The sequence below is a fragment of the Gobius niger genome (assembly GCF_951799975.1).
Source record: "Gobius niger genome assembly, chromosome: 3".
Lineage (NCBI taxonomy): Eukaryota > Metazoa > Chordata > Actinopteri > Gobiiformes > Gobiidae > Gobius > Gobius niger.
Genome location: NC_136854.1, coordinates 13,788,234 through 14,072,743, shown reverse-complemented (window position 1 = coordinate 14,072,743; position 284,510 = coordinate 13,788,234). Strand labels below are relative to the sequence as shown.

Here is a 284,510-nt window from a genome sequence, read left to right as displayed (position 1 = left end):
TCAAGTTTTCTGTGAAGTGCAGGAGGAAGTGTTGACTCAGACCTGTATTATGGACTGACTCCACCTGAGGTAAGCATGACAGGTTAGAGAGAGAGACATTGTTCTTTTATTTCACTAAACCTTTTCGAAGCAGATCACATGGCGTGGCCTCTGTGTCTTTTGTTTAACTGTTGCAACTTATCCCAGCATGTGTTACAACCTGAGTTGGGGGATGGGAATTTTTGGGAAATGTTCCGAGGAGGGACTCTCAGATCCACCAGGGCAAATCCAGTTGCAAATATTTTCCATTAAATGGCTACTTTGACTTTATTTTAATAATAACAATAATAATAATAATAATAATAATAATAATAATAATAATAATAATAATAATAATAATAATAATAATAATAATAATAATAATAATAATAATTATTATTATTATTATTATTATAATAAAGCTTTGTTGTTGAAAAAATGCTATCGGTTATTTTTCAGACGCATGATCAGCGGCTGCTTCACTGATGCCACGTCATGTGACGTCTGTCAATCACACACAGTGATACAGCGGCACCAGTCGCTCCCTCGGCCAAATACCAGGATGTGACGCTAATTTGACTAATTGCGGCTCTTAGAAACGTTGTTGCTTTGAGACGGGCCAAGAGGCTCTCAGATGTTAATGTTGCAGACCCCTGGCCTGATACAAGCATGGCCCTCTGAGGCCACAGGGGTTTCCTCCCAGCACTATTTCTTTCCTCCTGTGCGGACAAAGCTCCGTCTCTGAATACTGTTGGCTACTGTTGACGTTTTCATTGTTGTGTCTGTCTTGCATCCCCGTTCATTCACCAGTTTTGCACTATCCTGACCACAGCCCGCAGGTTCCGTCTGTTTGCCATAATTGGACTTCCGTGCTTGGACTTCATTGTTGCGCGTACATCACACCGCGTGCGCCTCTGACGCCGTGGTAGACGGTGTGACGTCAGTGTGAGCCGGGCTGTGCTCGCACTGAGGAACACGTCGTCCGCTGAAGCTGCTCTCGGTGTTTGCTGACCCGGAGGAGGAGCGGGAGGATGGAGTCCAAAGCCCCGTACGGAGCCGCTAAGGCCGGGAACGGCAGCTTCGATCCATACGCCTTCTTCACGCACCCGCGGACCGTGCTGCGGATCCTGTCATGGGTAAGAACGGCTCTCAGGGCCTCACACCGCACCTCACATCTGTCTGGGATCTGGCCTTTATTAGCCTCACAGATTTGCTGTCATGTCTCCAGAAACACACGCTAAGCACGTTGTGTATAAGATTGTCCGTAGACCCAGCCTGAGTCAGGCTGATTCATATTCAGACGGATGTGCGCACGGACCAGCAGCTCTGTGTTTACTTGGAACCAGCGCTGTGTTAGCGCTTTGTCTCCGGCAGCTGTTATCTCCGAGGTGATGCTGCTGTCTGACTCACCGTCATCCACATCCTGCAGCAGGCGGAGGCTGACAATAGGATTTAAACACAGGCACATGCGGTCTGGGACTGAGCGAAGGCTCACTGACACACGGATTAGCCCGTAAATGTTCTGTCCATGACTTCACACAGGTTTATGGAGGAGAGAAAAGCTCACAATGATGTATTCATGACGATGTTCTACTCTGTGCACATTTCCTGTCTATTCTGCACACCCGGAGTGTTTCTTGAGAGCTGATGTAACAAGATAATTTCTCTGTGAGATCAACAAAGGATTATTTTATCTTATCTTAAAAGGCTGTATCATCTTTACAGTCAGGAGTAAATAATCAGTGAATTTACTGAGAGATAGAGCAGGTCTGGACCTTTGTTGCAGGTCCAGACCTGCAACAAAGGTGCAGAATAAATTGCATAAAGATGCAATTTATTCTGCATCAAAAACGATAAGACACAGACAAAATGCTCTGTCTGTGAAGGCCTGTAAGTTATGGAACAGTCTGCCCCTCACGGTCAGGGAATGTCCCACATTTCCAATATTTAAAAACAAACTCAAAGTGTGGCGTAAAGCAAACCATTCTTGTGCCCATTAAGTGACTCTTCTTTTACATTTCTTTTCTATTCATTTATGTCACATTGTTTGTTATGATTTCTGTATTTCTGGGACTACAGATGTAAATTGTCTCCGTGGCTAAAATCTGGCATGTTTATGTCTGTTTTTGTTGCTTCAATGCAGATGGACATTAACATGCATTGTCCCTATCAAATAAATAAAAAAAAATATATATATCAAGACAAATCCTGCTTGTTACTCAGCTATACAACAAGAAACACATCAAATCTGCAAAATAAGAGACGCTAATGGAAATATGACAGTGGCAAAATACTTGAATACCGAATAAGCATTTATTTATCTATTATTTATCTAAATGTTTACAACTTATCCTGTCAACAAGCCACTTCCTCTGACTGGTGTGGGCAATATGGGGGAAGTGTCTTGCTCAGGTACACAACAACAGAATCTCCAAGTGACTCCGCTTCTCTCTCAGGTTTTCTCCATCGTGGTGTTCAGCTGCATCGTCAACGAGGGCTACATCAACATCGGGAGCGAGCGGCTGCTGTGCGTGTTCAACAACAACGCCGACGCCTGTAACTACGGGATGACGGTGGGCGTGGCCTGTTTCCTGGGCAGCATTTGTTTCCTCATCCTGGACGTGTACTTCCCCTCAATGAGCAACGTGAAGGACCGGCGCCGCGCTGTGCTGCTCGACCTCGGCTTCTCTGGTACTACAAGTTCAGAAATAGTTCAATCTCTCGCTCAATAGCTTCGCTTCATCATCCTTCAGGTGGTTCAGCGTAGCCCATCCTCACGCCTCCCTCGCATCAGCCGCCGCATCCAAGAAGTTAGAAGGAAACAGACACCGCAGCAGCTGTTTTCCATAATTCCAATATTTATTTTATATATATAGTTTTTCAAATATGAAGTGCGTCCTTAACCCCTTAACTCCCGCCTGAACCGAGCACATTTTCTCCAGTTTGGCTTTACCCCAGTCCAAAAGCTTCTAGAAAAAAAGCTGTGAAAATAGCAAAACTGAGACAAAAACTATGATGGAAATGTGACAAAAAAGTGAGAAAACATTGACAAAAAAGAAAAATTGATGAAAAAGTGGCAAAAATGTGACAAAAATGACCAAAAAATGCGACAAAATGTGACAAAAAAATTACAAAAATGTGACAAAAAAAATTGCAAAAATGGGACAAAAAAATGACAAAAATGTGATAAAAATTTGACAAAAAAATGACCAAAATTTGATTAAAAAAATGATGAAAAAATGATGAAAAAATGACAAAAATGTGACAAAAAAATGACAAAAATGTGATAAAAATTTGACAAAAAATATGACAAAAATGTGATAAAAAATTGACAAAAAAATGACAAAAAATGGACAAAAATGAGTTGAATACCCAACAAAAAAATGATGGAAAAAAAATCTGCTGACGTGAGGATCCTCTCGGTTCAGGCGGGAGTTAAGAGGTTAAATGGGCTAATCCTCTGTGCAGTTTTCCTGAGCTGTTTTGTGTCCACTGTTTGATTAAAAGCCTTGGCAATCCTCCATAGTGCTCCTGATTCATGGGCTCCAGCTCGCTGTAACTCTGAACAGGGAGCATGAATGATGATTACCAGGCCATTACATCATATATATTCACTATGTATGTGCTTCTAGTATCATTAGAATCAATGCACTTTAGTTGCGTTTTTTTTGCTGACAGCAACACAACACATTGCTGAATTATTGTGAGCTACATCATTGCTCTATCATACAAACTACTAAGCCTGCTAACGTTAAGCTACACATTGACAGAGAGCTAAAAGACTGGCTGAAGTCGGGCTAGAGATGCTCTCAGGTATAAAATGTTACTTGATGTTAAACCTAAAAGGATGGATGGATAAATGGCTGAAAATACACAGCCTGACCAAAAACAAGTCGCCACATAAAACAATAAAAAATAGGTCACACGCGCTAAAAGTGGCCCAACTTTTAGTTTTGATTAAAGCACGCATTCGCTGTGGCTTTGTGTCAAAGAGCTTCTGCAATGACAAAAGACATGTGCACCAAGATCCGGGAGAGTGTGACCAGTGTGCAAACCTTCTCTAGCACATCCCAAAGATTCTCAATGAGGTAAAGATCCGGACTCTGTGGTGAGCAATAGTAATAATAAAAGTGTGAAAATGCTCTTTAAACTACTCTACAACAAACAAATTGTGTTTCACTAATAGGAAAAAATCAGGTATATGGCCTTGAACAGATGTCAACCTTTCTTCTTACATCTTGCAGTTTAGGTTTAACATTGGTGAAAATGTGAAAAATACCCGGTGAGTGCATAGGCGTAAAATGTTTGTGGTTACAACCCCCCCATATTCAAACCTAACTAGGGGATGCTTAAAAATAAGTGTATCTTTTTGTTTACGTGCAGCTTGCCTGTGTGTGCCTGAAAGCAGAGGGATTCACGCTTCTGTTGTTCGAGTATAATAAAATATAAATGAATGACTAAACTTGCACCACTAATATGTCTCACTTTGTCTCATTTAAGGTTTGTAGCCCGCAGCTGTTCACACGAGGCTAAAACCTACACCAGCACAGCACAGTTTTTTCCCTACCACTGTTAACTTGCTACCTGAAAACTCTGCTAGTCATGTGTTGTCTTCTGGCAGGTGTGGCTTGCTTCCTGTGGTTCGTGGGCTTCTGCTTTCTCACCAATCAGTGGCAGGCGACGTCTGCAGACGAGCTGCCATTGGCCCAGGGGTCGGATGCAGCCAGAGCCATCATCACCTTCTGCTTCTTCTCCACTGTCTCCTGGGTCAGTAACATCAACAAACGTTACATACAAGGCTTGATATTAACGACATAATAGAAATCTAGCAGCGATTTAGGGAACCTCCGCATGGTTGTTCTATAAGGAGAAGATCGGAGGCGCTGATTTATGCTCCAGCTGCTCATATTGGACACAAAGAAGGCGACTCAGACTGACCCCTATCTCATGCAATATAATCCAAATGAACAGCCACTTTTAATATTAGCCAAGGTTGTAGGAAAAGGAATTAACTCTTGAGCTTCAGTGCTAAGCCCATAGAATTATGATCACAGAGGGAGTACTCCACTTTGGTCCAATTTTTTGGACTTGTGACTTCACTGCATTGGAGTTTCTGGGGGTGATTTATGACTTGACTTGAGGCTCAGACTAAGTTCTCAAAGCCGTGGCCAGCTTCTATAAACACTGCCTAACCTAAAAAAAAGTCACATTCAGTATATGTGGACCACCGTTAGCTTTGATAACAGCACATTCACGGTGGCATTGTTTCAATAAGCTTCTGCAATGTCAAAGATCCAGTGTAGCATTCATTTTTTCACCAAGATCTTGTATTGATGATGGGAGACTGAAACCACTGCCCAAAGCCTTTTCCTGCACAAAGATTCTCAATGGGTTTAAGCTCGGGACTCTGTGGTGGCCAATCCGTCCCATGCTCCCTGAACCACTTTTTCCACAATGTGAGCCCGATGAGTCCTGACATTGTCGTCTTGGAATATGCCCGTGCCATCAGGGAAGAAGAAATCCATTGATGATAAACCTGGTCATTCAGGATGTTCAGGTAGTTGATCAGAACAGTTACTTAAATCCACTTCTTTGGGGGCAGACAGTGTGCATATGTTTTATAGACAAGTAAAAAAGAAGGTTACAGCAGGGTCTGAGCTGACTTTGGCTCAGACTAGTCTTAAGGGACTTAAATAAGTTTAAGTTTTCGCAGCTCTCTCTCTGACTCCCTCTGTGTGACCGACAGGCCGTGCTGACTCTGAGTGCCCTGCGCCGGTACCTCGCGGGCAGCCAGGCCAACCTGTTCACATGGCAACATCTGGACCCCACCGCCGGCAACGTTCGTGCCACGCCGTACCCCATCGCCAACGGTGCTACCATAGTAACCACCAACCCCTATCAGGCCCCCGCCTTCACCGAGACCCTGGATCCCAAGAGACTGATCCAGCAGAGACCCATGCCTCCTGCCTTTTAGACTCGCGGACTGCGCAGACGTGTCTCATGCTTCTGGTGGTAACCGGCCCGGGCCACGCGCTGTAGGATCCTCGTCGTCACCATGGCAACTCAGCTTCGTTAGTCGTATCACGTGTGGAGAATGTCCTCTCACAAACACAGACACTGACGCTCACAGCTGTAAGCATTCTGTCTGTACGTCTGTAAAACAAGTCGTAAAGTACAAGTGACAAAAGACAACATTTCACTGTAGAATGTAAAATTAAAGGCAGACATAATTATGCAAGTGACTCAAGTGCCATGCCCTAAGGTATTCATAGGCCTGATAGTTCGCAATGTACAAATAGCATCGTCTGGACCGGGCTCTCTTTGCCTCTATACCAATAACCACATGCATAACCACCGGCTAACACACACTGCACGGCTAACTGTGCACAAAACGGTATCACACTGTACTGTATTTATCATTACAAACGATGTTACAGGTCTAGCCAGAGTTTCATCTAATATATCAGTATTATATATTAGTTTGGGTTAGGTTTGAAACAGAAGAGCCCATGAGGACAGGATGTTTTGGTATTTGCAAAGGACACTTGCGTCGTGATTGCGATTAATTGTGATGCGAACAACAATGTGATACACCACCACCAAGGCGTTATTGTAAACAAGAGGGTGCACTGGGTCAACTGTAAAACCAATCAGCTCTTGGAGGATACACTGTAGGCAACCCATAAACATCTTTAAAGCTTTCCTTGATAGAAATTGTAAACATGTGGTAGGTGGCAAAGATTCGAGGCGAGCGTCAACTACAATAGGTCTTCATTATGACATTGCTTTTTTTTTTTTAGCAAGGCAAGCTTTAAAGATTTTTAAGGCATTATTGTGTTTGATGAAATCCTTTTTTTCATGGCAAAGCCTCGATGGAAGAACTCCAATTTTGTATACAATATTTGGTACCTGCATTATCCAAATGCACACATGTATTTTGCCGCTAGAGATGAAAATGTACATATCCATTTTGTATTTGAACACATCTTTTGTCACTTGTTTGTCCAATGGTCAAATATGATTCTGAATGTTTAGAACTGAAGTGAACTCGCCTTTGGAAGTGCACTGTCATCACTTAGCCGCATGTTGTTCATTCAGTGCAGCACGAGGCGTGTGCACAACTTATTTTTAGGTAGATATTTTTAGTCTTAGTCAAGATCTATTCAAGTCTTGTCAAATTTTATAATTTTTTATATTGTATTTAATTTATTGGTTTATTTATTTTTGTTAATCATTTTATTGGTTGGTTATTGATTTATTGACATAAACCATTGCCAAAATATCCAGTATTAGTTGACTAAAATGACACTGCAAGTTGGTAACATGTGACTGCTCTGTCCTGGTTTCTAACTCATTCTGAACGCTGTCGTGTTCCATGTAAAATATTAATGTGATTAAATCTTTTATTGTGATATGCTGACGTGGAAATAGAAAGTGAAAATAAAACGTACTCACCATCACCTCCACCGACAAAGCTCGCTGTGTGGGTTTGTTCGGGTGACTTATGGCTCTTGGACGACGAGACGCTATTTGTAAAAATTATGGAGCGAATAAAAAAGAAAAATGCTTGGTGTATATTAATTATGAAACATCTGGCAGCAGAAACGTAATTGGACTTAGTTGTACTGTGTTTAATTCATGAGGCAGCTGCGGTGCGCTGTCATTATTTTAGGATTACAGTGTGGGAGGCTCAGAATTCAAAATAACTGATATGAATATAAGAGTCAGGAGCGTGGAGCAGCATCGCGGCAGCGTGATTAGCTCTTTGAGCAAAGGTTTGTGGGTTTGATCATCATCTTCCTGCTGTGAGGACATCGTGCTCATCATCACACTGCCAGTGCATTTGATGTATAATAGTGCGTATGACAAGTTAAACTACCATTTTTTTCAAGAACACAGTGAACACATTAATGCCCCGAACTAGAACATAAGCGGAACACTTTTCTTTTTCATGAGCTGAACTCAAAGACATTAAACGTTTTCTATACACACCCAAACATTACACACACATCAGTGTAAATCTGTGTTCGTGAGCACTTCTCCATCTCCCCCACAGCTGTGGCTTATCAAGATGCAGATTAGACCGCATGAATATTACACAGGGCTGTCTTAGGCTGTCTACAATAAAAGTCCACTCAACATTTGGGTATTGTACAACCATGCACTGTAAAATTGAGAATGGTCTGAGGGAGTGAAGCTTCCCCCAAAGCGTTCAGCACAGGCTAGCTGAAGCTCGTTCATATTAGCATTTTGGCTTTAGGAGAAAATTAGGACAATATTGCGCATGTAAAGACAAACACGTGGAGATCAGAATGATAACCCTGTGTTTAATACTGACTTACAGAGGGGTAAAAACGTTTTCCATAGAAGCCAGGGATCTTCAGAGCCAGCCACCATTTCCTTATTGTTACAAGAAGTAGTCGGCCACACTAAGAACACACAGAAATGCCCCGTCCAGCTGTGAAGCACGCGCGCTAACCGCTGTACTACCGTGCCGCACAGTATCTATAAAATGACAATATCTCTGGACTCGATAGTGATGGAGACTTCCCGTTTTCTGTATTGGAAAGGGCTAAGTCAGAACTTTAAAAAGACCAACAACTTCTTTGGCCACAGGGGAACTGAGAAACATTGCGATGGAAAATCGGTCACAAGTTTGTGCTCCTCAGATCATATTTTGTATATTTCATGTTACAGACTTTTGCTTCAAAACCATAAGAGACAAAGACTTACAGTTTTTTGTTTTGGAATCAGATTTCTGTCTTTCCCTCTGAAGTAGCTACTAAACATGAATGTCAATGCTGTTCTATAAAAAGATATTGGCAGGAACGGGAACATGTCCATAGCCTAAACATGCTCAATGGGTGACATGTCCGGTGAGTCTGGGGCCACGCAGGAACTGGGATGTGTTCAGCTTCCAGGAATTGTGCACAGATCCTCGCAACATGGGGCCATACATTATCATGTTGCAACACGAGGTGATGTCATGGATGAATGGCACAACAACTCAACACAAAATGCACCTGTGTTGTTCATATCAATAACCGGTTCAACTCATGCGAAGGAGGTTTGTTTGTTTGTTTGTTTACTGATACTGACCACCACTAGATCCCTTTGATAAGATAAGATAAACCTTTATTGATCTCACAAAGGAGATCAGTTTGATGACGCCAAACTGAACATTTCAGAGTGCCCCTTTATGGTAGACAGCCAAACAAACGTGTGTAATATTCATGCGGTCTAATCAGCATGTTGATATTCCACACCAGTGAAGGTGTGAAGGAGAAGTGCTCACTGACACGGATTTCGACAGATTTGAGAACAATATTTGAGAGAAATGGGTTAAACAATGTCTTTGAGTTCAGCTCGTGAACACCAAAAACTTAGTGTTGCCTTTATATTTTTGCTCAGTGTAGCTAAGATTTTGCAAAACATGGGCAAATGAAGTGACAAAAATATAATAACGAAGTATGTGTAACTACAAAGTATATAATGGCCCAAATATGGACCTCCCCCTTTGTCACTTATGTTTATGAACACAAAATATTCAACTTTTTCCACCTTTGCTTCTCAAACTGTCCACTTCACTGGGGTAAATCTATAATTATCACCCACCAGTTATTGTCCCTTCAAACTAATGATAAAAAGCAGTATTTTCATCTGAGTTGTCAGATGCTCGACAAAAACAAATCAGTAAATTGCAGTGGAAAGAAAGAGAAGAGGCTCTTGCTGAAAGTCAGACAGGAAGTGGTTTTATTAAACACTGTCTAATCATGCCGCTGCAGGTGAGCATATACCATTCAAATCTGCAGCAACATCATAAATAGATTTATATATATTTGCATCATCCAGAATACTCATCATCCATGCCCTATCCCCATCCCAGACATTCAAAACACCACTGTCATGTTAATAAAATAGAATCTTAACTTCTGCTTAAAGTTTTTTATTTATCTAGCTGTTAGGTCATCTACTGAGTAAGCCCTTCTGTACCTCTGCACTTTTGCTTCTGTCTCTCTTACGCTGTCGTGATGAGGCGGGCCCATAGACATAATGGGCGGGCCAGACTGCAGCTCCGGACAGCAGGGGGCACTGTAGCTCTGTGGACCTCCCCGTCGCATGCTGTGGTCTGAACTAGCTCTACCCTGAGAAATCTAAGACAAGAGAAAACACAAACAGGGACATTGGGATGGCAAAAGGGGAATGAGGTAGAGAGCCTAGGTCAACGTTCGGAGAGAAAAAAAGGTTGGTGTCATTTTGTTTTATACCTAATTTTACAAGTGATTGTGGAAGTTCATATCTATAAAAAATAGCTAATTGCTGGTGTTGTTTATTTTGTGTTGCCAAAGCATAAAAGTGGCAGTGATGCTACACTCAATTTACAGTCCAACACAAACAAATGTATCACTCCAAATTTTACCGAACTGCAATTTATGACTTTTGAGAAATGAAGCTTCTGATTTTCTACTTACTTGCTCAGTTTCAGCAGTAATTGCATGTGAGCTGCCCTTTCTCTCCTTGGAGAAGACGTTGACAAGCAATAACCTACAGCCAACTGTTTGACCCCTCCCTCATCCCCAGAGTCTGGAAAATCAAGCATTATAAGAAACTTTCGAGTACGTATTCTCAAATGTGAGATGTGACCTAGGCTCGGGCTGAGAGTGAGGAGCAGGAACAGCAGTGAGAACCAAAGCCATGGAGAAAAGAAGACGACTCGTGTGCACTGTGCGCCGGCTGCACAGGAGGAAGCGACTGTGACACATCCGCACTCCCGGCCTGTCAACAACAATGTGATTGGATGGAAGAGAATAATGCTAAAAGTTCAGTCGTCTTGTGAGCTGCCGTCGGGAGGGTGGGGAGAGAGGCTTGTGGCGTCAAATGACAGAGTTCGTCTCCTCAGCTCCACACTGCAGTCCGTGAGCTGGGTCGTCATGGTGACGGGCTGGTCGCCAGGGGGCGGGCTGACCCTGTGTTTCCTGTTCCTGCCCGACACCGGGGACACTGATTGGCTGAGGCGTCCCGATAGATGTGGGCTTTTGTCCTCTGTGTGTGAGAGCGCCTGACCTGAACTGGTGATTTGGCCGACCTCGGCATCTGCCTCGTCTCCCTGGGACATGTGCTGGGGAGCGCTCAGTCTGTTGGGAGGGGATGAGGGCTGTGGGGGGTCAGCGCCCGGGACAGTGAGGGTCTGAGCTTCTGTGTATCCCGTGGAGTCACTGTGACTACGGCTGTGGGTGGAGATGACCCTCTGGGGGTGGGCGCACTTGAGCGTGTGCACACTGGAGGAGCGGCGGCGCTGGGGTGATGAGGAGGGCACAGTCAGGTGAGTCTCTGCCAGGTCGTCTGTTGAGCCACTCTGGTCCAAAGAGTCAGAGCGCACGGCCTCCTGAGGGCGACAGGAATGTCATTAAACACATGAGACCAGCTCAGGTCCTACAGACACTGCTCATGTACACCAGAGGAGCAGCCCCTCCCTTTGGCGTGGGGCAGTCCTGGAGATGCTAATATCACATACGTCTGAGGCCAGCTGTGGACATGTCAACTATTTCACAAACCAACACAGTCTTCATCATGCAACCTGTGCCCACACATGCCCTGCCCAGGCCGAAGAGCACCAAACACACACCGATATACTTCACTCGCTCCACACCGCTGGACTAGAGCTGATAAACATGACTGTCGCTTCACACACAGATAGTAAATATTTGATGTCAGCGGTAACCTCGTCCTCGTAGATGCCTTAGTCCATCGGACAGACGGACGTGGAGCAGTGTCTGAAGTTGTTTTATGTCGGCTTTTTGACTTTCTGCTTTGTGCCCTTTTCCTTTTATTGATAACCGCCCTTTTCAAAGGGCACCGGTTTCTGTCCGTCCCGCAGGAGGGACATGTTGTTTATTCAGCCCTGACACTTTAAAAGGCTGATTATTATAGACCATCAGTTTGGGTAGTTCATCAATATAGAGAATGAAGTTTGTCACATGCACTAACTTGCTGACAGTCTGTGTGAGGTGCAGGTATGTGACAGCAGCAGAAAACCTCACGCAGTCCGGCTTTATTCTCACTATTCTGTCAGCCTTCTTGTGTAGCAGGAGGTATGCCCTCAATAAAACCTGATCTGATCTGATCTGCACAGCTCAGCGGGGTCAGGCCTCATCATTAGCAGAATGAGAGACTGGGGACTTCAGGCGCTGTACGTCAGAGCGACAGTGGCTCAGCGGTTTGAGCGATTGGTTTGTCCATGGAGCCAAAAGGTTCAGGTTCAGCCAAAAGGTTTGAGCAGTGCTGTTGTGTTCTTGAGCAAGACATGTATGCATGTGGTGTTTAGGGAGTCAATATAGTTCCTTGTTTTGCTTCTACCCCAGGGCAGATGTGGCCAGTATGGTACCATAAAAAATGGTATTGAAAAAAATACCAATATATTTTGATGCCTGGAGGGTCCAGAGACAGCACTAGAGAAAGTTACTTGGTTGCTCCAGCTCAAATTAATTAATTAATTAAATAAATACATAAATTAATTAATACATTAATAAATAGGTAAGTAAGTAAGTAAATAAGTAATGAATAAAGAAATTCATAAAAAATGAAATAAACAGTCCTTTTGGAATAAACATTAACCTTCAGGTTTTTGGTTCAAGATAATGAATAATATGGTATATATATTGCTAAAAGTAGCATTCAGGTACTGTAGTGTAAACCAAGTACTATTAAACTACTGGTATCGAAAAAAATGGCCAAAAAGTGCAAGAGTAAGTGAGAGTAAATGAATCATTGTTTCTTATGAAGAGCTTTTATGAAGCGCTATGTGTTTGTGACCATGTCTGTGATATAAATAAACTCTTTCCTTCCCTCATGTGGTGTTGGCAACATAAAAGCTTAATAACCTGTTCTCTACATAATCAACATAAGCAGAAACCTTTTGTTGTGTGATGTAGTGTGTTAATAATAATATGACCCATGGTAGGGCCATGAGTGTCGCTTTTTACCTGGTTCTCACCAACTGTAAGAGAAATTGAGCTGCTCCAGGCCTCACGCTGATACAGAGAGGACTCATGCTGTGCAGGTGACATGTTTTGGCCTTTGATGTCTTAATGTGACAGGACACTTCAGAGCAGAGAGACATTAGGTGTGAGTGTTACCCATGCTATAGAACATGCTGACTGAAGCAGTGCTGAGATATAAGGATCAATTACTAAATGAATTCTTGCAGCTCCTTATTAATGTAATAAGCACTTAAACATAAATCCTCCTCTTGCTTGTGTGGAGATCTAGTATCTCCCATTGACATGTCCGATAATTAGATTAGGTTTGGCCCGTTTCTAAAGTCTCTGTCAAGATTGAAATGAAGTGAGCTCTGTTGTGAGGCTGCTCCTAACATTTACATTGAGCTACTGTCGCTAATGCCCCTGAGCGTGAAAGCCCGTGCTGCTCACCTGTCTCCTCAACTGTCGGCCTGCCGTGTGGAAGGAGGCTGGTCTCTTGAGCCCCGGGCGCTCCGGGACGTAGGAGGGGCTCAGCTTGTTCCTGTCCAGGCTGTCTTCAGGGCTAAGCCAGTTGGAGGGCTCGCCGCTGCCGGCGCTGTGTTTGAGCGAATGCTGCCTGTCGATGCTGTAACTGGACGTGAGTTTGGGCCTGTCCGCGCCACTGTCCCTGGCCAGCCGGTATCCGTCCACACTGCGGGTGGAGCTGAGCCGGTGGCGCTGGATGCGGCGCGTGGGACTGAAGCGGGACACATCGATGCTGTGGGCGGAGTTGAGGCGGTGTGCGCGATGGGCGGGGCTCAGCCTGTAACCCTCTACGCTGTCTGAAGGGCTGAGTCTATGGCAGCGGTCGATGCTCTGGAAGGAGCTGAGGCAGATGATGGGTCTGCTGCTGCGGCCCGAGCCCAGCGAGGCGTGGCTGATGGTGGGCAGAGCTCCGGGCACCTGCAGCAGGGAGCTGGCTCCGCTGGAGGCCAAGGAGGACGCAGAGCCTGCACACATCGACCACACAACGGCAACACACGGGGCAACAATTACAAAAAATAATAATCTTGCACAGCTGTTCAGTATTTTGCCAAAATCGTACAAATGTAAATTCTTTTCTCGCTTGCTGCTGGAGAGTATTTCAGTATTTAGCCAAGTGTGGAGTGGAGTCTGCGCTCCAGAAATCTCCAAAATTATCCCAAACATTTGAAAGCACCTGAGAGGGCCTTGAAGCTGCACCTGGCGACATGTTTGATCATTACATAAACGTTTATTTTGAGCGGCTCCCAGCTCACCTTCTGCGGCGGTAAATACCCATTGTGTGGACACGCCAAGCGCAGTCATTAGCTCGGAAAGACATCCTCGCTAAATGCTCTGTTTGCTTCCATTAAATAACATTTGGTGAGACGTAGAGGCGTGCTGTTTGAGGGAATTACAACTTCTGCCAAGGAGCTCCTGTGCCAGCGCCTGTTAGTTTATCTGTTAGAGGGATTACATAAAAGCGCTTCAATTCAAACTGTCAAAGGTCAGAGTCACATTTTAAATGGGCTTAAACAGGTCGTTTCAATGTGAAGTGGCATCTTCATCCAACAGGGTTTATGCAGCCAGGCACATTTAATGCTTTTTAATGCTATTATAATGTTCAGATAAAACAACAGCTATTCATTTGTGCATCGACAAATATCCTAATGTCTTCAGCTCGGTGCAGCCATGGGAGCTACATACAAATTGTAGGCGTGACTCGGTAAAAACAAGCTTCAAAAGGATTTTAAAGGAAAGCAGCAACTCAGCTTCCTTCCAACAGTCCCTGGAGCCACACTACAAAGACACCGTCGTCTGAAGGAAATTCAAACTCTCAAATCGGTGACAAAATCTGCAGTGTTACAGGCTTATTTGTTTTATTTTGCATTTTCGGCGCGCTTTTTTCAAGCCTTTACAACTACTTCAGACACCTTCCCTTGGAATGTTTTGTAGCATAACTTTAAGTATGTGTCTAGACAATATCTCTAGGTTTAATGATGTACAATACAGTTGTACTAAACGTCACCAGAGGGCAATTCTTCTTGTGTGCATCTCAGAGGACAGGATAGGAACAAGTCTGGTGAATGTGTCCGGAGCTTCGTAGAACCCCTGTGTGACATATATTGGAGTGTGGGCAGGTGTTTGAGTGGGAGATGGACTGAATATGCAGCATTACTTAAATAAATGAAACAAAACATAACTCCAGGGTTGTTTTTGATGAGGATATAACACTATGACATGGTTAAAAACTCAAAAAAAAGCCTTATCTTGACCCACACTTTTCTCAGTTAAGACACATTATTTCTGGGCTGATTGTGATGACACATTTTAAAGTACTGCACACACTTCCCATCAGAGGCCGGGTAGTTTCACTGCCTTAACTGCCACTGATGCTCCACTGACAGACAGTTTAAACTCCCACCGGCTGAACTTGGGTCAGAAAAAACAAAGACAAATCTCCTCTGACAAATCCAGTACGTCTTGTTCTTGCTTCAGGAAATAGATTGTCGAGTTTTAGGAGCGGAACCAGCAGCCCCTCACACTCGGCCTGGAACAGCGTATATCCTGAAGCAGTCGGGCTCGGAACAACTCACCACACACTTTTTCACGCCTTAACGTGGACGTTTTTCTGATCTGTTACTTTGTACTATTTGTACTGGGTTTAACATTGAACGATATGTGAGGACAAACTCCAATTGTGTTGAAATGTTTTTCTGTTTTACAAAGGAACGGCAATCACTCAACGCGGTTTGTGGAATATAAAATGTGGGGACATGTTGTTCTCTACGTAAATCTTTTCTTTTTCATACAGTTCTTGTGGCAACGTTGAAAACAGTTCTAAATGGGTGAAACAGAAGACTGGTTTTCACGTCACTCAATTTTTAAAGCTTTTAACCATGCTATAATCTTTTTTCCTCATGAAAACATAATTAATTCTTAATAAATAAGACGCTGCTCAAATTGTCTCTTCTAGATGGTGGGTTTTATGATTAGGTTTTTTTCTGCTTCACTCCTGCTTGCACTAGATACAGTACTAGTAAAAAACAGTTGTACGTATGTAAGTAAGTGCTTTGTATAATTGTACAATGAAATAGTGTTCAGGCGTTGTGTTAGTCCTGAGCTGCTGCGACTTGTGAGCCAACCTGAGCCGCATGTTATTGAAGGTAAGGGAAACCGGAGTACTGCTTTCACTGCTCCTCTGAAATACACCGCCTCCTGGGTTTGTCCCTGTTTCAGAGCGTGGTGTCCTGCACTGGTCCCTCCGCTTTCACCATCTTCTGGGACGATCGCAGCAGACGAACATAATCCGTCTTCTTTTCCAGTGGACGAACATTAGTCAGGACTGTAGTAGGGATAGAAGGCTTGTGTGGCTTTACTGTGAGTCTGGCCTGGATACTTCCTCGTTTGTCCATTTTTGTTTCCTGTAGCGCCTCTTGTGACGACTCTTGTGTTCAAAAGTATTTTACAATTACATATTATGTCAGAACACATCGAGGGCTACGCAACACTGATTAAATACTTAGCTTGCAGGTTATACATAAATAAGAGCCTTGGAGACACGGGGTCTTATTTATGTATAACCATGTAAAACAGCAGCCTTTGCGTTTCTTAAAGTCATCACTGTAATTTCATAGGGATTAGTCTTAAATTCTTGTTCAACTTCACGCTCCAACATTTCAGCCTCGGCTTCTTAAAACCACACACTGGACTTCTCCTTTTTAGTCTATGGTCCGGTCAGAAACCGACTTTGTCCGAGGAGCTGCAAAACCATAACCGGCTGAATTACCTGAGTAGCTGTATCCGGAGAAGGCCTCGTGGCCAATCGGAGGATACGCGATGCGCCGGAGAGGCTGAACATAGCTGTCGCTGGGGAGAGACAGCATGCGGCCAATGCTCAGCAGGTTGCCATGGGAACGCTCATCTTCCTCCACCTGCACACATCATTATTCGGACTGTCATCGTTACAGCCACCTTTGCTCCATCACCTTTCACACCGGCAGGACCACGGCAACGGAAATGACGTCACAAAACACACGAGTCTCCGGTGGTTAAAGGCTCTTGTTGTTACAGTAGGACTATAGTTTTGATAGGACTTTGTGGGGTGGTCAAAACATAATGTTGCTTGTTGCTTATCAATATTGCTAAAAAGAAAATCTGCGGATTTTGAAAGCACAAGGCTCCCGTCCCCTTATCGGAGACACTGTCCTACTATAGAACTCCCCTCACGAGTGTTACCTGCACGGGCGTGTCCATGTAGGGCCCCTGCTCTAGCACTGATGTGGTGCTCGGTCTGCGGGCGGCGAGCTCCTTCTCCCTCTCCTCCCTCTCCTTCTCCCTCTCCCTCTCCTCTCTCTCCTCCATCTCCTCCAGCAGCGCCTCCTTGTTGCTCTCCTCCAGGTGCTTCATGAGGACGGCCACCACCACATTGACCAGCACGAACTGTGCGGTCAGCACGAAGGTGACGAAGTAGACCGGAGAGATGAGGGGCAGGTAGGTCAGGCAGTGGCGGTCCTGGGGGCGGCACTCCCGCAAAGTGTCCTACAATGAGCAACGATGCGTTAGCCTCCTTGAGTGATACTTAAGTCATATTTTACTACGTTTTTGAGGGAAATAAAACAATGACAGTAAATGACATTTGGAGTGTGATTAACTGTAAAGTATTACAGTATGTTGGGTTCAACTTAAATAAATGATCATTGAGCAAAGTAATAAGGATTATGCATCAAACAACTAAAATGCAGTCACACTGTAATAGCTGTGAAGAAAATCGAAAACAGCCAATGGTACAGAGGAGCTTGACTAATGACAGAGGTTAGGCAGAATCGTACAGATTTATTTATTTATTTTCCAATGGTTCCCCACAGCTATTATTTTGATGTGCAGGTTTTTGCTGTGCGTGGGCCACTAGATGGCACTTTGAGAACCACAGACAGGCTGTAGAGAGGAGAGAGAGGTAAGTAACCTTCATAATCCCATTCCAGTTGTCCCCGGTGGACACCCTGAAGAGTGTGAGGAAGGCCATGCCAAAGTTGTCAAAGGTTGCATGGCGACTGAGCCCTTCACACGGGTTTTCATCCGTGCACTCTGAAAGAGGACCAAAGAGTGAGTCAGAGGAGGAAGACGATTGTGTGAACATTAGCTCGGACTTCATTAACGTATGCAACAAACAAAATTGATGCCTCTTACATAATCCAACACAGAGATCTCACAGTGTCAGCTGCATGCACACTCCCATGCCCATGTGCTCACTGCTCACTCCTCATGCACACGCATGCACGTGCACGCACACACACACTAACCCAGTTTTCCAAAGAGCTCAACTCCCAGAGCTGCATAGATGAAGAACAGCAACATGAAGAGCAGACCTAGATTCCCCACCTACAGAGACAGTACAGCACAGATATATACAGAATGAACACAGAAAAATATGAAGTCAACAGACAGGAGCACAGAGAGCCAGGACACGAGCGCAACCGGTTCAATACATCAATAGAACACATTTCAATAACTACGTACACATGTGAAGTGATATTTATGTGTTGTTCTGTAAAGACTTGTATGGGCCCCTGTCCAGGGCCTCACTGAGTTCAAAGGCATCATTCACAATAATTTAAAGATTCAGGGCCAGATCTTGTGGCGGCGCACGGGGCGGCGCAGGCTCTTGGCAAATTATTTTCCGAGTGGCGGCGCTATATGTGCCATTCGCCTCCGCCACCTGTGAGGGGGCGTCACAAGAGGAGGTGACTGCACTGATGGAAACACGGCTGACATTCACTTCCTCGTTTACATTGCGCTGGCTTGCGTTCTTTCTTAAGCCTTAGGCTCTCACAGGTCAAACTGAAAACTTTATTTACCCCATCGTGAGCTAAACGATGTTCACGTCTCGAGAGAAAAAGAGCTACAGCAAAACAAAAGCACATGTTCACCCCACACAACCACTCTCCTGGACGCGGAGTCGATCTGGTTGGAGGAAAATCGGTGTCTCCACCCACTTAAATGCGCTAAGTCTGGAGTGGCAAGATCACAAAGTGCGCTCCTACTGAGCGCAAAACGTCACGCTATCGTCTCCGTTTTGATGCACAAGATCGGGCCCATAGTCTGATGTGGTCAGAAACTTTGGGCTGTTGACTCCGAATACTAAGTTAAAGCAAGTTAATAAGGTAATTGTTCTACTATCTCAACAGTGCAGTGTAACCAGATTTTAGTTTGTGTTTGTGGGGTTACCTGAGAAGCTAATGCCGGGAGAAAGTGGCCACTCAAAGTTAATGCATTCTAAATGTAGGTGATTCCTGATGGCTGATCATAATCATAATGCCCTACTACTAAAGTAGTAGACTTGCTACTACTTTTCATTCACTAAGGTCGCGGTGACATAAAAAAAAAATCTTATCTTTAAACCTAATCTCCTTATATCAACCCACAAATTTCATAGCTCTTTGCCTGGTTCCAGACCCGGCATTATACCTACTGGCTATTAATTCAAATGACAAAATCGATTGTAGGGGGTTCAGCGTGCCCTCTGCTCGTGGTCAGAGTTATGGAGGAGATGGCCGATTAGATGATCTACATGGTTAGTGCTGAAGCACGTGGAGCGGAAAGCACTTAGCAAAGACCCGGCTGCAGTCCACAGCCGCGCTCTGTCACTTCAAAGACAAATGGTATTATTCCTGTTGCAGAGCCAGCGAGGGGCCATGTGCGCGGACAAAGAGCAGGCAGGGGCTCATGTGTTACAGAGATGGGATCGCCGCAATCTACTGCCTAATTTTTCAGCTTTGAAGTTGGAATATGAAAAGACTCGTACAACTTCGTACAAATGCAAAGAAAATATTAACTGTGTAAATGGAAGTCGTTTTTGTTAAGTGTCCTTATTACGGTAAATGGTTTTCCTCTATGGTCTAAGTGTTCTCTCATCAAAAACATAGCTGGAGTTGTGTGGAGCTGTGCTCCCCAGTGTTTTTTCAATCCCATAAACTTTCTCCTGTCGATTAGAAGGAAGGGAATCTTTTTTTGTACAGCCCCTTTCACATGACACCCAAAGAGCTTCACACGGGAGATTCAGATCATTCAACAGTAACAGCTTCTGTTTTAACTCGTTAGACATTGGACCCTTATAGGAACTGATTTTTATTGTAAACTTTTGAGCAGCACGGTTTTTCTCCCCGTGTCTGCGCAAGTTTCCTCCGGGTACTCCGGTTTCCCATACCACTAAAAACATACAATAAAACGTACAATCGGTTAATCCTCCAGCCAGGTGTTTCTGACCATTAGCTGGCTCCACATCTGGAGATGGGTCAAATGCCAAGACTTTACCTTAGCCTTACCATTGTAATTTATTTCTAGTGGTTTGGGAAGCTGGTCACCAGAAAGAAATTATGCTGACAGGGGGACAATATGTAAAGTTCTTGCCATGAGGCGAGAGCATCACCCGCTCTGTCACTGTGCCAAATATGAGTCCCGTCTTGGCTACAATAGTATTAACTGCATAGTGTTAAAAATGCAGAATCCCTTATTTAGTTTTCCAAATACTCAGAAGGTCTTCCCCGGATCCTCATTTCTAGTACAGCACACACCTAACAGCGTGGGCCATCCTGCATCTCCGCTCCCATCATCTCTCAGAGCCTCTCCTGGGGCCAGTCACATGCTCCATACTGGCATTCCTGCTCACATCTCTATTTTTACACTTTTTTCCTGACTGTTTCATCATTCCTTCTGTAGACCAAGTTCAAAGTAACAGCTATACATGCGATGCAATGCACAGCGGCTTCGAGACAGGTGCTTACATGAAAAATGCAACCGCCTGGGAAAAGATATGGCTGCTTTAAACTCTCATTGGGATGCCATGACAAAATACAGTATTAGCTTTAAGTCAGAAGATGGAGAAAAATAGTAGTAGACAGTAGTTTTGTTTTGATCATACGGGTCAATTCTATTCTGAACTCAATTTTTGGAAGCTTTGAATCATAATGCAACGAAATGCCTGGAGTTATGTTTCATTTTCATTCATGTTAGAGTGATACTGGACAGTAATTTTTGTTTTTTTTGTCTAGGTAAATAACACATATTTGTGGTGTCTGGATTGCATTGAATAAGATACTGTTTGCCCAATAAACATATGATTAAACGGTGGCATCTGTAATCAGGAGTAACGCAAAAAGTGATTAATCTTGACATCTCATTAGCCTCTGTTTACCACGTTTACACTGAAAACAGAATTGAAAAAACAATAAGACAACTTTGTACAAACAAAAGCTACAGCGAGATCATGTGCAGATTTAAGCGTGGATCATTTCTCTCGCCCTACTCTCTGGAGGAAAGGCAAACGTATTCCTCAAAGTGTCACCGTACGGGCACGTGTCATGGAGAAGATCAGCGGGGGATTCTCTGATTGATGCGGTATGGACGTAGGCACTGCCAGCTCCCATAAATCAATAAATAAGATGAGCCATCTGCACTTCATCCGATCTGGAACCAGGCATGACTTTTAATAAACACATTTGAGTCAACAGGAGCGTGGTGGCGGTGTCAAAATGTAATTAATGGAGAGCTATGGGGGGAAATGGGCGAATATCAAGGTCAAAGATATCAGCATGAAGTCTTTATTCAATCTGACTCCATGTTTGAAGTCTGTTTACATCAGTTCACAGCGTCTTTACATGTTGATTAATGTGTTTGGGCAGTGTTGTTTTCATGTTTTTCATTTTATATATAACCTGGCATGAGCCAGATTGATATTACAGTGCCAGTAACATTAGCATTATTAATCTGGGGAGAGGACGCACTGTGGAGCAGCATTTGCTGCTGATTGGATCAAGCACATTGCAAGTCCATTAAAAATGAACTTTTGAAAAATGTTATGTGTGTTTGTGTTGTGTGTAGCAACATACCTCATGTTATTTGCTGTCGTCACGTTGTTAGTTAGCTATTTGGCCCAAACCACTTATGGTTTTGGACGGTGGAGGAGCCGTTCAAGATGGATTCTCTTATGTTTGTGAACTCACAAATACCGCAAGCTTGTAGGCAAGCATGTACTTACTGAATTATATTATCATACAAGATGTGCAAAAGTACTGTGACTACAATGGAAAGAGAAAAAAAAAATCCTAAATTCTGAAGTGCAAGGAGAGACACTGAGGCTGACAAGTGTCCAGCAGTGCTGCAGCTTGAATAAATATAGTTCCCTGAGTTTGGTGAGTGATTAACACATAAGACTATTAGGGCTGAGACGATGCACTTTTGTCATGGACCGACACGTATCACGATACTCAGGGGCTGATCTGATACGTACTGCGATACAGTAAGTACTTATGATAAGTAAAATGTTTACCTTAAAATGTATAAAAACAAAACAGTCTCGTGTCCAAAGTTTATCAAACCAAATGCCATTTGACATTTATTGAAGTGTTAAAGGAACAGGCCACCGTTTTCCAAAATGAGATATGTTCTTACCTGAGCTTAGACGAGTTAATGCGTACCTGGTCTTTGTGCGTGCACTCAGTCCCACAAAAAGACCAAGGATGTTGTTAGTATTTAGCCTCTCCTCATGGACCCAAACGGGGGTGAAGTTAGAAGCAATCAAGCTCTTCCACGTTTTCCATATTTAAATACGGTTACGTAATAACATCTTCACTCCTAAAGAATTCTGCAGATATTACAGCACGGATGTCAAAGCTGCTACGCCTTACAATATAGTTCCCCTTTTTATCCGCTGAGAAAATCAACATGTTTAATTCTGTGTAACTATGCTTGGATCGTGTAACTGCTCACGTAACCATATTAAATAGGGAAAACGTGGAAGAGCTTCGTCGCTTCTAAGTTCACCCTGGTTTGGGTCCATGAGGAGAGGAGGAGAGGCTAAATACTAACAACATCATTGGTCTTTTTGTACGACTGAGCGCACGCTTAAAGACCAGACAGGTACGCATCAACTCGTCTAAGCTCAGGTGAGAACATCTCAGTGTGAAAAAACGGTGGCCTGTTCCTTAAGACTCAAAAGTGCATTAACCCAAAAGTGCTCTTACTGCATGAAAAATGCCTCCAAAGTATTGCAATACTTCATGAAGTATCGATACTTGGTATTGCAGCAAAAAGTATTGCGATAAGATTCAATATGACATTTTGTCCCAGCCCAAGAGACTATACTACAACATTCTTACAATCAGCCTTCTTAAAATGATTTTTTATTTCCTCTATTGTAACATCTGTGATCATGGCACGTCTCTTTCATTAACAATCACAACATCCTAAACCATCTGGTTTCAGCTTTTCTGTTGATGACCAAAGTGAACACTTCACTAAAAATCTGAATACCACAAACTTTTTACTATTTGAAACATGTGCAGAGTTACAGTGACGTACCTGGGGCAGTGCTTGCATCACGGTGTCCAGCAGCGCTCTCATTCCCGTGGCCATCTTCAGCAGCTTGAGCACTGAAAAGGCGTCAGGATTACAAGTCATTCTGAAGTCGCTGGCCTCAAAGTCTGAGTCAAGTCCCAAGTTCTGTGCTTCTCAATTCACGTTTTTTCACGTCTGTGCGTACAAAATGAGTGCAGTCAGATTAGGATTTTGTTTTCCACTTGCTGAACATCTTCGTAGTGAACATCTACCGTTTGCTCAAATCAGACTTTTTACTTTTGGTTTTAGGTCAAATTAGTGACTCAACTCTCGACTTCAGTCCAGGTCACGACTTGCAAGTCCACTTTTCCTGTGGTAAAAGTGTGTCTTGGATGTACCTCGAGTGATCCGCAGGACCCTCATGATCCGGATGATGGTGGGGTTGATGGGCAGCGATGCGTTCATTTCTATCTCCTCCAGAGTGATGCCCATGATGGACAGCAGCACGATGGCTAAATCCAGCTGGTTCCATCTGACAAGAAAGAGGCTAACTGTTATTTGTGGCATAATGTGCATTGTTTTCTGTTGTTTCTTTGCCAACTAGATATTTTGACAACAATGTGGTTAACTAGCATCGCCAAATCGCTTGCAAATATTATTCCATGTGAACTGAAAATGATGAACCTCTCTTTGAAGAATCTGCGCAGGCCAAAAGCGATGAGTTTGAGAATGGCCTCGATGACAAAGACCAGAGTGAAGACGTAGTTGCAGTACTTGAGGATCTCCTCTAGGAACTGCACAGGACACAGTTGTTTAAAGCCTGTACTCCGGTGGGACAGGAGGGAGGAGGGATAGTCGCCATTACCTGAGGCTGGTTGTAGTGCTCCATGCTCATGGTTAGCAGGTTGGCGAGGATGATGACGGTGATGAAGAGGTCCAGGTAGCTACTGGTGCATATGGTGTGGATGGAGCGTCTTAAAGGGGAGTAGTCCGCGTAGTATGGTCTCTCCTGGGCTCCTGTGGGCAGAGAGTTAAGCGTAAGAAACAAGAGCTTTCTCAACAGACACTGACTAGAAATCCCTAGTGCTCTATAAGCAGGATCGATTTAACATTAAGCATTATCAGTGCTGTAACTAAAACTAGTAGCAGACTTGGATCGTGTAGCTTTTCACGTAACTGTATTTAAACAGGGAAAACGTGGAACAGCTTGGTAGCTTCTAACTTCACCCCAGTTTGGGGCTATACCTATGCTGGGAGACAGGGGCGTAGCACCAAATTCTGGGCCCTAGGTACACACTATCTTGGTGGACCCCCCCATATGAAATTCACATTTCATATTCTATGTTCTTTGTCCACATAACAGTGGTTTAGTGGTTTGACAGTGCAGTTAATTTATTTTATATTATTACTTTATTATATATACTTTAACTAAATGAAAAAATGGGTTGGCCAAAAAAGTGCTTCATATACAAACACATATCCAATCCAATGGGTACTTTGTTCATGGTTTGTTTGCTTGTTTGTTTGACATCAACGTTTGACTTGAAATTTCATCTGATTTGTCTTCAGTTACAGAAATTGAATAACCTTTAATTCTGTAGTGACATAGATATTCAGATTAGGGTGGAATATTCTACTTTCATTGGGCCAATTGAAATGGCTAGTTTTAGGTAGAGCATAATGAGTATTAGCATATCACATTAAACAGGAGGACTGCACCAGGGACATAGGATATTTGTGCTGAGAATAACAAAATTAATAATAATAACACATTTGTGACTTTAAAATAGGCATTAAAATGCTATTTTACAAAAAATAATGATACTATATGTTGTCTCTGTGGCCCACAGGCCTGAACAAAAAACTCAAGGGCTTCAGCCTGATTTAGTCTCTCACCATATTTGAAGCCTACCTTTAAGTGTATTATCAGTAAATTCTTGTTCTATAAAGTTACGTTGGAATAGGCTAAATGGCTCGAGCAATCCACCTTCCACTAAAACCATGTTGACTCATCTCCAAGTCATTAGCATAATTAATTTGCCAAAAGTAGCGTAAGCGACCTGCGGCTTTTGTCACTGTGGCCTGATGACAGTCAATTACGAAAGGAAAGAGAAACTTTAGAGGCTAAAAGGATGAGAGAAAGTACAATGCAAAACGCTTTTTGCAGCATTTTTGAGGGCCCCTACCCTGCTCTGGGCCCTGGGTACTCAGCACCCTTTACCCCCCAGTCCGACGGCCATGCTGGGAAAGGCTAAATGCTAACAACATTTGCGTGACTGAGGGCACGCACAAAGACCAGACAGTTACTCATCAACTCGTCTAAGCTCAGGTCAGAACATATCTCAGTATGTAAAAACGGTGGCCTGTTCCTTTAAAATTGAAACGTTTATAAACACAAAGTGTAGCAAAGTGCTGTTAAAACTAATGAAAACAAAGGAGTGCAGGATAAAAACACCCCCGAACACAAGCATCAAAAGTATTGCGACTGATGTTTTATTTGGCTACAACATCAAGTAAACGCTGATGCCTTTCGGCACAAGCCTTCCTCAGAGAGTTTACACTGATTGCACTGACTTATATAGTCAGTGCAATCAGTGATGCTTCTATAGTATAGTCCATGCAGTTTCTCATGTACTGAACAATGATTTCAGTTTGAAATGTTGATGATGATAGTGGCAGGTCCAAATGATTTGTCGATTTATCAAGCATTCTGCAAGATGATCAGATTACCTGTAATTGGGAAACCAGGTCGAGGTTTCTCTTTTCTCCCACTGGGTTTTTGAGTTTCCCTTGCCACAAAGAAGTTTTGATGTTTGGTGCAGCCCTGTGAGGCCGTTCCTGTTGCAATACTGGGCTGTACAATGATTGATTTGAACTTAAGGTCCACATGTTGTAAACCTAGGCCATATACATCAGTGCAATCAAAACTGTTAACGTGATTACTTGATGTTGTTGCCAAATAAATGACCTATAATTCTGTCTTGATAGTATTTTTTATAAAACATTGTAATGTGATACCCTTTACACATTTTTTGGGGAAAAAATGTCATTTTTGGGTGTTAGCACTCACGAGACTTGAAGACAGGCAACTCCACTCCCTTGATAGTAAGTAAATCTATAATCAGACTTTAACAACAACATTTGGACACCTTAGCCTTGACATTTTTGTATTTATACCAAATTGACAAATGTCCATGTCCTTGGTTAACCCTACCAGTCCACACCCCAACAGGTCAAAATCAAGTCTGAGCAAGTACTATGTCAGAGCTGAAAAAAGAAACAAAAATGAACAAAAAGCACTCATCTAAACCCGGTGTATCTCCGGAACACCGGCCCATCGCTATGACAACCCTTGGACAAGTTTCCATACACGTCGTACATATACCTCCTCACACATGCTAAAAGATTCATATGACATAAGCGATGAAGTCAGCGGTGGGAGCGAGCCAAGTGCCGACCCCTGAGTGTGAGCAGAAAGTGCCACCTCAGGGATCCAGGCCGATCTATCACACACTATCGCACATGCACCGCCTCATGGCACCTCAAGGTGTCTTTGGGCTCAAACCCTCACTGCCTGCTGCCAAACGGCTCACCCTGCAGCACTACCAGAGATGACACTGCAGATAGGCTCATGGACACACATTATCAACAACTTGAAGGAGGTAATGAAAGAAAAACATCTCCAAAATAATGCTCAAATACACAGGCTGCTGCCGCCAAGGACACACTTTTCAATTTTCGTAATTGAAATCCGAAAGCCATTGTATTTCATATTCTATGTCTCCTTCTTTTTATTTTTTGTATTTTCTTTCAGCTTATTATCCATTCATCAGACAGATAAAGTACACTATTCACCCTTCCATCCATCTTCTTATGCTTTATCTGAGGCTGGGTAACGGAGGCAACAGTCTCAGCTAAGATGCCCTATCATCCTTAACCAAGGCGCACTCATCTTCACAACACAAATTGAGAGAAAAATTGAGAGAAAAAATTGAAATATACCAAACAAATAATTCTGCATGCATTATACACTGGGAGCACAATCAGCCATATTCTTATTTTTTTTCCTTCATACTTAAGAACTCCAAACGGCGTGAAACTGAAAGGTTGTTGTATTGAAGTGTTCCAAGTGTTGCCGATGTTTGCAATGAGAGGAAGTGTGGCCAAAGCAGGTCCACGCTCTTAATGAAGTATGCAGAATCATTATGCAGCTATTTACCCTCACATAAAATGGGAGGGAAAAGACATCTGAAAAAAGAAAATGACAAATTGTTGAAATCTCAAAAAATATTAGGAACTCAGAACCAAACGCCCAATGTTTTGTTGCCAACAGGGTCGTAGGAAGTGAGTTGACAGGACATGATGCAAAGTAACAGTAACAAGTGTTATCATGCTGTCATTTTCAGCAGCTGCAACCGACCTGAAGTGTCCAGAAGTACAAGGTGTTCAGTGCTCAGAGACAACGCCAATGGGGCAAAAGTGGAAACTCACAAGACACAGAATATGGACCTGCTTTGGCCACACTTTCTCTCATTACGAACTAAGCCATCACCTGGGACGCTTCAATCCAACAGCCAGTCAATGTCACACAGTTTTGGAGTTTGAAAATGTGAAGAAAAAATAACGATATGGTCCAAAAACTAATTTGCGTACTAATTGTGCAAAACGAGTAGCACGAGCAAAAGCGGAGGAGCAGCAGCGGGATCAATTGTTTTATTTTTCAAATGTGATACAAAGCGCGAGCACACAGTGTACACAGCGGTTATAATAATTGGAATGACTACAATGTGAGACCACCAAAAGAGTTACGTGATCAAGTATGAGGTCAGGACTAAAACTGCCAGCCGGTCTGATGGCCGACTACACACAGCATCAGCGGCCTGTCCTCACACGCCTCGTATCTGCAGAGGGACACAAATACAATGTGCGGGTGAAAAACTGGCTTCAAAGGCGCCCGGACAGGAGCGGGCTGGATGCGAGCGGAGCGGAGAGGTGATGGTGAGTTTCCAGATGCCACAGTAGCAAGCGACAACTGCAAAACAGCAACCGCGATTTGAGGTTTTGGAGGCTGTGACCTCACAATTAGTTGTAACATAATAGCACTAACGGCGACAAAGAAGAATCACGTTCATCTGGTCGTCCCCAAACTCAGGGCAAACCAGGCTCAAAATTTGACTAGCACTGGCTTGACGTGTCTAGCTCCCCTTCCTAGTAAAGAAGAATATAATGAATAACAATAAAGAAATTACATTTAAATGATCATCCTTTCTTTTCCCTAAACAATTTGACATATGCAAATCTCCCTGGTTTTATGAGCTTGTTTGAATAACTCGAGTGCTTGTTAAGTTTAGCTTGTGAAATTTAAATAGGAGCTTGCCTTGTAAATACAACATGTCGCTGTCCTTGGTCCTGAGCAGTGACTACATCGGAGTGTGGTTTGCTAATGCGGAGGAAAAGAGCCAAAATATGGAGACAGTGATTAATGGGCTGCTTTTACACGGTGTACTTGATGTTCCAAAGGCTGAAACAGAGCAACCGCCTGCTGCACTCTGGTACCATTATCCTGCCCCTCCGCTATCTGGCATTTCAGCAGCAACAGCGTGGAGTATATTCCGACCTGCAACCCTTTATGCGGGATAGATTTTGCATAGTTGTAACCTCAGCCCCGCAGGACAAAGTACTTTCCCCGGCCTAGTGGGGCCTTTCCGAGACGTACGTAGGAGTAGGCGCACATTTTGAGAGTGAATATGTGTATTTATGTGGTATAGATTGATGAGGGAACAACTCACATACATGTTTACAGGACGTCTCAATCCACTTCTCGATGAACTGTTACACTGTTCTCCTCCACAACGGCCTGAAGAGTTTGAGTGTGTGAAAGTTTTTTGGGGGGGCCAGCGCACAGTCCTGCCCTCAGTCCCTCTGCACACCTCTGGGATTAACTGGACAGGAGCCCGGCCTTATCACCGGACATCACAGCCCAGCCGCACTAATGCTCTCCGGCCCAACGGGAGCTAATCCCTCCACCCTGGCTCCCAAATCTTGTGGAAAGCTTTTCTGGTCCAACGGTCACAGCACAATATTGTCCATAGTTTTGGAGTCAAGTGCTTTAGAGAAACTTCATCTGCAAATCTGGTCATATTCACATCAAGTTCAAAGGATCTGGACTAGGACGTGGTGTGAATGAACAGAAACGCATCATTTGCAGAGGCTGGTGTCTATAAAAAATTCCCGATCCCCGCTGCTCCGTCCTCTCACTAAATACGATAATACCAACTCATTTCTCTGGGTTTCTCGTGCACCTGCGTCTGTCCGTCGCTCGCTCGCTGCTGCCATTACTGTGAGTTGCTCGGCGGCTGTGGCTCATTTAGCGTTCATGTTTTCTGATATTGATGCGCATTGAGACTGGTTATTTTTACATCATGCGTGAATCATACCAAAGTCCCAGGAACACTTTGACCTGGATGAGAGTTGGGATTCACCTGCACAAGATCAAAACAAACAAAAAAACCTCCTGGGGTCTCATTTATAAGACAGTACGTGAGATCCAGACTAACAGAGTATGTACGGAAAAAAGACTTCATGCATGGAGAGAAATGTATAAACCCTCCGTACACACACCTGCACATAATCTCCTCTTCACTGATCCCACCTGGAGCAGAAATCAGCATAAAAGGACAATGCAGAGCAACTTATGAATAAGATTTGCCTAAACATAAGGCGATAATGAATAGGTTTTTGAGAGTGCAGAGGACACAGACAGAAAGGGGCAGATCTTTATTAAAAAGTGAACTCTGCCTCAGGTTGGGATCGTGCACTGTTTTCCCCGAAAGGCAATTGTTTTTGGTTAGGTGATTTTCTGAGTGTAAGTATCAAGTGATAGACAAAAAAAATAGTATTAGTGTTTAACATGTCAACAAAATAAACCCATCCCAGACGATTAAACCTCTCTCTACCCAAAAAATTGATTTTGTCTCTAAAAACTGTCTGGCCTGTTTGTGTATAAAATGAAGCTTTCTGAAGCCCCTGTAAACGGCGCCCTTACTTCGCCGTCTCTTCTCCAGCCGCTTCTGCCTCTTCTCCTCTCTGATCCGGGCCTCCTCTTCCTCCTGCTGCTGCCGGCACTTGTGGAAGTTCTCCACCACCACGCCCACGAACATGTTGAGCACGAAGAAGCTAACGATGAGGAGGAAGGAGATGAAGAACAGCAGCATCCACGGGTTGTTGTTCCTTATAGGCTGCGGGAGGACAAGGCCGGGGAGTGTAAAGAGGTGGCATGGGGACAAGGAGGGAGTGAAACGGATGATGAAAGGGGGAGAGAGAATGGTTGGAGAGGAGAAACAACAAGACAATGTAAGTCCTGAGTCAGCAGTCATCCTGGCAGCACTGTCAACCCAAATGTATTATTCCTCTTCTTCTCCTCTCTTAAAGCTTGTCTTATCCCCGGAAGAGTCTTTCCCAAACAAAAGGATCCAATGCAGTCGGTGACACCAAACAAAGCTATAACTCGCAGATGTACAGTACACACAGCTCTCCAAGTACAATCCTGTTACTGTATGGCGTCTAGTGGGTGCACTGCTCCTGCTGCCGGCACTGAGCTGCAGAGGTATTGTTCAAATCTGAAGGTAGATTTGGGGCACAGGAGATATGAGTGGCTTCACACTATCCAGCCTTGCATTAAGTTCATTTAACAGAGGTGAGTCAGCTGTAATGATAGCCCATTTGGTGCAAACAGTCTCAAATGTGGTGTGACAGGTATTTCGAGAAACAGAGCACACTGCAAAGCAAATGTTTCTAGGACTGCACAATATTGTGAAGAACATTGGCACAACATTAGCAACTCATGACAAATTAAATCTATAGTAAGCCTTTATATTCATTCAAAGCCTGAAAACAAAATACAAAATATAGGGATGTGCCAATCAAAACCAAAGTATTTCGATAGGAGTGCCAGTGACCCACAATTCAGGCTCAATATCAATGTCAAGGAATTTTCACTTTAAAAAAAAGACAGATATCTGTGCATTCAGTGGTTAAAGGAACAGTCCACCGTTTTTCCATAGTGATATCCATACTAATATGGAAAGATAATAGCATCTTTCCATACTAATATCTTTACAGAAGATATTACTGCAGCGACGTCGAAGTTATTACGCCTTACACTATAGTTCCCCAGTTTATCTGCGTAGAAAATCCACATTGTTTAATTTTGTGTAACTATACTCGTGCAACACTTCACGTAACCATATTAAAATAGGGAAAACGTGGAAGAGCTTGGTAGCTTCTATCTTCACCTCATTTGGAGCTATAGAGGAGAGGCTAAATGCTGACACCGTCTGTGCTGTGTTTACGTGGCTGAAGGCACGGGTGAAGACCAGACAGGTATTACTGAACTCGTCTAAGCTAAGATAAGAACATATCTCAGTATGTGAAAACGGTGGCCTATTCCTTTAAGGCTGCTGCACATATGGCAGAACACAGCTCAGTTCTCAGCGTCGTAGGTTAACGTCCCAACTCTGACAATTCACTGAATGTCTCTCCCTGTTCTTCAACCCCCTTTCACCTTGTGCTGTCCTATCAAATAAAAGCTACAGGCAAAAAATGTTCTATGTACAGTGTCCTTGGCCTGTGTTTTCTCTTCTGCTGCCATAGTAACATAAAGAAGCTCCATTTTCAGAATAATTTAAACACACAAGAGGAAACCGAGCTGGGTTCATGGTTCATTTAACCTTCAGGGTTAGGTTTGAGACACAGCATACAAACTGCTCCCTGGAAAGCCACGCCCACGGCCTCATTCTTAATTTAGTGTTCATCCTGGTTTGCTTTTGAATGTTTTGACAGTGACACAAGTCGACAAGCAGATTTACATTTTTGTTTACTTTAAAGTGGACAGTGTGGCCGTGGAATAGTTATTTATGTGCGTCCTCATCTCGCAGTCCTGCTAATTTAGTGACATTAGGGTCCACCCAGCTCTGAATGCTCGATGCCTCATCTTGTCTTCTCGTGGCATTACTCATCCTGTCCTCCCCCTGTCCCCCCTCCTGTCCTCCCCCGTGTGTTCGTGTGTGCTAATGTGAATGCGCTCACTTGCTGGTCCACCCCGACTGCGTCCAGCCCGTCATACATGATGCTGACCCAGCCGTCTTTGCAGGACAGGACGAAAAGGGACATGAGCGCCTGCAAGAGGGACATTTATTAAAGACAGGAGAGACATCAGTCAGATTCAAGAGCAGCTGTCACTCTCGGATGGAAGGGAACGCGAGTGTCTTTGTGTCCGCGGGCATAAATCACAGCGGATTATGTACGGGCAGGCGCGCCGCTTCTCTGCGCGATATGTCCAGTATACTGTCGTTATGCTGCCCTCCTCCGCTGCCACCAGGGTCACACTCGAAAACTCATTTCTTCTCAGCTTTGGTGCCCGTCATGTTACCAAAAAAACATTTTCCAGAGAGAGTCAAGATCAGACGATTAAAGTTTTTAGGGTTTAGTCGACAAGATGTTGCTTTAAGATTTGGGTAAAGCCAAACTGGAGGAAATGTGCTTGGTTCAGGTCAAATATTAAAATGTAAAACACAGCAGTTATTGTTAAAAATAAAACATTGTTATTACAGTATGTTAGATGTAGTTACCAGTAGTGACCCTGCAGCTTAAAGAGTTTTTCCAAGGCTTTTTTCTCAACTTTTCTTTTGCATTTCTATATTAAATTCATATTGCACGGGTTCTGGATAAAATGCCCCGCGACCAACAAAGACCAGCTTGACACAATAAGCAAGATTAGCATTTAGAAGATCATAACCTACCTGTCCCAAGTTGTCGAAGTTGTATTTGCGGCGGACCCAGCGATATCCCGCCTCCAGACACTGCGTCATGTTGGTGATGTTGCTCAGGTCCCGGCCCTCGCAGTGGAAGAACTTCCCTTTGAACAGCTGTGACAGACAAAGGCACAAAGACAAACTCACAAACTACAGAAGGGAGAGGAGACTTAAATAATGAACGAGCGCAGAACAATGTACAGTAAATGCCCACAGGCTCTGTGTATGTTCCCGCCATCTGCTCCGCACTGCTTTATATGCAGCACAGGCCAGTTTCATCTGCCGGCACTTATCGCTGTACTGTATAGATAACGTTAAAAAAAAGAAGAAAAAAGGCTATGAAGATAATGCAAAGTTTTGTTTTAGGAGGGACATGTTACACATACTAACACAGTGTGCAACTTTAGCATCACTTTTGGGCACAAGCTCAATATTACACCAAAGTATCTCGTAGTTTTAGGAGCTGGAAAGTATTGGCCTTTTTAGAACGTTAATATGTCTCTATTCATTGAACTGTATCCTGCATAATTGTTTCTGTATTTAAAAGACATTAAGGAGTGAGAGATTGGGCTGGTTAAGGAATTAAAATGCCTTCTGCAGGCAACACTGAGGATGACAGGTGATAAATAATGATACAAACTTCCACTTTCAGCCAATGGCATGCTAATAAATCGATGGTGCCGTGATGAAAGCTCCTCAGATCAGGTCCGGTGATGATTTATGAACTTCAAAAATGTGGAGACATTTCTGTGTTGCATTTACTCTATAACAAAATCCAAGGAAATACATACTGGCAAACTTCAGCAGGAGAAGAAGACTCAAAGCAGCGGGAATGATGTAAATTATAGATATGTTTTGGATGAAGGAACAATGCTAAAGACAGTGCATGACATGAACTAATGGCATAAAACATGCAGCTCCTATGAATCAATACAGCAGGAAATGTCTGGGTTTCTTGAGTTTTTGTGTTGTTGAATAAGGTATAATAATAACTTAAAGCACCAAATAAAAAAGTGGAAAAACAGAAGTCATTTCGTCCTTTGAACAATAATTATAACTCAGCTCTGTAGGCCATTATCAGCAGCTCATTTACATTTCTCGATTACCTGAAGCACTCGGGAGCTGTGCCTCATTTATTTTCAGCTACAATGGCCTTTTTTTCTGCAACGGGAAACACTGAGTTTTTTCCATAACATACATTATTGCAAAAGGGAAGACCCGCGTGTACCTGAACTCCGAGTATGCCGAAAACAATGAAGAAAGCGCAGCAGATGAGGACAATGTTTCCAATTGGTCTGAGGGATGTGATCAAGGTTTCCACCACCAGTTTGAGACCAGGAGCGCGGCTTATTACTCTAAACAAACAAAATCAATAATACATACGGTCAGTGGTCAGAAAATATAAGAGTTAAGCCTTTGCATGTACCTTAGGGGTCTCAGGGTTCGGAGGAGGCGTAAAACTCGCAGAATGCCTAAGATTCGGTTTCCTCCGGCTGATGCGACGGACACCAGGATATCCACGAGAGACACAAACACCAACAGGCCGTCCAGCACGTTCCACGAGCTCTGGAGGTACACGTCTTTGCCCAGGTAAAGGCCCAGAGCAACCACCTACAGAGGAAGGTCACATCAAAATCATTCTTACACCAAATTATGTCAAATAAATGCAAACAGCACTGAATCACGATGTTGTGGTTTCTTGCGATATGGATCTTCCTATTATTATCTGAACCATTTCTGCTGGGAAATGTCAAATCAGCAGCATTAGCAACCGTAAAAACTCCACACAGATGGTTGGAAGATAAGTACAGGTGCAGTAGAGCTGGGCAATTCATCAAATTTTAATATAACCTCGTTTTTAATAATTGGCGATCTCAATAATCGCGTGGTGCGTTTTAGTCGACAGGATAATTGGCGCACTCCTGTCACACTCTGGAAAAAAAAATTCTGACGCTGAGGTGCTGCAGCGCCTGTCAGATCAAGCTCAGGGAATCACTCGGCCAAACAAACAGGAAGTCATGCGATGGCAAGAGAAGATGATCTGGTGAATTTAAGTGTAAAATCAGCAACAAACTCGCGCCTAAAGGGCAAAAGAGAGACGCGCGAGGAGCCGTCGCATTCGCCATTTCCCATCTAGAGTTTTAACACATCTGTGGCCAAAAGACTTGTAGCTAGAACTTAATACCTACCTTAATCAGCATCTCCATGATGAAGATGACGGTGAAGATGTAATTGGACACGCTGAGGAAGATCCGCTCCTGTCAGTCACAAACGCACAAAAACATGAGCGGGGGGATCGTTTCGGGACTTAAAGAGCTACTTGATCCGTTAACGAGGCAGTGCAATTTTAGCAGACATCATCATCAAAAGCGTGCGAACGGGGGAGAGCGTGTACTAACTAATGAAGCCCCCGTCGCTATTTCATCAGCGTATTATGTCGGTAGTTAACGCCGCTGTGTGGGACTTCGTTTGCTGCTTTTAGGCTTCTGTCTGACAAAGTTTGAGTCGAGAAAAAGAAGCATTCCCTCCAAGAAGTTGTGTGAAATTGGGATTGAAATAAAATAATAAATAAACATAAGTCCAGCGGAGATAAAACACCAAGTACCATCCATTATACTGGACATAATTAGGGCGTCAGTGCAGTAGTAGTGACTTTAACGCCTTCCCTTATAGAAGGGTGTTAAAGAAAAGGAGCTTCAAGGATTCCCATATGTAAATGTACAACTGTGCGCCTCTTGGATCTCCTATGAAGAATTTATAATAGGAATAATGCAGGGCTGATTATGTAAAATACCGACATTTCTACTGTGATTTTTTTTTTGCTTCTACATTTGCAATTTACTTTTTTAAAGCCAAGAGTAAGTTCATAAAGAAAACACATCCAGGAGAACTGACACTCGATAGAAGACGGAAAAATAATTCAAATAATACATTCATTTCAGAAAATTATTGGTTTTGTAGGTAATAAGAGCATGTGGTGTCTGTGAATGTTGAGATTTGCTCATATTGAGTATTCTTTTTCAGCAATGGATTGCTACAGTATACGGTGCCGTTTTAGCTCGTCTATTTTCCTGTCAAATACAACTTGTTACATAAACCTTTGATGTAACATCAGCCATAGTGAAACATAATTAGCTAAATTGATCTGGCACCTTCCCTTCCTGTTTTGGAACAATTCCTTTAGTCACACTGCAAAAAGTGCCCTACTAAAAACAAGGAAAAACATCTCAAAACAAGACATTTTGTCTTGTTTTAAGGAAAGAATTCTGCCAATGGGGTCAGCATTTTTTTCTTGCTAAGAATTCTTATTTCTAGAATATTTTTCTTATCATAAAACAAGAAAGAAACACTAAATTTAAGCAAATAAATAGCTAGAATTAAGCAAAATGTCCTCAGAAAATGGAGTAATTTAAGGAAAACATGAAAACGTGCAAAATTTTGAGGTATTTTACTTAAATGTTGCTTGATTTAAGTAAAATGTTCTTAATGACACACATTTTTGGGCAAAATGTTCTTAATAAATACTAATATTTAAGGAAAATACTGCCCTCGCCCGGGGACCCACTTCCATGATGTGGAGCCAGGCTGATGGTCAGAATCACCTGGCTTTAGGATTCACCTATTGTACATGTTTTTAGTGGTAGGGGAAACGTACGCAGACACAGGGAGAACATGCTCCACACAGAAAGGCCCCTTTGGGAATCGAACCCAGGACCTTTGAGCTGTGAAGCTGAGGCTCTAACCGCTGTGCCACCGAGCCGCCCACTTTAAAGAATGGAATGTATTATCTCTCTGTGAGAATCAGTTCTTACATTAAGTAAATATTAATCTTATTTTTTCTTAAAATAAGAAAAAATATTCTTTGTCTAAAGCTGAAGAAGATTCAAAAAGTTTTTCTTTCTAGTTACAAGAAAAATGATCATGTTTTTTAGCAAATTTATCTGAACAAGAAATGGCTAGATTTTATTTCCTAAAACAAGATTTTTTTTCTCAAGAAAACTTTGCTCGGCAAAACATTATTACTTTTTAGGGAAAAAATAAGAACTTATTTCTTAAAGTAAGACATTTTTTACTTGCTTAGAATCCACTTTTTGCAGTGCATTTTCAGAAAACACAAATGACTTAGCTTCAGCTCAAAGTCATGCTGAATAACTGTTCTAGTGAAATTGGAGGTTTTCTTTCTTTCGAAAGATAAAGAATCCCTGTTTTCAGATCATTTTTGCAACACTTATTTCACCGATAGTTCCACCTTATGTCAGTTGGTTATGTCAGTTGTTTTATGCCCAAACCACATGGTTCTGAAGTGGCTATTTTGGAAGTAGACACATCATTTTGTGGATGTTTGAGCTGGCAGTCGACCTGAATGAATAGCATTTGTCTTTCTAATGTTCTAATTTTAGATATGTGTACTAATGACTATGTGTTACGCGGTCAGTCTCATTTCATTCAGTCTTGTTTGTGAATGATGAGCCCAATCAAATGCCCTCAGTGGTTTTGGACCTGAGTGACGCAGTCAGCTTGATCTTGTGTGGTGAAACATAATGAAGTCAATGGGCCTGTTCAGACCAGACATTAGCATGCATACTGATTACAAGAGGCTAGCATTAATCCCAGCTGTTAGCTCTCAAAGCGCCCTCGAGCGCATCCTCAGCACCAATCACTCCAGCAGTGTGCCTGAACCACTTCTGATTGGATAAGAGTGAAGGCATGAATGCAAACGAAGATAATAAACACAAGAATCAACATCTAATTGAAATATTAGTGAGAATGCAAAAAAAAATGACCCCATGTGAATTAGGGCGGCAGAAAAACAATGTTTCTGCTCCAACTAACAATTACATATCAGTGTGCAGTAGATATTAAATTGGTACCGCAACGGATTGGGAAAGGGCTGCACATGACAGCGCAGTCTGAGCAGGGATCTATGGAAACGCCGAACACTGTATGTGCGGATTAATCGTCACTGAATTCAAGGTCTGCCAGTCTTCCTGCTCCTTTCTCTCTGTTCCTTTCTTTGACACTGTGGTGACCTCCACAATTCACTTATTATTAAATAGATGTATTCCGGCTGCACTGCTCCACACTGCACTCACTCATGTTCTCATAATCATTTGATGTGCCACAACAGAAAGCTGGACAACATCAAGCCTCCACCTTCCACCTTCAAACACACAGTTGGTAATTACCACATGAAACAGACTTGCCTCATACGGGCGACTGCGAAGTGTCGCCTTCATGTGACATTTGTCATGTTTACACCGATAATGTCTCTGCAATTACTGAGCAGATTCACAAGATACAAAAAGTGGCACGAAGATCAAAATGCTCCCGGGCAAGGTTATTACCTCACTGCTAATCTTATCCTCTCATCGGGAAGCGAAAACACCCGTCATAGCTTCACTACAGCCACGCGGGACGAGCAGGGGAATTTTAATGCCATCGGTTTTTAGTCTTAGTGACAAAACAAACCAACATGAGCCCAACCCGTGTCTTTGTGCAGCTATGGGTGTGAGTGCTGTACCTACCATGCTGTTGGGCAGGATGTCCGGCCTCTCCAGTGCGATGGTGATGCAGTTGAGGAAAATGAAGAGAAGGACGATGTGATCGAACAGCTTGTGCGTGATGACCTTCTGACACCACAACCGGAACCTAAAGAAGAATCAATGATCAGAAAATGTCCAAATGAAGGTGTATGGCCCTTAAAAACACACAAGGGTACGACTGTTACTGTAGAGGGCAACAGAACAATGCAGTATACCATCATTGTGAGAATACTAAAGCCTCTCCTTTATCCTTCACACGTTAGCTGTGAATTTGAGCGCTGCGGTCGGTATCACCTCGGTCACTCAGGTGCTAACGAGGCTGCGGTGCCCGTGAACTTACTCGTTGTGTGGAGCGAACAGATACAGAGACCAGTCCTCGTGATCGTGGCACCACTGAGGCTTGTACGGCTCCACGATCCGCCTCAGCTTCACACCGAAACTCTGCAGGGAAGAATAAACCATGAGCTTCGGATTGTTTGCTACAAATCATGAATCTGCTGTCTGCCACCATTTCCTCCCTGTGTCAGATTTATGTACATTTGTTGTACAAATAATGACACACAAAGAACTTATTAGTGTTCAGAGTGTGAGAACGTGAGAATTTAGCATTTAAAATCTGCATTGGTTTCAGGGTTTATTCAATACTTAAAGGGATATTTCAGGATTTTTGACATAGGGCCTCATTTCCTCGTATCCAGAGTGTTGCTGGTACCTGGAGATATTTTGTTTTTGTAATTCATGCAGTTCTTATATTTGAAGAGTTTCGTGGCGCTAGGCTAATGCAAGGCTAGCGCATTTCTATAGTATCAGCTAGCCTGCATTAAAAACAGTCCGACCCGCTCCACAGTGCACCTGAGGCAAATCACTTATAACCAGACTAACCATATAAATGTCTGTGTCGATAGAATAATTTGAACCATTTTGCATTTAAAATACCTTATATTTGAGCAGCATCAGCTTCGTGGTTGTATAAGCTACACAGCGGCGGAGTGATCTGCTAGAAAATAAGTCCCTCAAAATGCGATCATTCATATGATGCAAGGTCAGTTATATTCCAAAAATTATTCTATCGACACAGACATTTATATGGTTTGTCTGGTGTTATAAGTGATTTACCTCAGGTGCACTGTGGAGCGGGTCACACTGTTTTTAATGCAGGCTAGCTGATACTGTAGAAATGTGCTAGCCTTGCATTAGCCTAGCACCACGAAACTCTTCAAACATAAGAAACATAAAAAATATCTCCAGGTACCAGCAACACTCTTTAATAACTTTTTTTATAAAAAAAAAAAAAAAATCTCAACATTTAATTTCAATTTTGGATCTTGTTTTTGAATAAGCTCATCAGAAGTGAAAAAATCTGTAAAAACTCAAATTTTGACTTGTTTTTTTGGGCTCGTCCCGCGAGCCTTTCCCGGGAAACATTTCTTTAAATATTTATCTGCAGAAAAAGCACAAACACATTCCTGAACCTGTTAAAATGAGTTATTTTTATCATGATTTCAGGTTTATTGTATTTATTTGGAAAATACAGTATATGTTAAACATATGGCTCATCATTAAAGACTGATGATGGTTTCTGACGGCGTACCAGTCAGGGACCACTGTTTTAGACACTAGTTTTATTCATTTTTAATAAATTCCTGCTTGGAGTGATTCTTTCTGAAATTGTGTCTCATCCCTACTGTAAACATAATCATACTGATGTCAACATAACATAGAAGACGTCGCTGAATCCACTTAGTGATGAACAATCAGAAATGCGGTGATTTGATGCAGCTGACTGTGAAAGCGTGTTCTGCACTTTGTCTGCAGAAAAACCTGGTCCAAACAAGCTCCACAATAACATCTTTCCAGCTGAGTTACATAAGTGCAGAGGGTATTTTCCAAACACAAACAGGTTGGAACGAATGCTTTGCAAACTAATGAGCAGAGCTTTTTGAACTTTTTATCACGTCAGCTTTTTTTAATAGAATCCAAACTGATACAACGCCTTTGATGGTAAATAAAGAAATAAAACACAACGGAATCCCACCTCCTCGTACTCCTCGTCCTCCTCGCTGTAGGGCAGTGTGGGGGCAGTGTCGTCGCAGCAGTGGTCCGGGAGGTGGTAGGTGGTCCCGTTACAGTCAGGAGGGTGGAGAAGGGGCACCTACATCAGAAATACAATGATGACAATGCAACCCGATTACAAAAAACAAACAGAATGAACCCAGTGCAGCGTAATTAACGACTGATATCTCAAACCGTGTGGCTTCTCCTGCCAGTTGTAACAAGATTTAATTGAAATGGAATATTACACCTCTTACATATAGTCATAATTGTAAAATATTGGGCAGGTAATAGGCACAGCAAAGTAGAAAAGCAACATAAGGCTGAAGGATGAATCAAAATTTAATCAAGTGCCCAGTTAAAAATAAAATTGGAAATTCAATTAGAAAGTCACGAAGGCTACAGTTATTTAGGTAACATAATATCCTCCACAGAGAACTAAATATTTCATCTAAATGGTGATTGAGTTTATATAGATGCTGCTGGTACAAAACAAGCTCTAACATGCCTTAGGTTTTATTAGTTAATCAGTTAATATTTGGATGATCCTTTAACTTGTTCACTATAAACTGAATCTGATCTGTGGGGTTTGTGGGATTTTTATATTTCATAAACATGCTTTCAAATCAAACCAGTAGAAACAATTGACCCTTTGCAAAAGCCCCGCCCCCTCTGGCTTAGACGTGGAGTCTAGCATGTGTCATCACAGGGGAGAGGTGAGTGCTACTACTCAGGGTTTCAGTATCAGCCGATATCCGATATTAACAGATACCAAGAGACTTTGTTCTTAAAAGTAGTTTTCTCTAAGTGAAAAAGTGAAAGGTCCTCTTTACTTCATTTTAAGTTCAATAAAGTCTTTTCTTGTCATGAAGTTGCAGATCAATTATCAATTATACTGTATCTATTAATAAACTAATGGAAAAACATTGAACAGGGATCACTGGATTTTTGACACTATCCTTAGGACAGGCTATTTTACTTTAAAAGCTCACATGAAATGATCTCATCATTACCAATATTTTATATCAGTTATTCTTTAACAGCGTTTCATCAACTAAAATACAAACACCGCTCCAGCAGTGATCAGTTTTATATTATGAGGCTTCTATAGGTATTTCTATCAGCCTTGATTAGTTGCTGTTAGCATTAGCATGCCCCCGCTAGCTTTAGCATGCTGTTGCTAGCCGCGGCATTTTGCGTGTACATTTGTGGGGGTTAAAACTAGCTCAGTTCTTAGCTTCATAATGACATACATCGTGCCCATATTCACTTAGATTTAGTCGGTGAAAGGTTTTTAAGGCGGTGTGAACCAAAACTGGTATCAGTTCAGTATCAGATATTTGGAGCCGATACTCGATATTGTATTTTTTTCAGTATCGGCTCCAATGTTTATGTTAGTGAAGTATAAATAAAATATGAACATTACTGTTAGCCAGTATTTACGTTTTAGTCATGATTCTCAAGTCACAATGTCCAGTGATTCTTCAGCCTCCCAATGCACATTGTCCACTCAGACAATGCTTTAGGTTGCCAGGTCCTATGGCTCAATCAAATAGGAAATGACCCAAAACATAACCTTTCCCTGCATTTGTGTCGAGTCATTTCAAAACTTTTCTTACACACACAGCCTGAGATAAATACTCTGTTATGAAGGAATGCAAAGCTTGTAACCCACGCAGTCATTTCAATAGAAATAACTATTGCCAGATAGTTGAATCATTTCTCACGCCTGTCACCTGCAGATAATCGGGCTGGTCCAGGGAGTGCTCCTGGCTGCTGAGGTTGGAGCTGGTGTGTGTGTCTGACAGCAGGGACTCCATCTCTCCAGACTGACTCCGCCGGTGCAGGCTGGGCCCTCTGCTCATGCTGGTCCAGCTGGAGCGCCGGCTCTCCGGACCACTGTCCCAGGGAGACTGGCCACAAAGGACACGCAGAGGTTAGACTTTGATCTAAAAAGACTCCACCACTATTCTGATAAAGAGGTATTATCGTAGTATTGAAAACATTCGCACTACAACTGCAACTAACAACAAACGTGCAGCACTATTTTTGTGCCATATCAACAATAACTGCGTGTTGCAATGTTAATGTAACCCGCACATGACTGCTAACTTCACAAATAATTCATACAGGGAGATCAAGGCAGAGCAAATGTAGTCTGTAAGAGCGGGAAAACAACTCGGCAACAGCGCTATACTTCCACAAACAAAAGGCCAGCGAGCGGAGACGGGCTGCAAACATTTCATTTCACTGTTGTGCTCCGACACAGCCCCTGATCTCTGATATCTGCTTCAATCCACTCAAATATAGAAGACACAGTGACACCAGGACCCCAGACACAATAATAGGAAGCGATAGGAATCTCCCATGGGACGCATCAGGAGATTAAAGGGCGATATAAACCCAGCTGTGCACATCAGCGGCTAAACAAGCTTTCAAATAATGAGAATTCCACTGTTTTGTAAATAATATGATTTGATAAAGCGAACACACAAAAAGAGTTTGAATTTAGTAGCAGGCGCCGTGACATGTGGAGACAGTTCCTTCATATATTTTCAACAAAGTTTAGGTTTGCTAACTTTGTGCTGAATGCTGCTCATTGATCAATTTCCCACACGATAAAGGTTGTGCATCGTTCTGTTATTGGAAGTACTTTTGTTCACCTTTACTCTGTTGGTATTTGCGTTTTTTACCAACTAAAGTTAATTCAGCACGTCACATTTACTTTACGGAAAGCTGAAGTAGGATCTGATTGGATTTTAAAGTCATCTTCCATTGTCATCTGATAACGCCGACTGCTCAGAATAAGCTAAATGCTAATGACGTAGCTATGGAATAATAATCTCCCTTTTATATTCTGATGAGCTCTCTCTGCCTCCTTATGAAGTCTGTTTCAAAGCTTCCCTCACCATGGGTCTTTGCTCCAGGCTGTGCAAGTCGGTGGACGCTCCGCTGGGCCGCCGCGATTGGTTGGAGTTCATGGTGGGCGTGGCCGCGGTGTGGGTGATGACGGGGAGAGGCGGAGCTACGTGGGGCATGGAGGCCTTGGGGTTGAGGAGTCCGTTGGGGGTCCGGATCAAGGCCTGGATCTTCATCTCTGCAGGAGCAAAGCGTGTGCGATCGTCAACCACTCGCAATACTGTATACTTCCATTCCCAGTAGTATATTACTATATTCAATTCAGTTTTTATGTTCTATCACACGCAAAGGCACAAAACGACTCATTTGGGAAAATATTTAAACCTGCCAGGAAAGCATGAAGGGTCTGTTCTTCGTTGAGGTTTTAAATCATGGTTATTTTTTAAATTGCTTTTCCTTACAAACAATAAATGTATCTCCAACTACTATTACACACCAAGTTATGTCATGATTTATTCAACTTTGAGATTGTGTGATGCCTTACCTATGGATTTGTTGAATATACAGGTTTTTTTTCATGTGACTATAGGTTAAAATGACTGAATTTGTGAAAACGGTAGTGTTTCAGCATTGGGATTTTTGGTGCTCCTGGCTCTTGGCTCTGAAAAAGGACCTGTTTAAAGAAAATCCAATTTAAACTTATTCTTAACTCTCAAACCTCACTTTTCTCGTCACCTTGGCCTGTTAAAAAAGTTTATTTCACTCTAATTTGAGGTTGAGCTCCTTGTGAGTGAAATTCTTTTATTAAACTATATTTCAGACCAGATTTCCTGACACATTCGCATTAAATTCTTTCTAGTGTCTCATTCCCTTTCGGGGGGTTGATCATTTTACCGGTGACATTAAAATAGGGTCAATTCAGTCCATTATTTTATGCTCCAGTTAAGTCAATTTTTGCAAGTCTCCAGAATCTGAACTAAGAGGACTCACAGCGTGCAGAGTTTAACTACGGAGAGAACAGGATGTGACTATCCAGCCTCTGTAGTTTTAAAAACTCTCTGAATTATGGGAAAGCTCAGTTGGGCACAGTACGGAGAAATCCAACGTGTTGTGCAATTATTGAGTAAAATATTGCCTTCCTCTATTAAAGCAAAGGGATAATCATTTCAAACACATCTCACCAAATCACTGAGTTACATTTTGTTGGTCTCAAATGGTGGATTTAAATTTTCCCTTAGGGTTAGGGCCTGTCTTTTGGGTTCGACATGTGCACTAGGGCTGCAACAATTACTGGTATTCAATAAATCTGCAGATTATTGTTACAATTAATCGCTTGGCTGTGGAAGGCACATGAAAAGTGAGGCACAAGACAACACAAGCACAAGTGTGTGTGAACCGGCCATTCCTCATTTGAAAGCTAAGAACCTCCACTCCTGCCCGGCCTGTCCCAGGACCTTCCTGGTGTTGGAAGCCGCTCTCCATTGGGCAGAGCTTTGCGTGACCTTCCCATTGTCTGGATTTGGAGCGGTTACTGCGTCTTTCTCAAATTCTTTCATTAGAAACAGCCAAGCGTTTTTAGACACTCACTTATATTAAAGCACTTGTGTCGCGCGCTATCAGTGATTAAATGTAGCTGCATTGTTATTGATAATAAAACACAATATTCATTCAATTTTGTGAATATATTAAGATAATTCTTGCTAATGGCTGAAATTTCGCGGCCCAGCCGGCCAAAGTGATAAGCAAAAAAGAAGTCTAGCGGAACCTCTGATTCAGAGAAACGTGTGAAAAGCATAATACATGCCTCCAATTATGCTTTTAATGGGGGAATAACACTGTAATGTGGCAAACGTTTAATTGAGGCTTATTAAATACAACAGGAGACCTAAGTCTTTAATATTCCATAACATAATAATGTATAAAGATGGGAAAGAGGTTAAAAAAAGTAAAGCCCCTGTCATTTGTGAGCATCCATAACGGTCAGACTCCTCTTCTGCTGGCACAGAGGGGAGTGAAGCTCCAAACCTCAGCTGCGAGTCATTAGCGCGACATGATTTATAGTGGAGGGAATCTGTTCCCTAAAACTATCAGAATTAGTTTGATGAAGCTGTCTGGACGTCAAAAACACCACCACCAAACAGAGGCACCACCTCATGACACCAACAGGACGGAGGCAAGCGGTTTTTGAGCATCATCAATATTTACATCACCAAAACATGAGCATACAAAATCACCAGGTTTAGATTAAATGTGAAAATTCATTGTCTTCTGTGGGAGACGGCTCAGTTATTACATCCAGGAAGACATGCATCCACACAGTAAATGAGAAATCTGGCTCTGTGATAGAGAACGCAATCACAAATCAGTCGCGGTAAAGAAGAAATCACCTATTGTTGCAGGTGACAGAATGCATGCAGTGTTTCACCTCGCCCTGCCATCATCAGCACCTCCCGCCCCCAACCTGTCAGACGATTGGCTTTTATTATGCAAAGTTAATCACTGATTGTCAAAACAGGCGTCTTTATCAAATCTGTTCCGCTAATCCGTGACAAACCCCTGTATTCAGAGCAACCCAAGTCGTCTTTGTGTCACGCTTTGCCTGCGTAATTGTTTTGGGACCTCTGCTCTTCGAGAGGATGATCAAATGTATATCAGCTTCATTCACCCAGGATGGCTGAAAAACTAAAAACTCATTGTTATTAGTAATGGGCATGTGAGGCACTTGACACCCCGGAGCTGTGTCTTCTTTAAACTCAGCAATCTCACTCATACCAGCAGATGTGGAGAAAAAGCTGGTATTAATTGAAGACCACATTCATGTTAAGCATTTGAATAGAGCCATATCTGGCCCTGATGATGCTCGGGTTACTTTTAGTGCAGCAAAAACTTTCACCAAGAACATTTCGTCCGAGTGTGCTTTCAATCAGAGTGCAGCCTTCATTGAAACAACCTGTGAAACTTTGAGCAGCTTGTGCGTCCTCCAAAACATCTCCTTTTTCTTCCAAATGTCTAAAACCTAGTGCAGGGTCGCCTAATGGAGGTTGTATGAAACTTTATTTTTACCATCAAAGTAAAAATGGACCAGCCGTACAAAGGGCAGGGTACCGTTAAACGATACGACCCAGGCCCAGTCGTACGTATGTGGAGATACCTGCGGCATACAACTCCCTCAGCTTCTCCTCGTCCTCGAAACCCAGCGACTGCCTGTCATCGTCCGCCTCAGATCTGTTGGCATCTCCCTGGAACACAAACACAGCATCATGTCACAAACGTCTTCACAATCAGCGCTCTCATCATCGTCGGCCGACGTTCTCTTGCTGGTGACGGCTACAGGGGAATTAGCGGGACGTGAAAGAGCGGGCGATGAAGAGTTTGCGGCAGACGGGCCTGGGGGGAATCTCCCGAGATCGCTAGTTGAGTTATGAGCGTGGCTTTGGCAGCGATCTCCCGAGTTGAGGCCAATAAAGCTTTAGTGAATTTAATTAAAATTCATGCCAGAAAGATGGCGGCAGGCGGCTTTGGCAAAGGCTATCTGCGTGTGTGTGAGTTGGGAGTGAGGGGCGGGGGGAGGCAGGGCCAGCGAGCGCTCTCTGATGCCGCAGATAAAAGATGAAAACTAAACAACAAAAGCTCCCCAGCTGCGAATGGCAGGCCGTATCAAACACATCCCCACCCCGGAGAAAAGTGTGTGAGTGAAAGAATGAGAGATAGGGACGGACAGAAGGGAGCGATAGAATATAATGGAGGAGAAAGAGCGCTGGGAGCTTCCCAACAGTGTGATGCCATCAGCACACAGCGCAGTGAAGGCGTGTTTCCACTGGAGTGGTGTGGTCAAGCCTGGTACAGAGCGCAGGGGCGCGACACATCTCAGATAAAGTGGAGCACCGTGGCTCTTTGAAAACACTGTGCTTTGGTCCCAGCAGAAGTCATAATCTGGAGCCAAACAGTGAAATCTGCTGATTGGAGCAAAGGGACTCCAAAAAGAAAATGAAGAAACTAGTTTGCAAAAAAAGCAAACTAAAAGCTTCTCACACCAACTGCGGCTTTACATTTACATCTATAGGTAAGAACATTTATATTTTACTTCATCACTTCATCTCATTTCTCAAATCGTCAGGTATTGTTGTCGTATGAATCACTGCTTCCTAAACAGTATTATCAGAGAGAACCGTTCCAGATTAATATTACAGAGCAAACATTATTAGCTCTGTAATATCAATTTGGCTTGCCAGGTTAGAAGATGTGTCCCAGGAGAGGGAAATCGGACTCTCTGCTCACTCAGAGGTACATGTGCAGGATGGAAGATACAAGGCAAAGCTGCTGAAGTCTATTTCAGATTGATTTCAAACCCTCTTGCAAATTGTAACAGCAAGAAATAAATGACCAATTATCCAATTCTTTCTCTTCTTCCATTGCCAAAAGGATGAGTTCATAGTAACACCAAAATACAGACAACTAAGTCAATTATTTGTTATCAGAGCTGCTACAGAGTTAAAAACAAAGCATAAAATCCACATGAACACATTTTAAGATCCGCTTGACTCTTACCTCTGCTTGGAAACCCTCAACCAAAATGGCCACCAGCAGGTTGAAGAGGACGTAGTTGCCGAACGTCATGAGCGCCACAAAGTACAGCGCGGCCAGAGGAGTAGTGGAGGCCATCCCGTTATACAGCACTGCGTTCCAGTCTTCCTGCGTTAGGATCTGCAGAGACAGGTGAAGAGGCGCGGTGTCAGTCATAAAATAGGCCCCGCAAACGCAACCTATTTTCCAAGTAGCTGCTCTCAGCAAAGTGCCCGTTTTCTTTGCGAACGCTCTAATCAGTTAAGCCGTTATGGCGCTCATCAGTGTTAAACGAGGCCCTGTGGCGGCGCACGTTCCATTACCCTACTCCCCCGTTCACTTGTAAACCTGCTCACTAGAGGGCTTTTGTGGTTTGTTGAAAAATTGAGTGCGAGCTTTCCCAAATTGGCGCAAATGAATTAATACGGAGCAGCGTCTGGGCGACTGCTGAGGACAGTACCAGCTGCTACGCGTGTCCCATTCCCATTCACGCCGCAATGTAATTTAGCAGCAATTTATCAACAGGGAGAGGTGGAAATGAAGTCGAGCTGATGGGCTGGGAGTGCGCGCGAACCTGGAACACGGTCACGATGGCCCACAGGAGGGAATCGAAGTTCTTTCTGTCCGGTAATGTGTCGCCGCTCTCCTGGCGCAAACCGAATTTGCAGCCGAACAGATGCATGCCCAGGATACTGGAATCAAACACAAGACAAAGTTAAGATCATTTATTAATAACCTCGCTGGGCTTTCAATGCAGTTCGATGGAAATGTAGTAAAAGCCTTGTACAAATACGTTGAGGTGAAGTGAATTGTAAGGAAATCTATTCATTGAAAAACATCACTCCTCGGTCACGTCCTCTATTGACGTACAAAGCGCTCGACTGCAGGGCTTGCCAGATTCAATTTGCTCAGTCTGTATGTTTCAAAGGGCTCCAGCTTGACCAAAAGTCAGCACTTAACAGCTGTCTCTTCACTAAGGGTCTGGGAGTTTGAGTTCTTGTTCCATGATTAAACCTTATGAAAGACACATCCATTAATAACTATCTTTTTTATCTTTTCAAAAGTTCAACTTCCCTGTTTATTGAATATTACTGCATTAATCATTAGCAAAGAATGCCACCAGGCTTAAAGGGACTATACAGTGTTTAAAAATGTTAAAATTTAGTATTTTCCTTCCCCTACATGTTCCAGCCATGTCCTAATGTGTAGAATGAGCTCAGACCTGTCACTGTCACTCAAAAATATCTTAAACATGAACAAGCTTAATATAGAACCTGCAATTACACACAAGACCTGAGGTGGCAGTAGTGAGTATAAAACAACCAACTTGCATCTAGTCCCTTCAAGTATAATTAAACACAAAACTCTGAGTGGCACTTTCCAGCACTATTGTATTGTTTTAAAGGCCTGATGCTAAGCACAAACCAGAAGCACATGGCTACTTAATATGTGTAAACTAAAGCTCAGCTGTCGGACTCGATTCTACCAGAGTTCTGGCTCTTAATGGAAGCACTGCAAAGGCAAAAATAATTCCCTGTAATGATAAAGCAGTGCAGAGCCTCCTCAGTGAGAGAATGAGCTACTGTGGACATTAGCGATAGCCACAGTAGCATTAGCTAATAGGCCATTATTTATTTGTTGAAATTGCCAGTGGGCCAGACCAGGTTGTTGGCAGGTAGATCTTTCTTTCTTTAAAAACGTTGAGTTGCTTTTGAGATGTGAACTGTAGTTTGTTTTGTTTGTTGATGTGATGCGCAGGAGACAGCCAGCACCTGAAGATGAAGATGAAGAGCATGAGCAGCATGCAGAAGGTGGCCACGTTGTCCATGGTCTTCATGAGCACCACCAGCTGCCTCCGGAGCGCGGGCAGGAAGCGCACCAGCTTCAGCACTCGCAGCAGTCTGAAGGTCCGCAGCACCGACAGGCCTCCCTCCGCCTCTCCCACGATCTCCCACACGCTGCAACGCAAACCAGCACATTATGAGAACGCCTACACCCGTCCCATTAAATCAATACTCGCTTAACCTTCGCGACAAATGTGTACCAATCAGCGCCCGAGTGCCCCTGGGCGGGATAAGAGCTGAAATCTTGTGACATGCTGCAACCAAAAGGAGGAAATGGGCCATTGCTACAACAGAGCGGGCAATAAACGTAGTGGGAGCACACAATAAACAAGCGAAGCCTTCAAGCGCAGATACATAATTTAGCTTGAAGTACTACATAATGGAGTATTACAGACCCAGTAGACTGCGAGTGTACCCATTTGGCTGTGAAAAGCAGCCTCACACTCACAGTTTTAAAGAGATATACAGTGGTCGATCTAAGCCAGGAGCACTGTTTTCATTTAGGAATACTGAGACATTTAAATCATGTTTTAATGTAAAGGGACACAGTATATCTGGGATTTACTGTTCATGTAATATCAACATGGTCATGTCTGGAGACAGCTTGAGTGAGGATGTTTATAATGCGCCTCTGTGTGCCAGCCGGTAATGATTTTACATAAAGCAACAGTGGCTTTACAAGAATTAAAATGGAGCTTTCATTCATTTAAAGAGCTGACAGAGACTGGGCTGTTTCATTTCACTACATGACCTGACTAGGCATGAATATAATATAATGCGTTATTCCTTTTTAAATTGCTGCGGACACGTGGCAGATGAAATATACAGTTTGACATGATTTTTTAAAAAGCAAAGAGACTGAAAACAAACAGAACTAAAGTACAAACTCCAAGTCAACGTTCTGCGATGTGCAGCAAATCATTTATCTTTGATAAAGTAATTTTAAATAATGGATTCCAAAAAGGTGACAAGGTCAGATCAGTGAAGTTACTGTCTGTGTGGGAGCCCGTCCTTAATGACGCAGCAGAAATGATGCAATGAGTCAAATCTAATTTTAAACTTCAGATTCCAAATGAAGTTACAGTAAATGCATTCATTCATCTCCTTCCACTTATTCCTGGAAAAAGTAACAGCAAATGAAGCCTATTAAGGCCAGAGCACATCGAGATGCTCTGGCGGTCTGGAATACACATACCGAGGGTGTGGGGAGTAGGGCCTGAACAACGACTGATATTTAGAAGTCGACTTTATAGTCATGAAAGTCGACGTAGAGTCGACGAGTCGTGTGATGACGTCATCATATTAACAACGGAGGAATAACGCCTGATTAACAACAAGTACAACATGTTCACGTCCAAATCCATCACGTAATAATGTAGGCTCACATGTAAGCAGGTTTTACAGCGTATTTTCTGAGTTAATGTACAATATAGTGGCTTATTACCATTTCATAGGTATTAACTTTATATTTAGGCAATGCTCAGTGTTTACCTGCGCCTCCATCTCATAGTGACTATGAGTAGTCGACTAGGACCTAGTCGACTACTCATAGTCACTATGAGATGAGATGTTCATGCCCGAGTGGGGAGTGTGGTGCAGCTCGACCCCGCACAATGATTCAACTCTGCTGAATTGGGACGTTGTGGCTAAAAACATACTTTTCTTTCTTTGTGGGGAGGGGGAGAGGTGCAGCTGAGGGCAGAGAGAGCATCATTGAAACAGTGCGTGCAGGTAAACCCTGTCTGTCAGCAACTCACCATCAACATGCAAAAAAAACAGCCACGTTTGATCCAAAAGCATTGACCTATGTGTCCGATTAAACGTTGAGCAGCTTTCTGGTTCTTACAGTAAGTTTAAGACAAACAGGCGGAGTAGTCAGTGGTCAGTTAGTAGCATGGCCAGACACTGAGACATATAAAGACTGCTCGTGTTACACAACCTGTTCACTGGGAGGCAAAACGACTGCTCACGACACAATTATCCACACCTCCGCGGTGACGGAAGTACTAGCAGGAAACATCTTGGTATCATATCTTAAGTTGTAAGTGGCTCTGCCACTGGAAGCTGATTCTAGTATTACCTCGTGCAGAGGAATGAAGATGAGAGCACTTCACACCTCCCATGCTGCAACTGCAGCTCTGAGTTGAAATGTAATAAAGACACAGGGATATCCTGTGTCTGCGGAGAACTTACAAAAGCACTTCTTGTTTGTTCCCAAACTTAAATGGATTTTCTTTTTCAAGCAATATGAAGTTTCTGCTGTGACAAAACTTGAACAATAACAGCTCAAAGTTATAAATTGGACCGACTTTGAAGAGGAATATTATGCTTTTCGCAGATATTTGGTAAAAATCTCCAGTACATCTTGATAATTATATTAAGGCTTATTAAAAAAATACTAATTTTACTTCCTGTCTGTATTCCCCTCCCTACGCCATTCACTTGCCCCCATTCTGTGATTTGTGATTTATTTATTTTCACATAAATAACTGCAGAAATTTTGATTACATTAAAAAAGAAGAATAAAACGTGATGGAGTGTGACAGAAACCCCAAAGGGCTAATACTTGGCGTCACACCCCTAAACAAATTACAGATCTCACGTTTAGAGAGAGAACATGAACATTTCCTTCTGGTCAAATACAAAACAGATGAAAAATCAATATTCTGCTGAGCTGCTGTCAACACACGACATTAGTAACCAGGAAATGACTGTTGTGAGTTTGAGTCCAGTCTCCAACAATTTGAATTCACTGCTTTTGGTCCAATAATATTCCATTGGTAATTTCGATCATAATTATGAGAGAAAATGTGAGCAAATAAAAACCACCCAAATACAACAGTAAGTCTTAAAAACTTGTGAAACATGTGAATGAAACTCCAGGTTTCAGGCGCCTGAAGATAAGGGGTACACCCGATGATTGAATGAACAGAATGTGTCCCACCTGATGATGACAATGATGCTGTCGAAGCCGTTGTAAGGGTTCTTGATGTATCCGAACAGGCCCAAAGCCAGGACCTTGATCAGCATCTCCAGACTGAAGAGGCTGGTGAACACCATGTTACTGATCTCCAACACATCTGTCAGCTCCTGCGGCTGAGGGAGACAAACAAGACACATGTCACGTCATCGCACACAGTACAGAGCAAGATCAGTCAAAACATTTCATCCGTATGACAGCAAATGAACAGCAGTTGGAATCGACACACTGAAGCCATGTGTGGAGTATTTTCTGAAAGTAACACTGTGATTTTTCTACTCAGCTCCATACAGTATTCTTACTGCAGGCTGTTTACAGGTGAGTCAAGGAATAATTTAGTTAAAGGTCCTGTACTGTTCCTGATTTTTTAGTATCACTGTCTAATGCTAGCAAAAACTAGCTTGCAGAAACACAATTAGGGTTGCAAAAGTTCCGGGAATTTTCAACGTTGGAAATTGTCCATGGGAATTAATGGCAATAAACAGGGAATTCACAGGCAGATAAAAACTGAAGCATAAACATTGGATTTGACAGTTAAACACAGAAATATCAGAGATGAAAAGTCTCAAAGAAATCATCTTCACCATGTCAGGGTTTGAAGAGGACAGTGTTTTAGGTTGTGACCAAAACAAAGAAGGGCTTTTGGAAATGGGACAGACTCGTTCCATGTTTCTATCCATCTTATTCACCAGGTGTGTGCAGTCTGACAATACTGTATGCTTTAAAAGTCTATAATTTAGGTCTGTTCTGTTTAATTGGTCAGAGTCTGACATGATCTGAGTTAGAGACAGTTTAATCAAGCACAGAAAAAGTCAAACTAAATCATAATATAGCAGTAAGAGCTCCCAATTTTTTATTTATTTCTTACACCATTGAGAGTGACGTTTCGGGCCTCATGCCCTTGTCTTTGGCCATAAAGCATGTTTTGACCTGACGACCTCACACTCTTGTATGGGTCTCGAGTGTGACATCACTCAAATGGGTAGTTCATCGTTCACTAATTATGTATTCAATTAAAATGCATAAATATTATATTTTGTTGTTGTTGTTTTTTAAAGCATTTTAACAGTTTTTAATTTTGACCATTTCCATAATTTCCAAGCTGAAGTTTCCATTGAACGTTTTCAGGAAATTTCCAGAAATCTATTGGGAAATTTCTGGAATTCCCTTTGCAACCCTGCAAACAATCAATAAAAATGCTAAATAATTATGTAGATAGTATTTAAAAGCAAAACAAAACAATGCAAAAAAAGCTACTACATATTCAATGAACTGAAGGAGGAAAAAACAAATTTAATTTCTCCATTAAACAATAATAAAATAAAAATCAGGCACAGCGCCTTTAAACCACCCTTTGATGCTGCTGCCAGTGTTGAAATGAAAATGCTTTTTAGTGTGATTTAGACAACGTAAACTCCGCTGTCCGTTTCAGTGAAAAGTATTAGTATTTCAAACCCTTCGCTCTTCTGCCAATACGAAGAAATGTATGTGCATCATCGTTTGAAATACATGACTTTGAAAGTCAACATTGCAATACAAGACAATAGTAACAGCTCATTAATTACACATATACTTCCTCTGTCGACACTGCTGATGCCAAACTCTATTAGAGCCGGATATAAAAACAAACACTTTGCCATTTAGTGACATTTCTCCACCGCTGTGTCGGCTGCTTCCCTGTGCGCTACACGAGGCGCAGAGTAAACAGAGAAATGTGCATCTGGCTAAGCTCAGTGACATCCGCGTGACACCGCCGCCTGCCCGCTCTCTGGAGATGGAGAGAAGAGTCCTCCGAGGTATTCCGCATGACGCCGCTTTGGCCAAATGCGACGGAGGGGAAGGAACGTGTCATCCTGTGCTACATAAGTGAGCAGCATCAGGCTTTGACGGCGCAGACCCGTTTTCAAGTGTTAAATGGTAATGGGACAGACGCAGGTGAGCCTGCCACACTTTACAAAACTAGGACAGGCAAATTTCAAGGCCTTTTTGGGGAGGGGGGTCAGGTTCAAAGTAGCTGCAGTGCTGCTGAGAGGATACAGACAGTGGGACAAATGCTCCATGAGAGGGAGCGAGCCGGTGTGCGATGTGCTTAGACAGCTCGTGAGGTGCGCCAGCTCCCTGTCTGGCATTAGCTGGGATTCCTTTATGCACGAGGCAAACACAGGGACAGAAATAAACTAGCGTCATGAACAATGGCTGTGTAACTATATACAGGCATGAAACTGCATGAGGCATAGTATAACAATAATCTAGATTGTACTGGTTTGTCTACATTGTTTTTTAAATATTATCATAAATATTGCTCGGCAAGTATCACGTTGATTGACTGAGGATTTGTTTAGGAAAGAGACAATCAATAAAATGAAGATAGTACTGTTCATAAGCCATAAGTTGACATTAAATGTAATATAGCAATAAAAGGTTTTTGAGGAGTAGAGAGAAGTCGAGACTTACTCCAAATATTAAAAATAAGATCCAAATACGCATCAGTCAATTCAGCTAAAATCACATTGTGTCATTCAGCACCTTTTACTCATGCCAGATTTACAAGATCAAATGTAAATGTTACATTAACTGAATAACTAACTCAGTTAATGTAAAAGTTTGTTAAAAAACATATTTCATGCCAGAAGAACACATGTTATTAAACCCATTGTCAGTAATACACTTACTGCAGTAATATTTTGCCATTTGTTTTATTTTATTTTAAATGCCATTTAGTGAAAAAGGAGCTGAGATTCAGTATCTCTTCATGAGTGACGTCCTCCCCTTAACGCGGACCCTTTTGTGCATGTTTTAGTGGTAGGGTAACACAGGGAACACATGCAAACCGCCCACAGACAGGCCCCCCCTGACCCGGGAACAAAACCTGGACCTTCTATGACTAAACTGGACCAACACAGGTCATATTAGGAGTGAATGAATGAGATAAAATCAAGATGCTAAAGCTTGTGTCTAAACGAGATACTCAAATGATCAGATCCTGTCAGATGTTGGTTAAATTCCCATGAAAACATTAAAATTTTAGCTTAAAAACTGCTTGAAATTAGCAAAGCGTTGGATCGATGAAGATAGTATAATGGAGATGGTAGCAGCGAGAATAATTAATGTCCATGTTTCTAAATCATTTTGAATAATTAAATAGAGATTACATTTACAATTTATGTTCAAGATTCAGTTTGATGCACATAATTGTCATGATTTAAGACTTTTGAGAAAATGGTAGAGAAGCTCTGCTGTAACTGCTCTCTCCTTTAACCTTTTTATCTCCCAGTGGAAAAGTACCCACTTACTACAATGTGTTTCTGTACTGCCCCCCTGCACACTGACCAGACAACTTCATCCATCACTGCAGTATCTCACCAACACGACTAGAGCCAAATGCTAACCAATTTAAGGAATGAAAAGTGCACACCCCACTAACACAGTACTTTCCCTCTTTCCATTATTTTATTTTATTTTTGCCTGCACTGACTAGTGCAACGAAAATCTATCTTGACACCGCAAAAAATATGCTCCGAGTTGCTCAAGATGAAGTGAAAAAAGACCTAATGATGTAGTTATTGTAATGTACATATATTCTGACATTAAGTGAGAATAATGGTTAGCAAACAAGCAGGTGTGTCAATCACATGTCATGATTCATAGGCGAACTAGGGGGAAGTCTACAGGCACGTTTAACTTAGTATTTACCTAATCCCAATGAAGAAAATCAAGTATATACTGTAGATATACACTTGAGTGGATCATTTGTTACATTTTGAAACCAGTTTTTGTCACCGCAGTTAAAGTTTCTGCACATGCTTCTCACACAAAAATCACTGGGCTAAATTTAGCTGCTAACTGGGATTAGCGTGTCGGCATCTGTTTGCGATGTGATAACAGCAGATCGTTAGTTAGCATGAATTATTTAAATATTTAAATGTCTACAGTGATGCTGCAGATCCTGCCCAGTTTGTGACACAGTTTATACGATTCATACGAAACAGACCGTCTGCCTCTTGTTTGTTCAGTGCACTAGTCCCGACAACTACTTTAGTCAAGCAGCTGATTATCTGTTGTTATGTCATCAAGGAAACACAAAACAAAGTATTTAGAAAGTAATTAGGTAGAATCAGCTCTAATTAAAGCGACGCAATTAGACTAGTGCATAACTGCTACGGAAATCAACTGAAACCACTCACTGGGTAAAAGATTTGGGAAGTACAAAATCAACCGCTCATCATTGTATCCATCATCGCTAAAGGAAACTTCTTCACTTGTGCTGCTTCTAGCTCTGCCTCCTACCACCACATTTACAATTTCGGGACAGAAAGTAAAATAATATAAATGTATAGTTACATTTCAACACAAAGCTCAGTGTTCTCGGCAGCGCACAATGTCTATAAGTCGTCTTGAAACAATTCAGATATCGCCTATAGACACAACGTGACATTGACTGAGTGTGCACATAACAGAGGGGGCTCTCTCGGTCTTACAGTAGAGAAAATGTCAGCCTCTGTAGGGGTTACTGTAGGGGACTGTCCCACACTGACATGACCTGTTCTGTATAAAGCCTGTACACACTGTGGGTTGTACTGTAAGGTCTCTAGAGTCAGGTCAACATTATGTACACTGCTTGGCCAAAACATGCACTTGGGCTTAACTTATTTATGATCCGGGGCTGCTGCGGTTGGTCAGGTCTCGGTTCAGCGACACATATGAGCCCAAAGAATGAGATCAGCTGAACATCAAGAATGACCAGGTTATTCCATCTGTTACTTCTTCCCTGATGGCACAGGGCTTACTCCAAGATGACAATGCCAGGACTCAAAAAGTGAAAGAGACGACACTGTCACTCATGGATCGGCCGCCACAGAGTTCAGATCTTAACCTCATTGACAATCTTTGGGATGTGCTGGAGAAGGCTTTGCACAGTGGTCACACTAACCCATCATCAATAATCTTGGTGAAAAAATCGCTACGCTGGATCTTTTGGCACTGCTGAAGCTTATTGAAACCACGCCACAGCAAATGCGTGCTGTAATCGAGGCGCAACATATATTAGAGCTCGTGATCTTTTTTGTAGGTGGCGACTTGGTCAGGTAATGTACATATATGTAGCTGTGATGAGACCATTGTAAAATCAGTTTATGGAAATGATTTGCTGCATGGACTCTCCCAGATGCTTCTGCTTCACCAAAGAAAGTATGACTATAAACACATTAGGGATGTTTACAGAAATCCATTATGATAACGGCCCCGGGGCCATGTCTGCCGGTCAACCTGGGCCGATAAGCTCCAGCCTCAACGGTCCTCCTATTGGTGCTGAAGAGTCTCGCTAAGGTCACGCAACCAAATCAGCACTTTAAAAAGGCTCTCCCCTCTGTGCATTCCATGCATCTGATATGTTCATCCCCGTGACCCGCCCTGAGAGCGCACGATGCCGGACAATATCTCCGTGCTTTGCTTCTCTTCCTCTGCAACTGTATATGTGGCTCTGAGACCAGAGCGCTACTTGTCGTGTAAAGACAGATTCCACAGCCCCGGGCCACACGCTCTCATCTTCATTCACATTTTCCAAACGAAAAGATTTACTTCTTGCCAAACGACATATGCGATGGTGTGCACGGGTCTAAATGTGCGCGTGCTACCACGTGCACAGTCACAACTTGACCCTTTGGACACAAACTGTGTGTGACAGGGTGAAAAAGGCTGTCGCTCTATTCATCATTTCACAGCTCAAAGTCGTCATTTCGGCTCAGTCCCTATGTAACCTACAGCCAAAGCTAACCAGCAGCCTGTGAACAGCATAAAAGAAGAAAAGAAAACCTTGGCTTTAATATTTGTAACACATTCATACACGTTTATACTGATGCCTTATGGAAATTATATGTGCTAAAAGTGCTAATATGGAAATAAATAAATTCCAAATGTGGACCATTAAAATACTTATATTTGCTTTTAAAGAGCAATAGTATTGATAAATCCTTAACAATACCCAATAAAACATAAAATCACTGAGGTCTTCCATCTGACTGAAAGGTGAATATTTTTTGCCTTAGACAGCTCAAATCTAAAATGCATGGTAACTTAAAAATCAGTTCCATTCTAACATTGTGTTGGTCCTGCTTCTGTAATATGTTTTGACACAATTTGCCTAAAAAAATAATTTTTTTACAATTTAACGGATTGTGAATTTGAAATAACCTTTACACTATCTAAGACTTAAATATCTACTCTCCAGTCTCCGACCTCCTCTCTGCGGGAGGAGCGTGTTCGCCACCACCCGGCCTCTGAGCTGCCAGTTCCTCCTCGTCTCAGATTGGAAAGGGGGTCTGGAGTGTGATTGAACATGAATGCGCTAATCACAGCTCGAGTCAATAAACGCAGGCTCCAATCAACACGTCGTGAGGCAGGCATATGGGATCAGCGTCTGTGTGTGTGAGAGAGAGGAGATGGAGAAACTCATAAGACCTGAAGTGTTAATTAAAGCGTGACCCGGGGACAGGAGAGAGAGCGCAGTAGGAGGGCACGGCTGACTGCTCGATAGGATAAGGGCAGGTTTCCATCGAGCCTTATTCTAACAACGTCCACCACAATATGAGATGTTTCCATTGTCATGCAAAGTTGCTCTTTTGATAGGAAGGACTAAACTAAATGGGCTTTCGTAATTAATTGTCGTTACACTGAAAATGTGAATGTAACGGGCGCGTTCTGACAATTACAGAGACGTGGGATAAGGTCATTCAACATTCAACAGTTTGGTCGTCAATTTGCTGCTGTGAAATTACAGAAATTTGGTTGAACTGCCTGACACTGTGCAGCAGTCGGCAACCAGACGATTAGCTCTCTCTTTAGCCTCAAGCTCAGTCGTTAATGTTGTGGTTTTCAAACTTTCCTTCAGTCTCGTGTTGTATTTTTATATAGTGAGTTTTTGATAAGGATATAAGATAAAAGCATTATAATGAAATATGCCTTGACCTCACCTGCTGGTGGTACTCGATGCCCATAGACAGCGTGTTGATGAGGATGGCGATCATGATGCCGCGGTTGAAGTATCGGCTTGCCACAATCAGCTCCAGCTTGTTGCGCAGGCGGGCCCAGCAGCGCAGCAGCAGCAGCTGCCGGCGTTTCTTTGGTTTGGCGGGGGTGAGGGCGGTATCGGCGGAGCGGCCGGGGCCGGGGCTGGGGGCGGGACAGCGGCACGGGCTGCTGACGCTGTGGCACGGGCTGTTGCCGAGGAAAGTGGTGGTGCTTTCCGGGTGCTGGTTGTCATTGTCCCCAAGTTTGTTGTAGTAGCAGTAAGGACACAGCGGGGCGTCTCCCGGGACCTCTCCTGGCAGAGCTAAAGCGGGATGTCCGGAACAGCCGCCTTACGGGAGGAGACAAAGAGAAGGAGATTTACGATAGATGGAGATTTATGGGGTCGGTCGGCGTTTGCGTTTTTTGGGGGACATTGAGTGGCGTCTTTGGTTTCAGCGCTGGACAATGTTTTGCTTAGACACCTGTGCACTGTGAACTTACTGAATACTGACAAAAACAATCATCATCGCTGGAAAAACCTGTATGAGCCGACTGCTAATTCATGAGCTCGACGTGGATAAATGTGGTGCGCAAAAGGCCAGCGCTGTCACTTCATCAGCTGTTTTCACCTGCGCCTCTCTCTCAAACAGACTTGAACACCGGGCAGCCTGACAACGCTGATTTTGTCAGTCTGAAAATGTACAAACACTTGATTATGTCGGCGCGTCGCAGAGAGAAAATGGCTTTTTGACAACTGGAGGGAGGTACGTTTGCTGAGTTTATGGCAAACTGCAGCTCAGCCAAAAGCGCTTTCCTTGAACAAACTGAAGCGAAAACAAACTCACATATTAGTTCTGTAAGCGCCACAAGTATCCAGCCTGTCTCTCTGTCAAAAACACCCCCAACCCACTGATGTCATTAGGAGTAGCTTACTCCTCCTGATCATTTCAGCACTCAAACTGCCTCTATTGCTGGGTTGCAGGTGGCATCACAGCATTCTAAAGGCCTATACTATAATAGAGTAAAAATTATTTTGTTTTTGAGGACATTTTTGGTCTTGTACAGAGAGATCGTGGACCCAGTGACTGATATTAATTATCATACATTTTCTGTTTAGCTATGACTTGTGAAAGTGTAATGCTGTTAATAGGAAAAACTGGCTCCTGACCCCCCGTCGATGACATTCTAGAACCTGCAACCCACCAATTGTCTTGCTAAAGCATGAAGCTATTGCTATTGTTTGTCCAGGTTTTGAGTGCACAAAGAACGTTCATGTCATGTTTTTCCAACATTTTACTTCCTTTCTTCTGAATGGTTTTCACAGGTCAAAAGAAAATATCAAGGTCCACAGAAGAAATCTAACAATGTGGTGAGTTGAAGAGCAAAAAGGTGAAGTGAAGTTTTTTGCTTCTGACTCTGCCTCATTGTTAGGCTTCTAATCTAAATAATATGGCACAGTTATGAATAATTTGAACTGTTGAACTGCTTTTTCTTTTTTCTGACAATAGACCTGCTCTAAAAGCCATATTGATCCGCACTCCTGTGGAACCACGCCTTCAGTCGCACTCAGTATGCAGATGTGTCTTTAATATATTCTCTTTGTACTAGAGGAGAACATTAATTTCATCTCTAGTCGAAGGGAAAACAATACAATAACATGCAGTGCGGTTGGGATGCTCCGTACTGGGGTAAGTCCTTTTATTAGAACAGAGACGTATGGGTCTGTTTGGGGGAAGGGGGTGTGGAGGAAGGACAGAGAGACAGAGGGGGGAGAGAGAGAGAGGAGGGTGTGGAGAGGTTGCAATATCTCTGGAATTCATTAGCTTCAGCTTGAGAGGAATGCTCCAACGCCATAACAGCGGCACGCTCTGTTGTCATCGCAATTACAACAAATTTATATTACAGCGGATATGCTGCATTCAGTGGAGATTTCCTGTGGCGTGTGGCTGTGAAAGACTAGAATACAAACAAAGTGACACCGTTATCTACAAGACAAACTGAATCTGAACTGAATTGATGTTAATCAACAGTTTCTGAACTCACTTTGACAAAATATAATCAAGATTGTCCTAAAATGTAGCAGTAGTATTAAAATTGCTTCTTCCCCAAAGTACACTCAGAGGTTTATTGTTTTAATCCTAATACACTGTTTTCTATTGCGTATTGAGTGGAAAATAAACTTGCCAAGTGTAACAGCTCCTGCCACAGCTTCTGACACACCTTCAAATTGACACTCTGAGCGCAAAGCCATTTTTCTGTTGAATTTACCAACTTCCTTGACAACAAAATTGAAGCTGCCACTTCTTTTTTCTTTAACGGTCAAGTGGCAAAGCCTTAACTGTAGAAGCACTCGATGGCCAGACACAGAATGCTAACAACTTCCGTCTAGAGGTTTGGAAATGTACTGTGTGATTTTTATTTGGTTGTGCTTTACGTTGCAGGACATCACAAGGTAACAGCGCGGAAATAGCACGGGCAAGACACAGGGTAATGGGGAATACACACTGAACATTCAGTCAGGCTGTGTTGGTGTGATTGTGGACGGGGGTCTGGGCTATTTTAGGGCGTTGTAGCTTTAAGGTAAAAATTAAACACGCAGCACGTCATTTATTTCACTACGGGAGAGTTTAAATCTGTGCACCACTGTGCGCCCAAGGTCGAGACGTTTTGACTTTGAGCTGTGAACAAAACTCACCGTGCTCCAACACCAGCTGGGGCAGTTTGTTGACAGTCTCCGCAGCAACCAGCTTCTTCTGCTCCTGGCCTTTTGCATCCGTGTGACTCAAGAGCGGAGAAATGATGGGATAATTGTAACCGCTTCCTCCGTTCCCCACGCTGGGCTCGGCGGGGGGCGGGTGAGGCTGGATCGTCTGGCTGTGGTGCTGGTGGCGATGATGGTAGAGATGGTGGAGGTGGGATAGGTCATTCGGGACGTGGCCCGAGTGCCTGTGGGCCAGCCCGTTCATCTCCCCGCCCGCCCTCCGCACCGTCCCGCCCCCTCCTCGCTCTTTCAGACATGTGCACACGCGCCGGAAATGCGCGCTTGTCAGGGTGAAGCAGCGGGACAGGCGGCGCCAAGCCTTCCGCCCCAAGTGCGCCAGGTAGCGGATGATCTCCTCGTAGCAGCTCCCCGGCTGGCTGTCGCTGGCCAACGTGGAGGCCGACTGATGGAGCTGCCGGGCGCGCTGCTCCGACTTCATTAAGGCATGCTCCCTCTGCTTTGTTTCCGAAAACTGGGTTGCTATGACAACCAGGCACAGGTTGATCATGAAGAAGGAGCCCACCTGAGCGATAACAAACACAATATTCAAGTGCACTTTTCTATTTGGTTTAAAGTGCTGCATGTGTGATAGATAAGATCAGACATTTAATTAAGCCACAAATTTAGCATTCTCTCTCCTTCCTTCTTCCTGATGATACAGCTACAACCCTCCCCTTCTTCAACACCGCAGCAGCAGCAGCAGCAGCAGCAGCAGCATCAGCCTCCACAGCCTCTCCATATGCTCCTCTTTGTCACTACAATTGGCCCAAGTGTAAGAAATTCATTCTGTAATTTCACAGGCAACTTAACCTGACAGGATCGAAACACCTGAGCTACAATAAACTATTTGCGGCACCTCCCGTACTTGTGTGTCTGTCCTGATTGAGACACTATTTAAGGTATTGAAGTAATCACTATAGTACCATTGGTTGTGTGTAGGTCACAGGCATTCTCCTGTCACATGGCTGTGAGACCTGTCGGGTCTGATCTCGTCTCCGTGTGAAAGTGAGGACCCCTGACTTGGGCCATAGGGGGTGCGTTTGCCATGATTAATTAATCACTTATGAGCGACAGTCAAAGCTGCACAGTACAAGAGGACATCAAAGCCCCCACGGCCTGATGTGAGTGTAGGTGTGTCGCGTTACTCACGATGATGAGGAAAAAGAAGTAAATGAAGTTGTAGAATGAATGTGCATCCATCACGTAGTACATGATGTCCACCCATCCCTCCAGAGTGATCACCTGGATGAACCAAACGTTCAAAGTTTATCAAACAACATGTCCACTTAAAACATCTGAAATGAGCTACAATGGCTGATTATGGGAACATATGCATGCTCATTTGCCTAAAAGAGCAAAAATTCATTAACTTTATTTGGAAATGTTCTGGAGTCTTATTAGTTTGATACAGTAGTATACTTATTCCTTGTTCTGAACATCGTTTTGATATCAGGCACATTGTAACTATTGTAATTATTGTTGAACTGTACCCGGCCTTAACAAAGAAATCAGTTACAAGAGCAATACTCAGACTGCAGTGTTGGCAAGGAAAGGAATAGAAATCTTTCAATCATAGCCCTGTAAAATATTTCATAAATGTGTTTTTGCTCAATCAGAGTCAGTGTCACATTTGAGCCCTCTCTTCCACATGAAATTACTTTCCAACCTGTTGATTTCTAATTGTGCAGATCTAATTTAGTTGACTTCATAGATGCAGATTTTACCTGAAAAATGGCGATCCATGCATAGCCGATGTTATCAAAGTTAATAGCTCCTTTATGCGGGTTGAGTTCCCCGGCGCGGCACTCGGTGTAGTACTGAAACCAGTTGACACACGGGGCGGGCTGGTCCGCTCTCAGTCGGACCTCAGGCTCGGCCTCCTCTGCGGCCAGCGAGCAGTAAGTCCCTGCCACGCGCCGCCGCGGCACATCGGAGCACCGCAGCATCCCGTTCTCCCGCTCCATGGAGCAGATGAACGGATGGTCGTCTGTGACTTCAGGCCGGTAGTAACCGCTCAGGAAGGTGACGTTGTATTTCCTACGTGACAACACGTGAGAGTTAAAAATATACAGGTGAACGTAATCACAATTTATTGTATAAATAAACAACTTTGGATAAGAGTGAGATAAAAGCTTTTATGTTGATTAAACGTATCGCAAATTAGGCAAGGCGACTTTATCTGTAGAGCACAATTCATACACAAGGCAATTCTAAGTGTAGCGGTTGCACACAAGAAAACATCAACATAAAAATTACAGTAAAAGGCAAGAGTGCAGATAAAATACTTTCAGTTGTCAAATGCATGAGTAAAAAGAACTGTTTTCAGCCTGGATTTGAACATTGTTGAGGCCTGTCTCACATCCTCATGAAGACTGTTGCAGATTTTAGCTTCATCAAACTGAAACGCAGCCTCACCGTGTTTATTATTGACTCTGGGAACCACCAGGAGGCCCCTCCCTGAAGTTCTCAGGGCCCACGATGGTTCATACGGCTCTAACATGTCTTTGGTGCCAAACCATGAAGAGACTTTTACACAAGCAGAGCTATTTTAAATTCTATTCTGAGTGACAGGAAGCCAGTGCAGAGACCGGAGCACTGGACTAATATGGTTGTATTTCCTGGTTCTTGTCAGGACTCGAGCAGCAGCGTTCTGGATGTTCTGCAGCTCTGACAGCTCGTTTAGAGAGGCCAGTGAGCAGCCGTTACAGGAGTTTAACCTGCTGGAGACAAATGCATGGATAAGTCTCTCTAAGTCTGGTTTTGTCACTATTCCTCCTGATGTTATTGCTTTGATGTGGCTGTTTAAGTTCAGGTCTGAGTCCATGATTACTCCTAGATGATTTTTTGGTTTTAGAGAGAGAGACTCAAGGTGACTGACAGCACTTTGTCTTTGTGTCTGTGGGCCAAAAACAATGATCTCAGTTTTGTCTGAGTTTAGTTGGAGAAAGTTGTTTTGCATCCACAAACTGATCTGTTGGATGCAGTGACAGAGTGTATCTACAGGCCCATGTTCACCAGCCGTCAGTGACACGTAGATTTGAGTGTCATCTGCATAGTTGTGGTACGACACATTGTTGCTGTTTATTAGCTGACGCAATGGAAGCATGAACAAGTTGAATAAGAGGGGTCCCAAGATTGACCCCTGGGGGACTCCACAGGTCAGAGCAGAGCAGTACCTGAGAGCAGTACCTGAGATTCCCACCCAGTTTTCTAACCTGTGAAGCAAGATCCTATTGTCCACTGTGTTAAAGGTAACGCTCAGGTCCAGCAGAACTAAAACTGAGACCCAGCGCTTGTGAAAAAGTATTCTCAGACAGTAGTAGCACGGACGCTGAATCATTTGTTCCACGGCTTTTTGGTTTAATTTGATATCGTTTTGGCTGAAGTAAGTAAATATCCCCAGAACCTTTGATTCACAGCATTCGTTCCGCCTCTATATTGTAACATGCACATTTAGTGATCCGGATTAAGTTGTTTGTGTTAACCGTGTTTGTTGTTATGTGCTCGCACAAATAATTAATCAGCTGGACCCAGTTGTAAATAAAAGAGAGATCGTTCTCTGTTCTTAATTTCAATGCAACATCAAAGTTCACATCAGCACAAAGGCAAGCGCAATCGAGGACTGCAAAATATAATTATTGTGTATATGCACAAAGTGTGTGCCAATCCCCCCATAAAGGCACAAATGAAACATAAACTATACAGGTGGTTGAGCAGGAAATGAGAAAGCAGCACTAAAGATGAAAGAGAGAAATGCTGATGAAGTCTGGGGGGAGAGAGTAAGGGGGGATAAGCAATCAATCATCTTTGCAGAGAGAAGGGGTCACACCACAGCACCACTTCCTCACTCCGTTTTCAGGAAAGGTCATCTGGTTGTTTGTCAGGCAGAAAAAAAATAGATTACTAACCAAAAATTTCATCTCGCAGCGGACTGGTAAAAACATACAGCCTGCAGTGACCCGGTGACATTGTGGCGTGCTGTTCTTGAAACCGCTATAGTCGCCCGTCCTCAGCGCGGGAATAAAAGGATCTATTTTTGTAGCAGGTGTGGATTATGGCCAGTCACTCAGATAAGGGAGGCTGAGCCGGTGCTGAGGGAAAAGAGCAATCTGGGGCTCCCAAAATATCACCATCAAAAAAAAAAAAAGTGTAATAAACTGGGCTGTGTAATTGTATCCAGAATTGGATATTCTACCTACGCACTTTCATATATATACCCAAGTTTGTTTACAAAATGTCAAAAAGTCAGAATAAGTGTATGTTAAAACTTTCTGTGAAATGAATTTTGGGAAAGGGACACAAACCAATTATCTTTTTTGTCTAGGCGATGCAGAGACTTTTTCTTTTGTGACAAAGCCCTAATGAAGCCCTTTTTTTCCTTTCATTTTTCATCAGCGTTTATGCTAGCATGATCCCAAACTGTGAAGATGGAAGATTAAAGGAGCTATCCTTGATTTTTTAATTTTCTGTTATTGGACTAAAATTTGTTTTGTCCTTTTGTATATGGTAAAAGCAGACATTTATCCAAAAAATACTGGTTTTAAAGCCTTTTAAACAGTCATAAAATGTCAGTACGTATATTTTACAGTGAAGTGACAGTTTTCCTCCCTGAAAGTTGTGAAACCTGGTTTAAACTCAGTCCCTGTGACAAACTTTGATGTTGTAAATGCATTAGGAAAGTTTGAGATGAGTTTGGACCAGAAAATAGCAATTAGAAATTTGAGTGACCCTGTTACTTTGTACAATCAGGTATAGCTCCTTTAATCTATAGCTACCCATTAATATACTATAGTAGTTTGCACTTACTGTAGCTCAGTCAATCAAAAGTGGAGCATTATGGGTTATTGTGACAAAGGAAAGTGCTCGTGCATCATAGCAATAACTGAAGGATCTGGATTTGATTTCCAGACCCTTCGATGTGGAGTTTGTATGTTCTCGTTTTGTCAGCACAGTTTCCTTATCATGTACAATAGGGTCACCTCTGGAGCCAGGCAGTGAGGAAAAATATGACAAACAGAAAACAAAACAATTGTAGGTGCTGCTGGTGACTGTTGAGTTTTGCAGATTTATGGGGCTAATAAGTAGTAATAGTTAATGTTATAAGGGTACTGTTATGTCAGGACCTTAAAGGGGAGGTATTATGCGAAAGCTCCTCCTGTGATGATGTATCCAGGAAATGCTTTCCTCACCTCTCTTAGAACTGGTAAGCTTATACCGGTACTTTCATCGCAGAGTAAAAACAATCACCACAGTCACATGCACCGCCTCCTTTTATGTTTCTTTTTTTTTCTCCTTATTGAAATAGCTGTACGGCAAAGGGGAGCAAGAGGAGAAGGTTGGAGGAGCCTGGAGTTAAGGCGTCTCTCCACTTAACACGGCTCTACCGCGCACGCCACGATGTATGTACTCGCATTGTCACGTTATCGACTCTACCCAGTACACGCTTGTGGTTCCACTACACTACACAACCACAGTTTTGTAAGCCGCAATGATAACAAATGTAGGCAAATGCTGCCTTCTGGGGGGGGCTATGGAATCATTAATAGGTACCAAGGCAAATACTAGAAAGAAGAAAGAGGCAGCTAAAACGCGAACTATGAAGGTAAGCAACATGCTAATGTTTTGCTAACACCAGATAAAGTTGCGCTAACAGCGGCTAAATGCTAATATCGGCAAAATCCCCAAAGTTCCAAATTATTTTACAAATGACTTTCTAAATGATCAACTCAAATGAGAGTCAGCATAATTTTCTGTTAGAGGAACATTTAAATGTGGTTGAAAAAACCTTCCAATGATAACAGATTTTTTCCCCAAAAATAAATTCAAAATCTACTGTTCCAACTTATTATGCAACTCATCGTTTCAATACATTTTATAGCTTGTGATTAATTGAAAATGATAATTTGTTGAATTTGTAGCATTAGGAGGTCATATTTACTGAAATCAAAAGCTATTTCAATCAAAAACATCTTAACAAGTCAAGTTATATTTTACCATAGGAGCCCTTCTTTGAGCAGCATCAAATTTCTTAAATCCATTAAACTTATTAATTTTTGGGAGAGTTTCTGCTTGGATTTGTTTGCAGGATGTCAGAATAACCTGCCAGAGCTGCTGTTTGGATGAAAACTGCCTCCCACCCTCATAGAAGTTTTACTTGAGGCTCCAAAGGTTCTCAATAGGGTTGAGGTCAGGGGAGGAGGGGGTCCACATCATGAGTTTCTCTCCTTTTATGCCCATAGCAGCCAGTGATGCAGAGGTATTCTTTACGGCAGGACATGGTGCGTTGTCATGCATGAGGATGATTTTGTTCGGAAAAGCGTGGCTGTTCTTTTTGTACCATAGAAGAAAGTGGTCAGTCAGAAACATATTTTTCAGAGGTCATTTTCACACCTTCAGGGATCCTAAAGGGGCCGACCAGCTCTCTCCCCATGATTCTGGCCCAAAACATGACTCCGTCCCCTCCTTACTGACGTCACAGCCTTGTTGGGACATGGTGGCCATTCACCAACTATCCACTACTCCATCCATCTGACCATCCAGGGTTACACGGCACTCATCAGTGAACAAGACTCTGCCACTGCACCCGTTTCTGCTCGTCAGCTTCAATCAACAGTTTAGGGGAGGCCCGGATAAAAAGTTTATGCACAACTGCAAGTCTCTGGAGGGTCCTACACCTTGATGTTCAGGAGACTCCAGCTTTGTAGCAGCTGTTCTCTTAATCTGATGTGTTTGTCTGGCAGAAACCGTCCTTATTTTGCCTTTATCTGCACAAACCTGTGTGTGCTCTGAATCCAGCTCAAATCTCTTAACATACGATGATTACGCTTAATCTTTCATGAAATATCGAAGGTTTTCATACCGAGACCAAGACCTATTTCACGCTTTTCATCAGCAGAGATCCTTTTTCTTTCCTTATTGCTTGCAAATGTTGGTCTGCTTAATAATGTGGAACGTCCTTTTTCAGTAGTTTTTCCCTTAACTGGGCTTAACCTGAATATTAATTATCACAGGTGTCTGAGCTTGATGTCACTGATTCAGTGAGCCCTGAGACACAATACCATCCATGAGTTTCATTGAAAACCCTTTTTTTTTTTTACCTTTATTGCACTGAAATACAATTTGCATAATAATGTGGAACGCAGTGTAGAACGGCGGTAGGATGTTGTGAAATATTAAATTCGTATGACCTGCATGTTAAATGTGAGGGCTGTCCTTTCTCTTGTTGGCCAATGAGAGGTCAAGTCACGTGAGTCTCGGCACAGCCAGAGGTCGGCGCCGAAACGTATTCACCTTATTCCAGAAGTTTGCGTGGGCGCTGCCATGAATTGTGGGACTGGAGAAGTCCAGATAAAATTAGTCACTACATGAAAACAAAGCCGTTTTGAAGCCGCGCAGAGAAACGGTGCAGTGTTGACTTGTTGGTGCAAATGGACATTGGATCTTCTGCCAACATGGCGCCGAGGCCGGGCGCCGTAGCAAGAGCTCTCCTGTGTGCTGTCTGTTTTATGTTTGTACTTGTCTTCGATGCACTTGCCACTTTAAGCTATGGTCGTGAGACACTTTTAAGGACAATATTTTGCCCTTAGGCTTTTAATGTGGCATTGTTTGTTTGTTCTGTTTTTTATATTGTGTCTTTTTACGTGTTTTACATATCGCACTTTGAGCTCTTTGCACATTATTTTCCAATGTGGTTTTTCAAACTGCAAATGGCCAATAAATGAATCTGAATCTGGATATTTTACACAAATCAATCTACTAAACATCAGATTTGAGCGGCGAACAATTTCCCTCGTTCTCCACTGAATGAACGGGCTTCACACTCGACTGGAAGTGTCAGGACAACGGAAGTGCTGAGACAAAGCAAAAAGAGGTCAGACCGGTTTGGCCCTGACCTCGGCCATCATACAGGTCACCCAAACGGGTTGACCAGGCACTGGGCTGTTTAAGATCAAAAGTGCATTTTCTAACCGACAAAGTGAGTAGTGTTAGTGTAGTGTAGTGTTACCAAATACCTGCAAAAAGCCTAATGTGTTTAATATCACTCACTAACATTACTTTTAGCGTTTAGTAGAAGCGAATGGCACAATTCACATAAACCTCTGCATTCTCCAATCAGGATGTAAACACTTTAGGTATAGCTCGCCCGAGATTAGACTGCCTGCGCCGTCTCCCACCACCCGTGGCGCCACTCTGTCAGAGATTATTATGTTAGGGGTGGGCCCGAAAGGATGCGAGGCCAGGAGGTGAACATGATATTATGTGTTATTATGCAAGCATGTTCGCGAGCGTGTACAGAGGAGCGGGGCGTCACTCAAGCGGAGATGGAACACGACAGCTCGGCCCATGAGGGAAGCAAATCGAGTGACGGGGAAATTCACAGCCCAAATATCAAGGCAATTCAAAGCCGGCAATCCTTTGTGGGCTGTTATCTTTGATTCAGGGGAGCAGTGGTGTGATATAGGGCTGAAAGGCTCTGGAAATATATCGAGCATTAACCTTTGATGGAAATATGAACTACAAAACTAATCCCATTGCATGTTTCAAAGTCAGAACATGCACAAGAAGTTTTAAGACATAATAATGCTCAAATAATTGGAGCTTTTGCGATTTGCTGAATTAGTTGTCTTGATGCGGGGAAGTGGTGATATAACACAGTGAAATATGCACCTCTTTTAGACATACATTTCAGGCATTTTTGCAACGTAATGGCCCGCTAATATCCCACTTTGGACCCAGCCGATTTTTGTAAAAGGGAATAACGCGACGAAATGGTGAGCCAGGGTGAGATTTTCAGAACAAAGTCGTGTAGTGTCAATCTAATTACCCCGGCCAGGAAGCGTTTCTCTGACTACAGGAGTGCAATATTGTTCAACTGCGGCTTTACTGGCTCCAAGTGCATGTTGTTATTTGTACTGAATAATGCCACGTAAAGGTTTTGTTTACTTTCTTTGTAGTTTCCTGATAACAATAAAGTGTGTAAATCTAAATCAATGGATGGATAAATGTTGTAATGTCCTTTTTTTTTTTTTTATTTCATCAAACTGTAATCAATTCTAGACATTAATTATGTTACTTAAGAAGATTTCATTTATGGTTTATAATGCATTTAAGCCTAGTGTTTTTCTGGTTTGCAGTCAGTGGCAACATTTCTTAGGTAAAACGAAGAATGGATTAAATTAATTTCTGATTAAATTCTGATAGAACAAATAAATAGAGCACCATCTGTGAAAAAGCCAAAGTTACAAAACAAATGGCTTCTACAAATGGGTAATGATCGTAAACACACGTCAAAATCCACAATGGATTACATTGAGAGACGCAGTCTGAAGGTTTTGCCATGTCTCCTGACCTAAAATCTCTCACCTGGAAGACTTCTGTAAGAAAGAAAGGGCAAAGTCCCTCATAGTAGTACTGAAAGACTCTTGGCTGCCTGGAAAAGTGTTTAAAGCTGTGATACTTGCCATATTGGGGGGCTATGCGGTCGTATCTCTGCAGGGGCTCAAACTCTTGAAAATGCAAAAGAGGAAATCTAATGGTAATGTCTCATGCGCAACCTCATGCCTATTGGAGATCATTTCATCCTCCCCTTGCTTCATCATTCATATTATTTAGAAATTTTGATCCGTACAGCAAAATAGGAGCCTGAATGACATAATAGAAGGCACAATAAAAGTGAAAACAGAGAAAATCAGGCAAAACAATAAATGTTGTTGACATAAACAAAAGTACAGAAAGAACAAATAAATAAATAAATAATGGTTCACCTTCTTCATAAAAACAAAACATGATCAAAAAGAAATTTCACTTATGCCAGTAAATACTAAAACTAGTGACTACAGTAAATGAAAAGCGCACAGGGGCTGTCTTAAGTTTTCACCTGGGCTTTGATCAGAAATAAGAGCAGTCACTTCCACTGCCAGGGGATAGTCATTCTGGCAGAGAGACTTACCTCGGCTCAGACCCAGAGAGGTAGCTTTTAAGTTGAGTGTTAAAGAGGTGGAAATACTGTGAGATGAAAAGGCTGCGTAAAGGGGCTTATGGCTAGTACCCAGAGCTGCTTAGGAAACTAACAAGATCAGAGCACCGGGGCGCATCGATCTGCTCGCACCAATAACAGGTGAGTGAATGAGGCTAATCAGTTTGGGGCTAACTTTTGCGGACGCCGTGGATGAGGCCCGGGGCGGATCGCCAATGCCCGGCGGTTACTATGGAAACTCACATCTTGACGTCCTCGCCCATGAAGCAGCGGTTCCTCAACAGGCCCGCCCACAGCTGCACGCCCACGATGCCGAAGATGAAGAAGACGAAGAAGCAGAGCGCCAGCACGTTGCCCAGCATGGGGAGAGTGTCGAGCAGGAGGGTGACCAGGATTCGCATGCCTGGCAGTGGACACACGCAGACAGGCTGTTAAAGGGTGGGGAGCACAGCAAATCCCAAACACGAAGAATAAACTAGAACTGATTAAAACAATACAAGATACAAAGGGAAAATATTGTTATTGTTATTATTTAGATGTGGATGTTTTAAACTACAGCAGTGACTCTGTGTTTACCATCATTTTAACCTTATTTAAGCATTCAAGTTTCAATAAGTTTCAATAAGTATGTTATTGCTACATAATAATACTGTACATTAGGCTTTATTACATGTGTGAAAACTCTCTAAAATCTGATCCCTTCAATGATGACAGATGGATCAAACAGAAAGCCCAAGTACATCATGTCAGAAGTATGTAGGGTGGAGAATTAGCCCATTGTATATGTTTTATATCAATGAAGTAGACAGGAGGAGACCCAAAGAGAGAGTCTAGAGAGAGGCCCTGTAGGAGCTGAACCTTTGTTGACTCTGCCATGAGCTGAAGGCGCTCTTTGCCACACTGCCACCATGAAACAACGTCTACAGTGATAGTGTTTATCTGGAATAAACTGTAGGAGTTAAACTGTAGAGTCATTGTGGTAGAAATCGCTCTTGTCCCTGACATTGTCCAGACAAGAGGAATCTGTCTAATGTATTCTGCGCACAATCTGAGCAGCCCGATGAATTCAATGGCAAATAATTAGGGTCTAGTATTGGTAATTGGCCTCTCCTATTTTCTCTCCCAAACAAAAGATTAAACAAAAGCCCCCTCCTTACTGTCTCCACACAGGATGCACTTCAAACACACTTTTAGAGGAGCTCTGTATGAGCCAAGGTCGCACAGTGTAAAACTGAGCTGGCGGGCCAGTCTGTGCTCTGCACAAGCATCGTAATGATTGCTGTGACTTTGTTCGCGATGCCCTGATTCCTTTTCACGTGTGTCCATCAAAGACAAAGTCACAGATGTTAACAGCTCCTGACGTACATATCTCTGAAAGTTACACACACACACACACAAATTACAAATTTAGTGCCCTTGGGCTAGAACAATGCATGTTTTATTGCTTGGTTTGTCACAAATAAGGTTGCTGACTTGAGAGTAGGGCTGCAACTAACGATTATTTTGGTAATCGATTAATCTAACGATTATTTTTACGATTAATCGATTAATCGCTTGGCTGTGAAAGGTGCATGGAAATTGTATTTCTTCATTTTTTTTAATCACATAAGCTAAAGTGGCGCCACTTGAGGACATGTTGATGGAGTAGACTAAAATTAGACGTTTGTAGGAGGCTCTTTGTTCTAATTCTGCTTTCTGATTGGACGAGACAAAGACAGATATTAATGAAATTTATAATGCACAAAACACTACAGACCCTAACTTTAAAAACAAAGTAGGTTTTCATCCAAAATACATAATTGTCATGTCTTTTTTGCTCTATTTTAGTCTGTGTTTGCTAGAAAACGATTAATCGATTACTGAAATAGTTGACAACTTTTTTAGTAATCGATTAGTTGTCGATTAATCGATTAGTTGTTTCAGCCCTACTTGAGAGTGCAACGCGCTTTTAAAAAAACAAGCCCAATTATGATGACATTTCTAACAATCATGCCTACTCGACATACATAGTTAACTTAGTTAAAACTTCTCAAGCTGGCAATTTCTACAGGCGTCTACAGGTGTCCAAAAAATGAAAACAGAAAGTTTCATTTTCATACTGCTTACAACATGTGTTTCAAACGTGGCGTGGTACTAAACACATATTGAAAAAGACTACTTGCAAGGACTGCTAACTGTATAAATGTGGTTTAAATGCTTTTCAAAAATGCTTGTTTAAAGATTCTTATGTCGTTCCTAAGTCATAGAATACATTACTGATAGCTTCAGCATTATTGTAGCTTAACTATATTCCAAGCATAGTTTAACGTGAACTAATTAGATTAAAATGAATTCTGAGTGCACTTTCTACCAAGGTTAAACTATACATTAACTTCTTGACTAAACACGCACCTTACTGAAGTAAATGGACACAATAAAACAGCTCAACGGATCAATAAAGGTTGAAGTCCAAGGATAACGGAATATTATGTGATTTAAAGCTATAGAAATTGTATCAGACTGTATCTATAACCGCAAAAGGGCTGAAATAGGTGAGCCGGAGAGTTTGTTTTGTTGGGGAGCAAGAGGAGAGGGGATAGGGACAGTGAACAAGTTTCATGGTCACTGTTCGTCTATGACGTGTCTCATATATATGGTCATTGAGCTGTAATTATCAACTGCTGAAGCCGGGTGAAAGCCTAGCATGTATGATCAAATACAACTGCGGAAAGAAACAAAGCTCCGGAAATAGACAGAGAGAGGGAGTTAGGGCAACAAAGTATCTATCTACTACTTCTACCTGTCTTCGTTAACATGTAACGGTAGATACAAAGGTTTGCTACAATTGTCTGTAATTTAAGCTAGGCTCATTTTCATTTGTAGCTGAAGTTAGCCTTGTCAACAGTAAGTAAATGTTGCCGTGTTTTAATGTGCTGTGAGACCCAACCTGCATCTACAGTAAAGCACATAACACCTGCTCGGGATCATGTCACCCCCGTACAGTGTGAACTGTGTAGCCACCTGCATTATCCGTTATCGCTCTGAACAGCGTGAGCATCCCCATTGTGGGCTCGGCGTCTCTTCGCACGAGTGTACACTGTACACCCAGCTTAAGTGTACAAAAACAGCATGCATTTCTTAAGGGACAAATGTATCATTATCCTCATTACATGGTCATAGTAACCATATTGTTTTGTATTAAATTAAGGTCATATTCACTGACAAAGCCATTATATAAGTCGCATCTATGAGGAGAGTCTTGTGTGACTGTGCTCCTCTCTTGTTAAACCCTTGCTTTTAAACAGAAAGCCATAAGCAGAGCTATCTTCTCGCTGCTGTTTTATCACTGGGCCAGCACTAGGGAAAGGTCTGCGAACCCATTATCACTTGAGAATGGAAAAATGTCCCCTGACTTCAGTAAATGTATTCAAACGAATCAGTGCCGCCTTCAGTGGCATCAGGCCAAGGTGTAAAGTGCTTTAAGTTCTGGAGGTGGCCATTTGTACTAAGTGAGACAAACTGCAGCATTAGAAACACAATAACAACAAGGGGCTCTTAATAAGAGACAGATTGGCGTGAAGTACTGTCGCTGATCGATGCTAATTCCACAGTTTGCCGCTAATACTGATGTACCAACAATAGCTTTATTGCTAAGACTGTGGTATTCAAAACTGTCCTTTTTGAGTTTAGATGTAATTAAGTGGTTGGTAAGAATGCACACATATCTAAATGTTGTTTGAGTATCGCGACAGTTTACTGGATAATGTGTAAACGCTCAGAGAAACCTGGATACTCCTGTGGATGCTGTTACAAGAGCAACAATCAACCTGGATATTTTTGGCTCCAGAGTGGCGTCAATGCTCATGACAAACATGCAATGTTGCTCGAGTGCAGATGAACACACTCATGGCTACAGCAGTGTCACAGCAATAGCATCATAGTACGATACTAATTGCAATATTGTTCACAATCTCAGGAAAATTATATGTTCTTTATGATAAGGCAGAAACTAAACAAAACAATCATGGTCAAGGGAGTTCCTGTCTTTTTTGCTTTTCTCTATTTTTCTTTGTTACTACAAAACTATCCAAGATTCAGAGGCTTTGATATTCTGAAAGTCACAACAATTGTGAGACACATTTGATATTACGATACCAAAGGTTCTATTCTAACACTATTACCGATATTGCTACAACCTAACTCATTCGCTCCAGTCACCACGGTTGGTCTAAATCCTTTAAACTGTTTATTCGTATAATAGCAGAAAAGCTGTTCTAATCATAGTTTCCTTTGTTATCAGTCCTGACGCCAATACTTCTTATCAACACTTGAGGCAGTTCCAAATTGCGTCACCAGCCAAACTCCGCCAGTCTACAACCTGATCGCTGGCTCTTTGAAGAGAATTGGATGATTCACCTAAGTGCAGAAATGTCCGGTTGAGTCGATTTAGTGTCTTGTTCTGAGTGATTCTATGATTGGCACAGTTGTTTCAATTTCCATTGACGAAAATCTCATTTCCCCCATACAATTATTTATGCTATATTTTTTTCAGGGTCCATCATGACAAACCCTCATACAGAGATTGCAGAAAAAAAGTCATTACTATTCTCATTTCATTTTCATTTGTGTAAAAATAAATAAAAAAACAGGCATCATTTGTTGTGTATACAATCATTAAACACACAAACCTGTTAATGTTTACCCCTTTCTCACTTTCATTCTTTTCTTGACAACTATTTGTACAGACATTGGTGAGCTGTACACGTTAAATACATATCTTAACAATAGTATGTCGGCATAGATCAAATTAGAACATAAGTTAATGTGTATTGAAGCTGTTTATTTTGAGTATTTGAATGGATTTCACATGCTGCATGCTGTTTTACACTCAAAAATATATTTCTTTAAATTTCATTCTGAAATCATCTGGGGACCCCCACCCAAGGCCTCGCGACCCCGCCACTTTGGGAACCACTGAGCTACAACATTTCCAGGCCACCTCTGGTCCATAGATCTACATCGGGGCGAGTGATGAACGTGCTTTTTAGGGCAGCGCTTACAGTTTGTTTCTTGACATTCATTGGACCTCGCAGATTATATTTGCCATTTCTGCATGACAGAACATTTTAAGAATATTGTTTGGAAGCAATCGAAAGCTTACTTCATGCATTATTTTTAAGGATTTAAATTTGACTGTGTTGGAATGCTCCCTAGTCCCAGCACTACATATCGTCCTATTATCCTTTTTCTGTAGAATGTAAAATTGTAAAATGTAAAATATATTGGTATTACCCATATATATCTGTTGATACAGTAACTGATGTCAGGTAGAATGAATGTGCAGTAAACCGTATGAAGAGCTTTTTCTTTGAGTAAGTATTTAGCATTCTACCTGGTGCTGTCACCGATGAACTGGAAGCAGACTTTACGTTTTACCGCTGCTCCCTCTGCTCTGCCTGTCTCTTGTTTTTGCTCTAAATCAGCATAAAACTAATGGGCCATTTAAGGAGGCGGTTTTGGATTATGAGAGCACGTTTTACTTCTGCAGCATGTTTGAAGTGGGAAGTCGGAGCGAACCTTGGAAGAGACCGACTAATTCTACTGAAGCTTAACGGGGAAGTCACTCATGGGAGCCGTAACAGACGGCTGCCAAGTCAAACCCAATCGCTTCACATTAAACACCGCCTGTCTGTCTCTCCTGTGCGCCGCTCAGAGTGCTGGCAAAATAATGTAGAACCAAAAACTTAGATGGGGTGACTGCCATGGGAGAAGAGAGGAAATAATAAGGGCTATCTCCAAAGTATACAAAATCATCAGGACTACAACAGAACTGAAATGCGGAGAGTTCAAGCTTTCAAAACGTCAATATCTTCATTAGCTAAAATCTGCCCTGCTTTGTGCTCAGCTTAATGTACACCCTGCATGCTTTGTATTGAAGCCATGTTCAAGCTTTTGGAGTCAATCGGAGCCACATGATTAATATAGAGTGACAAAAAGTGCTCTAAGGTCTGTACACTAACATCCTGATTTGTATTGACTAAAAATCTATACAAATTTGTATAGAACACACCAGGGCAATGTTCTGCGCTGATGCAAAGCAGCAACTAAATGTGACTGGAAATTATCACGCATGACACTGACTAAGATATTATATAATGGGGACATAACCAGCCAAACTCCGCCAGTCTACAACCTGATCGCTGGCTCTTTGAAGGGAATTGGATGATTCACCTAAGTGCAGAAATGTCCGGTTGAGTCAATTTAGTGTCTTGTTCTGAGTGATTCTATGATTGGCACAGTTGTTTCTATTTCCATTGACGAAAATCTCATTTCCCCCATACAATTATTTATGCTATATTTTTTTCAGGGTCCATCATGACAAACCCTCATACAGTGATTGCAGAAAAAAAGTCATTACTATTCTCATTTCATTTTCATTTGTGTAAAAATAAATTAAAAAAAACATCATTTGTTGTGTATACAATCATTAAACATTCGCCCAACCAGTCCACATGTGTTTTGTGGATCTGGAGAAAGCGTTCGACCGCGTCCCTCGTGGTGCCCTGTGGGGGGTGCTCCGGGAGTATGGGGTCCGGGGCCCTCTGCTAAGGGCTGTCCGTTCCCTGTATGACCGCAGCAGGAGCTTGGTTCGCATTGCCGGCAGTAAGTCAGACCTGTTCCCGGTGCGTGTTGGTCTCCGCCAGGGCTGCCCTTTGTCACCGGTTCTGTTCATTACTGTTATGGACAGAATTTCTCGGCGCAGCCAGGGGCCGGAGGGTGTCCGGTTTGGGAGCCTCAGGATCTCATCTCTGCTGTTTGTGGATGATGTTGTTCTGATGGCTTCAACGAACCAGGACCTTCAGCACGCTCTGGGACGGTTTGCAGCCGAGTGTGTAGCGGCCGGGATGAGGATCAGCACCTCCAAATCCGAGGCCATGGTTCTCCACCGGAAAAAGGTGGTTTCCCCTCTTCAGGTCGGTGGGGAGTCCTTGCCTCAAGTGGAGGAGTTCAAGTATCTCGGGGTCTTGTTCACGAGTGAGGGACGGATGGAGCGTGAGATCGATAGACGGATCGGTGCGGCGTCAGCAGTGATGCGGTCGCTGTATCGGTCTGTCGTGGTGAAGAGGGAGCTGAGTCGGGGCAAAGCTCTCGATTTACCGATCGATCTACGTTCCCACCCTCACCTATGGTCATGAGATTTGGGTCATGACCGAAAGGACAAGATCGCGAATACAAGCTGCCGAAATGAGTTTCCCTCGCAGGGTGGCTGGGCGCACCCTCCGAGATCGGGTGAGGAGCTCAGTTACCCGGGAGGAGCTCGGAGTAGAGTCGCTGCTCCTTCACGTCGAAAGGAGCCAGCTGAGGTGGCTCGGGCATCTGTTCCGGATGCCTCCTGGTCGCCTCCCGCGGGAGGTGTTCCAGGCATGTCCTAGTGGGACAAGGCCTCGTGGAAGGCCCAGGACACGGTGGTGGGACTATGTCTCCGAGCTGGCCTGGTGTCGCCTCGGGGTACTGAAGCTTAACGGGGAAGTCACTCATGGGAGCCGTAACAGACGGCTGCCAAGTCAAACCCAATCGCTTCACATTAAACACCGCCTGTCTGTCTCTCCTGTGCGTCGCTCAGAGTGCTGGCAAAATAATGTAGAACCAAAAACTTAGATGGGGTGACTGCCATGGGAGAAGAGAGGAAATAATAAGGGCTATCTCCAAAGTATACAAAATCATCAGGACTACAACAGAACTGAAATGCGGAGAGTTCAAGCTTTCAAAACGTCAATATCTTCATTAGCTGAAATCTGCCCTGCTTTGTGTTCAGCTTAATGTACACCCTGCATGCTTTGTATTGAAGCCATGTTCAAGCTTTCGGAGTCAATCGGAGCCACATGATTAATATAGAGTGACAAAAAGTGCTCTAAGGTCTGTACACTAACATCCGGATTTGTATTGACTAAAAATCTATACAAATCTAAACTGACTAAACTAAATGTGACTGGAAATTATCACGCATGACACTGACTAAGATATTATATAATAGGGACAAAACGACATACAAATGTCGCAGGACGTACTGTATTATTAGAATTAATTGCACCATCATGAGGAGACTTAAGGTAACGTTATGTTGGTTCTCTACTGTCATCTCCCAGAAGGTTAAGCCAAGTCCAATGTTTAAAAGTAAGTAACCTGATGTTTTAGTTGCTATTTTGCTGGACAAAAAGTCAAGACAAAAGAGAGGTTGTGAATCAATGACCAATACGATCAAAAACAGTTATAACACAAAAACATGGATCAAACAGTTAAGGGGAGACAAAACTCTTTTAATCCCATCCAATTTTCAAGTTTAGGCCATTTTGCTCTCTCCACATAACGTTGAGACAGTCACAAAAAGGTGTTCTATTATTGATCTAATTCAGCATCTAAACTTTAAAGGTCATTTTCTCAAAATAAGCTTTTGCATTGTGGAGACAACATTCTCACCTACAATTGCACCTTCAAACTCAAAAATATTTTTAAAGATTATTTTTTGTAGTCTAATTCCGAGCTTGATTTATTGAGCTTTGAACTGCAAAAAAGAAAAAAATACACAAGATTTGTAACACAGACTGAAAAAAAATCTGCATTATTGTCATTGAAAGTATAGCCGATTGAGGTCATTTTTACTTTCCTACTCACACGCAGCATCTGAAACTTACTGGGTACTCTGTTGATGGCTCTGAGCGGGCGGAGCACTCGGACCGTCCTGATCGCTGATAGGCTGACGTTGTGTCCATCCAGCGAATACTCCAGCATCCTGGACACAAACACAAGTCACCGCCGTGTCAAAGGCGTCCTGATCATTAACCGCGGTGACCTTGGCCCCTGCACGAGCATCTAGAGGAAAATCGACTTACAAAAGACCCGTCTCCAGGAAACGCCGGTCTTTTTAACGACCAATCACCGAGGTCTCCGTCCCCGCAGACCCAGCGATGTGATTGTCATTCGGCAGATGCCGTATCCCCCACACACACGCTTGACATTTCACTGGCATTAAACAAGTGTCGGAGCTTTACACACAGCTCTCTCCCTGGCTCATATTTAATGTCAAACGGAAGGACGGACATGTTGGAATGAGGGGATGAACTCATTTTCGAGGAAGTATTGCGATTTGAGTTGAGCTTTGTCTTGTAAAATGTGGATTCACAGTGCACATTTTGACATTCGAGAGTTCACAAAACTGTTAACTTTTGAGTTACAACTAGAAGGGCTAAATGGTTTTAGAAAACATCTAGCAGTGACTTTTCTCACATTGCTATTGATTTTAATTTACAAAGAAAAAATAATCCTGATTCAGTTCACAGAATAACTTAATAAGTTCAGGAGTATTTGAGAGAAAGGTGAAATGATTTCATGACATGTTTCAGGTTTAAACTACACATATTACTATCTACAAATGACCAGACTTTCCACAGGGCAGGCCAAAAGTATTCTTCCCAGATAGATACAGACAGAAATGCATCATACTGGCCAAGCAAGGTGGAAAGAAGTCTGTTATGGAAACCAAAATTGTTTTCACTCTTATTAGAAAATTCTGGTGGACTAAGAGCATATTTAGCTCCAAAGTGTCAAGTCAAAATTTGATTCATATGACTGTTTGGACAGAGCAGATTGTCCCTTACAAGTGAAAAACCAGCACTCGGTGTTAGCGGTTAGCACGTAGCATGACGCTAATATTAGCGTTATGGTTAGCATCAGCATTTATGTGCAAATTTGGCCCGTTGAATCACTTTGACCTGGTCTATGTATCCTTATTTGGTAGAAAATACATTCATAATTCAGCATTAGTTAAAGTAATGGTGGAGTAATTGGTGAAAGTTCTTGAAGATGGTTCTTTTTCCCCTTGGCAGCTTAAAACGTGATCATTGATGGGCATTTCCAAAGATGGCGTCTGTATAAAGTAACTCTTGTAGCTGCACCGTTTGAGGCAGAATCCTGATCGTCGGCAAATCCAATCACCTACACATAGATCCACTCATTTCAGAATCAGAATCAGTTTTATTGCCATTGTCAGTGATCGTTCTGAATTTTCTTCAGAACAATCGTGCAACATGAAACATAATGCTATACAATGTCTTACATAGTGCTTTTCCAGACACTCACAAGTCGCTTTACAATTCCGTGCATTATCATTCAGTGTTTCCCCTACCATGATATTGGCAGGGCGGGCCATCAGTGCCCCCCGCCCTCTCAGGACAAGAGTCTTTTTTAATATGCAGCGCTAATCACGATAGTTAAAACGAGCGTCTTTACCAAATCCGTTCCGCAAATCCATGCCATTTTATGAGTTACTACGCCTGTTCAATCCTGTCCGAGTCCATGTTTTTTATGGATCCAGTCAATCTGCACCATCGGCCCCTCCGACCATCAGCAACCACTCACTCACACACTACATTCACCCTGGCTTCCTGGTGTTCCCCAGCGGTCTCCCATCCAAGGACCAACCAGGCCCTTCCTGCTTAGTTTCCGAGATCTGACGGGATCGGGCAGAATGGAATGCTTTTAAAACATTGAACATGAAACTGAGATAAATAAATAGAAATTATAAACTAAAAAAAAAGTATTCTATAAAACTATATGGGCATGCAGTCTAAAAATCTAATTCACAACTAGCCTCTGAGTCTGTTATCAGAGGTCATAAGTTCAATCAGTATTCTAAAAAGTTGGACGTGCTAACAGTTCGCTTAGCTCTACGCTGTAGCTCCGCCTCTCGTCCGAAAATACAAAAACATGTCTGCCAGACACACTCAGCACTTCAGCACTCATAAGCCTTGAAGTGATAAGAGACACAATTTTGATTGTCAAATAATTGTTATGATAAACATGAACACAGTAAAGTGCAAAGAATTAGCTCTACACTTTTTCTGCAGACAACAACTCTTCCCCTCCAAGAATCGGGATGTTAGGAATGTGTTGTTTTGTCCATATATAATCAGTATTGTACAAATATGACTGTAACAAATAAAAATAAATATATATATATAAATGTAATACTGTATAATGTACAGGTTTAGCAAGTCTTAAACACACAGCACTAAAACCAATTGCCCGTCTAACAAGATTAAAAGGGTCAAATACTCACCCCACGATGACGATAAAGAAGTCCAGCCGGTTCCATGTGTCGCCAAGGTAACCGGTCTGACCAATGATCCCCAGCGCCACCATCTTCACCACCATTTCCCCAGCGAAGAAGATGAAGATGCCGTCATCCAGGGCCTGCTCTCACACACACACACACACACACACGCACACACACACACACACACACACACACACACACACACACACACACACACACACACACACACACACGCACATCGCAACAGCCCAGAGGATTAGTGTAAACTGATTAGTGGCAAAATTAAAAAGGGGAAACTTTTAAAACCCTTGATAATAGTCTTAGCATAATGACTTTGGATTTCGGGATCCACTGTGTGAAAGGGTGTGTGCGTATTTTAAAATGGACTGTTAAGTTAATAAATTCTGCACCTGCACTTCCATTTTGATCAAGTCAAGTGAATATTTATCGCAGCTCAGTTTGAGAATTTTTAAGGCTTGACTAAATTCATCAAAAAAGTCAAGTTTTTCAAACGCCTAATGCATAATGTTGGGAATGGGAAATTCTCTAAGTCTGTGTCCTTATGAGTTCTACAAGCAATTTTCTGTGGGTAGCAGGACCTTGACCAAATGTGACTGTTGCTAAGGAATTTTGATGACGCTTAAAGGGCCTATCTCACGGAGGGGTGCGGAGATGTTGCGGAGACTGTAGGTCGGACACATACAAACGGCCTATCTCACCGGCCTAGAGACTAATTGGAGACTAGAGTCGCTGCTAGTCACGGGGATGTCTCCGATAAGTCCCCTGGCTATAAGTCGAGTGTCCAGGTAGCCTCGTGAAAATGCACAGGTTCGACTTCAGCTGACTTTCCGCATGGTCTCCGAGAAGTCTCCGAGGTCTATGCGCTCTCAAGCAGCTGTGGCAATGTCTCATTGAAGGGATGTCACAGAAACGTCTCACAGGTTGAGGACAACAAATAATACTCGCGACACAACTGCTTGAGACAGCCTAAACCTCTCGGAGACCATTCAGAGACTTTTTCAAGTCTCCATACAGTCTCTGCTGAAATCCAAACTGTTAGTTTTCTCCGACTAGTCTCCAACGAGTCCCCAGGATGCTGTATTTTGATGTATACAAAAATGTAGTTCCACAATTATAAAACCTGCCATATCCATCCTGAATCACGGCTTGAATTCCAAAGCCGAAGCCTTTGCCATCAGTAATATCCAAACAATGACTCACTGAATAGTTTTTATTAACCTTCCTTTAATGGCCACGTACAGATGATTTATAAAGTGAAGAAAAAAAGTGTCCTCTGCCGACGCATGACTCACTGAAAAGATGCAGCGTAATAAATAAACAGCTAAATGTCTAAGTGGGACTGTTCATTTGAGTGTGATGAGGGGCGTGTGAGTGTTGCTGTTGTTTTACCTGGAGAAAGTAAGGGGTGTGGCCACAGGGCTGGAACATCCCCAGGGTCACACAGTTGAGCAGGATGGCCAGGATGCTGACGCGCTCGAACCATGTGCGGTTAAGTTAAGGCAGGACAAAACATTCATCATCAATGTCAGGACCGCTTCTGAATATGGGTACACTCAGGCTAAAGTGTTTAAGAATTATTTGTCAAGTTTGTTAACCAGAATGTTACCAGTAGATCGCCCACACTATCCGGCTCGATCACGGAGTCCTACCATCCCAAAACAGTTGGCGTGTGTGTCAATCCAGCATTTGATGCTGGATTGACACACACGCCTGGATGTGCGGATTGCGGTGTACCCACTAAAAATTAAGCAAAGATACATCACTAATTTGCACAATGTTATTTTTGCATTTTGTGTCAGTTCAGAGACCAGAACAAACTTCATGGCGACACATATTTCCTCCCCCTGAACACGAGAGAAGGGACCGGCATTTCTCGATCTCTCCCGTTTCTCTGTCTCTCCCCTGACACCGAGGCACAGGTTAAACGGGACAGATCAGGAGCAAAGATCATGTACCAGGGCACAATGTCTCACTGTTTTAAATATTATTGCAACAACAAATGCAGGCAGCTTTGCGTAGTTTTGTTTTCGCCTGTAAACAACACTGAAGTCCACATGGATAGTTTGCATTGACCCCGTCGTTAATGCAGCTGTCTTTAGTTCTCTCCCCTCCGTCTCCCGCTCTTGCCCTACACGAGGTGCAGAGCCAATCTGGTCATGTAGGTCATTATTTTGGGCAATATCTTTGACATTTCATCCAGGTCCTAAAAAAATCTGTTGGATTAATGACAATTGATCGATTGTCACAACGAATTATTCATAATTATTGATCAAGCTAGATAATGTATAATATGCAGTTTTATATATTACAGTTAGAGGCAAACGAAAAGGCTTTAATTTTAAATCAATAATGACAACTCTGCTAAAAACTCCCCCTTGTGTCCTTCAGAGAAATTGATAGGTAGATCTACAGGCCTTGCTGACTTTAAATGTAGCTCGCAAGCCAAAAGAGGTGGGCACTGGGAACCCCTGATAAAGACCCTCCAAATGAGCAGTTAAAAAGCTAGAAATTATCTTTATCAATTTTAGACCTTGAAGACTACAAGACACCTGAAACAAAAAACTATTCAAAGTCAACCGTTTGAATACGGTTGTTGAAATCAACTCTTGTGGGATGCTGGGGACTGTAGTGTGGTTCTCTTTCCTGCATGTAAACGTTTTAGTCTGATAATGCAATCCCTAAAGTGGAAATCGTGCTTGTCAATAGGTGATGTACCAATATTATATGAGCTGTTGTAAAGAAAAAAACAAATATGCCAACGACCCAAAACATGGTCTAAACAACCATAGATACATGAGTCTGAATGTTCGACAGAACTAAACACAACACGAATTAATGAAAACAGCTGTTTTAATTGCATGTTTTCATAAGTAAACCACTTAAACATAAGTCAGTTGAATGAAAAGTTGCTAATGATAGCTGCTGACCTTTAGCTTGAGCTCTTAAATGACCGATAGCTTCCGCTCTCTCTTCAGGCATATCGGTACAAATAAAGTTGCCTTGCCTTCAGGCAGTTTTCTTCATTCATGTAAAATCAATATTCAAAAACATATTTGACTAATATTTATCCATGAATATTAAACTGTCTCTAGAATTTGGTCGGTCTTTATTACAGAAAAGCATTATTACGGTAGTTTTGCTAAGTTAATAGCAGATGTAGTCACTCAATTTGGACACGCAGCACATTACTTTCTTCACGCCGCACCACATGAGACAACAAATCCAAATCGCCAACAGAGTGAGGGCACTACATCATAAATGAGTTAGGGGCGAGAGTGGGCATTCAGACACCGCCACTGACAATGCTATGGGTAATCAAACTAAAGCATTTGAAACAGCATCAAATGTATTTAAACCACATGTTTAACTGCTGCCAGTGGTCAATACAAATCAGAAACGTCTCCATGGAAACGAGTTCCTGTCTCGCTCTCAGCAAAGTTACGAGTCAGGTCTGAGGAGAGGCGCGCTGAATAAGCGGGCCTGTAACGCCTACTGGGTGAAATGTAAATGGTACTATACAAAATCGAACTAGTCTAAAGTCTGAGCCGCTATCGGTTCAAAACCCATCCATCCATTTTCTTCCGCTTTATCCGGGGCCGGGTCGCGGGGGCAGCAGTCTCAGCAGAGATGCCCAGACTTCTCGATCCACACACACCTCCTCCAGCTGTTCTGGGGGGACCCCGAGGCGACACCAGGCCAGCTCGGAGACATAGTCCCACCAGCGTGTCCTGGGCCTTCCACAAGGCCTTGTCCCACTAGGACATGCCTGGAACACCTCCCGCGGGAAGTGACCAGGAGGCATCCGAAACAGATGCCCGAGCCACCTCAGCTGGCTCCTTTCAACGTGAAGGAGCAGCGACTCTACTCTGAGCTCCTCCCGGGTAACTGAGCTCCTCACCACCTCAAAACCATTCATCACATCTCAAACATTAGTCTCTTCAAGTTCTTCCTGTTTAAATTCCATCCCCCAAAAAATCACACCTGTCTTGTTAGGAGCTCCCTCAATAACGGGCTCCTCCAACTCTGACAGCTGTTGCTATGAGCCCTGTCAACGGGCCGCTGTCTGAAATTCTTCCACCGTAGCTCCAAAGGCCATGTAGGATACGCTTCACATCATTTCCATAGTCATCAAAACACCCGGTGACCCCTCATGGCCGGCGCGGATTCATTTGCATCCATTATGACGGGCAGTTTTTTTTTTTTTTCTTCATCTCTCACTTTCTTCCCCGACAGTTTGACACCCGCCTGCGACGTCTGAGCGAGCGTATGGAAAAAGCCACTTCCATTTTTTTTTTCGTCCATCTGGCGAATCATTTGGCGTTTCTTTGCTTGGTTTACAAAGCGTAATCACAACACAAACATGCCTGTGGCGCACCAAACGCCTCGCCGTGTAAAATTAATGCAGACTTAGTGGCTCATCGGCTTAGACGCGCCAGCTGGAATTTACAAGTACAATTTGTGACATAACATTTTGACATGTTTAATATTCAAAGGCGGAGTTGGGGCGCAGGGGAGCGGCCCTGTAAAACATTTAGAGTCAGCTGAAGTTTAAGCCGTTTGCAAGTTTGTGCTCGCGCCGTTGCTAGCTAGCTGTCAAAAAAAAAAAAACGGAAAGAGACGCATTACAGGTCTGGAAAGGGGCTTACGGTGGAGCGCCTAACGGATTTTGTTGGCGCCTGGCAAACACACGCACTTTTATATCGCTGCTGAAAAGTGCTGAATAGCTGAGTAGTATTCAAAAGCCAAGGGCGCGTGCATAATGTGACCAAAAGCCCGGAGCGTGTGCGCGTGAACCCGCCATAGACACACACAGGGTCGCCTTCCCGGACACTTTGCTCTCGAGAGGCCGGGGAAAAATTAATGAGAGTACAATCCTTTATCACCCTTGAGACAGAGGGGAGAGCGCGGAGAGGGAAAGAGGGTAAATCCAGTGTCCTCCCTTTTTTTTCCGCTGTCGTTGCTATGGGAACACACCATCACCACCATCACCGTGGGAACTCAGTTTGGAGGTTTCGCAATCGCCTCTCGTATCCTCTCGTATCCTCTCCTCTCGGGCGCAATTAATAGGCAAACAAGCCAGAGCAAACAAAAGGGGATATGATATTGTTCGAGGGTGGACAAGCCAGCAACTCGGGCTTCTGGAAAGACAAAATCCAACAGCAATTTGTGTGGAATTGCTATTAGTTTTCAAATAAACACATTTTGAACATGCTCAGGAGCGTTAAGTAGATTGGCAATGACAAGAAACCAACAAAAAAAGCTGCAAAAATGGTCCACTACAAATGAATTGGAAAAATAAAATGATTTTCCCCTCCAAAAAAAGCATAAAGTGATATTTCAGCACTTTCATGAAACTGCTTCAGTGAATTCTCTTTTTGAGCTACTAATTAACATGAAAGTAAAAAGAAAGTAAAATGGACTCCACTTTAACAGATTTCTCTAATTTCTTACACAAGAAGATTACCTCAATGATTGCAGCCTTTGAGATTTGCTAAATGTGACTGATCAAAATTGCTATTCCAAAAGAGGTTATTCACTGTCCTACAAGAGTCCCGGATAAGTTACAACCGCACCGCCTGTTAGCCCCTGTGTACCACGCATAGTTAAACAGGGGGAATGGGGCAGGGTCAAGGTGTGAGTGATGGATGGGATGGGAGTATTTGGAGCGGTTAGGCCATCATTCAAAAACAGCGCAGGGAACGTCCTCTCCTTTGTCTGCACTCTTTGCTGCTCCTCTATCGGCGACGCAATCTTTCCTTTCTATCATCTCTCATTTTCCTCTCCGTGCCGTTTTCCCTCTCTCTTGGCCCAATTATTTCCCTCCGCCGCTCGGCTCCTCCCGCTCCGGTCTGCTCCGTCTTCCTTTATATAGAGCGCCATAATTTCCCATTTTCATTCCGTATCATTTGTCGCGTATCTTTCTCTCTTTCAGGCCCTGTTACCGACAATGCGCCCTTTCTTTTCCTTTGCCCGAGACATTTTTTTTTCACTCTTCCTGTCTGTTTCCAGCATCGCTGGATAGAGAGGAGCGGCCCCCAGGTGGAGTTTCCCTGTCACAGACCTGATTTCAAGTCGAATGACAAACTGTAGTTCCGCCCAATCATTAAGTCACAATACAGTGGAGATAGAGGAGGAAGCTTTATATGGGGGAAATGGCTGCACATTGTTAACTGACAATATGACACACATAGAATAGGTGAAGAAAATGTATTCTCTAGACATATAGACCACCATTTTAATTCCAAGCACAGCGACTATATAATGAGATGTGCCATTAGAATCACACAACGGGAGCAGACCTCTGCCAAGGCATTGATAAGGATTTAGCACCCAGACCTGGATTCGACCATTATTGTATATCCCCTGATCAGTCATACTTTTACTTTTTGTTACTTTGGTCGCTTATTTGTCGCTTTTTGTCACGTTTCCATCTCATTTTTGTCACTTTTTTGTCAGGTTTCCATTGCTCTTTTTTGTTGCTGCTTTTGTTGTTGTCTTCGTTTTCGTCATGCAAATATTGGTGGGCCTTACAATGGAATCAAAACAAAAAACATCACTAAAAGGTGTTTTAACTGTGAACTATACAACTAAATATGTGATTGAAACATGTTAATGTCAATCTGCAGACACTGATCCTGCGTACCATATAATCAAGGTTACATACTTTGCTAACATAGCATAACATATTGTTTATGATCGCTAAGCAAACAACTTAATATATATTCATTCCACTCAATCCAATCGTTTCAGGGTGGCACTTCCACACATCTTGAGATGGACAGTAAATCGGCTGGATAAACTTCTGCTTTGGATTATAAAAACAAACCGACAGTAACCTGATTACCTTGCATTTTCTACTCATTGCTTGTCTGCGCTTTTGCAATTATAAATTCTATACTTGTTTATGAATCTAATTCAAGGTTGCAAAAAAGCGCTGACTGGAGTGTAATACGGGGAGACAATGGAGTTTGATGCTTAATTATCTTTTCCGTGAGCTGCACGGTAAACAACAATGGCATAACCCTAAGTTCCAAAAAAAATTAAAAAATAACGTTAATGTTACCCTAATTTGAATGTAGTCTGCAGAAATGTACCTGCATTAATGCAACATATACAACTCAAGATGGAATCACTTCAAAGGGGGCTGCGCAATAATAGAAGCAAGTCTAGTCTTGAGATAAGATTGCAGATTTATGTAAAAGTAAAGATACAGCTCTAAGTGCTCACTGTAAACATGCAGGAGCACTGACATTTGAGAGGAAACTGAACATTTTTCTGTTTGCAAATGAATATGTCTTTGTGAGACATATTCAGAGCGTGATTGTGATTTGTTGCAGCCCTTATTAACAGACCAAATGAATTAGTCACGCCATAGTTTTTGCAATTGTAACACCTCCATCCAGAAAAAGACACCTAGTTCAACACACAAATCCGTAATGCCTCCCCCATTAACAAGAACTACAGCTCACTTGCTCTTTGTGATATTGACGTTGCGGGTATTGACTCGCTGCTGATTGCCATCTATTGCACCGCCCTACTGTAAAAAAGAGCATAAAAAGAGGCCAATTAGAGGCAAGGTTAAGAAATAATAAGCTTGATGGTTCAATAAACACAGACGCTACAAAAGGGAGGGATGAGCGAGGTTAAGACCACGTTGCCTTGAGCCAAAGCATAGTAAACAAGTCCAACTGCTACGGCGCTTGCTCTGTTCGCACTAATTGCCCCATCATCTCATCTCCTCGTGCTTTCCTGAAAGCCACCCCCGCCCACTTCACTGGCACTATCACACGCGCCTACTTCCCCCCACCCCCCCTTGCCCACACTCGGGTATAAAAGGTCGCGCGGACGCAGCAACTCAAATCGGATCACATCACCCCCATCTTTCCTGGCATCGTCCCGCTAGTGCCGCTCTTGGCTCAGGTGTGCGGGCCAGCGCTGCGGCCATTTTCATAAGCGACGTTCATTAGTTTAAAAGAAGCATCTATAGGGAGCACACAGGGGAGTGCATGAAGGATATGTCTCCAAGGCTGAGACACGGGGCTCGACCGCATGGGCTTTTTCTGCATGCGTTCAACTGATCTATGGCATCATTTAAAAAGCTAATCCTCAAGGGAATGTCAGGAAGATGTCCCGGGCGTGGGGATATTTTGGCAGGAAGCATAGTGAGCATGAGCAATATGGCAAAAAAAAATTCTGCAGACTATTATCTTAGCTAGGTATTGATTTGTAATGATCATGATTCATGTAAACTTTGTAATATAGTGTCTCAACACTATATTAATGACCCTATTTGCTTTCTCCAAGGATTCACATTTCAGGGTGATAGTCCTGTGAATCACTCAGAGCATGACGAAGGTTGCTGGGGGTAGGGAAAAGTTGACAGTGGAACATAAGGCTGCAATAAACACAAAGCACTCCATCCCAAAATTAGAGATAGGATTGGGCAATTTAATAAGCCAGTATTTGCACTTTCTAGAAAGTTGGCTTTTGCCCCATCATTGACATTTTGTTTGGCCAAGCACCTGAAACAACTGAAGGTCTGTTAGAGCCCAAACACAAGTCTGGGTAACACTTTATTTTACAGTACCTTGATACATTGAACCAAACTAAATTTAGTACGATGTAATCTGCTTTGTAACAATGTGTAATAACTTGTACCTACGTAGTACATATACAATGGAATAATGCGTACTTTGGAGGTACATAATGTAATAAAACAAAAGACCCTTAGGGTCAGGGCTTAAGGTTAGGGTCTTATATGTTATTACATTATGTACCTCCAAACTATTAATACATATTATTCCAGTGTGTTTGCATAGGTACATGTTATTACACACGGGTGAGGAGCTCAGTTACCCAGGGTTTCCGCTAGCCGGCTGTAGCCATCTTTTGGCCGGTTTGAAAAGCAAATGGCCGGTAAAAATTATGTCCATCGGCCAAATTGGCCGACAGTAAAAAAAATATGGAGAGAGAATATAGAAAAATATATTATACATGTCACCTAAGTCAGTGACTAACATAACAAAGTGTTTTCGAGACAGGCCTAAATATTAAAAAAGGTTCAATATTTCTATCAAAAAAGTTTAGATTTACGCCTTTGGCCCGTTTTACAAAGCGCCATCATCGCTGTCTGGATTTGTAACGCTTTTTCTTCGTGCTTCGTCACATTTTCCAAGAAAACGGCGAACTACAGGTACATTTACTTTTATATAAGTGTGTTAAGAACTCAGCAGCTAATACGTTTGATTAGGATATTCTTGAAACGCGCGTGTGTTCAGTCAGACTGACGCGCTGTCCCGCAGCGGCTCTTCCTGGTAGAGTGGCCGGGTTTAGAGGCGCTTCTCTCGGTCAGTCTGCGCAGACGCCTCGGCTCAGTTACCGGTGTTCGGAGCCGCTCTAAAGCGCGGCAGAGCTGGGTCCGTTTTGAATCGCTTGAGACTGTCTTTTGTGACTTAAGTGCTGTCGATTTGTCTCTCCACAATATTTCAGTGGTGAGGGATTTAATCACTATTTTACACCTGAAGCCACGTAAAAGCGCGGAAGAGCATCTACAGCCCAGCCCTCGCTGAGCTGGTCAGACCTGGATAAGGACAGCGTTAGGGTCGTAGATATCGACTACTTTCTGTCTGAGTTAAAGTGCATATGAGTGGTGTATATCAGCCTGACACCTGCTGCTCCACCGTCTCCACGCGCACAACTTCATGTTTGGATTTTAGCTGTTGCTACATTTTTCTCACGTCAGTCTTAAATTAGAAATAGCCGTGTTTTGGGATCCACTAAAGCACTTGTGTAGCGCTCTGTCTAAATGTAGATTGTTATTGATAATAAGCCATGTTCATAATGTATATATTTTTTAATGGCCGGTAATTCGCAAGAATTACTCCCAAGGGAGGTGTTCCATGAATGTCCTAGTGGGACAAGGCCTCGTGGAAGACCCAGGACACGCTGGTGGGACTATGTCTCCGAGCTGGCCTGGTGTCGCCTCGGGGTCCCCACAGAACAGCTGGAGGAGGTGTGTGTGGATTGGGAAGTCTGGGCATCTCTGCTGAGACTGCTGCCCCCGTGACCCGGCCCCGGGTAAAGCGGAAGAAAATGGATGGATGGATTGATGGATATTAAACATTGTTACATAGAACATTACATTGTACTAAATGCGGCAGGTACAATGTATCAAGGGTACTGTTAAATAAAGTGTTACCCAAGTCAAAAACATTATCTTCAATTTATAAGCAAGGGACATTGTTTTGTAGATATTGGTACATAGTTGTCTTTGATATTTGTGGAACACCAATCAACAACAATGCGGTTTTCGTCCTGGTCGTGGCACACTGGACCAGCTCTACACCCTTCGTCGGGTGCTTGAGGGTTCGTGGGAGTTCGCCCAACCAGTCCACATGTGTTTTGTGGATCTGGAGAAAGCGTTCGACCGTGTCCCTCGTGGTGCCCTGTGGGGGTTGCTCCGGGAGTATGGGGTCCGGGGCCCTCTGCTAAGGGCTGTCCGTTCCCTGTATGACCGCAGCAGGAGCTTGGTTCGCATTGCCGGCAGTAAGTCAGACCTGTTCCCGGTGCGTGTTGGCCTCCGCCAGGGCTGCCCTTTGTCACCGGTTCTGTTCATTACTGTTATGGACAGAATTTCTCGGCGCAGCCAGGGGCCGGAGGGTGTCCGGTTTGGGAGCCTCAGGATCTCATCTCTGCTGTTTGCGGATGATGTTGTTCTGATGGCTTCAACGAACCAGGACCGTCAGCGCGCTCTGGGGCGGTTTGCAGCCGAGTGTGTAGCGGCCGGGATGAGGATCAGCACCTCCAAATCCGAGGCCATGGTTCTCCACCGGAAAAAGGTGGCTTCCCCTCTACAGGTCGGTGGGGAGTCCTTACCTCAAGTGGAGGAGTTCAAGTATCCCGGGGTCTTGTTCACGAGTGAGGGACGGATGGAGCGTGAGATCGACAGACGGATCGGTGCGGCGTCAGCAGTGATGCGGTCGCTGTATCGGTCTGTCGTGGTGAAGAGGGAGCTGAGTCGGGGGGCAAAGCTCTCGATTTACCGATCGATCTAAGTTCCCACCCTCACCTATGGTCATGAGATTTGGGTAATGACCGAAAGGACAAGATCGCGAATACAAGCGGCCGAAATGAGTTTCCTTCGCAGGGTGGCTGGGCACACCCTCCGAGATCGGGTGAGGAGCTCAGTTACCCGGGAGGAGCTCGGAGTAGAGTCGCTGCTCCTTCACGTCGAAAGGAGCCAGCTGAGGTGGCTCGGGCATCTGTTCCGGATGCCTCCTGGTCGCCTCCCGCGGGAGGTGTTCCAGGCATGTCCTAGTGGGACAAGGCCTCGTGGAAGACCCAGGACACGGTGGTGGGAAATTATGATCAAAACAACCCAATAATATTAATTTTAAGAGACTCCAATGTGTTTCCGTGTAGTTTAAGATGGAAAATATAGGCTCACGACCCACTTTTGAGTCCTGACCCAACAGTTGACAATCACTGTTTAACATTACATAATGCCAAGTGGGATGTTCTGCAAGGACATTTAAAAAATACTAACACAATTTCTCGCATTTTTAGAGTACTTTAACAGGTATTTGATCCCTTTTTTGGCTTGTAAGCTTTGTTAGACAGGTCCACGCAGGCTGTGGGGCTGAATCGTGGGGAGACATTCTGAGCTGAGACGATTAGTAAACAGTTTCCCGCCAGGTGTTTAGCGACATTATCCACTAGAATCAGCTGCATCATGCAATAAAAAAACATGTTGAGAAAATGTGGAGAGACTGGCTTTTTGTAATTTTGGCTGTTTATGCCTGTTTTTGAACTTTTTGAACAAAATGCCCAAGCGGCGATGTATTTTTGAATTGGCTTCAAACCTTTTTAAAGGACTGAACAAATATTATTTATACGTATATTTTGAACCTTTGCACAATATTTGATACAAATCTTAGCTTTTATGCTAATGATTTTGATTTGAGTGCACTTTATGTTTTTAACATTATTGTATCTTTGAAGCTTCACGTTACAGTATATTTTGCTGTTTACTATTTCATTTCTTTATTGACGCTAACGTTCCATTTATTTTTGTTATATTTGAATAATTGATGTTTTCTTGGCTTTGTTTTAGATCAGGTTTGTTTTTCCCCTGAAACTTGCTGCCCAATCACTGCCCTCCTACCGCACTGCTGTTGGATAAACAAACCTTTTCGGTTTTCCAACTTCTGGATTATAAACTGAACTCTTTCCCACAAAAGAACTTTGGGGAAAAAAGGAAGCTGAAACATAACAAGGAAAACAAACCTTGAACTGAACTTTGAACATTGAAACATTGCTGTGTATTTTTTTTCCTGTTTTGAATATTGATATTTGTTGTTTATTAATTATACCTATTCATAAAATAACTATATGACATATAATATATAATATCAAACTAAACAAATACCCTTATTATCCCATAACTCCATAGCTGCAGTATTGGCAGATGCGTCGCGATAGGCCAAATAGGTTATTATTTATTTGTTATGGGAAATTGCCAGTGGGCCAGACGAAATTGTTTGGCGGACTAGATCTGGCCCCCAGGCCGCCAATTTAATAGGCCTCAATTGCATGAATATTTGCCTACACCAGATAATGTCATCAACTGTATTCCACTTCCACTGTATTCAAAGCTATCACTTTCTCAGACAGAAGAAAATTACAGCCCAGTCTATTTCAAGTCAAAGGATGATTGGACATTTTGAATGATCTGTGCGATAGTTTGGCCTTTTGCAACTAATTAAAATGTTCCCTACTTCCTTCTTCATTTGCAGTGGCACACAAAACCAATTATCTAAACCAATTTGCTTTTACGCACCTGATAACCAGCCAGGAGGACTTTTTTAGTAATTAAAAAGACTGTGATAAGACGATATTTTACAAACGTGAAGGAAAAGTCAAAGTAAAGGTCAGTGAGGGGAGTGAAATGGGGACGCCGACTGTGGTCCACAGGTTTAGCTGCAGAGGTCACCGAGGTCTGTTGAGCAGCAGACACACAGCTGCCATTAGTCATGTTTACGTTTTCTAAAATCTTCAGCCCCTTGAACAACAATAAGAAAGAACAGCGAATCCCCGGCCTGCATCTGCTCCTGTCCTCTGCCTCCTCTTTTCTCAAACCGACTAATTCATGTCTTCAGAACATCTCTGGTCTGTCTCAATATCCCCTGCCCTGCTGCTTAATATAAAATATGAATTGCATTAAAATGTATTAAAACTCCTCTGTCCAAAGCATCTCACTGATTTTGCTTATTTCCACTCATAAAAAACACATAAAAAACACATAAAAAACACATAAAAAACACAGCGCTGAACATTCCAAGAGCCAAGTCAGAGGAGAGGCGAGCCGCTAGGTATTTTTCACCAATAAAACTCTCTGTAATTAAATAATAATAACATTAATTCCAACATTTGATGAAACTGCAAATAAGTCAAGTGTCGTAATAGTATCTAGGAGCAATAGAAGGAAAAGGGAGTTAAAGTCTACATATAACTCAAACCAAGCAAGTAAGCAAGACTCTCCATCACAATCCTTAAAGTGCATATGACACATTAGACACATTTTTTGCCAAGAAATTGCACCCAGTTTGCGTTAGTTTGACTTTTTATGTCCTGGTTAAGCAGCTTAACCAGGACAAAACTGAAATGTTAATCATCGGCCTTGAGGCCCAGAGAGAGAGACTTTTACCCAAACTACAGTCACTGTCTATGAATCCTTCCTCACAGGTGAAGAACCTGGGTGTGATCTTTGACTCTGAGCTGGCGTTTATTCCACACATTAAGAATATCACAAAGATAGGTTTTTACGATCTAAAGAACATAGCCAGAGTCCGCCCCATTCTCTCTCGGGCCAACACGGAGACGCTCATGCATGCTTTTATCACCAGTCGTATCGACTACTGCAATGCCCTGCTTTCTGGTCTTCCCAAAAAGAGTATCTCAGGTTTACAACTTTTACAAAATTCAGCAGCTCGTGTCCTGACGAAGACCAGGAGGCGGGACCACATTACACCGGTTTTAGAATCGCTGCATTGCCTCCCCGTGTGTTTCAGGATCGATTTCAAAGTTCTTTTAATGCTTTTTAAATGCCTTGATGGTCTTGGTCATTCTTATCTTTCAGAACTGCTTTTACCTTATGAACCTTCACGGCCCCTTCGCTCCTCCGGCAGGGGTCTCCTAGTTATTCCTAAAGTCAACAAAAAGACTCACGGCGTCTGTCCAGTATTACGGCCCTCGCCTCTGGAACGACCTGAGGAGGAGCTCAGGGCTGCAGAGAACGCTTTTAACAGACTAAATCTAAATCTATTTATTAAATCCTAATATAATCCTAATATACAATAAAGCACTTTGTGATACCTTTCGGTATGAAAAGCGCTTTATAAATAAAGTTTGATTGATTGATTGATTGATTGATTGATTGATTGATTGATTGATTGATTGATTGATTGATTGATTGATTGATTGATTGATTGATTGATTGATTGATTGATTGATTGATTGATGTTTATAGTGTCACTTCCTTATTGGACACTGACAGTGACAAAGAGAGGCAATCTATGTTAAACTGTTGCCGTGCCGACCATGTTTTGTCAATGGGAAACTTTACCCCTATCTATATCAGTTCCTGTCAGTAGTTTAAAAATTCAAATAAAAATATCTTTTAATCCCAACATTTCTTCATTAAATTGCTGCTTCACTGAAATAAAAATGTCAGATGCACTTTAAGTATGCTCTTGCCTTCCGTTTTAAGCACAGTCAGTATCTGAACTACAGCTTCTCCATGCTTGCGCTTTCTGCTATAGATGATCAACATTCCTGCAGCCGACAATCTCAAAAAAGATCAATACAGCGAGGGATTCTGACAACATCCCAATATTTCAAAGCCCGAGGCCTTTGCTCAATAAATATTGATTTTGCTGCGCAGTCTGATAAAATATTTCGGAGTAATGGACCTCGTCACTACTAAACAATCAAGTTCAGTATTTTCTTTAAAGATGATTCTTATAAAACTGCCATAAAATCGATGCAGAACACAAGCTCCAGCCCCCGTCTGAGAGAGAAACATTAGCTCATACATTCATCTAAAAGCCAACGGTATAAAATATTTGACAAATTATTTCTTTCAGGATCTTTCAGGACGTCTTACCTATTCTAGCTTTGACTAAGCTGTAGCCTGACCAGCCAAAGTACAGTCTATTCCTATTCTAAACAAAGACTAGCCAGGGATCTCATCTTATCTCCCTGAGTTCAAAGGAGCTTGGATGACAAGCAGATTATCCAATCAGAGAAATGCATGGCCCGTCCGTATCAAAACAAACGGCTTACATGAGTGAAATAGAGTGAATAAAATGACACAGAGGAGTAAGAAACAGCACCAGGTTCGGCCAAATCAACAGGCGCGGCACCAAACGCTGTTAATTAAATATGAAAGAAGCTCTAAAGTCCACACCGAATGACACAAGGTTGTACACTGGGTACACTCCTGAGCAACAACCAGCACTTTGCCTTCCAGTGTCAATATCATTAGTACAATTTAGCCTACTACAACATGACATAATTGCATGTGATGCGGTAGTATTTATGTTTTTTTTCCGCATGTAATAGACCAGCTTTCTTTCAGGGGCCCCAGTCCCTTAATTCCCCCCCTCAGCTACGCCCCTGTCTACGCACAGCTTCAGCCCATGAGCTTCAGCCTGACTGCACCGTGCAGAGAAAACACTCAAGAGTCAACACTACACAGACATCGGATTTTCCGCGGCATAATAACAACGTACAGATGTCGGAAGTTGGCCATTTGTTTTTTGAAAATTGTCTTTTGTGTTTGGCATTTCTGGTCTTTGAGTGAATATGAGGTAAAGTTTCATCAAATAAAGACTAATTAACCTGCGCGTTTGCTCTGCCCACGAGCACCTCCAACATGGTGTGTGGGGCAGGAGGGAGCGAGAGAGCGAGGGGAGATACAGACTCTCTCTGAAGTGTTTAGAGGAGGGAAAACAATCTGGCAAAGTTTGTGCGGGAGTGAGCACAAAAGAGACAAGACGTTTTGTAGGACGATATTAGGTGATCCTGCGGGACAAACGTTATGATTAATGTTTATAGCCGGTCCTACAAAGTGGTTAAATCATTTGGCTGACGTGTAAAATGTAACGAAGGTAATCTTTTATATTCCAAACATATCACTTTTAAGGATGAATGAATAACCGATCCTCTCCCTGGCTTCATTGACGCTGCTGGGTCTCACTGACTGGCATCAAAACAAACAGACTCAATTAGCCTCAGCCCAGATAAACCCGAGCGCCTTCATATGTAAAGGGGGGGGGGGGGGGGGACATATCAAACGCAGCCAGCAAAGTTACTGTCAAGTTCCCAACTCCACCCCCCCACACACACCAGATGACAGCCAGTAACCATGGGAACATCTGTGCGATCCATGTTAATTGGCTGAAATGATTCTGACAGCTCTCCCTACTTTGACTAAGACCTCCTCCGATCCATCCACACGAGAAGTCCAACCCAATTAGGAGCCTTTTTAGGGAGAGGAAGAATAAATGATAGTAAGGGGGAAGAAAGATTGAGAGATTGATGGATGAGGGAGATCAGAAAATGAGGGACGGCAGGAGATGAGAGGTGCTTGTACTCACGATCCACACAATCAGCATTCTCATTTTTAAACAAAGGAAGGTTCTCTAAATCTTTCATGCACCGCTGAATAAGTTATGTCTTGCGTGTGTGTGTGTGCACGTTTGCCCCCCCCTCATCCCCAGCTCTACTCATGTCATGTGTGTGTGTGAGCTATACATTCAAACTAGGAATAATCTTGATCAAATGGGAGCAGAGATTGGCATCATACACATCAGAAAACAGATGTCATATAATGAAATCTGAAAAAAGTTATGAATGTCAAAATGATTTAAAAAAGTAAACAAATGAGTCGTGCAACGGCTTTTGTAATTATGATTAGCTGTTATCTTGCCTCATTGGGTTGACAAAAGTGTCATGGCCGTATCTACTGTGTTTGTCTGCAAAAAAGCAATACAAAATTTCAATATTTTGGCAAACAAAATGGAAAGTGCGGTGATATTAAACTTTTGTGTTGAAGGTGATCTGCCTATTCACAAAAAGCTCATTTGTTTGTTCCATTACCCGCCATTTCATCAAAATCTATCAACAAATGCAAGAGCCATAAAAAGATTGAGGAGTGTCAGACAATGTCAGACCTCAGCTAGACACACAACAATCTTAAATATCACAAAACCCAATGAACTAAGTACAAGAAACAGTTGTGGATTTGGTGAAATGCATTCATTAGAAATTAAACTTACAGAATAACTTAAAGCACCTTATCTAATTTTCATTTTCTTATGAGCCATCTACAAAACGCAAAAGCAACTGCTAATGCCTCAATACCCTTTCTCAGTACTACAGTAACCAGCATTTCACAATAACCATCTTTGAGTTATGTCTGGTATCATTGAGCAAAATAACATTAGTTTAAAAAAAATAAAATGTGGCACATTGAGACAGATGTTAAAGAAGTCTTTTCAGTCTCCATTTACAGAGCACCAGGCCTCCATTGTAAAAGTAAAAAAAATAATAATAATGTGAATTGATGTAGCCTTGACAAATTACAAGAGAAAGTTACATAAGAGTCAAATCCCTTGTTGTTTTCCTTCAAAGGAGAAACTGGTGAAGTAGACGGCAGTGCTGTAGGGAGAAGAGACATGATGCTGTAAACACGCTCCGTAGAGGAGAGGACTGTGAGGCTGAGTGCAATGAAATGGAAGGAGACGGCAAATTAATCCCTAATACTGTGTACTCAGTGCAAAAGAGGCAGAAGAGAAGATGGGGTCACTTCGGGAGAGACGGGAGCACAGCTGATGGGAGAGCCCACCCCCAGTGTGCTCACATTAGTGTCCCTGTCCAACATGCCCAGCCACGTTACAGCCCCCGCAGATCCCTCGCCATAAAAGTATTATGCACACACACCACTACTCAGTGCAGCGCGGTGTAAATACTGCACGTATAGGAAGCGACACATGCCAGTAAGTGCGGAGAGAGTAGAGCACAACGACCCACAAAATAAACAGTACAGTGAGCGGAAGTAAGCGGGCCGCTGGGGCCGAGTTACTCTGTTGCCAAGCAACCAGGTGATTCCTCTAAAGAGCCTCTCCATGGGAGATTCCCTCGTCTGTGTGAGGGCATTCGCTCGTGTGCGTGTGTTTCTAAGAGTGTTGGCTAACTTAGTGCTGACACGCAGAGTAGCATGTTCACAGATGCCACAGCAGGCTTCTGAGCTGCATTTGTACTTTCTTCTCCTCTTGGTGTAGCCCGTAATTTATGTATTTATATTTTATAAACTACAGAGTGCTGATGATGGAAAATACAGAGAGACAGCACAGCACCACACATAGCCACATACACACTACAGCCACAAGCAGAGAAGATTCAATTTGGAAGGCTTGACAAATCCCTGAGGTGCTGCTGACGTTTATGCCAGCATCAGAGTATTCATAGCCACTCACACACCCTGACTCCTGATAAACGCGCTCACAAACTCACACCTTGTGTCTGCTGGAGGAGAAGAGTCTGAGAGACAGGAGACTGTGAGGTGAGACAATAAAGACAGAGGCAGCCAGGTTCGAAGGTGACGTTTCACTTTTGCGACGGCTTGTGTCCGTAAATGTGGGCCAGTAACAATGCAGCTGACAGCCCAGTGTAACCCGAGAGATTCATTAGGGCTCGTCACTATGGAAACCTCCAATCAGGAAAAAATGTTAGCCATCTTTTTCTACAATTAATGGGCCCAAAGAAATACCTGAAGTGCTCGGCTCCCACATACACACTGACCTTCGCGTGTCCCTTGTGTTTAGACGTTACATAAACAGCTCCACACTGTTTGGTGGAGGACCTACAGTGTGAGGAAGCCCAGAGCTCCAATACAAACAGACAATGTGTCTCTGACACACAGTGTTTAAGGTGAAGGATATGGGTGGCAGACGGCTCGCAGGCACCAGGAGCGGGGCGGGCTGTGCTGGGTTAGAGCCAGGAGGACCACTGGGGCCAGAGAGGGGTAGGGCAGCTCCTCCTTCTCTTCCTTCTCCAGGTCCTTGTCCAGGTCCTTGTCCAGGGGGTGCTCCTGCTCCAGCTGCCCGTCCTCTCTCTCCACAGACACATGCACGTGGTCCCCCTCCTCCTCCTCCTCGCCCTCCTCCTCTGTGGGCCCGCGCTGCTGCTCATGAGGCTCTGGGTCCTGGCTCTGGCACGTCATGGCTGTGCTGGGGGCAGCCTGAACCTACAAGAGGGGTAGCTTACTTTAGTCATGGGGGTGACTATCATGATGTTTCAAATACCTTCATAAATCTGTTTTGTTTTTCCCTTATAAAATGAATGGATAAACAGATTCAGATACAAAGAGAAGTTAATATATGAAACATAAGCCCTTTGATGTTAAAGTGCCACATTGTGCAGCAGCTGTAAATGAAGACACTAGTTATACAATAAAAACACGAGTAGCTTTCAAAGAGTAAGTCATCATCATTATCACCATCATTTCATTGCAGTCCAAACCAGCACTTGTCCTCAACCGACAAAGACACACAGATGAATCAGCATGACTGGATTTAAGGCTCAGCAGCAGTGAGTCAATGTGCACCATGTTGGGATGATCCACAAAACATTATTGCAATATGTATGGACTGAGTGAATCTGGTCATTTTCATTTGTCATCTGTGGCACATCTGCAGCTCCGCGATGCTCCATGATCACATGTTTCAGCTCTCAGTGCACTTAGCCACATTGCAATTACATTAATATCATAATTCCGTCTTTTAGCCCTATCATAATCTGCCAAACCTCTGTAATCAAGAGAGGAAAAAACGGCTACATTCAATCAATTCGTCGAGTTATGTAATTTCAGACATGTGGGGATGACTTATCTCCTAATTCCGATCGCTTAAGAGAAATAGATTCACTTTACAAAGAATTAGCCTGCCTTTTTTTTAATATTGTAATGCCAAAACCACTGCAGTCATTACGATTTGGCCATTGGAAGCGTTCACATTACAATTTACATTTGGCTGCGATTAATCGGGCAGCCTTTTCCATTTCTTTCCTTAATCGTTACTGTACTTACTCAACATAAATGGATTCTTTGAACGTGAAAAATGCTGGTGATGAGAGCATTTTGTTCGTTTCATGTAGTAGATGGTGCACACGCAGAGTACAAAAGAATTCTGATTCAATATGTTGCAAGACCTTTGTAAGTCTGCTTTGTCCAAGTACAGTATGAACCCACTGCTAAAGCACTTCTCATCTTGCACAAGCTTTTGCAGTGGCCAAAAGAAGACAGTTTCTTCATTACTGTTTGTCTGCTATTTTGCAATTTTAGCACTGACAGGTGGCAAGTGAGCACTCTGTCTTCCAGGTGGATGTGTGTTTATAAGCAGTTTAAGTGGACATGGGGGTTTTCACAGGCTTTTTCCCTTCTTAGTTTAAGTGTTCTTTCTGTAATGTTGAATTAAAATAAATCAATGACAGCAAACTAAAATGTGGAGTTTTGCTGGTGTCGTGTTGTCGATCATTCACATTGATAGACATTTCTTTTATAAAAAAACTCGTGAACTGACTTAAAAGATTATTCTTATGAAATAAAGAGACACGTCTGCATAGAGCTGCACAATATTGATGATTTTATAATGAAGATGTGAGTGGGTCTATACTTTCATTTTACCCTCTTGTTTTTGTTTTGGATTACATTTACAAACTATTAATCAATCATTGTAAAGCAAAACATCAATCGAGAGGAGGCTGAAATATGAACTGCTAAACTAAGGATCAGCACATTTCAAATGTTGTAAGACCCCAGGGGATCTTTTGTTGTTTGGAAAGGTTATGTTGTATTTGGGATTTGTTAATTGCAGCCATTCCAAAAGTGATTGTGATTTGATTGCCATTAACTGCAGCAACCCCATCTCTGGGTATAAAACAAATAGATCTGGCCACAGTTAAACACAGGTAGCTATTAAGCAAGGTGCAAACAAGCTCAGTGCAGACAACAGGAAGCAGTAGGATCCCTTTGTGATACGGTAATCCCACAGCTGTGCTTCTGAGCGATGACAAGAGGTCATTACGGCTGATGCTTTTAATCCAGACGGGCTTTAAACAATCTGAACACACAGAGAGAAAGTGGCTTAGACTAGAGCGCTGCGGCGCAGCCAATGTGTGGATACATGGGAAATGAAGACTGACATTACCAGGGCTCTGTACTTAAGGTGATTAGGTAAAGTTGAAGCTTTCAGACTTATTACACTTGACTTGTGATTAACATTAAGTCGAATACAGTTCATGTAAAGAAGCAGCTGGCTCTTATTGTAGCAACTGTTTGTTGTCTTTTCTAGTCAATAATGTTCTTGAGCACTTTTATCACAGTCGGCAAACATGTTTTCACTGCCCTTGTCACACAAGACTGTGTGAGAAAGGCAATTATTTTAGACACTTCTTTTACAAATAGTAATACGAATCCAGTCAGATATAGACATACTTGGAAACTGCTCTCGTATTAGGCTCAATCAAGTATCTTTCTTCACAATCTAGTTTAAGACATAACAGGTAGTACTCGCTTACATTTGCAATGCATGAACGCAAACTGAAGTAACTTTTGGAGTAGCTTTGCCACATTGTCATTTTTACCCCTAATACAATTCTTAAATATTATACTCTTGCTTGATTAAAAACTGTGTCAGCGTTAAAGTGACAAAGGCGCATTGTTGTGTAAAAGATATGGAAAGTTTGTAATTATTGTATTGGTGTTGTTTGAAAAGATCAGGGTTTTCAGATTAAGTAACGAAAATAACATAAATCTGACTTTCACACTGAAACAGTTCCTCAGTACTCGAGTAGTACATTTTTAAAGTCTTTTTTACTCTTGTTTGAGTAATAATTTGGATGACAAGTTTATACTTCTTTATACGTCTAATTTAGTTCCTTATTTTTAAGTAACATTACTCTTCCTTGAGTAAATATTATCTGGACATGATGGACAATGTCTTTCTTTAGAAACTTGAAAGAGGCTTCTTTCGCCCCCTCTGCTGGCACCAGTGGGGAGTGAAGCCTGTTGACCTGCTTGAAGCTAACAACTTTCGAAAGTTGAGGAAGCAGCTCTTCATTTTAAGTGTCTAGATCAGGGGTGTCAAACATACGGAGATGATTTAATCCGGCCCCTGCCCTGTAAAGCATAAATTCCAGAGTATGTCAAAAAAAAAAAGTAAGTCTTTAGCCCATTCCTGTGCAGAGTTATGATTTTTTAAAGAATAACCAGAATGCTCATTCTAGCCACTAGGGGGCATTAAATTAAAATAAAGGATAGAGTTCCACACGTGTCCAGCAGAGGGCACTGACATAATAAGAGCTCAGGATATGAACAACACATTATATAGCCATGTGGTAAATGGACAGTCTGCCCCAGGGCGGCTGTGGCTTCAATAACAGTTTACCATCACCAAGTGAATGAATAATGACTACTGCACTTTCAGTGACACAGGCTTGTAAAGTGCAATACAAGTGTGAGCCGTTGTCATTAATGAAGCTACAGTCAAGTTGGGGCTTTGATCAAATCACAGCTTATTATTATTCATTTATTGGAAACATTTTCTCTATTATATGTGGCCCGCGACCCGCCATGGGAGCTGAATTTCGGCCCGCGACCCAAAATGAGTTTGACACCCCTGGTCTAGATAGAGTAGAGCAACAAAGGAATTTTGACTTCTCAAGGAGGCATTCCCAGATTAAAGGATTGCTCACTCGTTTGTAAGATCATTAAACATAACACCATTCTTTCATCATGACAAGGTGCCAACAAAATAGTTCATTCAGATTATTGTGGAACTAATTAACTTAATTAACCAACCAGAGCCTCTTTAAAAAGTCCCAAAGACCACCCTTTAGTTAATTTCTAAAGGCTTTCACCAGTCTTCTTGATATTATTCATTGATAACCTGTCCGTGTGTGAGAGTGCATCTCTCCTTCCTTTCTCTTTTTCGTACAGTTTCTTTTGTTGTTAGATTTTCCTAAAAAAGAAGGTAGGGTCTAAGGACGGAAGATGCCCGGGGCGACTACATCCACGGCTTCACTGTCGACATTTTTCATCAATATGTCGAATGATTGTTTCAGATTTATCTCATTGTTGTTCTTCATTCTTGATCATAATAGCACTTTCTGTGAATCCCTGTGAGGCGACTGCTGTGGTATTACCAGGCGCTGCAAAAATACACTCAATTTTATGTTTTAATTCCATGATGTATCTTGTTATGTACAGTATATTGTCAATAAATAAAAATACATTTGTGTATTTGAGTTTTTCTCAACTTGATATAGTGTTTGCTGTGATAAGTAAAATCTCATAGTAATTGGGTTGTCAAAAAATGATTCAGATTAGCAAAAGGAAGAGAACAGTGATCGACCATGTGACTTCCTCACTGTCACGAGTCCACAGTAGGTGCACCATGTGCTTGCTTCAATGCTTATTGATCCCCTGAGATCTCAGTGTATTCCAAAGCTACCAGTTTGTTATTGAGTTGACTTGTTTTCAGACTAATGGATGGAAGAAACACTAAACAATAGAAGTCTGGGCCAACCGTGGCTCTGCCCAGACTCTCCCTTCAGTGTTGCTTCACAAAAGGAGAGCTGGCGGAGAGAGCAAGTTTACAAACCTGGGAGGACTGTTCAATACCTGGTGTGTAGACCAAATGACTAAATCTGCCAGCATCCTTCCCCACTTCCATTACGGGCACGAAACATTGTGTGAATGCCCAGGGCCAATCAGATGAAGACGTTGTGTTGTTATTCAAAAGTAGCTGTTGGGCGCACATCAATTAAGCGATACAAACGCCACTATTAAAAGCAGCTGGAATCTTTCCAAAACATTTTCGTTTTCAAGGGCTTTCAGTTTTCTGCCACATTGAGATAAATGTTGCTGCAGTGAAGATTACCTGATAGAAAACCGCTCTGAAATGTAATGACGTGAACATTTCAGCCTGGTCATACTGTACATACATGCGTCACAGATGCAGAAATTAACCAACTGTCAAAGCAGACTTTTCCAAGCCAACAAAAGATACAGCTAATAGGCAAACAGAATGAATAGGTCACATCCTTGAAAAAGCCAATCGTGCCATACTTTAAGCAAGCAATTCCTAGTAACCAATTAACATGCTGTTAGTCAAATTGTAACACCACACAATAGAAAAGTCTGGACAATTTAGCCTGTAGCGTTTTGTATTGTTATCAACAAAAATGTGACATATACATCATTGTCAAGTTGAGAAGCAATTTCAAAGACATCATTTGATCGCATACATGAATTCTCTCATTTCTCAAAGACCCTCCGTCACTAACAAAAGGCGACATCACGGAGCTGGATATGTTCCACAGAGCCACATCATCTCCACAAGCCAAAACCCGGGACATCAAAGCTTTTAAAAGTAAGGAACAATTTGAGACAGAAGGCAACAAAGAGAAACTTGTTCTGCGGCTCTTACCGGGGAGCGGCGTCCATCCAAAGGCGTCAGTCACTCCGGGTCCGCTGTGCGCCCTGTGCTCCAGGAGCCCTCCATCTGAGAGCCGTCCGCCGCTCCTCTGCCTCCTCCTCCTCCCCGCGCAGATATCCAAACTCACTTTTATAGTGAGGGAAACTACACAGAGAAAACGGGCTGAGACGCCACACAAGTTTCCCCAAGCGCCGGAAAGTGAGTGCAAGAGAAAAGAGCAGTTCCCCGAGTGCGCGTAGTCCTCTCATCCGCGGCTGGACGCGTCTGCCGAGTCAGGTAGCGGAGTTGAGGCGCACCGGGGGAGAGCACAGTGTCGCGTAAAGCCGCCCGCAGGAGAACACACCGGACACGGGCTCGGTGCTCCTTCATAATAACACGACTTTGTTCCGGAAGTCTCCTGAAACGAGAGCGTCTTTCACTGGGAGCACAAAACAATAGGTATTTGTCTCCGGGGAACGAAGTGACGCATTTAGCCAAGTTAGCTTAAATTTAGGCTAGCGCAGCTTCGAAGTTCATTTTAACTTTAATAAATAAGAATGACAAATGTGTCCGCAACAAATTACGAAAGTAATTCAAACACAGGTACCTAAGTTTTCCATAACAAACACATTTTAAATATCCGAAACTTACTTTTTAAGCGTTTATTTCCTGTGCTCATTTCTATCACTTTGGGCTTCAGGCGCACGAGCCGAATTATTTGGCGCGCTTAACTTCCCACCCAGATGTTAAAATTCTCACAGCATTTAAATTACATTTTTATTTTTTTAAATAAATAAATAAACAAGGCTCATAAACTTTACTTATAAATTATCTCACTATGCCACAATAAAAAGTAATAGTTTGTTTTTCTCCACACTATAAAATAAAGTCAAAGGCTAGCGAGTAATCACACTCTTGTGGTAAAGTGACTTAACAATTAACAACAAATAGTACTTATTAGAAAATATTACTGTAATCACTAAAGTTCTTCTACTTAAAAAAAAAAAAAAATCTAAATAGTTTTTTTTTGGCCAGGCGTCTTGGAAAAAGGCCTATTCAAATTTGAGACACTTATCAGAGAACCATTCAGCAACAAGAACCAGGAGAGTATTTTGCTTTAAATGGCTAGTCTATTTAACTTGTGCACTTCATTTGTGAAGCACTTTGAATTGCCTTGTGTATGAATTGTGCTCTACAAATAAACTTGCCTTGCCTTGCCTTGCCTCATTTGAGTCCCTCCTAGGTCTTAGCCCAGAACGAGGCTTGCTCTAACGGTGAGCTTGCCAACTAAACCCTATTACTTTGTGTTCCAAATGTCCTGCTATTCATCTCATGTTTCCCAATTGCATTATTTTGAAAAATTTGACTGGGGAGGTTCATTCTTTATGCAGGATAACTTGACAGTGAGGGAACGAGTCACGGCAGCCTCCCCAGCCCCTGCCTCGCACGCAGCATGTCCCAGCCCATCCCAGTAGCCCTCTCTTTTTTGTGCCAGCAGTTACCTCAGCAGCAGCAGGAGAAGGAGGAGCGGGGCCGCGGATGCAGACAGGGAGAGAGAGGAGGAGGCGGGGGTGCTGTCATGGAGGAGATGATGCTCCACAGTCCCACTCAGCGGGGGGAGTGCATTCTCACTAAACACTGAAAAGGTGTGGCTCAGCTCCAACGAGAAACCTCCAAATCAGCTTATGTCATGTTAGCTGTGGAGTGAAGGGAATTACCAAACAATGCACCAATGCTATTGTATTTCCACTGTATACAGGAAAGATTTATGACAACTATAGGGATATTGTGACAGTCTCTTTACAGTATTTCTAATGGTAAGGCGCCGCAAAAATAATTTTACAGTAAAAAAAAAGCATCAGATGGCTCATATAAAGCATCAGATGGATTAAATGAGACTACAGCACAGTACGAGGCCTATTACTGCATTCCTAAAATAGTGCTGAGACGATCCAGTGCTCATTTTTCTTGGGGCTCTGTGAGCTTCCCAACAGGCCCTGTTGGCTGTCCCTGGTCCCCACTTTGGGATCTAATATTAGCTCAGCAGAATACAGTAGGTCTAAGCAAACAGCCCTCAGACAGGGAACCCACTCTCCTGAGGATTTTTAATATCTGCATATACGGCATCCCAATATTCAGGGCTTGTTTGGAATGATTTGTTTAAACAGTGTGCCTCTAAAGAGATACTGCGTAGCTCCTGCGCTCATTATGCCCCCGGAATATTCAATACTTACAGTAATGGGGCCGAGTTTAGAATAATTTAAGCTAAGGCTGAAAGATGCAACAGAATTGACATCGCAGCACAAACAGACTATAAATCGCAAAAGTTGCAACTATTTAGGTAATGATATCCTGTTTCCATGTGGCCTCTTGGTAGCATGTTTACCAATTTTTGCCTGGACTGAACATTATACTAGTGAAATCATCATTATTACAATATCAGCGAAAGCAACATCCATTTCTCAAGAAGGCAGATCACAACCCCTTTTATCTTTGCTTAAAAAGTCTGGTAGGTTTCATAATCTTAATTTTGTCTTTTCAAGGACACCGTTTTTACTATTGTATGTCTTTGTTGTTCACAGATGTCTGTAGAGATTAGGTTGGCACAAGTGTTTAGTAAATCTGTGAAACCGATTAAACCAATAAAGTAATAACGATTTCCCTGCAATATTTCACTACAATGTTTAATGTGTTGTATTCCTGTATTCTTACCATATTGGCTGAATTTATTACATTTGTGAACGATTTTCATGTTGTCAGGCCAATAACATCAAAAAGTATTACATGATCAGCCTATAAATCATTATTGGCTGAAAAGTGTCATCACCTTATTGGCTTGTTATAACGTTATCGGTTCCCACAGTCCCTTTTTTGTACGTTTTAGACTATGGGGGGAGATAATTGCTCCACAGGGACCAAAAATGTTTGGTATAGTTTACTTTTAGACAGCATGGGAAAATGCGTAGTCTATAATAAACATACTATGTGACAGTGTGACAGGCATCAAACGCCACTGCTTATTGATTCAAAAATGTTCAGTGAGGCATGATGTAATACAAAGCAATGGAAAACATTTGACTGTCCTTCTGTTTTCATCATTTCACAGTGCTAACATCATTCATTGTTTTTCGATTGAAGATAAAGGACGGACCATCAAGTAATAAAGGCTGGTGTCAAAGTGCTTGTCCACCCCACTGTGTTGCCCACAGCTGCACTTACAGGTAAACAGTAAGTGAAGAACATAATCCTGTACTCGTACTCTCCAAGGGAGCTGGCCAACACTAGTTCTAGTTCATTAGACTGATAGGAGTCCTGTGACAGTTTCTTTTCAAAGTCAGTGGCGCCCTGCAACTACAGCCTCGGTAGATTGGTTCTTACCTAACTCAAGGGCCCCCTAGCGCCGCACTGCCGCCGCTCCCTGCTCCTGACAGGCTGCACCAGAGTCATTGCATGACGGGTCAAATAGGACACCTTTTTTTTAAACCACAGGGTTTGCTTTTCTTTTTCTTTTTTTGGTTCGACCAGCACACCGTTTTAATTGGACCAAACTCAAGTGCTAGACCCATCCGCTCTCAGCTCTGAGCTATTGCCCTTTGGCTGTCACTTTAGGTCACTTGTTTGGAGGACTAAAACCCCACTTGTCCTTATCGCCCCCAGTGCTATTGATATCTTTAATGGCACTTTAGCACTCTGGCTGTTCTGTATTTGTTCTCTCGCATAATTGGACTATGGATGAATTAGCATTTAGCTGCACTAGGCAGATTTATGCAAGTTGCTGTCCTTCAGTTGTTAGCTTAGCTTAACCGTTTGCAATAAATTCTGTTAGCGTTCATTTGGGCCTTTGGAACTACTGAGAACACACAAAAAAGGAATATGTTTGCATGTGTTAAATGTAAATGCTTCAGTAGAGGGTGTTGTGTGGAATACGAAACCATTTGGAACAAGCTAAAAATCATTTGTTTGAGAACTCGTCTAGTGAATGTGTCTGTATTTTTGTCATGTTTTTACGAAATGGTGTTTGGTAGTGAGAGTAAAAATAACAATGCCTTGGATGTAGTGCAGCTTCTCGTCAGACTCTTTATTCACCGAGTGTTTGGCGCTCTTCTTTTTGACCCAGGGAAAAGACATTTAACTGCACGCGTTAGCCTTAAAAACAGAGCCAGCGCTTTCATACAAAAACCATTGCAACATCAGCATCACTAGCGCTTCCCCTCAAAGCCGCTGTCAGAGCGCAGTTGTTTTTGTCCTTTTCCTCAGATCCCTTTGACACTGACAAAGACGTTGTATAGTTAAAGCACCTGTCAGCTCCTCCAGTGTGATGTTTCATTGATTCAGCGCTGCTCCACTTTCACATCAGCCTTGTCAAAGAGTGCAGACAAGTGGAAGCAAAAAAAGGTTATGCCGGGGGCTGGACACCTTCACCAAATTAAAAAAAGTGTCTTCAAAGTCTATTCTGTGTTTTATGTCAAGCTCATAAAAGGTTTTCAATTTGTTTGTTGGTCACGACAAGATGAGGCTCACTATCAGACGTGGGGATGTGGATATTTTTGGCTGAAGTGGCAGAGTGCAGGCGGCTGAACACATGGGGAGGTCAGTGCACCGGGCGGTCAGTTCCTAGTTTGATTGCCTGGTTTTAATCTGGGCTGTCCGATATTTCTGTGTAATGCGGCTCTCCCTTTTTTCAACGCAATACTGTGGTGCTGTTTAAAAAATTAAACTAAGATTATTCTGTATCTAATAGTGCGTTGTGTGAAACTAAATTACTCTCAAAATCAAATCTTTTACTGAAAAACATTGAAATTCTACCAGTTTCATTTTCTTTTCTTATATTGAATAATTCCAAGTACCCCCTGCTTAGTGCTCAAGTGCCCCGTACCCCTGGTTGGGAAACAATGGATTAAGTGATTCATCTTCAAAGGCATAATTCCATAGAACTGCTAAGTTATGTTTTTAATGAAATGCCAATAGCTTTATCTGTCATAATGTCTGTTGACGATACTCAGTATTTAGCCACATTTCTGGAAGCCTCATATCAATGTGATTTGTGAGAGTGGTTGCAGTTACATGTCCTGTACATCTCTGCCACAGATGGCCACAGGAGAAGGGCTAAAGGGCCACATGTGCATGCAGGAGGGGCAGCCTGCCCCCGGACCAGATAAAAAGTCACAGATCACACACATAATTAATCCTCCGAGGACCAGGAGCGTGCCAAACTGTGCAGCTTGTGTTGGAGCGTCAGCAGCAGCCTCTGTGGCTACACACTAAAATTAGATGTTCACTCTGGGAAGGGAACCACCGTGCAATACCCAATCAACGCCTCCAGACTCTCCCCAGATCATCAGTCTTACGGCAGCAGCATACATCAAACATTTAGTGCATCTCCACTACACGCTTTAAGATATGTAGGGCACAGCACTGCAGACACCTCTGAGGAGCAGGACTGATGAGCGCTGTTTGAAACTCCGCATGCTCCTCTGTTCTTTGTGTGTGTGCCGCGTGTTCTCTGGGAGTGTGCGCCGTGTTCCTCCACTCTGTGAGCCGTGTGTGCGTCGTAATCAGTTGTTATTGGGTCTCCCTGCCTGTGTATCTTTACTCCTGCTCTTTCCACCTCGTCTCATCCAGCTCACACTTCACTGTGTCGAGAAGCTCATGCGCCGCTCTTTCTGCTCCACACAATCATTTCATGCATTTTTTACTGGAGCTCCTTCCTCTGATGTGCTCAAACGCTAGTTTACATTAGTCAGTGAAATGCACACGGTTACCCTGTTGTCAGTTCTCCGTGGGTATCTAGGCCAAACATTATTATCAGTGTGTGGTCTGCTCCCTTTGGGTGTGTTTCCATGGTGACCATCACAGAACATGCTATTGTTATGAATACGCACACAGAGGGAATTTGATTAAGGATCAATAACAATGATGCTGGGGTGAATCGCCATGACAACACCTGAGGGCACAGTGGAGCACGTGTGCCGTAGCTGGGAGCGGTGTGATGCCGCTTCATCACTGTACTGGACTTGACCTGGTTACAGGAAGTGTTGATGCGGTCGCAAACATGGGGTCATGGTGTCAATGTCGACTTGTGAAGGGGTCACGTTTCAAAGCAGCGGAGCCGGAAACACACTAATTACATGTGGGCTGTGTTTCTGCTCATCAGTACAGCAGTTTGTATTTGCACTTCACATTCAATAGCATACAGGCTACACTGTAATATACGTGTAATAACGAGTAAATGAACTATGGCCTACGTGTTTATAGGGATACTCTAATAGTTTGAAGTAAATGTTTGACAGAAAATGTTCTGAATTCTTATCTGTGAATGTGACATCAGTTCATTGTTAACAGTAGTATAAGTACATACTTTCTACTCTTTTTGTTTTCATGCTTTCACTTCTACTTGTTTCATACTGTATTGAAATCCTTCAGATTTGCCAATATTTTTTTTTGTCTTCATCATTTCAAATTTGAACAGATAAAATGGGAACTACGCAGACATTCCAAGCTGCGAACCTTACTTTCTGTTGTCAGTTGCCACTAGCTGATTGCATTATTATGGCTATGGGTTCACTTTGTGTTTGTAGCTAAATGTATGTTTCTTTTTCAGATTTCCCCGCAGAACAGATGTGTAATACTGCATCTGGAGTTGGTGAAGAGTGACTCCAAAGGTAGGCCACTTGTCATCTCCTAGGAGTAGCTCTGTAGACAAAAGCTGCTGCTGCTGCTGCTTCTTACTGAATCTTATTACATCATCAGCATGATGAATACAGGCATTGCTGTGTTTAAAACTCAAATGGTATGAAAACAGATCCCTGTCCTCATATGTGTAATATCCACTGGCTGTATGTTGAGATGTAATTCAGTCCACATATTACATACTTTTTATTACTTAGGTAGTTACCATAAAAATGGCATGAAACAAACACTAAACATTTAGAACATTTACTCATCCACATGTGATGTTGCTTCATGATATTGAAAACCATCAAATGAAATCTCATCAGCAGTTTTTGTCATGAAGCCTATATTTGGACTCCCAGGTCAGGGATTTTTCTCATATTTGATGATTTTTTTTACCATTTAATTTACTTAAATAATATGACTTATGACTTGACCCTCTGACCTCTGAGCCCCCCCTGCAATCCCAGGCGCCCTCCCTGGGGTGGCCTTCCCCCCAGGTTGGGAACCACTGCTGTACAGCACTGTCCATAATAAAGCGTGGCAGCAGTCAGCTCTTGTGTATTGTTTGAAATAATGTGGAAGCAGCTGATGCCTCATTGACTCACGTTTTTGCCGTGTCCTGCAGTACAGGACTCAGTGAGCACATTTCACAGCCCACTCCTGTCAGTTTGTGGCTTTCTTCAGAACATATTGCACACTGGTCTGTACAGCTGCATGAGCAATCATGCACACACAGCCGCTCTGCTGCTAAGTCTACACACTGATGACAGAGCACAGACTGAGGCAGCAGCCAGTCTGTAGAAAAGCATCTTTTTGACAATTGGCACAAGTGAAGTTGCTTAGCAACCTTTGGCCTTGCTGACAGGAAATGATCTTTCTTTTAACACTACACATAAGCAGACTCCAACACCAGGGTATAATATACCAAGTGTGGTGAGCTCCTGTTCAGCGTACAGCAGACAGATACAACAGAATGAGCAGTGATGCTAATCTGGCCACGGGTTCAAACAATGTTTTAATCTTCTTTAATGGTTTCAGTGAGCTCTGTGTCCATTAGCACTGACCTTTGAGGACACACACACAATGCTCCGAGTGTGTTTAGAGAGAGGAGAGTCACATCTGCTCTGTCTCAGTCTCACTGTGTCTTCAGCCTTTTCCACCGCACGCTCCTCCATACTTCATGTGCACATGCACCCTTATACCACATACTTGTACACACACTTAGAAGGCAGAGTGCTCCATTTGTCACACATAATGCTGCACCACCATGGGTCAACTGGCCTGATTTTAGTGATGGGGAGGTGGAGTAGTGGATGATACCATCACAGACACAGGGAGAACTCCACACAGACCTTCATACTGTGGGATGAGAGTTCTTTGCGGCCTTCATACTGTACATCCTCACACACAAACACATATTCGGAGCTTACAGGCATCATGTGCTCAGGGACACAGAGCCTCACTGACATGTGGCACTTTTTTTTTGCAGCAGATCTCCCCTTTTAATCCATTTCCTCACCCCATAACAGAAGACGCAGGGTGTACAGCGCCACGCAGTGTCGAGTCCACCACACTGCAGCGAACATGTCCTTCAGTAACGCTGCTGTCAATAATTCATGCTGTTAAAAGAATGAGCTGCCAAAGACCCTGAATCTCACCAAGCGTCTGCTTTCGAGGACGTGCTCTCTCTCCCTTTGAAATATTTAGTGTGTTTTTTTTAATTCAAAATATATCGGACGCCTGTGAAGGAAGACATCTTTTACTTTCTCACCTTTGTGTAGATGACGTGTTGGAACACCTCTGCTGCTCCTCTGTGAACTGTGGGTAATCCAGCTGAAGAAGGCAGCTCGCAGAGATCTCAAGGTAAACACACTGTAAAAACACTGCCTTTTTAAGCCCCTCACTTCAGAGCCGGAGAGCCTCTTTCAGGCTACTTATTCAACATCACATAATCCTATTAAAATGAGCCTGACTGTGACAGTATTTATTACATACTGCCACAACCAATTGGAGTAAAATGTGAAACTTAAGATAACATAAGTCTATAGGCCTCATGCAGTATTCAAGCTTTTTAATATGACAGGTTTTCATCTTTCTAATTATTTCTTGGTTTGATGGTGAAATGGGTAAGTATCAGGAAAAGTTGGGAGATAAGTTGAAATTTGAATGTTCTTTAAAAGAGTGACAGATAGAAGAACTTGCTCATTAAAATCTTTTTCCTTTATTTATCAAATTCCTTGTTCAAGTTAAAACATTTAACAACAATTACTGCAATGTTAAAATCCTAATAAATTAAATGATTTTTATAAACTTGAAAGTCTTGACGACAAATTGTTTGATTTGAAAAAAAGGTTTAGTGTGCATATAATTATAATAATAATTATGCATTAGTCTTATATAGCGCTTTTCCAAGTCACTTTACAATATCATGCATTATTCCTTCACTCTGTGATGGTAAGCTGCTGTTGTAGCCACAGCCGCCCTGGGGTAGACTGATGGAAGTGGGCTTCTTCAGGTGCGCTCAGGGGCAGACTTGAGATGATGTTTACAGCATTTTTGGACCCACAGATTTCCCTACTAATTTAAAGTAGTAAGTTCTAATCTTTGTTGACAAGCTTTGGAGGCCCCAAACCCCACTTTGGGAACTAATGGTTTAGAGCAGGGGTCACCAACCTTATTTCAGCTGAGGGCTACTTTAAGAGCATTAAGTTGTTCGAGGGCTACCAGTTAAAAACAAATCCTAAGGACTTAAAGGTACACTGTTCACTTATAGGATATTGACCCCATATTATATTAAAATAGCTTTATTTTAAACTCATACTGAGTCACAAGAACCGAAATAACTGTAATTTTAAGAATTAGATTCAAGAAAATAAAGTGTTTTACACTTTAGAAAAAGTCCCAAGGGCTACTGGACATGCCCCAAAGGGCCCCTGGGTGCCCGCGGGCACCACGTTGGTGACCCCTGGTTTAGAGTAAACCTTTGCAGGTGCATTTGAATATTGCATTAGTTTAATAGCTCATAGCTCAGTCTTTTCTCCAAAATACTTGTGGACATGTTCAAGTTAAATTCTGTAAAATAAAACTAAATTTTAAAGCATAAATTGAAAATCTGTCCACAGTCAATCTTTATAAGATTTTCTTTTCTTGTCACTCAACCCCAGTTGAAACTACAGAATATTCTCCTGAGTTGCTAAAATGAACTCACACATGGACTTTAAATAAAATACTGAAGACAGAGCCCATGTTATGAAATATTTAGGCTTGTTAAAGGTGCTAGATGCAAGTTGGCCATGTTATACTCACTACTGCCACTTCAGGTCATACGTGAAACTGCAGCTTTTATATTAAGCTCGTGCATGATGGCACTTCTGACTCGAATTAACTCCTTTTTGATCGACAGTGCAGGATTTTAGAGGCAGTTGTGGTGAACAGGTCTGAGCTCATTCTACACATTAGGACATTGCTGGAACATGTAGGGAAAGGAAAATACTTATACTAACATTTTTAAACTCTGTATAGTCCCTTTAAAATACTTTTGGACACCTCAGCGTTGGAATTTCATGTTTTATAACTTATATTAGCCTGACCATATGTTACTGACACAGAGGGGAGTGAGCCAGATTGAAAAAGCTAAAAACATATCTGCTGTTTGTGGGATATTTGGCAGACTCAAACATGCATGAAGGAAACAAAACCAGTCCAGCTTTTTCATGAGGAACATCATAACACGCTTATAGGCTCTGAAAGCCAATTTAGCAGACCTTAGGTAGTTAAAAGATTTGAAATATTCAAAGTAGAAACCTCTTAAAAGTGAACTGGAGGCACCTGCACTCACGGTCTGAGGACACTTGGAGCATAATGAGCTCCCGAAAGCGATGTTCAGCTCGCGCACAAGCGGCAGCAGCTGATTACAATTCTGTTTCACCGTTGGAAACAACACTAATCTCATTTTGGGAATGGAAAAACAACGCAGAGCACAGAGGTTGCACTGACAGCCATCTTTAATCACCAGTAAGATAAAAGACAGTTACAAAGCGAGAGCGGAATGTACTGAGCCAATTGAGGATCTAGTTTCAAGTGGAGTCAATCGCTTAACATGATCGTGTATCGAGCGGCTAAGAACAGTAAACATATAAACACTACCTACTTTAAAGCCACACAGGTAGATAAATAACACACAGGAAATAAAGTATTGTTTGTGTATAGCATTTAGCCAATCATTAGTTTAGGTTCTGTGTTTTACGACACTTTAACTGCTGTTGTGACGGAGGTATACCCTGGAATGTTCCACAGTGTGGCTTTAAGGTTCAACATTATGCATTTTTCAGTGCTTAAATTAAGTACTGAAATACTGCATAGTGTTTATCTATTTCATGTATGTTAGGATGTATGTGAGCAACCAGAACACTTAAATACCATCTTTGAGGGATCATGTATTTCTCTAGCCTCAATTTGAGTGCACAAATTGCCTCGACCTGACTCAAGTTTGCAATTAAAAATGTCAAGCAGTTTTAACCAGTCAACGGCTAACTATTCGCAAGAATTTGACAAGGATCGGTGAGGCAATTTTAGTGCCAAAATGAAGGCATAACTAAGCTAAGATAAAAAAAAAATTGGCATAATAAATCCTTATGAAATAGTTCGGTTACTTATTAGTCTTAAAGGGGCTAGATGCAAGTTTGTCATTTTATACTCACTACTGCCACCTCAGGTCATACATGTAACTGCAGCTTCTATATTAAGCTCGTGCATGACGGCACTTCAGACCGAATTAACACCTTTCTAAGTGACAGTGCAGGATTTTAGAGGCAGTTGTGGTGAACAGGTCTGAGCTCATTCTATACATTAAGATATTGCTGGAACATGTATGGGGAGGAAAATACATAATTTTTTTACATTTTTTAACTCTGCATAGTCCCTTTAAAGGCCACATGCCTGATTTTACCTTCTGGTGGAAAAAAAAAAAGTTTAGTTCATCAGTATGTACGCACAAAAAATTTGGTATAGGGTCTTTCAATGTCACCTTCCAATCTGTCTAAAACACACTTTTGTCCTCAAAGTCTGGGTAATTTTTCTTGCTTTGATAATAATCAATATCAGTTTGTTTATCCATTAAAACACGGCAGTCATTTTTATGAGGTCAAAGATTTTAATTAAAAAAGAACTAATTTGTTACTCACAGATAAACTGTACAGTCCCTCACACACAATGTGATACACAGTCACTGCACGGGAACCAAAACATGCAGCCTCTTCATCATAGTCATCAACTCATTGAACAGTCCAGTGTAGTGCCCCAAAAAAAAGAAAACTAAGACCACACTGGCACCTTACAATATATTCTACATTTGTACAAAATACATAAGATTTACAAGGATTCCCCCCCCCCATCAGTATGCCGTCCTATGATAGACGGAAATTTATAAACGGAAATGTGCTATGATTTGTACTCGATGAGGAAAAACATGCAAAGCTGCTAGAGGGATTTCAGAACAGAAGCTTACCAAGGCTACTCGGTATCTTTGAGCGGCTGAGAGCACACACTCACGGCTATGGATTTAAGAAAGAAAGAAAAAAAGTGAACATTTTATCTATTTTTTCAAATTAATGAGACTGAAAAATAATATCTGCAGTTCCTTCTCGACAAAGACACACTCCCTGAGATGTTGTTAGCATCATAGCACAGGTACAAAGTCCTGTCCTTTTCTTAAAGGCTCAATCGACACTTTAGATTCACATAGTCGACAGAGAAGCAGTCACTGAGCAGCAGAACACATGTACCAGTTCTATTAAAGGTCAGGTCAGGCTATTGTTCCTGCTCAGGCGTCTCCTCTTCCTCCTCCTTCTCTGTTTTGTCATCCACGTCCTTGTCCTTGCTCTTTTTGTGTTTCTTCTTCTTGTGTTTGTGTTTGTGCTCCCTGGGCTCCCCGTCCTCTTTCTGCTTGCTGTGCTTCTTGTGCTTCTTGTGTCTCTTGTGTCGCTTATGTTTCTTCTTCTTCTTGTCCCCACCAGCCGTTTCCTCGTTACCGCTGCCGCTGCCGTCGTCATCGTCGTCATCATCGTCGCCGGAGGGGCTGCGCGTGGGCTGGCTGAGGGAGGCGCTTGGGCTGCAGCTCCGCCCCCTCTCCGGTTCGGATCCTTCCCCCTCGCTGTAGTCGGGGACGAACGCGGCCTCGTCTGTTTCCCGGACGAGGTCTGAACACAAGCGCTGCCTCCTGGGTTCGGGGGCTCGGCTTTCTGGGCCGCCGTGTTTGTTTTCGCCAGTCCTCTCCTCTCTCACAGTCCTCTGGTCATCTTTCGCTGCTTTTGAGTCTTCCCTCACGACTTTAGCTTTAGCCGTTCTCTCAGCGTCTTTGTGAGCGGGCTTGACGGCTTTGCCCTCATCTTTTTTCAGTCTTGTCTTCTTGATTTCTTTAGCTTTCGCAGGTTTAGGAGCTTCCGGTTGGCCTTCTTTCCCCGTGCTCCTCTGGGACACCGGTGACAGCTCTTGGGGAGGGTTTGGTTCAGTGTCTTCCTGGCTCTCCTCATCGTCCTCCCACTTGGAGCGAGGCGGGGCCTGAATGATTGGCCCTTCCACTCGGGGTGGGCTCAGAGAGGGGCTCACACTGGGGCTGCGCTGCTGCGAGTCCTCAGGTGGTGACTGCTCCACGGGTTTGGACGACGAGGGCTTCTGCTCTTTCTCAGAGCTACGTTTGGACTCTGGTTTGGACCTTGTTACAAAAATCATATGAAGAATAAATTATTTGTTCTACTCCAGTTGACGTTAATTGACACTAAAAAGGGCAATCATAAAAAGCTGGTAGAGAAGAACCCACCTAGCAGAAGTCCCACTGTGGCTGGTGAGCACCTTGCGGCTGATTCTGGGCTTAGTCTTCGACACAGGAGGTTCCTGGCTGTCCTTACCTGAGAACAGAGAGAGGGACTGAGTATAATGAACGTCTAATGAGATAGCACAAGTCTAAACCAAGTTATCCAGACTGCTGCTCTGCTGTGTGAGGAGCACAATTACCTTCTCTGTGAGCAGCAGCTGGCTTCTCTCCCGAGGACACGGCTCTGTCTGCTCTGTCCTTGGAAACACTCCTGGGAAATAAAGAGAAATAATTACATATTACCATCTGTGTTTACATATTCAAGTGTTGAAGCAGTTGTTTCAGCTAATAAATACGCATTTTTGCATTGTATCTTCCTTTATTAGATTACGGTTTAAATTGCCAAAAATATGTCACAATGCATTCGAGGTACAAAGGTTTGATTGCGAAACATCAATTGTAAGACGCTTAGGATTATCAAATCTTTTTTGACCTTTGTGGCCAGGGTTGCAATAACATTGGGGTTGAACAAAGGCGACCTACTGTACATGTTTTTGAATGTCAAGGCGGACTAGAGCGCCCAAGGGAAATCAACCAAGGAGATGAGTGCAAACAGACAAAAAAAATCTATACAGATACCCTGAGCCTGAGGGGGAAGCGACTTACATTTAGTTACATTTACTTTAGTTTCTGTAATGATGCTCTTCAGTAGGATCTTGTTAGTAGTGTTTTAAGTTAGTGAAGTGCACAAACCTGTCAGACTTGTGTTCCCTTCCCTTTTGGGTCACACTGGGCTTGTCCGGGTGGTCTGTCTGTCTCTTGGCCGACTTCTCTCCAATGGTCATTTTGTCCAGAGACACAGACCTTCCACCGATGGAGCTTTTGTTTTCAGTCTTGTGTTCACTCCTCGCGATGCGTTCTCCCTCTGCCTCCCTATCTGCTGCCCTCTGGCTGCTCCTGGCCCTGTCCTGCTCATAGCCCCTGTCCCTGCCTCTGTCCCGGTTCAGTCCTTGCCCTCTGTCTGGCTCTCTCTCTGGCATCGTGTCCCCAGCACTGCCTGGTCTAACTCTCCTTTCGCCTGAGCGTGACCGCGTCCTGCGCAGAGCAGACTCAAAGCTGCGCCTGTCCCCCGCTGACGGAGCAGCCGAAGCGTTCCTCTCTGGGCCGGTGGACGTGTTCCTCTCCGGGCCAGACAGGGTGTTCTTCTCCGGGCCAAAGGAGGTGTTCCTCTCCGAGCCAGAGGAGGTGTTCCTCTCGGGGCCAGAGGAAGTGTTGCGCTCCGGGCCAGAGGAGACGTTCCTATCAGGGCCAGAGGAGGCGTTCCTATCAGGGCCAGAGGAGGCGTTCCTATCAGGGCCAGAGGAGGCGTTTCTATCAGGGCCAGAGGAGGCGTTCCTCTCAGGGCCAGAGGAAGTGCTCCTCTCGGGGCCAGAGGGAGGAGTGTCAGCGCTGCCTCTCCTTGTCAAATCTCTGTTCAGCTTGATTCTCCTGGTGGGCTTCACTTGAATCTGGATGCGGAAAAAAAAGAGAAGGATTTCAATGAAACTACATCATGTCTTTCCAAAGGGGTTATATTATTACTATACTATATTATCAAGCTGATTTTGTGTAAAAAACAAAGCTAAAGCACTATCCAAATAAAAAATATATGGATCTATTACAGACTAACTACATGGTCTTTACCAACCTGGAGGTCCATGAGCGGCCTCACTCCTCGATCCCTCTCCTCGCGGCTGTAGTCTCGACTCACGGTCACAGACAGTGGTCTGTCTGAGGGGGACACCACTCTCTGTAGAGCTGGCTGATGGGACAAATGCATTGGACCGTCCCTGCCCAGCCCGGGTGCCTCAATTCTCCTCAGCTTCCCTGGAGGCGGCCCCAGCAGCGAGCGGCCCTCTTCCACTACCCTCCTGCCTCTGTCCATGAGCGGTGGTGGCATGTGGTGACCCGGGTGTGGGAGCAGACCCTCGCTTTGGGGCATGTCTCTCCTGCTGCGAACATCGTGGCTCGATCTGTGGCTTTCATGAATATCTTCTCTCGATCTGTGGCTTTCATGAATATCTTCCCTCGATCTATGGCTTTCATGAATATTGTCTCTCGATCTGTGGCCTTCATGAATATCTTCTCTTGTTCGGTGTATTTCATGAGCGTCATCTCTGGTTCTGTGGCCTTCGTGAAGATGGGGGTGGCTTGCGGGCTGGACTTGTGGTGGGGTTTTAGGCGGCGCTTGCTTTAGAACAGGTTTGGCCTTGTCCTTTTTTGGGGTGGCAGAGTTGCTATTTTCTTCTGTTTTGGGTTTAGCCTTCAAGGTTTTACTCACTGTAGATTGTTCCTTCTTCTTCACAAGTCCTTCAATCGGCTTCTTTTTCACTTTGTCAACTTTAACTTTAGTGATGTCAGGTTTAACTTTGACTTTAGCCTTTAGGACTTTCTCCTTTTTGGTTTTGTCCGTCTTCACAAGTGCTTTTGCTGGCACTTTTCCCGAGACGGCCTGGCTTTTAGAAGAAGTTGCTTTAGTTGTGATAGATTTTGAAGCCATGGGGGGAGTTTTAGCGGTGGGAGCTAGGTCGTCCATTGGCTCGTCCCGCACTGGCGTAGCGTCTCCTCTGTCCACATCCTGATCAGTCGTGTCCGCTTCGTCCCCCGTCTTCTTTTTTTTCACCTTTTTAACTTTAATTATTTTGCTAGACTTGGTTGCCGTGGAAGATGAGGGAGGGCGGTGAGTACCTTTGCGCCCTCGTTCCTGCGGGGAGTAATCTCGTGATAAAGGCGACATCCGATCTCTCTCCCTGTCTCTATTCCCTTTTCCTTTGTGGTGCCCCGGTGAATGTTCGTCATACTCCTTGTAGTCTTTATAGTCTTTGTAGTACTTGTTATACCAGTGCTGATAGTCCTTCTCCCATTGCCTGTAGCTCTGACTGTCCATGTTCATGTCATATGGGGACATGTCTCTATGATGAGGGTGTTTGCGTCCAGGGCTGCGACCGCGGAAACCCCCGGGAGACCGTGAGCGGGATCTGTAAGGCGGCCCTGGCTCGGCGGTGCCCTCCCAGGGCCCTGGCCTGTACGGGGGAGGGGTGCGCGGAGAGCCTGAGCGCCTGTATCCATATGATCTGGACCTGGAGCGGGACCGGGAGCGCCCGTAGCTGCGGCCGTTGCGTTTGGAGTAGGGCGAGTGGGGGTAGGTGCGTCCGTGGGAGCGGGAACGGGAGCGCGAGCGACTGGGGGAGAAGGAGTAGGACCTGGAGCGGGACCGGGTGTACGGAGAGCGGCTGAAGGGAGAGCGGCTGTAGGAGCGGGATCTGCAAACACAAGAGTTGGAGAATGGAGCAGTTAAATCGGTTACATTTTATAATCACTACACACAATTATGAACTTGAGTAAAGCATTGGTTTATACTTAATCATTTTTAAATCTTTCTTTCTAATAAATAAAATGCTGTGGGACATACCTGGAATAGGATCTTCTACTTCTTTTAGGTAGGCCTCTGTACTTCATAAGTTCTTTATGGAAGTCTTTGGTAAATTCATCCAGTTTAGAAGTAACCCTGTGAACAGTGAGCATCGTATCAGATTATTTATGTGGCCATGATGAGCAAGGAAAACCCCAGTAGCAATCCGAACCACATTGACACCAAAAAGTTACTTATTGACAATATGGCAGGGCGATTCCACCAATCACAGCAGATCTCAATCTCAATCTCAGAAAATTGGATTCCTCTAATGGCACAAATGTGGTAATCCTAACATTTTGGTCTCACATTACCAAATGCATTTCTAGGAGTTGATTTAAGGAAAACAAATCAAAAACATACTTGTCTTGACGATGATGGCGCTGTCGGTAGAAATCCTCTTTGGACAGTGGAGGCTGGGGAAGCGAGGGGGGCATGGCCACCAGCGGAGGTTGTGCCCCAGGGGGCAGCCAGGGCGCAGCCATGCCTGGCGGCGGGACGTACACTGGAGGAGGCTGGTACCCGAGGCCGGGAGGGGGAACGCTGTACGGAGGGGGGTAGGCCTGAGGGGGAGGGGGGAATAGGGCTGGGGCGGCGTACACCGGAGCAACAGGGGCGGGAGGAGGGGCTCTCTGGAGATGACTGGAGTTGTGCTCTCTGTTCCTGTAAGACCTAACGATACAAAAAAAAAACAGAAATTAGCCAGATTAATTGCCATCGCATTTACAATCTGAATAGTCACTTAAAGTATTTGTCCAAAATCTTGGAGCTCTACAATATGACTGTTTAAATAACTGCTACAGCGGTCTTAACAAAGTCACAGTTGATTAATGGGAGCCATTAGCCCAAGTGTCATTATTGAATGAGACTTATCAGATGACTTGCCTGTCCCATGATCTATGTCCTCCTCGGTGTGAGTGATGGGGTCTTGGGTGTCCTAAAGAAACAAGGCTTGGTTAATCTTTCCCTCGCTCAAATCAAGCTTTGTGTTGAAAGGTCTGAATATCTGAACTTTACCTGATGGATGTGTAGATCTGTGCGGGGGAGGAGGGTGGCCAAGAACAGGTAGAAGGCAGCCTGCAGAGTTATCCTGTAAAGACGGATAAGATGGTTTCGAAATCAAATTGGAAACATATGATCCAAACTGCAGGTAGGGGGGCTCACAGAAAGGGAACCTCTCAGGAGATGAACAGGTAGAAGTCAGTCGGTTGTTCAAATGAAACAGTTCACTAAAAGCTCACCTGTGCTGCGCTTTCAGAGTGTCCTGGAGGTTCTGTCTTTCGCACAGGAGGCAGAGGGTCTGGCTCTCTAATACACAAAACAGAAACAACTGTGTATTAAATCGATGTTTGTTATTGTGTGGCTAGAATGATCAAAGCTGTGCAGACATACCCGGGTGGTGGCGGCTCATACCCGGGAGGCGGCGGCTCACCGTGGCTCGTGGTATGCACAGGGGAGTGGTGGGCTATGACAGGGGCTGGCGAAAGGACTACCTCTTGAGCTTCAATAGAGGGTACATGTGGTGGAGTGGGCACCGAAGTGGGCGCACTGGTGATTGTAGAGGCTGCAGCAGCAGGTGCAGTTGTAGTTTCAGGGAGTGTCACAGGGACACTAGCTAAAGGGGCCTGTACAGGGGGCTGTACAGGGGGCTGCACAGCAGGCTGCACAGGGGGCGGTGCTGGGGGCTGTACAGGGGGCATGAGAGGATCCTGCTGTCTGGAGTGCAGAGACCGCAGCAGCTGAAGACGAGGTGGTGGTGGAGCTGAATGCGGGATTGGTTTGCGTATGCGTTTGGTGTAGCCCGTCTCATTCTTGAAGTTGTTCACAGCCTTATTTAGAGAAAGATTCAGTCAAGAGGCAGAAAATGTATCACGGTAATCAGACCACGTGTTTGAAATTACAAAAATGGCAATTCCATGGCAGTGTCAATAAAGAGAACACATTTCACATAATTAGCCCATACAGAAAACTGCATTGAACAGAAATAAGAATTACACAGATATATATACATATACATAACATATATATATTTATATACTATTTATATATATTTAATTATTTGAGGACATTACCTGTCTGAGAAACTTGTTGGCAATGAGGTTATCAGGAGAAACATCAGACTGTTTGCAAGTGTAGCAGATATGCTCTTCTGAGTCTAGCAGCGCCGTCCTGATGCCTGTTGAAGGAACACAAATATCAAAACAAATTTACTTTTTAATCAAGCTCCAAGTCACTAAAAAGAAAATCCAAATGGTTTCATTTTTATTGGATTGTAACAATGTTTCTGCAACAACACAATAGAAAAACAAAATATTTAAACTTTCAACTCTCAAGCTACACTTCAAAGAATCTTGGATCTGTATTGAAGTCTCATAGCCCAACTTAAAAAAAAAATAATCCACTCATTTGGGCCTGATATAGAATACAATATTAAAAGGGCTAGCAGCCCACCACTGTTCTAGTGTGCTTGTGTGAGTTTGGTTGGTGGACTTACAGTCGTCACAGTAGCTGTTCCCACAGCAGGGTATGACCACTGCATCTGTCATGAGGTCATTGCAGATGGGACACAGCAGTTCATCTGGGATGGGATCTGTATCATCTTCAGAGGACGACTGATCATGTGGAACAAACGGAGGCCGCTCTTTCTTTCCTTGTGCATACGCCTTCGCATCTATAGCAGGTATAGCATATTCTCCAGTGCTGGTCAACATGGCTCCTTTATCCCCCGGGTCAGCCTTTACCATGAAGCTCTGAGGAATGCCTTTACTGGTTCTGACTGGTTTTGGCAACTCCACACTTTTATCCTGGACCTCAGAATAATACAAATACAATCAGTCTCAGGTATTACTTAGGTCCAGTAGTTTCTGGTCATTAAGTATTTGAAAGTTACCAAAGCCATGGGGCATTGACGATTGTAGTGGCCTGCCTTTCCACAGCGGAAACAGGTGTAATGTGCAGGTGGAGGTCCGAGTGCCTTCTTGGAGTAACTAAGAAGAGAAACAAGTTATGTTACAAATGATTCATGACATAGTAGGGAAATCAAATACAACTGGAACAAAACACTTTAAAGGGAGTATGTGTAAAACATCCTCAAGACTAACTGTATGGGGTCATAATCATGGTTGGACTGAGTCATCATGGCTTTAATCTTGTCTTCTTCTGATGCATTTGCGTCGACCAGATTTGCAGTCTAAAAAAAAAAGGACACAAAATACTTTTCAATACATTGAAAACAAAATTAGTGATCAAGTTTAACAATGCTTGACATCTCAGTGTACAATCACCATGCACATAACCAGTACCTTGGAGAGTTGGGCAAGAGTCATTTGAGGAGATGAATCAGTCTGGAGGAAAATCAAAGTACAAACAACACACGTTAACATGTCGTGACCGTCTACTGTCCATCACACAGTGGAAGATCACAGCGCCTTTCTCCCCACCACATTGTGAAAAACACCATTTCCTCAAACCACCTGCGATTACATTAATAACTTGAGGCTAAATTAAGATTCCTCTCTCAAAAAGAACACAGATCAATGGTTAATAGCTTAAAAATCTTGAGGTTGATCAATTATAAAAAGAAATCAAGCAATATCATGCAGAAAAGTAAAAAAAAAAGATTTTTGTCGACTATGACATCTAGAAATGTATGACCGAGTTTGCATTCAAACCCCTTTCACTACTCTTTCCCCCCCGAGAGACCAGGCTTCATCAGCAAGTTTCAAATGGACCAGCAAACTGCTCTAGATAGACTTCTCCAAGCACTCTCTATGGAATACTTGACATGTTGTTTTGGCAGGCAATTAATCTTCCACTTGCCAGACTGCTTTCCTTTAAAATGTACATGGAGGGGTAAAGTTTCAGTAAAAAGGTCAGGGTTACTTGAAAACTGTTGTCAAATTAACAAAAGTATTCCATCAAGTTTTAAAATTAAAGATCCTTTAGCTGTCAGGAGTTTAAAAGGTTCACTACTGTGCATTAAATCATGAGCAATAAGTAGGCTTCCAACAAAGTAGCTGCATGGCTGCTTCTCAGATTAAAATTGGGGTCCTCCACGAAGGTTTTATGGCTCAGAAACACTGGATCTGCTGCACAGGGAACACACAAGGATCTGGTGTACTCGGTTCTGACAGTGAACCACTCATCTTTATTGACAGGTTCTGCAGCGTACAGCTTACAGGACACACTACACCAGGACACTCACTGCAGCCACCTCCATAGATTAACCAGCAAAGATTCAAACTGCTATGGTGCCACTAGTATCATCCCCGAACCAAACTTTAATGATACAATTCCAGCAGGTAACTCCAAAAATCGGAAATACTTTGAACCTCAAAAAATAGGAGAGCCTTTGGCGTCATCTTTATATTATGAACATCTTCAGGATAAAAAAATTTGTACATAACAAAAACTGACAATCAAAAACATTACTTGGTCAAGTTGAGCTAATGAAAGTTTAAATATTCAACTTCCTGGTCACATCTTAACTGTAAACAGATTACAGTAAACCCTAGGCACACATTACTCCATTGGGTTGTCAAGCCATAAATGTATTTTTCACAGAAAATAAAGAACATTGAATTATCAATACAAATAACCATTGTGTTTACAAGTAAACTTGAATACATTTGCCTGTCAGTAAGCAGGCTACAACAATTATTTCAATATGAAATACATCAGAAATACTGTGGCAACATCAATGATGTGTTTAGCTCAGAGCATTAAAAACATTTGGAGGTCTGTCACTCTCCACACACAGTTATCAAAATAGCATTACTTTGGTCCAGAACACATTGTTTTTGTTGAGGAACAATTATGTTCATAAAAAACTTGTTTTTGAATAAAAGTTCTCAAAATTACATTAAATAACATTTAGAGTTAAAGATGTCAACACAAATGTAGGCAACACACAGTGAACAGAGAATACACGCAACTTAATCATTGTTGACAGAATGTTTTCAGAAAGGTGAAAAAGATAGGAGAGAGTGAGTGAGTGTGTTGATTTTGGGTTAAGTTTACATACGGGTCTAGATGATCCAACCACTGCTGTGTCAGAACGCTCCCTGTAGAAAAAAATAATGGGTTACTCCTGTAATGTTCAGTCGTCTTTTTTTATCTACATTAAGCTAATGCTAATCAAAAGTTAAGAGGAACCGTGGTTTTATCAATGCTGAAAGCAACTGATATAATCTACTGGGCTCCTGAACTCTTTGCAACATGAAATTTAGACCTGAAATTACAAAAAGTCCAACACACATTTTATGTAAATTCAAGTCAAATGTGGCATTGAAAACTTCGACGACTTTTTTAAGAACATTCATATATCATTTGTAAAAATTACTTACAAGAACAGAACCAATCAATCTATGTGCCCAACTTTGTCTCTATTACTTAAAGTAAAATAATGTGTTACTCCAAACAATGGGGTAACTTAAGACTACTCTAGTGTGACGACTTAAGAGCATTGCCACCAAGGCAAGTAAGTTTAAAACATTTTAAGAATGTAAATGGGTGGTCGTGTATAAAGCCAGTGGTAGGAATCAAACTGTAAACCTGTGGAATCTCAATGAGCAACTACCACATACTACCACATACTACCACATACTACCACATACTACCACATACTACCAGCCCCTTTTGCTGTGACTAGCAAGGTCACATTAACCTCAAGTGATGGAGTTTTAGTAAGGTATTATAAGCTATTTCAAAGAATATTCAGAACATATACATACACAATGAACGTCCTGCCAGCACGTTTAACTCCACCAATAGGCGTCCGACGAACGATGACTGAAGAATGTTTTGGTATGTGGGCTTCTTCATCTGTGTATTCTGTAATACAGTGTTAAAAAGAGCATTTTTTATAGTTACATGTACATTTATGTAGAACGTTGTACATTATTAATGAATAACATTGTATCAATGGCATAGTAACAAAACATGTCTGCAGTGTGAAGACCAGCTATACACATGCGCACGTGTCAAGATTTCAATCAACTCTTGGCTTGAGCCAATCAGAAAATGAAAGCGTCATGGAGAGCTTACCTTCTCGCGTCTGCGCGTTGGTGATCTGCAGGTCGCAGTCTGTGGCCTTGAGCTTCTCTCGGGCCATAATCTGTCTCTTGAGCTCACTGAGGGTGATGTGGAGCCCATCGAAAGTGACTGTGTTGTAGTCCAGTTTGGAAGAGAACTTATAATGAACACACGACATTTTTACGATATGACGCAGTTGTACCTACTCAAGGGAAACAGGGAAAACACAGGCCTGCTTTGGTCAAATAAAAACAGGTTGAGTACTGAACACAGAAGGCTAAAATAGTTTAATAACCCTTCTTTATAGACACTGGACAGTAACAACTAGACGTGAAGGAAGCTCACAGATGACAGTCTTTCATAAAGCAAGGAAAGGGTTTGATGTGAGAGACAGGTGCGTCATGGAGAGGCACCTTGTGCCTTCAGTCTTTACAGTCCCATATCGGAAAAGGGGTCGTACCCAAACCCAAAAACGTCCATAGAACAAATATATACGGGTTGATATCGGTAAGTCCTTAACGAAGAGTCCCTGGCAGGGAGCCCGAAACGGCGCGCTTCGCCGCTAATGCGGAAAGCAGCAGGTCGTGAGTTTCAAGTCTTTACGGATGTGTTGCCTTTGTACCCAGTTCTTGTGAATAGGCAAACACGATCATTCAGAGTCCACGGGAAACGTAAACAATCAAACAATGTCCCAATCTAAGGTCTTCAAACATAAAATATACGACGACGCCATAAAACAGTGAAACACAGCATTTTGAGACACTCGACCCGGACAAAAGCTATGTGCTATGGCTAACTAATACGTTGATAATGCTAAGCTAACAATGAGGCAACAAAATGGAGAAGTAACTCATAAATCCATGCTTGGGCGAGTACAAGGGGAATTTCTTCGGTCCACGTTTAAATCCCACGATGTAAATCTGAACGTGGTCTTGTATACCGACGTTTCCTCAACGAAAATTCAGTAAATCCTCAAAATCCACAACGACGCGTCTTTCTCTGTACAGCCTCTTCTCTTCCTCGTTGTTACATCAAAATGGCGTAGCGCAGAACAGGAAGTAACGTTACTGCTTCTTCGTGGAATTACTGGCGGACTACAAACTACGGAAAAAAGGTGCATGCCGCCACCTACCGTGTCGGAGCAGAGCGCATTGCCCCTATTAGGGACATTTCCTGCTTTACAGTAGAAGACAATCATTTCAATACACAATCCATTATTCTGAAATACTCAGGATGTTGAAAGTGGGTCATTGTTTGTCGAAGATGGGGCAAGTTGAATCACATAGTATTAGGCCTATAATCATCAATCATGAAATCTCCCAGTGATAACAGTATTTTTTTTTTTCAAAAATAAATGTAAAAAAAAACAATGCAACTCATTGTTTCAATACATTTCAAATTGACTGAAAATGAAAATTGTTGAATTTGCAGCATTAGGAGGTCATATGTACAGAAATCAAACGCTATTTCAATCAAAAAAATCTTAACAGGTGAAGTTAGATTTTAAAGGGGGCCTATTATGCAAAATCGACTTTTTCAAGCTTTACATCATGTTATTAAGTCATTCCCTCATTAAAACCATGCCTGAAGTGTTGCCTGGGCACATTCACGTATTTTCGAGTAATCTGTAGAAACTCTGATGGCAGCCATTTAAGGGATAAAACGCCTGATTCCTTCAGGAAACGCCCTCGACCTCCAGGATACGCCTCCGACCTTTCGTCACCAGCCGAGTAACCAACCACTGCTCTTCAGCAGAACCCCCTCCCCGCAGTGTCTAGCCCTAAGATGTAAACAGAGTCATCATGGAGGTTTAGCTTCATGTGTTGTGAACCGGAGCTACAGCAGACTTTTACAAAGACACACATCAGTGTTTCTGTTACCGAAACACCCAGGATTCAAACCGGTGACAAGAACACTTATTTCAGCGGCTGGTTCTGCGCTGGGCCTTGATGATGCCCAGAGCCTCCGGAGAAAGCTAATGCTAAGCTAAACCTCGAGTCATCGCGTGAAAACGAAAAATATGCACAAATAAAGTCAATAAAACCACCACACACATAAAGAACCCTTTAACAATGATCACACACGGAGCCAGGCTTGTTGATTTGGAAGTTTATTGCTCACATTTCATCTACAATGGGTCATAGCCGAGTGGTTTTCTCCCGGAGCTAACAAGCTAGCCGCGACAAGCTAACGGGAAAATTCACTGAATACAAGCAGCATATTATGCATTGAAAACGTCACTAAAACAGGCAACTGCTTGAAGCAGCCTTTATGATGATCACACACTGAGCCGGGCTTGTTGATTTCGTAGTTTATTGCTCACATTTCATCTACAGTGAGTCGTAGCCGAGTGGTTTTCTCCCGGAGCTAAGGCACTATTAGCCGCGACAAGCTAACAACCTTCACCTTCACAACATTCATTGAAAACAGGCAGCATATTATGCACAAATAACGTCAATAAAGCCGGCAACTACTCGAAGCAGCCTTTACGATGATCACACAATGAGCCTGGCTTTACACATTTGTGGTTTATTACAGACTTTTCATCAACAATGAGCTGTAGTCGATTATAACAAGCTAATGGGTAACCTCGAAAAACCACCGTCCACCTGCACAGATAATGTCCGTCTTTGAATCGTATGGGCTCCTGCAGATCCTGGTGTCGTCCATGGGGGTATAGTTAGAGATCCATAGGGCATGGCAGATGCAAAGAGAGAGCCTCCAAACAGCAGTTATTTTTCAGGCAAGAGCCCCTTCCAAGCGTCCGGTGTGGAAGGTTCGTTTCCAAATAATATCCTGTGTGGCCATCGTTCACAAAGTGATAAACAGTAGCTCCTTTCCAACAATAAAAATTAAAATGCACCGATCGTAGTTTCAATACTGTTGAGACAACGAGCACAGTGTTGTTGTGATGCCACTGAAAGCGTGTGGAGGGGGCGTGTCGCAAAGGGTCAGAGGTTCTTAAAGAGACAAAGGCCTATTTCAAGTCATTTGCTAACGCCATTTTGAAAGAGCAATTTTATACAAGGCAGTTATTCTAATTTACTGCATTGACAGACCAACAGAAGGTTTCGTCATCATTGTAGTGTGCTATAGACTGGTGCTATGTTGCTGAAAAAAGCATAATACCCCCTCTTTAACATAGGAGCCCTTCTGTGATAGGAGCTTCAAAATTCTTGAATCCATTAAACTTGTGAGTTTTTGGAGAGTTTCTACTTGCTGCTGTTTGGATGAAAACTGCCACCCATTGACCAACCATCCACTACTCCATTGATTTGACCATCCAGGGTTACACGGCCTCATCAGTGAACAAGACTGTTTGAAAATGAGTCCTCATGTATTTCTGAGCCACTGCAGCCGTTTCTGTTCATGAGCTTCAATTAACAGTTTAGGGGAGGCCGGACAGGCGGTTTATGCACAACTGCAGCCTCTGGAGGGTCCTACACTTTGATGTTAGGGGGACTCCAGAGGCACCACCAGCTTCAAATACCTGTTTGCTGCTTTGTAGCAGCTGTTCTATTCATCAGATGTATTTGTCTGGCTGACGCCGTCCATATTGTGCCTTTTTCTGCACAAACCTGTGTGTGCTCTGAATCAGCCACAAATCTCTTATCAGTGCAATGATTACCCCTAATCTTTCATGAAATATCGAAGGTTTTCATACCTAGACCAAGGCATTCAACTATTTCACGCTTTTCATCAGCAGAGATCCTTTTTCTTTCCCATATTGCTGGAAAATGTTGGTCTGCTTAATAATGTGGAACGTGGAATAGTTTTTCCCTTAACTGGACTTAACCTGACGACTAATCCTCACAGGCGTCTGAGATTGATGTCAGTGATTCAAAAAGCCCTGAGACACAAGACCATCCATAAGTTTCAGTGAAAACCTTTTTTTTTTTTTTTTACCTTTTTGACATTGAAATACAATTTGCATAACCATTTGGAACGCGGTGTATTAACTTCTATCAGAAGATCAGGAATGGAATCTTATTTGAATAGCGCTTTTCCTTAGACTCAAGTCACCCAAAGCACTTCACACAGGGGATCTTTGTGAACTGACAGACTTGTCATCAAGCTTTATAGGTCAGCAGCCAAAAATATAACCCTTCAACCCACTGAAGAGACTGCATACAATAACTGTGAGTTTTGCAAAAAATAAATATCACTTTATTAACATGCTGTTTTTCAAAATACATTGTGAAATTCTGGAATAAAAACAACCACTACATTATTTTGTTCTTTCAACCTGCAGTCTATATCAACATGTAATAAAGGTTGTAATCCAAATACTTATGAGCATCACCGTTTTTTTTTTCCTTTTTCCTTTTTTTTTTTACCTCCTACTGTTTCCTTTTATTTATCAAGGTTTACCTCTGGTTGTGGAAGGAACCATAGGCAATTATTAAGAACCACAGCAGGAGCAAGGTGAACACAATCCATTTAATAACAAAGTCTTTCCGGCCAAACCTTATGGTATAAGAAATAAGAAAAACAATGTTTCCATTTGCCCTTGTCGTTTGGTAAAATTGTGCAATTATACCATTTTTCCATTAGAGTAAATGGTCATCGCTACGGTAACTCCTTGAAAAATATGACACGGGTTCTATTTACTGTTTGATTGGAACGACCAAATGGAATATTCTGCCATATTTTCCGCCAAACTTCCGCCAAACTACGATTTTTGCTCCCCATATAGCCTAAATGTTGTTTTTGTTTTGTTTTTTTCATATCAGAGCAAATGGAAACATTGTTTTTGATTGCTTGTTTTCTAAAGTTTTCAAAAATGTTTAGTTTTGATAGTCCTTTTTCATACTCCCAACAAATCTGCAGTCTTGTCCTTGAATCCATGTCCAATTAAAGAGCGCAAGATCTTCTTAAACTCAGTCGAACTTCTCCGGACTCTACAAGCAGAGAATGAATAAAAGTTGTTCTCATTGTACACACTCTCAAAAGCTGTGCTGCATTCTGTCCAGTTCATCAAGGGATGCATTTGCTGTACTATAGTCAGAGACTCGTATGTGAGCTCTATATATTTCCAACAACACATTCTGATCAGCACCTTACTAAAAACCTGCTACATTCAAAATGAATCCTCTTTCTTCTCTTGTAGAATTTTATGTACTTCCATCATCTTACCGATATATTGCATGGTCACTTGTTTTGGCTCATCACAAAGAAGTGCGACTTGGCAGCTCTCTTTGTTGTGTCATAAGTCAGTCGGTACAGAATTCAAATCCGTGCATCACAAAGGTTTCACGAAGTCCCTTCTGCCACCACACCTCTATCTATTTATTTACTTTAAAGTCACAGGGTCATCCGTGGGCCCCGTCGATTATAGTTACCGACAGTAACTACAGTTCTATGAGTATCTGCATCGTTGTAGATACCCATAGCAAAGCCTAAAGGCCAATCTACATGCAAAATAAAACTATAAAATTGCATTAAACTCTGATTTAAGAGAAATACCTACACTTGCATGATTAAAAGTCACAGTGGAACAAGAATGGGAAAGATTTTAAATCAAAAAGTTGTAGAGGTGTAAAGGTTCAGCAGGTTTAGGGATGGCCAAGATAAGGAACATGTATGAGAGAAACAGCAGGGAGGCAGTGGACATTGAGCACTGACACTAAGGGGGGGAGGCTGAAATGATAGCTGCCAACTGTCTACAGGAAACAAATTAAGAAGCAAATTAAGACAGGGTATATTGGTGTAAAGGTTTACTCTCAGCTGTGTATTCAGTCGAGAAAAAATAACTATTACATTTGGGGCTATGACACCACAGAAACTGGGTTCCAAACATCATAAATCGAACATTATAGGATGAATATGGCATTTGTGTTGTAAGCACGCAACAGCACCTGTAGCTACAATAGCAAAACACAAAAGCCAAACAACACATCAAGTAAACCGACTACCGGCGCCGCTCCTTTAACAGTAGGTAGGTCCCGACTGGTGAATACATCATGACATAATATAAGGCTGCACAAAATATCGTTAAAGCATCGTTTTTGTAATATTAGGTGACGCAACATCCATAAGAAGAAGCCACAACGAAACGCAAAATCACTGAGGTCACTGAGATTTACACATTTTTTGCCAATAGACTAAATTATAAATGCATGGTAAGTTAAGCCTCTTACCCCCCGCCTTAACCAAGTGCATTTTTTCCAGTTCAGCTTTACCCAAACCTAAACGCTTCTCGACTGGAGTTTACAGCCTCTAGGCCAGTGTAGCACCTCATTTAAAAGCTAAGACCTGCAAAACTGGTCATGAGCAGTGTTTTCATTGCTTGTTTATTGTGTTTTTGTTGCTCTTTTGTTGTTTTTTGGTCACATTTTGTTCAATTTTCATCCTCCTTTGTGGTCGCTGTTTTGACGCTATGTTCAAGAAGCTTTTACATTTGCATAAAGCCGAAATAGTGGGGGGTAAGAGGTTAAAATTGTGCTGAAGTTCAGCCTCAGTCATTAGTCTTGTTTTGACACGATATGCTGAGAAAAATACTTGCTTATGATTTTCATTTGAATTTAATGGAACGGTCGAGTAAAATGTCCCCCTGTAGTCGCAATACTGTATTTCCGACGGTAATCAAATATCGCAATTTCCCCTCATATCGTGCAGCCCAAGTGATTGAGCGCTAAGTCAAGCAGTTAGCATCTTATAATCCTTTTTGGTTTACAGTTACACACAGCCTGACCCCCAAAAAGTTGCCACAAAAATAAAAGGTCACACGCTCTAAATACTCGCTGTGGAATTGTCTCTGTAAGCGTCTGCAATGTCAAAATATCCAGTGTTGTATTCATTTTTCACCAAGATCTTGTTTTGACAATGGGAGAGTGTGACCACTGTACAAAGCCTTCTCCAGCACACCCCGAAGATTCTCAATGGGATTAAGATCTGGACTCTGTAGTGGTCATTCCATGTGTAAAAATGACGTCTCACGCTCCATGTGAGTCCAATGAATCCTGACATTGAACGTGAACTGTGAATTTGGAGGCAACACATTCCAACATATTGCAATGGCTCCTACATTCAAGCATCTGAACTACGATAAAAAATAAAACAAAATAAAACAGCTGGATGTCCCTTCTCCTCACACAGGCGTCGTCCTCCTGTTGGCCGAGCAATTCCCCGACACCAACGCATCAGCCCCATTGCGCCCCTCTAACATGTTCATATCATCGACGGGCAAATCCCCGCTGCCATCGCTCAGCGGCCGCGCCACAGTGTACAGCATGAAGTCCGGCCCGACCGCCATGGCCGTGGGCAGTCCTCCCAACGCGTTGATCTTAGTCTCGGCGGAAATGGAGGGCTCCCTGTCCCTCAGCAGCGACGCCCGGAAGGAGCCCGTGTCCAGACCGCTGTGGGTGCTCCGGGAGCTGTAGCGCCTGGTCCGGCTCTGGGAGTAGCGGTTGCGGTGGTAGGAGGAGTTGCGGGACATGGGCGGCTTCATGAGCGAGGGCCTGCCCTTGGTGCGCAGCTGGCGGTGCTTCTCGATGAAGACGTGCACGGCCAGGACGCCCACCATCTCGGCCAGCACGAAGGACAGCGCGCCGAAGTAGAAGGACCAGCCGTACGAGTAGCTCTTCTTGTTGTCGCTCTGGCTGGGGTCGTCCGAGTTGGCTGATATGTACACGATGATGCCGATGATGTTGCTCAGACCTGGAAGGAGAAAACACAAGGTGAAGTTCTGTTTTCAAAATTCACAAACCAGGATTTACCTTTATTTATTACTTATTTATTATTACTATAAGTCATTAAACATAAATCTGGTAGCTACTACATTTTTCACACAAGATTTTTGTTCTCATGGCTCTCTAGTGTTATATTATATTTATTTATTTTACTTGTTTGACCTTTATTTAACTAGGAAAGTCCCACTGAGATTAGGAATCTCATTTCCAAAGGAGTCCTAGCTCCAGAGGATAACCTATAGTACATATAATTAGTGGTAGGGAAGCCAGACTACTGAGAGGAAACCTCGGTGACGCATATCAATCGAAGGCAGCTCCACTGACTGAAGCACCTCATACAGATCAGCAGATTTGATACTTAAAGAAAACCAAAACCTTAGGATTTTATTCTTATAAACTGCCTGGAGAGTGACTGACACCTCTTAAAGCAGCAAAGCCAGCTATTGGTAACATGGATGCAGCTGCTGACACCCTGAACCACACTCTAAATATCTAGCCTTGGACACACATGCAATCACATACAAATGCAACGGTCATTCTGTTATGTTTTATTTTCATCTTGAGTAGCGATATTATTACACTACATTAATCATGCAGTGTGAATGTCATTGGAAATGCATGCATGACATATGGAGGACATCATGTCAAAAATGTACAGTTGAATTCAAACCAAATATGAGTTCTTATTCTGTATAAGAGGGTCTGTTTGCAGCAGATGGAGAGTCTGATGGGAGTGGAGCTCCACAGGAAATGACAGCGAAAATGTAAAACAATTAAACACAATTAAGCTAAGCCTTGTTTAGAGATACAGATAAGGTCAGAAAATTCTTTCATCAAATTTGTAATTACATACAAATTTCACTCTGAAAAGTACACATGATGATGTAAAAACAAATTTAAACAGAGGACTCATTTTTCAGAGATTGCTGACTGTGACGTATTCCTGTGAATCACCACTAATACGTGACTCTACGTGGCTGCAGACAGAGCCTTCTCAAACTATGAAGGACAACAAATCTACTTCAGCTATATTACATCATGGTAACGTTTTATGAAAAGATGTTTGATATAATCCAGCCTTTATGTTGTTTGTGTTTCTTTTTCCTGACCTGCAGAGACAAAGAGGATGCCAGCACTCAGGATGACATTGTAGCGGGACTTGTAGAACTCACTGGCTGCTACACACACTCCGCCCAGAAACAGAAGTCCCACACTGAGGATGGGGAAGAGGTTGGAGGCTCGCACTGCACCTGTTAGCAACAACAACACAAGGCCGTTAAAAGTCTCGAAATACAGTCTTTCCAAATCCAATCTTTGTAGATACTTACGTAACAAATACTCCGCAGCATCCTGGTCATAATCGGCATCTTCAGGAAAGTGGTCGATGTCTTTACAAACGCCCCGAAATGTCCCTGGAAATGTAAAAACATGAAATCTTTATTTAAAAAAAACCTCTTTCCTTTGATTCATTTATTTATAAGCAGATTTCACAGAGTACAGCCAGATTTGGACATTGTTACATTGTGGGCATTGTTCTTGAATCTCTTGCTGTAAAAGGTGAGCAAATGGCTGCATCCACGCATTTTATCCTCGAGAAGATTAGGCGCCTGAAAGTAAGTCATTCTTGTGCAGAGAAGTTTTTGCTAGACCTGGCGGAGCGAACAGAGTCATCTCAGAGGAAAGTACCACAGCCATCTCACAGCCTCTTTAGTGCAGACTCAGGGAGAAAACCGCGGACAGGAGGCCCTTTAAAGGCCCTATACCTGATTTCTTTAATTACAAACAATGAAAGTGGAAGCAACTAAATCAAAATGTTACCTGTGGTCCATGCAAGTTCTCGATATTGAAATAAATGCTTTATAATTACATGCACAGTGTTTTTTCCCCACAAATGTCAAAATAAATGTTGTTCCAATACCTGGCAGAAAATAAATCAGCTACATTACCTTTAAGAGTTTTGCTCAATGTATAAATACAAGACTTGCCGCGCAATAAGCGGAATCACAGTTTCAATTGGCGCAATGAATTGTGGGATTGCTCAGATTTTTTTTTATCTGGAAGTGTGTTTTGACAGCGCAGAAGACAAGAGAATGCAGATGAATGTTGTTTAAATGATTTGTTTTATGTTTGTAAGATATTCAAAACTTTCTAAACTGAGTGAGAGGCTCAGGTGGAGGATACAGAGATGAGTCGGGATGTTTTTAGATGATGGACGATTGCTAATTTGAAGTTACTTTTGAGGAAACGCGGGCTATCGCTAAGTACGGAGTACAGAGAACCTCTTGCAGATCCCTTGAACATTCCTTCAGTGAAACGGTTCGACGAGATTATTGGAGTTTGCTGCTGGCCACCTACAATGTGCTTGTGCCATAGTAAATATAGCATCATGTCTGCGACAGGGACTTGAGGAGACGGCTTGTTGTTTTTTATCATATTTTATTTTTAATCTATTTATGCATGCCCTTGAAGTTTTAAAGTTTTTATAGTTTATAATTTATTTAAGTTTTATGTTTCATGTTGCACGATTGCTCCGAGGAAAATTCCTCTTTTGTGAACCTGTACACTGACAATGGCAATAAAACTAATTCTGATTCTGTCGGATTATAAAGAAGGGAAAGCTTTCAGTTTCTACACATCCGGATGGGTGAGGGAAAAGTTTTAGGCATATTCCATTTAGCCTTTCCTTCATACACACTCACTGTATTTCCTCCTCCCCCCATAAAATGCTGAGAGGAAACAGATCTAGGCCAAATCATTGTGTTGTTTAAAAGTAGAGATGACAAATTTTCTTTTCAAAATTTCTTTCTTTTTGCTTTTCTATTTTACAATGTATAGTGTATAATTTTCAGGAAAGAATTATGCCCCCACCCGAAAAAGTCAACATTTAACCTGCAGTTGGAAATTAAAACTAATATTTGTCCCTCAATATTTTTTGGGATGATTTGTTAATGTATCACAGTTTTGATTCCTGTAAAACAATCTTTATTCATGCACATTTTACACTGGGGCTGCCGTGCCATAGCACACCTATCCAGAATGACCTTTGACCCGGAAGCGCTGCGCATGCCCAATACGAGATTGCGACTTCACTTATTAACTGAACCTCACCACTTGAACTGAACACAGGACTTTTTTTGTCAAAACAACTCATGGTTTGCACACGCTGCAGTTCCCGAAAAACAATGTGTGCTTGACCTAAGAGTTCAGCGCTTTGTGAATGCGGTAAAACAAAATGCTGTGAGATGTTTAGAAAAAATTGTGCTGTCAGAAACAGTGTCCTTCAGTAAGTAAGTAAGTGCTTTATTTGTCATTGTAGAAATGTACAACAAACTAGTGTTCAGGTGTTTGGTTAGTCGTGAGCTGCGCCACCATCGTGGGCCAACCTGACCGGCATGTTTTTAGAGGTAGAGGAAACCTGGCTGGCTGCCTTCAGTCTCCTCCATTTTATCAAGGCAGCATTTTGAGACTGTAATACATGCCTTTGTGACGACCAGGTTGGATTACTGTAACGGCCTTTATGCTGGTATGAGCAGATCGGCTTTTAACAGGGACACGGAAACGTGACCATATCTCACCGGTTTTAGCTTCACTCCATTGGCTTCTCTTTACTTTTAAAAGTCTGAATGGCCTCGCCCCCTCCTATCTGACCTGATTCAGCCTTACGCTCCCTCTCGTGGTCTCAGGTCAGTGGATCAGCTGCAACTGGTTGTTCCAAAAACCAAGCGCAAACTTTGGGGAGATCGTGCCTTCTCTGTTGCTGGCCCGCGGCTGTGGAACCAGCTGCCATTAGAGATTAGACAGGCCCAGTCTCTACCTGTTTTTAAATCTCTCCTAAAAACGCACCTTTTTTCTCTGGCGTTTCTCTAACGCAAATTGATGTTGCCTGCTGTTGTTGTTGTATCTGTTTCTGTGTGCGGCACTTTGGCCAACTGTACAATTCTTAAAAGTACTTTATAAATAAAGTTGGTATGGTATGGTCCTCTGAAACGGTGCACCGCCTCCTGGGTTTGTCCCTGTTCCAGAGCGTGGTTTCCTGCACTGGTCAGCTCCTCCTTCCTCTTCCTCCTGCGCAGCTCCCTCCGCTCCACAACAGTCTTTCACCATCTTCTCCTCGATTGTCCCTTTTTTGTTTCCTGTAGCTCCTCTTGTGACGCCTCCATTGTGCTGCAGGTGTGGGGGACTCTCGGTGCCTCTTCAATGTATCAGAAGAAGAAGTTTGTACGTCTCAAATGTCTTTAGCTCATTAGCTAGCTGTTTGTTTACTTTTAAAAATCTGGGTCCTTTATGGCTACGGACTCTCTGTGGTAAAAAATCCACTGAACCTCACAAAAAAACAGCAAAGATGTACAAAAGTGTCCAGTGAAACAATGTGGAACATAGAGACTACAAATGCAGTTTGCAGAAAAGGCAAAAAATGCCCCTGTACTGTGGGAAATTGATGATTTTTAGCTAATGTTATATTTTATAATGCTATTGAACGTTTTTGATGAGTTTAATCTATGTGCTTTAAGTTTCAGTTGAAACCAATCTTTTCACATGCACATTGCTGTAACAAAACCCCATTTCTTGCTCTTGCATTCTTTTGCTCAAACCTGTGGAGACGTCCAGTGCCCTCACCGGAGTTGTGAAAAATAACTCCATATAAGGCAACAGGAAGGACCTGCTGACCTTGACCCAAGCTCCACTCATCTTCTATCTCTTCGTGAACGTCACATTTTTTCTGATATATATTTGTAAGAGTGCAGTTAGACGGTGCCGTTTCCTGGGACTGCCTCGTTCGAGCACCGTGTATATTGTTATGGACTTTAGCAACCTGTGTTTAGAAATTGTAATTGTTATAGGGAATAAATCTTCTTTGACTAAAGCTACTGAATTCTGGTGGTTTCTCCTCGGACCTTGGGATCAATGAACACGCTTGGCGAGACCTTTTTGATACTTTAATATTTTAAATTTAACTGTTTAAATGTGTTTAAAATGATCTTATGGAGTCAGACCTTATGGAAATCTAATATTTCCTGTGAAATCGCCCACAGTACCAAGAGAGAGGGACGTAACGGCTGCACGATTTTGAAGACAGCCTACTAATTTCACACTGCAATTAAGTTCTGAACTTACATTTTGAAATCAATAAGCACGAGAGCAGCAACTTTTGACGTACGACTGAAAAGCTCTGTGCCTAAATGTTGGCAGACCTCCAAACCCATCACACGATCACACACACAGGGTCTTTGCAAACGCTCACTGCCTGCTCACGTACACATTCCCCCCTCTCTCCCGCTAACCTCTGCCCACTGCTGCCCAGGGAGATATTGATGGATCTGTCCCTATGTAAGGCACTCATTGAGCAGTATTGATGAGATGACTCGGTCGCCATGGAAACACAACTCATTCACCGGGCACAACTCCGTCGTCACAATGTGCGGCGGGCCAGTCGAGAGATCCCATTTGTGTAACTACGGAAACGAAAATGAAAATGAAAAGTCATTTCTAATCTTTAAGAATGATCAGTGCATAGACTTTTTTTTGTTGCATTTGTTGGTATACGCGGTACAGGCCTAATAGTTGCCTAGTAGAAATTGTGCTATAGCCAATAGGCAGGAGTTGTGTTGGATGTGAATATCTCATCCAACTTATGCTGTTTATTGATGGAACAACCTGGTCATTCAGTATATCCAGGTCGTCAGCTGTCCCTGTTCTGTATTCATATAGTTTTGCTTTAACCTAGACCTGACCCACTGCAGCAACTTACTCCAGATCCAGGAAGTGACTGTTTATCATACTTTTTTACTTCAATTTGAGAAATATTATTTTTTGAAGTATCTGTAAAGGCACAGTTGCTTTTACTCGATTTATTATAATTTCTACTCGTGTAAAAGTACTGGGTATTAAGGGGTGCTCTTAGGTATTATGAAGATATTAGTAAGTATCCAAGGGGAGGACATTGAGGAGGTGGACAGTTTCAAGTACCTGGGTGTTCACCTCAACAATAAACTGGACTGGTCCCACAACAACAACGCCCTGTACAAGAAGGGCCAAAGTCGCCTTCACCTTCTGAGGAGACTGAGGTCCTTCGGAGTGAGCAGGCCTCTGCTCAGGACTTTTTATGACTCTGTGGTGGCCTCTGCTCTCCACTACGCTGCCGTGTGCTGGGCCCCGGGCAGCACAGAGCGGGACAAGAACAGACTGAACAAGCTGGTCAGGAGGGCCAGCTCCGTCCTGGGCTGCCCCCTGGACTCTGTGGAGGAGGTGAGGGACAGGAGGGTGTTAGCCAAGCTCACCTCCATCATGGACAACACCTCCCACCCACTGCACGGGACTGTAGAAGAGCTGTGCAGCTCTCTCAGTGGCAGACTGAGACAACCTCAGTGCAGGACGGAGCGCTACCGCAAAGCCTTCATCCCCACTGCTGTCAGACTGTACAATAAGACTGTGAAGTAACGCCGACTGTAACAAGTGAATTTCTCCTTTGTGAGATCAATAAAGGTTTATCTTATCTTATCATAAGTAACTAATAGGCCATGAATAATATGCCTGTTAAGATGTTAATAATTACTTTCCACACTATTATCTATAGAATACTAGTATGCCATTAATAATATGCTTATTCATGGCCTACCCTAACTCTAAAAAGACCCCTTACTATAAAGCGGTAACATAACCCCTACCAAGTAAATATAGGCCTATAGGCTTCTCAAACTCAATCCACCTTTAGTGCGTGAGCATTATGTCAGGCTGGCTATTTCGTAATTATTTTATTTCATCTTATTAGATTTGGCCCAAGTGTTGTTCATCCCAGTAGGTCTATGGATGAAGAGTGGAGACTCTAAGACACACTATTTTACAAGCCTATAACTACTACCAGCCCCTGTGGCCTATATATGTTGTTTAAAGGTGCATTATGCAACTTTTTATGTGGAGAAAAAGTTCATATTAATGCGTAGTTGACCTTAGAGTGACCCAGCGGCTGCTTGGCTCATCCACTTACCATCCCGGTGGCCCCTAAGACGCTCAGGGAACAATTGTATTTTGGTTTCTGGTAGGTTTTCACTACTGACTGAACCGTTTCCATGGTTACGCATAGTTCCACCCACATAACCTACCAGAAACCCTTAAAACAATGTATCCTGGAGCGTCCACCGGGATGGAAAATAAAGGCACCATATTAACCACCCATACAACCACCGGGTCACTGAAAGGTCAAATAGCCTACGTTCTAAGATGAAGCTTTCATGAAAAGTTGCATAGTGCCCCTTTAAGCCTGTCCTAACTTTACCCTCGGTGCAGCAGGTCCTCCAGAGGCCGGAGTGGGTCAGCACCTCCTCGTTCTTCTGCAGGGTCTCGTTGTCGCTCAGGCTCTTGGAGCGGCACATGCCCCGGGAGTAGAGCCAGTAGTCCGTGCCCACCGCGATGGTCATGAGGCTGAAGGCGCAGAAAGCCCCCGCCGTGGTCAGGAGCATCATCATCCCGCGGTTACACAGCCTCATGTCGGACCCCCCTCCTCCTCCCGTCCTCGGCTAAACTGTCTGGCTAAAAAGAATCTTCAAAAGTTTCCATCTCCATAGTTGTAGTCCGCGGCGGCGGGGGAATGCACGACTTCCCCCCGCATGTTGCGCTGTAAAGCCCCAGAAAAGTCCTCGCGGCCCGGGCTGAGCGGCAGTGTGGCTCTGCCTGGTGCCTGGTGTCCTCTGTGGCACTATCGCCGCGCGCTCTGATCATGGAAGTGCGCACTCCCCCTGACTCTGTGCGCGCGTGTTTATGGGACATGCACGAGGCCAGGGCAAGCAAAGCCAATGCCCCATTAAAGGCCTTGTACCCGGTGTATTTGTGTTGTTTTTATACTAGTGTAAGGACATTTCTACCGTCAGTGGACATTTGTGACAAAAGGCTGTGCATCTAACTGATTTTTTTTCCTTTTTTTTTTTTTTTACCATACCACACCAACTTTATCTATAGCGCACTTTAAAAACTTTACAGTTGGTCAAAGTGCCGTAGCCTACACACTATCAAAAAACAACAATCAACAAATCAAGTAATGCAAACTGCATAGGTGCTGTATGAAATCGGAAACACATCTCACTCAGTGATTGAAGTAAAAGCAACCGAGTAGCTACAGTACCCGCTCTGGAAATGCAATTATACTTTTTACTAACGTAATACTAAGTAAGTAAGTAAGTGGTAGATCTATAACATTGTAATAATAATAATAAAGTCTTACTTTGAGTTAATTTTTTTGGGGGGGAATGAATTTAAGAATGAACTAAAGTGTGAAATCATTTTTAGATGGCACTCAAATGCACTTCCTTTGTGTAAAGTCAGAATTAACATGACTGTAAATGTATTTTCTGTGCTTTTGAAAAGCCTTTCAAGGGACGGACATTGCAAATTCGGCTTAGCTCTAACTGTTGTAGCGTAGTACATGTTGATTGTTTACAGTTGTCCCTATCAAATAAAACACATACTGTACTTAGAGTAGTTTTCATTTAGTACTTTTTGTTACTTGAGCAATATTATGATGAAGTATCTCCACTCTTACTTGAGTAAAAAAAGTTACTTGTGCAACTCAGGGGCGGATCTAGAAAAAAAATCACGGGGTGGCAAGAAGGGTCAGGGATAATTCCTGGGGTGGCAACACATTTTACAATGTGAAATGTTCATAGCGGGGTCCGCAATTTTTCCTTTAAAGGCCGGCTGAGCCTCAATTATACAGAAATAGTAGCATTGTCCATAATATAAGTAGGGGGTTCCTAACTCAGGTAAAGTTTTAACTTTTGTAAAAAAAAAAGACTGGAGCCGGAGCTGATCCCCAGCCCTGGTTGTGAGAAGCCTCATTCAAATCAGTTTGGAAAGGACAGGAAGGCCTCAGTTGGAAGTGAACTCATGACTTCAACACATTTATCCACAACATGGAGGCTTGTCATTCCACATCCACTTTTACTCAAATACTTAAAATGACGGTCCGTAAACTTACATAAGCTCTTAATAAGAATCACCAGTTCTCTTCAAGGTAATGAATGCACCGAGCCGACAACTGATTGCACAGATTTTTTCTCTTTTCAAAACCTTGAAGAAAAAATTCTCTAACACGCCAAACTGTTCAGTTGTTCAGCGTGTTATACAACGGGAATGCGCAGAGAAACCACACAGGAATCAAGAGTTACTGAATTGTTATGATCATTTATTTGAACATCTCATGCGCTGTAGAGATGGCGCATGCAATACATGGACGCTATTCCCGTAAACAGAACTCATCCCCCGCCTCCACCCACCGCTCCTCGGCCATTTGCATAGTAAACATTAGATCTTTCCTTCCCCCCTCCCTCCCTTCATCCCTTTAAAAATGCCTTTATTTATCTTCCAGTTTTCCTCGCGGATATGGAGTGTTGGCAACCAAAGACAAACATAGCTCTAATGGAGGAGATACAAGAGGATCGGCAAAAAATATAGTGGCTTCAGCAAGTGTCCACACTCCTCTATGTAGTCCTACGTTGTAAAGTCTCAATGTTCGAAACGCTTGGCTTTTGACATTATCTGCATACCCCTCACAGACGTAGCCCCTTAACTCCCACCTGAACAGAGCATATTTTCTCCAGTTTGGCTTTACCCCAATCCAAAAGCTTCTGGAAAAAAGGAGTGAAAATAGCGACAGAACTGAGACGAAAACAATGATGAAGATGTGACAAAAAAGTGAGAAAACTTTGACAAAAAAGTGACGAAAAATTGACGAAAAAAATCACAAAAATGTGCCAAAAAATGTCAAAAAAAATTATAAAAAATTGACAAAAAAATGACAAAAAATGACAATAAAATGTGATAAAAAGTTACAAAAATGACTTGAATACCAAAAAAAAAATGATGGAAAAAAAAATCCATTTAGATGAGTTGTGTAGATCTTAGCTTTCAAATGAGGCGTTACACTGGCCTACAGGATTTGGGTAAAGCTGAACTGGAGAAAATGCTCTCAAGTTCAGGCGGGAGTTGAGAGGTTAAAAACGACACAACTACAGAACAGCTGCTGCTACAAGTTTTAAAATTTTCAGATTTTTTTTCAAAACATCTCAAATTTCTGCGTTCAATTCATTCTTGTCGGGTAATTTATATAGAATTTTTACCAACTGAGAACAGATTAATACGGTTTTATACCAGACAGCTACATAATAAAACATGGATAATATAAAGGAGGTCTGAACGCTTTCTGGAGCCACTGCACACACAGGCAACAATGGAAGCACAAGTTAAGGAAGGTGCAAATTCGACGATAGAATGCATGAACGTAAACCACTTGTGTAGCTCTACTGTATACTCCGCTCTTATTTACACAGAATACCTCAACACGTACAGAAATATTACATCTACTTGATAGCATATTCATGGTACATAATCTCATAGAAATACCTCCGACCGACACACACAGTCCCCCCCGTTAAAGTGTCTGACCCGCGAAAACGGCGCATCGGAGAGAACTACAGTACCCACATATATGGCATGCATAGATGAGCTGTACCACAAGACTCTATTAGGCCTACACAGCACTAACCCACTGCCAGAGAGAGAAGAGGAAGAGAGATTAACCAAGACAGAGACGTGTTTTTTTTTTTTCCTTTTTCTTTTTTTTTTTTTTGCATCAGTTGGGAAGACGAGACGTGCTTTTGGACTAAACATGAGATTTGGGAAAGTGAGGCCAGTGGTACAAAACACGACAGTATAGCCCTGAAAGAAGATGGTGTTGAATTCAATTGGTTCTGATTTGAAAATTAAAAAACAACGATGGATGAAAAAATAAAAATCTGCTCCTTACGGGGGAAGAATATGTTGTGTTTTGAAGAGAGGTTTGGCTCCTTGGATTCTAGAAACTAAAGTGGTGGTTCCCAAAGTGTGGTCTGAGGCCCTTTGACGGGGGTCGCCTAAGTGAACAGACTGTCGAGTTTGAAATAAATTGAGGCCTACATGAAGTTATTTCAAATCAGCTTTAGCTAACATTCAGTGATTTGTCTTTATTCTGTTTAAAGTGATAGTCTGTAAATTTACATGTTTTATAAATGTTATAGATCGTGTATAATTAACTGTCCGGGCCTGCAATTTGATGCAATGTAAGTAATATTTAATCATATATTTTCTCTACAGTCCCTCCCTTTGCTGATCTCAGCAACTAATCTGAATCCCCGGAGCCATAACTTCGACCAATGAGACGAGCTTTCCTGTAAAACGGCCTATCAGGTCCAACCAGGAGGGGAAGGAAACTTGATCGTTTACTTTTGAAATTGTTCCTCATTTTGCAAACAAGGAGTGTCTTTTAGGCCCAATCAGGCGAGGAGAAGGCAGGGGACTTGACACTTCTGTCTCTCAACCTTTCCTCAATATAACTGTTAGAGGATAACATTAAATCACTATTTATCATAGTGGGTCAGGCTGTACAGTCGTACTATCTCAGTCATAGCCTTGACTGTGGTGCTCAGACTCTTGCGTATCAGTCTGACGCTCTGAGAGGGTGTTTATCCCTTTTCTGTGGAAGCATAGACAGACTTGAATGGTAGGACTAGCGCAATGTCTCGAGTTCATGTCTCCGGGTCCCGCACCGATGGTAAATAAACTTCTCCTGTATAAGACATCCAGACTGCTGCCTGTTTTTCATCTATCCTCTCGAACACCATTGTTATTTCTCTAACAATAACGATCTTACAGACTATCACTTTAAGAAATTCATTAAAGCTTGTATTGTAAACCTAGTAATGTGTATAATCAATCACCAACAGAGAAATAAGAGTCTAAATTAGTATTTCCATGCAAAAAGCTGTGCATACAATTATTGCGTGTGAATTATCAGGATGTGCAGGAGGTATTGTGAGAGCCAGAAATGAGCTGCGGCGGAAGTCAAGAGTTTACACTCAACCACCTCCTCCTTTAAAGTTTGAAAATGGGGAAAGTCCAGCGCCCTAGCTTTAAATTAATGTCTTTAGAGCGGAGCAAGACTTTTAAAAAATTGCTGCTTTGGAATCTGGAATGTCATATCAACGATCGAGAAGAAGACTGAGGAGTTCATGAAATGTTCCGTTGTGTTTGTAAAACTGGCCCCTGGGGACTCCTCCGCTGCAGACGAGCGTCTACGAGCGGCAACATGGCAGTCTATTGATTATGGAATGTTCGTGACGTAACTACGACAGGCCGTAGGGGAACAAATCAAGTAAACAGACACTCTTCTGTCTATAGTGCGCACCGGCCGCACGGTGAAAACATTCACTGGAGCTGTCTTAACCCTTCACAAGCTGGACAACACTCCGGTAGTTTCTTCAGAGCTTCTCCTCAGTGACCAATCTCTGCGTGAATGCCGGGTTACATTTGATGGGCGTAACCACACTAAATTAACTTCTAAAGATGTATAAAGTCAGCTCAGAAAGTATTAATTCTGCTCCATTCAACACTTAAATCAGAGAAATGTACCTTTATGACAAAACAATGGACTGGTGGAGCAGCGGTAGTGGTACGGTAAACCGAGGATCGCAGCCCTAGGGGTACGAGTGACGTGATCTGCGGCAGTTCGACCGGGATGCTGGTGAGACCGTTTTGACTATGAAATATTAAGTCCAGAATCAATCGCGGGCCGTGTTGGTTCAGACTTTGGGGTTTTGCTTAGGGCTGGGAAGACCTCAGACTTGGATGATGAACTCGGGGTTGGTGTAGGAAAAGCCCTGAAACTCATTCTGGTCCAGATTCATGATGAAGAGCTTGTCGGTGGGCGTAAGATCCACAGCCATCTTGGTGAACTCTTTGTCGAAGTTGCCCACGTCCCGGCGAGACTTCTGGAAAAGGGGGAAAGACACGGAGAGAGCGATCAGTGCGGCGCATTCGAGGTTTGGCAGGAAGTGTGACGGTGAAAGGCATGGAGAAGCAAGGTGTGCGAAAAAGGGGGAAATTATTACAAATGACAATGAAAAAAAATGATAGTTAGGACAAAAGCCTGAAGTTATACAGTTCAGGGAGAAGAGTGAGATTTCATGAACAAAATACAGAAACAGGGTCAGAAAGTTTTACAAAAGCTTATGCCAATCCCAACCATTTGTGCCTCGTGTTAGTGAAAGCCTTTTTTGATTGGTCCGCGAGGAACAATAAAGGTTCCGTGACTGACTGATTAAAAAGTAGGGCTGCAAAACTGTGTCGACCTGCTGTCACTATGCACATTTGTTGCACATATGCCCCTGTCAAGTAAAAATAAAACAGTGCTTAAAGTGATAGTCTGTAAGTCGAAATGTTTTACAAATGTTATAAAATGTGCCACATCGAAACCTAATAATAATATAATATATAGCAACATAGTACGTTTTTTTTGTTTTTTTGATAAGTCCCAATTTACCGGATCTCAGCAACTAATTTAGTAGTCTAGCATCCTCCCGCGTCGACCAATGAGGCAAGCTTTTCCTGCGAACCAGCCTGTCAGGTCCAATCAGGTGGGAGGGGGAGGAGCTTGATCGTTCACTTTTGAAAATTATGTTCCTGCTCTCCTTATTTTGCAATAAAAGGGGCTTTCTGGTTAGAGAGGGGAGGAATTTGATTTTTTACTTTCAAATTTCACACACTCTCTCTCTTCACTTTGCAAACTTACAGACAATCACTTTATCTGGAGCCAAATTAGGGCATATTGGCTTTATCTGCAGGATTGGAGAGCTGTGCAACCAATAGTTTTTCGTAAATCTTTTGCTTTTTTTTTATGTTGATGGCTTTTTTTCGGGATCTTATAAGAGAACGTTGCCATGTCCCACAAGTAGGAGGAAAGAATTGTTGTGAAAGCCGTCAAACTCTCAACAATTACAAGTTAAAGCACGGGGGAATGATTTTATTGGACTTTGGTTTTATTGGTTGCACCATTTTTTTCTCTCCCATTGAAAAGTCACCGTATGCAAAAGCCTGAGTGAATTATCGAAGAATTATTTGAATATACACATGTGAATGATCGATCACAGTTCAGACCGGGTCAGACGACAGGACAACCCCCGCAAACAGGACACCACAGAAGTTCCCAAGATGTACACGTAGAAAAATGCACGTATAGGAAATGTTGGCGCACAGACATAAAAAAAAAAGAAATAAAAAGAGTCGAAGAAGACAGAGCGACTGCAGACCAAAACCAAGAGACCAGGAGGAGACCAGTTTGTAAGACAGCGAGGTGAAGCAGTGAACCCCAGGCAGACGGGCAGGCAGGCAGACACACGACGGGACACACATGTAGCAGCCAGGTCCTACCTCCGCTTTCAGGTCCAGCCGAATGTCAGGACATCATCATCATCATCATCATCATCATAGGCACCACTCCTACCACTGCTCCACGTTTACCTACTACTTCATGTTGTACAGTCAGGCTGACCCGTTTGGGGACAGAGAGGGGTTTTCCTGATTGTAATTGTGATCTGAGTGGCCATTAATGTTTGTGTAAGGTGCAAAAAAAAATACAAAAATACAAACAAAAACAACATCCCAGCCCAGAACAGAAAATGTAAGTCCTTTTGATGGTCTGCTGTTTTGGAGTGATTGTAATCAGAGGGGGGGTATAGTTAGTTACATTTACAACAAGTTACAACTACATCTTCACACAGTACTTTATACGTTTGTACTGTGACTGACAAAAGCTGCATGTTGACGTATGAAAATGATTCAAGGTTTAATTTAAATTCCTATACATTCTCTTGCCTCTCATTTTAAGAATTAGGTTTAAAGTTGTTGTTTTTTAATACAGTAGTAGATAATTTTCACATTATTTCATGCATTTTTAGGTTACACCGACATTTGAACATCAAACACTTTTACGAAAAGTTACTTTTACTTGAGGAATTATTTGGGTCACAACTTTTTGAACTACTTGAACACTTGGGATTTTTTGTTTTGTTTATTGCAGGTCTGCACTCAAAGGCAGACACTTTAACTTGCAGCTTAATTGTAGAGATTTATTATGTGGAAACTGAAATTAATTTAATGCAGACTCACTTGGGCAAAAAACAAACAAAAATGTGTTATGATTGCCAATAGGTCCAGCAACATTTACAGACTAGACAAAGCAGAAAATGAGTACAAACCAGATCAAAAACACAATCCACCAAAGCAGATACATTCCATTAATTAATGAATATATTTATTTCAATCTGTAAAGTCCATGTTTCTTACCATCAGGGTGTTAGCTCTTATTTGACAAAACTTGTCTTCCCTTCAACTTATGATATTTGATACAAGCTCAGAAAACAAGGATTTTGACACGTGTTAACTATCCTGCATTGATTCACAGTTACAAAGTTACCTCCGCACAATAAAACACATGTGGTCAAACAGTTGTAAATATAATGAATACGATTGTGCAGACGTTTGGAGAACCGATGTAAATGTACTGCTATTGGCACGGCGTGACTGCCTTTCATCACAGTTATGAAGACCTGTTTTGGCACATAACGCCTGTGATCCACTGGGAAACACTTTACTGTATATACGGCCTGTTTCTCCAGCGAAACAGTGCAATGTGGAGAATGTTGAACAAAAATGAAAACAAGGGCTCTAAGATAAAACCACAAAACTGTCAGACCTGCATTTACAAACTCATTGTCTGACTTGTTAAAAAACAAACATCGGCAAATACTCTGAGAGAAGTTCACCACAACATAGCACTGAACAAAAGTATTTGGTCCAATAGAAAAACAGAAAATGAAGCAAAGTAAATGATCAGTTTTCACTTGCACAGTTTGACTATTAGCAAATGTGAACATATTACATGTATATTTGTCAATATGTAGTAACCAAAACAATGACAAGGTTTAAAACATGTTAAAAGGACAGAATTGGGGAAGTCTGGAGAGGGGATACAGTCTGGGAGCAGCGGCACAACATGGCATGCTTTACCACAAAGAAATGAAGTCCCAACATTTATACAAACGTAGCCCCCTACTGAATGATATGTCCTGGTTTTTCTGCTGTACATTAAGTACTTTAAGTAAGTGCCTGATGCCACGACATGCCCAGTCTAAGATACGTCACAGTAGGAAACTGAAGGTTTACTTTGAGGCTTGGTCTCACAGGTGACGTGTTTCCATACAGCGAGCTCAGAACTCACTCACACATCGTAACATACAGTACTTCAATATATGCAGGTGATATCAACAAGAATTTGGCAATATTTGAGTGATGTTGCTTAATACAAACAATCGGATGAATGACAAAAGCAAGGTATTGCTCTGTTCAGCTAAATGAGAGTTATTTCCATAGAAGGTTATTAAACGTGGCGTCATGTGGTCAGTGGCTGAGTTGAGCATACTCGGGGTTAACAAATGAGAAGTTTTGGAACTCGTTCTGGTCCAGGTTGAAAATAACGTCCTGATCTGTGGGGGTCAGCTCTGGAGGGTGGCGTGTGAAAAAGCGATCAAAGTTCTCCGCCTCACGGCCACACTGTTGTGCAAAGGAGAGAGGGAGAGAAAACGGAGGCATGGGGTGCAGTGAGTATGATGGATGGAAGAAAAAACGACAAAGAGAAAAAAGAGAAATAAACTAAAACAGGCTGTCAACCAATCAAATCGCTCACAGACAGAGCTGTGGATTTCCATTGGTCCATGTGTGAGCCAGTGACAGCTAAGCTTCGCCATTAGTGACTGCACTGACCGATCAGCGGCGCTCTTGTCAGTGGAGCGACCAATGGCAGGGGATGGTTTGGGGAATGAGAACTTACCTCAACTAATCCATGAAGCTATTTGAGCTTTGCGTCATGTGTATTATTGAAGCTGGTAACATTTTTTTACAGTATAAAGTGATATACTCACAGCTTTTGGCTTGAATGGCGGCTGCACCTCTTTGTTCTCAAGTTTTTCCCAGTCGATAAAGCGGAAGAAAGCGTGCTCCCTGATGTCGCGCTCGCCCTCGGGGCCGCAGCCCAGGCGCTTAGCGGGGTGCTTCGTCATCAGCTGAACAAATGATTACAAAATGTGTTTTATTCAAAGGAAATGTTCGTTCTGAGCTCAGACCTTCGCTGTGCCTGTCAACACAGGTTAAAAAAGAAACAGTAGTGCAGCCTCTTTTGAAATAATCTCCTTCAAGCCTGTTACAGCGACACCTCCAGCATCTGAGTGTCAAACGCTCTCTTCAAACGGTCGACACGGCGTCTTTCCTACGGACTTCAGCGCTTTGTAGAAAAATAAATTACAGATTGCATGTTACCATCCCACACCAGTCACTGCCTTTGCCCAAAGCTGCTCTCACGAGGAGGGAGGGAGCAAAGCACGAAGATGGGCCGACATCGAGGTTGTGATATTACACGACCCCTCCAGCACCATGAGGACTGGGAATAAGCGCGTTTATCAGCTTTTCTCAGGTCGGGGTTTCGGGACAACATGGAAGCAAGGGGGAACATTGCGCGAATTGCATTGTGAGACACTTGAAGCTCAAAAGGGGAGCAAGAGGAGGGAGCGGGCAGTGAAACTACTGGATATTTTGGTGTCAGCTGTTGATGGTGATAAAGATATGTTTGAGATATTGGTAATATGTAGTACGACACGAAACCCTTAGGTTTAGGGCCTAAGGTTAGGGTTAGAGTTATGTCTTATTACATGATGTATCTACAAACTACAAATACATATTATCCCATTGTGTATCTAACCCATAGGTACAAGTTATTACACATTGTTTCAGAGCACATTACATGGTACTAAATGTAGTTAGGCACAATGTATCAAGGTAATGTAAAATAAAGTGGCCTAAACCGAGTGCATTTTCTCCAATTGGACTTTATCCAAATCTTAAAGCATGGAGACTGGAGAGCAACAGAGTAACGCCTCATTTGAAAGCTAAGGCCTACAAAAGTGATCGTTTTTGTCACATTTTTGAAGCGTTTTCTTGTGTTTTCTGTCTCTTTTTTTGTCGAGTTTTTGTGGCTTTTCCAGTACCTTTTTTTGTCGCTCTCTTGTCACTGTTTCTTGCGTTTTTGTCACATTTTTGTGGCTATTCCAGCGCATTTTTTGTGGTTCTCTTGCATTTCTACGTCACTATTTGATAACTTTTTCCCCCATGTTTTTGTTGGTATGTGATGTTTTTTATAGCTTTTTTCATGGCGTTTTTGTCACATTTTTGCTGCGTTTTCATCCCCGTCTTCATCGCGATTTTGACGCTTTTTTCAAGAAGCTTTTTCAAGAAGCTTTTTCAAGAAGCTTTTAGATTTGGGTAAAGCCGAACTGGAGAAAATGTTAAAGGTTATCTAAACATGCCCGTCAATCCCCTGATCATACCCCCTTGCAGATGGCCACAGCTTCTTTGGACATGGATTTTGGATACGAGACGTGATGCTCCATGATGGACTGGAAAAGCTCGTCTTCGTCTTCTCCATCGAACGGCGGCTGCAGGAGACAAAAGCGAAACCCTGTTACACTAGTGTTTGTCATCAATGGTCCGTTTTTCATTCCAAAAAGAAAAAAAAAAGTGCGTGTTCAAACAGACCTGTCCTGCCAGCATTTCGTAGAGTAGCACTCCGTACGCCCACCAGTCCACCGACTTCCCATACGGCTGGTAGGCAATGATCTACAACAAACAGCGTTATGTAAATAAATAAAAGAGCCTCTCAAATCCTTTGCAGATTGGACACAGTCTAGTTCGTTAAACAGAATAAGTTCAATGCATTTGCTTCAGCCCACGGAGGATATCTCTCCTCCCCCCCCATATTTTGTGAATCAACTTGCACAAACGGTCTTCGTATCCACCCACCTCGGGGGCGATGTAGTCTGGCGTCCCACAGAAGGTCTTGGTGGTCTCTCCGTCCCACATGTTCTCTTTGCACATGCCAAAGTCGGCGATCTTTATGTGGCCCTCCGCGTCCAGCATGACGTTGTCCAACTTGAGGTCGCTGTGAGGACGCAGGCACCATTCAGTCTTTACATCCTACGGTTTTACTCAAAACGCTTTACATCGAGGAACCAACGAACGGTCGACCTCTCAGTTATGGGACGACCCGCTCTACCACCTGAGCTACTGCCCTGGCATTTTACATTTGTTTTTGTAAAACATCTGCACGAGATTATTTGTGCTAGACACTTTTGAGTTAAATGAAGTGAAGCTGTGTCAATGTAGAAGTGGACATGCAGGGATGTCACGACTTTAGTTTTTTCAGTCACAATTATTCAGAGGAACAATATTGCAATTTTACAATGATATCAAATATCAATATCAAAATTAGCCAATAGACCAATATCTCCGGAACCAAAAGTGACATTCTGTATTCTTCTAATTTTTGTCTTTTAACCCCTTAACTTCCGGTCGAACCGATTCCCCTTTAAACGGGAATCGGTTTCCCTGGAGGTTAAGGGGTTAAACGGGAATTGGTTTTCCCGGGGGTTAAGGGGTTAAAAGGGAATCGGTTTTCCCGGGGGTTAAACGGGAATCGGTTCGACCGGGGGTTAAGGGGTTAAACAAGCTCCCTCTGAAGTACCGACTAAACATGAATTTCACAGCACCCCCTGCTGACACAGTTCAACACTGACACGTTTAGAAGCTTCATACACAGGCCAAAAATATTGGCCAAAAATATCAGCCGTGCAAATCGGCATCAGCCTGAGAAACAACCCACAAAGGGGTATTAGATATAAGTTCTAGGATTGAAACCTTGACTATTTGAAAGATAAAAACCCCATCAAATTGAATGACTTAATATCGGCCATGCCAACCCTTCATATCGGTCGTGCCCTAATCTAAATGAAGGAAGAAAATTCAGTGAATTCCTCCAAATCTTTACAGTACTTTAACAGTACTTTTCATAAAACTCGGCAGCACAGTTTGAGCTGCGTCCCTCTGATCACAGGTACTAAAAACCAGGCCTCATTTGTGTCACAAGTCATTTTACAAGTTTACAATCACTGCGGATACGTTTCCTCACGGGGACAATACATTTTTAACTACTGCTACATTGGCAGCGTTGCACAATTATCCTGGGATAACACTGGATTCCCCGGTTCTTCAGCCCTCACCGGTCAGTGTGCAGTTTGGCACAGAAATATGCTACGGCTCATTGTCACGACGGTTTACCATGGATGCCAAAACAACTGTAAAACCGGCTGCTCTTGGCATCACTAGACAAACGCATAACTTTAGCTTAGAAACCTGCTTTTGTGATACCTCAACATCCACGCTTTACAACTTAAAATAATGTTGTTTGGAAAATACACTTAACTGGCAGCAGAGGGAATTCATTATGGTAAAGCTAAGATACAAGCCACCATTTTTGGCTAATGGCAGAGCAATAATTTGATATTACCGTCATAGTTTATGCAGTTTGTGTGCAGAGCTGCTCGGAACAGGTCCAGTGATGTTTCATGGACACAAAGAGTCAAAAATTAGTTGTAAAAACTCACCGATACACTATGCCTTTAGAGTGAAGGAAGAAAAGTCCTATGGCGATCTCGGCGGCATAAAATCTTAAGGGACAAAAAGAGAGGATACAAAGTTGATCATTGTTTGCGAGATGCAGTGGAACATGTTTAGTTCTTTGTACTAGGAGGGATCCTTACACAGCATGAGGCTCCTTGAACTTGCCGACCTGCTGGATGTGGTACATGAGGTCTCCGCCATTGATGTACTCCATCACAAAATACAATCTGTCCTGTAGAACAAAGGAAAGACGCTGAGCAAGAGTAAACTTCCACAGTGTTCAGACTCGATTATTTTTATATAGAGAAGTATGTGAATCTGTTCATCAAATATAGAAGTCGGGAACTACTGAGAAACTACACAAACATGGTGCTTTTCCAAACAAATGGCTCCAGAGAAGACTGAAGAATGCCCAACTGACGGCAGTGACCAGCCCTGGCGTAGAGTTAGTTCATTATTAGGATTCAATCAGGCTCAAAAGTGGAAGCAATTCATGGTTTCTTTTTCCTGTTGCGTCACAATGCAGCAAAAAGACTGATCACACTGTGGATGCCGAGTGTTGGACAGACTCACAGCTCTGACGAGACAATGGTCTCAGGGTCATTGAGCGGGAGATGAACTTCCAGGTCAATGCCTCGACGGGAGTTAGAGCAGCTAAAACTGGGCCTCTGCAGCATGTTTTCAACTCAACTTTGATTCAGGTCAGACTGCTTTCCATTGTCAGTTACAGTTGGCACCAGCTTGTTAAAAAACTGTTTCCTACAATAGAAAACAGCTCACACAAACATACAAGTAAGTCGGTCTAACCATAGTCTGGAAGCAGGAGTGCAGCTGAGTGAGGAAGGGGGGTTTTCCGGACAGAGCGAGCACTCTCTTCTCCACCATAGTACACTCCACATCATCGTCCTGGATCACCACGTCCTTCTTTAGGATCTTAACGGCATACAGCTCATCAGTGCCCTTCCTCTCAGCCAGCATCACCTGCAGATAAACAATAAGGGAATTACCCAACAGTGAATCCTGCACAGGAGCACAGTTGCCACCCGTCCCATATAATACGGAATCAGCCCATATTTGGCTGTACTGATCCAATTTGGGACACTATTCGTTCCATATTTCTGTCATTGAGCTGAGCCCGGTTCTGCAAAGGCAGCTGACGGTCGGCGGGCCTGTCGCTCTAAATAAACACAAATACGCTTTTTAATTGATGAAAATGGCTCTCATGTTCACGACTATCTGGGCTCTGCAGTTCAATGAAAATAAGACGAAACAGCTGATCAGCCTCGATGTTAAAGCACAGCACTTTCATGTCATTAATGAATTTATTTGAATGGGACAGTGCACATTAATGAAGAGACAACCAGTGCTGTAAACACGCCGGATTAAGCTCAGGGCTAATTTCTATCCGCAGTCCCATAGGGTCAAAAAAACAACAACACAAACACGACTTGTAGATCCACCGCGGAATGGAAAGGCAGAGCGTTTGACTTCTCACAATATTGTGTGAAGTCAAACGGTCTCTGCCTTTCCTATGCCTTTGTGTTTAGGCTTAAAAAGAGGAGAAAAGTTCAGACATCCTGACTCCTGACATTTTTTTTACAGCAGTCCTGTTAGAGCAGCTCTCTGTCATATTTCAGACGGGCTCAGGTTGGTGCACCTTGGATATAAAGAGAAAAAGAAGGTCATTTCTGTCAAATTTAGTGACCAAATAAATGCCACTTTATCCATTTATCAGATTATTCCTAATATTTTTTGAATAGCTACTGTTAAATTACATTATTGCCCATTAAATGCATCCATATTATACAATGTAATACCCCACGTAAAACCCACCAAAATAGAGGGACTGAGACTTAATTGTTACTAAATTTCTCAGGGGGAGGACCTCCACTAACGTTAAATCACACATAGGCACTAATGCTTATGCTCAACTCTGTGGACAAGTACAACTTTTTTTTATGTTGTTACGTTGTGGCCGCGATATTCTGTTAAATCCTAAGTTGTTTTTGCTATGCCTGTTTCAGTGAGCTGTCACGTCACATTTTAGTCCCTGTTAGGCTGACTGTGGCCAAAGGGAGGACAATTGTTCAGAAATGTTAGTAATAATAATCAAAGGTCTTGTTTAGCGCTTTTCAAGACACTCAAAGACGCTTTCATTTACTTTGTCCGAGTACTGCCAAACAAATAAAAGAAAAAGGTGGAAACCCCAAACCCCTCTCAAGCAAAAAGACTATGATAAAATGTACTGTGTTAAATGAACACCAGGTACAATATTTAGAAACGCGTCACCTTCCCAAAGCTGCCTTTTCCCAGGACCATGATGAAGTTGAAGTCGGACAGCTTTACTCGGTCCTGGTTGCCGTTGCTGTCGTATTTGCAGATAGACGAGGAGGACGAAGAGTCGGCGGGCTTTCCCGGGCCAACCTTCCACCGCTGAGTGAAACACAAAAGGAGTGGAATTAAATAGTTTTTAATCATTTAGAACATTGCAGAGGCAGAAGCTTCATCACTGGGCCTTTTCCAAACGGAACAAATCACTGGCTCAATGTTTGCCGTGTCCATTTCTTCCAAATTTGATCAAATACCTCAAATTTCTGTCGGAGCTCCTCGTTCCCCTCCTCCCCGTCTGGCTGTACCGGGACATTGAAGTATTCTCCTTCCTCCTGAGCCAAGAGCTTAAACCTAAGAACAGCATCGGGAGAACGCCTCGTCAGATTCAAATAGCAGCGAAGGCCTTTGTATATTTCCAGCCCCCGTACCATCCGTCTATCTCCTGCTTCTGCAGCTCGGAGATGCCGAAGGACAGCGAACCCATGAAGTCGTTCCTGCTGGTGAGGTCCCAGTCCCACACCTCCACGGACAGGCGCCGGTCTTTGTCGGTCTCTTTCAAAACGCTGAGGAGGGAGCGTTACATATGAGACTGAGACACCATACCGTAAAGTCTATAATAACAACATGTTTTTGTTTTGGGCTTACAAAGTGAAGGTCTCGTTCCACACGGGGTTGAGGTTGCATTTGATGGTCCTCGTCTTCTGCTTGCTCTCGCTCTTGGGGTCTGGGATGAGTTTCAGTTTGACGTAGGGGTCCGACAAGCCGTTCGGGTCCATAGGCACCAAGTTGTTTGCCTGCATAACTGAGGGAGAACGGGAAAGTAATCAGTGTGAAGGTAAACACGTGATATATGATTTAATACATGGAGATGTGTGGGAGTGGGGTGCACGTCCTAAAACATGTCAACATTTGAGAGATGCACGGAAGGATGGGGCAACTTTTCCTCCAAAAAACATATTTGCGTTGGCTTAAATAAAGGTGCCCTGCGTTTGCCAACACTTAATAGCAGTTTAGTTTGTTCCATAATCGATGCAAAGTGTCGAGGGCATGTGGCTGCTCCATCCCGCTGCAGAAGTGGGGCAATCGTTGGCCCATCGATCTCCTAATGGACTTTCCAGTTATAGTGTGGCCTGGGACGATGACGGCTTTCTTTTTCAATGGGAGGGGCAAAACAACAATGCTAAAACAGCGCCACAGTACGGCAGATTCAGAATATAATACATGGCTGGTTGCTTTTCTGAGGTTTCTACCAACTGTAGAGCCAGTGCACAACACAATTAATCTCTTAATCTCTTACCACCCGCCTAAACCAAATGCATTCTGTCCTCTTTTGGCTGCGTAACACCTCATTTGAAAGCTAAGACCCACAAAACTGATCTTTTTCCTTGCGTTGTCGCTGTGTTGTGTCACCTTTTGTATGTTTTTTTTTTTTTTTTTTTGAGTTTTTGTCACTTTTTGGTTGAGTTTTTCGTCACATTTTTGTTGAATTTTTGTTGAATTTTTGTTGAATTTTTGTTGAATTTTTGTCACATTTTTGTTGAATTTTTGTCACTTTTTGGTTGAGTTTTTGTCACATTTTTGTTGAATTTTTGTCACTTTTTTGTTGCGTTTACATCCTTGTTTTCTTCTCATTTTTTGTGGCTATTTTTGTGCTTTTTTCCCCAAGAAGCTTTTTGATTAGGGTAAAGCCAAACTGGAGAAAATGGGATCCGTTCAGGTGGGAGTTAAGAGGTTGACCCCAACCTGAGCTAAGCACATTTTCTCCAGTTTGGCAATACCCAAATCTAAAGGTTTCTTGAAAAAAGTGATGTAACAAAAAGTGACAAACAAACAATGCAAGGAAAAAGATCAATTTACACAGGTTTTGTTTTGTTATAGCTAAGGCGGGGGTTAAGAGGTTAAAGGATATTAGGACCACGGAGCAAAAAAATAAGTTATCATTATGAATGCAAGTCAGGATTAAAATGCATTCCTCTTGTTCTACATTTAAATTCTTTTAAATGCACTCATTGAATGTGAAGGGTGGACTCACTTTTGACAGTGAGGCCGTCTCCGCTGATCTGCGCAGAGATGTGGATGCGCCCCCTCCTCTCAGTATGGTCCGTCCCGCACAGGCTCGGGACGTTGGCCACGCAGCGCTTGTGGATGTTCATCATACAGTCTGTGGGAAGACACAAGTTTACACACACCGTACATGTGGACATAACAACGAGTGCCGCGCAAATGAAAGTAGTTTGAGGATGCACTTGAACCCTCCTTGAACCGCCCCTCATCACGGTGGAGGGATTGGAGAGCCCGGGGTCAAAGGTCAGACAAAGAGCCGTTCAGGAGGCTCTTATGATGAGAGACCAGCATCATCAGCCTCTCCTAAGGCTGTCCTTGGTGGTGCAGTGGTTAGCACTTGCGCCTACGGCTGGGTACATTTTTTCCTGATACCAGTACTTTAACAATACTTGGATTTGATACCAATACCTGAACAATACTTTATTTGTACCTTTACTAAAACATTTGTCGTCTAAAATCAGAAAACAAAACAAAAAGGAAAAAAGATCTGCAAACTTATAATAATCAGGTTCATCTCCAATATCGAGAAATGTGTGAAAAATTGGGAATGATTTGTGAAAAAATGGGGGAAAATTGGGGAATAAATTGGGGGGGAAACTGAAGAAAAAAAATGGAAAAAACTGTGGGAAATGGGGAGTAACTAAATACATGCATTTAGAAAACTAACTTTACATAACGGTGTTCAGCTACAGTTACACTTCCCTGTGTGAGTATTTAGAAAGCAGTCACATCCCTAAAATCAAGGGAATACAGGAACTCAATCATTACATTTTAGTTTCATATTGCTCAACATTATTAAGTGCATGCATTGGCCAAGAGAGTTTTTGAATTCCTAATTATTGGTAAATACGTTTATAACAGACGTTCCAACAAGTATAGCCTATATTTTTGTAATTATACGGCTTATTTATACATGAATATCATGCAAATCAATGTGAAAGTATTTAAAGTATTCAGAATATAATACTCTGATTGGACAAAGTAATAAAGCGTTACAAAATATAATTTAAGGCAAGTATTCAGTATTCTGTAACTAAATACAATCACAAAGTGTTCTCCACAACACTAAAAAAGGAGAAAAAACTGGGGCAAAAATAAGAAAAACTGGACCAACAGCATCAACACTCGGATCTAAACGATATACTATTTTTTTTGCTACCTGCTTTCAAAACTTTTATTCTTTTCATACCCGTAGTAACAAAACTTCTGCGACCCGAACTTCCCTTCTTAATCTCGGTGGGACTATCCTGGTTACATAAAGGTCGAGTGAAAAAGTAAAACATTGTGGAGGAGGAGAGTCATCCCCATTATTCAACAGAGCAGTGGAAGAAGATGGATGGACTATGTTATTAATAAGTAAATCGGGGTGGCTGTGGCTCATTGCACGCTCGTCCATCTAAAGGTGACGGTTGTTTGTGCTAGAGTGATTATTGGTGAGGGTGGGGGGTGGGGGTGCAGTCTCGCAGCTTTACTTCTGTCAGTTTTCCCCAGTTGACTACTATAGGAACTTAAGGCCACCAAATGTGGAAGTGAATGAATATTGCAGGAAATTGCAAAATGGACAACTGAGCATCTTGAGAGACTATTTAAGATTTACATACTGTATTATTGACATGATAATAACTATCGATCGAGCCACATTTTTGATACTACAAGCGAACATGCAAATCTTTTAGTAGTGTAGTACATAAGAGATTCTCTCATTTGAAAATTATGAAAATTATAAAAGGTCCTTTCCACAGCTGACAAAGTATATTTTTCATTGAGATAAAACTTTATTTCTATTTTGTGCAGAGGTGTCCATCTATTTTGAAACGTGTCCCTTTGGTGGAGTGTGCCTGACCCTGCTCCGTAACCTAAACTAACCAGTTAACCTCCCCCACAGTCCAACACAGTGTAAACAATCCAGCGAGGCCTTCCACCTGCGTGTAATTGCCAGTTTTGTCCACAAGATGTCAGAGTGCATTCGCTCTGAAATAGATCAGTCGGCGGAGGGGTCTCTCCCTATCAGATGAAGCATCTACTGCTGCATTCTTTCAAGTCACAGTTTAGCTGTGTGTTCAACCTTATCTCCCTATAAAGCGCATGTAAACACGTCCAGTTCCCCGCACTCCCGACGCGGATCCCTTTACACTGCCACCCGAGCTTCGCCTCCAATTAAAACTTAAAGATGACCCAGACCCACAGCGTTTAAGGTTCCTCACCAGAAAGAGGCGCATCTGTTTGCACATCATCTATTTACACTGGGGAAAAAAGAACCCATGTGTTTACTTCAAAGTATTGCGATTTTATTTACCAATTTTTATTATATCAATGCACAGTTTTAACACATTCGCATTTGAGAGAAGACAGAAATATGAACTGTAAACTTATCCCATACAAATAGCCATCTATCAGAATAAGCCCTACTGCAGGGATTTGGAGAGACTTTTTAAATCCATTGGAACCCAGGCTGTCATGCATCAGCGAGTGGCTAAATACGGCCAAAAGCGCATGGTGTTGTGGACATAATTTCCAATGTTTTCTATTTTTTTTGGTGTGTAATTCCACTGCGCCCCTATGATGACTCTGACTTACCTCCTTCTCTCTCCTTCTCTCCCACACAAACGGCAGTGAACGCCTTGAATTTGCAATCCAAACCGGGATTTTGTTGTTTGAATCAAGAATTGGCAAATAACTTCCAACGGTACAAAAGCGAGTGAATCACTGTCAAATTATAATCCATATAACAAGCAAAACCTGCTAACCCAGTACTCTAACGTGTTCCCAAAATGAATCAGTCTTCAGTCAAAATCATCGCCATCATGTGTTTAATCGACTAAAAGTATCACTGACATCTAATCGCTGCGCTGCATGAAAGGATAATAAAACAAGCTCTCTCATAGTTTGAGGCAATTTGGCAACTGATGTTTTTAGTCCATAATGTGCCTTTGACGTCTAATAGTTCATCAATAATCATTTGATAAAGAGGCCAATTATTCGATTGAAGACATGGAACGAAATGTGAATCCCGACCGACCAGCAGAGGGGCTGAACTGGAAAAAGTGCATTCAGCAAAGCCTTAAAGGGGCTAGATGCAAGCTAGTCATTTTATACTCACTACTGCCACCTTAGGTCATACGTGTAACTGCAGCTTCTATATTAAGCTCGCGCATGACGGCACTTCGGACCCAAATTAACACCTTTTTGAGTGACAGTGCAGGATTTTAGAGGCAGTTGTGGTGAACAGGTCTGGGCTCATTCTACACATTAAGCCATTGTTGGAACATGTAGGGGGAGGAAAAATACCTAATTTTAACATTTTCAAAATCTGTATAGTCCCTTTAATGGCGATAAATCACACCAAAAAGCCGGGAGGATTATATTGCAATTCAATTTTCATTTTTATTTTTGTCATATTGCCCAGACCTATTGCAATGCCATCCACAATCGCAATACCTCTTTCTCCCTCATTATTCTTACTAGTACATTGGAAAAAACAAGTTGGTATGTCGGTAATATGTTCAGTTCCTTGGTGCCAATATTCAACGTAAAATGGTCATCAGGGGTAATACGATTTTCAACATTCAACGGGAAACAATTACAATTGGATAAACCATAGAGGAGACTGGCGAGGCTGGTTTTAAAAGCTTTGGTTGACAGAAGTTTGCCTAACTTACTGACGACCTAATCCCAGACCAAGCAGATTACACTTTTTATTTTTACATTTCAGTGGTAAATCTGTCTGGCGGCGATGCTTTGTGTGGAGTCATTAAAACAAAAGCGCAGTCAACAGCGTCTGTTGAGCGTGCTATTGAGGGCTCGACTTGGTGCTAAAATGAGGAACAATACAAATATAGAAAGTGCAAGAGACAGTGTTACACCTTAGTGAATGACTTCCTGTTCAGAGCCGCCGCATCACACACGGCACCGACTAAAAATAGACAACAATTATTCATGGTGTCGATTGGAAATTACTTCAAATCTCTTTACGAGAGTTTCATAAGACGATGTAATATAAATCAGAAGGATTTTGATTTTAGGTTAAAGTAATAATCTGTCGAAAATAATGTTTTTGTTTGTTTTTTGTGCCATTTTCGTTTGTATAACTTTTTATTGTTTACATGTTTATTTTTTTATTATAATGTATTGAAACACTATGTGCTTTGCAGAGGTGGGTAGAGTGGCAAAATATTTACTCAAATAAGAGCAACATTACTTTAAAGCCACACCGCTAACATTTCACTCGATAAATAGAATAAAATACATTCATTTTAGCCTATATTCAATTCTTATTGTTGAAAAACATGGACAAAATTATTAACAATGATTAAAAATCCATTCTTTGAGTAAATATATTTACATTCATTATCCATACATACATATACACATTTACAGTTACTTGCAATTATATTCAATAATATACATTTTCTGTGTCCAGCTGGTCATTGGGATCATGTTTTGTATTGAAGGCCACAGAATCATTCAAAATGTTACGCAGTGTGCCTTTAAAATAGTTTTCCTTAAGTAGAAGTACAAAGTAGTGACCTGAATTATGATGCAAGATAAAGTAAAAAACAAATACTAGTGTTTTTTGCTTGTGTTTTACTAGTTTACTTGTGTTTTTGTAATCAACATTCCTGATATTTCCAGAGAAAACTCCCCGAAATTAGATAAAACAAATAAGGCAAATGAATTCAAGTTTAGTTTAATTAAACGTCACTCATTCATTTTCGTATGTCAGCATAAAGCGTTTGCCACTTTTACTCACAGTTGTAAGAGTTCCTCAAGTAAGAGTAATATTACTTTAAAAGGAACAGGCCACAGTTTTTACATACTGAGATATGTTCTTATCTGAGCTTAGACGAGTTGATGTGTACCTGTCTGGTCTTTGTGCGTGCGCTCAGTCACGCAAATGTTGTTAGCATTTAGCCTCTCCCAGCTAAGGTATCGCTCCAAACTGGGGTGAAATTAGAAGCTTCCAAGCTGTTCCACGTTCTCCCTATTTACGTGAAAGTGCTCCTATGTTATAACGCCTTACAATATGGTGCCCCTTTATATCCGCTGTTTAAATTTGTGTAACTAAACTTGGATCGTGTAACTACTCAAGTAACCGTATTTAAATGGTAGCTTCTAACTTCACCCAGTTTTGAGCTATACCTATGCTGGGAGAGGCTAAATGCTAACAACATTTGTGTGACTAAGCGCACGCACAAAGACCAGACAGTTACGCATCAACTCGTCTAAGCTCAGGTAAGAACATATCTCAGTATGTAAAAACGGTGGCCTGTTCCTTTAAAGCTGCCCCAAGCTATGTCTTTTTGCATTTTTTTGTCAGTAGGTGCAGTAGTGATTCCTGCTCTGCACTTTCATGTAAGTCTGTTGTTGTTTTTTTGTTTACTCCCATGTAGAACAAGGTTTACAGAGCAGAAGTGCAATGTGGGAATGCAACAATTCCGGTTCAGCTGAGAAGCTTTAAAATAAGTAGAAGTACATTATTTACAGTCTCATAAAACTAAACTACAACTAACCAACAAAACTATGATAATTGTACAGTAAGAGTGATTATCTAAAATTTGTCGACGATCTATAGTACTTGAATACATTTACTTACTGTATACAAATTACTCCATACGTCCCACTACATTCAACCAAGGCTATATAATGGCTAGTTTCTTTGGGTGTTGTTGTGGCAATATTTTAAGAGTCAACATTACAGTGTTGACATGACATGACAAGACAAGACAATTGAAGCTTAACCTTTTCATTTTCTGTAGAGCAGACGCACTGACAAATTGGTTTTGTTTCAAAAAACAGTTTTGTAACACTGTTCCAGGTAATACAGTCATGTCATAATTAAGCTATCTTCTGGATGTGCTGAGGAGTGTGTTGAACATGATTGCCCCAGGCCTCTGCTAAATACAGGTTTCATGATTCATGTGGTATTTTAGTTGATGAAAGATGTTCAGTGGATTACGAAATGAACTTTGTAAGGTGACTTTCATTCTTGAAAAACAATTGACACTGTGTTAGACCATGTATCCCAGATGCCCTTCCTGTTAGAACCAGCCACATTTCAGTGATTGGAGTCCGGCCGAATATTCATCGTTTCCCCCCGTAAAGGTTGAAAGAGAATATTTTGAAATACTTGATTTGTGGCAACATTGAACACTAACACAGAGGCTGGTCAGTGTTGGTTATTACCGAGGCACTTTTATTTGCATGAGACATCCAAATATGTTGGAGTGAAAAAAAAAGGTGACCTGAAAGGGCCCATTGTGATGTTTGCTTATAAAACAACACAACGCCTCTTCAATAACCCTAATAAAACAAGTGCTCATGCTTGGAGAGGAGCTCCTACAGTAAATACTGGCGCGCTCATCTCCACACTGACAGCGGTGGCTAAAGGCGTTTAGGGCAATGAGGACTGGGGATGACGGGACAACCAGTGAGGCCGTCATTATTAACAAAGGGAGGAATCATTACAGCATGGTAGTACAGAGGTTAGTGCTCGTGCTTCACAGCTAGAAGGTCCCGGGTTCGATTTCCACCTGGACAGTGCCTTTCTGTGTGGAGTTGCATGATTGCATGATTTCCCCGTGTCTGTGTGGGTTTCCTGCAGGCACTCCGGTTTCCCCTACCACTAAAAACATGTACAATAGGCCAGGATGAATGATACTGTGTTTGAGAGTGCTACAATCCAGAGCACAGAGGCTTCTAACTTCACCTCAAGTTGGATCCATTGATGAGAAGAGGAGAGACTTTGTGCTAACGCCGTCTGTGCTCTGTTTACGTGACTGAGGGTAAGCGTAAACACCAGACAGGTACGCATCAACTCGTCTAAGCTAAGGTAAGAACATATCTCAGTGTTTAAAAACGGTGGCCTATTCCTTTAACATGCACCGTCTCGACCAAATAAGCAAAGAAACAAAATAATGGGATCTACGGCTGGGTATCGTACTAGCATTTTAACCATGGTTTTCGATGACGATACATGTACGATACATTTTCTGATATACCTATACTAAAATATTTGTCATATTGAACCATAAAACAGATTATTAATGTTACATTTGTATCATTTATTTGAGGTGAAACAACTAAGAAACGTCCTTTAACTACAGAAAGGTTAAAAACAACATAACACATTTCCTAATTTTTTTTACATTTTTGTCCACCCCCGCAAATGTTTACAAACTTTTCTACTTGTGTCCCTGATTATTCGCAATTATTATTATTTATTTTTTTCACCTTTTTATTTCTTTAAAATTTTGTACCTTTCTTTCCCCCCATGTTTTCCTCATTTTTTTGATGACCAGCAGGATCAAAACTGGGATCTAAACATTCTTATTTATTTTTCCACAATACTTCTATTTTTTCAATACCAGAAGCGCCTAAACCTTTTTTTCGATACCGTGGTGGTATCGTTTAACAGTGCTGGGAACCACTTCCTGTTTCACCTCTCTGTACTACCCACTGTACTGCATTTTAACAACACTAACATTCAAAGCCGCAGATTTAACACGTCTTATATGATTCTAAATGCTTTCAAAAAAAAAGAAAAAGGAAGGCATTTAATATTACAAATTTGGATCCATTTTCATGTTTATGTTTACTTGTTTTGTATTTGCATCATCCAATAAATGCGTAGCTCCTCCTTTTGCAAACTGTTCCCAGACAAACTGCATATGTGGCCACAGTCTGGAGCGGCTTAGGCTGTGGAATCAACCCTAAAGCGCCTCGCCCCGCCCCACACTGCTCCTACAAATAGACGCTGACTGTTACAGCCGCCCCAAAACAGCGCTTTTCCATACACTCAAAGCTGTTAACAATTTCCTGTATTAGCCACATCTGCAGCGGACTGGCGGACGGCGAGTGTACGTACGGTCGCACTTCATGCCCTGGTGGAGGAGGCCGTAGAGCAGCGAGCCGCAGTGGTCGCAGAAGGTGGGGCTGGAGTACGTGTGCACCCTGAACTTGTGTTTACTCCGGGGATCCTGCGCACAGGGAGAAAAAGGAAAAGACATTTGATTAGTCGTGTTAAGTCAAGTGCTGAGGGCCTCCTATCTCAGGCCATTAGGGACACAAATTCAATTAGGCGCCGTAATTGAGTTTGCCGTAAGAAAAAGCATGCGTTATCCTGTTTAGCGCTGAAGACAGTGCACAGTAAATGCGGCTGTAGTGCTTTTCTATTCTGGGTTATGTCAACACTGGCATAGTTATTAGCTCTAAAACATTATGTACCAATTAATATTCAAAGGGTTTTTAAAAATACTTTAGGGCACATCGGCGAGGGTAGTTCATGTTGAGACCTGATAAAAGTTATATCAACTGTGCAAGTCAAGTTTTAATTGGGTAGTGATTACATCTATGGTCAATCTCAAGGGTGCTTTTTAAAAAGGTCTTATAAACAGATTTTTTTTCCTAGTAGTAGCTAGACGGTACTTTAGGTGCTGCCTGGTGTAATTTTGGTGACCATATCCTCCTAAATCAGTCTTATTTCACTAGTTTCTCTGCTGCCTGTGTCGGTGTGCCTGCTCCGTCTGTGAGCTTCAGCCTCACTAAAAATTTTAAAAGGACTCCTGATCTTCTGTTTTTGCTTTAATAATGGGCTGATACAGAGTGTGGAAAAAGCCGCGATCTCTTTGTTACTTTTCAATTAATAACTTTAACTGCCAATTTCAACTGGATAAAACAGAGGCCGATTGTTTACAAATAAAAAGTGACTAAAAGCTTGAGAAGGATGAACTAAGTTTATGGATTAGTTTCTGTTCCTAGTGTTCTTGATTTTGTGTAAATGCTGTTATCAAGGGGAAACATTCTTCCAGTGTCTTCACTCACAGTGAGGGACTGCAACTGCTGCGCTTTTCAAATGATTATTGCACAAGCCTTGCTCTGTAGAGTCCAGTCCAATGCAGCCTCAGCAAATTGAAGATAAGCTCCATGCACTTTTCTTCTTCTATGTTTGCTTGGTGTTGGCGATTGTCACATTACACTGTGTTCCATATTATAATGCAAACGATGTTTTTCTAAGATTTTCTAATTTATCAACTCAAATGAGAGTCAGCATAATTTTAAAGCTTTTAAATGTTAGAGGATAATATGAATGTGATTGAAAAAACCTCCCAGTGACAACAGTATTTTATTCCATGATAAATATAACAACTCAAAACTCTACTGTTCCAAATGATTATGCAACTCATCGTTTCAATACATTTCAAAGGTTGTAATTAACTGTTTGTTGAATTTGTAGCATTAGGTCGTCATATTTACTGAAATCAAAAGCTATTTAAAAAAAAACATCTTAACAGGTCAGGTTGAATTTTAACATAGGATAAAAATTCTTGCATCCATTAAACCTGTGAGTTTTTGTAGAGTTTCTGCTTGGATTTCTTTGCAGGATGTCAGAATAGCCTCCCAAAGCTGCTGTTTGGATGAAAACTTCCTCCCACCTTCATAGATGTTTTACTTGAGGCTCCAAATGTTCTCAATAGGGTTGAGGTCAGGGGAGGGGGTCCACATCATGAGTTTCTCTCCTTTTATGCCCATAGCAGCCAATGATGCCGAGGTATTCTTTACAGCATGACATGGTGCGTTGTCATCAATGAAGATGATCTTGTTAGGGAAAGCACGGCATTGTATTTGTCTGGCAGAAACCGTCCTCATTGTGCCTTTATCTGCACAAACCTGTGTGTGCTCTGAATCAGCCACAAATCTCTTATCAGTACGATGATTAAGCTTAATCTTTCATGAAATATCGAAGGTTTTCATACATAGTCCAAGGCATTCAACTATTTCACGCTTTTCATCAGCAGAGAGATCCTTTTTCTTTCCTATATTGCTTGAAAATGGTGGTCTGCTTAATGATGGTGAACGTCCTTTTTCAGTAGTTTTTCCCTTAACTTACCTGACAACTAATCATCCCAGGCGTCTGAGATTGATGTCAGGGATTCAAAGAGCCCCGAGACACAATGCCATCCATGAGTTTCATTGAAATTTAGTATTATTTTTCCTACCTTTATGACACGAAAATACAATTTGCATAATAATTTGGAACGCGGTGTATATACTTTTGTCTTTACCCAAGGTGTCAGCATGTCATCAGCAGGTGTTGGTCTAATTAAAGCACTTATTTTGTAGACATAGTTTTGGGTAAGCTATCGGTACAGTGTTGGGAATAGCGCGGCGTTCCGGGAGTTTTCATTCCTCAAATAGAGACTGGGATTGTGTCATCACACTGTCGCAAATTCAGTTAGCAGTTACTAGGCTTTAAGATGCTGACTATGTGCGTAGACAGCCACTCAGTATTGTGAAAATAATGTGTTGAAAAAGTTCCACAGCTCTAGTGGACTTTATAGATCAATTTGGCAAATGCAAAAGAGAAAGAAGTCAGCTGACCACCAGAATATATACTGTACATCTGAAACTGTAGTAGCTCACCACTTTCTTTGGACACATAATATTTGGACTGTTTTATTTAAAATTTCCCCACCTCCATTTGTATTTAACAACATTGTTGTTTTGTACTTTCACAAAACCACAAGGGCTGGTGTGTCACAAAACGATAAGGGTCACTAGCTAAGAGAAGCCACGCAGCACATTTTCCTTTCAGATATGTTTGAGAGTGGTTAAGGATCAACCGGTCAGCAGGAAGCGAAAGCATGCGTGTGTATGTGCATGTGCCAGTGAAATACAGGAAGTAATTTCAGACGCACGCGCAGATTCTAATGTGCTGCTGACGAGGCCAATTTTATTAATGGGAAAAGCCAGACAATAAGTGACCACAAGATCTATCTTTAACTTTTCCCGCGCTGCCGTGTGGAGCTAAAAAAAATATAATCTATGGCTCAAATAATTGGTGTTTTGTTTATTTTCTAACGGACAGGGCTACAGCCGATCCTGTTCATCGTTCTGAGCAGAGTTTGGACTTGGGAGGCATAAAATGTAAACTATGTTGTGTTAAATGGTACTGGAGTGGAATTCATTTGTTGTTTAAGCTTGGCTGCTGGCAGGCGCTGTAGCTCACAGATGTAAAAGTAACAACCTGAAGCACAATAACGCTGCTCAATAAGGAAGTTAATTGACTAAACTCAAATAGCAAATCATCTTATTAGAAAAATCTGCTTTCTCAGATTTGTCCATATTTTGTAGTTTGTGGAATTATTCGGTTTATCAGTGGTGTCAAGCCAGATCCATGGCTTAAGTCTTAAGACAAGCTGTACCTGTAACTGTAACTGTCAGGGTCTGTTGTTCTACACGCAGTACTTCATGACTGACTAGGTCTTAGATTATTTAAAAAAATCACATGTTTTTTTTGTCAGATATTTAACTTGCAAAATGTTATCTTAAACTTAAATTGCATTTGGTATGGCTAGCGCAAAAACAACTTTACCACCAAAAAGAGTAGAACTTCCTTTAATGAAAGTGGAAAAGCTCATGTTGGTGCTCTGAGGTTATACTAGTTAGTTTTGTAAAGACGTGGCAGTAATCATTTTATTCAATCTGAGAGGACAAAGCCTCTTCCACCTCACCTGAACTTCCTCATACTCACCTGCCCCCGCCCACCCTGAGAAAATTGTTAAGGGCCATCCATTCTTTTGTCTGGGTTTATCCTATTAGAAATCTATAGTATAGTAACAGGAATGACATGAGAGACAAATGTAGATTAAGTTTGCAAGCACAGGGGCAAATGATGTACACATCAACTACATTTATTGATTCAATAAGTGTGAAAAGCGAAATATTTGGATATATGCATTGAAAATTGGTAACAGGAGTGAGGTGACGTGAATATCCCGCTCTCCAAAAGTAGAAAACAAGGGCGAATGGGGGAAAAGCTGTTCTCAATGTAATCGTTTCTTGTTGACGATGCCAGAAAGTTGCGGCCTTACACTGAACTGTACCATTAATTTGTAGAGGATTGTAGGTGACAGCTACAGACATGGAAAAACCTGAAGAACACGTATAAAAGAGTGTGTATGTCGTAAGTTGTCATTCTAGTTTGAGCAGTAGCCCCCTGACATGAGTGAAAAAAAGTGAGGCAGTTAAATCCGTTTTGTCTTTCGAGTTTGTTTTCATTCATATTGACAAGTGCAATATGTCGGCACGTGACACAAACAGAGCAGAGCTGTGCTGGCGTACGTTTGTGCGTTGCTACTTACATCGGAGGCAGGTCCCTTGTCGGCCCCCGGACATGAAAAGGTGACATATTCATGGCAGCGCTTGTGGACCACGAAACAGCACACTGCGGAGACAAGAGAAGAAAGGAGCGTCACCATCACAAAGCAACATGAAACGACGCGTCACCTTTTGGGTCGAATTCACTGCACAACAAGCCTTTCATATTATAAGAACTGCATTTCCCTGTCAGCTGCGGCCTATATTTAGACCGAGTGTCTTCACTTCAGGCCAAACACGGCAGGTGAACAGGGGGGGGGATATGTAATTTCAGTAGATTAGAAATATGAGGAAACATAAATTATTTGATGTTTTTACAAAGAAAGAAGGAGTTGTGAGGGGTAAAAACTGCCAAAATTACCTATATTTCCGAACCAAATATCTGAATAATTGATTTTTTTTTGTTGATATAATAGATTAAGATTTTTGTAGAGGATTTTAGATAGCTAGATTTTAAATAAGGATTATCTCAGTAGTTTTTTTTGTGTGGTTTAAAGCTCAATTAATCATTCTGGGAATTTGATATTTTATTTATTTGTAGGAAAAACGTCCTTGAGATGCAGCATCTTGTTTACAAGTGAGTCCTAGACATAAAAGGAACAGCAATAAACAATAAATCACAGTAAACGCATTCATACCCACTCACACCACAGCTCTCTCTTTCAATCCAACCATCAACCAGCGCTTCATACAGTCAGACCAACATTGCAAAGCAAAGTATGTTAACCCCATAACCCCACCTTAATAGAGCACTTTGTCCAGTTTGGTATTATGCAAATTTAAAAAGCTTCTTGTAAGAAGTATCAAAATACCTACGCAAACGAGACATAAATGAGGATAAAAAGGCAACAAAAGAACTGAACAAAAACGTGATAAACAAGTAACAAAAACGCAAAAAAGTGGCAAAAAAGCATTCAAAAATATGACAAAGGAACAAGTTGATTTTAGGTGAGTGACAACAGAAGCCTTTAAACATGGATGGTCAAGAAAGAGTGGATTGAGCAGGGTAAATTATTCTAGTCGGCGGGAGCTTTAAATTTAAAGGCTCTCAGACCAACTACCTTAAAAAACAAAATAGACCATAGACAAACCTAAGTGGAATTATTCTTTTAAGTAAGATGGAAAATTCTGAACACACTTGAATATAAATTGCAGCCAGTGAAAGTGTCTTCTAGCTGGAAGTGACAGGGATGTGTTCTGAATGGACACCGGAGGACAAATGTGCAGACGGTGACATACAGCGGGAGGAAAAATGTATGTGAATGCTTTGGAATTTTTCACATTTCTGCCTAAATTGGTCATAAAATGAGGTCTGATCTTCATCAAAATCATAACAATATTCAACCTTGGATTAATCAGTCGACAGAATATTTTGCGAGTAGTGCAATGGAGCATCCAAGTGCTCTTTCGCACACCAAAGTTGAATAGTTTAGGAACACACAACGTCAATTGAGGAGGAATAATGGAACAGCACATCAACATCAAAACCTTATCCACACTCTCTCCCTGAAGTATGCAGGAGAATCATGGGGCTGTTTTGTCGCCTCAGGGCCTGGACGACGTGCTATCATCAATGGAAAAACGAATTCACAAGTTTATCAAGATATTTTGCAGAAAAACCTGAGACATTCACAACAGCATGGAATAAATAAGTGAACCCCTGTATTAAATATCTGCAGATCCTTCTTTTACAGCAGTAACTGCTTTTCTGTAGTTGCAGATTAGACGCTCACAACAATCTGGATTAATCTTGGACCGTTCCTCTTTACAAAACTGCTGCAGTTCAGTGAGATTCCTGGGTTCTCACCATAGATACCAGAGCACACTTTGTTGAGAAAAAACAATAGCACGTAACTGATCAAGCAAGAGATATTGGTCCACCAAATCCAATGCTTTGGATAAATCAATGAATATAGCAAAACTTTGGTCTTAAACCAGTCTGATATGAAGACAAAATATTAGCATTGTTTATGTAATCTGACATTTGGTTAAAAACAAATTTTTCAAATATTTTTTCTACACTACTAATGATGGAAATTGGCGTGTAGTTATTTATATCATGAATATCACAATTTTTATACAAACTCTAGTATGTTTCCATGATAGTGGTGTTGTACATGTTGTTGTCATATTGGGGGCGAGAGTGGCGCAGTTGGTAGAGTCTCATGAAGATGCACTGTCATTGTGTCCTTGGGCAAGTCACCTGACCCACTTTGCCTCCAGTGTCAACGTACACTAGTGTGTGAATAAGAGTGCTAATGGGTGACTGGTTCCTTGCTGTGCTTTGAGCGCCTAATGTAGGAGGAAAAGCTTTATATAAGTTGAGATCATTTACCATATGGTAAAATTTCTCTGATAAAAATCTCGTTAAGTACGTGATTGTTACATTTGGTGTCTGTAGGTGCTAGTTTGAAGGAATAGGCCACCGTTTTTACATACTGAGATATGTTCTTACCTTAGCTTTGACGAGTTCTTTAGGACCTGTCTGATCTTCCCCTGTGCCTTCAGTCACGTAAACACAGCGCAGACGGCGTTAGCATTTAGCCTCTCCTGCTCTCCACTGTAGCTCCAAAACAGGTCAAGATAGAAGCTACCAAGCTCTTCCACGTTTTCCCTATTTAAATATGGTTACGTGAAGTGTTACACGACAAAGTATAATTACACAAAATTAAACAATGTGGATTTTCTAAGCGGATAAAAGGGGGGACTATATTGTAAGGCGTAACAATACCAGGAGTAGTTCGAAATCCGCACAGTAATCTTCACTTTACTGCGCAGTAATCTTCACTTTACTGTGCGGATGCCAAACTACTCCTGGTATTACTACGCCTTACAATATAGTTCCTTTTATCCGCTTAGAAAATTCACATTGTTTAATTTTGTGTAATCATACTTTGTAGTGTAACACTTCACGTAACCATATTTAAATAGGGAAAACGTGGAAGAGCTTGGTAGCTTCTATCTTGACCTGTTTTAGAGCTATAGTGGAGAGGGGGAGAGGCTAAATGCTAACGCCGTCTGCACTGTGTTTACGTGACTGAAGGCACGGGGGAAGACCAGACAGGTCCTAAAGAACTCGTCAAAGCTAAGGTAAGAAACATATCTCACATATCTTTTACATATCTCAGTATGTAAAAACGGTGGCCTATTCCTTTAAGTGCAGATATCCTCGCCTAAACGGCGAAACGGCGACTCATTGCAATAATGGAAAACCTTATTGCCAATTTCTCAGTGAAAGTTTATATGTTGTGAGAACAAACCATGAAATCTATAATAGAGTTTTGCATGCAGTGTGACTCCCCTTAAAGGGGCTGGATGCAAGTTGGCCATTTTATATTCACTACTGCCACCTCAGGCCATATGTGTAACTGCACCTTCTATATTAAGCTCGTGCATGACAGCAAATTCGGGCCGAAGTGACACCTTTTTGAGTGACAGTGCGGGATTTTAGAGGCAGTTGTGGTGAACAGGTCTGGGCTCATTCTACACATTAGGACATGGCTGGAGCATGTAGGGGGAGGAAAATACTTAATTTTAACATTTTTAAACTCCCTATAGTCCCTTTAAGCACAAAATCTTTTACAATCTCGCTCGCCAAAACCAGTATGGGTTGCACGGTAGCGCAGCAGTTAGCACTTGTTCTTCACAGCGAGAAGGTCCCGGGTTCGATTCCCATCCTTTCTGTGTGAAGTTTGCACGTTCTTCCCGTGTCTGTGTAGGTTTCCTCCGGGTACTCCGGTTTCCCCTACCACTAAAAACATGTGCAATAGGTGAATCCTCCAGGTGTTTCTGGCCACCAGCCTGGCTCCACATCTGGAGATGGGTCCCCGGGTGCAGCACTGCCCACTGCTCCCTACGGGTCGTCCAGTGGCGTCAAGGGATGGGTTAAATGCAGAGGTCAAATTTCGTTGTACAATAAATTCTTGTATAATGACAAACAAACAATATTGCACCTTTTATTATCTGAGAAAACATTTACAACCTGGTGTGGCAAATTATTAGCCAAGCTAGCGCCAGCCAAAATATCCCAAGTGATATTTTATGCATCTGCATGTAGCCCATAGCCAATCGTGTCAATTGTACCTGATGACATATGTAGATTGTTAAGCCAAACGCTGTACTTTTAAAATAAACTTTCTAGCTAAACTATTTAGAACAAGGTCTTAAGCTTGATCAAAAGATGGCTTCACGTCTGCTGCTGTCATGTTGGATCCGTAAACAAACTACAAGCTTTCATATGTCGAATAGTGCGTGATCGTCTTGCCGTCCCTCCCCGTTCTGTAATTGGATCCCAAATCCAGGCGAAGATTTTGGCCTTGGTCTCCAAGCTGCTTCGAAATGATTCGAGCGTGCAAAGCAGAATGGGTATTCCGACATTTGAGCATAATTGTTCAGCCCCATGGTCATTCTTTAGCACTTAGTTTATTTATGTCATCATCAGTAGGATTAGAAAACCTAAACCTTTGTTACATAACTGCAATATGCACATGCAGACTCACACCATCACACTGCTCTATTCTTAATCACATTTCCATCAGATTTCCATGAGGCTCGGTAGCCGTGGTGGCACTGGAGCATTCGCGACTGCAGTGTTTACATATTTGTGTGCAGTTATTTGCGAGGGGAAGTGGGCGGGCGAGGCACACTGAACGAGCACTTACCTGGAACTAAATTCAGACTGGGGCAGTTTAACCTCTTCTCAAGAAAAGTGAGCAAGTGTGGGCACAGTGTAATGTGTGTTTACTAGTGAAAGCAGGTTAGAGGTGATGCTTGGCTGCAACGCGAGTCAATAAGAGAGACAGAAGGAAAAGTGAAGAATGAAGAACAGAGGAAGAGCACAGAGATAGACGCCCTGTGTGTCTGTGTACATGTGTGTGTGTGCGTGTGTGGGCAGGAAGGGAGGGGGCACAGCTGGGTCTGAGGCGCTGAGGGGGTGGTGCAGATCTCTGTGTGTGTGTGTGTGCGTGTGCGTGTGTGTGTGTGTGTGTGTGTGTGTGTGTGGTGTCACTGAGAGAAACAGCCAACTGATGCTATCGTAGTATTTTTCAGAAATCTGCTCTGTCACTCACTCTCCGCTCACACATGGCTGTGCACGGACACACATGCACATGCACAAACAGCACGCTGCTCAGCACAGGCCCAGTGACCCGCCGAGAAACTCTCTGCTCTGTTGCCTAGCAACCAGGCTGAGCCCTACGGTAGAGTCTTCGCTCAGCACCCCATCCGGCTGACAGACAGCATGAGCAGCAAATCAGAGCACTTCACAGACACTGAGCGTTAGGAGCGCAGCAGGACGACCACCAGGAGCTTCACACCAGCAGCAGAGTCCCACCAGGACCTGCACATGTGCATCACATTCAGACCAGCAGCAGAGTCCCACCAGGACCTGCACATGTCCATCACATACAGACCAGCAGCAGAGTCCCACCAGGACCTGCACATGTCCATCACATACAGACCAGCAGCAGAGTCCCACCAGGACCTGCACATGTCCATCACATACAGACCAGCAGCAGAGTCCCACCAGGACCTGCACATGTCCATCACATACAGACCAGCAGCAGAGTCCCACCAGGACCTGCACATGTCCATCACATTCAGACCAGCAGCAGAGTCCCACCAGGACCTGCACATGTCCATCACATTCAGACCAGCAGCAGAGTCCCACCAGGACCTGCACATGTCCATCACATACAGACCAGCAGCAGAGTCCCACCAGGACCTGCACATGTCCATCACATACAGACCAGCAGCAGAGTCCCACCAGGACCTGCACATGTCCATCACATTCAGACCAGCAGCAGAGTCCCACCAGGACCTGCACATGTCCATCACATTCAGACCAGCAGCAGAGTCCCACCAGGACCTGCACATGTCCATCACATACGGACTAGGGCTGTCACGGTATGAAAATTTTACCTCACGGTTATTGTGACCAAAATTATCACGGTTTTCGGTATTATCGCGGTATTTTTTTTAAATGTGTGTTAATACACTGCGTTCCAAATTATTATGCAAATTGGATTTTTGTGTCAAAAAGGTAAAAAAAAAAGCAATAATAATGAAACTCATGGATGGTATCGTGTCTTGGGGCTCTATGAATCACTGACATTAATCTCAGAGACCTGGGATTATTAGTTGTCGGGTTAAGCCCAGTTAAGGGAAAAACTACTGAAAAAGGGTGTTCCATTTTATTATGCAGATCATCATTTTCAAGCAATATGGTCAAGAAAAAGGGACTTTCTGCTGATGAAAAGCGTGAAATAGTTGAATGCCTTGGTCTAGGTATGAAAACCTTCGATATTTCATGAAAGACTAAGTGTAATCATTGTGCTGATAAGAGATTTGTGGATGATTCAGAGCACACTCCGTTTTGTGCTGATAAAGGCACAATATGGACGGTTTCTGCCAGACAAACACATCAGATTATTAGAACAGATGCTACAAAGCAGCATACAGGTATATGAAGCTGCTGATGCCTCTGGAGTCTCCCAAACATCAAGGTGTAGGACCCTCCAGAGGCTGCAGTTGTGCATAAACCTTCTATCCGGGCCTCCCCTAAACTGTTAATTGAATGCTGATGAACAGAAACGGCTGCAGTGGCTCAGAAATACATGAGGACTCCTTTTCAAACAGTCTTGTTCACTGATGAGGCCGTGTAGCCCTGGATGGTCAAATCAATGGAGTAGTGGATGGTTGGTGAATGACCACAATGTCCCAACAAGGCTGTGATGTCAGTAAAGAGGTGGCGGAGTCATGTTTTGGGCCAGAATCATGGTGAGAGAGCTGGTCGGCCCCTTTAGGCCCTTTTAGGCTCCCTGAAGGTGTGAAAATGACCTTTGAAAAATATGTGGAGTTTCTGACTGACCACTGTCTTCTATGCTACAAAAAGAAGAGCCGTGCTTTCCTGAACAAAATCCTCTTCATGCATGACAACGCCCCATGTCCTGCTGCAAAGAAAACCTCTGCATCACTGGCTGCTATGGGCATAAAAGGAGAGAAACTCATGATGTGGACCCCCTCCTCCCCTGACCTCAACCCTATTGAGAACCTTTGGAGCATCAACAAAAAAAACTTCTATGAGGGTGGGAGGCAGTTTTCATCCAAACAGCAGCTCTGGGAGGCTATTCTGACATCCTGCAAAGAAATTCAAGCAGAAACTGTCCAAAAACTCACAATTTTAATGGATTTAAGAATTTTGAAGCTGCTATCACACAAGGGCTCCTATGGTAAAATATAACTTGACCTGTTCATATTTTTTTTGATTGAAATAGCTTTTGATTTCAGTAAATATGACCTCCTAATGCTACAAATTCAACAAATGACCATTTTCAGTTAATTACAAGCTTTAAAATGTATTGAAACGATGAGTTGCATAATAACTTGGAACAGTGGATTTTGAGGGTTTTACTATATTTATTTTTGAAAAAAATACTGTTATCACTAGGAAATTGTTTACACCACATTTAAATGATCCTCTACCAGTTAAAGACTTAAAAATTATGCTGACTCTCATTTGAGTTGACAATTTAGAAAATCTTAGAAAAATGTCATTTGCATAATAATTTGGAACGCAGTGTATGTTCAGAAAGCATTGATAGTCCTACACAAACTGAAATCGTTTCAAAAAAGTTTAACAGTGCTTGTTAGCCTACATAAAAAAATACAGACAAAGCCTTTTCACATCAAAGTAAAGGAACTATAACGATGTGTTGATCGTTTCGAGGGTATTACATGTACTATTTATAGCGTCAGAAACAAAGATAAACCGTCTATATCAGGAAAATTGTTGTTGTACTTTCAGTGAGCTTTCGCTTTGCAGATTTGGGAAAATACCATCATTATTAAATTCCTAATACTGCGGCGAGAGTGAATCTATTGCAATCTGCCACCGGGAGCCCCGTAACGCATTGTGCCATCGTGCGGAGGTATCCGCGACATGTTTATGTACTGGCGGTGGCGCTGCAGCCGCACTATGGGGCGAGGGCGACTCGTGACATTCTCCTTCAACCCAAAGTCCCACATCAGCTAAAACGCTAACTTACTTGCTATAACATACAATTATGCCATTTCCCCGCTCAGCCGCCCGCATCCGCCGGCTGACTGTAGGCTCGTCTACTCGCTAACCCATGGATCTATTATATTAAACTAACCCCGCTCTAACAGACGCACCACTGAGGGCGATGAACCGCATGAGACATCGCGCTGACGCTGAGGTGAAAGTTATACGGCTTTATATTACGACAAGTGAACTTTTACTGCTTTTACTTCGTAGCTAGCGGGAGCGGCTAATGCATCTGCACAACAAAGCTACGCCGACACAGCGCGCAACTGTGCAGGAGACTGAGCACCAAACGGATCTAAGTTTTGTGATGCCTGTAGCTTTATATTTGACAATAGCCGCGGAAACTGCAGCACATGAGACGGTGGCTGGTGAGGCTCACCGTGCCTACACCGCGGGTGCGGTTATTCACCGAGATAATAATAAAAACACAAAACAAGACGGTAATTTTCACCGTCAAAATTTTTACCGGGGTTTACCGCTACACCGGTTACCGTGACATCCCTAATACAGACCAGCAGCAGAGTCCCACCAGGACCTGCACATGTCCGTCACATTCAGACCAGGACCTGCACATGTCCGTCACATTCAGACCAGGACCTGCACATGTCCATCACATTCAGACCCGCAGCAGAGTCCCACCAGGACCTGCACATGTCCATCACATACAGACCAGCAGCAGAGTCCCACCAGGACCTGCACATGTCCATCACATACAGACCAGCAGCAGAGTCCCACCAGGACCTGCACATGTCCATCACATTCAGACCAGCAGCAGTCCCACCAGGACCTGCACATGTCCATCACATTCAGACCAGCAGCAGAGTCCCACAAGGACCTGCACATGTGCATCACATTCAGACCAGCAGCAGAGTCCCACCAGGACCTGCACATGTCCATCACATACAGACCAGCAGCCGAGTCCCACAAGGACCTGCACATGTGCATCACATTCAGACCAGGACCTGCACATGTCAATCACATTCAGACCAGCAGCAGAGTCCCACCAGGACCTGCACATTCAGACCAGCAGCAGAGTCCCACAAGGACCTGCACATGTCCATCACACACAGACCAGCAGCAGAGTCCCACCAGGACCGTCACATGTCCGTCACATACAGACCACCAGGACCTGCACATGTCCGTCACATACAGACAGGGACCTGCACATGTCCATCACAATCAGACCAGCAACAGAGTCCCACCAGGACCTGCACAAAAAACATTAAATAATCAAATAGCGGATTACCTTGAGATTAACAACCAACTCAGATTGCCAACATTATTTTCGACCCCAGCGGTCGACCATGTCTGCACTGCTCCTGTTCACTGAACAAATACTGCCTTCCCTAAACCAGGGGTGCTGTTGAGTATATGAATTTCCGCAAAGCTGTTAACACAGTCCATCATCAAATGTTTCAAAAATAAACTCCCTGAACTTATGTTTACATGCCATTGATCTAATCAGCTCCTATCTGAAGGGCAGACCTCAGGTTGTAAAAGGCTCAGTAACATCTGTTCAATGGGAGTCCCACAAGGCAGTGCTCTGGGCCCCTGCTGTTTACAATCTCACACATGCATATTTAATAAATCCCAAACACTGCTCTATGCAGATGATACAGTGATTTTCTATAAGGACAAAAGGCAGATGCCATTCATCAAAAACGCAATCCAGACGCGCAGACTTTGCATGAGAGGCTCCAAGACAACCTTTTAACCAACAACATTAAGAAAAGAGAACGTATGTATTTCCACTCAACATGAGACTCCTGTCCATTTCCCATTCTCTTGTCATTGTAACTCATTGACTTTACTGCGTGCACGTCGAAGTGCTCCTAAGGTGTTATTACGCTTTACAATAGAGTTCCCCTTTTTATCCGCGTAGAAATCGACATGTTTAATTTGGTGTGACTACACTTGGATTGTGTAACCGTTCACGTAACTGTATTTAATAGGGAAAACGTGAAAGAGCTTGGTCGCTTCTAACTTCACCCCCATTTGGATCCATGAGGAGAGGAGAAGAAGCTAAATGCTAACAACAAAAACTGTGGCCTATTCCTCACACCTGACTCTGCTGTAAATGTCTGCATACATTTGTCTAATTAGCTCTGGGAGGATCCTCAGCCAGAGGGTTCACTTACTTATTCCATGCTGTCCAGTGAATGTTAACATGTTATGGCCAATAAAAATATGACAACATGTAATTGTTTGGGTGGCATGAGTTTAAGCAGACACCGTTTACTCATTCTCTTAATAATGATCATCAGATCACATCTTATGACTAATTTAGGCAGACATGTAAGAAATTCCATTGGGTTCACATTTTTTCCTCCCAGTATACAGAACCTAACAGAGAAGCTAAATAGAAACCAACTGTCAAAAACTGTTTACAGTAAAATAAGAAAAAGCTTGTTACATGCCATTTCTAGGACGTGTCTAGGATGCAGTCATTCTTTTCATATTGTCCTTCAGTTTGGCTGAAGAATACTAAGGTAATACTTGGCCTGTGATGAGACAGAAATCCTTCACATTTAGCAGCAGAGTTCCACCAGAACCTACATGGCCCATCACATTTAGGCTTTTGTTCACATCTAAGCGACTATCACTCGGTCCATCACGGATCACATCTGAGCGACCACACTTTCCTCTGGGCTGACATACTGCACTGTCTAAACTTACCACGCTGTTGTCATTATTGATTCAATCCACACTCGGTGGTGATAAGATCTGCATCATCAGCCCGTCTGACCACCACTCTCCCACACCACATTCATACAAAGAAATGGCAGCCTGCACCAGCAAGAGCCGTGATCCTGACGCTGACGTTTTGATCCGTGAACCAACATTTTTAACCACTGAGCCACTGTCGCTATGTGAACCCTCAGAGCGTAATGTGTGGATCTCATGTTGTAGACACACACTATTTTACATTGTTGTGCTTTTGCGAGCACAGTGGATTTAATTTGGACAGCAGTTGCTCTGGCTATTACGCTATAGCGTCACTAATCCCACAGCAAAGAGCTTAAAATGGTAGTTCAGAATTAGAAAGAATAAAATTTAGATGTTCCAAAGGGTCAACAGGAGGAGCAACCACCGTTCAGGGGAGGCTCATTTCACAAATAGTAATTGCATAACTAGGCTCTTTGGAGCAAAAATGGAGAGAAAAGAAAAATCACATCACTCCTGTAGCAAAACTCTTACATTTTCTCAAAAAAAAAAAAAAAAAAATTTATTTTAAGCAGCTACATAATATGAAAAAAGACTTTAAAACCATTGTGTGCTGTGTATTTTTCCAGATCTGGTGCTTCGTAACACGTGGCAGAAGCTCCATGAAGCAGTGCAAAGTGAAAATATGTTTAAAACTACGGACCAGCTAGGTTGCATTCCCACATTGCAACAGCTCAGCGGCCTTTGTGCCACAGAAGGAGACCAACGAGGAGACCAACACCCCCCAACACCCCCCACACCCCCACGCCATGTAAACACAAACACGTGAACAAGAGATCGCAAATGTTTGAAGCAGCGGATGCAGCAACAGTTAGCGGCTACCAGTTTAGCATTATGACAGAAGTTTACAAAAAGATCGCGACCTGCTCTGATGCAGCTGAAACCCTCATGAAATGTCTGTTTAATAATCAAATATCTACAAGGAGCTGTCAGATCTTTCCCCGCATGAGCAGCACCGAAAGGCTGTGAGGTTTTCAATGGTTGCATGAGAAAAAGGTTCTGCACTGTAAACTTAGTTCTAAATGGGCGTATTATGTTCTAAGTTGCAGAAGAAAGTCGCAGTTTAGTAAATAAATGTAAGTCTCAAAATGTTTACTTTGCTGCATATCTTATTCATGCTGATAAATGTTTGTTTTACACAAGATTAATGGGATTTCCGTATCTCATTGAATGCAAACAGGGCATGCATCTGGTCTATGGTGAGGGGAGGGGGTGGTGGAGCAGAGCAGGGTTCACTACTCCACCTACAGAGGAAAAAAATTCAAAAAGATAATAATAATATTTAGTTTGATACATTTATGTGGCATTTGTGAAGTTCTATAAATTTTTCCTTTAATCATCTCCTCTTTTATTCCACTTATGATTTGGACCCCGCAGTCAATGTGCATTTCAGTTCCATTCACAAGAGTTCCAGGCTGATGGGAAGCTTTGACGTCTCCTTATTAAATGTGAATATCCCGAGGTCTGCCACTTCAAAGTCATGATGCTCATGGTGAAGCAGCACTCACAGCGTACAACCACAGTGTCACCAGCAAACGTTTAAATCAATATTGTCGACCGGCTGTACTGACGTTCAATAACAAAGATAGCATTTCATCCACTGATCAATCAATGCCAAGAATTAAACACTGTCACTGGCACTGGCACTAAAAGCAGCAACAATACATGCTATTATCTTTGCTAGTTTACATGAATACATGTCATAGAGAAATATTTCTTATGACCGATCATGCCCACAGGTGCTTTTTTCAACATGTGGTTGGATTCAAATATTTGTGAGATGTTGTCATCTCACAACAACTTCTGTGCCAAATGCCAGATGGTATCGAAACACAGAATTTACATTATGACAAGAGAATAATGCAACAATTCAGACAGCACTGCTCTTATGTTGTAATGTAAAGCAGCTCAAGTTCCTCTGAAGTTCTACAGTACAGCAGGAAATAGACAGCGAGGACAGTCATTTAACAACATGACTTTAAGTTTGAGCTCACTCTACCACTAGTGAGGTCTGCACTTTTTCTGTTTTTAAACGGAGCGCTAATGGAATTTTTAATAGCAGTCCAACACATTCCTGACCCTTTCCTAACATCTCCATTCTCTGTAAGGATGAGCTACTTTATAAATACAGACGACAAAAAACAAACAAAAGCAAAATGACTATTCTGTCACCCATTACTCCACCACTATGTCAACAAATGCTGAATTATGGATGTATTTTCTACCAAATAAAGATAGTGACACGGAGAAGGACAAAGTGGTCCAATGGCCCAGATGTGTAAATATCTATGGTAATGCTAACCATAACACTAATGTTTGCTGTATGATACATGCTAAGAGCTAGCTTCAAGTGCCGTTTGTTCTTATTTACCTGGTGGACAATGTGCTGTGTTGAATCATTCACAGTGTATGTACGACGTCAAGCATGAATGAAAAAGTAAAAGGGAGAGTGAAAGAACTGCTCGCCACACATGTATTTAACCCCCCCATGTGTTCTCTGACAGGTGAGGCACACACACACACACACACACACACACACATGCACACATGCACACACACACACACACGCCGGGCTCTTGTCATGTGATCTATGTATCTGTGTAATGTATTTCTTTGACTCTGTAGCAGTTCCTGTATGAGTCAATCCGGTGATGGTCACAGACGCCTTGATAGGTTGACCTGACCATACAGCAGGATAATGATCCTAAACACAACAGTTTGTTTCAGAACTACCTTGAGAAAAATGATGATGGGGAGATTAAGCGGTTTAAGCAGGTACCAACACGCCAAATGTAAAACCTTTACTGCCCAAATACTTTTTAAGATATACAGTCCTTCAGTCAGGGGACAGAGGGGAATTGTCAATAATCAAAACCAAATCGCATGCAGCGAGCCATATTTGAGCAAAAACTTGCATCTATATAATTTCAAGCCAAACTGCTGGTTTATGTGTTTAAGACCATAATTTCGGTATTATTCGCACTACGATCTGAATTCTAAAAAAACAAACAAAGGCAATATTTGACTCATTTGTATTAAAAAATGTTTCCATCAAGCCAACGTTAATGAGTCAAGCAACGTGTTAAAAGACTAACAAGTTTCAACAAGTTTAGACTTTGGGCAATGCTCAGTTTAGAGTTGACTAGTCCCTTCCTTTAAAATGACCAAATCAATACGCTGATTGAATTGTAGAAATGATGTATTCAGTCATTCCAAACATTGAGTGGTTATTGATTACTGACGATATACATCCAGTTCAACGCTGTGACCTGACGCTTCAGTCACACGCCAACTATAAATCAGAGTGTAATGCTGTAGACACACACAAACCACACATCACAGCTGATTGGCCAGAGCATTGGAAACTTTCGGTGCATGCATGTCTTATGTTCATTTAGCACACAGGAGTGTATGCACACTCACACCACACATGGGTAACTCTTCTTACCCCGAAGACTTCCTGTAAACTACTGCTGTCAAACTCTCAGCACTGACACGGGTCCCAGGGCACTGGATCATGTCAAAGCCCAGTAAAGCTACTCTTCTACACTAATCAAGACTTGAGCAAGTGCAGGCTGGAGACACCTCCCAGATCTTGCAATACTGGTCACATGACTGGACACAATACAGCTAGTTACAGAAGAGAAGGAAATGATACTGCAGCCTGTTATACTGTAGGATGCACTTCACACTGGAGTCACTCCATTTTGTGCAAAGGTCCGTGTCTAGACACCCTCGCACCCACTGACGCTCAGCAGCCACCCACAGACACACATCAACACCCACCCACACATGCAAACCCACCATTTTACAATTCTAATCATTTGTCAGTGAGGCTCCAAATGTTGGTCCCTGTCTGTCTGTTGTCCCATCTCTCATGGCTAACAGCAGACATCTCATCTTTCAGGAGACTCTTCTACTCTTACACCTCACACTGCCTCTTCAGACCAATCTCACAACATTTAGCTCCTGCTGTAGTTCACCATCTGCCAACTCCAACACCGCACTGAGTCAGAGCCAACAGGTCACCGACAACAAGTCTGCAGTGGTGCATTAGACAAGCACACAGCCACATGTAGTGGAGGGATTTGTGAATGAGCTCTTACCTTGGCACTGGAATCCCTGCTTCCCGAAGCCCCTGTGAACACAGAGCAGCACTGTTACCTTCAGGAATTCACAAGAAAAACACCCAGCCACTGGCAGAGCACAGATGCCCAGCTGATCTTGGACACCCTCATAAACACACACACTGAGACAGAGACAGCTGCGGCAGCACAGGGGCCCAGAGCCCTGTCTCCAGCTGCATTCCTCCACCATTCACTGTCAGCACCTCCGCTTGATGCGGTAAACGCCAGCATCAGCCCGCAATAGGCCCCGCACTGCTGTCGCAATATGAAAAATAGAAATGGCGTGTTGCAGTGTTTTTGCAGGGACAATGAATGAAAGACTGCGGTATGAGAGCACTGTCAGTGAGGAAGGGTCGAGCAGAGCCGCAGCAGCAGCGACAGCAGCAGCAAGTGAAGCACCTGTGTCCCCCACACTCACCAGATGAAGTCCGTGCAGTGGCTGCAGAAGGTGGGCTGCTTGAAGAAGCGCGCGATGAACTTGTGGTTCTTGATCTCGTGGACGTTCTTCTGACGGAGGGCTCCCTGACGGGCGAAACCGCGCGCGCTCTCCGGTACCTCTCCGTCGCTGTTGGGGTCAGCCATCTTAACGAGGAAACGTTCGGGACGACAAGCGGGGAGGCGAAAGTCAGGGCAGCGTGAGCGGGAGCGTGGGAGAGCGGTTCAGTCCCTCCTCCTCCTGTCCACCGCCGGCCCGGGCACTGACCGCCTCGGTGTAGCTCGAGCTGAACGGTTTTGTCGCGGTGCGTCCAGCTCGCGCCGCTGCGCTCGTGCTGCTTCCTGCGGGGCGCGCCCCGCCTGCTTCCTTTTACTCACCAATGGGGTTTTCACATAATAATCCAGGGAGCGATGAAAAGGGGAGAGTCAGAGCAGTGTGATGCCGTGCCCTCTCCCGTTAGCGCAAGACTCTTACCGACTGTCCACGACCTGTCACCGCGCGTCTTGCTCATGCCAGTGAGCGGGCGGTGCTTCCATGGTGTGAGGTAAAAGTTGGGGAACCTTCATTAAACCCGACCCCTGTAGCACGCCTGAGGCCTCGGGTCGTTTATTTTTACTGAACACTAGAGGACACGGCAGGAGTGTCATCCTCCCTGTCATATAAACGCATCATTACAGGAGCAGATCAAGTGCCAATCATTTCTAGAACTCTGCTGTTATTTGAGGGGGGAAAAACTGACATGGCAGGTTTGGATATTGGTCTTGGTAGTGGCACACTCTGAAGTCCAAATATGGCGTTGCTTAAGTGTGAAAAGGACACGCAAAAGTACTCCTAATTAAATCAGTAAGTAGTCAGTAATTCTGAGTGAACTGTATAAGAAAACACTATTATCAAATTGTGGTGATTCTGCTCATGAAGTCTTTAAACCTTTATTTTAGACAAGAAATAGAGATGAGAAAAGATCATTTAATTTAAAAGTGTCGAAACCTATTGCTGTAAAATGTAGAGATGCAGAGTAGAGCTATGCCAACTTTAAGAGACTTGTGTAAAACCAGAAGTACCAGCTAGTTTGTGAGGACATGCCTTTAAACGCACTGCGGCTGTCCCCCAGGGCTGCAAACATCATATTTCTCACCTAATGCAAAAAGCACTGTAAGCGAAGCGGACAATCTGGTTACGGTGGCCCCAGGTATCAAACCCTCGTTCCCAGGAAAACATAAACCGGCAGTTCATGATCAATAAGTTACTTTATAACAAACTGCACAGTGGTCTTTTTGTATGTCTTTTACATACAATATTGAAGGACAAGCAACTTTAATCGCACTACTTTACTGTTCGGCCTATGGATTTTACTTAAAACTCTTATAATACTGATTTATTCACAATTGCAACTAACATTTTTCGTTATTACGTTATATGTTTACATTCTTTGGTTTGGTTCTCGACTCGAGGCGATTATCCAATTAAAAAGCATCATGAATCCACAAAGTTGCTAGATCTTACCCTAAAGCTACAGTTTGCAAAAATATTAAAGTAGTCTCTTTCAGGTCCTAATTAGTGCAAGACTTTTGGTGCAGGTCTTCAATGGTTAAAGCTACCCAATTTATGAACCACTGATCCAATGCCATTTATTCTGCTTTAAGTTTAGGCCCTTGTTGTAGGGTCATGGTTAGGACTGGGGGCCACTGTGCAGCTCAATTGACAGTGACTATGATGGTGCATGAAGCCATATCTCACGTACAGCAGTATTTTAACGAATTTTAATATATACAATTTTTTAATGTCATTTTATTGTGTTTTTAATGCTTGTTATTGCATTTTTGTTGTGTCTGGTGTTGCTGTGAGGCACATTGAGTTGTACATGTACATGAAATGTGGCATACAAATAAACTTGCCTTGCATTTCCCTCGCCTGTTCCTCAGAAGACACCTGTAACTAGTTCCTCCAAATAATTTCCTCAGAAAGACGCACCTGCCTGTAGCTATTGGCAAACCTCCAGAAGTTGTGCAGTTGCTGGCTCTTGTCCTGGATGACGGGCTAAACACATTGACTTAAGTGAGTTTTTTGTCATGGTTCATGTTACTTTGAAGTGACAGTAAGTCCGTTTGAAATGAACTTCCAGGGAAAATGTGCCTCTTTCGTGCAGCTCATCGGACCCTGGTTTGCTAATAGGAGACTATTGACAAAAACAAAAAATCACTGTTTAGATGTGTGCATGTTTAAATGTCTTTTACGCTTTTTATCCAGTGATTTTTGTTTATTTGCTTGGATTAGTCCTAAGAGGGTCCATAAGAGTTGGTACAAACCAGGGCGAGAAGAGCTGCACAAAAGAAGCACCAGAAGTCACGTTAAAGCCACACCGCATAATATTTCACCCAATAAACAGAATTAAAAACAAGGATTTATATTATCGCAGATATTTTATTGCTGAAAAATACTTTTTTTTAATTATATGTGAATAGCTGGTCATTAGGAACATGTTTTGTATTGCTGGCAACGGTAAAGTGCCTTTAAAGTGGACCAACATTGATCTGGACATACTTTCAGATACAAACTACTTTTATAAATCTTTAGAAACTACATTGTTTGCACCTTGTGTTGTTAGATCACAGTGTTTATGATGAAGCCTGAGCTGTTGCTCCCCCAAAGGTCTTCTCAAGTAGTTTGTCCTCTTACTCCAGAGTCACTGAAAAAAAGGTAATTTTGTTTAATTTTTTTATAGTATTAACAGTAAATACACTTAAAGGTTTTTCAATTTTAGTTTAGCTTGGATGACTATTCGCTTAGTTATAATATTAATGTAACATAAAATTTAAGTACAATTTTGTCTTTCTATCGTCGAATATAGACCTAATTGATAGCAATAGCAATTCATCATTTAGCACTTTTTTTATAAAGCTAGAAATTTTTTTTCTTTGTTTTACTTACCTGCTTAATTGCTTACCTTTGTAAGAAAAAAAAATGAACTGATTATTATTTTTCACCAATTATAACCAAATTGTCAGGTATGTCTTATTTAGTGGTAGAAAAAGTGAAGCAGTGTGGAGGTTCATGTCAGGACTTTTAGAGCACACCGCCATCTTGTGGAAGAAGCGCGGAATAGACACTGTTTGGTAACCACACTTTGTCCCGCCCACTAAAACAAATCCCATTGGTTGACATTTTTGCAAAGGCTTATCCTATTGGATTGTACTGCCGGCTGTCAAAGCTGCCGGAAAAGCAACACCGACTTGTGCCCATTGCTTGTGCCCTTTGGAGTATTTTCTCCTCTTATCTGACTGAAACTTCATTGTCCTTCATTGTCTGTGAATTAATTTGAGTTATGCCGACGTCTCCAGTTAAAACCCGTATCCCTCTCACAAGCTTCGGACATCTAGTGACAGAGGTGAAGGTAAGACATCTGTCCCGTCATGCACGCCACATAACTGCTACATTGTTACGACACAGTCAGTGCTGCAAGAGAAATGCGAAGGGCAGGGTTTGTAGGATGTTATATCTTTGTCTATAAAATGTATAATATTGGTATAAAGTAATAAATTAAACAGAATCTTTAACTGATTAGGTTTTATTTTTACTTATTCCAAAGGATAGTTGGATCTTTGAATGGCAAATAGTCTTTAATGTATGTAGGACGTGCCCTTAGTGGCTCAGTGGTTAGTTGCTGCTGATGCACAAATCATAAATAAATGTTCGGCGAGGTTCGATTCCTGCTCTGACTTGTGTGTCCTTGTGCAAGTCACTACACCCACCTTGCCTCTGTTGATGTGATTGTTGGCAATAGAGGGTGATGGCAGCCACATTTCTGTCAGTCTGCCCAGGGCGTCTGTGGCTTGATGCCTCCCACCATTGAGTTTAAACTATTTAAATTATTCTTAAATGACCTGCACCCACAGTAGCCTTAAATTGATCAGTTTATATATTGCTTTTCTACCGAAGCACCCGAAGTTCTTTACATCAAGGAACCATTTGTCAGACACTTGGAGGCAAAGTGGGTGAAGTGTCTTGCCGAAGGACACAACAACAGTGCACACCTGCAGGATTCGACTCACCGACCTCAAAACGACCCACTGCTGTCGCTCCCAACTTAAATGAAGAAAAACATCTTCAACAGGGATCTGCAACCAGCAAAGGGAGTTTCGTGTAGCTCGGCAAACCTTTCTAAGTGGCTCCCAAAGGCTTTCTACATTTACATATCAGGGCTGATCGATATTGAAGTCTCTTGCGATATTTCACTAATTCATTTCAACACGATTTGTTCCATTCTGATTAAACACGAACTGTAATTCGTTTTTTCAGCAAATTGTGTCATAGCAAGACTTAAAAACAAATCGGCACCAAAGCAAGTCGTTAGTCGTAGTTAAATTAGGAAATGTTGAACCTAAACTAAACTTTTGCACATTTATAAGTTCAATGCACTGTTTGTTTTTGCAAAAAATATGTGTCGATCTCAGTCTGATGAAATATGCAAAACGGATGTTGCATCTGCTAATATCACAACACGATGTTTGTGCAGCCCTACTACACTGCGTTCCAAATTATTATGCAAATTTGATTTTTGTGTCAAAAAGGTGAAAAAAATAATAATAATAATGAAACTCATGGATGGTATCGTGTCTTGGGGCTCTATGAATCACTGACATTAATCTCAGAGTCCTGGGATGATTAGTTTTCAGGTTAAGCCCAGTTAAGGGAAAAACTACTGAAAAAGGATGTTCCACTTTATTATGCAGATCATCATTTTCAAGCTATATGGTAAAGAAAAAGGGTCTCTCTGCTGATGAAAAGCATGAAATAGTTGAATGCCTTCATGGTCTAGGTATGAAAACCTTCGATATTTCATGAAAGATTAAGCGTAATCATCGTACTGTTAAGAGATTTGTGGCTGATTCAGAGCACACTCCAGTTTGTGCAGATAATGGCACAATAAGGACGGTTTCTGCCAGACAAACACATCAGATTAAGAGAACAGATGCTACAAAGCAGCATACAGGTATTTGAAGCTGCTGGTGCCTCTGGAGTCTCCCGAAGGTGTAGGACCCTCCAGAGGCTGCAGTTGTGCATAAACCTTCTATCCGGCCTCCCCTAAAATGTTAATTGAAGCTGATGAACAGAAACAGCTGCAACGGGCTCAGAAATACATGAGGACTCATTTTCAAACAGTCTTGTTCACTGATGAGCGCCGTGTAGCCCTGGATGGTCAAATCAATGGAGTAGTGGATGGTTGGTGAATGGCCACAATATCCCAACAAGGCTGTGACGTCAGTAAGGAGGGGGCGGAGTCATGTTTTGGGCCAGAATCATGAAAAATATGTGGAGTTTCTGACTGACCACTGTCTTCTATGGTACAAAAAGAAGAGCCGAGCTTTCCCTAACAAGATCATCTTCATCATGACAACGCACCATGTCCTGCTGTAAAGAATACCTCTGCATCAGTGGCTGCTATGGGCATAAAAGGAGAGAAACTCACTCCTCCCCTGACCTCAACCCTATTGAGAACCTTTGGAGCCTCAACAAAAAAAACTTCTATGAGGGTGGGAGGCAGTTTTCATCCAAACGTCAGCTCTGGGAGGCTATTCTGACATCCTGCAAAGAAATCCAAGCAGAAACTGTCCAAAAACTCACAAGTTTAATGGAGTTAAGAATTTTGAAGCTGCTATCACACTTATATAGCACACTTGTATAACTTGACCTGTTAATATTTTTTTGATTGAAATAGCTTTTGATTTCAGTAAATATGACCTCCTAATGCTACAAATTCAACAAATGACCATTTTCAGTTAATTACAAGCTTTAAAATGTATTGAAACGATGAGTTGCATAATAATTTGGAACAGTGGATTTTGAGGTTTTTACTATATTTATTTTTGAAAAAAATACTGTTATCACTAGGAATTTTTTTCCACCACATTTAAATGATCCTCTACCAGTTAAAGACTTGAAAATTATGCTGACTCTCATTTGAGTTGACAATTTAGAAAATCTTAGAAAAATGTCATTTCCATAATCATTTGGAACACAGTGTACATATGCTTTATAAGTCAAATTTGAGATGGATTTTAAATATAGAAAAGTATAAAGAAGAAAAAAAATATCACCTTGGCTGCCGGTGAACATAGTTTTCACCAGTTTTTGCCATTATTGTGGCATAAAAGTAGTTGTCGGGTTATTAAAAGGTCGGCGACCCCTGATCTACAACAATATTATTCAAGTAAATTCTGATTTATTTATTTATTTTTAGCTCAATTTAAGTGTAATACAAAAACTGGCACCGACAGATTTCTTGAAATTAGTGGCTCCAATTAGGGGCAAATTAACTTAAGTCAAGAAAATGTCACTTCTTTCAAGATTTCTTTTTGCAGTGTCGACAGCATTGCCAAAAATCATTCTACTGCATGTCACTGATAAAACAGTTTGATACTACAAACAAAGGTTATTCATAAGATTTACAGCATCTATCGTTTTCTAAGTTGCTAAGTTTCAGTTTATCATAAATCTGTCAACACTTTCTGTTCCAAATTACAACTTGCGGGATCTCATAGCGCAACTAATGATGCATGTCAGAGATCTATTACCATCCTTTGTAATCTTCATTTGAGCACTTTTGCTTTCAGTATGACTCTCCTGCAGCGCGTGTCAACAGTGGCATGGTCTAGTCTCGGCTTCGTGCTTAGCCCCCACCTGAACTGAGCACATTTTCTTCAGTTTGGCTTTGGCTGAAACGCAAGAAAAAAGTGTCACAAGAGCGATGAAAACGTGACGAAAATGTGACAAAAACGCGAGGGAAACGGAGCAAAGAAGCCACAAGGAACGTGGCGAAAAAGTATAGCAAAAACACGACAAAAAAGCGATAAAAAAACGTTTTGTAGGTCTTAGCTTTCAAATGAGGCCTTACATTGGTCTACAGGCTGTAAACTCCAGCGGTGAAGCCTTTAGAGTTTGGTAAAGCCGAACTGGAGAAAATGCGCTGGGTTCAGGTGTATGTGTAAAATGTGTCATGGGTCTGAATAAAAAACAGCAGCTGTTGTGAATTTCAGAGACAGCTGTTTGGTATCAAGGGCCCGACGTCTGTGGAGTTCACCGGTTGGAGGAAGTACTTCAACAGCTACACGCCACAGGGACGGCGAAATGTACGTATAACAAGAAAATGAATCACAGTGGAGCCGGAAAAGCATGCATTCGGATACTTTATGTTCAAACAAACGTCCATTTGGATACATAAGAGGAGCGCGACTGTAAATAAAAGCGGTTTACATTACATTCGAAGTATATTCTCTGCATTGCACTTTCGATTTGGAAATAACACTCATGCATTGCATCTGTCTGTCTTTCTTTGCAGTGCGTCTTGGCCACTTACAGCATATTGGTTGGTGGCGCGGCCGTCCTCCTGATGCGAAGGCGGAGCAAACAAGAAAAAGTCACATCTGGCCCCGCAGTCTGAAGAGAGAAGTAAAAGTAGAAGTATTGTTTTGATCAAAGAAGCGGCACTACCTCGGATTTGCAAACAATTCTAATATGAATCTCCACTTTGCGAATAAACCTCTTAAACTACATTCTGTGTGAACACTTTCTCTAGTTGCCATGGCATCTTACTGCAGTAACATGGCCTCACCACCAGATGTCCAACTCGAGTGTCCTACTTTCCCCCTCAACAAAGGAATCCACACATACAACTTTTTTATTGTTGCCTGCATACTTACTTCTTCACCACATCTAAGCAAAATCATTTATGCTCATAGTGAAACCAAAACCATTGGAACGTGTAAACAAACCCGTAATGACCATGTTGGGTCATAATCTGTCACGCCAGGTAACAGTAAAAACATTTATCTGATTTTTTAGACTGTTTTATACGCTCCAGTACAAATCTGTTTCACATCAGAGGCTATGCGGATTATCTCAACCACTCTGATATACTGTTCAATCAAAAATACATCAAACTCAGTGTTATACATTAAAAATGTTGTTATTGTTATTCAAGTTAAAGTACTGAGAATAAGAAATTTGAAGTGAATTAAATGTAAAACAATTCCTTTTCTTCCACCCCCTTTTTTTTTTTCCAGTTAAAAGCGAAATGAAGACACGACAGATACGTTTTGCCATTGACTTTGCATTTAGAGTGTCAAGTTTTATTATTGTTATATTTATTTCATTTAAGAAGCCAAAATATGCACCCAAGGTAGAATTTTAAAATAATTGGACTCAAGTAGAAGGTAAAAAACAAAACAAAAAGTAGAGACCCAATTACTCAAGCATTTGCACAAACACATTTTCTAAAACACAGTGCACACTCCACTTGGCGAGGCTATATCAAATTTGTGCTCTCTAATGATATAACCAGGTTCTCAGAAGGAAGGAAGGGAAGGAAGTGGGAATACTGTAGGCGCCTTTCAGAGACATGATCACAAAGCACTTTTAATAATAATGCATTGGTTTTATATAGCGCTTTTCTGGACACTCAAAGACGCTTTACATTGCACTTTTCATTCACTCCATACTTGGTCTTGGTAAGCTACTGTTGTAGCCAAAGCTGCCCTGGGGTAGGCTGACAGACAGCAGGCAACCAGTGTGTGCCAAGCGGCCTTTTACAGACACCATTCACACACTCACACATGATGCAGCCCAGGGGTAGGCAACGTCAGGCTCGGGGGCCAAAACCGGCCCTCTTTCATCTAACTCTGGCCCTCGAGATGATTTAGAGAAATACTATGACCCAAATCAGAGATGAAATGCCTGTTAAAGTACTCTAGAAATGTTAAAAATACTGTCAATTCCTTAAAACGTCTTAGCAGAGCACCCTTTTAGGCCATAATCCTAAAAGAATACTCTTAAGAATACTAAGAAATGACTTAAATCTACATGAATCAAGAGATTAAATCTAAAAATTGAGCAGATTTGGTCTGGCCTTAAAGCAGATAAAGCCTATTCTTGCCAATGGAACAAGCACAGTTTTTTTTTCTTAATTCAGATTATTTTGTAGAATTTCAAGTTAAAGTTAATTTGTTTGATTTCCAGTGGGATTTCTCTTTGTTCAATTGGCCTCGGTGTTTTTATCAGATCTTAGATTAGTTCAAACCGACTCAAATTTAACATAAAAAAACCTTTATTCAAGTGATTTTAAATAATGTATCCCCTCCTGGAACCGCCACCTTAACGTGGTGGAGGGGTTTGAGCACCCGAATGATCCTGGGGGCTCTGTTGTCGGGGGCTTCGTGCCCCTGGTAGGGGTCCCATGACAAACAGGTCCCAGGTGACGGGTCAGACAAAGAGCGGTTCAGAAGCCCCTCATGAGAGACCAACAGGCCCGGTTAAAATCATGAGGTCGTCCTTCCGTGGACCCACCACCTGCAGGAGGAGCCATAAGGGGCTGGTGCAATGTGATTTGGGCAGCTCCAACAGCTGCCCCCACGACCCAGCAACGGACAAGTGGAAGAAAATGGATGGATGGATGGATGGATTTTAAGTAATTTATCTAATTGACAACGGACATTTGTCCAGTGTGTATGATGCACAACACTGGCCTATGTTGAAAGTGACGCTTTACTTCAATTGCTTTGGCCCTTGGTCTTTTGACGATGAAAAATCCCGGCCCTCCACCGAGCAAACTTGCCTACCCTGATGTAGCCAATGCATGAAGTGTGAGTGTATAAACATGGAAAATAAATCATTCTGCATAAACAGTTTTTTTTTGTTTATTAAAGTAAGTGCAGAAATACTTCATTATTATTATTTTAGTTGCAAGTTTCTGAGGGATAAAATTACTCAAAAAGCAAAAATGAACTTGCTTGAAAAAGTTACTCATGTCTGCCTATGTAGCCTACTTGAGTAAAAGTAACTTCGTGCTACAGAGTTTTTATTTTTCGGCTTCTATGATTTATTGCACGGCCCTCTGCTTTGAGGTTTTTTGGGTGCGTCAAAATGTCGGCGTGTTTGGCGACATCTGGCGTTGCACAAAGAGCAATACCAGACTAACCACACGCTCGTGAGCCACCCCTGCGCTGCATCTGTTGAAGATTTCAGTCTTTCAAGGCAATGCACGTCTGCTGTAAATCAGAAAAGCAGCTTAACCTACAGTTTATGTAGCGCCAGTGTGTGTAAAACATCTGACTAAAACAATATTAACTTAAATTGCCAGTCTGCTTTCCTGTATGTCACGTGACTTACTAGAAACGGTCCCCACAAAAGAAAGTGAAAGTAAAGGCTCACCTGATTGGGAGGGTTTTTGCTCCTCCTCCTCCTCCTTCTCCTCCTCATTGAATGAAGCTTTATATTCAAACATAAAGCGAAAGTAAAGCAAACGTATCCATTGACCATGTCGGGCTGAAGGGAGCAGACCGTCCGCTTCACCCAAACCAAAGTAAGTCTGAAGTTCTTGTCGTTGGTTTACGCGCAGCGCTCCTGTGCCTGATGTGAATGTGTTGACGTCACTGGATGAAGGTTTTCTCCAGCATGAGCAGTACCTTCATCCAAAGTGCTGAGCGACACTGCGTGTGCTTTTTAGAGAAGTAAGTTGATCTGTTCGCTTGTAACTTTTACATGATGGCTGATGAAATGCGTCAGGTTGTGTCTTTGCAAACGAGAAAATCAAACACTGGCTTGTCTTGTCATCTCATGCAAAGAATGTGGAGAATTGGGAATATTTTTTTTCAACTGAGGCATTTATTGTAACATAATGTGCATGGAAATAGTCACAGGAACACCTTTGCTAACAATCCGCATGATCCTTTTTATATATATATATATTTACTTAGCCTTTGCAAAGTAGATACTGTGCATGATATTGAGCATTAAACTAAAAACCGTAAAGAAATAACTCATTTCAGTTCATATAATTGTCACATTTTACAAGAGGCTCATGCTATGATATTCAGAATCTCAGTGACAAAGAAGAACAAAAAACATTTTAACATGTACAGCTTTGGCATTTGAATACTTTTATATTATCGCTACCTCCTATTGGACATTATATGTGCCTGGATTCACCTGAACTTTTAATTGTCATATTTATTGCTCTGTTTTATTGCCTTAATGTTTGGTGCAGCCCTGTGAGGCGACTTCTGTTGTGATATTGGGCTGTACAAGACCATTAAACTTGAAACTTATATTTAACAATACACCGCAACACATTTGATTATTTTACATTATTATTATTATTATTATTATTGTTCTTTTTCCTCCTTCCTTGATGACATAGGCCTTAATAATGTTTGCAAATGTCACTTTTGCAAATGTGAAATATCACTAGTATGAAGTGAAACTAAAAGCTTTCATGCATACAAAGAACTGCCATAAATCACCACCTGAAGTTCCGTTTATTTCATTTAAACAATAAAATACACTATATATTTAATTTTGTCTAGGCCTGTAGAGTCACATTTATGTAGTATCCTTTCAGATTGTTTGAAAAATAATTGTGAAGACAAGCAACTAATGATAGCTAACCCATGAATAAAAACAATTTGTGCAAAAGGCTTTAGTTGTGCATGACTGGAAAACAAACGGTTTTATTATCAACTGTAACTTTTCACGTTACGCAAATGTGGTTTATTCCCGGGCCTCGTGGTTTTCTGGCTAATTTTACTTTTACTTTTTACGGTTGTGAAATAGAAAGCAGTGTAAGCATTCTTGATTTGGATGTTTCACAAATTGTACCGAAATAAGTCATTTCTTGAGTTCTCTTCAGCCCAGTTGTTCTATTTTTGGCACTTAATAGAGATGGTTTGATACTTTTTAAGGCATTTTTTATGTAGATTTCGTATGGCCTAGCATTCAAAATGTCTCTTTCCCCCTTAATTTTTTTCTTTTTCATTTGACCCAGACACAGCATGTCCAGATTTGTGAAAAACCCTTCTCCTGCGCAAATATTTTAATGACATCCAAGATAAGCCTTTGAAATCTCACCAAACCAAACATTTTTCCTTTTCTTTTTCAGCTGAAAAGCGTCTGAGCCCTTCAATGACCTGCCACACCCTAGCATTATCTTCTCCTTCCTGATTGCGATCTTAAACAGCTGTTGTCCCAATATGGAGCCCTGCGGGATGCCAAGAAGCTGATATCCATGCGCCTGCACACTGACCATGGGGCATGTGCCAGAGAAAAGAGGTGGAAAGGATGCTCTGGGGGGTCACGCAGGCAAGCGTGGTCCACTCTAGGATGGTCAGAGAGAATCTGTCCGGGAGCCCAGAGAAACCAAATTCTGAAGCGCAAAGCGAGCAGGCGGGGACGAGCTCGGAGAGACAAGACGCAGAAGGAGGACTTTTACCTGTAGAGGTGTGTAATGTACAGCAACAACAGCAGAGGCTCTCAAACTGTGGTGCTTCGGGCGCTACTCGGGGTCATCTGAAATGTTATTATTCATTTTCATCATGAGGTGGGAAAAGTTTGAGAACCACTGAACTACTAGATGAGAATGACATGATTTTTTAAAAGTAGGACTGCAGATCAAAATCACCGTTGACTTGCAAACAGCAAATTGCCATTATTATTTTGGAGGATATGCAGGAAGTAAAAAAGTACCCCCCCCTGCTGTGTGCTTCTCTCAACTGGAAGTGATTCAAATGTGCAGATTGTAATTTAAAAAGCTTTCTGAATCTGGCAACACTTAACCTTAAAGAACTTAAAGATATTTACGCCCAATATTTGCACACTCTGATGTTTTTTTGTTTTTTGTTTTTTTGTTATCCAAATCTCCGTCTGTCTGTAGTCGACAGACATCCAGCTGGAGCTACACAAGTGGAGCAGTGAGTCAGAGAGCCCAGACGAGCACGAGTGGAGACAGGTATGGAAACACAGAGGAATGTTATTGTCAAGTAGCCAAAATCAAACCATTGTTTTTATTTCTATTTACAAAATTATGGGGTTTTAATGAATGTTAAAATGTATTGCAATATCGAAGAGATGTTATTGTTACCTAATATTGCACACGCTGAATTACTCCTAAACTTTTTAATTTTGATTATCTGCATGAAATAATGTTAGTTTATGTTAAATACACTTGAGAGAAGATGTGATAAAGGTTTATGGTTATAACCGTGTTCACACTAAAAGCGAAACAAACAGGTGGCTGCCATAAAGCGGAACAACTTCACAGAAATGCAGAAAACATTGTTTTTTATGTCTATCTATAGTTCCAGCCTGCACCGTTCAGTTTGTTTGAGCTATAGGACGAGTGAAGCTACTGTCTCATTTGCCTATAGAAACAGAAGTCATGCAGGTTTTGCTTTCAGTTTGGTAATGGATTGTAAAGTCATTCTCTGGAGTGACTGCAAGAACCACTTTACAACCACTATCACAGCGCACTTTTGTTACATCCGTTAGTGTGTTTGTTGTGGGATGGACGAGGCGTGTCTCAAAGCTCTAACATGTACGACAGGCCTATTGACGTGGAGGCACGGGGGCCAGAACCGACCGGCCAAACCATCTGCTCTGGCCCACTGGCAAATTCCTATAGACTGATTAACCTCTTAACTCCCGCCTGAACCGAGAGGATCATTTTCCTCACGCCATCAGATATTTTTTTCCATCATTTTTTTTGTTGGGCATTCAACTCATTTTTATAACTTTTTTGTGATTTTTTTGTGATTTTTTTGTCAGATTTTGTCACATTTCTGTCATTTTTTTCGTCAATTTTTTAATCAAATTTTTGTCTTTTTTTGTAAATTTTTTGTCATTTTTTTGTAAATTTTTTATCACATTTTTGTCACATTTTTGTCATTTTTTTGTAAATTTTTTATCACATTTTTGTCCCATTTTTGTCATTTTTTTGTCCCATTTTGTAAATTTTTTGTAAATTTTTCATCAATTTCTTGTGACATTTTTGCCACTTTTTCATCCATTTTCCGTCACTTTTTTGTCAATGTTTTCTCACTTTTTTGTCACAGCTCCATCATTGTTTTCGTCTCAGTTTTGTTGCTATTTTCACAGCTTTTTTCCAGAAGCTTTTGAACTGGGGTAAAGCCAAACTGGTGAAAATGTGCTCGGTTCAGGTGGGAGTTAAGGGGTTAAAAATGGAAATAAAGAAAAGTGAGTTACACCAATGTGAATTTTGTCAACTCAAATATTTCGTCATAATTATAGTCAAAGTAATAGTAATTTTTTTGCTGACTAAAATGATACTAAGTTTCCTTATAGAATCTAGCATGACTTGGCCTCTGCAAACTGAGCCTTGACATGAATCATCTGGCCGTTTCTTGGAATGCCTGTTCCTTCCTTTTCCCGATAGTCGTGCGTCATTAATATTTTTGTAACAGTTGCATCGGGCCTAACCCAAAGGACTAGAAAACTACTTTTCTACATCAGTTTATATCAGTTTGTGGAAAAATCACTCCACATGTTATAGCTATTGCTGTCATTCATTTAAATATAGGATAAAACTTTTGATTTACCTTTAAGCGGATGTTTTAAACCGATATTCATTACTGTCTTTTGTCACATTATAATTGTACTTGTCTATAAATAAACAAATCAATAAAATGATGCACTGTAACATACTATTGGTGTCTTTGCCAACTGATTCATATGTTGCTTTGTGGTAGAACAGGATCCTGTGTTTTCTTCTCCCTGGAAATCCCCTTTCCAGTTGTTAACTCTTCACGACCAGCTTGAAAGAGCTGGTCGAAAAGAGGAAAATAGTCAAAGGGTAAATCCAGTGCGTACTTTGATCCCCGTTCGTTCATGGGAGAGCAACTATTTTGGAGGCTATCTTATCTTATCATGTCTCATCTGGCAAAATTTGAGATGACATAATGGTGTTTAATGAGAGAGTTCTGGTAACTGTTTTGGCTTGTTCCCTGAATCCATCACATCAATCCAAATGTGTTCCAGAAACTACTAATTTACAGATGAAGCACTGGTCGATTAGTGTCTCATGTTCAATTTGAAATACAATTCCCCTCAAGCTATATTGGGCATTGACTCAATGACTGGTTTACTTCCTCAAAATGAACATTTCACACATAACTGTGGCTGTTAAACTTTTAGGAACCTCAGCATTGACAGTTGTTTGACATGTTTTATAATCTGAATAATCTGTGTGCATGGACAACACACTTAAGCCTAGCAACAGCTCATCTACGTAGTATGTCGCTTGGAGCACCCTCTGCTGGCTGCAGGGAGAATTTGCCATGTTAAAAGCAAAATACAAGCCACCATTTTTAGCCAAAGACATTCTGACACATTGATGGCGCCGTGATGAAGGCAGTGGAGCACAGCTCAGAACGGTTCCAGTGATGGTTTATGGGTTTACAAAGTATGGTGGACACTTTCAGGTTCTTTCTATTATGCAGCAAAATCCAGGAAGTGCAGATGGGAGTGCTTCTGCAGTAGAAGAAAAAAGACCAAATTACTGAGACCTACTGTATGTCAAGATATTTTCTTAAAAGAGTGGGTATTATTTTGCAAGTATTCGGAAATAATCTCACAATTCCCCCCTTTAAGGTGAAAAATAATTAAAGATATTTTGTGTTATTCCACACCCAGTTTGGGAAATCGCACTGCAGCCATTGTATATACAATGTACTATAAATTGAAAATCTGTGTTTATTTGTGTCAGGCACTCTCCGAGGTTGACGGTGTTGCTTTTCCCACGCACTTGCGTTCGTTCAGAAGCCTAGAGCAGTACAGACTGGTGAAGCAGACCTTCCAGCAGCTCCACCACAGTGGGTACTACTGGGGGGCACTCACCATGGAGGAGGCCCACACCATTCTTTCAGAAGTGCCCCAGGGCACTTTCCTCATCAGGTAAACACTGAATGACTCTTATACGCTGTTGTTATAATCCACCACAAACTTTTTCTAGATTGTATCATTATTTTATGATGACAGGCTTGTTATATTGTTATACTCAAAAACATGCCTGGAGGGGGTGTTTTGTTGCCTTTATGCCTGTTTCAGGAAATATTTCCATACACTCAGCTGTGCTTTATAGTCTAGACCAGGGGTGCCCACATTTTTTGTCTCCGAGGGCCAAAATGAAAATGTGCCTGTGGGCTGCAGGCCAAACACAGCGATTTCAAGCGTGAAACACATAACTGCAAATAATAGTATACTATAGTATAATAGTAACATGCTGCATTAAAACATATGTTAACTATGGCAAAAGCCTAGTTTTAGTACAACAAAATCAAAAAGTGCAGCAATATACGGCCGTTTTCACGCATGTTGGAGCGCCTTGTAGATCGGCCCGAGACCGCCCTTGTTCCAACTGCATTTACTCCAAAGTTAATTCAGTCCGTGGGTAAGAGGGCGAGTGAGCGCTGCTGTGGGTTAAGTATCTTTGCCAGTCAGGTGCTCTTCCAGGATCCGTACGCCAAAAAGCTAGGTCTGAAGACACAAAAGGAGGTCCGAGGCACAACCGACTTTTAAGTAAAAAGCCTTTATTTTCAAGGGACACCAACGTGAATAATAAAATAAAATAAAGGAAATAAAGGAAAATAAAGGATTTTTACTTAACAGTCGGTTGTGCCTCGGACCTCCTTTTTTGTCTTAATTCAGTCCGTGTCCACACATGCCCTCACCAAACGTCGCACCATCAGCCATGTGACAACGATCAGCTGTTCAACAAACTTATTTGCGTGACAACGGGCATTGACCTGTCAAAGCACAGACACACACATGTACGTGCACACTTCCCTGATGCTACGCGCCGGTCACCCCCCTCCCTCATGGTTAAATACAGTGAGGCTGATACGCGAAGAGGAAGTTTCACTGCAGCAGGAAGGGAAAGACGGGACAGAGAGACGTACCTTGATGATTTAAACTTGATCCATTTTGGGGAATGTTTCATGCTGTTTTATTGTGCTGTTTTTAGACACTTTTCATCATCTTTGCCCTAGAATTTAATATTCTACAATTCAGGGCTGTGTCTCAAGGATGGCCAGGGGTAGCACAGGACACACCAATGAAATCTGCCCCATACCAGGAAGTATTGGGTGTCAGTAAAACAAAAGAAAAATGAGCACCAAGGCTTTTAGCTCCACAGAAAATAATATACTTCCCAAAATAGGAGTATAATGCCCTCTGGTGGCAACAGTGCAGAGAAAAGTATTTTGAAGTTGAACTCACGATGATGTCTTTGCAGAGACAGTGTCCAGCCTGACGTCTTCTTCACCCTGAGTTACCGCGCTGTTGAAGCTCCCACCAGTGTCCGCGTCCTGCTAAACAAGCGCCTGCTCTTCAGTCTCCACGGCAGCCACAAAACGTTCCCCACCCTGTTCCACCTGCTCACCCACTACACCGGCCCCGGCTGCAAACTGACCGCCCCGCATCGGAAAGAGCGTCCGGAGAGGCTAACGCACATATGCAGGAGGGCACTCATGCGCTCCCACGGGATGGACAGTATAAGGACTTTACCCGGACTCAGCGCAGAGAACAAAAACTATATTTATTTATATCCGTATTCCATATAGGAATTCCATGTGTTCGGTTCTGAAGAACAGTTATTTACTTGGTGTTATTTATTATAGTTAGCCTGAGCCCTATACAACGAAACAGGCTGAACTTAATCATAATAATAATACATTTTATTTATATTGCACTTTACATTTCAAGGAAACCTCAAAGTGCTACAACAGGTGAATAAAATCAGATAAAAACAATTGAGCTTTGACATGATAAAACAAAGCAAGCACACGAAGAAAACAGTCAGAGGCTTCACAGAAACTGAGAGGGCGTTCCAGAGGTGAGGGACGAAGGCAGTGAGTGGAGGTGTGAGGCTTGTCCTGGATCGTTTGAGAGTAAAGTAAAAGTCTGATTTATGTTTCAGTTGTGAAATAAACTATGAGAAACAAAAGTTGTAATGATGTAAAATACAAATATTTCCAGAGTAAATAGAAAAGAAGAAGGATAAAAGAAAAAAACAACAAAAATATATTAAAAGCATGTATTTCTGAAGAAAGAAGGGCACAAAACACAAAACATACTATTTAGGTTCAAGCTTTTTTAATTCACTCACAGTGGAACAAGTTACAGTTTTTTTTACTCAAGTAAGAGTGAAGATACTTCATTGCATGATATACAGATATACAGATACTTCGAAAAGTAACTCAAGTACTTGAGTAAATGTAACTCCCCACCTCTGCCCTGACATGAGCGTGTCTCCATAAACGCTATTGTGAAGAGGGTTAACCCTCTGTCGTGAACGATGACTCATGTATTTCACATTTTATCAAAAACCACTCATTAGTTTATGATTGTCTTGTGTGGCAGGAATCCCCGAAACTGTAGCAGTTTTGACAAAATAATCCTGAGTTCTATACCAAGCGGCACGTGAAATATCTCCTTTTTTTTTTTTTCTTTGTAGTTACTATAAAGATTCATGAAGAAATTGATCCAGCTTCATTGCACTGATAAACCAGGGTTATCCCACTAGTTAAGCAGTCTTACCTAGCCTATAGTTACCTGGCTACGCTATAATCCAGATTCATAGTACAGGACCTAAGACAGTTTTTCTTGTTTTGATTTTTGTCGTTGCTTTGCTTTAGTTTTGCGTTCCATGCAGAATGTAACTCATTGTTTAGATTATAACATGCACGCTCACATTTGCTGCGGGGCCAGTCTTTCGGCAAAACACGAATCAAGACAAGAAATAGTGAAGAGATACTTTGTAATTTTGCACTCAATAAACAACCACTAACCTTAGACATGGTGAATCCGAGACCTCACGAAGCGTTGGACCACTTTGAATGAGACTGACAGAGACTGACACGCTGCTCGATACACTTCGCAATCACTGGGATCGATCTGTGTGCCAACTGTTGTCGGATTAGGTATAACACAGCATCATTATCCATCCTGTGCCTTATAAATGTACAAATACAATTGTTTTAGCGGTTGTGCAATGATGTTTCTGCCGTGTTCATGATGTACATAGGAACACTGCTCATTTTTTAATTTCAAAATGCTTTCCTTTCACAATCACAATAAAAAAAAACACATTATAATTTAAGGTTGATTTAGTGTGTTTTGTTGGTGTAATCCAAAGACACTGCATCATCCGACACAGTTCTGACGTTTGCTCTATATCCGCTTCTAATTTTGACTGGCACCGGCCCCTTTTGTCGAAATTAGCCCTACACTGGAGACACACACACACACACTGTCACATTATTTCTATCTCATTAACTTTAAACACTGGGGAAATGGCGCTGTGAAGAAACGTAGTCCAGCGGGCGAGGCTGAGGGATGCATTAGGACTGGTCACTGCGCTGCAACAAGCTCGCTAAAGCCACACTGCGGAACGTTCCAGGTTATAGGTGGAACCTCACTCAACACTTAAAACATGAGCCAGAGTATGATCAGCATCCAGCAGACACCGACAACAGGCTATTAATCGAAATGGGCACCCAGCCAAAAAATGCACTTAGGATATTATGTGTTTTCCAGGCTTTTACAGTAGACGACCGTAGCTTGGACGTCTGCAATTGGCGCACCAAGTTTTGTAACTCAAAATGAATAGAAATGACGAAGAGTGTTTTAGCTGTGCTTTCGGTCCATTCAAATAGTGTAGTGAGTCCCCTGCTGGCGGACGGGAAGTGAGGCCTCAGCAGCTTAACCCCCGCCTTAACCAAGTGCATTTTCTCCAGTTTGGCTTTACACAAATCTAAAAGCTTCTTGAAAAAAAGTGTCGAAATACCAAAGATGAAAAAAAATTTTACCAGAAAAGCAACAATAGCAATGTAAAACAACTACAAAAAACACAAAAACACAAAAAAGTGGCAACAAAAGTAACAAAGAAGCGACAAAAGAGCGATAAAAGCGTGCCAGAAAAGCAGAAATAACACAACAAAAGACGTATGTGGTATGATTGTTTTTTTAGGCCTTAGTTTTTAAATGAGACATTACACTGTCGCTCAATGGTGGAAGGTAACAAAGTAAAAAGTGCAAGTACTTGTACTTTACTTAAGTAAACTTTATGATGAACACTTTTTACTTTTACTTCACTACATTGTAAAGCCTGTATCTACTTTCTACTCCACTACATTTTTAAATTGGGTTAAAAGTGATAGTATTTTATTTTCAAAGTGACCTCTGGTTTAGTCCCAGTTTACACTTGGTTTAGTGGTTTATTCCTTTATACCTTGTTTAGATCTGGTTTAGACCTGGTTTGATTCAAATGCACATAAATACTTTTCACTTATAATGTGCATTTTACAATGCATACTTTTATACTTTTACTTAAATAAAAAATGTATGGGATACTTTTATTACCTACATTTTTGGTCCTGTATCTGCACATTTACTTAAGTAAGAATAGTGAGTACTTTTTCCACCACTTTTAGTCTTTAGTCCAGAAGCTTTCAGATTTGGGTAAAGCCGAACTAGAGAAAATGCGCCTGCTTAAAGGAACAAGCCACCGCTTTTCCATACTGAGATCTAACCTGAGTTTAGACGAGTTGATGCCCATGAAAGAGCTTGGTCGCTTCTAACTTCACCCCGTTTGGAGCTATAGGAATACACTGGGAGAGGCCAAATGCTAACAACATCTTTGGTCGTTTTGCGTAACTGAGGGCACGCTCAACGACCAGACAGGTACGCATCAACTCGTCTAAACTCAGGTAAGAACATATTTCAGTATGGAAAAACAGTGGCCTGTTCCTTTAAGGCGGGGGATAAGAGGTTTATTCTGACAACATATTTTCAAATTTAGTTTTAGACCACTGACAAAATGTATCTTTTGTCTTTCAGTAAAAAAAATTTTATGAAAATTTTAGTGTTCTGATTGCAGTGCTTCATGGACTTACCCCCACATGAACACAGCACTAGACTTCCTTTGGCATTGGATTTAAAGGGTAGGGCTATTTAAAGCCACACGTAACATTTCACCCAATAAACAGAATAAAATGTAAGCTTTTATTTTATAACAAATATTGCCATTGTTGAAAAATATCCAGGTTGAATTCATAGTAATGATCCCAAGTGATCTGTAAAATTAACATGACTGCTCAATCTCCTCCTACGAAGCCTGAAGGGCAAAAAGGCAGGAAGCCCCGACCTCTCGGGGCGGGCAGACCGGCTATGAGCCTCCACAGAGCTCCAAGCGTGTCTATCAGAGACCACTTTTTATTTCTAATATACAAAAAACAGCATGGTTAAAAATATGACACAGGGCTGTCACGTGTGTCAAAGCGATTTTTAGAAAAAGAAAACTCTTTGGAGCCAGGCTTTTAAGCAGTTAAAATGAGGCCCACTGTGATGGAAAGTAAAGGCGCCATGCTCGGTCAGGCCAAACAGCCTATACAAACCAACTTTTTCCCACACGCTTTAGTTTATTTATCTTAAGTCTTATTTTAAAAAGCAAAAAAGCTTATTCTACTTTGACTAAAACTTCAACAAAAACAAAATACACACTGGTAGGAGGGGCAGTTTGAGCACTGAAGCGATCAGAACGTGTTTGGACTTCATGAATAGGCCAACACAGTTTCACCACCTCATGACATCAATTGGTGGAACCGCCCACTTTAACGGAGACTGCACGTGCAGGATTGTTAGAATTAAAGAAAAACGGAAAAAAACAAGTTAGAGGTGAAACAAATCAAGTCATTCAAATAATAGTGAAAACAACAACATTTGACATGGTTTCATTCATGTGCTGGGCTATTTCTGTCCATTTGTAGGCTCTGAGGTCACGTGGTAGGAGATAAATAAAGTGCGCTGGTCCTAAATCAGCGCGCGCTCCAACGACCTCTGGTGACTTATGAGCGCGCGTGCACATGGGTAGGGATTACAACACAACTGGAGCGACGAGCGCGCGTGTGTTTGTGTGTTTGTGTGTGTGTGTGACGCGTGTGCGCCCGTGTCACTGCGGTGCCGTATAGCCTATATAGAGAAGCGTCACAACAACATCCCTCCAAAAACCGTACGCGAGGAGGGCGCTCGAGTTCCACACACGCACACACGCACACACGCACGCACGCACGCACGCTCGCAGACCCGGTGAAATCGTCACGCGGACGGCATTATCAAAGTGGGATGTGTCGGTGCGCGGCCACGGACGGAGCATCCCAGCGCCGTGTGCAGCTGTGAGAGCCAAACACCGCTGTACGCAGGACCAGCGGCGGCGGCGGCAGCAGCAGCGGGAAGGAGGGAGGTAGGAGGCCCGGGACGGCGGAACCATGTAGCGGATTATAACTGTGTGTGTCTTTGCGCGCACTCGAACCGGACCGAGGTGGGAGGAGGAGAGGAGGCGGCTCCGATCGACTGGACCGAGGCGAGGCGAGGCGGGACGCGGCCGGAGCGGGAGGGGACATGGGGAAGGACCAGGAGCTGCTCCAGGCCGTGAAGACCGAGGACTTGATGACCGTCCAGCGGCTGCTACAGAGACCTCGGCCGGGCAAAGCCAGTCAGTACCCAACCTCTCTCTTCCCTCTCCTCTCCTCTCTTTCTGTTTGCATGCGTTCTGCCGTGAGTAAATCTGTCAGTGAAAGCCTGCACACATTGCAAGTTTCTGGTTTTAACACCGAGTGCGTATAGGCTACCGTTTTCCAAGTCTCCATCCTCCCTTGCCCTGGCAGTCACAGAGGCAGGGGTCAGGTTGGTGTGGCGACGCATGCAGCAGGCTCCATTTGACAAGAAAGCAATGCATTTTTTTTTTTTTTTGGCATTCATATATTTCCAAACCCAGTGTGTTTCCCAGCGTGTGCATGTGTGACAGAGTGCGTGTGTGCATGTCGATGACGTGCAATGTGATAGTGATGACGTTGCAGTGTTGGAGCGTTCATTAGAAATTAGGGATGCAGCTATAGGGCTGGACCTGCTGCACGCTTCCTGCCGCTGGAGTGCGTGTGCTTGAGAGTACTACACAGCGGGGACCTAGAAAGTACTTAAAGGGAGACGTGAGGACATAGTGGGGTGTTTAATGTTTGTCACTTGGCCATACAGGTTCAGATACGGAATGAATGCTGCGCTTGAGAAGCTCGACGAGCCCTCGAGTCGCTGCGCGGTCGGTTATTATTTATTCACGTGCCACTGCTGCCCTGGGGCGGACTGATGAAGTGTGTTTGCCAATCACAGTCATGCATGGGCAAAGGTGGATGAAGTGTCTTGCCCAAGAACTCATCGCTGGTTGGAGCACAATCATATTTGAGATTTTGTTGAAATTGTGTTGAGTTTTCCTTGGTTTGACATTGTTTATGGTGTTTATTGTTGATCATTACGCACAGATCGTGTCCTATAGGAGGTACAATTTCCAAATGTCGTACAGCTTTATTATACGGATGAGTTTGATCCTAACAACCAACATTTGTTCTTAAAATGGCCACTTCACAGGTGTAAAACTATCCTTAAAGTGAAAGTCTGTAAGTTTGCAAAGTGGGGAGAGATAGAGTGAAATTTTAAAGCAAACTATTAAATTCCTCCCCTCTTTAACCAGAAAGCCCTTCTTAGTTTGCAAAATGAAGAGAGCAGGAACAGAATTGTCAAAAGCAAACAATCAAGCCCCTCCCCCTCCCTCCTGATTGGACCGGACAGGCTGGTTCACAGGAAAAGCTCGTCTCATTGGTCAACACGGGAGGATAGACTCTGATTAGTTTCAGAGATCCGGGATTGAGGGACTTTACAAGAAATAATGTGCATATATATTTTTACTTACTTTACATCAAAATGCAAGACCAGGTGGTAGATTTTGAACATTTAGTAACATTTTTAATATGTGTAGACTTCCAGACTATCACTTTAATTCTCCCCACAGACACTATTTCATGTCACTTGCACGTTGAGCAGTTTGCTCCAGGTTTAGTCCTTGTTCAGCCCCACAGACCCCGTTTAGTTTCAGATTTTGACTTTGCGTTTTGTTGCTTTGGGCAGTGTTAACAATATTTTGAAATTCTGGAACTGGATCGATGGTGCAACTGCACAATCACAAACTCAATCAAAACTGTGATGTGATTACAAAACCTCAAAGACAGCAGTTATTTAGCACCACATCATTTACAAAAAACCTGCTATTCCTGTAATGTCAACCTCTGAAACATGGATTCTCCTCCTAGTTGATATTTCAGTCTACCACACAATCAGTCACCCACTACCATCCAGATGGGCTAGATTACGCTAAAATTAGACAGACTACAAAATGAGCACGTGACGCCAGCTGATTGGTTTCCTGCCTCTTGGAGCCGAGCGCTGATGACACAGTTTGTAGAAATACTACTCAATGCAGGGGTGATGCACAAAAGTCCACGGCCATCGTCAAATTATGATTCATAGCAGCGTAGTTTTATTCGTGCACATTTTCTTGTCAAAGATAGAGAGCTCAAAACAGCTAAGATTTCTGGGATTCCTGTCATATTTACACAGTGGAGATTTGAAAATGTAAAATACCGCTATTAGCGTTCACATAAAAAGCATTTGAACGCTACAATTTATACAGCTCTATTTTCTATGTTTTTAGAAAAATGTAAGTCGATGGGCAATGTTAGTGCTAGTTTTCCCTTTAGCGGATATCTACAGTAATATTCAATGTTCATCATTCCTGAACTTTATTTCCGCTGTTACCACCGATTTTGCTTTATTATGAACACAATGCACTACTAATACTACACTACACTATACTACACTTTGAGGCTTCGTAGTTTTTACATTTAACACTTTATACAACTAAAAATAGAAAGGACAGGTGGCGTACTACCACTGGAAACAGTTAGCGAGCCGGCTACTCTGGGAAACTTTGAGAATTCTGTATTTGGTCAATGTAGTTTTCCTACGCCCGTTAGCATTTAGCCATCAAACATCGCAAATTATGAACAATCCAGATGTTTTCAGCTGTTGTCAACCCATCGACCTCATTTAGATGATGTCAGAGCCTGGTTAGAAGTCATTCATGAAATAGTTAATAACAAAAATGAACGTGTAAAAGTGGCTTCTGATCTAAATGTTAAAACATATTCATTTGTTTGTGCTTGTTGTTGTGGGTGGGGTTCACATCTAATGGCCACTAAACATCTAATAATCTGTTTATTATGGATGAACTTCGAAAATGATGTAAAAGCCATGAAATGGACATTCTAGCCTCGCCATAGTCGGCACTGGATTCACCATTCCAGACCATATGGGGAGAAAAAGCTCTATTTACAGGTCCGTGAAGCTGTTTACTATCATAAGTGCCAATTCATAGGAACGGGCTCAGAAACAAACACAGTTTATGCAATTTTTTGCGTGCATCCTGCTGTAAACACCAGTGCTCGAACAATTTAAACAATGCTAATATGGCGGAGGTCGTTTCTAAGTATCCGGAATTCCGTCTACATCAATTGGCCAAAAATGTAGCAAACCATTATGTTTGATTCACCCTTTTCTCTGGACATGGGCACAGGTTGTGACATAGAAGAGGAAAACATGCCATATACCCTTTGCCATGTAAGCATATACTGTACACAAGGGCCATGACTCCTATAGTCCTTTCTTTTGAATGTGGAATCCTCCCTCTTCCTCACTTAAGTTGTACACCAAATTTGTTTCTATTTATTCTTTTAAACTGTTTTATTCTTATCAATGTTTTTCTATTTCTATGCTCATTTAGTGGTGGAGCTCATATGTATTGTTTTATTGTTTGTGTGATCTCACGTGCAGCACTTTGGAAACGTTTCACTGTTTAAACCTCTTAACACCCACTTGAACCAAGCACATTTTCTCCAGTTTGGCCTTACCCAAATCTCAATGAAAAGGTGACAAAAGCTTGACAATTTTTTAGTTTTTTTTTAAATTGGCAAAAATGTGACAAAGACGCAACAAAAAAGTGACAAAAAACACACAACACATCTGCAGTTCTCTTTTGTTAGTGGAAAGTGAGTGTTAAACAAAGTTTAAAATAAATGATTTGAGCTGCCGTTAACTAAATGATTTGAGCTGCCGTTAACTAAATGATTTGAGCTGCCGTTAACTAAATGATTTGAGCTGCCGTTAACTAAATGATATGAGCTATACAGTTAACTAAGTGATTTGAGCTATACAGTTAACTAAGTGATTTGAGCTATACCGTTAACTAAATGATTTGAGCTATACCGTTACCTAAATGATTTGAGCTACCGTTAACTAAATGATTTGAGCTATACCGTTAACTAAGTGATTTGAGCTATACCGTTAACTAAGTGATTTGAGCTATACCGTTAACTAAGTGATTTGAGCTACCGTTAACTAAATGATTTGAGCTGCCGTTAACTAAATGATTTGAGCTATACAGTTAACTAAGTGATTTGAGCTATACCGTTAACTAAATGATTTGAGCTGCCGTTAACTAAATGATTTGAGCTATACAGTTAACTAAGTGATTTGAGCTATACCGTTAACTAAATGATTTGAGCTACCGTTAACTAAATGATTTGAGCTGCCGTTAACTAAATGATTTGAGCTGCCGTTAACTAAGTGATTTGAGCTGCCGTTAACTAAGTGATTTGAGCTGCCGTTAACTAAATGATTTGAGCTGCCATTAACTAAGTGATTTGAGCTACCGTTAACTAAGTGATTTGAGCTGCCATTAACTAAGTGATTTGAGCTACCGTTAACTAAATGATTTGAGCTGCCGTTAACTAAAGGATTTGAGCTGCCGGGGGTGTCCAAACTTTTTTCACGGGGGGCCGCATACTGAAGCGTACACAGGGTGAAGGGCCATAGATCGGTAGTTAGTGCCGCAAAACCTTTGACTAGCAGAGGTTTAAATTGCGCCCCACACCTTTATTTATGCTCAAAACCTTCATGCCAGCTGTCTCACAGTAAAAGGTTAGCTGTTTAGCTAGAATTGTGTAGAATTATTACATTTCAAATAAAGAGGACTATCTCTGATGATGTGTCCCAATTCAGCAAGAAGGCAGAGGGCCACCAAAAATTGGTCTGAGGGCCGCATTTGGCCCCCGGGCCGCACTTTGGACACCCCTGGTTTAAGCTCATATACCACAATCATTTGGTGCAGCATATTATTTAAGTTATTATAGCCAGTCATGTTTTACAGTGTATAAATAAAGTGGATTGGATGGATATGTCCAAAGATGTCCACTTCACCAAAGACGGTAGCCCATCAAACAAGTAATACTTAGAAAACACGTGAAAAGCAAACATTATGCATTACTTCTTTGAATATTGAAATACATTGCATCCCTTTCTCGCCGCCTATCCACCCCTTGGTGCCGTCTGAAATGACACGCAGACTGTTAGCAGCAGCAGTGGCGCGGCGCAAGTGTGAGCGCAGTCGGCAGTATTGTGATTAAAAATTAGCGACGCGGCTCCAGTCTCCTCCTCACTTTGCGCCCGTGGTGGAATTAAAGCGCGAGTGTGTGGGCCGTCCGGAGGTCCTCACCGCCGCCGCGTAGGGGCAGGAGCGAGAGAGAGGGGGGAGGTGGTCGGATTATCGGTGTGTGAAGATGCCAGATGTCCGGGGTAATAATGTGGCGGCGATGCTGCTGTTGCTGCTGCTGCTGCTGTGAGCGACCACGTGCGGCATGTGTGTGCACGTGAGCCTCTCTCGACTTGACTCAGCCGGGACTGGAGGTGATAATTAGATTTCAATTACAGCCTTCAGACACTCTCCTCCGCTCACTATCTTTCCCTCTTCTCTCCCTCCTCGCTCTCTTCAGGGCAGCACAGTTAACCACAATCGAGTTGAAAGCACAATTTTAAGGGACGCGAGCAGCAAAATCACAAAAATAAATTGTCCTCATTGGGATCTGTCATGTATAAAACTCAATAACAGTGCAGTTTGAGGATCATCTGAGATCTAACATAATTAAGGGCAAATAAACCTATAGCTAGAATAGGTTCTATGCACGCAAATTACACGTGACTTTCGGGCGCGATCTCCAGTCCTTCCTCTGGCTATTTTCCCATTATGGATTAGTGATGTCTTGCACAAATCAATGAATAGTTCAAGAAAACATCACTGACAGTGAGACACTGATGGGAAGTCACTGGCTACGTGTTAAAAACATTGTGTTGGATGTAAATTCTTCACTGCAGGAAAAGTCTGTGTTTATTAATAGGACTTTTCCTATTATCTCAGAGCTAACGGCAAGTATAAAAAAACACAAAAAATTATCAACAGAGTATTAATACTAAAGACGAGCGGCTCGTTCAAAATCTTGGGGCCGTTTCAGTTTTTATTTTATGTTAACCGTTAGCTTCAAGACAAACCGTGATAAGAACTTTCCTCCGGTGAAGTCTTTGCTCCTGACGTGATGTTTTAAACATGCTGCTTGAGCTTGTCATTTTTTTTGGACAAGACGCTGCTACAAACTCATAGGGAAATAACGGAGACGGGAAGAGCAGCGCCTCCTGAGGATCCACTCAGAAATCACATGACGCTCGCACGCATGTAGCCTATTAACCCACTGACTGCCAATGACGTCTATAGACGTCTTTTACTTTTACATTTTTTAATTTTGGGTGATTTCACCTATTTTCTACACACGATTACTAAAGAATCGAAAGAGATACAAACACACTTTTTTTTGTAGATGAAAGAAGAGAGTCTAATCTTTCTTTCGGTTTGTTTGGTGTTGACATAGATCTCAATTAAAAACTAGAAATGCAATGGCTGCGCCATTGCGATTGACTGCGGAATTGCGGGAAGCGAATGCAGAAATTGCATAAACTATTCAAATTGCATAAATTGCCTAATTTGCATAATCTAATTTGCATAAACTGGTAAAATGCATAAAATGTCATGTTGCATAAACTGTATAAACTGCATAAAGTGGTAAAATACATGAATGGGTTAATTTGCATAAATTATGTAAATTGCATAAACTCTTTAAAATTCATAAATCCTAAATGGCATAAACTCTTAAGTTGCACAAACGCTTTAAAATGCATAAAGTGGTTAATTTGCATAAATTGTTAATGTTGCATAAACTTTTATATTCCATAAACTGGTCAAACTGTTGAAATGGCCTCAGTGCTTGATTGGCAGAAGCTGCACAAATGGCTGAAAGTCCTGGAGTCTCCTGATTGGCTGGATTCGCACATACACACTAATGCAAAAATTTCAAACTCTCGTATAAAAAAACTGGAAAACTGCAGAAGGACAAGTTTTTCTCAAAACCCACAAGTTGCAGAAGCTGAACATGCACAAAGTGCAGAAATTGCAGAAAATGCAGAAAAAAGTGCAGAAAAGCATGGATTTGCGGCAGCCCCATTATAAGTCAATGGGAAAAATCTCCGACATTTTGGCCGATTGCGGAAAAACCATAAGTTGCAGAAGTCCCAAAAGTAATAGCACCCTTCTCCTCAACATGCGGAACATTTTGATGCATAACTTGCATAAATTGCACAAAGCATGAAGGTGCTGAAAGCTCTAGAAAATCGGGAAAAAGATGGAAGAGGAATAATAATAAAGAACATGAAAACCAATAATTGACTGCGGAAGAATTCCGCAGTTAATCAATAAAAAAAAAAGGTCTGTGGTCTTAAAAAACTAAAAATCCTATCATTTCACTTTTTCATTTATGGACTTATTTACTTGCCCATAATTCTTAACTAAATATATACACTGAGATATGGAGAGGAGCAAAGTGGCTCAATAACGGAGAATGCTAACGTAAGCTTCATGCTACATGCACTCGCTTTGAGTAGCGTTTTCTTTTTGTTGCTTCGACCGTACAATCTGCTTACATTTATAATACCAGAATGAGACAAGACATGCACCTGACTTGTGTGTGCCAGAAAATGTAAAAAAAAATTGAAAAATTGTGATTTCCCATGACAAGCTTCAGGCGTCTTTATCTATCCCTAGTTTAGAGCAGTGCTTCTCAATTGGTTTTCAGGATTTCTTTCCAAATATAACTGAAAAGGTAAGGAAACATGTGAATATGGGGAAGAAGTTATTTGATTATTACAAAAACGTTTAATTACATACTAATTAATTAGTGCGGTGAATGACTATATTATATCATCTATATTTAACACTATATTATGGAATGAATATTTTTATTGGCTGACAGCGGGAAAATAGTGTTGATGTGTCCTAATGCCACACCGGTTGAGAACCACTCATTTAGACCTCTACAAACATGTTCTAAAATGCATCTTGTATCAGACTAACAATGCACATTTCAGACCTTTCTTCAAATACATCCAAAATCGTGCTGCCCTTTCTTTCTCACTGTCTCTCCGCCCAGCCGCTTCACACTCACACTCGTACAGCTTGGTGCTACATTTATGCAAATGTGTTGTTGAGTAAAGCATGCCAGTGTGGATCGACATGCCCATGCCAAATGTCTCCTCCTTACACATAATGGGGCAGCGGTGGCTCCGGTGGGGGAAAGGTTGTCCCACCACTGGAAGGTTGGCTGTTCGATTCCAGCTCCAACCTGTGCTGTCGTTGTCATTGTATTTCTTGTCCCCGCAGTAAAGAGAGCCGAAGATACAGTAAAGGGTAGCAGAGAATTCAATAAACCTTTGAGTTTAACATTCGCGCCAACATCAAATAAGATGGATGGTGGAGCTTTTTTCACGTGACTGATAAAAAAATTATTATTGCCTTAATCACTATTAAGGCAGCGGTCAGGCCAGAATTGTACAGTTTACCAATTTGCTTTCTACATTGTGTTTGCATGTCCTAACTACACATAACAAGAAAGCCAATGGTTGTGTGAATGATCGAAGTGAGTGCTTGGATTGGCTGCCACATTAACACAAGCTCTAATTATTACTTTTATTACAATTCGATCTCTCATCAACTTAAATCATTTTTGGATCCTCCATCCAGATACTCCTCATCAATCACTCTCATTTCTGTGGGTAAAGAGATCCCAATTTAATGCCATGTTGAGTCAGAGCGGCCGCAGTAACATGAGGAGGCGATACCCACTCCCCCCACTGAGACTGTGACCCCCCTATGATTAGAAATTGTCAGTGATAAATCCCGTTATGACCTGGACTTAATAACCATCGGATTATACTCTCTTTGTGGCTACAAGACAGCTTTATAAACAAATCTTTGCTCATTTCAATTCAAATCAATCTGGCCTGTCTAAAATAGATACAATAGACAGTTCATGAGGAGAGTTTTTGATATCACTCACTACTCACTAAAGGCTTTTGAACACGTGGAGGGAGCAGTGTTTTAGATCTATAATTCCTATAGATTATAGATTTTGTTACCAGTGGTATCCTGTTAGCATGCTGTAACTGTATTATGATTTGTGGCGTTTCTCTCTCTTCTTTTAAATACCACACCTGGTGATTGTTGGTTCTTTGACGAAGAACTCAGTGTTGAAACGCACAGTAAAATTCAAAACATGCTACATAACGTTGCATTTAAGGCCTGTGACCGAAAGTAATCTTCACATCACTGATGCAGTGATTTTGTTACAGTTTTATCATTAGCTGCACATCTCCACTGGGGGCCGCCATTACTGTCTTCATCTCGTATCTGAACTCGGAGCAGTCTGGACATCTCAGAGTTTACAAGTTGTAATTAACAGCGCTGTGTGTAAGGTCGGAAATTAGCAGTTGCCAGTTGCCTGGAACGCACCATGAATCCAGAGATCTAGTTTTGCATAAGGTTAGTCCTAGTCATTTAGTGAAAGCTGTATTTTGTGAAATATAGCAGCCCATTTTGATTTTATGCTTGAGTTGAAACATTGACAGCTATTGGATTATGATGAAATGTATTAAGTATTCATTCTCTGCTTTCCACATATAGTGGAAACTACTGCAGCTGTGCATAATGTCCCTCCAACCACCACTCACACACCCCATTTATATTTAAAGGCACGGTAGTAGTTGAAGTGTTTTGCACACTAACACATCATCCCTGGTCTGGTTGGAAATTCGAACGGCGCACCTTCAGATATATGGACGAATAGTCAGCTGAGCCACTGCAGTAATCACTCGGCTCATTTCCTCTCTTAACCCCGCCTTCAGCCTTGGCATCATCCCAGATTAGTTGATAGCAGAGATCTATCGTCTATCTTTCACACTTTGTTTCCCACGGTAATCCATTGCATCACCTCTGCACTCGTATTTGTCCTGCTTGTTTGTTGTTGTCTGTTTACTCACTGATCTGAAATCGACCAATTCAACCTCAGCTGAAGTCAGTGTTGCTGTGCTCTTGGGCAAGGCACTTAAAAGTAATGTTTGTAGTGGGATTTTGGTTTAAAAACGCACTATAACTAGTACTCAGGTTACCTTAAGCTGCATTTGAGGACACAAGCGCATGTGTTATTATATGTCATGCCAGTCCTCATTTGAAAGCTGACAACCTTCAGAGGTCAGTCCCTGAGCGGAACAACCACAGGCCTGCACTAAGTTTAATTAGGACTTTATTGGGAACAGATGATGGGATTGTGGAAGTAGGAGAGCGTCCCTGTATGTCAGTGGTAGGCACTGTCAGGCAACATACAAAAAACACAAACAAAATATTGTTATCTTTGGAGTCTATGTGGACAACAAACCCCCTATTTGTATGAAGCAATGCTTGGAGGCTTGTCCCTCCATCTTTATGGCCTGCGACCAAGCGCGCATGCCCACCCCGGCTTTATGCTTTCCAAGCCGGACTTAGACACAGGATCTGGAAACACTTGATGTAAGAATAATGCGGATTTCTGACTGCATAACCTCCTTAAAGGTGCATTATGTAACTTTTTATGCATAAAAAAAAAAGTAGTGTAGTAGTGATCCAGCGGCTGTACGAGTGGTCAGCATGCCACCTTTACTTTCCATCACAGTGGCCTCAACAACGCTCTAAGATCAATAGTTGGTGAGAGGCTCCATCCGCAGTGAAAACCTTCCAAACAATTGATCCTGGAGCGTCCTAGAGACCACTGTGATGGAAAGTAAAGGTGCCATGCTGACCACTCATAAAGCCACTGGATCACTACAAGGTCAAATATGCACAAATATAAACTTTTTATTTTGACATCAAAATCAATGTTGCATAATGCACCTTTAAGAACGGAAAAAACCAAAAAAACGATGAATCATGAAATCATTCAACTCAACTGTTATCAGTAAAACCAATCTGTGACATAAAGAAGGGGGCAGGAGACAGTCTTTCCTTCTGATTTTACTTTCACAAGTCAGATTTTTCCTGCCGCCTCTGCATCAAATGTATGGGCCTATAAAGTATGGGCCTTTGTAATGTTGTGATGTCTCATGAAAGCCCAGCAATACAGTGGGTACCACACACACCTAAACTTTATGAAGATTTTAAAGCGACAAAACTGTGATCAACATCAATGGGATTTGTATGATTTTGGTGGAGGTTTTACTCATGTGTAAACAGCTGTAAAACATAAACATGTCAAACAGCTGTAAAAAATAATAATTAAAAAGATAGTAGCATGAAGTCTAAACACATTCTGATCATCAAGCATAACATCAGAGCAGTATTCATGAAATATCCGGTAAAATGTACTTTTCACATAAGACATTATGCATCAGTAAGACAAAGACAGAGATTGTTGTTGGGTTTTTGCTTGCACATTCATGAGCCGTGGAATAGGAAACACTCCTCTCCTCCAACCAACGCCACATCGGATCAGCTCGGAGCTCAGTCCACTGCACACTGACAAAGAGGACGGGACGGGGAGAGTTATGTGTGTGTGTGTGGGGTGGGGTGGGGGGGGGCAGCTCAGAGCACGTGAGAGGGAGAGAGCGAGTGTACACAGGCAGGACACATGAATGAAATGCACTGGACACTGTATGCATGCAAGCTTCTGGTGCTAAACAGAAACAGAAGTATTGATAGAATGTTTCATGAGATGTTCATGAAACATATGATCAAAAATCATATGTACCTTGATTATTCCTTTTCATTCTAAATATCGGCTACAACAATTTATTTACCACAGCTCACTTGTTTTTATCTCGGCCCGTGCTGATTGATGCCCTTATTTGAAATTTTGTGTTCGACATTAGAGGCCGACTGATATATCTGGCCTATAGTTGGGGATTTTACAATATCGGCTATCGACCGATCTAGCACCGAAAAAAGCTGAAAATGATAGAGACCTCCCGTTTTTTGCATCGGAAAAAGCAAGTCTGGGCCTCCCACAACTACCTAGGCCTCAGGGGAGGTGAGAAAATTCATCACAACACAAGTTTCACTTAACCTCCGTCAATATGGACATACTGCATGTAATTTTGAAGTGCAGAACATGGAGAATTCAACCGCTGAGTTAGTTTTAAGCTCAACTATTGTTCGCCGCACAAAATGCCGCCGCTCGTATCAATATGCTAATGCTAACGACAACGACAACTTATCAAAGTTGGGACAGAGACTATGATTGGATCACCTAAATTAACAAAATAAAATCGGCCACTGCTGGAGCGGCCAAGTATTTGTTTTTACAGGATTACAGACCAGACATTTGGAAAAAATATTGGTTAAAAATATCAGCCGAGCATATCGGCATCGGCCAATTGACATCCCAAAATATCGGCCTCGTCATCGGCCTTAGAAAAAACCATATCGGTCGGCCACTATTTGACATACAGTACACGAAAAAAAGCTCACATGCTCGAATATTTTGTTGTTTTTCTTCTGCGATGTCAAAAGATCCAGTGTTGCATTCCTTTTTCACCAAGTTCTTGTATTGACGATGGGAGAGTGTGACCACTGCCCAAAGCCTTCTCCAGCACATCTCCAAAGATTGCTCCCTGAACCTCTCTTTCACAATGTGAGCTCGATGAATCCTGGCGGTGTCATCTTGGAATATGCCCGTGAGGAAATCCATTGATGGAATAACCTGGTCATTCAGGATGTTGATGCTGAACCTTGACCCAATTTTATTTCTTGCGTTTCAAGCATTTTAATAAAACCCCAATTCCCAAAGCGCTTTACATGAAAAGGAAAAAAAAAGTAGTTTATGTTTTCTTTTTAATTGTACAATACTTGAGTAGTATTATTTAGCAGTAACGTTACTCCCACTAGAGTAAACATAAAAGAACAGAGTGCACATACCAGCCTGCTAAACTGGTCTCTCTCTCGAGTGTCAGTACTGTATACTTTCCTATAGGGCAAATATATTAGTGTGGGCGGATATTTGTTATTGTTTCAAAAGCTAACAGCTAACCCACACACAGAGCACTGCAGGCTAATCCCTCTTACTTATTTATGACTCCGCTGTGAGAATGACATTATCCCATAAGCTTGGTTGTATGCAAATAGATGGCATCAAGAGTCGATTTATTATGGAGGCATTGGTTTAAAAAAAACAAAAAAGTGTTTTGATTTGTATAAGGACAGCAGATCTGTCTACAGTAGTTTAGAGTTTGTAGACTGTGACGATATTTGGCATTTCTTTATCGATAAACACTTGAAGGATAGCATAGATTATAGTTTCGTGGCTCGACGTTTTATATAGAACTCCTTTACTTCATGGGAAAAAATGTGAAACTTGAACTTATATGACTCGGCTTTATGTTGTAGTTTAATGACTGATTATTGTGGCATTATCAAAGTTTGCGTTTTCTTGTCTTGAACTTTGAGAGAACTTTGTGGCAATATCTGTGAATCACTGCACTGTAGTTTTGGCAGGTATACAGCAAAACAGCAATTTGCATAAGCTTGAACTGTGCCGACTGACTACATCCTTTGACTCACCTGACCTCCAGTTTTTATTAGTCAGTTTTTTTGGCAATGGTTAATTTCTCTTCAGCTGACTCAGTGAAGAATTGGTTCTTTCTTGTTCTTTGATAAAGAGAAAAAAAATCCTGTACAAGTGGCGTGCAATGTTTAGTGGCATTGTTTCTGACAGCAGGAACTTGAACTTTGGAATGAGTTTTAACCCATCTCAGTGTTGCTTCTTTTGTTAAAGACTTCTCCTCAAGACTGATAACTGCAGGCCTCATGTCAAGAAGCTCATGGGTTCGATCCAGGAACTGGTGGTCACTGTGTAGAGTCTTTGGGCCAGATCTTCCGCCTGGCGCAAGGACAACGTTGCTCCAGACGTTGGACACACGTCATCTTGCAGAGGGAGTCGCTTATTAAAAAAGGCTTTCGACTGAGGTGCGGTTTATTATAAGCAGCACTGTGCGCCGCTCTCCCATTCACCTTGTTCTGGAAGTTTGCATGGGCGCCGCGCCGCCATGAATTGTGCCCGCCCCTTCACTCCTATTGGTTTACATAAGACTGGAGAAGTCAAGGGAAAACCAGTTTCTTCACAAATATAAAGCCGTTTTTAGGCCGTGCAGAGAAACAGTGCAGTGTTGACTCGTTGGTGCAAATGAACATCAGACATTTTACACAAATCAGCCTACTGTACATCAGATTTTAGCGGCAGAACATTTTCATTCTCGTTCTCCACTTAATGAACAGACCTCGGGATTAGGGCAGGACGAAAGGGCCTAAAATCTATATCACGATATAAAAAAGAAATATCATGACAACGATATATTTGACGATTTAATTGACAATGGACAAACTACTTAAAAATTCCAGCCGATTGGGAAGATTAATTTAGTGATATTTTATATGATCTACTCAAGCAGTTTACATCCTTCATTTAATTTTGCTTCGTTCTTACTTTCTACAGTCAGTGTTGATGCTGCTCTGATGGAGCTGATATAAACATAAATGATATCACATCCACAACGATAGCAAAAAATCATAACGCGATAACGCCATGCGATTCGATATGGCCTACCACTACTTCACGCTTTTACCGGAAGAAGTGGAAGTAGTGGAAGAAAACAACTGAAGTGCCGATCCATGGCAATAGTGGGAGGGGTGGAATAAGGTGAATAGCCTCACATTCTTCTCCTCATTTACACCGCACTGCCTCATATTCTTCCTTTATCATTACGGGCTTTTATAAGCTACATCGTTCAAGCTAAAAACTTTATTTTTCCCACCATGTTTCACCGTGTCCTGAACCGGTCCTGCAATAGCGCGGGTCAATGTTCATGGTTTGCGCTCAGCTGAAACACGAAAACAAAAGCACGTGTTCCACCCCACTCACACACAACCCCTATCCGGTCACGCCAGTCTAGTTGGAGGACAATGTGCCCCTCTTAGGCAGAAAAAGGTTACACTATATTACGTTTAAAACTACGTTTAAAAACACAAGATCGGGCCCTTCGCTTTTCTATTACTACTAAAAAAAACATTCCTCTGCAACCAGGATGAATGAATGTTTGGATCAATGGTATTTAGCCCTTGTATTCCTCCACTCGGCCTGTCCCGACCAAATAAATGAAAATAAATGGATAGATAAAACATAAGAATTGTCTTTTGGGTGCCAGAGGGAATTAAGCTGAGCCAAATCTCAAAGTTCTTGAGTAGAAACTTATTGCAACTTAATTTACCTGGGAGGAATCAGGCTATAGCCCTTTTAGCTAAAGGTTACATGCCAGATTGTGTAATTTTTCACACCCGCTAAGCTTTAGACTTGAGTAAATAATCATGGCAGACTACTTTGTATTAGACCTGCATGTAAACCAATAGAGCCATCGTTTTAGCTGTCATGTAGCTTAGTGCCGGCCTTTTAAGCAGTGCGCCCGACCCTGACATCAAATGCAAACTGCTGAGTCAAAGCTAATGTGAATGTTACCTCTGTGCTCACCGCTCTGTGCCTGCTGACATTTTCGAGCCCGCGGGAGAATATTTAGGAGACGCGCGGTGACAGGCTATAGTTCGCGACACCAATTTGGGCCGGCTCAATTTGATTACCCACATACGACGGCCGGCATTAACCTTGAGACTCGCATCCTAAACGGTTGTCGTGGAAACCCGGGGCCCCTGCTGTGGCAAAAAAGATCAGGCGCGGAAATGAAGCCCGCGCCAAGGACAGTGACAGAATGCATGCTAATGTGGGAATGATTGATGAACTCGCTGCTGGCCTGACTAGATATTTCGGTCTGTTACAGGGTGCGCGCTCATGCGTTGAAGACTAAATAACCTACAAGCCTTAAATATTTCAGAAAAGTTCATATGCATTTTTCCTCTGAAAGTACCGCAGCCAGCAGATAAGTATAGAAGGTTAAAGTGATAGTCTGGAAGTTTTGCACTTTTTATAAAATGTGCGATATCGACCACTTGGTCCTGCATTTTTATATAAAGAAAGCAATAATAATATATATATATCATGTATTGTAAAGTCCCTCCTTCTCAGCAACTAATCAGAGTCTAATATCCTCCTGCGTTGACCAATGAGATGAGCTTTTCCTGTGAACCAGGCTGTCAGGTCCAATCAGGACGGGAGGGGGAGGAGCTTGATAGTTTACTTCTAAAAATTCTGTTCCTGCTCTCTCATTTTGCAAACTAATATAAGAAGGGCTTTCTGGTGAAAGAGGGGAGGAATTTGATTGTTTCCTTTCAAATTTCACTCCATCTCTCCTCTCTTTGCAAACTTACAGACTATCACTTTAAATGTTTCAGAAAAGTTAATTTGCATTGTATATTTGCATTGTTCATCTCAAAGCGGCACAGCCAGCAGATGGGTATGGAAAGTTTATTCCCGTTACTGATGTTGCTAACATGGTGCTAGCTTCTTGAGTTGGCACTATGTGACACTGACAGACCGCTGAGTTGTCACAGGAGAGACAAGATAGCCGTCTGAAACAAGTAAAGCATATGCAGCGTATTATCCCACATCTGTGTGGCCTTAACTTGTAATACGTTTAGGTGTATTATTGCTGGCTTGTTTTGCCATGCGATCTGGCAACCCAAAGCATGGGAAACTCAATGTACGCTTTGAATATACTTATCATTGGACACAGAGGTGATGAAAGTATGAAATAATCCAAACACATTCCCCTCATAGCCAGCTTTTAAAGTGACACATTTGACCAATTTTTTGCTAAAACATAGTTAACACAATCACATTTTAGATTTAGCCAAAAAAAAGAATGTACCCAGCTTTCTTTAGTTTGACCATATTTTGTGATTTTTACAGTTTCCCTTCCTTATTGGACACTGACAGGAAGTGACTTAGGGTGTATTCAGACCAGAAAAGTCCTTTGCTCCGCTTGTTTGTTCCGGATCAGAAGCGAACTTTTTTTTTTCGTTTGGTGCAGTTCGTATTCAGACTGTACTTTTTGCAAGAGAACTATATTTTGTAAACACATACACGTGTGTGACGATCGAGGCTCCCAATAATAATGAAATAAAAATGAAAATTTGACGCTTACTATGATAATAAAAGAAACGTGAGAGGCTAAACCACTGACCATTAACCTCAGCTTCGCCGGAGCAGCTGGTGGAAGAGGTGTTTTGTGTGGATGAAGGGTCGTCTGCTGTGCTGTTTGTTTCTATTATGTCCACGGGACAAACTGTTGGTCTTCATTCTCCACTTTTCTTTAATGCGTCTCGTACTTTCATTTAAGTTTGGCGAAGTTTTTTCCACTTTGACACCGCGCTACGACGACCGCGGCTGTTCATTTTCTCGCTAAACACGAACACAGTTGGGTTAGTGCATCTGCCCAAATATCCAGGAGGCTCCAGGTCTGTCCACGGCTCATTTATTTGTAGTATCCATCCAATATTAGCGTTAGCAGCCGTGATAACTTTTCTCACGGTGCCTTGCTACGGTGGCTTGTTAAGCCCAAAAAGGCGCATGTTTCCCGCAGTTGTTTCGGATCAACAGTGGTTTATATTCACACCTGGAGCGAACTGGACCAGAGTCCGTTTGGAACCGGACCGAGACCTCCTGAAAAAGTGGGTCTCGGTCCGGTTCTTTGATCCGCAACAGGATTCGTTTGTCGTATTCACACCTGAATAAAAAATCCGGACCAGCGTTCAAAACGAACCCTGGTCTGTTTAAAGTGGACCAAACAGTGTCTGAATACACCCTTGAGGCAAACGATTTTAAACTCTCTGAACCGTGGCAAGTGCAGCTCACAATTCTACAATCCCCGCGGTGTGCAATGTGACATCTAAAAATCTTATCGGACAAAAAAAATCACACAGTGTACACCGGCCTTGAGCCAAACTGCTGGAACTTTACCTTTATCTATGTCACTTCCTGTCGGTAACGTAAAAAATCAAACTGCCCAACATTTCTTCATTAAAATTGCTGCTTTGCTGAAATAAAATGATAATTATCCATCGAAATTAGCCATATTGTCAATACCATTAAAACCTGTCATATACACTTTAAATGTCTAACAAACAAGGGAATCACCATAAAAGTCATCATTTGAACCATTTTGGCTGAACAGTTGACTCATGGCCAAATAACTGCAAGGACGCGTCCACTTCTCAGGATCTCACAAGTCGAGTGATGGCATTCAGTATTTTTCATGCACCCAAAATTAGATCTTGGCTTTGCATCACTACTTTTTTATTTCTCCGTTTCAGATGACTAAACATATTCTCAGCGGACAATGCCAGAATTCGAACTTGGACTCATATTGTAAGACTTCTTTTTGGCAGGAGACAATATTTTTTACACATGGACTTGTCCCAGCTCTCAGATGTGCCAGATTACAGTGAGAGCGAGCCAAGTCTCCAGCTATTAAGAAGACAAGACTCGGTAAAAAAAAAGAGTACATTGGAACAAGTTACATGTCGCCTACAAGCGGGATGGCACTGAAACAACATGTGGAAGTTCTATTTAAGGATCGAGGAGAGATTCTGTGATCTATCCTCCGCACATCCTGTCTTGAGCCGTGGGAATGCCTCCGCTGCGTGTCTCAAGGAAATCTTTTGTGAAAGCGATATATAAGCTGGATCTTCCCAGTGGTGGAGTGATATCCCGGGTTTAAGTCCATCACATGAGGCCATTCGATTAAGTCACGGTCTTGCGTCAGTCGGGACGTGCTGGCTTAAATCCAGATTCTGTCGTATAGTCTGTGAAGAGAAAGAGACGGGTCAAATTTATGCACAGAAAACGGAATAAATCCTAAAGCAAACTGTTTCTTGCAAAGTAAACCATTCTCACTGAAAGGGGAACCATTGTGGACATGTATGATTATGATTTTAGATTCTGTGTGTCATGTGAAATAGTTTAGCAATAGCCTGTCCTGGATTAAATTTTAATGTTTGTATCTTACTAGTTCAGTCGTTTTAAATTTAAAGCCACACTGCGTAGGATTTTACCCAAAAATTTAAATTGAAATACAAGCATTTTATTATATGACAGATATTTTAATCATTGAAAAAAAATACCTCATAAATGTACAAACAAGCTTTTGCCATGAGCAGCTCAACTCTCCTAATACAGGACATGACTGTAACTTTATCGGGAGTGGGTACGTCTCCAGCTCGTCTCCATGGAGATGTTCACTAGAATCAGCAGAATTTGAGATTTAAACAGGTTGGGTTCACATCCAAATCCATTCTTCGATTAACCACTGCAGAAATGGCATTTTCTGTGTCAAGATGGTCATTAGGAGCATGTTTTGTCCTGATGGCACCAGCATAGTCCAAAAAGTTACACAGTGTGCCTTTAATACAACAAATAAATATAATCGTCTTAGTGTTATATATTCATAGTAAACATACATCATTGCAAATTTATAGACAATCAATCAATCAATCAATCAATCAATCAATCAATCAATCAATCAATCAATCAATCAATCAATCAATCAATCAATCAATCAATCAATCAATCAATCAATCAATCAAGTTTAATTTCTAAAGCGCTTTACAACAACCAAAGTTGACCAAAGTGCTGAACACAATACACAATTATACTGACATTATACAGACTACTTTGCATTTGAAAAAGTATGTTATAAATATTGAACGTTGGGTTTGTAATGTGTCTCATTCCTTGAAGTCTGTTTCATTGCTCATTTGAGTTACCATCCGTAAATCAAATTACGCATTTTTATTTTTATTTTAGCAGTGCTGAAAAAAAAAACACCCTAGAGCTTGGGATTATGGCGTCAAAACTGCAAAAAGTATTTTGTGAAAATGGGTACATTTTACAATAACAAACCAGCAGTGTTGGGCAAGTTACTTCACAACTGAAATATATTCTGTATTAGTAGTTACACCTTTAAAAATGTAATGTGTTTGTATTATATATATTACTGTTTCAAACATGTAGCTGAGTTACACTCTGGCAAAATAAAAACTGAAAATAGTAATAATACCACTGAGTAAAAGTGCAGTCAAAGATTTCATTTTCCTTCACTTTCTCCAGTCTCTCGTGTTTTGTTTTGACGACATTAACGACACGCAACTACAGATCTTACACAACAGTATTTAACAGGATTTGGTGCTGCATTTTATTTGGGCGGAGTTTGGCATTTTTCGTTTATATATCAATACAAACCATTTAAATGCATTTGTAACTTGAGTTTCTTTACTATATTCCTGTATTTTTTTAAAAAAGGGACTAGATGCAAGTTCGTCATTTTATACTCACTACTGCCACCTCAGGTCTTACGTGTAACTGCAGGTTCTATATTAAGCTCATGCATGACGGCACTTCAGACCCGAATTAACACCTTTCTGAGTGACAGTGCAGGATTTTAGAGGCAGTTGTTGTGAACAGGTCTGGGCTCATTCTACACATTAGGACATGGCTGGAACATGTAGGGGAAGGAAAATACATTTTTTTTTACTTTTTTAGTCCCTTTAAGTAATATGTTATATTCTTTAGTTGATATATTTCTTCATTAATACATTACATCCAATACTGCGAACCAGAGGAGCTGGGCTGCACAATAAATGAACCTATTATCGTTATCGCACTATCAGGTCACATAATATCCATATCACACCACAACATTAAACAAAAACGTAAAAGCTTTTATTTTGTCTCCTTTTAGCCTTGTTTTGGTTCTAATTTATTACATTTTTTAAGTCTTGTTTTGACACAATTTAATGATAAAACAAAAAGGCTAATATCACGTCAACATTATCCTGATATTTGATTGTGAATTCTGATTTTGATTGTAAAACACTTGAGTTATTGTCCCATGGAGCATTTGAACACTACAGTATGTTTGATACTCACCAGTAGTCAGTAGAGTTGTTCAGTTCAGTTTTTTCCTCTATTTTTTATTTCTCTATTTTTTTCTCATGTCATGGACAATGTTTGCAAGTTCCCATCTAGTCACAGTTGTCAGATCAGTTTTGCTAAAGTCACCCAAATCTGTCACGAGGAAAGCAGTTGATTTTTGTCAGATGACTGGAAAAGCATGGAGTCTATTTTAGTCCAATTTGCTCGTGGAGTGTGATAGGGGGGTGGTGGTGATGGGGATTGGGCGGTGACACAGATATCACATTGATTCATCTGCTGGTGGGAGGGGCTGCTCTTATTTTTAATCCAAGATAGGAGGGAAGCCTACTCGTGCACATGCAGAGGCTGATGTCAGTGTGTAAACGGAGGCATGCACCAATCAGGGCTGGCCTCAGCAAAACCATGAGGAAATGAGAGTGCGGGCGCGGGATGGAGAGAGGAACGGGAGTGAGAGATAGAGAGAGGCTTTTCCGCAGATTACAGAAGCGATGCAGCTTAGAGCTCCTGGATTATGTGGCTTGATCATACAGTAAAAAGGAAAGGCAGCCGAACAAACAAGCCCGGTTCGTGTTCTTTTTAGGTTGTGCTGTCTGTCTGCAGTTGTAGATATTATTATGGCGAGACGCTGCAGGACAAAGCTACCTACAGGTACTAATGAAGTAAACCTGAACCTGAACATTTCAGGTAACTAGGGCGGCACGGTGGCACAGTGGTTAGTGCTTGTGCTTCACAGCTTGAATGTCCCGACTCACGAGTTTGATCCCTGGCCGGATGGGGCCTTTCTGTGTGGAGTTTGCATGTTCTCCATGTGTCTGTGTGGGTTCACCTCCCTCTAAATCCCTCCCTCAAAACTCATTTTGGGTCACGGGCCGAAATTCAGCTCCCACGGCGGGTCGCAGGCCGCGGGCCGCATATAATAGAGACTTTTTTTTTCCAATAAATGAATAATAACAAGCTGTGATTTGGTCTGACTGTAGCTTCATTAAAAACAACGGCTTTCACTTGTATTGCACTTTACAAGCCTGTGTCACAAGTTCCTACTACCTAGTCGTCATTATTCATTCACTCCACACTCAGTGGTTTTAAGATGTTATTGAAGCCACAGCCGCCTTGGGGCAGACTGTCCATTTACCACGTGGCTATATAATGTGTTGTTCATATCCTGAGCTCTTAATAAGTCAGCGCCCTCTGCTGGACACGTGTGGAACTCTGTCCTTTAAAAAAAAAAAAATTATGTCCCCTAGTGGCGAGAATGAGCATTCTGGTTATTCTTTAAAAATTCATAACTCCGCACAGGAATGGGAGACTTTTTTTTTACATACTCTGGATTTGATGCTCTACATGGCAGGGGCCGGATTAGATCATCTTATGTTTGATACCCCTGCTCTAAATGGATGTACAATAGGCCACAAGAGTGAGTGGTTGGTGGTGGTCGGAGGGGTCATTGGCGCAGATTGGCAGCCTCTTTTCCATCACCCTACCCCAAAGGGCAGCTGTGGCTACATTTGTACACATACATGATTAGGCAAGGCATGATTAGGCTTCGTCAGGCAGGCCACTGGCCGAAATGTTGCATTAATAAAGGAACCCTGGTGATGCAAGTACACAGTGTGCGAGAGATTTTTCCTTTTCTACGTTTGGCCTCTATGCCTTCTCTTACGTACCTGTTTTAAACAAAGAGATGTGTGAAGTAAACCTTCTTTAATTTTACACATACATGGATTCAAATATTTTTTTACAGAGGATTTTTTTCAGATTTGTGGAATATGTTTTTGTGAATAAAATCTCATTGAGACATGTCCTGGACACCACGCTGTTTTCCATGTAAAACTGATTATTTTTGGCTTGCTTGTTGATAAAAATCACTATATTGATAAAGTGATAAAATCTCAAATCCTCAAAGACTCTCAGAGCTGCTTTTTTAGTGACGGAGGGACGAAGGGCAGTGGCTGTAAACAAACAAAAAACATCGGAAATTCCAGCCCCACCATATATCCGCGGGTTTTGGGTGGTTTTCTGGATATTTTTGGGCGGGTTTGGCTGCAAAGACCTGGCAGCACTGCCTCCACTTTGGACGCCTGAACAGCCCCTGCATCTACTCAGAGGAAGCAGAACTCAGACTTCAACAAGTCATAATCAAAAAGAGATTTTGACTTTAAAACGGATTCAACATTGTTATTTACATTCCCCCCTTGTAGATATACTAAGTTTCCCTTTTTGACCGTTTCAGTGATGCTATAGCTCTCAGATGTGGTGTGGTTACAACCCCTTGTTCCAGGAATGTGTCTGACAATCAAAGTTTTAATACTGTTGTGTTAAACGACCCACCATGATGTGGCTGTTCTACAAATGTGTTATTAATGTGCTTAGTGGGACATGGTTGCCAGGTCTCAGCAGCCAAACCCGCCCAAAAATATGTGAAAACTGCCAAAACCCACGGAAATACAGCGCAGCTGGAATTTCCAATAATTGTTAGTAGATTTTGTCTCTTTAAATAGTGATTGTTTTTTTTTAAATCAAAGAATAAGTTAAACAGCCTATTATACATAGAAAACAGCATGGCAAAAACATGGGCAGCTTTTTTTACCCACGGAAAGAATAAAAAAAACGCCCTGGCAATGGGTTAGCACCACCTAAGCTAACACTGAACACAGTTATCTTTCCAGAACACTGGTTAAAACAATTAACACTGCACTTTTGTAAATTTTTGGTCTATTTTGTCCAATATTTGTTTGCTTATCAACATAAACAATTTCACCACAATCATTTTAAAAGTATCAGCTTAACACTTTTTTTGTGTCTTTTCAGAACTCCTGGGCGCAGCAAAGCGGGTGAACGTCAACATCCAGGACGCAGATGGGTGAGAAATCCTCTTTTGTTCACTTTCATTCCCCATTTCTCTTCTCTCTTTTTATTGTTAGCGTAAGTAATGTGCGCATGCTCCTCGCACTGTATATACACTGCTCACAAAAACTTAGGGCACACTCAGAAAACACATCCTAGATGTCAATAAATTCAATTTTTTTATTTTTTTTATTCATAGTGTAGGGCAATGTGTTGAGAACAAAATAACATAAGAATGAGAAATGGAAATCAAATTCTCAGCCCCTGGAGGTCTGGATCCAAAATTATAGTCAAAATCAAAGTGACAAATCAGGTCACTGGTTGATCCAAATTCTGTAGAAATTCCTCCAAACGAGTCTGTATCATCCTCAGTAGTGTGTGTGGCCTCCACGTGCCTGAATGCACTCCCTACAACGCCTGGGCATGCTCCTGATGAGACCACGGATGTCCTCCAGAGGGATCTCCTCCCAGACCTGGATTAGAGCATCACTCAGCTCCTGGACAGTCTGTGGTGCGACGTGGCGTTGATGGATGGACCGAGACATGATGTCCCAGATGTGCTCTATTGGATTTAAGTCTGGGGAACGGGCAGGCCAGTCCATACCATCAATACCTTCATCATGCAGGACCTGCTGACACACTCTTGCCACATGTGGCCTGGCATTATCAGGCATCGGAAGGAACCCAGGGCCCACAGCACCAGCATATGGTCTTACAATAGGTCTGAGGATCTCATCCCGGTACCCAATGCCAGTCAGGGAACCTCTGGCTAGCACATGGAGGGCTGTGCGGCCCTCCAATGAAATGCCTCCCCAGACCATCACTGACCCACCACCAAACCGGTCATGCTGGATGATGTTGCAGCAGCAGAACGTTCTCCAGGGCGTCTCCAGACTCTGTCACGTCTGTCACATGTGCTCAGGGTGAACCTGCTCTCATCCGTGAAGAGCACAGGGCACCATTGGCCAATCTGCCAATCGCTGTGTTCTCGGGCAAATGCCAATCGGGCTGCACAATGTTGGGCAGGAAGCACCGGCCCAACGCCCTCATACCACCCTCATGGAGTCGGTTTCTGACCGTTTGAGGACCAACATGCACATTTGTGGCCCTCTGGAGGTCATTTTGTAGGGCTCGGGCAGTGCTTCTCTGTTTCTCCGTGCACAAATGAGCAGATAGCGGTCGTGCTGCTGGGTTGTTGACCTCGGTCGCCCCCCCCAGGTCTCCTAGTGTACTGGCCTGTCTCCTGGTTTCTCCTCCATGCTCTGGACACTGCGCTGGGAGACACAGCAAACCTTCTTGCCACAGCACGAATGGACGTGCCATTTTGGATGAGCTTCACTCCCTGAGCAACTTCTGTGGGTTGTAGATGCCTCCTCATGATACCTCTAGTGGTGAGAACACTGGACAAATGCAAAAGTGTTCCAAAAACACGGTACAAAGGATGAAGACAGGGAAATGGTCTGTGGTCACCACCTGCAAAACCATTCCTCTTTTGGAGTGATCTTGCTAATTGCCGCTCATTTCCACCTGTTGTCTGTTTAATTTCCACAACACCAAGTGAAATTGATTCACAATAAGCGTGGCTTCCTAACTGGACAGTCTAATATCCCAGAAATTTGACTGACTTGGAGTTACATTGTGTTTTTTGAGTGTGCCCTAAGTTTTTGTGAGCAGTGTATTTGAATGTTGTTCCCGCGCTCTGGTGGTGATGCGAGAAGAACTTTGTGTGGCTAGTGGTCTAATGGTAGAACCAGTGCGAACGCTAGCCTTGGACATGGAGGACCGCGAGCTGTCGTGGACATTTGAGTTTGGACAATATTGCCTAAGTGAAGCATTTGTTTTGGACTGAGGTTTTGCCGCGGCTCTTATGCAGCATTTGGAGTTTTGCCGCAGACAGTGAGGCTGCACACCGCGCACCGCTGTGTCTCTGATGTTCTGGGGCCAGACCAGAGCCGAGCAAGTCTGGGATGTACGCCTGACGCTGCAGAGCTGACCGGACTGGACCCATGGCTGCACCCCAGTGCGTGGGGTGCCTGGCCCTAAGTGCCAAGCCAGAGCCAGAGCCAGAGCCAGAGCCTGGCCTGCGCCTGTTGTCAGGGTGTCTCCAGTTGCAGCTGACTTATATAACTGTAGTGCCTGGTGTGGTGGCCGGACTCAGTGCTCAAATTGCCTGCTGTATGGTGGACTGTAGTCGTTTTTTTTTCTTTCTTTCTCATTCATGTTTTCTGTTAGTTTGAACTGGGGACATTTCATGCGACAACTGAACATACTCTGCTTCTCCTTTCCTCTTGACCACTTGACCCGTTCCATTGGCTTATTAGGCTAATAGTCGTTGCAGTAGCTGCCCATTTCTCACCCCACTGACATGTTTACTGACAAGTCATGGTGCTAAATCTCTCACTCTCTCACTATTTAAAACCACTTAATCTCACAAGAGCAACTAACATGTCAGTGATACCAAATGTGCTCGTAACAATTAGCTTGACCTTGATGCCAGGTTTTTGCAAAGATTTATTGGCATAAATTTTAAGTTGAGTCCATTAGTGGGCCTAATGTATTTTGCCTTCATATATTTGGCTACCTGTCCCTGTTCCTGACGAGCCACTCATAGTAAAGATACTGCATGTAGTTTATTCTGTTTATTGGCTGAAAATGTTATGCTGGCTTTGATTAGATATAAAAAAAAAACTAAGATTTTCCAGTTATGAAAATGTCCCTATTATGCTGTGGGGAAAAAAGGCTAAGAAAGTTATAAGAGTGCTCCTGTGTGATCACTAATCCTCATTTTCCTTCAAAGATCCTCGTAATGATGATGAAATAGGACATGAAACATTTCAGAGCACAGCAGAATCTTCCCAGAATCTCCAGAATGAATATTGCATTGAGATAATCAGACATTCATTTGAAGATCGTAAGACTGCAGGGGAAGGACATTGTACAGGAAGACGCCACACGGCTCGAAATAAAAGGGAGGGGTTTTGCTCACTGTGCTGGTTGAGCAGTTCTTTTGAGGGTGCTTTGCTTAGTTTTGTTGAGTGATTTGTAGGCATGACTTTTGCCAAAAGCAAATGTCAGAAAAGCTAATTAGCTGTACATGCACCATATGTTCAGAGTCGCTCAAAGGTCTATCTACTGTATATATGGAGCTAAAATCCTGCCAAATTTCAATGCCACATTAGCACAAAACATATGTGACAGTTTAATTATCATCCTCTGTATCCTCGGCAACTTTATAATTATGCTTGGCGTAGGAGTATGGACATGAAAAACATTTTGGGCCTTTATCTAGCATAACTTTCTGTCATCAGCCAGTGAGACTCGCAGGCTGGACGAAGCACTTCAGATATGTTTAAAATACAATCCTTTTAATGTATTTTCAATCTTCCGTGGCAGGACACTCTGTTTAAGCTGTGGACACGAATCTATTGAGGGCAGATCAATCGCTAATGGACCACTGAGGCTTGCACTGTGGAAGTTTACTCAGAAGTGCCATTTTGTAGGTCTAATGTGCTGCGCTTCGTCAATCGTCAGTCGCCAATAGTCTAGTTCTTTGTTGCTAATTCAATTGCTACTTATTTTATTATGATTTTTTGTGTTACTTATGCTTTTGCCAGTTGTTGCCGGCTAGCGGGACAAATTAAAGTGATAGTCTGTAAGTTTGCAAAGTGAGGAGAGAGTGAAATTTTAAAGTAAACAATCAGATTCCTCCGTTCTATAACCAGAAAGCCCTTCTTAGTTTGCAAAATGAGGAGAGCAGGAACAGGATTTTCAAAAGTAATCGATCAAGCTCCTCCCCCTCCCTCCTGATTGGACCTGACAGGATTCACAGGGAAAGCTTGTGTCATTGGTCAACGAGGGAGGATGCGAAAGGAGGGGCTTTACAAAATATATGTTTAATATTATTACTCACTTTATATCACCATGGAAGACCAGGTGGTCGATTTTGCACATTTTATAACATTTATAAAATATTTAGACTTCCAGACTATCACTTTAAGGTATTCTTATGTTTATCTCATCTTAAATTCCCGTTTCAACCATGGCAACTCCAACCCAGATCCAAACTTTGATCTCCAAGTGTATCCAAAAATGTCTTTGTTTGCGCTGAATTGCCCTCTTATCTTGCACAAACGTACAGCTATGGATGTAGTCTATATTTAGCGCATGTGCAGCGGTTAAACTTTAAAGACGTCCCACCCTTTATTTGCTTCATTCCGCCCTCTGTGATTTGTTATTGTGTGGATTGGAATCAGGTAATTGAAGACTTTGATCACTGACTGATGAATGAATGGTGGTGTTGACATTAGGGCCACCCATATTCACCAGGGAGACATTAGATGCGCACATAATGGTGGTGATAGCGTGTGGGGGGGCTCGGGGGTAGAGAGAGATTGCTTATTAATGGAAGTAGGTCATTCAGCCCCTCCCATGGTTGGTGGAGAATCGGAGGGGGGTGGAGCTGTTTCACACTTTGGATTACGACCGAGAAGTTTCCCCTGGTTTGACTCATGGGGTTTACAAATGTGTGCAGCCTGCATGCTTTATTACTATACTGCAGTTATTTCATAAAAGCAGCAACTTGTTTTATTGATAAATATGGCTTAAATTAAGAGACATTAGGAAAATAAATGATGATGAGTTTCAAATCAGTTATCATTCAGAAAAATAGAAAAGCATCAAAAAAGATGGACACAATCAGAAATAAAATAAACGGCAATGGTGTAAAAAACATACGTTCATAGGGCAAAGGTTTAGCAGCATTCGCCTACAAAACTGAAGCAGTTGATCCCAGTGCTGTGCGGTCAGGGGAGGCAACATCAAATTAAATCAACTAAATTAAAAAATACAGTAAAATGTATTGTATTTTTGCTTGGGCATTTGCTTTGGATGCCTCCTGTTATGAAACGTTGGTTTCCTATCATCTGGATACAACATGTGCCTCACCAGCAACAAACCTCATGTCACTGGTTGACCCCTCCTGCGATCAGTGTTTTTGTGTCTTCAAGAGGGATAGGACAATAGTTATACTAACTTAGAGTTCAAAGTAGCCTATTTAACTAAATTAAACAGGCTACTGTTTAAATTAAACAGTAGCCAGACAGTGTGTTTTAACACACTGAGATATGTTCTTACCTGAGCTTAGCCGAGTTAATGCATAACTGTCTTTGTGCGTGCGCTCAGTCACACCAATGTTGTTAGCATTTAACCTCTAAACCAAATCTAAAAATAAATGTATATCGAGGAAATATCGAGGCTGGGAAATATCGCGATGAACGATATTATTGAAGAACATTTTTTGCTACAGTACCAAGGTACTACGTTAGAAAAATGGGCGAAAATTAAAATAAATGTACAGACGATAAATATTGAGCCCAAAAATATGTTGTTTATGTGACATTTATGGAATGATATAGTGATTATTGTGGAAGCCCTACACTCAATTTGACAGTGTAATGCAGTGAGGGCTGCACCAGCAATAACTTGGAACTTAATTCTGCTCAACTTTCTCCCATTGCAAAATGCAATAAATTATATGTGGAACTCGCTTGATGGTAATTATATTGTTAAAACAAAGGACAAAATAAGAGAACTACTGTGAAGTGATTGTAAATACCAAAGGGGCTGATATCATAAGATTGCTCTTCTCTCATTCAAACGGCTTGGATTTTGCACTTCTGCTGTATACATTTCAATGTCACTTTTGAATGAAATAAATAAATAAAATGAATGTTGAATATTCAGTTGCTTAGCACCACACTACGTGTTGTGGAGGAGAGAATGTCTAATTCAGGGATCTCCCATAGCTCTCCAGACCTTTCCAAGTAGCTCCCCAAAGGCTTCCTACATCGCTACATACGCTTGATGAGTCACATGTTTGATGTATTTTCTTCCTGATGCTGACCACAATCTACAAATATCCCTTTTTTATACACATATAGTCAAGTTAAAGGAGAAAAGGCAGTTTTTAAAATCGTTTGAAGATATCAAGTAACTTGTTAGGCAGGTGATCAATAGTGGGTGCAAGCTGAAAAATGAAATAGCTAGTTTGTTGGCATTTCTGATATATAAATAAGACAATGCTCCGTGAGTAAAAATTGTGTAAATGACTCTGTTGCAGATCCATTTTTGCACATGAGAAAACACTTGCTAAATGACCCCATAACTACAACTTCCTATTGTTTTCATCTATATACTTTATTTATGCTTTTGTTCACATTTGCTAGTCACACAAATTATCCCAAATGACACATTATTTATTCGCTGCCTTGTTTGTGTCACGCAGGCTGTCCCCGCTGCACTTCGCTGCGCTGAGTGGGAACAAGGAGCTGATTTCTGTTCTTCTGGAGGCCCAGGCAGCAGTGGACATAAAGGACAACAAAGGTAAAAAGAAAACCTCGGCAGAACAGCGTGTGAGGTGCGAAAAGAGCTGTTGACTAAGGCTGAAAATATCCAAATGAGATTGTGGTCAGTGTTGCAAATACGATTAGATTTGCAAGGTATGTTTAAAATCAAGATTCAGTGCACAGGGAAGATTGAAATATGAAATGCCATTCATTTTGCAACATGTTTGCCCCGGGTTTGCAGTTTTAGGCTTTTTAAGCTAGTTTACCCTTGAGTTGAGTTACTGTGTCCTCTAATTGTTCTCAAGTTATCCCAGTGAAACTTTTAGACACCCAGCGCAGTATAATCCTTAATGTCCCAGGGGGCCTGGCCTCGTCGAGGGGGAAGAAAGCTTGTTATGGGAATCACAATTTTTCACTCCTTAGTTTCAGGTGGACTAGAGGTATATAGTCTGCTTATAGCACATACACACAAATACAGCTATTAAATTTGAAAATTAAGCAGATTGTCCAGTAGAAGTGAAAAACTGGTACTCGACGCTAGGTGTTAGCATATAGCATGCAGCTAATGTTAGGATCACGGTTAGAATTCACCATTATTCATGTGTTTATTCATGGATATTACAACAACTTTGTCCTTTTCCTTGTCTTTGTTTAGTAGAAAATACATGTATAATTTAGCGTTTGTTATAGTAATGATAGAGATGTACATGTACGCTCTCTAGCAGCTTCGAACGTGACCATATATGACATTTGTGGCTATCCGTGTTGCTAACATTAGCATTAGTGATTGAAATGGGCTCCTTCTTTGTTTAGATCTTCGTTTTTTTTTTCTTTTTTACATTGGTTGCATCTAAAAAGTGGCAAGACGGCTCCTTTCCTTTCTCCTTTTCTCCTTTTCCTTAACCCTTGAGGAAGAGCTTCAGCTGCTCCTTCTGCCCATTCAGGACCCAGCGGCGGAAACAACCAGGAAGTGATGTCGTACAACATATGCCCCATATCCTCCTGCAATTAATTTAACAACAATTACCAGCTGGACAAATATAATATGAGTAACTGTACAAATGTCAGTACGATGTGTTAAAGAAACTCTTTATAAACGTGACTGTTCAGTTATTGCTGATATTCAACCAAATCCTGTCCTTTAGTTCACCTCAGACAGCTGCTAAGCGTCTGTTCTTCCAGGGGATCTTATGCAACGATCCAATGAGTTTCGTTCTTGTAAATTGTAAACGAAAGTGCGCAATGTTGCCATAATTTCATATAGATTTCATATAATAAACTTTCAGATGCTGTTGTGGCTCTAACACTGCATGACCTGCTTTATACTTTCATATAGTCTTGTGGGATTGTTCTTAACTTATGGGCTGATGAGGAACATCCCGAGATCCCTCTGCAAAGGAGGTATTAAAGGAAACATACAGCTCCTTCCTTCACTCCCTCCTAACTGCACTGATGCTTTTAGATGCTCCTTGTCACGGCTGACAATGACGCACAATCCGGGTCAACAATAAGGAGATGGGAGGTTCATGCTTTTTTACACGTTTTACACTTTTGTTAGTTGGAGCGAGTTGGTTTTCTGCGAAGGAGTTAACATTATACCTACAGACTTTCCGATAATTACAACCACTCAAAGTGCTATTTCGATTCACGTGAGTAATTCTGCATCCCCACTGTCCATGTGCAAAGAGCAAACATTGTGAGGGTATTGTGTGATGTAAGACGCCCCAAAGCAAAGGGGAAAGTGTCGAGAGGCGCGCTGTGATTGGCTGGCTCATATCAAGCGTTAGCGATGTGCACAGATCCCATAGAGTGTGAGCCGAATGGGAAGTGACATGATGAAATGTAGCAAAGGAAAAGTGCTAATTTGGTGTGATGCTATTATTGACCAAACCCAGATCATATTAAAGCATCAGTACTCCTAAATAATAGACGCTGGATGTTCGGTGACAGGTTCGATTCCCAGACAGCATGGGGCTGTCTGGGAATCAAACTGTCTGCAAAACGACATGAACATGAACTTCTTCCTCCATAATCTATAATTATATATTTTTTTTTATAGATTAGGCTATATGTTATGTGTTATGTTTCTTATTTTACCATAAGCCTGTGCCATGTCTTATTGAATTTAAATAATACTGTAAATATGCAGTGTTATATGTCACCCTCCAACAGAATAGAAACAGCTATTCAAGCTCTTTTATCCCGACAGCTGTCAGACTTCTAGATGACACTAGCTAGGAAGGCAGTGCTAGTTTATCTTTTTTCTCCCCTCATCTTTACTGGCTCACTTGTGTCCTGATGCACTTTCAGTTCATGATGGACAGTATGCATTGAATGTGGTGTCTCATTTTTATTGTTTATTGACCAGAGAACAGCAAACAGAACTGCCCTTTGGGATAAATACATAAATAAAGTTGTTTGATTTGATTTGGTATTAAGCTCAGAGCTAATTTCCTTCTGCATCAATTTCCATCTGCCATGTTTGACTTATGATGACGCAATATCACCCAGGAAGTACAGATCAGAGGGCAGCAGCAGCAGCAGTAGAAGAAGAAACAACAAAAGTGAAGAAAATTACGCAAACCCGCCTGAATGCTTTTTAAATAATAATAATAAAAATGCAATGGCTGCGCCATTGCGATTGACTGCGGAATTGCGGGAAGCAAATGCAGAAATTGCTTAATTTGCATAATCTATTTTGCATAAACTGGTAAAATGCATAAAATGTCATGTTGCATAAACTGTATAAACTGCATAAAGTGGTAAAATGCATGAATGGGTTAATTTGCATAAATTATGTAAATTGCATAAACGGTTTAAAATTCATAAATCCTAAATGGCATAAACTCTTAAGTTGCATAAACAGTTTAAAATGCATAAAGTGGTTAATTTGCATAAATTGTTAATATTGCATAAACTTTTATATTCCATATACTGGTCAAACTGTTGAAAGTGCTTGATTGGCAGAAGCTGCACAAATGGCTGAAAGGCCTGGAGTCTCCCCATTGGCTGGATTCCCCCATACACACTAATGCAAAAATGTCAAACTCTCGTATAAAAATACTGGAAAACAGCAGAAGGCCAATTTTTTCTCAAAACCCACAAGTTGCAGAAGCTGAACATGCACAAAGTGCAGAAATTGCATAAAATGCAGAAAAAAGTGCAGAGAAGCATGGATTTGCGGCAGCCCCATTATAAGTCAATGGGAAAAACCGTAAGTTGCAGAAGTCCCAAAAGTAATAGCACCCTTCTCCTCAACATGCGGAACATTTTGATGCATAACTTGCATAAATTGCACAAAGCATGAAGGTGCTGAAAGCTCTAGAAAATCGGGAAAAAGATGGAAGAGGAATAATAATAAAGAACATGAAAACCAATAATTGACTGCGGAAGAATTCCGCAGTCAATCAATGATAATGGCTTGCACGTGTATTGCACTTTACAAGCCTGTATTACCAAGTTTCACAAAGCTCCACACAGTCATTATTCATTCACTCCATACTCAGTGGTGGTAAGCTACTGTTGTAGCCACAGCTGCCCCTTAGGGTAGACTAGGGCTGGGCGAAGTAAAAATTCATCGAAATCGCGATCACTACTTTGGTCAATCTCAATAATTGTCCTGGGACTTTATAATCCACAGGTTTACAGCCATTTCTTTGGCACAAACATTACCTAGTCTGGAAGTTTGGACGAGACAACGGAAGACTTTTGTGCGTTAAATGAGACTTGATGAAAGTTTTGGTTTGAGCTGAAGTTTGAATTAAAGATGAATCTAATGTTATGAATCAGCAAGATGTATTTAACTTATTTTGAAAAAATAAGATCGAATCCAAAATCGAGATAGATCAATATGGGGAAAATAAGTATGATTATTTCTTTTCCTATATCGCCCAGCCCTTGGTCAGACTGACGGAAGCGAGGCCACCAGTCTGCTCCATGTCTGCATTAGTGGTAGAGGAAACCAGAGTACTCGGAGGAAACCTGGGCAGACACGGAGACCCCGTCCAGGTGGGAATCGAACCTGGGACCTTCTAGCTGTGAAGCACGAGCACTAACCACTGTACCACCGTGCCGTAAATGAGGGAACAATGTTATAACTGCATAATATACAAATACAGCAACAACAAATTACAGCTGTGGTAATCAGATTTCCTTGTGCAGTAAACTTCATAAACATAAACATTTGTTAGAGAAACCCAGACCATGTGTGCTTCTGTGTTTCTAAATATAGTGCATTTTCCCCCAGCGCAAATCAGTAAATTAGCTCAGTATTAGCTTGGGCAGTCCGCCTCGTTCATGTCTCATTATGAACTTGAACGCTTCTGTTTAACTTGTTTCTAGCTCTGTGAGAGCTAGAAATGAGTACTGTATAGGCAACAGCTGAGAGATTTTACTACTACCTCAGACCTCAGTAATTCAGTGCTGCTTTCAAAACTGATCATTCTGTTTAGCCCTCTTTCCCCTGTTGTATCTCAGTGGATCTGGTGTATCAGCAGTATTTCGTTTTACAGAGGACAGAGCAGGGGAGTAACATTTGGCAAATTTGTGGTGTCCATCTGCCAGTGTCCAAATGCTGCTTTCTAACCTTGACAACTCAGACGCAGTGGGGGGATATTGTACTACAGCGTAGCATACAGCCTTCATCAATAATATATTGTGCTTATTATGTGCATTGTTGTTTATGTTAACGCAGTCGCCATTATCCACAAATTAAGAAGAAAACCATCTGTGAAACATCGTTTTCCCGCTCTAGCCCTTCCCAATCGTTTTTTTGCAACTCAAGCATGGCTTGTCAGATTGATGCAAGCTCAAAAAATGTGGGGCAGGTAGAAAACATGAGAATGAAAACAATTCCACATTTCCGTGATCCACCACTGCGGCAGAATAATAATAGCCTGTTGTGGTGTAACAGTTGTACAGTCTTTTAAAATGACAGATGTCAACATGATTCAATGTCACAAACCTTTCAGCAGTCCCTGATTCTACACACACTTCATAATGCGTTTAGCTGCGTCGTAATGTTTTCCTGACCCAAAACATACCTGGAGTTGTGCTTTGTTTCATTCATGCATGCCTGAGTAATCCTGGATATGTAGGTCATCCCCCTCACCGCATCCAACAAAAAGAAGCACTCTGTCCCATCTTGTGCCATTAACAGTTCGGTAGGCGCTCTTATGTGTTCTTAAATCCCTTTCAGCGGTCAGATTGTCTTTACTGAGATGCATTTGACCCTAGTAAACTGTTCCTGGTTGATTCCTTGTTTAGATCAATCTGATTTTAAGAGTGAGCTGTAGAGGTACGACTGAGGCTAATCAACGATGTGGTGTCAATTGCTAATGCTAAAAAACAACATAAAAATGGCAAAATGATCACATAACATAAAATTTCAGTTGAATGTAATCAAAAGGAAGTACTTAATTAGTTCCAAAGCAGCTGTTTAGCTTCTCTATTTATTTCTTTTCAACTCTTGATATTATAAGTCTATGGGGGGGACAGGGTCTCTAGATATTTTCAATTAATTGTATGTTATCATTGTATGTTATCTCCAGAGGCTTTATCCTCTCAATATACTTAATTTCTATGGCTGATTAAAAAAAATATCTAACCAATTTGAACAACATTGAAATAAAAATGTTAGAATTATTGATTCATTAATCAGTTCTGCTCTGTAAATAGACAACCTGTGCTCATGTTTTAACATTTTCAAGAGCAATGACTGCATATGTCCGGACCCTGGACATATGTCGAAAGTTACCAAAGAAAATTTTGCAGACCTCGAATTAATTTACCCCGATCTAAATAATACGCACATTTATAAACTCATACCTCTATTATTATATATCTGGTATACATGTATATACTGAACTCTGAATTCAATCAATATATAATTGAAAAGCAACTTCCGTGGCAGAATGTTCTTGCTTTTATTCTTTATTGCAGTCAGTCCTATTTGCCCTGAAGCGTCACACAGCTCCCCAAAGGTTTTCTACATTTCATGATGAGTCATTACATAAAACAGACATCTAGTACCTGTTATAGTCTAGAAATGCTGAAAATACAGACAGTTTCTTTCAGCTTTCCTCCTGTTCAGACATGGATGCTTTACTTGGGGCCACAATTTGGGAAAGTTTGGCCCCTGGACTTTGGAAGGAGAAGAAAATCGGCCTCCAAGCTTCTACCTCTGTAATACAAAACGGAAACTATAGACTTTTTCTGTAATTGTGTTTAAATTAGAGCTGGGACTTTTTTTTACATGAATTCCGATTAATGAATTACATAAGGTTTAATGCGATTAAAAATATTAATCGAAATTAATCACACTTTACTTTAGCGACACAGGCACTTTATCAGTTTCCTTTTTCCTGCAAGGTGTTGCTTAGGGACGAACATGCCGTCAAACTATTTTACTTTCAAACTTGTCTATTCACACAGTTAAATCCACCTGCTTTTGTGTGTGCCTCACATCTCCACGAGAATAAGTTCAAATGCACTGTAAAAAAAAATGACAAAGAAGCATGTAGAATATTGTAAATTAGTGGGTCAGGGAGCATGTGGATCGGCCACCACAGAGTCCACCCAGTCTCCATGTTTCTTTTCACCATAACTGTAGCCGTCAAACTTCACATGCCGGCATCCATGGTCACATATCAGTCAGAATCTCGGCGGAAGAAAAACCCAAAGTCGATTGTTTGAGCGACAAACAACAGACAACTGCGCTGGGAGAGGCGAGCACAGATTTCTCTCGGCAAATATCTGGCCGTGTGGCAGCTTCCAGCGAGGGGCGGAGGGAGGGAGGGAGGGAGGGAGGGAGGTGAGGGGCAGATGGGGCTGTAATCCCTGCAGGATGTAGGCTCACATTGGCAGGCACAGGCTCATAACCAGCCCCGTGTCTAAATATACAGGCGACGGCGGCCATATTTGCCAGGTGGACCTCATCTGCTCAGGACGGGGGGGAACCTGCACTCGGGAGACAGGTCAAACGGAGGATTAATGGCCTTAAGCTGCACTAACAACAAAAAAAGAGAAGAAAAGTGCCGACGCTGTTTTGGAGGAAACATATATTTGCAGGATATTTTATAAAGTAGGATTTTTTTTGTTAATAGTCCATTAACACACAGTTAATTCTTCAGCATAAGGACGGGCATTCAACATAGGAGAAAATTCTTTTAGAATGCCAAGTCAACCCATACACTGCTGTTATGCAAGTATCGCACTTTCTTCAGGAGGCACAAGTGTGATAAATATCAGCAGTTATCTAACAGCTTTCATATTAAAGGCAATCCAAGGATCATGGGTCTGCGCTCCAGCTTGGTACTATTCAAGAGGTGCCAAAGTTTAGGCACCCCCAATCTAAATTTCTATTAATAAGAATTGTGAACGTTACAGATGAGACATTCCCATACATTTCACTCAATCATTTCCATCTTTTTCCATTTTCAAAATAACATTAAAGTAAAAAAAGCCACAGCAAAGGTTTGGGCCCCTGCAGAGTTAATACCTCCACTTTCCTGCCACCGCTTTTCCTCGGCAGACGAGAGTTTTTCAATTCAAGTTTGAGAGATTTTGCCCTTTCTTCAGTGAAGAGATTTCTGGTCCACATAGTACGCGCTGCTCTTTGGAGGTCTATCCACAGATCTTCAACGAGGTTTATGTCAGGACACTGTGAAAGCCTTGGGAAAACCTCCAGACTGCACGTCTTGATGTAATCCATTACCCATATGTAGATGCCGCGTGCTTTTTAACTGCATCTTTTTCACAGATGGCTTTACATGATCCCTCAGAATTTGTTGGAAATGAATTGTATCCATTCTTTGTTCTATCCATGAAATGCAATACAACATTTAAGAATAAGACATAGCATTTAAAGACCGTCTGATGCATTTTGGAGACAAAAAATAGAGGTCAAAATAGAACTTTCTGGGCGGCTACCTCAGAGCCATATTGGGTGGCTTTTATTAAATGAAGTATATCAAATTTCAGTATTGTCCTCACACTTTTCTGTGGATGTAAACATTGATCATAGGGCTTACTATCAAAGTAATTTACCAGCATCATTTTTGGCCATGATCCACTGAGAATTGCCCAGCGTCCCATCCTTCTGCGTGCCGATCCACCCGTAGCTCTTCTGATCTGTGATGAGCACTTCCTCACATGCACATTTGAGTGCGTTTGGCAGCTGCCGCCCTCCTCTGAGTCAGGCGTCTCGATGCCACTTAATCCCCGAAGTCCCCGGCATTCATATCCATTCTGTGGCTCATCATCGCTGCCATCACGACTGACAGTCCTTGGACACTGCCATCCGAAAACATGCCCCCTTTTCCTGAACATCGCCTCTCCCTCAAGTGCTGTTCAGTGGGTGCTGGATCACGGCGCTAACTCTGCAACGCCCTTTTTCTGCTTCTTGTTTGCTCGCGCGACATTTCCTTGCCGCTGTGCATTGTAGTGAGAGGTCCCGTATGGAGAATTCACAATTGTATCACAGCTCAAATCGAAATGGCAGTTTGAATGGCAGTGAATCACAACGAGTAAGTTATTTAGACAGTGCAATATCCCTTGCAATAGCCTGTTTCCATGCTGGCAGAGGTTGTCAGTAACTATATACATTTACCTGAGTACTGTGCATCAAGTTTTAGAAAATCCATAGTTTACTTTGACATAAAACTCCCTGAATACTTTAATTTGTCCAGTTTAAAAGCCTTGTACTGACCGCTCCAAAGCAGTAGGTGACGGTGTGCAGATGTACCATCACTGACTCAACAACAAGGAAGAAGCCCCCACTACGTTGCCTTACAGACGGCGAACCTGTATTTAAGCTGCAGCAAATACTTTCGTATGTTAAAGCGATAGTCTGGAAGATGGCAAAGTGAGGGAGAGAGTGAGAGTGAAATTTGAAAGTAAACAATCAAGTTCCTCCCCGCCTTATTGGACCAGAAAGCCACTCCCAGTTTGCCAAACGAGGAGAGCAAGAGCAAACTTTCAGAAGTAGACGACCAAGCTCCCTCCCCCTTCGCTCCCGATCAATCCTGATTGGCGGCTCACAAGAAAGCTCGTCTCATTGGTCAAAGTGATAGCCCGGAGATTCTGATTAGTTGCAGAAATCAGCAAAGGGAGGGATATGAATTTAACAATACTCACATTACGTCAAATTGCAGGCCCAGACATTCAATTATACACAATCTAATAATAAAAGTAAAGCATTAAAACTTACAGACCATCACTTTAAGTAAAAATTGAACTGAGCACTTTGAATAGAGTAATATGTTTGACCAGTATTTGTACTTTTACTCAAGTACAATGAAATTAAATCAAGCACTTTGACCACCTTTGTTAATTATAGGTTAACAGCAGCTTTTTTCGTTCATGCATATTGTATATAATGAGTGGTTCCTGATGTATTGCACTGACTGTTTCACCTCGCCAATGTGTACACAGCACTCTATGCTAATGGACGATGCATTTAAAAGGTTCAGCACCTCTTTTATTGATGAAACAGGACAAGCACAATGGGATTAACAGCCCTGTGCGTATGGATTTCTCTCTCAAATACATTAACTGGGTGGTCATCACATTGTTTATTATATTTTGCTCAGCATAATTAGGTGGTAAAAAGGCAGAACGTCTTTATACCCGCCGTTTAAATTGCTAGCTGCTGCAACCAAAATAGTTTCTAGCTCTCATAATAGTGATAGGATTTATATGAGTCTTTACTGGGAGCCAAGTCAAACCGGTCAGAAAACTCATATTATCTGAGACGAGATCGCTAACAGGCACACCTTTTGATTGAAATCATCCAAAAGTTCAACGGGACTGACTTTTACACGTTGAAAGAGTGTGTGTGTGAATGAAATATTGTGCCATAATGAATAAAAAGAGACTATAACTGTCTGACAAATCATTTTTAAAGCAACAAGCCTTTACTTTGTTGCTTGCTCTGTTCCTGGGCTGATTCTTGAGTTTGTTCAGGGCAGTGTAAACTAACCTTAACCCAAACTAGCAGATTTGTCTAAAAAAAAAAATAAACATTGTGAATCAAATGTGTTTCCAGCCTAAAGTCTACGTACTGTATCTCCTGTCTGTGTGTCGTAGGGATGAGGCCCCTGCACTACGCGGCCTGGCAGGGGAAGACGGAGCCCATGAAGATGCTGCTGAAGGCGGGCTCCTCTGTCAACGGGCCGTCCGAGGAAGGCCAGATCCCCCTGCACCTCTCCTCCCAGCACGGACACTATGACGGGGTAACTAACTGGCTGACTTCATAGAGGGCGTGTTCGTGTTTATAGGTCTGCTGGGCCTTGGTTCGTCGACGTTGGATAAAACAAGGAAGAGACCCTCAAAAGTGGTTAGATCCCTGGGCTGGACGGGCCCTTCTCCGGTTTCCCCTTCCACTAAAAATACGTGCAAATGGTTCCCCACTCGGGTCTGGACTCCCTGAAAAAAGAGGTTCTTTATCTCAGTGTAACTATCCTGGTGAAATAATGGTCCAATAAAAAAGATTAAAAAAAGGTCAGTGATTGTTGCTTTAGTCAAACAGTCAGGAGGAAGTGACCCTGGTTGCTCATAAAACGTCGACTTATTTGAGTCATGTCCAGCAGTTTCGACTTATCGCACTTTGTAACTGGTATAAAGTTAATTTGTACATCCCAAATTATACACAAGGTCATTCAAAGTGCTACAAGGCTACATGCAATTACAAGAGGGCAGATGAAATGAATCAATAAAACACAGATGCATTAAAAGATAAAATATTTTCATACGTCAAATGCACAGAAAAATAGAACTGTTTTCAACATCTTTGTACACATTAACTGCATCAAACAGAAACGCAGCCTCACCGTGTTTAGTCCTGACTCTGGGACCAGCAGGAGACCTGGAGCGGTGTACTTTGGGGCTAGACCGTGAACAGACTTGAACACAAGCAGAGCTATATAAAGGAATAAAGTTCAACTTGAAAGTGACTTCTTTCACTATAGTAATAAAAAGTGGTGGCGTTATTCTGTCAGACAGGCACATTTATCGTCATTTGAGGGAACTTTAAGCCGCAAAATGAAAATGTCAATCCTATAGCAATCAAACAAAGAAAACAAAGATAAAGTTGAATGTTTTGGGGATTGTCTATTTGGATATTTATTTCAAAAACAGTGAGTTAAATAGGCCTCTGCCATCCATCTAAAATGATCACATTTCCCTGTAGTTTTTTCTTAAAATTATCCGCTCAATATAATGGCAAGTTGCTGACGACATTGTGGACCTTTTCTTCCATTTACAGTGACAGCCACTTGTGTTCACGTGTTAGGCGTGTTCGTCACCACACTTGCCCTTGTTTAGTGTCAGTACAGTATGTTTTGCCGTGTACAGTGATGTGTGTGTGGGGGGGTCTTAGTCATGCATGTCGAGTTGGATCCTGTTAGCAGCTGTGAAATTGGCTTGGCACCAGTTCAGTGTGTCATGTGTCGTTGGTCTGTGTGTTTCAGACCGAGATGCTGCTGCAACACCAGTCCAACCCCTGTATCTCCGACGCAGCCGGGAAGACCCCTCTGGACCTGGCCTGTGAATTCGGACGTGTGGGAGTGAGTATGTTCATTTTGGCGTCAGGAAGGACAGCTTCACCAAACTTGTTCTGATCCAGTCTCTGAGTGCCTGTATGTTCGCTCTGTTCCTCTGGTCATTGGAGCCCTCAAAAACATGAAGTTTGCCCTCTACTGGCGTTTTGAATAACATTGTTTTAAAACGTTGTCAAACTTTGGGTTATTACTACAAAGAAATACCATGGGGGAGGTTTAAGGGTGAAAATATGTGAGCAAAGCATTTTATAGGCCTTGTTTTAGCTCATACTCTTGAATTCTAATGTTCCCTCCCTTGTAGTAAGGCTGCATATTCAGCCCATCTCCTCTTAAAACACTGGCACCCCACTTTCCCATGTCATTAGGTCTCTCGTTCATATGCCTTTGCTGGAATTCTTTCAGTACTCTGATTGCCTTCACTGCAAAGAATGTCTTGCAAATGTCTCGTAGTTACATTTTGTATGAACAAGCTGAATTGGGAAAGAACTTCAACCATACATACTATACAGTGTGTGCAATATTAAAAAAAATGAAATACCAACGCTTATGGGTTCAAAAGTTGTCTAAAGCACCTGAAATTTGTTCTTAATATTTATATTAAAGGAGAATGATTTAAGTGAGCGTAGGATGGCATAATATTGTTATACAGCATCATCAGTATTCAAGTATGCATGTGTATAAATAGTTGCCAGACGAAGTTTAAATTATTGCAAGATGCACAGCTGCAAACATTTTGCCACTGAAATCTCTGTGAGCAACACAAGGCGACAGTGGCTCAGGTGGAGGAGCAGTGGTGCTCAGTGCCTATAAATGGACTGTGTTGACTACTGTGTGTTTGGTGATGATGAGAAGTGCACAAGTAGCTTACTACCACCCCAGTGTGACTAAGGAACCTAAATGAGTGCATCAAACTGTAAACTTTTCTAGAAAAAGTACTGACTGCTATTAAACAAGAATGCTCAAATATGATCAGTTCAGTTCAATCAATTGAAAACCCACAGAAGATTTGCTATTGAAAAGAAGAATATTATTAAAAACATCTTTGTCAAAAATATGTATATGTATCGATAGTCAAATGCTGGAAGTGTGCGTTCAAAGTATCATTTGACAATTTGTGACTTTTCAGGTTGTCCAGCTGCTGCTCAGTAGTAACATGTGTGCCACCATGTTGGAGCCCAAGCCCTCCGACCCTAACGGAGTGTCACCTTTGCACCTGGCTGCCAAGAACGGCCACATCGAAGTCATCAAGTCTGTACTGCTTTTTGTAGTAACTCATTCATATATCGATGTGCAGAGTGGCAGGCGTTTTCACTTGTATTGCTTTACTTGTATTCTGTATATTAGTTTAGCAGTACATATATCAGTCTACTTCAGTTTAATGGTCCAGAGAAGACTCAACAAATCTGACCTGGACTTAGCTGAATTGAAGACTGTAAACTGAATTTGCATGTTAACCTCTTAACTCCCGCCTGAACCGAGAGCATTTTCTCCAGTTCAGCTTTACCCAAATCCTGTAGGCCAGTGTAGCACCTCATTTGAAAGCTAAGATCTACAAAACTCATCTAAATGGATCTTTTTCCGCACATCATCAGATTTTTTTTCCATCTTTTTTGGGGGAGGGTATTCAACTCATTTTTGTAACGTTTTTGTAATTTTTTGTCATTTTTTTTTGTCACATTTTTGTCACATTATTTGTCTTTTTTTTGGTCAATTTTTGGTCTTTTTTTTTTTGGTCTTTTTTGGCTTTTTTTGGTCACGTTTTAGTCAATTTTTGGGCCTTTTTGGGGGTTTTTTTGGGTAATTTTTTGTCACATTTTTGTCATTTTTTGGCACTTTATTGTCAAAGTTTTCTCACTTTTTTGTCACATCTTCATCATTGTTTTCGTCTCCGTTCTGTCGCTATTTTCACACCTTTTTTTCCAGAAGCTTTTGGATTGGGGTAAAGCCAAACTGGAGAAAATGTGCTCGGTTCAGGCGGGAGTTAAGGGGTTAAAGCGATGCAACACAATACAAGCGCAATTTATTTATTTATTTGGTTCTTCTTCTTTAAATGTCCACATAAATCTATTCATTCTTATTCTGTTTTTTCTGTTCAGGCTGCTAATCCAAGCTGGCATCGACATCAACAGACAGTCCGAGTCCGGCACAGCGCTGCACCAGGCTGCCCTCTGTGGGAAGACGGAGGTAGTGCGGCTGCTGCTGGATGTAAGTCTCGTCCTATATGAAACTGTTTTAGGAGGGGGGGGGGGGAATACAAAGACTTGAAATGTTTAAATTTAGATCACGGCGAGGCAAAGGGAAACCGAATGAATAATAGCAGATATCCTGTTTGGCTGAACTTCCCCAGCCGTGATTGGCAAGGCGGAAATGTTTGCGCGGAGATAATCCCAAAGCACATAGATTTAGTGCGGTGGGGGGATGCTGGGTTTTCTAAATATGTCACACTGCTGCGCATTTGGAGATGAATTTTTCAGCGCGGGTAAATGTCATACACATTTAATGAAGGCTGAGTAGTAGATGTAAGCAGTCAGTGCGAAAGAAAACAAGATAAAGGGAGGGTTCGACTTGTCAGTGGAGTTTGGAAAAGGTCACGTTTGGAAAAAGTCGCAATCAGTTGTTTGCAAGTGATGCCAACAGCCTGTGAAAATGTATATATGTTTTTTAAGCAATAGCAGTGATTGAGAGGTGAATTGACCAATAGCCAATTCAAGTACAAAGAAATGAAAAAGAAGTCATAATGAAATTCACTCTAAAGGCTGAGAAATAGCGCCATCTTCTGGCAAATCAACCGGCGAAGCACTAAACTCTAGTCAGAGAAATGAAAAAAGTTTGTTCTGAATGTTGCTCTTAAATATGCATTATGATTCAGAGCGAACGTATACCTCTACTCACCTCTGTCTGATTTACAGTGCTTAGTCTGCTTCTAGTTTGTGTGATTTTTATTAGTTCTTTTTCATTTATCTGTCCTTGCATAAGCCGCCATGTTTGTTTTGATATGGATGGACCATGCGCTTCTCAAGTGTCAATCATGGCCATCGGAAATCATAGAAAGCCCAGAATTACCGTCAGCTATCTGAGCTTGTTCCTACCAAATACGTACTTCTGTTCGTCAACGGTTTATCAGACCTGTTTCAATTTAGTTTTTCTCCCTATGCAAATGAATAGTGATAAAATATGACATGTTCGTTTCATGGCATTTGCATAGTTACAACATATTATCAGACGATGTTTAGTGGCCTTTGGATGTGTATCTGACCAATAAATAGAAGAAACTTGATTGAATATGAGCTAGCATTTAGCTCAGAGGCCACTTTTGCACACAAATTGATGGTTGACAACAGCTGAAAACATCTGGATCATTCTTAATTTGTGATGTTTGATGGCTAATGCTAAGGGCTATAGGAAAAATGCACTGAGCAGCCTCTGAAACGTCCAAAAGTAGCTTCTCCTTTTTATTTCTATGATACGCTGAAATAACACTCACTTACATCTATAGCATTGGGAAAAGTGTGTAGTTTTACTGCCCACGCTTGATGATAATAGTGATGGTCAGAGCGTGTCATTACTTTACTCCTATATCTGGAGAGAGATTGTATAACTCGGGCAAGGACTTAGTAATGGATATGACAAATACTTTGTTTAGTATTAGTCATATTGTGCTGCTTCACTGCTACAAGTTTGCGTACGGTCTTGTATGGAGCTCTTTGACTGAAAAGGAATAAAAGCAATTCAGAATATTTGTGTCCTTTTTTCCGGTTCAGTTTTCATAAAAAATATCCATAGATTTCAGTTTTAGTGCGCATTCCTTTACCCCATGACTGTTTTTTCTCCTGATTTGCCTGTACTTTTGTGTGTCCAGAGCGGCATCAGCGCGGGAGTGCGGAACACGCTGAGCCAGACGGCGCTGGACATAGTGAATCAGTTCACGACCACACAGGCCAGCCGCGAGATCAAACAGCTGCTGCGAGGTACACAGCGCTCACACGCCACAGAGCGCCCCCGCTAAAGGTCACAGGGCCATCAATATTAATGCACAGGCTGCCATTCATTTAACATGTGGACCGGGAAACTATCTTGGGCCTAGAAGTGCTTTGGTGGCACTTAAGGTAACTGGAAGTAGGGTTTGTAGAATTAGTATTCTTTATATATTTTGTATCTTTTTGGACAAATTCATCCTACAATTACAATCTGGGGAATAGGAAATGTAATATATTTGTTTTAATTCAAATCTACCTCGCTTTTAACCCTTTGCAGGCTTACTCTACACCAATATATCTACAGTACCAATTATACCACTCCATTGTCCTCTGTATTTTTGTCTATTTAACCACAAAGAAATACTATTCAGCAAAATCATCCCATCCCTTTCTTCTTCCCCTACTAGATTTCACAGTCCATAAATTAAGACACCGCGGGACAAATGTGTGGGCGAAGAAATAAATTAATCGTGAAAAAAGAAACGCCTTTATATTGTATTTCAGTGTGGCTTGTTTTTCTGTGGTGCATTTTTTCGACATTTCGGTATTTTCCTCTGCTGCGCTTTGATCACGGCTTTGACACCTCCATTCCTCGCAGATGCTTCGGCGGCCATGCAGGTGCGGGCGCTGAAGGATTACTGCAACAACTATGACCTGACCAGCCTGAACATCAAAGCAGGAGACATTATCACGGTACGCTCACGTGGGCTCCATGTCCCCACAGCACAATGCCCAGGATGAGCTGTCACGGCCCCAAGCGGGTTTCTGCACACGCGGCCCCCGTATAGGCGCAGACAGTTGTGGGGAAAAGCACTTTTCATGACTTTTCTGAGGATAAAAGGTCATTGCCTGAACGGAGAATGCTTTTCCTGTGGGGTAAGAGTTGCAAACAGGAGGGACAGGGACAGACTGTGTGATGAATAGTGTATTGGATGGAATAAACCTCGGTGGACAGATGGGTTTGGGTGGTGAGCAATGATGATGAAGTGATGTGGAATTGTTTGACCAGTGGTTCCCAAACTGGGGTTCAAGGCCCTCTGGGAGGACTGATGACTTATGAGTGAAAATGTCAGGTATTGTTTTGAATCAAGTGAATTCTTAACATTGAGGGCATCGTTGGTTCTGTAAGGCCGTGGTTCCCAACCTTTATTGTCTTGTGTACCCCTTGGGCCTTTCAATGGTCGTCCGTGTACCCCCTACCTCAGGGGTTTTGCAGTTTATTTAGAAAGGAATTACTTAAAAATGGTATTTGTAAGAAAAAGGACAATGTTGCGGTCAAAATAAACCTAAAATTCTCCCATGGCAACACATTTTGCTGAAAAATATAGCTTTTCCTATAAAAATTATGTTAAATTTCCCCCTTTTTTCAATCTGAAATAGTTTCAGGTCGAGGTCCTCGAGTACCCCCAGGGGTCCCCGTACCCCTGGTTGGGAAACACTGCTGTAAGGAAGCCGCAACACTTTGAGAATGGCTGTATTAGACAAATACCCCCTTCCCAGTAGTACTTCCTTGGCTCTACTCACACAATCACCCGGCTTTTGTGTTCGTGGTGCAAACAGCTCGGACCAGGCACTTTTTTTGAGTTTGCTTCACGGGCTGCACAATGCACTGCTGAATTGTCGCTCTGAAGTAAAAAAAAAAAAGAAAAGAAAGGAGCCTAAAAATATTCCCCTCAGTGATCTTGGAACTGATGGAGAGGCTGAGAGGGCTGATATTTCTGCCGCTGCGGTGGTAGTGGCTGCACTGAAGGGTTTTAGCTGATACGGGTTGAGTAAGGGGAGAGAAAGATTTGAATAAATGACTTGAGAAGAGATTGCTTGAGACGTGAAGGCGGCAGGCCTGCATCGGCTGACAGCGGCAGACAAGTGACTGACAGGTCGAAACTAGGTCGGAAATACAGTCTTGAATTTATTTCCAACCAGGCTATATAAATACTGTGTGCTGGAATACACCTACAACACCTTTATTTAGGCTGGAAGCTTAATGCAGCTCTGTCTCACACTGAAATGTTATTGAGTTATTGAATAAAAAGTACAATCTCGCGTGAAGTGTGACAACTCGACCAACAAAAATAAGTCTGAGGGCCGCATTTGGTCCGCGGGCCGAACTTTGGGGCACCCCTGAAGTAGACCAATATATTACAAGTAAATACTGAAGAAAGAGAAACGGTATTTGTCTGATTTAGAGTTCAGAGGATCATTTTATGTGGGAGTATTCTAAAATATGAAATGATAAGCTAATACCAGGATCATATGTATTTCAGAACATAGTTAAAGAGGTTTAAACTACTTGATTTGCAGACATACATACTAAAAGAAAGTTTTTGACTGACTCCGCCGTGTGTCCGTTGCAGGTTTTGGAGCAGCACTCTGACGGCCGGTGGAAAGGCTGCATCCACGACAACCGCACGGGGAATGACCGAGTGGGCTACTTCCCCTCCAACATGGTGGAGGTCATCAAGCGGGCAGGTGACCACCGAACCACAGCTGTTCTGGAGCTGAAGAGCCATTAGCTGTAGTCGCAAACAACTTCAGTGTGCCTGTAGGAAGCCCATCAATCTGCCCCCAACCTGTCAACCATCACCAAAGCCTAAGACGTCTCTGTCCCTAATCCCGCATCCCCCGGTCACCCTCTCCTTCCTCCTCTATACGGACCCCTAAGGCAGAGTGCAGTCTCTAAAAGGGCAATGGAGTGATATATACTTTTGACCTCAAAGAATCTGTCTTTTGTGCCGGGTGTTCACTTCAAATTGAACACCAGCACTCGTCCACATTGTGCGTCAGAAAGATGGAAGTGTCGATACGGCCGAAGTCTGTCAGGGCAAGTCTGGACAGCGAGTGTAAAGAGGAGGCTGCTGCTGTTTGATAGTAGTGTTTACTTCGGCAGAAAGGGAAAAGGCAAATGCGGTTTGTTCATGGCTGAGAAGAAAGTGCTTTGTTCTATTGACTACAATCCTGACAGAGATATTCGCTGCAGCGAGAGGTCTCACTCTGAGAAATATCAGGCTCTGCTCGATGTTTTTCTTACACTTAAGTTACAGCGACACCAATCTGTTCTCAAGTGAATTAATTTTAATTCTTTTTTTTTTCATCTAATTTTGAGTGCGATGAGATCTTTTATTTGAATTTAAGTGTATAAACCTTGCCCCTTAGACAGATTTCTTTAACCTCTTAACCCCCACCTCAACCAAGTGTTCTCCAGTTCAGTTCTACCCAAATCTAAAAGCTTCTCGACTTACAGCCTGTAGTGTAAGGCCTCATTTGAAAGCTAAGACTGTCCCAGAGACAAAAACAGATCTAAGATTCTTTGCGCTGTCGTCACTTTTTGTCATATTTTTGTTGCTTTTTAGTCATGTTTTTGTTGCTTTTATGCAGGAAGCTTTTAGATTTAGTTAATTTATTTAGTTGCTCGGTTAAGGCGGGGGCTATGAGGTTAAATTAGTTGCTCAAAACAAGGGATAAATTGACCTATTTCAACAGCCTTTTGCAGTGTGCGGTTTGTAAGCCAGTCTATAACCTCCATTCTTGACCTGAGACAAAGAATTGCGCCCACGAAACGTCTTCTCTGGCGACCAATATGTCTTCCAAAATGAGTGTGGCAGTGGCCAGTTGTTCACCAATCCAAAGCTTGGTGATTTGATCGATCTCAGCGGCCGGTCAGTACATACGGTCGTGTCCTTGGCGGAGGCGGGTAGAGAGGCCAGAATAGTCTCTCAAGATAGAGCAGATGTAGAAGCAAAAGGTAGTGACCCAAATGATTACTCAAGTAAAAGTAAATCAGTACTTGGAGAAAATGCTTCTTGAGAACTGAGTAATCGTCTGATCTATGTTTTGTTTCAGTAGTGACAGGAGTAATGAGAAACAAAAAATGGGAAAATCTTAATATTTCCAAAGAAAAACATATATAAAAGCGAATCTCCCCCCTATAGAGTGAGTCACTGCCCTCTGCCTTTTCTCCTTCCTACCTGCTGTTTCCTGTTATAGTTTAAGTATTCACGCCTTTGTTCCTATTTTGCTTTACGACTTTATAGCAGTATTTTTTAATTTGTAATACATTCCCTGTGGATTTATGGATGTATTCGTTTCTCACTTCTGTTTTGATTCTTTTCTTTGTTGTTGTTGTTGTTGTTGTTTTGACTCCTCCCCTCCCCGTCCATTTCCTCCGACCCCGGTCCCCCCAGGCCACTCCCCGTCCCAGCAGTGCCACACCCTCCTCCTGCGCCGACCCAGCCCCTGCCCCATAGCCTCTCCCAACGGACACCCCCCGTCCAAAGTGCTGCCCTTACACCTGCCCACCCCCGACCTGTCCCATGGCCACTCCCCCCCAACGCCCTTCTCCTCTTTCGGCTACGTCCCGCTGCCCATCTCTCCTCCGGCTCTGTCCACTACCCCCCCTCCTCCTCCTGCTCCTCCTGCTCCCCCCCCCTCCTCTCCCCCTCCTCTCTCCTCTTCTCAGGAGCCGCAGAGTCAGACAGGTACATGTAGACTCACTATAAGTACATGTCCACTAGAGTAAGGTGTCTCCCTCACTGACAACGGTGCACATTTTAGAAAGGGATTTATATCATAATCATAACAGAGCAGATCCATTTACATTTAGTGACCACTGTTATAATGTTATTGATTCAATGCCTAAAGCTCACATTCAAAGGTCTATCTTTCCATCCTTTTACTGTCCATTGAATCAATACAAAGGTTCCTGAAGCTTTATTATTTGATATTAGATTCCCCCTCCTCTACAGCTACATTTTTAGCTATAAACTTTATAATGTGTGAATAATAAATCCATAGGAAATCAATTATTTTTAAAGAAGGTGATTTGCTTGGTTCAGTGATTTCTTGGGGTTTTCATAATCTTCCATAGTAAATCTATAAACATGATCATGATATTAGAAATTCAAAGTGATTTTATGTGTTTCTAAAATCCTTACACATACTAGGCCTGTTCCTCACCTGGACTTTAATGAATGTTTAGATAAGTTGCACTCATATTTGCCTTGCCTTATTGTATCTTACGCATTTCACCCATGATGTTATCTATTCACTCCTAATACATGCGTCCCATTCCATGCCATCCATGATGACCCGAGTGTGTGTGTGGCAGGTTCCCGGACCGCTGATGCCAGTCCTCAGGGCTCACCCACTCTGGGCCACCAGAGCAGCACGTCAGAAGACATCTGGGTGCTACGGAAGCCACTGCAAGGTAATGTGGAAAGGACATGATAATGTTGACAGTTCTGATCGAGGGCAGTGGTCTCTCCATTTCTGTTGACGAACTGGGTCTTTAGGAAACTTGTAGAAAGCGAGTCCCTTTTTTGAGACAGGGTATTGTACATCCCACAGTGTAACAGGTGGATGGCAGAACAGCGGTGTTCGGTGCTTCGGTATTCAAAATGGCCACAACAATGCGTGACGTCACAGGAAACGCATGTATATGTTTATGTACTGTATGGGCTGTATTCAGATACATAAATAGATTCACTAACTTATTCACTTTAGCTATTGATAACAGTTGTAGTTTACCCAAAGATGAACCTTTTCTATGCATACCACAGATTTTTCAGGTATAGGTATTGGAGAGTTCCTGAACCAAAACATATCCAATACCTGTAAATCAGGGGTAGGCAAGTGTGCTTGGTCGTGGGCCAAAAATCAAGTGCCAAGCTCCCCACTATGGCTTTGACTCAATGTCCATTATTTAGTGAATTTATTTGAGTAAAATTCCAGGCGGCGACCGCAGTGGCAGCGTGGGCAGCCTGGGCAGTGTCCGCTCCTCCAGCAGCTTGTCCGGTTCAGGGAACACCCACGTCCTGACCACCCCAGCACCTAGCCCCCATCCAGCGCCCACACCCGGAGTCAACACCCACGGCCTTAATGCCCCGGGACTGCACGCCCAGTCGGAAGGGGTCAAGGTGAGAATTACAGCAACATACGTTATATTGTAAGAGCAACATATCACTAACATGGGCCTTTTGAGAATAGGATGTGTTGGAAACTCTGCTGCCTCTAACATAAATGAAAACTGCGTAGGCACATGAGATAAATCACTAATAAGATATGGTAATGGCCTCCAGATAAATTTAACAGCATTCACTTGGAGGTTGTACCTCATAATCATAATTTAAGTAAAACATCCTCTTAGCTGCAAGCAGATCATATTTTAGGGTTTGACACTGATCGACTGCGACGTTACTTCAGTGTATTACATTAGGACAAGCTACACGCTTCTAATGGGCCACAATGTGTCTAATGTACGCCCAGTTAGCGCAGTGAGTCACAGAGCCCCCGTGGCAGGGTAATTCCAAGTGAATCATGGTGCAAATGTGCACTTTGTCTCTGTGTGTTGCAGCTGCTGGCCACTGTGCTGGCCCAGTCGGTCAAAGCCAAGGAGCATCTCTTGGAGCAGTCACAGTCTGTTGAGCAATCAGCAAGTAAGTACAAGAATCTCTCTTATTATGCATCTGGACTCACTGCCCTGCACAAAATGGCAGCATGATTAAGTTATTACAGCACTGGGGTCCAGCGCTCACCTTGAACACATACAGATTTGAGACTAGGGCTGATTTTAAGATGAATCACTATCAAACTGGAATTGCACTTTGAATCATTTAGGTACTAGAGTGTGCTTCACAACAATGGTGTCTTTTTAAGTATAAACCCTACTAACCCTGTAGTTCAGATCACTACAAACATTCATGTTGTAATAGAATATCTGATCATTTCATAAGGTTTATTTCACTTTTCATTTCATATAATTTAGTTCAAAAGAATAAATATATATAGATTTGTATTAGAGATGTATGTAGCTATGGAGGGTGGACGTATGCATTGTCATTGCTCAGGAAGAAGTTGTTATTTGACTTTAAAATAAAAGGATGGCTGACGTAGCAATGCAGTCATTTTTCCATACTGCAACCATAGAAATCACAGAAATGCCTTTAGCTATCTGAGCCTGTTCCTACAAATGCGCACATTTTGTTAGCTTTCGAATCCCGGACCGGTTTTAAATTGAACGTTCCAACCCCCATACAAATGAAGAGGGAAGCCAGGCGCAATACTGAAAGACGCCAATGTATCCTATTTAAAGCATTATGTAATTTCTGTGGTTTCTCCATCATAAACACATTTTAAAATTATGCCTGGAAGCCACTGGATGTGTATCCGACCCCACAAAAAGCAGAAACTCAGAGGCTGTTTTTATATGCTAATTTGTATCTAAAGTAAAATCTTCTCTGTACATTCCTTAATGATTTATACCTAGGCTTTGACCTAAATGTTGTCGATGTTTTGACAACAAGCTGAAAACTTCTAGATCGTTCATAATTCGCGATGTTTGGTGGCTAATGCTAACGGCTATAGGAAAAATGCACTGAGCAGGCTAACAAAAGAGTTTCTTGGACTAGCCGTCTTGCTAACTGTCTGCATACAATTGGATAGAACGCTGCTTCTCCTTTTATTCCTATGGTCAACAGTCACTGTTGTCACATGCATAAAACAGGAGCTGTGTCAGTCTTTCCAAAGAGGAGGTTAAAAGAAGAACTAAGATTAGCCTCTACATTTGGAATGGTCATCGCAAAAATTTGAAAATTGTACTTAAAAATCATTGTTAAACTAGCTATCGTCTAAACAAACTGCTAAAAAACCTCTGGTGCTATTATTGGACATTTTTCACATATAAGAACATTTATACGTTTTTATATTATATTATTATTATATTTTACATTATTACAACAAATGGGAATTCCGCAGGAACTATAGTACTGTATAATAAATTAATAAATAATGTCTGTAAAGTGCCACCACATTTATTCAGTAGAATTAACAGCTTGACGTGCTACTTTCCCACCTCCCACTCTCAAATACAGCATAATGACTCACTGGGTAACACTGCACAGTATAGGCAGTATTTAAAACAAAGACACGCCAGATGGATTGTGCTGCATATAGAAAACAACAGAATGCTCTCAAAGAAATATCAAATAATTGGTTCAAGAAAGAAAGAAAAATGTGTTTTTTTCGCATTATTTTCTTTGACATGGTGGGCACCCAACTCTCTACACAGGTTTTGGACTTGGGTATCATTTAAAGCTCTTATTGTTCTCTCGTCTTATTTTGCAGGTACTTCCAGCCACGTCGTTGAGCAGCGGTCTTTTGAGAGGAAGGCAGAGGAGGATGATGGGAGAGTGAGTTTTGGTTGATAAGTATTTTGGCCATCTTCAGAGGTGGCGTTATGTGGGAAGAGAATGGGTCATTTGCTGTTGTGGTGCTTTCTCACATTGGAAGCTCTGACATCATAAGGTGGAGCATGTTGCGGGCGTTGTACTGTATGACTGAGTGTGTTGCCGCAGAGGAGTCAGTTGCCCCCCTCCAGAAATGTGACTGCCTTTGTTCTCAAATAGCTTTTTTCCACTGTTTTGTTGCATTGAGTCTTGGTGCTAGTGGGCCAGACCAGGGCCAATCAGTGCTCATTTGGAAACCACCTCTCCCCCAGGGCCAAAGTGAGCCGGGCTGGTTCTAACTTTGCGTGATTATAGACTGCTGGCCCTAGATTTCTCACAGAAGAAGACAGCCCACTGACACAGGCATATCAGATGTCATTTAATATTTCACGACATTGTACTGCGGTCGTAAGTTGTGATTTTGCTGAGCAAAAGCATAAAGGCTCATAACGCTCTCCGTTCAAAACGCAAACAGATGCACATGTAGCTTCTTTCCTCCTGTGTGATTCTGTCAGTGAGCTCAGTCAGTCGCTTTATTTATCCAGTCATAGCAACACAGCAGTGCATGAGCTAACCACTGGGGCCACTACTGCACACAGCTCAAAGTGGAAGCAGCACAAGCAACTAAACTTCTAGAAAGGGATTTGAACCATTTGCAAACTAAACCACCTGCGTATTACCTAATTTTGACTCGACTATACTTCAGAAAGTGTGATGTAAAAACATCCCGGTGGCGCCTTATTTTTTTGGTCCCAGCTCTTCATCTCCCGTTTGAGTAAATTTTCCAGCGCCCTCTGGTGGTCACTTTCGATAACACATTACAAATGTGTGGAAGCATAAATGCAGCTTGGAACGAACGGATCTATTTACATGCAAAATGGCCTTTAGCCACTGTTAGCATAACAATAGCCAGGCCAGCTTACCTTCATAGTTGCTTCTTTTCTCTAGTGTTTGTCTTGGCACTTCTGAATAATTTCATAAACTCCATCAAAAAGTGATTTCCTTTTCCTGGCCTTATTATAGCGGTCTTCATTAGTGTGAGTATTGCAGTTTTCCTCCGTAGGATCGTGCTACTTGTAATGGAAACAGTACAAGTACAGAGTAGAGTGAAGTTCGTGTACCTGTGCTCAGCGTTTGGAGGCAGACAGTATATTGTGCTTTGTGTTCTAGAAACAAGCGGTAGTGGCTTGGCTGGGTGAATTTCAGCTGCAGTTCTACACCACGCACTTCCTCACGGCGGGATACGATCTAGACACCATTAGCTGCATGACCCCGGAGGTAAGGTCATGACCCCTGACCCCCTCTCGCCCCGCCCCCTGTCTGTCGAGACTCCGCCCAGCTCAGCTCAGCTCTATAAACAGCTCCCGCTGACCTGGATGATGTCACCATGACCCTCCTGTCTGTGTCTCCTGACCCCGGTGTGAGTCCTGGACCAGACCTTTGTCATGTTCTTCATTCATCGCTCTGTGCCGTGTTTGCTTCTGTGTGTAATGTCCAGAGCTATGATTGTGCATGTAGATGTCACTCAGACATGGGATGATTTTAAAAGTCATTTTTATCACAGCACTGAGAATATTAAATACAGCGATTCCTGAACAATACATATTGGCTGCGTAAAGGGTTATGGTGCATTCCAGGACACTGGTAACTGAGATATTTCAGTACGACTTACGACCTCAGAGTATACATAAACAAAACCCGTCATAGCTAATAAGATGCTACTGTTACATTGAAGGGACTAGATGGAAGTTAACATTTTTATACTCGCCTCTGCCACCTCAGGTCAAACGCGTAACTGCCGTTTCTATATTAAGCTCATGCATGACGGCACTTTGGACCTGAATTATCACCTTTTTGTGACAGTGCCAGATTTTAGCGGCAGTTGTGGTGAATAGGTGTGGGTTCATTGTATACATTTGGACATTGCTGGGTATGTAGGGGGAGGATATACATCATTTTTAACATTTTGAAACTCTGTATAGTCCCTTTAAAGGTCATTTTGGAGTGCATTTTGCATTGTGGAAACAACATTCTAGTCCCTTTAATGTCTCTCCACAAACATATGATTCAAAACCTGATACACGATACACAACATCATATTAAGGGCTATGACCAAAAGTATTGTTCACTTCACTGATGCAGTGGTTTTGTTACAGTTTTATCATTAGCTGCTCTTTCACTGGAGGGCCGCCATTACTGTCTTCATCTTGCGAAGTTGTAATTGCGAGTTCGAGCGACGTTCCAAGGCATTTTTCCAAGTGGCAGGTCAAAGATTTACCAGTTACCAGTTGCCTGAACGCACCATTAGTTTAGACATAAACAGTTGGGCCGCACAAAATATCAGCAAATTATCGTTATCACAATATTAAGACACATTTTTCATAATGAATTACAATATATAAAAAATCCCTGAAGTCTTCCACTTGACAAAGATTTACTTTTTTTAGTTAATACAGTTTAAAAGAGAAACCCAATGCGACTTCTAAATGTGGAAATGTTTGTGATTGTCGTGATTATACATAATTTCAATATTAATCTTGGGTTGGATCTGAATCTAAAAACAAAACAAAGCTGTAGAGGCTACGCGTTTCATCACAGCAACAGCAGCAAATTGAGTGGAGTGTTATTTATTGATCTCAATTTGCAACGTTGAAGATTCTAGTTCTACATAGATTTAAAATGTGAGACCTTCTTAAAACCATCCCACGTCTAGTTTCAATTGTGCATAACCAAACAGACACATAGCTAAGGGCAGTAAGCTGGAAATGTTATGCAGCAGAACTGCCCGAAGCTCACAATTATGCACAAACATCAGTAGTATGCTTTGACTCGCATGAAAACCCTTCTGTGACTGTGTGTTCCTGACGTAAGTGTATTCTGTCTGAAGGACCTGACCGCTATCGGAGTCATGAAGCCCGGCCATCGAAAGAAGTTAACGTCAGAGATCAGCCGGGTAGCCTCCACAGACTGGCTACCCGAACACAAACCGGTAAAAATGAATCATAAGTAAATTAAAGGTGAATAAATCCTCTAATGAAATCATCTCAAGAGGGTTCCTGCGTGTGTGTGCTCTTGTGTTCAGGCCAATCTGGCAGACTGGCTGTCTCATTTGGGTCTGAACCAGTACTACCAAGTTCTGGTTCAGAATGGCTATGAAAATGTCGACTTTGTGTCTGACATCAGCTTGGAGGATCTGCAGGAGATCGGCATTACAAAGCTGGGTAAGGACAATGCTGACCAGAACGCGAAGGAATCCATTGTTGTTTCTTCTACTGCTGAAGCACATCAATCTGGATTTTCTGGATTTTGTTGGGTCATCGATGCAAACAAAAAAAACTTTTTAATTCTGACCAGTGCAGTCTCTCACTTCATGCTGCCTTTTCCCTACATAAACATTATTTCAATTTTAAAATACCGATGCTGACTTACACGCAATGTTTTTAAGCTTCAATTATGCATATGTCCACTTCTCTCAAAAGACCTCTTTTATCTGGACACAGTCACCTGATTATTTCAGCACTCAAATAGCCTTTACTTTAAAGTAGTTTATCATTTTAATTATTTTATTTTTTTTAATACTAAATTTTTCATTTTGTATTTCTTGGCAATAGCTAACAGAAACGCTCAGGTTTTCACAATCAATCAGTTTTGCCTTAGAGATGCAAAGATAAAGTGGGTTAACTTCAGTAGGTGATTAGTTTCGATCACATTTCATACATTACTATTTGATTTAGAAAGGGTCCCATATATAACACAGTATAGGTCATCACCAATTGCAGCTGTGTGTTTTCAGTGTAATAAAGTATCTATTAATTTTTGTTTTGTTTATCATTGAGTTGACGATCTGTCTCAGTGCATTTTCAAATCCAAATGTTTGGCTTTCTACCAGGCCATCAGAAGAAGCTGATGCTGGGCGTAAAGAGACTGAAGGAGCTCCAGAGAGGAGAGGTGTGCTCTGAGACACCTCCGTCCAGCCCCGGGGCCAGCGCAGAGGCCAGAAGCGAGGCCAGGAGGGAGAGGGATGGAGCCCCGAGCCCGCTGGCCAAACCCCGGCCCGGGCTCAGCGCCTCTCCCACCCCTCCCCTCACCCCCACACAGACTCCACCCCAGACCCCGCCACACAGCAGAGCACAGGCGTCCCCCAGAGCGCGACCCCGACCCTCCACCCAAACCGCCCCGGACTCCCCGGTGCCCCTGCTGAAACTCCCCAGCGAGGAGGAGGAGCGGCGGCGGGCCCACAGCCTGAGCGGGCCCGAGACGGACTCCAAATACGCCACCGTGTGCCGCAGCACCTCCTCGCACGGCGCCACAAACGACGTCACCGTCAACCGCAGCCAGTCTTCGGTCACCCTCCGCCCGCGCCGCAAAGGCCGGCCCCCTACCCCGCCCAAAAGATCCTGTTCTTCCATGACAGGGCCGGACGGTGAGGCTGAGGGCCAGGCCGAAGGGCTGCTGGGGCCGCCGTCGTATAGGGAGAGGCGAGCCAGCGACTGTGGAGCCCTGGGAGCCGCCCTGAGAGCACAGGAGTCCGCCGGTCTGGAGAGGTCCGAGGGATCGTCGGGGAGCGTGCGGAGTCTGGCAGCCATGTTGGAGACCTCCATGGTGGGAGGAGCCATGACACTGCCCAGAAATATGGGGAGCAACGCTGCTTTCCTTCAGGTGTGTCACTGATGGACTTACTGAGCTTTTTCTATCAAGCATTTGGGGTCCACCAATTATCAGATTAATCTTATGGCTCAAGTCATTTGATTTGACAGTTGTACTTTTTCATGCTACTGTACTTTAGTTTTCTTGTCATGTGGATTACCCCAATAATTACCAACAAGGTAACCATAAACAGGGTAAAAACATCTCTGGAAACTGCCTTGACTTGTGTTGTACTGTTTGGTACAAAAACAGTGCCATCTGCAGGAAACAACAAGTGGTAACATTTCAAACCTGTTTATAAAAGAATTGGACGTGCGATTTAGATTAATTGTTTTTTATCAAACCCAGACTCTGCTCAAAGATTGCTCAAGAATGAATTTTAGCAATGTGATTCTTTGAGATAAAATAAACTAATACACCAATGCACTTCAAAACACGATTGAAGAGATACAAGCTACAGGGTTTGCAGGGTTTGTGTATGATGATGATCATTTATCCAGACAGGTGCCAGCTAGTGCATCCTGTAAAAGTGCATATAGACATCAGTGGGCATGAATTTACCATTTGAAATTGCATGTATTGCAGTATTTGGGCGCCAATGCGCAAATGACTACTGCTGATCCACTGCAACCTTTTGAATTGAGATTTGAATTCACTTGCAAATCATTTTAGCCTCTGCAATGCTGGCTTTTTTTTTTCTTCACATTTTAGATGTTTTTCAAGGCAAGGCAACTTTATTTATACCTCGCATTTCGTACACAAGGCAACTCCATGCGCCTTACAAAACAAAAGGTTAAGTTAAGGCAAAGCACATACTAAGAGACATCAAGACATGAGAAATACACAGGAGGAGGGGCGCCCGCCTGTAGACTGGAGGGCGGGGGTGGGGGAGTTGAATAAAGTTTGTGAATTCTGACTGATTCATATTATTATTTTTATTGTATGTGTTCTGTAGGTAAGCCCACCGGCACTTCGTCGTCAACCTGGTGCGGGAGGTCTGGGCTCTGAAGAAGACGATGTCCTAAGCCGTCGCAGGACCATCAGTGGCGCTGAAGACCTCCCCGGTGACCAGAACAAACTGTCTCCACAGCAACCGCCTCAGCAGCAGCGCCCGGAGCCCCGCCCGCGCTCCACCGTCCTCTCCTCCTCTTCTGAAATCACAGACGGGACAGCCACTCTCAGGAGGAGATCCAAACCTCCGGGCTCTCCTGACACTCCTGCAGCTTCTCCAGGCACGGCCATCGTGGACACAAGCAATAAACCGCAGCAAAACGGAGGGGTGATTCTCAGGAGGAGGCCGGTTTCGGACGCGCCGGAGCGGACTGAGGCGGAGACGTGCGAGTGGATGGAGGCGCGGAAGTCGCTCAAACCACCCGTCTCGCCCAAACCGTCTGGGATCAAGAGGGGCCAGGGGGACCCCCCGACACCCACGCGCAGGGTCCCTTTGCCGGGGCCCGACAGCTGTGAGCCCGGCGTAGCACAGAGCCCCGGTGAGAGCATCAGAACATTACTCTGTGTTAAATGAAGCTGTGGAGGTACAGATAGATACAGGATAGATAGAGACTACTGGTCAAATATTACTCCATTAAAAGTAAACATTGCTCAGTCAAATGATCACTTAAGTGAAAATACAGAAGTATCTCCTGCAGAAAATACTTAAGTATTCAGAGTAGAAAGTACAAAGTAGAAAGTCACGCTGCCCTTACAAAGATTCGAGTAATTTGCCCATTCTTCATTTCCTAAACAGCACGAGCTGTGTCCTACAGTGAGCACCTTCGGCTATTCCTCTTCTTCACTCTGGTTATGTTTATGATATCTCACTGGCATCTACGAAGAGGCCATTATAAAAAATAATAGCATTTGAACCTAAATTCAAAATACTTTTAATCCAGGTCAAGAAAGTACAGAAACTGCTCTAAAATTTAGGGAAGTAAAAGTCAAATTTATTCAAATGGGTTGTTATTATTCCTTAACACACATGCATATGATAAAAGACAAAAGTACAGTCACGGTACGCTGCGCCCATGAATATTTGGCAGATCATTTATTCAAGTAATTTACTCACTTTTGCAAATGTTGTCTTATTGTTTGTTGTGTTACATAAAGCGGGGTTAGGCAACTGTTCAGATTTGTGCATTTGGTCATATACAGCGGGTTGAGGAAGTATTCATATTCTTCTATTACTTTGCTGCTATGTGGAAGTTCGAAAAGATCCAATGATGTTCTTTCTTAAAGTGAAAGTCTTCAAAGGTGCATTGCGCAACTTTTGTATGCAAAAAGAAAAGTTGATATTTGTGCGTATTTGACCTTATAGTGACCCCGTATAAGTGGTCAGCATGGCAACTTTACTTTCGATCACAGTGGCCTCTACAGTGCTCCAGGATCAACTGTTTTGTAGGTTTTCTGGTGAGAGGGTCCGTCAGCATTGAAAACCTTTCCAAATAATTGATCCTGGAGCGTCCGAGAGACCACTGTGATGGAAAGTAAAGACGCCATGCTGACCACTCATACAGCCGCAAGGTCAAAAACTTTTTTCTACATAAAAAGTTCCACAATTCACTCAATTTAGTTTATTTGTTGATTTTTCAACCCCTTTTTTATGCCTTATCGTTAGGTAATGAGTGTAGAATATTAACTCATAGAAAAAACGTTTAGAATTAGAAGATTTCAGAATTAGAATTACAAAATAAAATATATGTAGGTCTGTAAACGTTTCCTACCCGCTGTATATAATTACAGTGTGTTCAGATGTGCCTACCACACCTTTCAACCTCTTAACCTCACCTGAACCAAGAGAATTTTCTCCAGTTTGGCATTACCCCAAATCTAAAGGCTTCTTGAAAAAACCGTCAAGAAGAAAACGCAAAAAAAAAGTGACAAAAATGTGACAAATAAGTGACAAAAATGCAAAGAAAATTTGCAATGAGACTGGCCTATAGGCTGTAAGCTCCAGTCAAGAACATTCTGGATTTGGGTAAGGCCAAACTGGAGTAAATGCACTCTGTTGAGGTGGGGGGTAAGAAGTTAAACAATCTAACCTTGTTTGATGCACTTTATATTGGACCCAGAAATGCACTCCCGGATTTGCTTTCCGACCTCTTACGTTTCTTTGATTTGCTTCTGTCTGCTTCTTTTTGGTTTTGCGCAGAGCCTAAGCGCATCCCTCCTCCCGTCTCCCCCAAACCCCGCGGACCACCCACGGCCCCCAAGCCCGGCAAAGCAATAGGCGCCTCCACGAGCCCGACTCCCACCAGCCCCAGCCCTGCCCCTACCCCGCAACAGACACCCACTCCCACCCCGCTCCAAACCCCCGTACCCGCACCCAGACCCTCCTCCCCCGCCGTTGTCCCCTTACCCGCGCCCGAGACCCCGTCCGCCGCCTCACTCTCCCCGGGACTGCCCTTCACCGCCTCTACCCCCTCTCCCGCCCAGAGCCCGTCCAGCCCCTGCACACCGCACCCGGTCAAGCCCCCGCGCTCCTCCATCGCGGGGCTCTCCATCGACCTGAGCGGGCTGCGGGACCAGGAGGAGGACAGGGAGAGGAGGGAGAGGGCGGCGGAGGAGGAGGAACAATCGCAGCCCGACGGGGAACTGAGCGGGGCAGCTGAAGGGACTGAGGAAGAGGGGCAGGCCCGACTGGAGGAGACCAGCGCCTCCCTGGCCGCTGCGCTGGAGGCCGTGGAGCACAAGATCACTGACGAGGACACACAGAACGAGTGAGTACAACTCCGACAGGACTTTCTGTTCTTCAGTGTTTGCTTTTACATCGACTTTTTATAGCGTTTCACCATAGAAACCACAGAAATCTGAGCCTGTTCACATTTTGTTACCCAGACCTGAATTAAATTGAACGTTCTATCCCCATACAAATGAATAGGGAAGCCAGGCGCAATACTAACATATGGTGAAGTACGCTTTGTCCGTTTCAAGGCATTTTTGTATTTTCAGCAGTTTCTTTATCATTAACATAATTATAAGATGATGTTCAGTGGTCATTAGATGTGAATCCGACTGTACAAAAAGCAAAAAGTTAACTGAATTTGAGACACTTTTAGAGGCTAATTTGCATGTGAAGTAATATCTCAAAAGGTCAGTACATTCATTAATGTTTTCTAATGAGGCTTTGACCTCACCTGAATGTGGTCGATGGGTTGAACAGCTGAAAACATCTGAATTGTTCATTATTTGTGATAATTGGTGGCTAATGCTAACGGCTATAGGAAAAACATATTGAGCAGGCTCTGAAAAGTCACCGGGACTAGCCTATTTGCTAACTGTCCGCATACATTACAATCAAACACCGCTTCTTCTTTTTATTTCTATGCTTTCACGTCTGTATAAGCTCTCAGTCGTACAGGAGTCGTCCATCCTCGACGACGGTTCTTGAGTCAACATCTGTACTCTGCACGTTCACCTCAAGCTTTCTGCCCACAGGTGGACTAAATAAACACGACTGAGAGGGGTTAGCCTCACCCCACCTCAGCTTTATACCATATTATAATGTTGTGCTCTCATCAAAAACATATCTGGAGATGTATTTCCAATCCACTCGCACATCTTTGAATAATCTTTGAATCTTCCCCAGTGGCTTTTCTTAGCACCGTGTCGGCAGCAGCTCCCAAAAGGCCCCTCCTGAGGTCTGGTGAGGCTTATGGAAAGATCGCATAAAAAGCAGGAAACTACTGGAACATTTGTTTCAGTTGTTTTTAAGATCAATATGGCATTTTCTAACCAACAAAGTGTAAAATAGTGATAAAGATGTGTTTGACGTTGACAAAAATCTGCAAAAAGTGTAATGCCTCTCTTGTTACACTGATATCTTAGACGCTTGTATAGAGACAGCGCTATGCGAGATACTAAGCCAGAAATTAAAAATCGGTAGTGGCACTGATCCATGATAACTCCATATTGGTCGACTTCTATTGTGTGTGTTTTTTTGGTTCCATTGACTTTGAGGGGATGAAACTCAATGATTGCGCTAACTCCAGCACACATACCGGCACTGCTTGTATCGATGGTCTGTCCAACACAGAACAATTGATTAGACATGGTATTGGTTTATATCCCAGTGGTGTTTATCAAGACAATTCATCTTTCTTAAATTCTCTTTACTCTCCCAGCTCTCTGTCCAACAAGAAAGCGACCGTCTCCATCCTGGACGACATCGGCAGCATGTTTGACGATTTGGCCGACCAGTTGGACGCCATGCTCGACTGACACCTCCGCCCACTTCTTACGTCCGGGCAGACCATCTTCCTATTTCCCGATATATCTGTCATTCAAAAGAAAAGAAAAAAGAGAAAACACAACTTCCCGAGGCCTGCGTGGCGTCGGTCGTAACGCAGCCTTGCACAGAGGATCGGCGAAGGGGGGGCTGACTAACGCTCCTCTCTGGCCTCCGCACAACCGCTGACCTCTGCAGCCGTGTGGATCCGACAAGCACAATCACTGAAGACTCTGGATATAGCTCAGAGACGCTAAGCTCGCCGACGGGCCGTGACAGGACGGGGAAGTCGCCGTGGGCAAAGAATAAGCACATGAACATGACCGGCAGACAACGAGTAAAAAAAAAGAGAGAGAGAGTATTTTTGAAGCACATGAAGTGACGGGCCACGAGCTCGTCTTAAAAGTATGCATCTCCTGAATTTAGCTGGACTCTGCGTGCCGTCTCCGTTCACGTCGTTGACCTCCGTGCTACTCGGTGTTGTCGTTTTGAGTGTGTGTAGTCCTGCGAAATGATACCCCCCCCCCCATAACCCCATACCCAACCGTGCAGTAGATATCCAAACTATCCCGGCGACTGTCTAGATGTACGCCCATGACTTCTTGACACATGAACATTATACAGAAAGATACATTAGGGAGCACATTAAGGTGGTCTCGCTGCGCTGCGCTATGACAGAATTAACTGACGACAGACAGTAGAAGAATTGCGAGAGGTTTGGGATGATGCCCGTCGTCGTGCAATGACCTGGCGGGAAACTGGTCACGTTCTTGTCGCTGGAAAGGACAATCCAAACCCATCTCCTTCTCCTATAGCGCATGAACAGCTACAATACCCCTGCACTCACCGATTCCTCACGTGGGTCTAATTATTCGTTTTGAGAGCTTTGTCAGAAGAGAAAGTGAACATTGCACTGATTTAGACATTTCTGTGTCAGCGTTTGACAAAAATGCTCTGAATTAATTTCATTTCTTAACAAAAACAATACGAGCATCTTCCTAACTGAAAGCAATAACAGCGTAATAGCTTTAACCTCATTATAGCTATAAAATATGCACAATAGGCTTTTCCTCCAGCTAGGTAATCCAGCACAGCTCAAGATCTGGAGATGCAGAGGTTACATTTTCACACAGGGACGGAAACATATGCACAAAAACAAGCTTATCGCTATTCTTCTACTGTCTACTACTGCACTTCCACATGACAGTACTCACACACACACACACGTGTACAAGCACATTCCTCTCTCCCCTTCGTCCTACCGCAAGTGATCCGTGTTTTTCAAAAGATAACCCTATATTCCCATGCTTTATATCGTCCATACAGTATACAGACCGTACATATAGAGTCAATAATAATACCTGGATATGTTGACCAGGTAGAGCTCCCTCCAGTGTTGCTTCGTGGATCTGCCCTCCGTCAGCCCTTTCCCCCCCCCGCTCTCGCCTCTTCCCTTCCTCGTGTTTATCTTCAATTTCATCTCTCCGTGCCTTTCGTGTTCATTTATACATATTTAAATTATTATTTTTATTATTTATTTGACCCCCTCTCCCGATCGTGCGCATTCTCCCTTCGTGTGTCTGTAGTTGAAATAAGTGGCATAGCTTGCGTTATGTGTATGGGGTAAGATAGCTGTCAATAAAGACGTGAAATATTCGAAGCGCTCCGTTCTGCATTTCCCTGACTTTGTCGCACATTAGGCAGAAGTGTTTGTAAAGCCCATAAAACATCGCTGGAGCCGTTCTGCAACTCAAACAGCATTTATCACAGCGCCATTGATTCGCTAGCATGCCGGTGTCTTAAAATGGAGGCTTGCTTATTGTTTTAAGCGTATTTAGTTGTATCTGCTGCCAGCGGAGACGCAAACCAACACTGTCCTTGGTCTCCGCGCCGTCCACATAAATCGTTTTCAGTTATAAAATGCGAAAACGCAATACAGAGGTGACTAAAAGCAGGTCTACACGCCACATTTACATGGCTATTATATTATTCATTATTCTTCCAACTTGCTGGAACCCTGAAGGCAACATAGCTGTGCGTATTCTTCACGGATGTTTCACGGCTGAAAATATGCTGAACAGTAGAAACGAATGTAGGAAGTTTCTTTGTACACGCACTTCTTAATCGACGGCTATCGTACCCCATGTACTTGTCCCATTTGAATCCTTATGCAACCGTTTAAAAAAAAAGCCTTGTAGGAGCATTGTACTGTAAACTGGTCTGGAGTTTTGAAATCCGGTTCCCCTCGTCTATGAGAAAACAGTGGATCAGTCACCACAGTGTTCGCCCCCCCCCCCCCAGTCAAGAGTCCACGTGTATTTTTATGCTTTATGAAAACAAAAGGTATATATGAGAGACTAAATGGTTCTATGATCAATAATAAACACTGTTTTGGAGGTGAGCTGAATGAGTTGTGAATGTGTTTGTGCCATGGTCGGGTTTCAAAGATTGTGTTTCTGCTGTTATGATGCATTCCTGTACAGATCAGAATAAATGTATGGAGAAAAAAAGTGACTCGTTTGTTTCACAACTTCCTGCGTACTTACATACAACATAGCGGAGAGTTGGGGAGTTTTTTTTTTGTTTCATTTGTGCATGTTTGCGCTCAAAACGCCACCTGATGTCATAACTTTACCTCAGCATTTCAGTGCTCAATTTGCCTTCACTACCGAGACGTTCTGCGTGCCTTCTGCTGCATTTGTATAGAAGCTGAGATGTTCCACTTTTACACAAACTGGAAGAATGTCGAGGCCCTCTTCAGTCGTGCTTTTTGTCTACTTTTTGTCATGTTTTCGTTGTTTTTGTGTCGCTCTTTTGTTTCATTTTCATCACTCTTCAATTCATCATCATCATCATCATTCTTTATTCAGTCCATAGTATAAAAAGACATATATATATAGACAAGACTCACATAAACAATACATACAAGATTATAAAAGACAGCTATACCAATGTTTCCGTAAAGGAGACTGACAACAAGACCTGGGGTTCACCAGAGCCACCGCCAAAGAGTTCACAGAGTCGTTGAGGCGACAAATGAATTTAAAATACAAAGTTCTCATTAGTGCCTGAAAGCTGTTGACACGAGCCTGGCAGAGCAGCAGACTGGCACTGCTGGACCTGGGCTTTTTTAGTAGCATCCCAAAAGCATCGTTATATGCGACTTTGAGCTTCTGTAATGTGGCTTTTTTTATATTTACACCACAGAGGAGCTGTGTACAGAGGTGTGCAGAAACTTCCAAACAGATTCATTTTCACACTGTCAGAGCACATGTGAAATTTCCTGACAAGAATGTTTGCTTGGGCATAAATTATACGACACTGCCGATTAATATCATCATAATTATGCTTTTTGCCGCTTTTTTTATTGTTTTATTGGTGTGTTTCCGGCGCGTTTTTGTCACTCCTTTGCCACTTTTTTGTTGCGTTTTCATCCTCGTTTTTGTCGCTACTTTGACGCTTTTCTCAAGAAGCTTTTAGATTTGGGTAAAGCCAGACTGGAGAAAATGTGCTCAGTTCAGGTGGGGGCAGGGGCGGACTGGGACTGAAAAACAGCCCTGGAGTCTGATCGGCCTGGCCCAAATTAGCGTAATTGTGCACTTCCACAAATATATATTTTAACCTCTTACCACCCGCCTACACCAAATGCATTCTGTCCTCTTTTGGCTGTGTAACGCCTCATTTGAAAGCTAAGACCCACAAAACTGACCTTTTTCCTCTCGTTGTTGCTGTGTTGTGTCACCTTTTGTATGTTTTTTTTTCTTTTCATTTTTGTCATATTTTTGTTGATTGTTGGGACATTTTTGTTGAGTTTTTGTCCGACTTTTGTTGCATTTTTGTCACATTTTTGTTGAGTTTTTGTCACATTTTTGGTGCTTTTTTCCAAGAATCTTTTTGATTAGGGTAAAGCCAAACTGGAGATAATGGGATTCGTTCAGGTGGGAGTTAAGAGGTTAACCTCTTACCACCCGCCTTAACATTAACGAGTGCATTTTCCCCAGTTCGGCTTTTTATTATTATTTTTTTGATTGGTATCGTCAGCAAAAAGAACGGGAAAGGTGGTCGTAGAAACAGAAGCAAAATCATTAATATAAATAATAAATAATAATTCCAAAAGTTAAAGTCCCAAAATTGAACCTTGTGGTACACCATACTCCACGGAATTCCTTTTAGATTCATGTTTTATTATACTGGGCTTTACCCAAATCTAAAAGCTTCTCGACAGGAGATCAACAATGTAACGCCTCATTTGAAAGCTAAGACCCACAAAAGTGATGGAAACTGTTCGTCACGTCGCCACATTTTTGTCATATTTTTGTTGTTTTTTTGATTATTTTTTCTAGCATTTTTGTTGTGTTTTTTTGTCCATGTTTTTCTCATGTTTTCATCCTCTTTTTTCTCGCTATTTTGATGCTTTTCTTTTTAGCTTTTAGATTTGGGTAAAGCTCGGTTGAGGCGGGACTGGTGGCCCTAGAGCCAGTGGCCCTTCTGTGCTCTTCCAGAATGGACATATGACCAGTCCGCCCCTGGGTTAAGAGGTTCAAACATGCAACAGACACTCATTTTCCGACTAATTCTTCATACTCCGAGCCAATAGAGGGCGCTAATAGACCTCTGCGTTACGTTGCCCCGCCCCAGTAGCCTACAACTGAAGAAGAAGAAGAAACGAGAAGAGTTCAGTCATTTCCCTGCAGACTCTGATCCGGCAGCATCGTCTCTGCTACTCCAGCATGATCGCCTCACTTTTTCAGCGCGTAGACAGAATGATACAAAATCTGGCTGTAGGTTTTATTGGTGAAAGTTTTCTGCGGAAATACAGTGAAAAATACCGTTTTAAGTAAAGGATGAGTAGCTAACGTGATGAACAGCTGAACGCATGCTGCTAGGCTAGCAGTACGAGGAGCAACACGTGGCTGCAGCAACTCTGAAGGTACTGTTTAGATTTTAGAGAATGTAAGTGTAGTTTGAAGCGGTTTAATGTGACTAAAACCATGTTCATTCCTTTACAGCACCACCTAAGCAGTTTGGTGTGAAACATCGAGATCCAGACTGCAGACTCTACCTGCAATGGTCTACTGAGCTGGTTGAGGTAATTGTATTTTATATATCTTGGGGCCTAATGTTTGTAATGACAGAAGACTTGGGTTTTGTAGATGGTTAAAGCAGCCTACCATGTTTGAACCCTAGCCCAGTGGCACCAGTAGGTAGACACAAGATTCTTTTTTAAATTAGATATGATTAGATATGTCTTCCACTAGGTGTCGCTGGCGAGGTCCCCCAGTACAATGTGAATGTTGTTGGCCTGTGATGACGATCCTTATTTTTTTCTGACACCTCGTATGAGAGCTGTTCACAGCTTCTGATTCGATTGCTTTGTCTGAGGCCTCTAGAAAGAACTGGTCCTACGGCTGCTTGTTCCACATAATAAAACATGCTTTAAAAACAAAACAAAAACTTTCTTTTTAAATGGAGCTGTAATAACTGGAGGCCAATGAAGTGATATTTTAGTTTATAAACATTTTCTTTTGTATCGGATTGGCCATGCATCTGTAGAGAATCATAAAAATTCCACTTGGACGACTTGTTTGTGACTGAGCTCTTTTCACTGATGACAATGAGGAAATTATTCTAGAATGTAAAATATTTTTGTGTTGGCCGTCTGACATGTACATTTTAACAATAGTTGCAAGCACTTACTACTCTGTAGTAATCGGGCATTTCTGATCAAACAAACCACAGTGCAGGGTGGTGTTTAACTCTTTTCAAAATATAACTACTTTTCGACATGCTCCTGGATTTGAAAGTTTTTAATTTGTAGTGAAAGAAATTGGCCACAGCTGTGCCTTTTTTTTTTTAGTTTGAACTTGAAATCGAATCTTTACGGAGCAGTCCCATCTAGAACACAGGGAGTGAGTCAGGCAGTTTGCATAACTGTATCCCTATGACCTTGCCATTGAGAAACAATGAGTTTCATTGAACTCAAATGATACTGTTTTGATGGCGTGTAAATTATACTCTAATCTCTTCAAACAGATCGTGACTTTTAACCGTCATGGGAACTGACAGAAGAGTTCCACTCGGTGTCACTGGTAAGTTTCCTGAATTGTGTCTTTAAACGTTGTTGGCCTGTGATGACAATCCTTATTTTTCTGACACCTCGTATGAGAGCTGTTCACAGCTTCTGATTCGATTGCTTTTACTGAGGCCTCCACAAAATTAGATCAGTCTTTTGCTGCTTGTTCCACAAATCTAAATAGTTTCTAATTGCAGGTTCCTCCTGGGAGATGGAGCTTCAGTAATGCTGAAGGCTAATTATGGTAAGTAGTATGCGCATGATCACAATTTCTTACAATGTAACCAGTGATGAAACTATTAAAATAATTTTTCTGACACCTCATATGAGAGCTGTCTGGCTCATGATTCTACCCTTTTCTGAGGATAATACATAAACTGTCAAATGTATAAACTTAAATGCTTCCCCCCCCTAATCTAATGTGCTATTTGCTTCCAGGTTTCCAAAAAGATCCACATTGCCCTGGCAAGACTGGGTTTGTTTAAAGAACATCATGGAGATCTTTGATTCTAAAAGATATTGAAAATGACTAAATAAACTTGGAGTTCAAAAACTAAAAATGTGGTGTGGAAATTTACTAGTACTGCTACAAACGTGTACAAATGTTTGTCTATTTTTTGTGATCTACAAAGAACTGAAAAGGAAGTTGTGACTTCCTATCAAGATAAGTTGTGTGAAATTTGCTGAATGTCATGCGAAAGCGAAATATCCCATGAGCGTGTGCAGTTTAAAGCATGTATTTAATGCTGCTACAGGATAAAACAAATCTTGAAAGAAATGGTAGATAAAGGCTAAATAGAGGTGGTATTTGTCATAACTGTACATCAATGATTCAATTCACAAACTTAATTTATCCCAGAGGGGAAGTCTGCAGAGTAGACTCATTATTTCCTCAGGGTTCTTCATCCTCCTTTCTGATGTTAAAGTAGAGACTTGTACAAATGATATACAAATATACCAATATTACTGCCATTACTTAATGATTTGCAAATTAGTGCAGCCTTAGTAAGTGAAGTAACTGAAAATCCAAACAATTGATTTGTCCTCAATATAAATTGTTTGATACATCGGGGTGTCCAAACCTTTTTCACTGGGAGTCGCATATCGACATCTACACAGCATGGAGAGCCACAGATCCGTAGTCGGTGCATTCAAACATTCAACTGGGTGAGGTTTTAAACCCTCACCCACACCTATATTTATGCTTGGATCCATAATGCAGCCCTGTCTCTCAGTAAATGTGTTGAGGTTTTTATTGTGTGGAATTATGAAGATTGCGGTCAAAAGTACCATCTCTGGTGATGTGTGCCACCAAAAATTGGTCTGAGGGCCGCATTTGGCCCCCGGGCTGCACTTTGGACATGCCCGGCTTACGTCATCCTGACAGCATTGCGCTCTGAAACTTGTGAAATTTGTGTTTGTTTAAAGAGATTTGTTTAAAGATTTTAGAAATGAGTTGGGACCACAAATAGTA

At 42.2% G+C, this 284,510-nt stretch overlaps 7 protein-coding genes and 1 long non-coding RNA gene across 12 annotated transcripts; 4 read left to right on the top strand and 4 right to left on the bottom strand.

The window, feature by feature from the left end:
* The first annotated feature begins 939 nt into the window (after positions 1–939).
* On the top strand, positions 940–6,561 carry LOC306961166 (synaptogyrin-3-like). The gene is made up of 4 exons (XM_079553789.1): positions 940–1,154; positions 2,475–2,709; positions 4,640–4,785; positions 5,765–6,561. The coding sequence occupies exons 1-4, from the start codon at positions 1,050–1,052 to the stop codon at positions 5,990–5,992; spliced, it is 714 nt and encodes a 237-aa protein (XP_079409915.1). The 5' UTR covers positions 940–1,049; the 3' UTR covers positions 5,993–6,561.
* Positions 6,562–10,487: 3,926 nt separating this feature from the next.
* Positions 10,488–108,712, bottom strand: LOC306961434 (voltage-dependent T-type calcium channel subunit alpha-1H-like). The gene is made up of 36 exons (XM_079554175.1): positions 108,393–108,712; positions 102,847–103,150; positions 85,231–85,325; positions 83,824–83,957; positions 81,401–81,498; positions 72,972–73,131; positions 64,477–64,789; positions 63,902–63,994; positions 62,687–63,275; positions 59,955–60,340; positions 52,951–53,102; positions 49,935–50,120; positions 48,737–48,854; positions 48,148–48,303; positions 46,751–46,838; positions 43,650–43,837; positions 42,477–42,653; positions 40,724–40,840; positions 39,029–39,129; positions 38,671–38,794; positions 35,335–35,403; positions 34,572–34,756; positions 34,374–34,500; positions 33,134–33,259; positions 32,421–32,510; positions 30,379–30,571; positions 24,199–24,350; positions 24,018–24,127; positions 23,732–23,865; positions 23,358–23,428; positions 18,302–18,380; positions 17,965–18,086; positions 17,238–17,540; positions 16,789–16,933; positions 13,449–13,987; positions 10,488–11,404 (listed from the first exon to the last, which is right to left on the bottom strand). The coding sequence occupies exons 2-36, from the start codon at positions 103,124–103,126 to the stop codon at positions 10,841–10,843; spliced, it is 6,564 nt and encodes a 2,187-aa protein (XP_079410301.1). The 5' UTR covers positions 103,127–103,150; positions 108,393–108,712; the 3' UTR covers positions 10,488–10,840.
* Positions 108,713–120,119: 11,407 nt separating this feature from the next.
* LOC306960330 (uncharacterized protein) lies at positions 120,120–132,386 on the bottom strand. 3 transcript variants are annotated; one of them, XM_079552754.1, is made up of 20 exons: positions 131,363–132,386; positions 131,050–131,149; positions 130,341–130,380; positions 128,620–128,661; positions 128,419–128,507; positions 128,208–128,304; positions 127,812–128,127; positions 127,390–127,493; positions 126,710–127,146; positions 126,559–126,625; positions 126,335–126,407; positions 126,203–126,254; positions 125,681–125,989; positions 125,318–125,413; positions 125,130–125,168; positions 123,554–125,012; positions 122,620–123,374; positions 122,067–122,137; positions 121,873–121,960; positions 120,120–121,767 (listed from the first exon to the last, which is right to left on the bottom strand). In XM_079552754.1, exons 1-20 carry the CDS (start codon positions 131,526–131,528, stop codon positions 120,864–120,866), a joined length of 5,304 nt encoding a protein of 1,767 aa, XP_079408880.1. In that variant the 5' UTR covers positions 131,529–132,386; the 3' UTR covers positions 120,120–120,863. The 3 variants fall into 3 exon arrangements, with proteins under 3 accessions (XP_079408880.1, XP_079408879.1, XP_079408878.1); XM_079552753.1 differs by having other exon boundaries at positions 123,554–125,168; positions 127,812–128,121; XM_079552752.1 differs by having other exon boundaries at positions 120,121–121,767; positions 123,554–125,168.
* A 6,054-nt stretch (positions 132,387–138,440) lies between these two features.
* cacng3a (calcium channel, voltage-dependent, gamma subunit 3a) lies at positions 138,441–146,717 on the bottom strand (the record flags this gene model as incomplete). The annotated part of the gene is made up of 4 exons (XM_079552905.1): positions 146,315–146,717; positions 140,370–140,453; positions 140,151–140,291; positions 138,441–139,009 (listed from the first exon to the last, which is right to left on the bottom strand). The coding sequence occupies exons 1-4, from the start codon at positions 146,523–146,525 to the stop codon at positions 138,441–138,443; spliced, it is 1,005 nt and encodes a 334-aa protein (XP_079409031.1). The 5' UTR covers positions 146,526–146,717.
* Positions 146,718–151,563: 4,846 nt separating this feature from the next.
* LOC306961436 (protein kinase C beta type-like) lies at positions 151,564–191,869 on the bottom strand. Of its 2 annotated transcripts, none has more exons than XM_079554179.1 (17): positions 191,294–191,866; positions 190,855–190,886; positions 175,944–176,026; positions 171,668–171,779; positions 163,772–163,900; positions 162,385–162,541; positions 162,168–162,302; positions 161,994–162,090; positions 161,698–161,841; positions 160,216–160,389; positions 159,549–159,640; positions 159,393–159,455; positions 157,753–157,891; positions 157,489–157,569; positions 157,281–157,388; positions 155,823–155,963; positions 151,564–151,835 (listed from the first exon to the last, which is right to left on the bottom strand). In XM_079554179.1, exons 1-17 carry the CDS (start codon positions 191,455–191,457, stop codon positions 151,683–151,685), a joined length of 2,004 nt encoding a protein of 667 aa, XP_079410305.1. In that variant the 5' UTR covers positions 191,458–191,866; the 3' UTR covers positions 151,564–151,682. The 2 variants fall into 2 exon arrangements, with proteins under 2 accessions (XP_079410305.1, XP_079410304.1); XM_079554178.1 differs by lacking the exon at positions 151,564–151,835 and adding an exon at positions 154,512–155,454 and having other exon boundaries at positions 191,294–191,869.
* A 9,692-nt stretch (positions 191,870–201,561) lies between these two features.
* socs1b (suppressor of cytokine signaling 1b) lies at positions 201,562–208,949 on the top strand. Its single transcript, XM_079554276.1, has 5 exons — positions 201,562–201,665; positions 203,241–203,578; positions 204,012–204,086; positions 206,859–207,046; positions 208,386–208,949. The coding sequence occupies exons 2-5, from the start codon at positions 203,393–203,395 to the stop codon at positions 208,711–208,713; spliced, it is 777 nt and encodes a 258-aa protein (XP_079410402.1). The 5' UTR covers positions 201,562–201,665; positions 203,241–203,392; the 3' UTR covers positions 208,714–208,949.
* Positions 208,950–213,204: 4,255 nt separating this feature from the next.
* On the top strand, positions 213,205–277,558 carry LOC306961435 (uncharacterized protein). 2 transcript variants are annotated; one of them, XM_079554176.1, is made up of 21 exons: positions 213,205–213,644; positions 236,959–237,010; positions 243,278–243,375; positions 253,425–253,570; positions 254,807–254,902; positions 256,023–256,144; positions 256,993–257,101; positions 258,756–258,864; positions 259,472–259,566; positions 261,228–261,342; positions 263,978–264,076; positions 264,601–264,785; positions 265,223–265,304; positions 266,992–267,056; positions 268,263–268,370; positions 269,980–270,081; positions 270,175–270,313; positions 270,982–271,751; positions 272,695–273,229; positions 274,888–275,455; positions 276,860–277,558. In XM_079554176.1, exons 1-21 carry the CDS (start codon positions 213,551–213,553, stop codon positions 276,954–276,956), a joined length of 3,786 nt encoding a protein of 1,261 aa, XP_079410302.1. In that variant the 5' UTR covers positions 213,205–213,550; the 3' UTR covers positions 276,957–277,558. The 2 variants fall into 2 exon arrangements, with proteins under 2 accessions (XP_079410302.1, XP_079410303.1); XM_079554177.1 differs by lacking the exon at positions 268,263–268,370.
* A 5,285-nt stretch (positions 277,559–282,843) lies between these two features.
* Positions 282,844–283,546, top strand: LOC306961341. Its single transcript, XR_013792754.1, has 3 exons — positions 282,844–283,052; positions 283,234–283,280; positions 283,475–283,546. It is a non-coding gene; the product is annotated as an uncharacterized lncRNA (long non-coding RNA).
* The last annotated feature ends 964 nt before the right edge of the window (positions 283,547–284,510 follow it).

What these genes read in the sequence shown, in the direction of transcription:
- LOC306961434 (XM_079554175.1), bottom strand. Translation starts at nt 103,126, where the DNA reads ATGACGTGCCAGAGCCAGGACCCAGAGCCTCATGAGCAGCAGCGCGGG. An exon ending in CCTGCGAGCCGTCTGCCACC is followed by an intron (nt 85,326 to 102,846) that starts CATATCCTTCAC and finishes AACTTAACCGCA; the next exon opens with CATGGTTCGAGCGCGTCAGC. An exon ending in AGCACTACAACCAGCCTCAG is followed by an intron (nt 24,128 to 24,198) that starts GTAATGGCGACT and finishes TGTCCTGTGCAG; the next exon opens with TTCCTAGAGGAGATCCTCAA.
- LOC306961435 (XM_079554176.1), top strand. Translation starts at nt 213,551, where the DNA reads ATGGGGAAGGACCAGGAGCTGCTCCAGGCCGTGAAGACCGAGGACTTG. An exon ending in TAGTGCGGCTGCTGCTGGAT is followed by an intron (nt 257,102 to 258,755) that starts GTAAGTCTCGTC and finishes TTGTGTGTCCAG; the next exon opens with AGCGGCATCAGCGCGGGAGT. An exon ending in CAGAGGAGGATGATGGGAGA is followed by an intron (nt 267,057 to 268,262) that starts GTGAGTTTTGGT and finishes TTTGTGTTCTAG; the next exon opens with AAACAAGCGGTAGTGGCTTG.
- LOC306961166 (XM_079553789.1), top strand. Translation starts at nt 1,050, where the DNA reads ATGGAGTCCAAAGCCCCGTACGGAGCCGCTAAGGCCGGGAACGGCAGC. An exon ending in TGCTGCGGATCCTGTCATGG is followed by an intron (nt 1,155 to 2,474) that starts GTAAGAACGGCT and finishes CTTCTCTCTCAG; the next exon opens with GTTTTCTCCATCGTGGTGTT. An exon ending in TCTTCTCCACTGTCTCCTGG is followed by an intron (nt 4,786 to 5,764) that starts GTCAGTAACATC and finishes TGTGACCGACAG; the next exon opens with GCCGTGCTGACTCTGAGTGC.
- LOC306961436 (XM_079554178.1), bottom strand. Translation starts at nt 191,457, where the DNA reads ATGGCTGACCCCAACAGCGACGGAGAGGTACCGGAGAGCGCGCGCGGT. An exon ending in CCAGGGCATGAAGTGCGACC is followed by an intron (nt 163,901 to 171,667) that starts GTACGTACACTC and finishes GTCTTCCCACAG; the next exon opens with ACTGTATGATGAACATCCAC. An exon ending in ACTCCTGCTTCCAGACTATG is followed by an intron (nt 159,641 to 160,215) that starts GTTAGACCGACT and finishes TTTGTTCTACAG; the next exon opens with GACAGATTGTATTTTGTGAT.
- LOC306960330 (XM_079552752.1), bottom strand. Translation starts at nt 131,528, where the DNA reads ATGTCGTGTGTTCATTATAAGTTCTCTTCCAAACTGGACTACAACACA. An exon ending in CTCTTGCCCAACTCTCCAAG is followed by an intron (nt 128,508 to 128,619) that starts GTACTGGTTATG and finishes TTTTTTTTTTAG; the next exon opens with ACTGCAAATCTGGTCGACGC. An exon ending in AGTAGAAGATCCTATTCCAG is followed by an intron (nt 125,169 to 125,317) that starts GTATGTCCCACA and finishes TTGTGTTTGCAG; the next exon opens with ATCCCGCTCCTACAGCCGCT.
- socs1b (XM_079554276.1), top strand. Translation starts at nt 203,393, where the DNA reads ATGTGCCAGAGAAAAGAGGTGGAAAGGATGCTCTGGGGGGTCACGCAG. An exon ending in GAGGACTTTTACCTGTAGAG is followed by an intron (nt 203,579 to 204,011) that starts GTGTGTAATGTA and finishes GTCTGTCTGTAG; the next exon opens with TCGACAGACATCCAGCTGGA. An exon ending in CAGGGCACTTTCCTCATCAG is followed by an intron (nt 207,047 to 208,385) that starts GTAAACACTGAA and finishes ATGTCTTTGCAG; the next exon opens with AGACAGTGTCCAGCCTGACG.